The following is a 270,988-nucleotide window of genomic DNA, read 5'->3' on the forward strand; positions in this document are numbered from 1 at the left end:
GGCGCATTACCGCATGCATGCGCGCCTACCCACGTGCTGTTTGCTCCTGAGCAAGGGGGCAGTAGGCGTGCAGCTCTGCGTCGGCGCGACCCCCGTGCGTGGGTGTGGGTGTGTGTGCACGGCTGGCTGGGTGACTGAGTGGCTGTATGCATGCGCACGCTTTGCTTGTGTTCCTGCTCACTGGCCGGGTGCAGGGCGTTCCCTGGGGCCTGACGGCCAGCAGCGCATCCCTGCGTCCCCAGCTAGCCACCTGCGTCCCCAGGCGGCTGCGCGCCACCAGCCCTGTGGCTGAGCCTCGCTCCCGTGCTCGTTATGGGGAATGTAAAGCCCTGCACACTAGCCCATCAGCCTGCTGGAGCCATTCTGCCCCGTCCAGCCCCCGGGCTTCCACAGCCACCGCACGCCCCAGCACCCAGCTCAGCCCCCCCCCACCCTGGGGGCTGGCAGCCAACATAAGGAGGGGGAGGGCTCCGGGAAGCACACTGCATGCAGAGCACCAGGGAGGAGGGCGGCTCCTTCCACTGATGGATGTGCGCCCCTGCAGTGACCCCCCCCCGAATACACCCACTCTTGAGCCACCAACCCCCACCCCCGCAGCCACCAGCTTCTCAGCAGAAACTCATGGGGCACAGAAGGGCCTCGACCGTTCCCTGCCCCCGATCTCCTGGTGCTCACACCCGCCTGAGAAGTGCTCCTGGGACGGGCGCCGGCCCAGGCAGGGGTCCCTCGCCAGCCATGCGGTGACCATCCCACTCCACCTAGTCTTTGAAGAACTAATAAAATAAAGGAATTTGTACATTGCCCTGTGTCTGCTCCGAGTGCGCTGCGGCCCCAAGCTGGCACAGCTCCTCCCCCGCCCCGTGGGCCCAGCACGGCCGGGGGCACCGAGGGCTCCCAGCGTTCTCGCCCGGACCCGGCCGGGAGCTGCCTTGCCGAAGGGGCCACGAGGCTGGGCAAGGTAGGGCAGCAGGACAGGGAGCAAAGCAGAGCTGGGGGAGTCCAGCATGGGTGGGACTGGGGGTGGGGGACAAAGGGCCGATCACAGGGCTGAGGCAGGGAGTGGCTGAGGCCTGGCACTCTCATCACAGGGCTCCACCTAGGGAGGGCCCGGGACAGTGAGGCAGGGGCAGAGGGGCTGGCTGGGGAGAAAGGGCTGCTCTCTCCTGGCATAAGCTGACAGTCTGGGGAAGTGGCGGGGGCATTGGCACCGGGCTCTGGGACAGCTGCCCACCAGCCCTGCAGCGCCCATATGCTGACCAGCTGGTGGACATGCAGGCACGTCTCCTGTAAACTGCTGTGGATATAGCTGGGAGCTATTGGCCCGTGCACAGGGCAGGCAGCCATGGACTCCGGACCTCTGAAAACGCCTCTCCCGTGACCTTGAGCAAGTCACCTCTGGCCTCCCCGTCTCCGTCTGCAAAACAGAGGGACTCTGGCCTGGCGCATGAGGTGCAAAGCACCATTGCCAGGGCTGGAGCCTTGAAAAGCAGCCCCTGCAGTGACTGGCCCCAGCTAGGCACAAAGGACCAGATTGCTAAAGGTGTTTAGGTGCCTAGCGGTGCAGGGGGCCAGCTAACGCCCCGAGCTGGGTGTGTGAGGCCAGGTGAGGGGCCGTGAACCTGCCTGCACATGCAAATTGCCTTAAAGGTAGCAAAACATGCAGCCAGGGCTAGGCCCTTCTGAAAACTGTCACCAGCTGCCCAGGCACCCGACTCCCTGCGGGGGAAAGAGGGGGCAGGGGAGATCAGCTGGCAGGGGAGGGAGAGGAGAGGAGCTGGCAGGTTTTCCATTGGCAGTTCGGCACCCAGGCACTTCTGAAAATCCCACCAGCTGCATCTTTAGGCACCTAAATACGGTTACAGCCCTGCCCCGAGAACTCTGCACACATCCTCAGGTGCCTGGACGCTCAGGCTGGCCTCCCCTCTCGGATCATTACCCCTAACGCCCAGTGCAGGCAGCAGTGCTGCCAGCTACGCATGCAGAGTTTCACAGGCAACTCTGGGGGAGGCTTTTCTTTTCCAAAGCATTCGTGGCCCTGCCCTTTGGGCTGCCTCTGCTCCACGGGACCTGCCCGTCTCAGGGGGTCAGAGCCTGCCATAGCGGGACGCCTACACCGCAACAGAAGCCTCGGCCCGGCTGCGGCTGGCCCAGGTCAGCTGACTCAGGCTCCTGGGGCTAAAAAGTGCTGTGTGGCCATTTGGGCTGTGGCTGAAGCCCAGGCTCTGGTACCCACCCCCAGCGCAGAGGCCCAGAGCCGGGGCTCAGGCCCGAGCCGTGCCAGCTGCAGGTGTTTAACTGCAATGTAGCCAGAGCCTCTGAGGCCCTCCGGGGGATTCCCTCCTGCCCCCACCCCGCACCCATTCGCACTTGCTCTGAGCTACCAGGACCCGTGGCCAAGCAGCATGGTAGGGCTTGTAGCTCTGCGCAGGAGCTGACCCTCAGGCTCGTCAAGAGCAGACGGTTCCCAGCATCCTGGGCTGCTCGGCTCAGCGAACCTGGCCAAGTGGAGCACAACCTGCCAGCGCTCAGCCCCGGCCTGGCAACGTTGTGCCGACAGCTGTGCAGCAAGCTGCTCCTGGCACGCTCCATCCCTGCACAGGACGCTGTGTGGGAGCAGGACGTCGGGGTCCCCCGCTGCTGCCCTGCAGCCAAAGGCACCTGCTCCCAGGCAAGCAGCTCCCTTCAGCCTCCTTCGTTTTGCCAGCACCTCCCCCTGGGCGTCACAGCACCGACCTGCAGACTGACCCGCGGCGGTGGGCTCCCGTGAGCAGGTGCCACCTGCCAGCACTGTGCCCACTAACCCATTGCCCGGGACCTGCCCCCCGGAGGCTGGAGACGGCTGGGGCTGGCGTTCCCCCTTTCGCACAGTGGAGAGGTAAATAGCAGAGTCCGCCGAGGGGCTGTACTGGGACCGGGGCTGGTCAATGTATTCATAAATGAGCTGGGAAAAGGGGCAAACAGGGAGGTAGCAAAGTTTGCAGATGACACAAAATTACTCAAGGTAGTTCAGTCCCAGGCAGACTGCGAAGAGCTACACCAGGATCTCACAAAACTGGGTGAGTGGGCAATAAAATGGCAGATGAAATTCAGAGTTGATAAGTGCCAAGTAATGCACATTGGAAAACATCATCCCAACTAGACATGCAAAATGATGGGGTCTAAATTAGCTGTTACCACTCAAGAAAGAGACCTTGGCATCACTGTGGATGGGTCTCTGAAAACAGCCACTCAATGTGCAGCAGCAGTCAAAAAAGCAAACAGTGTTAGGAACCATTAGAAAAGGGATAGATAATAAGACAGAAAATATCATTCTGTCACAACGTGAATCCATAGTACGCCCACCCCTTGAATACTGCGTGCAGTTCTCATTGCCCCATCTAAAAAAAGATACATTAGAATTGGAAAAGCTGCTGAGAAGGGCAACAAAAATGATTAGGGGTATGGAACGACTTCCGCATGAGGAGAGATTAAAAAGACTGGGCCTGTTCAGCTTGGAAAAGAGACGACTAAGAGAGGATATGATAGAGGTCTATAAAATCGTGACTGGTGTGGAGAAAGTGACAAGGGACGTGTTATTTACTCCTTCTTGTAACATAAGAACCAGGGGTCACCCAATGAAATTACTAGGCAGCAGGTTTAAAGCAAACAAAAGGACGTATTTATTCGCATAACACACAGTCAACCTGTGGAACTCCTTGCCATAGGATGTTGTGAAGGCCAAGAGTATAACTGGGTTTAAAGAAGAATGAGGTAAATTCATGGAGGACAGGTCCACCAATGGCTGCTAGCCAGGATGGGCAGGGATGCAAGCCCACACTCCAGGTGTGCCTAAGCCTGTGAGGGCCAGCAGCCGGGGCTGGATGCCAGGGGACGGATCACTCGCACTCGCCCTGTTCTGGTCACTCCCTCTGGAGCACCTGGCACTGGCCGCTGTCAGCAGACAGGACTGGATGGGCCATCGGGACCCGGTGTGGCTGTTCTCATGTTCTTGCCGGAAGACCCCTGCCTGCAATGTCAGACTGGCCACGCAGCCCCAGCTGGGTTGTTTGCAGTGCAGAGCTTGGGGGAGAATGAACGGTGGGAGCCCCAGGTTTTCCTGGCAGCATCACAGCCCAGCCTGGCCAGACACTGAGAGACCTGGAGCCACCACAGGCATGAAGCACCCCCCAAGCCCCACTCAGGGCCAGGTTTGGAGCCAAGCGAGTGCTCCTCACACGGGTAGACCCCCGGCAGCCAGGCCCTTTGCTCCAGGGTCCGGAGGAGACATCTGAGACATGCTGCCTTGGCGCTTGGCTGTACATCCCTGGGCGCACCGGCACCAGCCGGAGACAACCGCTGCTGAGTGCTGAGAAGGTGAGCGAGCCCAAGGGGGCAGTTAGATGGGGCAGGGATAACAGTAGCTCTGCAGGCTGGAGGGCTTAGTCCTTCACCTAATGCAATTAACGTCACAGCCATAATCAGTAACGCTGCAGAGCTAGCCACAGCGCCCCCCAGCCTCGGCCCTTGGGTGCCTGGACCCCTCGCTTCAGCATGCCATTTCTGGGCTCCCTGCGGCCGCCGGGCCCCGGGGCGGGCACTGCTCTGTGTCTGCCCACCTGGGGCAGAGACCGCTGCTCAGGCAATTCTGGTCTCCCAACACCCCGCCCCCCTCGGCCCCCAGCTCCCTGGGCAGCGCCGGCTGCAGCGGTGGGGTGTGACAGAGCAGGCGCAGCTCCCAGAAGTGGCAGCATTTCAGTGGCGGGCGAAGGGCTCCCTACCCGGGGGATGGGCTGCCATGCAGCAGAGATGGGAGAGTCCGTTCTCTGGATCCCACTCTGGTTCAGCCCTTAACGTCGTGCCGAGCGGCCCCCTTCCAGCCCTGCAGGGCCCAGAGGGACACTCCTGCCCATTAGCATTAGCACCAGTTAGCATTAGCTCCGCTAGCACCAGTTAGCCAGCTCCTCGGGGCCCACTCCCGGAGCGGCCCATGGCGAAGGCGGGCGCTCATTTCCTGACAGTGGCTCTAATCTATGACTGCGAAGCACGTCACACGAGCGGGTCTGTGGCCCATCGTCAGGCTCAGAAGGATTCCGGTTTTGGTGGTAAATGTCGGTAAGCGGCAATTTCCCCACGTGCACACAAAGCAAGGAACAAATCTTCCCGTCGCTAACAGGGACCTGCACACGAGGCAGCGGGAGGCCGAGCCGGCGCTAAGGAGACGTACTGGGCACGTTTTGACACGTGATGGTGACGGTTTGTGTTCACCTTTGGAATCTCAACATCTATTGGTGTTTAATAATTATTGTCTGACCTCCCCCACCCTATAATCAGGGGTGACGGCTTCTTCCTAACAGTGTGTGGGGGGTCACGGGGCCCTGACCCCTCTGTGGCTCCACCCCCGCCCCTCCTCTGCCCCCAAGGCCCTGCCCCCTGGCCAAGCCAGAAGCCGGAGTCAGGCCGGGAGCTGTGGACCCTCCACCAGCCGGGATGGGGGGGTCAAGAGCAACCCCCGGCCTGTGTCCCCACCCCTTGGGCCCCTGTGCAGGGCAGGTGGAAGGTCCGTGGCTCCCCACAACGGCCTGCGTGGCTCTGCCCTGGCCAAGGAGCGAGGCCTCAGGGCAAGAGGAGGGGCAGGGGGCCGGGCCCCTGGAAAAAAGGGGCCAGGCTGGGCCCATCCACTTTCAAAAGAGGGGGGGCCATGCCCCCCCCAGCACCCCTGCCCAGGATTTCCCACAACTGTGAACATTTCAAACCGATACCGATTAAAACAAACCAAGTGATTTTGTCTGTCAAAACGATAAGAAAATAAAAATGGCCTGTTCCCAAATCCCCCCGCCGGGCGGGCGGGCGGGACGCAGAGACGCGCCCTGGGCCCCCGCCGGCTCCGCTGCCCCTTCCCCCGGATCCCTGCGTGGAGAAGGGAAAGGCCTGGGGGTCTCCTGGGGGGACACGACGCACTGGCTTTGGGGGTGTCCCGAGAGCGAGCGCAGCTAGTCGGCATTGTGACGAGCCCGGAGACGGGGCGGGGGGAGAGTCGGGCAGGCGCTCAGTGAGGAGGGGCTGGGGCCCAGCCCTGCCCCTTGGCTACAGACGGGAGGGGAGGGTGAGAAGTCGCACTGGTCAGGGTCTCTCTGGTGGGAGGGGAGATCACAGCAATGCAAAGAGGGGAGCCATGGGGCTGGGGCCAAGGAGCTGGGCAGAGACTCCAGGCAAGCCGCAGCGACCACCCCCCTTCCCTTGCTGTGCCCAGCCCCCGTGAGTTGGAGTCGGGCCGGGGAGGGTGTGACGGTGCGGTTCTGGCGGAACCCAAACTGAGAGTGCCAAATCAGGACCAATTGCTCAAACAGGGCAGTCACAGCCCTAGGCTGGGGTTTTTCCACCTCTAAGGCAAACCAAACCAGACAGACAAAGAGGACTTCGGTCTCACCCCACTGGCTAACCACAAGTCACACAAGCAATTCCCTTAGACACTCCAGTCTCCCAGCATCACCACCAGTGCACTCGTCCTGGGGATGAATGGTTATGAAAACCCACACCCCAATAAAAGAAAAAGGTTCTCTCGATCCCAAAGGACCAAGCCCCAGACCCAGGTCAATATACACATCAGATCTTACCCACAAATCACGCTGTTGCCAATCCTTTAGAATCTAAAATCTAAAGGTTTATTCGTAAAGGAAAAAAGGTAGAGATGAGAGGTAGAATTGGTTAAATGGAATCAATTACATACAGTGATGGCAAAGTTCTTAGTTCAGGCTTGCAGCAGTGATGGCATAAACTGCAGGTTCAAATCAAGTCTCTGGAACATCCCCCGCTGGGATGGGTCATTCAGTCCTTTGTGCAGAGCTTCAGGTTGTAGCAAAGTCCCTCCAGAGGTAAGAAGCAGGATTGAAGACCAGATGGAGATGATGCATCAGCCTTATATAGGCTTTTCCAGGTGTAAGAGCCTCTTTGTTCTTACTGTGGAAAATCACAGCAAAATGGAGTCTGGGGTCACATGGACAAGTCTCTGCCTACCTTGCTGAGTCACAAGGCGTATCTGCCTCCTCTCAATGGGTCAGTTGTGTAGCTGATGGTCCTTAATGGGCCATCAAACAGGCTAAGCAGATCTAACACCAGCTTGTCTGGGATATCACCAGTGATGAGCTGCCAACATTTTAACAACCGGTTCCCTATAAAAAGTTCTGATTTAAGGGGGGGGGAGCAGGGGAGGGGCCGGGGCAGGCGGAGACATACTTGTGGGGCCGGGGGCCCCTGCAGGGCCTGTGGCAAATTGCCCCACTTGCTCCCCCAGCAGCCCTAGAGCTTGAAGCCCCCCTCCCCCTTACCTTGCTGGCAGCTCAAAGCAACTCCGGAGCTCAGCTGAGCTGCCCAGCTGGTGCCGGCGGCTGGCCAGGCTGCAGCTGGGGGGAAGCGGGAGAAGGGCCGGGGGAGCCTCAGCCTCCCCAGCTGGGAATCCTGGGAGCAACAGGATGGTCCGGCCCATGGACCAGAGTTCTTTGCCCACCTCCTGGCCCTTTAACAACTGGTTCTCCACGGAGGTCTAATTTTAGCAACCGGTTCTTGGGAACCTGTGGGAACCTGCTCCAGCTCACTACTGGATATCACCCAGAAGCACATCACCAACTTGAAATACAGACAGTATAGAGCCAATATACATAACTTCAACTAAAAGTGATACATGCACACAGACAGCATAATCCTAACCAGCAACCCATAACCTGGTCTTAGACACCTTATACGACCCCCTTTACCTAAGATTTGGTGCCACTACAGGACCTTGGTTGCAACCCATGTTCTATATGGTCCCAATTTATATCAATAACGTCACAGAGGGCTAAGCACCCCGAGATCTGAGCTGTCTCCTGGGGAGCAGAGAGTCGGCCGAGCCCGCGTTGCACGGAGGAAGGCGAGAACAGAGGCCAGGTGGGACCATCCCGCCCTAGAGCGGCAGAGAAATGGGAGCTAGCCGTGACCTCTGCCCTGGGGCAGGATGGGCCTGGCCCCCAGTGCTTTGGCCTGGCCAGTCCCAAACGACCCCCGGGATGGGGCCTATCAGCTCACTCTCCCTCTATCCAGAGAGGCAGCCTCAGCTCAGCCCCCGGGTAGAGAGACGCCCGAGTCCAACCACGCAGAAAGAGCCTGCTGCCAAGTGCTCCTCTGGCTCCAGGAGGGCAGCGGGCGGCGTGGGGCTGTCTGGGGGTGAGGGTGAGACTTGGGACACTCCCAAACCTCCCCCTCCCACAAGCAGGCCCCCATCTCTGAGTGCAGGGAATTCAAGCCCCTGCCCCGATCCTGCAGGGAGCTGGAGGACAGGGGAGCCTGTTCCCCACGCCCAGAGCACTGCCAGCCTCTAATGGGCTTCTCAGCCCGTGAGCGGGTCTGAGACCTCCCATTGATCTGCCCTCCTTTCGCTGCAGCACTCGGCTTGACTGCCAGCCAAAATCCATGCGGTAATAGCAGAGCAATCACCCAGAAAAGCCATTTGTCGGAAGCAAATATCCAGCTGGGAATATGATAGAGATCCAGCCCGCGAGGTCTCCATCTAATGGCCAGGGATGTGCGCTCGCCTGGCCCCTCCCTGCGCCTGCACACACCCCGTGCAGAGGCTGCAGACAAGCAGGGAGCTGGCTCTGCACCTGCCATGCAGCCCCCGTGCCCTGGGGGGCCGTTCACTAGGGCTCACGTCTGTCTGCCAGCCTCTGGGCACAGCTCAGCTCAGGCCCTGCCTCGCCAGCCCCTTGGGGAGAAACTGCACCAAACCCCACCAGGGCACGGGGCCTGGCACAGGGGAACGCAGGGTGCAGCTCGGTGCTGGCACAAATTCTGGCCCTCGCCCTGTGGGGGCCTCTCTGGGAATTTCCCCACCACCTCCTCCCAGCCCCCACACAGCTGGCTTGTTGGCTGAGCCACCCTCGGTCACCCTCCAAGAGAGGCTGAGGCCCTCTGCAGAGGGGAGGCTGCGCCCAGCACCCTTGTCCTCAGCTGAGGGCTCTCAGTAAAGCCATGTGCAGCTGTGGCTCGAGTGCACATCTGGGGCAGCGTGCACAGGTGAGTGCCGGAGCCAGGCCACGGTGCGCCCGAGCGTCCCACGCCACGGGGGCCAGGCTTTGCAGCGCCAGAGCAATGGCCACGGTGCACCCGAGCATCCCACGCCACGGGGGCCAGGCTTTGCAGTGCTGGAGCAATGGCCACGGTGCACCCGAGCATCCCACGCCACGGGGGCCAGGCTTTGCAGCGCCGGGGCAATGGCCACGGTGCGCCCGAGCGTCCCACGCCACGGGGGCCAGGCTTTGCAGCGCCGGGGCAATGGCCACGGTGCGCCCGAGCGTCCCACGCCACGGGGGCCAGGCTTTGCAGCGCCGAGGCAATGGCCACGGTGCGCCCGAGTGTCCCACGCCACGGGGGCCAGGCTTTGCAGCGCCGGGGCAATGGCCACGGTGCGCCCGAGCGTCCCACGCCACAGGGGCCAGGCTTTGCAGCGCCAAGGGCCAGGCTTTGCAGCGCCAGAGCAATGGCCATGGTGCGTCCGAGCGTCCCATGCCACAGGGGCCAGGCTTTGCAGTGCCGGGGGCCAGGCTTTGCAGTGCTGGAGCAATGGCCACGGTGCGCCCGAGCGTCCCACGCCACGGGGGCCAGGCTTTGCAGCGCCGGGGCAATGGCCACGGTGCGCCCGAGCATCCCATGCCATGGGGGCCAGGCTTTGTAGTGTTCACTCCCGTCTCTGCAGGAGCCACAGCAGCATTCCCCCCCCCCCGTGACTCTCTATCTCCCTCACTTTGGGGAGATCGTCCCCTGCCCATTGGAGAGGCGGTGCAGCGACAGCCCCCCATGCATGGGAGAGGGAAGGAGCCTGAGTGGCTCTGAGTGTGCTTGGCAGCGCGGCTGATAGGCGCAATATGAAGCTATTTAGCGCATTAAATAGGCTGCTGTGACCTCGGGATCGGAGCTGTGATAAGGAGCCCAAGTAATTGCCTGCGCCTCTGCCAGTGAGGCTAACGTGCTGTCTGGATGCAGCTCCGCTGGCGGCTCTCACCCCACATGGCCGATTGCCGGGCAGGAGCCTTTACAGGTGCCCAGCGCTCCAGCCAGAACTTCCAGCCCAGGAGTGCCAGGGAATGTCTCCAGCGGAGCTCAGGATGCCCTCCCTGACCCCCCGGGAAAGTCCCCCTCCAGCCAGGCCCCGGAGCTGACTCCTGCCCCAGGCACAGGGTGGGCAGCACCCTGAGGGAATGGCCCCTGAACGCAGGCACACAGGACTGGGTCAGAGTCCAGAGCCTGCTGTCACGGCACCCCCGCCCCTTCAGAAACCCAGCAAGCTCCAGCTTAAAACCAGGCAGGTTTCTGGCCCCCGCTGCTCCTGTGGGGCGGCTGGTCCCGAGCCTCACCCCTCTGCTGGCTAGACCCCCGGCTCCTCATTTCCAGCCTAACCCCACTCCTGGCCACTTTCCACCCACTTGGCCTGGGGCCCGCACTGACCTCTGGTGCCAACAGCTGGTCGCCCTCCCAGTGCTCACCCCCCTCCAAGCGCTGACAAAACCCAGGGAAGGGAACGCAGCACCAATGTGGGGAAACACCGCAGCAACGGCTCAAGAGGAACCACCCAGCCCTCAGTATCCTGGGCAGGGTCCCCTGCCTCAGTTTCCCAGCTTGTGGTGTCCAACAGACAAATGTCCTTTTAACACCCCCCCTTTTCCTCCGTGGCCACCACTGCCCATGGTCAGCAAAGTCCCAGCGTCCTGGGAGATGGGGGGTGGGCCTCAGGGGTTATACTGCCAACAGCTCTGCCACTTCTGGTAGGGTGACCAGACAGCAAGTGTGAAAAATCGGGATGGGGGTGGAGGGCAATAGGAGCCTGTATAAGAAAAAGACCCCAAAATCGGGACTGTCCCTATAAAATCAGGACATCTGGTCACCCTAACTTCTGGCCACTGGTCAGTGCAATGGCCGCTCGTCCAGGCTCGTCCCCCGGCTGGAACTGAGCCAAAACCAGACATGGTTTTGTCCAGTCTCAGAGGGGGGGGCACTATTTTGAAAAGTGCAATGCTCCACCCTGCTGGCGTGACCTTGCACCATGCGTGGGCGGGGGGCAGGGCTGTACGGCATGACCTCGCACACAGCCACACCAGTGGGGCAGGGTCACGGCGGCGGGGGCAGGGTCATGGCGGTGCGGGCAGGGTGACACCAGTGGGGCAGGGTCACAGCGGAGGAGGCAGGGTCACGGCAGCGGGGGCAGGGTCACGGCAGCGGGGGCAGGGTCACGGCGTTCCTGGACATACCGGAATGTCTGGCATTTCGGGAACACGAGTCACCACCCCACGTGCCGCTGTCACCTCTGCAGCACGCTGGGCCGGGCACGCCCCCAGCACCACAAGCTCCTAGCTCCCCATGCTGCTTTCAGCCACAGGGCCGTGTTCAGAGGCTCCACTGCCTTGCCCAAATGGCCTATTGGGAGCACTGCGTGGGCTGGAGAGCAGCACACGATTCCCACGGGGGGGAACACGTACGCACCCCAAGGTGCTCCGGGCACGCACGGCCCTGCAGCAGGTGTGCCAGGTGCTTGCACACCATGGTCCGCTCATGGCCTCAAGGGCACAGGCAGGTGACATGCACACGCACACGCACTGTATGTCCCACACAGGGACACAGTGCCCAGGTGCAACACACTCAAATCCAACCCTGCCTGGCTTCTAAAGACAAGCCAGCTGGCACGCCGCTTGGCTAGCTGTTTCCAACTGCACTGTGCCCATCCCCACCCCTCCATCCCAGGCAGCCAAAGCACTGTACAAATCTTCAGTGGCCCCTCAATCCAATGGGCAGAGGGGAAACTGAGGCACGGAGCAGCAAAGCCACTCTCCTGAGGTCACAGAGCCAGGACCAGACCCCCAGTTTCCTGGTTTGCAGATCCCTCTCCTCTAACCTCTGGGCCTGCTCCCTTCATAGAATCATATTATATCGGGGTTGGAAGGGACCTCAGGTCATCTGGTCCATCCCCCTGCTCAAAGCAGGACCAAACCCAACTAAATCATCCCAGCCAGAGCTTTGTCAGTTTATTATTAACTGCATAGAGAGGTCCCCAGAGGGCTGCAAGCCCCTCACCTGCTCCCCTGGCCTTTAAACACGACCCAAATTGCACTCCCCTCCCGGGATCCATGCCCAGCAATCCTGCTCCCAGCATGCGGGCACAGCCCAGCCCAGGGCTGTTGGCTGTTCCCCAGGCCTGGGACAAAGCCTAGCGGATTCCAGCTGCTGGAGGCATGGCCGGGGGTGACTACAGACCTGCATCGTGGCCAGGCTGCGGCTAGATCAGGGGTCTCAAACTCAAATGACCCCGAGGGCCGCATGAGGACTAGTGCATTGGCCCGAGGGCCGCATCACTGACACGCCCCCTTGCTGCCCCTGGCCCCACCCCCAATCCACCCCTTCCATGAGGCCCCGCCCCTGCCCTGTCTCTTCTCCACCTCCTCCCCTAAGCGCGCGCAGTTTTAATAAATATATACACTCAGTAATGCACCTCACTCAAAGGACAAAACACGCACTTAGATTTACTGCCTAAGGCTCTGGGAGGGAGTTTGGGTGGGGGAGGGGGTCTGGATGCAGGCTCTGTGCTCGATGCAGGCTCCAGGCTGCGGCAGGGGGTGGGGGTGCAGGCTTTGGGACAGAGTTTGGGGATAGGAGGGAGTGCAGGGGTGAGGGCTGTGGGGCTGAGGGCGAGGGGTTCATGATGCGAGGGGGCTCAGGGCTAGGGAAGAGGGTTGGGCTGTGGGGTGAGGGCTGTGGATGAGGGGTTCATGATGCGAGGGGGCTCAGGGCTAGGGAAGAGGGTTGGGCTGTGGGGTGAGGGCTGTGGATGAGGGGTTCATGATGCGAGGGGGCTCAGGGCTAGGGAAGAGGTTTGGAGTGTGGGGTGAGGGCTGTGGATGAGGGGTTCATGATGTGGGGGCGCTCAGGGCTGGGGCAGAGGATTAGGGTGCGGGGGGATGAGGGGTTCATGATGTGGGGGCGCTCAGGGCTGGGGCAGAGGATTAGGGTGCGGGGGGATGAGGGCTCTGGCTGGGGCTGAGGATTAGGGTGCAGGGGGATGAGGGGTTCATGATGTGGGGGTGCTCAGGGCTGGGGCTGAGGATTAGGGTGCGGGGGGAATGAGGGCTCTGGCTGGGGCTGAGGGTTTGGGGTTGGAGAGGCTCAGGGTAAGGGAAGCCTGCCTTGCCAGTACTGGCGGAGGGCAGGCACTAGGACCCTGCACCCTAATCCTCTGCCCCAGCCAGAGCCCTCATCCCCCCACACCCTAATCCTCTGCCCCAGCCCTGAGCGCCCCCACATCATGAACCCCTCATCCCCCCGCACCCTAATCCTCTGCCCCAGCCCTGAGCGCTTCCCTTCCCCCCCCCAGCCCGGCCCCGGCGGGTCCCGCTTCCCTTCCCCCGGCCCGGGCCCGGCGGGTCCCGCTTCCCCCCCCCTTACCCGAGCGCGTCTCCGGCGGTCCCGCTCAGAGCCGCGTGGTGAGGGGGCGGGGCTGGGAGCTCCACGCCGAGCGCAGCGCTCAGCCCAGAGCTCCCAGCCCCGCCCCCTCCCCACGCGGCTCGGATCGGGGTGGGGCTCAGGCGCTCGGACGGAGACTCGGCGCTCTATGCGCCGAGGCTCCAGGAGAGGGGCGGAGGCGGGAGCCTCCGCTTTTCTCTTGGGGGCCCCTGCGGAGCTCCCCTGGGGAGCTCCGCGGGCCGCAGGGAAGAGCTCCGCGGGCCGCATGCGGCCCGCGGGCCGCATGTTTGAGACCCCTGGGCTAGATACAGAGCATCGCATGCCGGAAGCTGTGTTCTCCAGGCTTGTACTTACCCCGAGGGCAGTGGCAGACTGCACTGTGATGCTCCCGGCTGGCACCTTCCTTCTCAGAGCCAGGAGTTCCAGGCTGGCGTGGCCATGACTGCCGGGAGCGTGCTGCCCCCTGCACTTGCAAATCTTGTGAGCATGGGCCTGGGGAGCAGTGGGACCAAAACGGAGTGAGTGGTGCTGTGACCTGGTGCACAGGGACTGCGGCTCTGCCCAGGGAGGGGCTGCAGGGGCCAAACCCTGGGTAGGTAGTAGGGTGGCCAGCGCTGCTGCTCCTCGCTCCTACACGGAGGCTTCCCCCCGGGGGCCTCCCTGGCCTCACCCCACTCCCCGCAGCCCCTGGCAGGGCCAGGGAAAGACTGCGGCTGGGTGGGCCAGGCTGCAAGGCGGGGGCTGAGCGTGGCATGGACTCCGTGGGCCAGGCTTGGGGAAATGGCTGGGGGCACCCCTGGCCGGCGGAGACCGGTGGCAGAGGGCAAGCCCCTTTCTCAGCAACCGAGAGGCTCAGGATCATGCCTGGTTTGCCACGTGTACCCAACAGCTGGTTGGGAGGCACGAGGCTGGGCAGACGGCCCATCCACGCCCTGCACGCTAACGCTGATGTGCTGACCTGCTCTCAGACCAGCAGGGGATGGGGCCAGCTGGGCTCCACAGGAGCCCCTCCCAGCACCCAGCCTGGCTGTCAGGCTCCAGGGGCCATTCCCACTCCAGCGCACAGCAAGTGGGAGCTGTGCAAGGTTTTCCTCCTTCCCCGAGCTCTGCCGATGCCCCTCAGCCCCACCGACAGCCCTCCCCTTGCTAGCCCGGCCTGGCGTTCACACCCCCAGCTCTGCCGGGACCACAGCCAGTCACCCAAGGGGGAAGCTGGCACCTTTTATGATGTGCACAGGAGCCCAGCTCTCATGGGAACCACGCACTGCCCTGAGGAAAGCCCAGGGCTTTAACTCCGTACCCCCGCACCACCCCACAATACCTGCCTTGCTCCACTCTCTGCAGTTTAACTCCTGATGCGCCACTACCCCAAAGCACCCTATCACTGGCCTCCTGTCCCCACTCTGATCTCCACCTTCTTCCAGCACCCAACCCTGCAGACAGCCCGGCCGGTACACGGACAGGCAGCCTGAGGCCTGGGGCTCCCGCCGGGTTCTCATACTTGGCCCATTACCATGGTGTCTGAGCCCAGGAGTCCCCACGTGAAGTGGGGTAGAGATTGCAGGGCGGGGGCAGTCTGGGAGCCTGCATCTGTGGCTGGGATAGAGCAGAAAAAGGCTGAGTCCAACGTCTCCTTTGAACACGAGGAGACTGTCACCAGCTGTTTGTGGCCAGAAGAGCAAGGCTAGCGTCAGACACAACTTCTCCTATCAGGGGGTGCTGTGGTGAGCGGGGCAGGAGCCCTGGCTGGGTGGGGTGGGGGATGTGTCCCAGCCTCTCTGTCCCTGCACTGCAAGCGTTTGCTGCCCCAGGCACAAGCTCCTGCAGCCCCACTAGCTTCTGACTTTTCTTTGGGGCAGCTGCTGCAAACAGAGCCTGCAATGCCCTGGGGAGAAGGCCCCACCGGTGGTGGCTGCTGGACTCCGACCCACCCCAGCCACATTCTCCTCACAGGCAGAGGGCCAGAGACAAGCCACCTTCCTTGGGAACCATGACAACCAGGCAATGCTTGGTTCCAGGACGCAGGGTGGGGTAGGGACAACTGTGGGAACCGTGCTGCCACTCACTTGTTGCTGTTGGCAGCAGGTGCCCGCTGCTGCAGAGGGCAGCGTGGGTGGGTGGGCGGAGGGAGGCTGCTGGGTACGCGGGGCCATTAGCATTCAGAGAGGTGCAGCTGCTGTCACTCCCCGCTTGGGCTGCTGGAGCTGCCGTTCCACTCGCTAGGAGCAGCCTCAGCCCCACTCGGCTCTAATAATAGCTGAGGATCTGGAGCATTTAACCCCCCAAGGCCTAGAGGCAGAGCAGCAGCTCCCTGCTAGGGGGAAAGGCCCCGGGCATCCAGCAGGCTGCTGCGAGCTGGCAAGTGCCTGGGAGCTCCTGGCACTCCTGCACCTGGGCCTGCTTGCTCAAGTGACGGCAGCAGGGACGGGGGGCTGCAGCTGGCAAGTGCTCTGGAAGGGGTAGTGTGGAGCTAGGCTGGAAGAACAGAACACATCCCCCAGAGGTGCTGCTTGGCTGGCCCTTGGCCCAGCTCCTGCCCATCGGTAGCTTTTGGCACAGGGAGCCACAGAGGTGGGTGTCAGCACCACCCACCTAGGACAGAGCTCACCACTCGGCCAGCTGGGAGGGCAGGCTCCGGTGCTGGCCCCTGAGCAAGGGTGGCTGCACAGCTGGCTGCAGTAATGCCCCCGCCCCACTCCCTGCCCGGTTCCACGGGGGTCCCCTGGGCGCTCCAGTGATGAGCGCAGTACAGGAGGCAGCGGCTCCGAGTAGGGGCCTGACTGGAGCTTTGCTCTCAGATGCTGCAGGGGCCACGTCGTGCTATGCAGCTGGAAAGCACCTGCCTGGCCAGTGCCCCTGCTGTAGCACAGGGACAAGGCCCATGGCTCGTTAGCCTTCCAGTAGCACTGCCAGTAGCAGCTGTGTCTCCCCTCGCGCTCCCGGCCCTGGCACACGCTGCACACGCTCCTTAGGATCCAACAAGGCTGAGGAGCCGAGCCAGCCTGCACAGGGAGCCAGGCTGGGGGCACACTGCCCTCTGGTGGAAACACTGCGCCAGGACGGGCCTGCACAAGGCACCAGGAACCCGGGCAGCCTGGGGTTTGACCTTTGGGGGTGGGGGAAGAGGCTTTCCCCCAGGGGGGGGTTATTCCTGGGGGAAGAAAGGGGCCAAGTTTGCCTTGGCCCAACCCAGACTCGGGCAGCCAGCACTGGGCTCAGACTGAGCAGGCCAGGGGTACGGGGGAGTTAGAGATGGACCCATGAGCCAGCGCCCAGCCCCCGAAGGGGATAACGCTGACCTACCTCCCGGTGGGGAGGCAAGCGCCAGGGCCAGGTACTGAGCACGCCCCCGCCGGCCGGCTCAGCACCTCTGACCAGCAGGTCCTTGCTGTCCGCGAAGTGCTTTGAGATCCACTGGGAGGCCACTGAGCAGTTCGGCCCGTGGCTCATGCAGCACTTGCTGGGGGCCACGCAGGCAGCTGGGGCTGGCCCTCCCCCTCGTTTCCAGCTCCTCCACATCCATTCAGCACCGCCCGCACAGAACTGCCCACTGAAGTCACCGAGCCATCTGCCAAGGTGAGGAGGCGTGTCCAGGGCTGGGTGGAGGGCACGCTGCTCAGGAGTGGGACAGCCCCTCCCGTCGGAGCCTAGCAGGCACGGGCTAGAAAGGAGTGAGGCCTCTGCCAGCTCTAGGGGCCCGTCTGCACCCCCACCCCGGCACAGACACTCGCCCCTGCGGACAGCCGGCTGATGGTGCAGAGCAGTCAGCGTCTGCCTCCATGCACACCCGCTGCACACCATGCGCTGCAGAGACTCCTGACAACCAGGCCTTCCTTCCTTTACTGACAGACTTATCAAAATTACAAAAAGTCATACAAAGAGCCCCCCCAAGTCACCCCGCCCCCCAAGAAGGTGCCCCTCTGCCACTTGCACCCGCAGCAAAGGAACAAGGTGACAGCCTAACACAAAACCCTTTTCCAAAGGGGAGGGGAATTGGCCACACCATTGGGGGCGGGATAGGAAGGGGACAATCATGCAGCTTAGCAACAAACAGTTCTAGCAACAGGAGGCTCGGCAGCTGCCTCCGGCTGAGTCCTACCGGGATGGCCGCAGGGCAGGGCTCCTTCCCCCAGAGAGGCTGTCCTGAGCGGTCAGTTTCTGGTCCTCTCTGGGCACCAGACTTGTGAACAAGGCTCTCCACCTCCTTGCAGTGAGGGAGAGAGGCAGCCCTGAGATGGGTGGAGGGACTCCGGTGGCAGCCCCCGTGTTCTTGCCAGGCCAGTGGCTGCGGTGTACCAAGGGTCCAGAGGGCAGGGGCCGCCGGCAGCTGAGCTGAGGGCCACAGCCCTGCCAGGAGCGAGGAAGCCGAGCCCAGGGACTGGACGCCAGAGGACGAGGGAAGTGGTTTGGCAGTGCAGAACACGGCAGGGGAGGAGCCCCACCTCCCTGCCCCTTCCCAGGCCCTAGCCCAGGGCCCACTGGGCACCCGTTACGCGTCATTGGGGAGGCCGAAGAGCTTGACGGTGCCTGCCTCCCGGCTGCTGTCGTATTTGCCGTCTTTGTCATCACAGGCGAAGGCCAGCAAAGGCCTCTTTGGGTGCCAGGCCACCGTGAAGGTGGGGGACTCACACTGCACCTCCCACAGCTTCTCTCCTGCAGGAAAGAGCATCAGATGAGCCAGGCCCAGGAGCAGCTGCATGGGGGGAGACTGAGGGAATGCCCCCCTCCCTGCACTCTGTGGAGGAGGAGTGAGAACAACACCTTCCATGCTCCTTTCGTTCAGCGCTCCAAGACAAGGCGAGAGACGCCATACAGATTCCTAAAACAGACCGCAATCGCCAGAATCCTCTCCTGCGGCCCGCCCCTGCTGCTCCGGTCCTGAGCTCCCTCCCGCCCAGCTCACTACCCCTCCCTCCCAACCTACACCCCCCACAGCATATACACAGAGCCCTGCCGCTGCCCCTCCATCCAGACCCGCATTCCTCCCAGGGACACAGGCAGGAGCAGTTACCTGTCTCCACCTCGGCAATGTCGATGAAGTGATCCTCAGACGCAGACGCCAGCATCTTCCCATCATGGCTAAAGCTCAAGGTTCTCACGGGCCAGTCCAGCCTGCAGCACAGGGCGAGGTGACAGTGAGGGATTTCCCATCTCAGTGCCAGGGGTGGGAAATGCACACCGGGCAGGGTCACCTACCTGGAGAAGCACCTCACACACACCAGCTCATCCACATCCCAAAGGCTGACCAGAGCATCTGCGCTTCCCGTGGCAAAGTACTTCCCCATGGGGTCAAACTTGATGCAGATGCAGTTTGACGGGTGAGCATTGATAGACTGAATGGGCTTCAGCTCCGGGTAGCTGCAGACAGATGGGAGAGAGCAGAGAGAGGGTGAAAGGCCCAGTCACCAACACTGCAGGGTCCTAGTGCCCTCTATAGAGGGATGCTGTGTGCCCTGACCAACATATCAGCATGCAGCTGGGCTGCAGAGATCCAAGACGTCATGCACCGAGCGTCAGTCTAAATGGGCTACAGCAGCTGGATCGCTTCTGAGGGTGTCTGGCCCAGAAGAGTGCGGCAACATAAGAACGGCCAGACCGAGTCAGACCAGTGGTCCATCCAGCCCAGTATCCTGTCTTCCGACAGTGGCCAATGCCAGGTACCCCAGAGGGAATAAGCAGAGCAGAGCAATTATCAAGTGATCCATCCCGTTGTCCAGTCCCAGCTTCTGGCAGTCAGAGGTCAGGGACACTCAGAGCATGGGGTTGCATCCCGGACCATGTTGGCTAACAGCCATTGATGGACCTATCCTCCAGGACCTTATCTAATTCTTTAAACCCAATTATAGTTTTGGCCTGCACAACATCCCCTGGCAGTGAGTTCCACAGGTTGACTGTGCGATATGTGAAGTACTTCCTTATGTTTGTTTTAAACCTTCTGCTTATTCATTTCATTGGGTGACCCCTGATTCTTGTGTTATGGGAAGTGGTGAATAACACTTCCCTAGTGAGGTTTCAGAGTAGCAGCCGTGTTAGTCTGTATCAGCAAAAAGAACAGGAGTACTTAGAGACTAACACATTTATTTGAGCATAAGCTTCCGTGGGCTACCGCCACTCCCTAGTGACTTTCTCCACACCAGTCATGACTTAAAGACCTCTATCATCAGATCCCTTTAGTCATCTCTTTTAAAGACGAACAGTCCCAGCCTTTCTAGTCTCAGCTCATACAGATGTTCCATACCTCTAATCATGTTTGCTGCCCTTCTCTGTACCTTTACTTCTCTAAGTTATTTGTTTTTGAGATGGGGCAACCAGAACTACACCCAACACTCAAGATGTGGGCATACCATGGATTTATATAGTGGCATTTTGATCTATCCCATTCCTAATATTTGCTGAGCTTTCATTAGCTGTTTTGACTGCCCTGCACATTGAGTGATATTTTCAGAGAACTATCCCCAATGACTCCAAGATCTCTTTCCTGAGTTGCAACAGCTAATTCAGACCTCATCATTTTGTATGTATTGTTGGGATGCATTCCAAAGTGCATTTGTCAGCACTGAATTTCATCTGCCGTTTTGTAACCCAGTGACTCAGTTTTGTGAGATCCCTTTGTAACTCTTTGCAGTCTGCTTTGGACTTAACTATCTTGAGTAATTTTGTATCATCTGAAAACTTCACCAGCTCACTGTTCTCCCCGATCATTCATGAATCTGTTGAACAGCGCTGGTCCCAGTACAGATCCTTGGGGGACCCCACTATTTACCTCTCTCCTCTGTGAAAACTGACCATTTATTCCTACCGTTTCCTATCTTTTAACAAGTTACAGATCATGAGAGCACCTTCCCTCTTATCCCGAGACTGCTTACTTTGCTTAAGAGTCTTTGGTGAGGGACCTTGTCAAAGGCTTTCTGAAAGTCCAAGTATACTAGATCCACTGAATCCCCCGTCCATATGCTTGTTTACACATTGGCGAGGCCTGATTTCCCTTTACAAAAGCCGTGATCATTCTTTCACAACATACCACGTTCATCTCTGTGTCTGATAATTCTGTTCTTTACTATGGTTTACCTGGTACTGAAGTTATGCTTACTGGCCTAAAATTGCCATGCTCACATCTGGAGCCTTTTAAAAAAAAAATGGCATGACAAGAGCTAACCTCCAGCCACTGGGTACAGAGGCTGATTTAAGCCATAGGCTACATGCCACAGTTAGTAGTTCTGCAATTTCACATGGCTCAAGTGTAGGAATCTCTCTCACAACTTCTGCAGTGAAGACTGACGCAAAGAATTCATTTAGCTTCTCTGCAACGGCCTTGTCTTCTTTAGTGCTCCCTTAGCACCTCGATTGTCCAGTGGCCCCACTGACTGTTTTGCAGGTTTTCTGCTTCTGATCTACTTCAACTTTTTGCTATTAGTTTTTGTCTTTTGCTAGCTGCTCTTCAAATTCTTTTTTGGCCTGCCTAATTACACTTTGCTTCTGACCACCTCTTATACTCTGCTGTTTAGCCACAGTGGCAGCTTTTTTCTTCTATTTTTTTTATTTGGGGTATACATTTAGTTTGAGCCTCTGTTATGGTGTTTTTAAATAGCTTCCATATAGCTTGCAGGCATTTCACTCTTGTGTTTCTTTTAATTTCTGTTTAACTAGCCTCCTCATGTTTGTGTGGTTCCCCTTGGTGAAGTTAAATGCTACTGGGGTGGGTTTCTTTGGCATTTCCCCCCCCAGGATGTTAAATTGAATTACATTATGATTGCTGTTACCAAGGGTTTATGTTATATTCACCTCCACAGAGGACTAAATCAAGAATTGCCTCTCCCCTTGTGGGTTCCAAGACTAGCTGCTCCAAGAAGCAGTCACTAATGGTGTCTAGAAATGTTCTCCCTGCATCCCATCCTGAGGTGACGTGTGCGCAGTCAATACAGGGATAGTCGAAATCCCCCATTATTATTTTCTGTCTTTGTAGCCTCTCTACTCTCCCAGGGCATTTCACAGTCACCACCACCACCCTGGTCAGGTGGGCAGGAGTATATCCCTGCTGCGATACGCTTATTATTCAAGCACGGAATTTCTATCCCGAGAGATTCGATGGGACAGTTTGATTCATTGAAGATTTGTACTATATTTGACTCTACGCTTTCTTTCACATACAGTGTCACGTCCCCCACCAGTGCGATCTGCTCCGTCATCCCTATACAGTTCGTACCCTGCTGTCACCGTGCCCCATTGATCATCAACATTCCACCGAGTTTCTGTGATACCGACTACATCAATATCCTCATTTAATACCAAGCACTCGAGTTCCCCCATCTTCGTATTTACACTTCTAGCATTTCTATATTTGTCAATATGTAGCTGTCTGCCTTCATGTGAGGTAACTGCTGATACAGACTAACACGGCTACCGCTCTGAGAGCCTTCATTGGACTGTTTCTCCTCAGGTCCTACCTGCACTTTATCAGCTTCGATCCTCTCCCCTTTACTAGGATATAGAGAATCCCCGTTAAGAGATCCTCCCCCAAGGGATGTCTCTGTCCGAACCATGTGCTCTTCCGCACCTGTTGCCTTTTCCCCAGCCCTTCGTTTCAAAACTCCTCTACCACCCTTTAGCATTACACACCAGCAATTTGGTACCAGTTTGGTTTAGGTGGAGCCCAACCTTCCTATATAGGTTCCTCCTTTCCCAATAAACCTAAACCCCTTCTCCCGTCACCATCATCTCATCCACGCATTGAGACCCTGCAGTTCTGCCAGTCTCCCTGGCCCTGCGTGTGGAACTGGAAGCATGTCAGAGAAGAGCTGCCAGGGAGGTCCTGGACTTTAATCTCTTACCTAGCAGCCTAAATTTGGCCTCCAGGAGCTCTCTCCTACCCTTCCCTATGTCATTGGTACCTACCTGTCCCACGACCACCGGCTCCTCCCCAGCACTGCACATAAGTCTATCTAGATGTCTCAAGAGATCTGCAACCTTCGCACCTGGCAGGCAATTCACCCAGTGGTTTTCCTGGTCATCACAAACCCAACTACCTATATTTCTAATGATCAAATCCCCCATTACTGTTACCTGTCTCTTCCTGATAACTGGGGCCCTGGAGGAGCACCACGACATCATCTGCAGGGAGGGTCCCAACTATGGGAATGTTTCCCTCTGCTCAACCTAAATGTTCTTCTTCCACGAGACTCTCCTCCTCCTCCTCCTCAGCAGCTCAGAGGCGGTCAGACCGCTTCCCTGAAAGTCTCCTCTGTGTACCTCATTGTCTCTCTTAGCTCCTCCAGTTCAGCCACTCTGCTCAGAAGAGCCCGTACTTGGCCTCTGAGGGCCCTGAGTTGCTTGCACTCAGTGTACACACACCCCACCTGCCCATACCTGGTGCAGTCAGTGCAATAAACTGGACAGCCCCCACTCTACTGATGGACTTTGCCTGCATTATTTTTACTCTTGCAGGGTTTTCGGTTCAGAGTACTGTTAGGTATATCTGCCTCTCTAAACTCCCTCGCAAAACTCCCCTGTTCGCCAGCTCTTCTAGTCACTTCGGAGCTGGCTTTTAACTCGAGTAAGCCCCACCCCCTCCTCAAGAGACCCTAAAGGGGTTAGGGATCAAAGGATGGCAGAATCGAGCCTCATTAGGAAGCTCTCAGCCTCGCCTAGCAGGCAACCTGTCTCAGCACACAGCCCCAAAACAGACCACACTATAAACCTCGGCTACTGGCAAGGCTATCAGTCCGTCACAAGAGCCATGCGAAGGAAACACAACTGAATGCAGAGAGCTAGAGCAAGGGTGCAGGGCAGGAGACGCAAGAGGCAGCCAGCCTGCCTATCCCATCCCTGCCACTGGAGATCGTGCCGGGACATACCTGAGGATGTTGATGCAGCCATTGCCGTTGGTGAGGAAGAACATGTTGTTATCATTGTTCCAGGAAATCTCATTCACCTCAAATTTAAACTGCTCCTCGGCTTTGGAGCGATGTGTTTTGGCATCAATGAAGGTGACCACATCATCCTTATTCCCCACCGCAATGGTCTGGCCATCAGGACTCCAGCAGATATTAATGTTCTCGCCTGGAAGGGAAGAGAATGCATCAGGTCCTACCATCACTCAGCGCCATTAACGAGGCAAGAGAACCACTCATGTACCACAGATGGAATTTTGTATTTAACCCAAGCCCCAGGTCTGCTACCCTCTGTCTTAAGTGGCAAAGGGCAATGACATGACCACATTTAAATTTTAACAGCCTAGCTTTGCTTGACCAGCTGTGTCACACCTACGCAAGTTTTAAGGGAAATTAACTCTAACAGAACTGTGGCTTCAAAGCAAAGAATCACAATTACTCCTGTTGCACGTTTCTTCCCAGTCCAAATCTCTCTGCAAAGCCATTGCTCCATGCTAAATAAGTCATTCAACAAATCTTTACATAGTACTGATGCTGGGGTGCTGGAACAATTTGTGTGTGGAGGGGGTGGGAGGTGCTGAGAGCCATTGAACCAAACTGTAAACCCTGTATATGATAAAAACACTTCAAGCCAGTGGGTGCTAGCGCATCCCAGCACTCCTGGTTCCAGCACCTATGTACCGACAACTAAACTTGGGAAGAAAAGGTGTATCAAAATAGAAATGGGTGATGGAGACTCAACTTCTCTACCTAACCCTTCTCCCTACAGCCACACACGCTAGTGAGAGTTTCTGACAGTGCCAGTGCTAACATAGATGGGTTTGGGTGTATAACACTGTGTCACCTAACACTGCTCAGAGCTTGGCTAATGCTAGGAAAAGATACAAATTCTCACTGGAGTTAGTATCATGTATGGTTATAATTTGGTAGCAGAAGCCAGAAAGATGCAAGTGTCACAGAAACATCATGGAGAGCTCTCGGGGTTTCCTGAGTTTGCTTCCAGTCCATGTTGGGAGCAGGATGCGTTTGCAAAGGGAGCAGTGTTTATAGCTGTCCTGAGATGCACTGGTCCCTCTTATCTCCTCACATTAGCACCCACCTTTGGTGTTCACGGTAGCGATGCACTTAGTGGTGCGGACATCCCAAATACGGATGGTTTTGTCTCCAGATGCAGTAACAAAGAGGTCTGGGTTACTCGGGTGCCAGCACAGCTGATCCACGCTGTCCCCATGGCCACGGTAATTGTTCTCCTTCACCTAGAGGGAGGTGACCGCCCAAGCCATCAGACAACCATGCTGCCACACTCACTCCGGAAACGCCCCCAAATGTTTCTCCTCACAGGCCCCCCGGAGATAAGCGAATACCCTTGTCCCCATTTCACAGAGCGGGACCCGAGCCCCACCGAGCCTACGTGACTTGCCCAAGATCGCACAAAAGCCGCCTACGGGGGCACCAGGAAAGCGAGCCCACCTCTCTCGCTTCCCAGACTAGCGCTGCTTCGAGAGGGGCCCTCGCTGGGCCGCGGGCCCGGGCTGCTCTGGCACTCGGCAGCGCTTCCAAGCCTCTCCCAGGAGCCCGGAGGGGGCTGCCCCGCGCCGCGGCCCCGAGCTAGGGCGGAGCGCCGGGGGGAGGCGGGATTCCCCCGCGGCAGGAGCCCGCCCCGCTGCTGGCAGCCCCCTTCGCCTACCGCGCGGGACGGGACGGGCCAGAGGCGGGGCGGGGAGCGCGGCGCGGACGGGGATCCCCCAGCCCGCCCCTCCGCTCACCAGCCGGTCCTTCTCCAGCACGAAGACACTCGCCGTCTTGTCGAAGGAGCCCGAGGCGAGCCGGCGGCCGCAGCAGCTCCACGCCACCGAGTGCACCTTGGCCCCGTGCGCCGGGAACTCGCGGCTCCGCGTGTTGGCCCGGAACAGCTCCTGCATGGCGAGCACGTACGGGGAGAGCGCCATGGCAACGGGCGGCCGGGGCCCGGCAACCACTTCCGGGGCAGCGGCCGCGGGACAGCGACTCCGCTTCCGCTTCCGGGGCAAGGAGCGCCGCTGTAGCCGTGTACGTCCGGGGCGAGGGTCACGGGCTGGAAGGCGACGGCTGTGGGGTCCCGCCGCGCCCCGTGGATCCGGCAGCGCTGGCCCCGCCCATGTGGCGGGGGCACGTTCCGGGCGTGCGGGGCTCCCGGGGACGGCGGCAGCGGCTGAGTCACAGCGGGGGTTGGGCCCCAGACGTGACTGGCCAGCGCGCGGCTCGGACCTCCCGCCCCGGGAGCAGGCGGGGCTTGCCCGGAACCGCTCGTTTCCCTCCGCCGCCCCGGCGCCCAGGAGAGTCTGGGGGGGCGAGGAGGCAGCGGCGGGCTCGCCGGACGCCGGTAGCTGACGGCATCTGAGCAGCAGCAGCAGCAGCAGCAGAGCGCGACACGCACCCGCGCCGGCCGACAGCCTGGGGAGCGGGCGGAGAGGTGGGATGGTGCCGGCGTTCGGGCCGCGGCCTGGCACCTGTGCGCAGGTCAGAACCCCGGTTTGTTTTTACTAGGACTTGTCTGTGCCCAGCCAGAGGTGTCGTTCTTCCGCTCCGCTCCCATTAGGCCTCAGCCGGAGCGTTGTGTCCAGGTCTGGGTGCCGCATTTCAGGAAGGATGTGGACAAATTGGAGAGAGAGAGTCCAGAGAAGAGCAACAAAAATGATGAAAGGGCTAGAAAACGGCCTATGAGGGAAGATTAAAAAAAATTGGGTTTGTTTAGTCTGGAGAAGAGAAGACTGAGAGGGGACGTGATAGCAGTTTACAAATACATGAAAGGTTGTTACAAGGAGGAGGGAGAAAAATTGTTCTTTTTAACCTCTGAGGGCAGGACAAGCAATGGGCTTAAATTGCAGCAAGGATGGTTTAGGTTGGAGATTAGGAAAAACTTCCTAACTGTCAGGGTGGTTAAGCACTGGAATAAACTGCCTAGGGAGGTTGTGGAATCTCCTTCATTGGGGATTTTTAACAGCAGGTTGGACAAACACCTGTCAGGGATGGCCTAGATCAGTGGTCCCCAACCTTTTTGTGACCAGTAGCACATTCATGTTTTCAGAAGAGCGTGGCGGGTGCTAACAATTTTTCAAGGCTTATTTTATATTTGTACATTAAATAATACAAAAAACATATTTAAAATTACATAATATATGAATCCATAAAATAAAAAGGTAATTTTACATGTAAAAGTTATTAAATAAATTATTCGGCAATTACTCTTTCATCTTACCATGTGAATTTGCTCTTTATCTCCCTGTAAGAAAAATTAAGGAGTTTTTACAAAATAAATATCATAAACAGTTTTCATCGTATATATTTTAAAAAAGTAAAACATTGTTGAACTGCTGGTCCAAATATATTTATTATTCTTACTTTAACATAGCCAGTTATGGTTAATTAAAAATATTCTTTGTATTGTTACTTGTATCTGGATTTCAATAAAGAAACAAAAATATGAAAAATGTTAAACACAAGTTAATCATACATGCTCATCAGCACTTAATGGAAAATAGGTATCATTAATTCACGTGGTTTTTCTAATAAAGTCAGTGTGATTTTTGGCACTACATTTCTTCAGCCAATTTTTCATAGTTGGGAGAGTAGGATGATATTCCCATTCATAAGCAATCATCAGGATGGGCATCTGTAAGCTGAGATCTGTATTTTGATTTTTACGATGGTCATTGTTGAAAACAGAACTTCGCATAGATAAGCGGAACCAAAATAAGACTTTATTTTGTATGCTACATATTTTAAGGCAGGAAACTTTTTTCGGTCAACCAGATTCCAAAAGTTTTCATCTGTTGTGCAGGATTTTAGAACAATATCATTTTGAAGGTCCAAAATCTCCAGTTCCACGTCTTCTGTTATTACTTGAATGAGACTCGCAATTGATGTAGCCATTTCTATTACCTCTATTTGACAAGTAAAAGGATTCACAAGAAAGGCAACTATAGGCTCAATGATGCTGAACTGTTGAAATCTCTTTTCAAATTGTTCTAGAAATGTTTGAATGTGGATAACAAATGGTGATGGGTTAAAATCACTGTCGCATACCATTTCCTTCATACTTGGGAAATGTACGAGAGACTTCGTCTTCATATGTGACATCCACAAGATCAGTTTTGCTTGAATGATTTTACAGAACCTATCATTTGAGCCACATGTTTGTCTTTTCCCTGGAGCTCAAGATTTAAAATGTTCAATTTGTCAGTGATGTCGGCAAGAAAAGCAAAGTCCATGAACCAGCTGGAGTCTTCTAGTTGCTCAAAGTTCTGATTTGTGGACTTCAGAAATTCTTTGATCTCTTCAGTTAGGCTTAAAAAACGTGCAAGAACTTTACCTTTGCTCAGCCATCGTACTTCTGTGTGCAAGATAAGATCAGGTTGTTTATCATCATCTTCCAACAAGGCCTTAAAAAGTCGGTGTTGCAAAGGTTTCGCTCGAATAGAGTTAATTATTTTAATAACATTCATGACATGTTGAAAAGAAAGAACTTTGAAGCACAAAGTTTCTTGGTGGATAATGCAATGAAAAGACAAAGTTCAGAAAGGATTCATTCTTCTTACAGAGTGCAGTGAATCCACTGACGGTGCCTATCATTGCTGGTGCCCCATCAGTGGTGATCGCAGACAGCTTGTGTAGTGGCACACTAATTGATGTTGCGTGTGATTTGAATAAATTATTGATGTCCTTACCCTTTGTTCGCCGTCTCATAGGCAATACTTTTAGTAACTCTTCTTTTACGGTGAAGTCACTAAATACCATCCTCACCATAACTGCCAACTGAGCTGTATCCGATATGTCTGTTGACTCATCAAATTGCAGTGAAAACCAATCACATATTTCCAAGTCATCCTTTAGCTGAGTTTGCTTGTCACTTGAAATTGCATGTATTCTCCTCGTAACTGTTGTCTGATAACTGCAAGTCTTGTATTGCTGACAAAATTTCACCCTTGTTAGGAAATCCTTGAAACAGACAATCAGCATCAGTCAAAAATGCTTCCTTCAACAATTTTCCATCTTGAAAGGGTTTTTTCTTCTTTGCGAGCAGATGAGCAATTTTAAAGGAAGCAATAGTAGCACCTTTAGACTTTACCATGTGTTTAGTGAAAACAGATAGGCTTGATGTGAGTTGATTAATTTTATTCTTTCTCAACTCAGATTTAAGTGGATGGCTAATGTCAAAAGAGCTGTGATTAGTTTGGAAATGGCATTTGACATTGTTTATTCAGCACTGCAACAGCACCCCTGCATAATAAGCAGACACATTTCCCTTTATTTTCAATAAAACAATAGGATTCTTCCCACTCTGCATTGAAATAATACGTACATTGTCTTTTATTTGAACCATTCATTTTGGGGCAAAGTGTTAAAAAAATAATAAATTGCAAAGCACAAGAAAACAGCAGTATCAGTGCAGTGCAAGAATACCCAGCTCCAGGCACCAGTGGAGCAAGCACATGCCTGGGGCAGCACATGCTACAGGGTGGCATTCCGTCCGTTCTTTTTATTATTATTATTATTATTATTTTGGCGACAGTTCTGGGCAGCACAGAGGTGAAGCCGGAGAGAAGCCGTGATGACAGAGAACACCAGTGCCCACAGCCTGCAGCCCCGGATTTCTCTGTCCCTGATAGGCACGGGACCGTGGCTTCTCTCCAACTTAAGCCGCAGCCCTGCGCCTGCCTAGGACCAAGAACAGCGGCGCCCACAGCCTGCAGCCCCGGGGCCACAGCTTCTCTCCCCTGCTGAGCATTAGGCGGCCCCTGCACCTGCCGAGAACAGAGAACACCGCGCCCGCAGCCTGAGTTCTCTATTGCTGTTAGGCATGGGGTTGTGGCTTCTCTCCCCTACCGGGCACTAGACGGGAAGAACATAAATGCCCCGGTGGGCACCATGGCATTGGGGACCACTGGTCTAGATAGTCCTGCTATGAGTGCAGGGGACTGGACTAAATGACCTCTCGAGGTCCCTTTCAGTTCTATGATTCTATATAGGATGATCAGCTGGAAGGAGGGGGCTGCTGGACTGGGGAGGGCGAGCAGCCTAAGCCCCTGGGGATTGGGACAGAGCCAGATGGACTTGGGTGGAGACTTTCCAGGCTTGAGGGCCCTAAGGACTTCCTGTGCTGGGATCAGACATTCAATAAACCCTTCTGTTTTACACTGGCAGAGAGTCAGTGCAGGCTAGAGATTGGGGATGCATTGTTCCCTCTGGTTGTGGAGGTCTCATGGGTCCAGAGAGTGAGTGGACTCCCGAGGAGGCCCCTGGCGAGAGGCAGGCTCGCAGGTGCAATCCCAAGAGGCGGTGAGGCCAGAGGACCAAACCCCGGGGAGAGAGTGCAACCTTCACGGAAGGCTGTGATGCTCACGGGGGTTTCTCCCGGGGCCACATGACAAGGGGCTCAGGAGCAGCATTAGGAAACCAGCCCCCCAGATCTCACTGATGCGGATGTGGGTCTTTCAGGGCGGTGCCAGGGACTCGGTTGTCGTTGCTGGGCTGGCAGATGTCCTGCAACAGCCAGGGCTGTTCTAGCCCAGCCGGGGAGCCCAGGCGCTGGGGCGCTCAGCGGAGACGGGGCGGGAGAGGTCGTGCTGTCACGCCAGGGTGCCCCAGGCGCTGTGTGGTGAGCAGGGGCGGGGGGGCCCCTAAGGTGCCGCACTGCAAAGGGCCAAGCGTGGTGCCCCCCCCCCCGCAATCCCCTGGCAGGGCAGGCGCGCGCCCGAGAGGCCCAGCAGGCGGGGGCGCGCGCAGGCCCCGCCCATCGGCGCGGCGGGGGCGGAGCCCGAGGCCGGGCGGGGAGCGGGCTATGGCCGAGGCCGTTATCCTCCTCAGCGACTCGGGCTCGGAGGGCGGCCGCTCCCCGCCCCGCCCGAAGAGGCGGCGGCGGCTGCCCCGGCGGCGCGCGGTGAGTCACCGGGGCCCCGGCACCCGGCCACAGAGATGGCGGCGCTTCCGGCCGCGGGCGGGCCGGGGGGGGGTCCGGACCCCGCCCCCCCCCGGGAACCCCGGTCCAACCGCGGGGCAGGGCAGGAGCTGCTACCCAACGGGGGCCGGGCCGGGCCGGGCGCGGGGGCGCTTTGTGTTTTCTCCACTGAAACCAGCCGCGCAGCAACACCCATCGCCCCAAACCCGCGTTTGTCACCCCAAAAGCGTCAGTACAACCCCCCCCCCCACTCCGCCGCTCCCTGTGGGGCGCCGGCCCGTTCCTGCCCCTGCAGCCCGGCCCCAGGCCCACCTGCCAGCCGGTGCCGCAGCTCGCTAGAGTTGTCAACTTTCTACTTGCACAGAAACCAGCCCCTGCAGCCCGGGGCCTCAGGGCTGGCTCGGCAGGCGGAGCCCTGGCGGAGCTGTGTGGGGGGAGAGCTGGGGGCCCTGCTCCCCCGCGGCAGGAGCGGGCCCTGGCGCTGAGCTCCGCAGTGGCTGACAGCAGCAAAGAGCTGGCCCCCCGCTCGGGTTCGGGGCAGGGCCTGGTTCGCGGCTCGCACGCTGCCTGGCAGCCCCTTTGCCCGTCAGGGAGGGGCAGGGTTTGCCCCAGGAATTAGGGCAAGGAGGGCCCCCGCCAGGCTAGGCTTTTCCGAGCCCAATTCAGACGGTTGCTTTACGCTGCTGGAGGCCGGGCGGCAGGTTTGTAACCCAAGCAGGGGGTGGACATTGCTTGCCTTTGCCGCTGGCTTTCTGTGCACCATGCGTAAGTCCTGTCCCCATGCCTCGTGCGATCCCGTGGGGCTGATAGGGGTGCCCCACCTCCCCAAGGTCCCGCAGCCGGGGAAGGGGGGAGCCCAGCCCATGAACTCCTAGTGCCAGCAGCACTAACAGCTGTCTGTCTGTCTGTCTGTCTGTCCGTCCCCAGGAGGTCATTGATCTAACCGGGGAGGATGTGCCTTCGGAAGCAGCAGCGCAGGAGGACTTCATTGTGATCGACTTGACTGAAGTGGAGGAGGAGCGTCCAGCCGACTTCCCGCGGGGTGATGCTGGCGCTGCTGCCGGCATGGAGTGTGCGTCGCCTCCCAGCCTCCCCGCCCTCGTGGACATAAAGCGTGAAAGGAAAGAGGTGGCCGACCAAGGCCTTGGGGCCCCCTGGGACGGAGCCCACGAAGAGACAAAGGGCAGCCACTTGGCAGGCTGCTTCTCCCCCGTCTCTGTCTGCGACCCTGAGCTCAGCAGCAGCACCACCACTATTAACAGTGACCTGGGCTCCTTGGCCAGCCTCCTGCTGGACTCGGACGTGTTCTCCTGCTCTCCAGCTAGCAGCGACAGCAGCAGCAGCAGGAGGACATCCTGGGACTGCTCCGCCACAGAATCTCACAGTACCTGCCAGCAAAGGGAAGACCCGGAACACCTCCCCACCTCCCCTGCTCAGAGACGGTCCTCAGGTCTCTCCAGCTGCCCCCCAGCAAGCACCCCCAGGTCTCCAGAGCAGCCTTTGCTGGAGACAAGTAACTCAGTGCTGACTGCAGGGAAGCAGAAGCCCCCCGAGCCAGCCAAACTGCAGCCTGTCAATAAGGCCTGGCTGCATAAACTGCGGTACTTCAGGAGGACTCCGGTGCATCACCTTTTCCTCCAGGGAGTGGTGCAGGATGAGGAATCCCGCCAGGTAACCTACTGAGATCACCCCACATCCCTGCCCAGGGCCAGTCATGGGCTCAAGCACAGGGGTGCTGAGAAGGTGCCACCCCTTCTCAAAGCGGGGCCTCTCTCCTACATGGAGGGTGATGCCCTGTGCGCGCCCTCGGCATTTCCCTTCAGCCAGGCATACTGGGCTTGAGGAACACGGCTCAAAGGTCCCATCCAGCAGCAAGGCAGAACCCAGGGGATTGCAAGCATTCTGGGGGGGCTACTAATGACTCGAGGGTTTGGGTCCCCACCTCTGCAATGCAGCCTGGAGGGAGCTCTGCTCTGCTTCCTCTTCTGCCCTTGGTTTTTTCCTGTCCTTTCCTCTGGCTGCCTTCTTCCCTCTTGCCCCTCTCTGAATCCCCCCCACGTAGCTCTGCTCCATGCTCAGCCCTTGCTCTGGCTTTGTTCAGACAATGGTCTTGGTCCAGTGGGAGGGGCCAGCCTGCTGTCCTTGCTCCTGCATGCAGACGCAGGGACCTCTCAGCAGAGTGGTCGGTGGGCCAGGGCAGCCGTAGGGAGCGCTAATCCCATTGCTGTAGCACTGCAAATAACTTACGGCACCCAGGCCAAGCAGACAGGCCCCCGTCACCCCCTGCTGGACCAGCCTGTGAAATCCGCCTTCCTAATTGGGTTTCATTAGGTGAAAAAGCCCTTCAGGCCCAGTTAGGGAAGTGCCTGGCTAGCCAGGAACCGAGCAGCATGTTGCCACAGGCCAGCAAAAGCCTGTTAAGATGGCCCCTTGTGCCTGTGTGGCAGAGCAGCGCAGCTCCTGCAGGTTTGGAGGGGAGGGGGCTTATGCAGGCCAAGCCATTCCATGGTCCTCAGGGCCTGGCAGACCCAGAACCAGGAAGTGCCTGTGCTACCCAAGGGCCCGAGATGCATTTCTTTCAGCTCCCAGAAATGGATGTTCAGCGATTTCACTGCATGGAGATTGGGGGGTTGTGTGACTGTAACCCTGGCGACAGCCTGGCCATGTGAGCGTGCAGTGAAAGCACAGCTGTCTTTGGGTGACAGCGATCTCCCCAAGGCCCACTGCAGGGTGTGACAGGCCTTCAGCTGCACCCTTCATGAGTCTTGGTGCTGCTCCGACACATACTGAACAGAGAGTGCATAACACTGCTCCTTGGTCTGGGTAGTTGTCCAAAGCTAGCCCCACCTTGGTGACTGGCACAGCCCCCTGCTACGGATCCTTCCCTTTCTCATGCTGCCGAGAGCCACCATGGTTATGGAGATTTCCTGGCTAAGAGACCCCTGTAGCAGCAAAAGTTCTAGAGCGGCCCCCAGAGTCCTAAATCAATTGTAACTTTAGGGTAAGGCTACAACTGATCTAAGCCTAAGGCCTATTTTAGTGCTGGTGAACACCACCACCAGCTCTGCTTATCAGCACGGACCAAGCACAACAACAGTGCACCTGTTTGTAAATTTAAAGGCAATGCAAATTAGTCCCAGCCTTGACTCATGGCAAGCGGTGTATGGGGTTCCCAGTTTCACCAATGAGCTCTCCAGCTGGGGGTTCTTTGTCCCTTCACATACCTTGCAAACCTGGTTGTACTCTCTTATCGTCTTGACAGAACGCACACCTGAGGACACAGCCCATCTCCAGCAGAAAATTGAGCATGGTATCCACCACCATGGAGGAGAACTTCCCCAAGGGCACCCTGCAGTTCCTAATGGACTTCGTGTCCTGCCACCATTACCCTCCAAAGGAGATTGTGTCCCATGTGGTCAGGAATATCCTGCTGAGCTCAGAGACTGGGGAGATGCTGAAGGATGCCTACATGCTGCTGATGAAAATTCAAATGTATGTGTTGTATTTGCCTGGGTACCACCTGCCCTATGCTGCCTAGCTGGGGAGCATGCTTCCCCCTTATGGTGCTGGCCCACCTGGTCTCTATGGCAGGCAGAGGTCTCCTTTTCAGCACCATGGCTAAGATGTCCTGTTAGAGGCTAATGCCCCTGCACGGTGGCTGGTACACAGATAGCCCTGCTGCACGTGACCTTGGGGGATTGGAGGCTACTGGCTGGTTCTACATTCTAAATAGCCAGAAATATAGCTGTGGGGAGGGGACAGCGTGACCAGCAGGAGGTGCTAGGTAAAATGGGCTTTGGGAAAGTGGCTCTAATGCTGGCTTGTCTGACGCAGAGGTGAGGGGGTTACAACTCTTTGCTTCCAGGTGGAGATGACCAGGCCATGCACATCAGTGCAGTGAGTCCATATGGTAAGGTACCATCCCTGAACTCCAAGCTAGTCCATTGTTCTGGACGGGACACTGCAGGTTTCTCCACAACCAGAGTTGAAGTCCTTAGGGGTCCTAAACCTGTAGAATCTGTCGCCCAAGGATCAGTAGTGTCAATGACCTCCCGAGCATGCAAGCTGCTTGGCCAGGCTGTTCTACACAGCCACGGGCGCACAGGGAGAAAATCAGGGAAATCAGAGCTGGAGGACACCGCAGTACTAGGGTGACCAGCATGGTGTAAAAACCTGGGGCGACAGGGTTACAGCAAGTGACTTGGCAGCAGGGCGTCGCTTTGCCTTTCGCCCAGGCTCGTTGTCCCACTGAAGACAGGCAAGCAATTCAGTAACCTACTGTAAATACCTGTGTCATTTCAGCCTTCATCCGGCCACCACCACAATGGTGGGATGGGACTGGGAGCTGCTACGGTATGTCATGGAAGAACAGGTACAGTCACTGTGTCCCGTGTGGGCGCAGGGCAGGGGCAGTTGCCATGTATTTTTCTTGGACAGACGGTAGGGTCACACTGAATTTCACAAGCCCTCGCTGTGCAGCAAGGGGTACGTTGCTGGAGCACCCTGCCTCCTTGCAGCTGGCGAGGGCTATTTCAACCAGCAAAGAGCAGCCTTTGGCTCTCAGCATCTACAGCAAGGCCCTGTCAGAGAGACCCCTGCCTCCTCCAGCACCTGCAGGAAATCCAGTGAGCCCAGAGCAGGCTAGCCAGACGAGTCCTACCCCGCACCACATTGGCAACTTGCCCAGGGCCTCGGGCTTCCGCTAATTGACATTGAAAGCTCAGAGCGCAGCAATCCTTAGTTCCTTCATTGAGGTGCAGCCCACGCTGCGTGTGGGTCCTGGCAACACTTCGTCTTCCTCCTGCGTGCCTGCTGGCTCAGACAGCTGTGGAGCAATGCAGGGTGGGGACCGGGCAGCAGCGACCAGCAGCACAGAATGCTGCAGCCCACACTGACGCCCCAGGGACGGGCGGTTTGAGCAGGGCCTGAGTCCAGTCTCTGAGCTAGTCACAACTCTGCCAGTGACTCGCTGAGTGAGCTCAGGCCCGGCCCTGTGCTCTCTGGACCAGTCCCCAGCTGGTGAAGAGGGTAATGGGGCTACAGAGGTCCCAGGGGCTGTGTTTGGAGCTCCTCAGCGAGGTGATGGAACCTTCTCAGCTCAGCCACGTCCCCCTCGGGGCTGCTCCTTGGGCCAGCCAGGCAAGGCACATCCTACTTGAGGACTAACTACCTTGGCCTTCTTGCTTGAGCATATGTACTCGCCCCCCTCAGTCTCTTCCTGGCTTCTGCCCCCAACCTTTGAGGCACCTAGAGTTCCCCTCACCTGCTGAGCCCATCATATTGACAGGCTTGACATGCTCACGCCCAGGCGCCAGTTCTGACTCGCTCTGGGCCCGCAGGAGGAGATGCTCCCAGGGCGCTTTCTGTTCCTGCAGTATGTGGTGCAGACCCTGGAGGATGATTTCCAGCTGAACCTGAGGCTGCGCTTCCTGCAGAAATCCATTGCCAAGGAGGTGCTTTCCTGTGACCGGTGCTTCAGCAATGTCAAGTAAGGCACGCTCCCTGCGGCCCAGCTGTAAGGCAGGGGCACTAAGAAACCAGTTCTCCCAGGCCTCAGTGCTACGGTGTAAACACCTCCTTACTTCCCAGAGAGCTGGGGGGCCAGAGATCATGTACCTGGCCCAGGGGGGAGGTTCATGTCAACAGCTGCTGGGAGGTGACGGGAAATGCTGTGCACTCAGCCCGGCCTGCTTTTTCCCCCAAGGAACTGGGAAACAAACAGCCCTGAGAACAGGAGGAATTCGTGTTGCACTGCTGGTGCCACAGGATTTATAAATTGCTGTGTGGTTCCCACCCTCAGTGAGGATCTCAAATGTGTTTTTTAATTGGAGATATACCTATCTCCTAGAACTGGAAGGGACCTTGAAAGGTCATTGAGTCCAGCCCCCTGCCTTCACTAGCAGGATCAAGTACTGATTTTTGCCCCAGATCAAAGTGGCCCCCTCAAGGATTGAACTCACAACCCTGGGTTTAGCAGGCCAATGCTCAAACCACTGAGCTATCCCTCCCCCCCATGTCCCACACGTGGTCTGTCCTTCTGTTCCAAGTGGAGCAAGGGTTCTGAATGTGCGGCTGGAAAGCCAGGCCCTCGTCCTAACTAACATTCATGTTTCCATCCCAGGGAGGTGATCGAGTGGCTGGTTGCTGCTATTACTGGACTTGGATTTTCCCAGCCCCGAAAGCAGCAGCAGAAAGCACCATGTCCCTCATCAGGGGCTGACTGTAGCATCTCCTCCCCTGGGCCAGACTCAGCACAGAACGACAGTGAAACTGGGCAGGCAGAGGCTGTCCTACCGGCTTTCCTTTCCCAAAAGTAAGCCAAGGAGGCGTTGACGTTGTCACTAGAGGCAACAGAGCTGGGCTCCTCTCAAACTCAGAGAGACATAAGTTAGCAAATGGCTCTAGTAAAGAAAGCCCAGTGGTGCTTACAGCATGGGTGCCCTGCTTGCCAGCAGCTTAGGTTCAACCTGGCCACGTTTCCGCCCCACTGTACCAGATCCTAGCACCTGACTGGAGGGGAGTCACTTGTGCAGCAGGGAGTCTGCCCTGCCTCAGACTGGCCCCAGGAAACCATCTGACAATCATACGCTGGGGCAGGAAGCCCGTTGCTAGAGCAAACAGGATGGCAGGAGCAGCAGCAATGCAGGCTTCACCCTGCTGCCCTGCCAACGTGCCTCACGCCTGACCTGGAGGAACCTCAGCCCTTACCTCTGCGTCCGAGGACGCTAGACAAAGCAGTGCTTTGTGCAAGACACCCCATGTCAGCTAGAAACGGGGCTGAGCCCACCTACTCAATCCCCATAGGCCAGTGACAGTCCAGTGCTACCACGTTTACACGGTCTGCTGAAGCAGAGCTTGACTCTTATTCCCTAGATTCTCTGAGTGGGGAAGAGGCACATGCTGTTATCCTTCAGACACTGGCAGATGCATTGGGAAGAAGCCCTACCTGCTGCCTAACTCTTGTTCTCTGGCCTAGGGTGGTGCTGCTTCTCCAGAGGATGCTGTCCATAGCCGTAGAGGTGGACAGGTCTCCCAACTGTAGCAGCAATAAGATCGCCGATGTGATATTTCCGTACTTGGTGAACATTCCTCTCAGGAGCCAAAGGTGGGAGAACGACCCATATTGTTCCTTCTTGCTGGGGCTGGTTTGATTCCAGTGCTTACCCCCAAACCCAGCTGCAGCTCACAGCTTAGCTAATTGGAACACATGCCAATTTGCCACAGCCTCTGCCCTGCGGGGAGGGGCAGAATAGTGCCTCGCAGGTGAAGCAGTGGCCAGCCGGAGGGACTTAGAAAGACTGGGGTGGACAGAACACAGCTGATTTTGATAATCACACCCAGCATCTGATGGGGGGGAGGGGATACTCACCCTGACTTCACCAATAAGAGCAAGTGTCATGTATGGGGGCAGAGATCAGTGCAGCACCTAAAGCTGTAGGTCGACCCATTTCAATTTCCCTGTGTAAAAGAGGGGTAAAGCCTAGGCTCCACGGTCCTGTCTACACTATGGTTTCAGCCAGCCAATCAACTCCTACTTTCCTGACCCCCTATGGACACAGCTGAGTCTCCGAGAACCAGGCTAAGCAGACTCAGTGCCTTCCACAGACTAGAGCCCAGCTGTTCTCCAAGTAAGTGTTCTAGGAAACCCTGCCAAGGAACACTCTTGGCGCTACCACTGTTCCAGCTGTAGTGTAGGTAAGACTCTGGGTCTCCATCTACCTACCCCTGAAAGCATGTTAGGGACTCGCTCAGAGCACAGTCAAACCTCACTTCCAGCATGCAGGGTTGAGAGGACTTCAGCACGTTAACCCTGAACATCCGACCAACCCTCTCCCCCTTGTTCTCATGGGACCTTAAGGGTGCTGCCACCCCTCAGCAGCTCTTCCCCTCCTTTCAGTAATCAGTGATGAGGCAGCCTCCAGCTGGCTTTCCTGCGGGAGGAGTGTCTAGCCAGGAAAGACATTGGCACTTCCCTGTCAACTTTGCTGCTCCAGCACCAAGCAAAGTAACATGGGGGCCCTGGGAGAGTGCTCCATGCACTTAGTTCTGGCTAAAAGCCTCCCTTCTTCTGGTGCAAACCCCACAGTGAAGAAAAAAAAAGAAAAGAAAAGTAAGAACGCTTGGTTGTGGCATGAACTGCAGCGAGCACGAGCGGCAGGGCAGCCACAGCATGGTTCTGCAATCTTTCATTCTGCTGGGGGCGCCAGTGGTCCCAGCACTGCTCCGCTGGAGGTGAGCACAGTCCAGGGACAATGCTTACCGGCATTGCTGTGGGACTCGACCCTGCAGGACGTACTTGTGGCTTCAGGCTGGTACTTCACCCAGTCTCATGCTGCAGTCGGCAAGGGCAGACTCCTGCCCAGCCTGCTTTGCTGGCTGAAGGGAAGCGGAGAAGCTGGTTTCACAGGCTGTCCTGACCTTGAGTAAACATGGGCTGATCCTAATGAAGTGAACAGCGGGGGCAGGATGAGTGTCTTGGTAATTAGACTGGCTGCCATGCTTGCCCTGAAAATGGAGTTCCATTGCTGCAGCTGCCTTCCCTCTCATCTCCGTGCCAGTATCCCCTCCGCACGCTTAGCCTTGTGCTGGGCTAGGGGCTGCAAGAGCAGGGGCTCGTGGCTCAGAGGCTGCCTTCGCCTGTGCTTCCCTCTCCTTTCTTCCAGGGAGGCCTTTTTAAACAGCATGGAGAGCCAGCTGCTGCGCTGCAAAGTGCTGGAGCTCCTGTTCCACCACAGCTGTGACATGCCAGCCTCTCTGCCCTTGTCTCTGAGCAAGATCCTGTATTTCCTGGGCCGCCATTCTCTGCGGCTGCAGTATCAGGTATGTGCCCTGCTCTCCTCTCCAGGGCCACCCAGAGGATTCAGGGGGGCTGGGGCCGGCAGCAGGTCCCGGGGCAGAAGGACCCCCTGCCGCAGGTCTTCGGGGCACGTCGCCGGCGGGTCCCGGGGCGGAAGGACCCCCCGCCGCCGAATTGCCGCCGAAGACCCGGAGCGGAAGAAGCTCTGGGGGCCCGGGCCCCGTGAGGGTTTTCCGGGGCCCACAGAGCAAGTGAAGGATCCTGCTCCAGGGGCCCCGTAAAACTCTTGTGGGGGCCCCTGCGAGGCCTGGGGCAAATTGCCCCACTTGCCCCCCGGGCAGCCCTGCTGCTCTCTTAGAGACCCCTCCTGGTAATCAAATGTCTGCTCTTTGCACAGGACCACGAAGTAACATGGCAGAGATGGGATGAGATGCTTCAGCACTTGATTTTACTGTTAACAAGTTACCGCACTGTTGTGCTGGGTAAGCAGCCTCTGGCAATGGCCCGTTAGCCTGGCCCAGCCGTAGCGTATAATCTGGCCTACTGTGATTCTAGCTCCACTTGGTCAGACCACCCCTTGGCCCCCTCCACACCGAAGCAGCTGCAATCTCACTTTTCAGTTCCAGAAAGCTGCTGCATCTCAGACTGGGCTCTGGCTGTTGGGAGAGGCTGAGAGTACAGGAAAAACCACACCGGGCTCATCTCCAAGGGAGCAATCCACCCTATGCCACCAAAGTCAAGCTCCCAAGAATTAGCCTATCCCGAAGGGTTTGTGGCACAATGCGTTCCTAGTTATTCTGTAAAGGACTCAACCTGCAGTGCCCTCCCTGGGCAACCCTCTGGGCGGTGTGCAAGCCAGCTGTGCAGAAAGCCTGGGCTGCTGGGAGAAAGCTCACCAGCTCAGATGGGGAGACACTAGGTTAATCTGGAAACAATGGGGGCACCATCATGTGGCTTAGGATCTAAAATCTGATTTTTGGGAGCATTACAAAGGCCTCTTCCCTGCTAGGAAACTGCTTGACCATACTTCCCCTCCACACTGTCACCTCTGCATACACACCCACATGTGTAGTAACGATTCAACCTGACGCCACCTACACCCCCCCTCCCGCCCCCTTGGCCCTAGCCTCCCAGACCAGAGACTTTTCCAAGCAGGTTAGGCAGCTGGCAAGCAGGAGAGTCCTTTGAAAGTGAAAGAGGGGAGGTTTAAAGCCGCTGTGGTGTTGGAACTCTCCCCAGCTTTGCAGAAAACTAGGCTGCTCTGAGTTGGGGGATGGGACATTCCAACTGAAAATCAGCCTCCCATGGAGGCTCCTAGCATAACCCTGGGGTGCCTGCCACTCTTCCGACTGGTGCTGTGCAATCGCTCTTCACCAAGGGGCGTGTACTGACTTCACAGCTGTGGGGTCAGACACGGCCCAGTAGGCCCCTGGTGCTAACAAGCTGACTTACCAGCATTTCCTTCTGCAGAGCACTTAAGAAGTTCACTCATTGAGCGGATGGATTTAATTATTTCAAATGCCAAACCCCAGCTCCAGGATAACGACATCACCACCACTGTGGACATTGAGTTGCACGTCAAGGACTACAGCAGCCGGCTGCTGCAGATCCTGGGAAAGTCGCTTCCCCCACAGATCACGGACAAGGTGTGCGCGCTTGAAGCGCTGCTGCTCACCACCGCTACCACCTGACAGAAGGATGCTTCCAGAGGAGCTAGCTTTCAGTGCCAAGCAACAGCCTGGTCAAACATCAGTTGCCCCCTATTCAGTTCTGTTCATACAGTTGTTGTGTAGACCTAGGAGTCTCATTCCCTCCTCTGAAATCTGCTTCTCCTTGTACAACCTGTGTATAGATTTTTTTTAAATTAAATTAAATTTTCCTGGTTGATGAGGTTCTTTCCTCAAGCTACCAGTAACAATCTAGCCAGAGCTCAGCTTCTGAGCCCTGCAGCTGTACCCAGAAGATAGCACCACCTGAGAAAGTGCTGGTTGTCCTACTCTGAAGGGGGAGGTACTCGAAGAAGCTTGCATAGTTCAGCGTTAGCTGCTCTCCAAGTCAGGCAAGAGCTTGGGTGGGCAGGGTATGGAAATAGCACAAGAATGGGAGGTGCTGCAGCCTGAACGTCTTCCAGCAGCAGCTGTATTTTGGTTCCTGTCGTACACTTAGCACTGTGGTAGCTGACCATGAAAGCTCTAACAGAAGTGCTGTCACTCTTGCAGAGCCATTCCTTTAGCAGGCTGCTCCTATCCAGCTGGGTGATCACTGTGTCCTGGATCTTGCTGCTCCACTCTATAGACCCAAGGTGGCCAAACTTACTGACCCTCCAAGCCAGACTATAATCTTCAGAAGTTCGAGAGCCAGACGCACCTGCCAGGGCTCAGAGCTTCTCCCCTGTGGCAGCCCCAGCAGGCACATCCCATGGGGCTGTAACCCCTAGCCCCACCCCCTCCCTGCTGGACAGAAGCCCCTAGCTCCCCCCCCACCCGGTCTGATAGGTGGAGAATGGGGGGGGGAGGGGGCACTCCGCAAGTCACACTTTAAAAGAGCCACATGTGGCTGGAGAGCGGTGGTTTGGCCACCTCCACTAAAGACATTAGTAAAGTAGCATCTCACTGATTGGAAGCTTTTCCTATCAACCCTCTATCCCTACATAGTACAGCAGAGTTCTCAAAACAGGCCAGAGCAGTTTCCAATATGTCCTGCCCACTGGAGGAAGCCACACCTCCCTCAGGGTCACCTCTGCTTCAGAGAAGCTAGTTCTGGGCTGCAGTACTCAGCTAGCTAGCTGTCTTGTAGCCACAAGTCCTGCGCTGACAATAACGGCTGAGCATAGGATGCAAGTTTGTTAGGCAGCTGGGGTTTCGGACTAAAGCATCAGATAAAGCAAATTGGCGACAAACTAGTTACAATATACTTCCTCTAGAGAGGAGCTAACCTAGAAAGCAATACCGAGTGGGGAAAATTCTTCCTTCCCCCGCCCCCTTTCACAGTGGCTTTATCCCTTGCAGTCAAGGAGTCAGGCAGCACACCTTGCTCTGAAGTGGTGGAGGCAGACCCAGGAACTAGGGGGGGAGAGACTGGACAGTTTAGTGTTTCAGAACAATCTGTGTGCCTCCCTCACACTCCTATGGCCCCACTATCCTATCTGAACACCTCCCCCCCAAGGGATTTATCCTCATAACACCCTGTGATGCAGTGTGCAAATGCCACACTGGGACAGAAGGGGTTCAAGGACTATACTGGGCCCCTCCAGCCCTGCTGAGCATGCTCTAACTGGAGACAGCGTTGAAAAGGGGTCCACCTGCCCAGCACCCAGCTCAGAGGGGCAGGCCGGGGAGGAGTGCAGAGCTACCCTGCAGGCTCCTGCCAAAGGGGACAGATTGTGTGTTGAACCCAGCTTGGGCTGACTGGTTTGGGTCCTTTTTACTTATTGGGACCAGAAGCGCAGAGAGCGGCACTGGGAAGTGAGCCAGGAAGGGTAACACAGAAGGTCCATATCCCCCCCCATCAACACTGCTGACCCTCCTAGGCCATGGGGCAGAGTGGGCAGCCCCAGGCTCCCCTAGCACTGCCCCATCCCCCAGGTGAGTGACACTAACCACTGAACCACCCAGCCCACCAAGGACCCTACTACAACCCCTCTACAGCAGGGGACACTGGTGCCATTTTCTTTTTGCACGACAGCCCTGGTCAACATGCAGCCATACCAGTCACATTTCACCTTCCAGTTCTCACACACTAAAAGGACAGCAAGCAGCCGCCGCTGTGTTTTCTTACCTACCATGCAGTGACTGGGCTGTAGACACAGGTGCTCTCGCCCCTCAGAGGCGGGGCGCTAATAAGGGGGCTACGAGCCTGCCTTTTAGGGACCTGGGCTTGCCAGTTCTGAAGAGTAGGTTAAGGGCAGGAGTGGTACCTGAAGCCCTGTGAGGCTGTTCCAATAGAAATGTACGGGTTTTTACATTGGGCTGTGGTGAATGATCTGCAGAAATAAGCCCCTGCACCAGAGACAATGGATGTGTCAACAGTACTAGGAAATACATAGGGAGGAGGGGAAGAGTTCTGCTCTGCCAGGATAGCACACATTTTCTAACCAGTACATGGTTACTCTGGGGGGAGGCACATTTGTTTAAGAGCAACAGCAAGCACACGCATGCCCCTTCTCCAGAAACTGAAGCTGGTCCTTTCGGTGACATTTCCCAGCTTTGGTCTCTGCCTAGAGGTGATGAGCTGGCGGAAGCGAGCACAAACGGCTCAGCTATTTGAGTAGACGAAAACTGCAAAAAGAAACCACTTATTTTTTTGCTCCCTGCTTCCAGATTAATACCACCTTGGGAATCCAACAGCCACTACAGCAAAGCTGCTGGGAGTAGAGTTCACATCAACAGGGTGAAAGAGCTATAGCAAAGACCCTGCTGAAAAAAGGGTTTGATTTCATCAAGTTCTAACTGTTCAATTACACTTTGAAGAGGTATAATGAAGTTTATAATTGTACTATTCAGTTCAAAGTGCATTCCACTCAGGAATGTTGTATATACACACAGCTAACTGCATACTGAACAATGCAGGGAAGAGACACCCTTGTGTACCCTGTTAGCTGTGGAGGGCAAGGTACTGCAGTGGCATCAAGCCACATGCATCAGTGTTTCCTTTCCTTTTAAAGCTAAATAAAAAAAAAAATCAGTCAAAGCTAAATCAGAGAGGCAAGGTTAGATGTGTACTGCACTGCTGCCACACAAACTGTTTTGGAGCCTTAGATAACCATCTAGCAGGTTCCCCAGGAGGTCGGCTACACACTTACTGAACCTGCGAGGGCCATACTATTCCCCAGGCATGGGAAAAGCTGCCACTTACCAGCCTGGGAGCTGCAGCTTAAGAAAGTGAGGAAATCCCCCAACAATGACTTTCCATTGGCTCTAGTTTCATGAGCACTTCTATTTGTTAAGTTCTGTAATAATAGCATCCCCTCCCTTAGGGTCCAAACGAAGCATCACTATCTTCCTTTCAAGAAGGAATAGTACAAAGCAATGAACATTGTAATGCAAAAATTAATAAATGCTGCTGCTGCGACCAGACTTGTGCCTACATGTCACAGATTAGACAGAGAAGAGTTCACTAGTTACTTAGCAGGGAGCCCTGTGGAGATCAGATCAGGTTTGCTCCTCTTTCCTTCAGGCACTTCACCAGCTGTGCTGCTGCAAGAACCACCACAGATCTCCATTCACATGGGCTTTTATTCTCTTGTAACAGTTAGGCCCATTTAAAAAAAACAAAACAAAAAAGACATGAGCACAAACAGCACAAATAAATTAACGGAAGCCAAAGAAGTCTGATTACCACTGATCATACACACTTCCAATCCATAATGACAACTGATTACTAGGGCAGGAGTCCTTGGTGCTATCCGTGCAACACACACGTGACAGGTGTTGCCATTAGTGATGAAGTTTGAAATGAAGCTGTGCTACAAACGATGCTTCTTCAAAGCGGGGGGCCAGGAGCTAAGCCCTGCAGTGCAGTCAGGACATGGAGCTCCAAAGAGAGGCTAAGGAAAGACATTTCAGTATAAGATGCTTTTAACACAGGCTGCAACAAGATTGGGCCTTACATGCCACCTGACTGCTACAGGGACCACTACGGAAAGGGCAAAGTTCAGGCCAGTACCTGTCAAGGAATCTAAAAGAAATCTGGAGTGACTAGTTTGCCACAGGGCAGGTATGGAGATTTCACACTAACCCTCCATCCACTGCTTGGTGAATTAGAGGCTGCTTAGAAGTTTCTTCCCCACTTCTGTGGAGGAAGAGACGTGAAGGTGTATGTTGACTGTTTCCATGAATGTGTAGAAAACTAGGCTAAGAAAAATATTAAGTCTTACCAGAGCACAGGAGGAATGTTTAAGATTAAATTCTCCCTTAGTCCCCGTCAATGCCTGCAAGCATGAATCTGATGTTGAGAAATAAAGATCCTACATAAGAGGGACTGTCCATGTCCCTTTCTCTAACTGCTACATCCCCTCCACACACACCTCTTACAAGATACAACTAGAACTCCGAGACAAAGTGCCACATTAACTGTCGTTCCATTTGTGCTCCTCACTGAAAGCAGCAGAATGGTGTTACCATGCAAAGATCTGAGAAGAGAATGAAGGGTTTAGTTCAAGCCACACTAGCTCTGGTCATTTCCTCCTCTGGGCCCACTGGAAAATGAAACCCTTTGACAGCAGAAGTAAAGGTTCCCCCCCTTCCCCCCCCCGCCACCAAGCACCAGTACAGAACTGCACAGCAGAATTTAACACTAAGGGCTGATCTTTAGAATGGTCACTGTTCATGGACCAATTACCCTTTTAACAAAGAAACCTAAAAAGAAAAAACATTAGATGTGGAACTACTATGAACTGACATTGCAGAGCAGGGGAGCTACATGATTATGTACGGGAATCTTGATAGAGAACTTCAACAGGCTTGGCTGGAGGTTTTTGGTCTCTAGCACAAGGCCACCGGCTGCTGGTGTTGTCTATACCCTAGAGAGAAGCATGCTGTCCTCCTGGCAACTTGACCAGGGCCCTGAGCTGAGGAGAAGTAGAAGCCTAGAACATAGCTGGGCAGGACAGCCCACTCAGCACAGGAAGCAGCTCAGGAAGAGGTCTCCCAACAAGGTGTGGATTTTCAGGTTTTAGAGCAGCACACATCTCCCAGTGGAATCTTGCTGTACAGATAAATAGGACTGCAGCTGACACAGGACAGTTTATATGGACTTGGTGCTATTACAGAAACTTTCTAAAAAAAGCAGGAGATTCAGGCTGTGCTACAGAAGTAGTGACGGTTGTTTTCCAGATCTTGTTTCTGTCTCATCGGTGCTCTGACATGGAAAAAAGAAAGACTTCCCTAGGTAACTGTGCAGGAGAGTGGGATGGGGAAGCATACCCGAAACCATCTTTAATCCATTATGAAGACACCAAGAACATCCTTCCTTGGAGGCAATGATATTCCTAGAATCCTGTGGGAGTGAGCACATTCATATCCCGGGGTTTGAGGTTATGGGACCGTGCCGACTGTTTCTTCCCCTCCATAACAGGAATGTCCATCTTGGGTGGTTTGAAGGTAGCTGGGTCCTCTGCCATCCTGGTGGCCTGGGCACGGATCAGCTCCATTGGGGATGGCTTCTGGGCACCCTTATAGGACTGGATGGTAAAGGCCCCTGAGGGAAGAAGTTGTTACAGCAGATAAGAAACAGGGGGAAAAAAAAAGTCAAATATTGACCAGTTCACTCAGGTTTTACAGAACAGTCACATATCAAGGAAGCGGCTCTTAAAACTGAAGGTTAAGGTCTTGCCTTGATGTGTGCAAGGCGCACACAGAAGCACCATTTCACATTGGTTTCCCTCCCAGCTCCCCTGGAGCGTAGCTAGTGCCCTACAGTGCATGTTCCTCAAAGATCCATGCAGAAGTTTCCCAAAGCCCTGGGAGGGCAGCAGACAGTCACACCCACAGATAGCGCCGTCCTGGTATGGAAGAGGCAGAGATGATACAATTTCACAACTAGCTGCTGACAGGTGTGGTGCCGTATATTTGACGGTCTATCTTCGACGCAGCTCTGCAGCCCTTAAGCACATCCCCTGCCATCAGGGAGAGGCTGCAGAAGTGTCAATACTGTCACTAAAGAGACCAGTGGCCACTTGTCTGTCTCCACTGGCACATCCACAAGATGCTCTAGTTTTAGACACTGAGAAAAGGCCTGGGCAACACAAGATGCTGTTACATAACACAGCCGAGTTTGAATGGAAATCTGTTCATGGCCACTTTGTGCTAGTTTTCACTGACTAGTTAGAGTTTAGGGGTAGTGACAGCATCACTGGTGCACAGTTCATATGGATGACTTGTAACCACTCTCTGAATTAAGTGTTTGCACTATCATCTCCTGCTACTTATGGCAGCTTTTGAGAAGGGTTCTCCTCCTAGAGGGCACATACCTGGGTCATTAGTGGATTTCTGAACAGCTCTGGGTCCAAAAAGGCTCCATTTTTCAGAGGATATTCTGTCTCTGTCCCCGCCATCGGAATCCATGGAGACCAAGTCTGAGCCAGTGATAGAACTGGAGGGTCCCTGACTAAACCAACCCCTGGAGGAAAAGAATAATTTTGGCGTATAGTATCAGAGGGGTAGCCGTGTTAGTCTGGATCTGTAAAAAGCAACAGTCTCTCCTGTGGCACCTTAAAGACTAACAGATGTATTGGAGCATGAGCTTTTGAGGGTGAATACATGCATCTGATGAAGTGGGTATTCACCCACGAAAGCTCATGCTCCAATACATCTGTTAGTCTTTAAGGTGGCACAGGACTCTTTGCTGCATTTTGGAGTATGTAACAACTGGAAGGAGAAACATGAGTTTAGTCTTTGGCACCATGGGACCACCAGAAGCATCCATTCCCAAAGCAAGCATGAGTAGACCTTTTGCTTTAAAGCCATTTCCCTACATCCATGGACATGTATGTGTCTGCCCACCCCCAGTAGAAAGAATTGGCACCCACAAAGAGTTCTAGAAGCTCTCATACTAATCTCGTCCATCTGACCCTTCAGAACTGAATATTTCTACAGAGAATCCAGGGGAAGCTCTGAACTCCACCCCTTTAATAAGATATTTGAGTTCTCCAGTGCTGGGCAGGAAAATTATTTGTTGCAACTCTGACTAAGTGGCCTGAAGGAAACCAACTCCTGGGAGGCAAGGAACTGCCCTGTGTGGGATTGTACCTGTGTTTCTGTTTGGGAGAAGAGTGGGGGGTGCTGTTTGGAGTGGATTGAGTGGAAGATGTCTGTCTGTCTTCTTTGGTCATCTCTCCACTTTGCATCTTTAACTTCTGTTAGAAAAGGCAAGAGGAAAACAAAATCAATATAAACCTTTCAACAAGAGGGTTAGGAGTAAAGACTAGCCAGTTTTAGGATGAGCATACCACTTCCCCTTTAATTGATGGACTAGTATACCAGGAGTTACAGCTTAGTGTGTTACAAGATCTGCCTGTAAGTGTCTATTAAAGTGTATGCAACACAGTAAGAGCTCCCCATTTCAGACTGTCAGAGTTTAGCTACCAGAGCATTTCTGGAATAAGGTCTTGAGTTATCTACTCCAGCCTAAAGGCAGCCAGTGGTAACAGTTCAAAGTCATACATGCTTTAGAGTCACACTACCTCTGTCAGTGCATTGTTAGGATCTTGACTGGCATTTACAAGGAAGAGGTAGTCTGAATCTGCAGTGAAGCTAGTTTATCCAGAGAACTAACATCTGTATCCTTGCAATAATCACTAATAGCACTGTCATGGCTAGGTGCCAGAAGACCCACCAGCCTCACGCATTTAACTCATCTATCTAGTTACTACCTCTAAATGGGTTATCAGTGTTTAATATTTGTAAGCCATGTCAGCATTAGGGTTCTAAATGCTTTCCTGCCTATGCAAACAGGAGACATGTCAGTGACCCAGTGCACACCAACCAGATTATTTCAAGTTCTTCCAGACAGCACAAAGCGATCTTTAACGGCAGTCATGGTTTGAAGAGGGATTCAGGAATTTTCCCCTCATCGGATTCTATGATAGCTTGGATTTGTCGTAGCAGCAAACATATCTTTATTTGTAAGCTGAGCAGGTTTTATATGGAAGTGGAAAATGAGATCACAGGGCTGGTTTGTTTTTTTTTTGGTTTGTTTTTTTTGAAGAGTCACTTCTCAGAGAAAAGCTGCACTCACATCTATTGCATTCTTGACTTCTGGTGTAATGAAGTTTGATAGCTCAGTCTAACAGTCAAAGACACTGAAGCCAAGACTACAGGAGAGGAATAAATTCAGTGCTTTGTAAGAGAAGTAGAAATGCATTCAGACCAGAATGACTACACAGTTATGTAAGCTTCATCTGCCAAGCTCTGCATCACTGAAGCAGAGTGTGACATTCCAAATTAGTTCTCCTTCACAATTACTATCAATCACTACAGACATCTCTAATCCTACACTGGGGAGGGGAGTATTTTCTATTCTACTTGTCCATGATATCTGAAGAAAAATATTACAGGAGGAGTTCAAGATTACTAAAGTGAACTGCCGCAGGAAGGAGTTGAGTAGAAGTCTTAGAGTTCTGCAAATCATGCACTTCAGCTGATGAAACTGCTCATCTTTTGCACGTTTCAACATTAACAAGCATCTCAGTAATTTAATAAGCCAATAATCTGTTCCCTTACAAAGTAGAGACTGCCTAGGGGAATGGAGCCTGCTGGCTTCTTTTCTGGAGGGGACAGGGAAGCAAGTAATAAAGTAGTTAGAACAGCTATATGTTTGCAGAATGAGAGAGGCAGGTAGTGGAGCAGCCCTGAGTTACTGCTCCTTTAAGGGGAAGGGGAGCTGGAAGACAGCGGGTCTCTTACACGCCCTCAAGAGCAACAGAAATGGAGGAAGCAGAGGAGTCTGCACAAAGGCAGGAAGCAGAAAGGAGTTATTTGGGAAAGCAAGAATTGGCGATAGTTGAATAAAGCTTCAGGGTGTGAATACATGTATTTTAAGAAGTATTAACATCCTTTTGAACACATGCAGTGACAGAGAGGTCCAGCCACAGAGATTCACAATTTACAATTTTAAAGGGTAATTTATCTTCAGGGTGGATCCCCCCCCACTGAAAAGAATTCACAACTGATTGTGATTTGAGTGATACTGTAACAGACAGTCACATCTATTTACATGCTAAAGACTCATCTACTAGAATCAGAGTTAAATTTTGGGGAAGCCACAGATTGTCCATAGTCATTGCAAAGCTAGTGAATTGCATGACTATGAAACAAAGCCGAGATGGGCTATTTAAATAGATAAATCCAGCCACTGTTACCAAGACAGAGTTCTACTGACAGCTACGAACAGTGAGAGTAAGCCCCAAAACTGTTCCGTGAGCCCTTCCCGAACGCTACAGACTATTTGAGTCCCTCAGAGGAAGAGGTAAAGCAGCACACAAACCACAAGAAAGCCAAAGCAGAATACGAGACAAATGTCTTACATGGAGTGCCTCAGCCACACGGTGGTACTTTGTCTCCTCAGCAGTGAGGCCCTTGTGGGGAGTGTATCCAGCATCTCTCAGCCCTGCCTGCTGTTCAAAGCGCTGAATGCTCTCCTGAGTCTGCTCTAGAACAGAGAGACGAGACAGTCACACAAGCCAGAGGAAAACACCGCTGCCTGCATGCAGTTCTGGGAAACGCAAGGCAGCATGAGAAACTGGGTTTCCATTATCCAGAATTTAGCATTGCGATGAGTCAGCACAGAGATAGAATGTGACAAACAGATGAGAGTTACAATTTCTAATTCAACAGATCAGAAAGACAGGTTAGTCATTGGGGTTCTTAGTAAACAGAACAACAACTCGGAACTCTGCAATAAGACTGCTCCCAAATCACAGGGCTTGTCACAAGCGCATCTCAGCCAGACGGGTGAAAGCTAGTGTTGCTCCTGAACTAGAATATTTCTAAAACTCCAGGCAGTTAAGATAACCACTTAGAATAATCCTAGTGCATCCAAACTCCATATACACAAGTATTGCTGCCAGTTCTTTACTTCAGACTCAGGTGTTCTGAACAGCTAATGCAGCAGTCTTTCAGAAAAAATTGTCAAAAATGTTACTGGTTTTTGAAGGGTTTAATTCTTATTTATAAAACTACTGGTAAAGTCTTAAGTGATGGAAAAACTGTGTTTTGAGAACTTGATGGTTTCCTACAGAATGCTCGTCCATCATTAAAGCAGTACAGAAGCTGCACTTCACTGGAACTAGGTTCCTCACTGCTGACTTGCTTTTAGCAAGATGCTCAGGTCTGTCAGCTTTCTATAAAAGAGCTTCAAAGACAACTACCACATGCTCTTTGTGAACTTCCAGAACGCTCGCTCAGACAAACCCCACAGGGCTGGAAGTACTGCTTAAATATTAAAGTTTGAGCTTTAGATAGCCACGCAGCAATAAAGTAAGATCCAGTGACAAAGTTACATCCTAGTGGTTAGCATCTACCCATAAGGAGCAAGCAGATCTTGCTGCACTACAGATCCAATCTCATTCTAAAGCCTCACTGTTAACAGCACAAAGTTCTTTTTAATTTTCAGGACAGCTACACTGCTGACAATGAATACATGAAGCCAATGAGTTATACTTAAGTACTCTATTAGCTTGATGGGTCAATCCTCCCCTTCACTCTGGTCCCATTTAAAATCATGCTTATTGGTTAAACAGAATGAGCTAATAAGCAAACAAGTGACAGCTGGTAGCATCTGCTCTCATGAGCCTTGTAACAAAAATAAGACTATTTATAATACACTGCAGCAGACATAAATTGTAAAAACCAATTTCTCCACACCTCCATCACCAATCCAGTTCCAACATTAGAAAGTTTACAGAGTTTCAGATTTATTCATCCAGCACTTGATTTAGGGCAGTTTCCTGCATTTTTCCATTAGTGCACCTGCAAAGCTTGTGAGGCCCCCTAAAGTGCATGAAAATTGTTTTCTCCTACACAAATTCCATAGTTAGGTCTAATGGTTTTGAGGCTGGCTGAAGAATTAGGCCATGAAATCTGGTCACATGGACTGTAGCCTTGCACGTGATCTCAGCACATACCCCACTCCCATATCTATTAAGTAGCCTATTACAAATACATCAGAGTTCTTACTTGTAATGAGAGAATTCATGATGATATGAGTGGCCTTGGCCTTCACCACTGGGACCTTGTTCACACTTTCAGTGGAAGATGAGGGGGTTATGACAGGTGGATACATGCTAGTCTCCCCTTCCTCAACCTGTGCAGAGGAAGTGAGGTACAGTTTAAGACAAAGGGGAGAAAGTTTCCTCTTGAGCATTACACACCTTCTCTGAATTCTCATCACAACAGGGCTTTAACCAACACATAACCGGTTAAGCAAAAAAGTCAACTTCTGTTGCTTAAGAGTTGAGACTAATCATAACTGGCACTTCAATGTTCTTAAGGAAATGGACATTTTAGTGTCCTTCCATGACAGGACGATCCTGTTATCTATTGACAAACAGGCATTCATTCTTACATGGATTTGGAAAGCACTGGGCTCATAGCCAGAAGGTTGTTAGTCTGAATGGTAAAGGTCACTGGGGAGAAAACTAGAACCAACCACTTCTCTTTCCACTCAGGGCCCAATCTGACCAAACCATGTGGCAGGTCTTTCTCCATGAAAGGAGATTCTTTGATAGACAGCACTAAAGCTGCTAGCCAGCATCCTGGTTACAGAGATCAGGCCCGTATATAAGTCATGGAGCTCAAAGTTTAATGTTATTACCCTAGGCCCTACTCCAATACTTTATCCTGGTTTTAAGACATCTAAATTTAGTCAAGTAGCTTAAACCCAAAGTTTTGCCATTCTTAACTAGACTCTGGGGATTGTGTCTGCTGGATTCTAATTTGTTACTTTATAAAATGAGAGCACCTTTTCAACTGACAAACTACTTTTGCAGCTTGAACAGAGGGTAAAACTCTTCTCAGTGCTGGGCACTGGTTCTTTACACCATGCTCCAACCTAAGGGCTTGGCTACACTTGCAAGTTGCAGCGCTGGTAGAGGCTTTCCAGCGCTGCAATTAGTAACTGTCCACACCTGCAAGGCACATCCAGCGCTGCAACTCCCTGGCTGCAGCGCTGGCTGTACACCTGGCCAGGTTGGGGTGTAGCGATTGCAGCGCTGGTGATCCAGCGCTGCTCATCAAGTGTGGACACACACCAGCGCTTTTATTGGCCTCCAGGGAATAAGGAGATATCCCAGAATGCTTTAAACTAAATTACTCCCTTTGTTTTGTTATGCAGCCTCTCTTTGTTTTGTTGTGAACCTCCGGAGGAGCTCCGTTTCGCTCCGTTTCTACCGGAGCTGCTTATCAGCTCCTGTTTGCTGTGATCAATCTGTGAACAATCAAATGAGATCCTCCTCCCTGTTGTGAACGAGCTCTGTGGAGCTCCTCCGTTGCTGCTGCTATCTAAAAAACAAACACATCTCCTGTTTGCTGTGATCATCTGTACCTGGCTGTAAACAATCAAATGAGAGGCAGGCAGGGAAACAGCAGGGAGTCGTGTTGCCTACATGCTGTTTGCAATTAAGAGTTAAGACTAAGGGGTCGGAAAAATGTTCTGATTTTTCAAGTCAGGAAGCTAACACACAGTGTTGGCTCCAAAAATCCACTCTCTCTTTCCCCCCGCTCCCTGTCACACTAGACCCCACTCCACCCCCCTCTTTTGAAAAGCACGTTGCGGCCACTTGAATGCTGGGATAGCTGCCCATAATGCATCACTCCCAACAGCGCTGGAAATGCTGCAAATGTGGCCACACACCAGCGCTGGTAGCTGTGAGTGTGGCCACACACCAGCGCTGCTCCTACACAGCTGGATGACCAGCGCTGCAAACTACCAGCGCTGCAAACTGTAAGTGTAGCCAAGCCCTAAGACTTAGCCTCACAAGGAAGTTCCACTGGTAGAATAAAAACCAGTTTAAGCAGATACAGTTAAGTCTATTCTCAAGACTGCATGGACACATATTTCAGTATAAGTGTGACTTGCTTCAGTTTAATTAAACCTGATCCTTACAGAGCTAGCTAACCAAATAAGCTGCTCTTATCCCCAAAGAGCAGCCACATGCCTTTTGCACTGATTTAACTGTATCAGATTAAATTCACACCTTAACACCCACACAAGTTTCTCATTTAGAAAAGCTCTTGGAGAATATTCTTTCTATGGTCACCAGACACTATGCATTTGCTTAAGTGGACAGAATCACAGAGGAGACACTCATACTCTTCAGAGGTTGCCTTTAAAAAATGTAAGCAATTGGAGTTATGCCTTTGTTTCTTTCTGATGAAAGAATGCCTGAAAAGTTATTTCCCTACCAGCGCCCAAAGAAATGGAGGAGTATGGGGCAGGAATGTCAGCTCTGGCTTTGCTGGAGGTTTCAGAAGATATGTATTAAGTTTAAGGGGGAGGCTTGTTGAAGTTGACATTTTAGAGAAAGGAGGTCTGTGTTAGTCCTTAGCGTTATGTCAGTGTTGGCCAAGATTCTGCATAGCACTCTGACTAAAAGTCCCTCCTTCTCAATTGGTTAGCTTTCACTCTTGTGATATTTATCTACCCCTTCAGTCAGACTCACAAGCTGCACAAGAACTACATATCAATCAGGAAATTGTCCTTGATCAAAAAACACTCCCAGTTTTGATCCGCCTCTGAAGGTCACCTTAAAGTAGTAGTCTCTTGCTTAATCCAGAAGAGTTCCTAGTTTTCATCCAATTAGAATCCAGCAGATACTTCCCTGCCACCTCCTCACCCATTCTAGAGTGCCTACCTTTGAAAGCTCCTGGTACTTGCGCTCTGGGATGACTGGTTGTTTCCACAGGACATTGGAGCACATATCTGAAGGGGGAGGAGTCATCGGTGCTGTATCCTCCAGGGCATCATCATAACTGAATGCCCGACGATGCATTCCAATAGGCAGGGACATCTTTCCTAGAAGCCCTCCAGAGCCATGCTCAATAGCTAAGAACAAAGATGGCAGCTTTCACAGTGGGATGCATCTTGGACATATCAAACTGGATTATCTCTGTACTGGTTAAGAACACTGATTTTTTAAAATCCATTAAGTTTTCAGAGACACGGTACAGCTCACACCAGTAAAACCTACTCCTGAAATGAGATAGCACTTGCTTCCTTATGGAAGCAAGTATGTAGCTTGTCTTAAGCAGCTACCCAAAGGACCAGAAAATCTGTGGTCTAAGAGACTTTTAATGGATAGTTATCTTGGGGATATACTGATGTGGCTGCTAAAGAAGATCATCCTTAGTACAAGTTTCACTATTTTGGAAAACAGGTTTCTACATGGAAAAAAAATTATTCTTAGAACTTGCTGGAGAAGTGCCTGCGCTTGCAAAAACCAAGGAGACATAAGCTGCAATACCCCTTTGTAAGAAACACTAGTCAGAATTATGCAGCCTTTGCAAAATTCTCAGAGCTGTTTTGTTTTACTAGCCTCACTCCAACTATCAGCTTAGATGGAACACTTTAATCACAAAAGTAAGTTACCCATAACTACTGCTTCACATCTGTCAGTCACAGTTAACAGCAGTACTTCAAGCAACATCACTCTAAGTAGCAATCTGTTAAGGAGTTGCATATATTGTGGGCTAAACCACAAAGTTCACCAATGACTAAAGAAAATCTATGTGGTAAGACTGCCATTGAACAGGAGCACTGAGTCTGATTTGGGAGAAAAAGCAGCACAATTTTCTAAACAAGGCAGGAGTTGAGAGATTAAGACTGACAACTTTGTATATGGCTAAACCAGTAATAGTTCTAAAGTGGTCCTACAGTTAGGAGTTTATTTGTGCAATCCAACAGCACTGTTGGAAGTTCAGAATTTGAATTTATTTACATATTTTGGAAGGCTGTTCTACCAAAAAATAGTTTGCAAGTAGTATGCATTCTTACAATACCTATTTATGTGATCAGGTAAATTAGTGCCAAACAATCAAGCAGCTATTTTGAGAACCTCGGGTGAAGAGAAAACATGCAAAACTTTGTCAGGTCTCAACAAATCTACTCACAAGTTTTCCCTGATTAAACAGGGGGCGGGGGAGAAACATTAACATCAGTCTCTGGATGGCTTTAAGGGATAGGGCCCCTAGCAGGGTCTATGGAAAGCACTGAATACAAGTTCTAGCAGCTGTGGGGGGTGAGAAGGAGGCTGCACCAGACCTAGATACCTCAGCATGGACAGCACACAAGGCACATACTAGGGAGGGCATCTCTCCTGAACACCTCCCTACTCCATCTTTCATACCCTCTTCTGCATAGCAGGAGTACGACAAATTCTCTAGACTTTGCTAATTAACTGTCCGGTCATATTAACAGCAGCCAACTCTGACAAAAGCAGTCATGTGACTGTCTATCAGTAGTGTCATGGCTAAAGCAATTACTAACTAGACTAGTTTAAATCAGTGGTTCTCAACCCACAGCTGCGGCCCAAATGACATCCCCAGGGCCACACAGGTAGTATATACATTGTGTGGCTGCGGCCCACATAACACAGAGAGCTGCATATGGAGCACACAATGGTAAGCAGGTTGAGAACCACCGTTTTAGACCCCAAAGTCTTCAGGATACAGTCTTTCAGATGTGTTTGTGCAGCACCCTGAGGCACTGATACAATATAAATAATTCACTGGCAGGAGCACTGATACAGTGGCACTATTTAAAAGCTGACACACTAGCATCAAATAGGCACTAAATATCCTAACCAGGCTATACACCTGATCCAGACTAGAGGGCCTAAAAAAACCCATGTCTTCTCACAATTAACAATCACATAGGTGATTGGACTAAAATTTACTGGAAAGAATTAGTTTTACCAGGAATATCTGGTTGTCTTGAAGCCATGACTGTAATCCAGATGTTTCTCTATATGGAAATCCAGAACTGATTCCCGTTACCTGATAAAATAGAGAATGTTTTTATCTGCAAAAGGCACTAAGACTACAGTAAATGAGCCAAAATAAGCTTATGAAACGCTAACTCGAAATGCACGTCAACACTGTATTTGTAGACTACAGGATGACAAAGGATCTTGTCCAGAATATTCCAGTCAGGAAGCAACCATGAAGCGAGATGTGTGACCAGCACTGTGCTTACAGCCGTCTGTCCACGTGTGGAGCCAGGAGGCCTCGCACACGATGAGACGGAAGAGCCAGGGGAGCCACCTTCCCACAGCCCCTGCCAAGGGAAGCGACGCTGCACAGCGACGACAAAAGGCCCATACCCTGGCCGGGGCTGGAGCTAGCCAAGCGAAGCGTCCCGCAGACCGGAGCCTCGGCCGGCTACAGCCGGAGCAGCTCGCACCCCGCTCCCCTGCCCGCCGCGGGAGGAAGCGGCAGCAGCGCAGCCCGCAGCCCACGCGTGACAGGCCGCGGCCCCCGGGCCTGCGCGTGGCCCGGCCCGTCCTCGGGCACCTGGGAGCAGCAGGGTCCGCCCCGGGCGGCGCCTGCCCGGCCCGGAACCTCCTGCCCCCCCGGGCCTCTCCCGCCCCCAGGGCCCCCCCCGCTACCTGGTCTCCCTCGCCCGGCGCTAACAGGCCCGCCGGGGCCGCGGCCCGGACAGCAGCAGGAGGCGAAGGCCGCCCGCGGCGGGGCGCGGGGCAGGGCGGCTCGCGGGCTCCATGGCGCGGACCCGCCCGCGTCTCCCCCTCAGCCCCGCTTAGCGACAGCGATGGGGGGGGGGAGGGGCCGGGCGGAGTATATGTAGGGCTACGATCCCGCGATACTTCGGTGACGCACAGAGGAAGATGGAGGCCGCGGGCCGCCGTGAGGCAGGCTGGGAATTGTAGTTCCCTGGCCTGTGGGCCCCAAGCGCGCGGCCCGGAGGGCTCAGCAGGAGCAGACTCAGGTGGATCCCGGCTGCCTGAGCCCTCCCCTCGCTCTACTGCTCCGCAGTGCCCAGGCCAAGGGCCGCGGAACTAGCCCCGCAGCCCGTGAATGGTCACGGGGGGCTCTCGGGGCAGGGACCCTGGGGGTCTGCAGCCTGGCTACGCTTCCCGAAGGGCTCTGCGCCGCCCCGTGAATGTGTTCGGAGCTTTCGGGTCTTCCCCCGGCAGCCCACGCGTGACACGGCAGTTGCCGGACCTGGGCTCCGGCTCATCCACCAGCCTGGCTCGGAGAGCGGCCGGCAAGTGCTGCCGCAGCACCTGCAGGAAGCAGCGATGGTCCGGTCCCGGGTGGGACGTTCCTGCCCGAGCCGGTCCGCTCGGGGCTGGCTCGCGGGCGGTGCGAGGAGCGGAGCGAACGCGGCTGTCCGGGCTGCGGGGATCCCCGGGCTTCCCATTCGAAGTGCCGCCCTCCCCGCGGCGATGCTGGAGCGGGTGCTCCACGGTGCGAGGCAGGGGTGGGCCCCTACGTGGCACGAGCAGGGCAAAGTGCACCTAAGGGGGAGCCGAGAAACGCGGCCCGAGTAGTAGTGAACCGCCCACCGCCGCCGCCAACACGCGTGGGGGCGTTGGCGGGTTCTCGCCCATGCCCCGCTGAGTGCCAGGGGCACTTCTGAGTGTAGCTGTGACTAGCCGTGTTTGGCCCACACGGGCAGCCACGGCTCGTGGCCGCCCTGACCCTCCCTTTGTAGCCGCTGCACCTGAGAGCACAGCGAGCATCTCCCGCGTGGGCAAGCCGCGCGCGCTCACACCCACTCGCGGCCGGCGGCCCTGCCCACGTGAGCCATGTTAACGCAGCCACCCTGCCTGGACTCTGAACAGCAACAGGAAGAGGAACCACCTCGCTCGCTGCTGCCGCCGCCGCCGCCGCCCGCCTGCCTCCTCCCCACGGGCGACGGGAGCGGAGCGGCGCGGCCCCTTTAAGAGCCCAGCCACGTGCAGCGGGGAGCCGGGCGCCCCGGGCCGGCGGGGACCGAGCCCTGCGGGCCGGCGGCTGCGTTTGCCCGGGCTCCCATGGCTCCTCCCGGCGCCTTCGGACACCTGAGCCTGGCGCTGGGCGCCGCCGTGGCAGCCCTGGGATCGATCCTCCTCATCGCCTGGAGAACGTACTTCCCCGGCGGCGGCCGCTGGGGGGCGCGCTGGGAGCCGCCGCTGGCCGCGGGGCAGGTAAAGCCGGGGGTGGGGGGGCGCTGGGACCCGGGCCTGGGCCGTGCACGTGCCTGGAGGGAGACACCCCCCTCCCCCCGGGTTCCCTGCCAGAAGCAGCTGCAGGGCGCCAGCTCTCTGCCTCTCCCCGCGTTTCGTCCCCGGGGCAGGGGGGCGCTGGGCTCCCTGGCCGCGGGTTCAAAGCCGTGCGCCCTATTGCCAGGGCGGGGGGCCTCCCTTCTCCCCCAGCAGCTCTGGCTGGGGGACCGGTCAGTGGCTGCGCCCCCCAAACCTGGGTGAGGGGCCTCACTAGCCCCCGGCCCGGCCCCGTCTGCGCCCACACCAGCCGCTTTGGCGCTGGGGCAAGCAAGCATATTTGTGCCCCTGCCAGTTGTTTCCCTCCTTTTTCCGCCCAGAGATGACGGGGGGTCATGTGCCCCCCAGCTTTTTGTATTGCACCCCCCAGCCCGGACAGCTAAGGCGAGTCAGGGAGTGGATGTGGTGCCCCACCATGCCGGGCTTTACCCTTCACCTGTTTCCACCCGGTTTGCTTGCCCCGTCGGTGGCTTTGCACCCTGGGTGCCTGCCCTGCTCCCCCCCCCCACTGGCATTTTGGTCCTGGCATTGACAGGGTTAATTGCAGAGCAGCCTGGGATACCTGCTCAGCCGGCAAGCTGGGGCTGCTTCCTGGGTGTGGCAGCCAGATGTTTCTATGGCCTGGCATCAGCCCGCTCTGCCTGCCCCACTGCAGCAACTCCCCTGCTCCCGCCCCTCCAGTCATGCGCCCCCAGGTTGTGCCGGGTCAGGGCGAGCCCATGAGGCACATACTGAGGCAGGGAGGGGAGGGCACCTCAGCTGGACACTGCGGTTTGCAGTTGTGAGGTAAACCCCCTCGCTAGCCACCTCTTCAGGGAGGGGCCAGTGTCAGGAAGTCCTTTAAAAGCAGCAAAGAATCCTGTGGCACCTTATAGACTAACAGACGTTTTGCAGCATGAGCTTTCGTGGGTGAATACCCACTTCGTCGGATGCAAGTAGTGGAAATTTCCAGGGGCAGGTATATATATGCAAGCAAGAAGCAAGCTAGAGATAACGAGGTTAGTTCAATCAGGGAGGATGAAGCCCTGTTCTAGCAGTTGAGTGAAAACCAAGGGAGGAGAAACTGGTTCTGTAATTGGCAAGCCATTCACAGTCTTTGTTTAATCCTGAGCTGATGGTATCAAATTTGCAGATGAACTGGAGCTCAGCAGTTTCTCTTTGAAGTCTGGTTCTAAAGTTTTTTTGCTGTAGGATGGCCACCTTAAGATCTGCTATTGTGTGGCCAGAGAGGTTGAAGTGTTCTCCTACAGGTTTTGTTATATTGCCATTCCTAATGTCTGATTTGTGTCCATTTATCCTTTTCCTTAGAGACTGTCCAGTTTGGCCGATGTACATAGCAGAGGGGCATTGCTGGCATATGATGGCATATATTACATTGGTGGACGTGCAGGTGAATGAACTGGTGATGGTGTGGCTGATCTGGTTAGGTCCTGTGATGGTGTCGCTGGTATAGATACATGGGCAGAGTTGGCATAGAGGTTTGTTGCATGGATTGGTTCCTGAGCTAGAGTTACTATGGTGCGGTGTGCAGTTATTGGTGAGAATATGCTTCAGGTTGGCAGGTTGTCTGTGGGCGAGGACTGGCCTGCCACCCAAGGCCTGTGAAAGTGTGGGATCATTATCCAGGATGGGTTGTAGATCCCTGATGATGCGTTGGAGGGGTTTTAGCTGGGGACTGTATGTGATGGCCAGTGGAGTCCTGTTGGTTTCTTTCTTGGGTTTGTCTTGCAGTAGGAGGCTTCTGGGTACACGTCTGGCTCTACTGATCTGTTTCCTTATTTCCTCGTGTGGGTATTGTAGTCTTGAGAATGCTTGGTGGAGATTTTCTAGGTGTTGGTCTCTGTCTGCGGGGTTAGAGCAGATACGGTTGTACCTCAGTGCTTGGCTGTAGACAATGGATCTTGTGGTGTGCCCGGGATGGAAGCTGGAGGCATGAAGGTAGGCATAGCGGTCGGTAGGTTTTCGGTATAGGGTGGTGTTAATGGGACCATCACTTATTTGCACCGTGGTGTCTAGGAAGTGGACCTCCCGTGTAGATTGGTCCGGGCTGAGGTTGATGGAGGGGTGGAAGCTGTTGAAATTGTGGTGGAATTTTTCCAGAGTCTCCTTCCCATGGGTCCAGATGATGAAGATGTCATCAATGTAGCGTAGGTAGAGAAGGGGCATGAGTGGACGGGAGCTGAGGAAGCGTTGTTCCAGGTCGGCCATAAAAATATTGGCATATTGTGGGGCCATGCGGGTGCCCATAGCGGTGCCACTGATCTGGAGATATATATTGTCATTAAATTTGAAATAGTTGTGTGTGAGGATAAAGGCACAGAGCTCAGCAACCAGTTGTGCTGTGGCATCATCAGGGATACTGTTCCTGACAGCTTGTATTCCATCAGTGTGTGGGATGTTTGTGTAGAGAGCCTCTACATCCATGGTGGCCAGGATGGTGTTTTCTGGAAGGTCACCAATGCATTGTAGTTTCCTCAGGAAATCAGTGGTGTCACGGAGATAGCTGGGAGTGCTGGTAACATAGGGTCTGAGTAGAGAGTCTACATATCCAGACAGTCCTTCAGTGAGAGTTCCAATGCCCGAGATGATGGGGCGTCCAGGATTTCCGGGTTTGTGGATCTTGGGTAGTAGATAGAATAACCCTGGTCGGGGCTCTAAGGGTATGTTGATTTGTTCCGGTGTTAGTGTAGGGAGTGTCCTGAGTAGATGGTGCAGTTTCTTAGTGTATTCCTCAGTGGGATCTGAGGGAAGTAGCCTGTAAAATTTGGTATTGGAGAGTTGTCTGGCGGCCTCCTTTTGGTAGTCAGACCTGTTCATGAGACAACAGCACCTCCTTTATCAGCCTCTTTGATTATAATGTCAGGATGGTTTCTGAGGCTGTGGATGGCATTGCGTTCTGCACGACTTAGGTTGCGAGGCAAGCAATGTTGTTTTTCCATAATTTCTGCCTGTGCACGTCGGCGGAAGCATTCAGTGTATAGGTCCAGACTGTCATTTCGACCCTCAGGAGGAGTCCATGTGGAGTTCTTCTTGTGCTGTTGGTGGGAGGATAACTGTGTATCTGTGCGCTGTTCAGTGTTGTCCTGGAAGTATTCTTTGCTAGACCCCAGGCATAAGGCTGCTTGTCCTCCCCCAGGGGTTACAATGTGCAGGGCTCCAAGCTGCCAGTGGCTGGCACCCAGGGCCGGCTCCAGGCACCAGCCAAGCAAGCTTGTGCTTGGGGCAGCAGATTCCAAGGGGTGGCATTCCGGCCACCCTTTTAAAAAAAATTTCTTTTTGGTTTGCCGCTCTGGACGCCCTGTAGGGGGCGGCGGCATGGAGGAGGGGCTGCATGGCGAGCGTCCTGCTGAAGCCCTGGCCGCCCTCCTTCTCTCTCTCCCCCCACTCCCTCCCCCTCCCTGTCCCCCGGCTACCTCGGGCACGCACTCTGCTGCACGGCTGCAGCACAAGGAGTCCCCCTGCACCCTGGCTCCAGCTGCCCGGCAGGGCTTTTTTTCTTCCTGCTTTGCCACACCTCCCCCCCCCCCCTCGATTTATTTTTTATTTTTATTTTTATTTTTTTTGCTTGGGGCTGCAAAAAAGCCAGAGCCAGCCCTGGCGGCACCGGGCCCTGCGTGGGGGTGGGGGGGATGGTGTTGAATTGTGGTTCTTGCAGGGGACATGGGGCCACTTCCTTTGCTTGTGCTTGGCCCAGGCCTGGGCAGCAGCTCTTTCAGTTAGCTGGGAGAACGCCGCCCTTCCCCTTCCAGGGCCCTGCATCAGCCACTCTGCTGCTCTACTCATTCCAGTCCCTTGCTCTCCTGGCAGCTGGATTTCTCCATGCGGCAGGTCCTGGTGCTGGGCCTGGAGGGAGCTGGGAAGAGCAGCATTCTCCACTACATCTCCAGCGAGGCAGCCAAGGACCGCACAGCTCCCACCCAGGGCTTCAACTCCGTCCAAGTGTACGCAGACGGCTTCCAGATCGACCTGCTGGAACGTAAGTCTGGCCCTGGGCTCCTTTGGCGGGGTGGGGGTGGGGCTCACCTCTTGCCAGAGCAGGGAGCTTTGAAACTAGTCCGCAGGGCTGGCCCACCTGGAGGAGCCCAGCACTCAGAGCCAGCCTGCCCGGGAATTACCTTCAACTCTGTGCTTGTCTCAGTCACCAGCTGCTAGAGCACTTGCATGGGTAAGGGCCTCTCCGTTTGGCCAGAGATGCCCAGGCCCCTGGGCACTGCTGCTCCACCACTGCAGGAGGGAGTTTTGTCTCCTTCCTGATGCCACATTTAACAAAGCACACACACCCACACCTCGTTTCCCTTGTCTTCTCTCCCGTTTAAGCCTGGGGTGCAGGGCCCTGGAAATGCTCCCCTGGCCCCTCCACCCCCATTCCTGGGCTGGCTGCGTAGTTGACTTCTGGCTCTTTCTCTCAGTTGGCGGCAGCCAGAACCTGCGATTTTACTGGAACCAGTACCTGAGTCAGGCCCACGTGCTGGTGTTCGTAGTGGACTCTGCAGACAGGCCACACCTTCCCGCAGCTCGACAGGAGCTGCATTGGCTGCTGGCTGAGGATCCTCAGTTGCCCTTGGTCGTCCTGGCCAATAAACAGGTCAGAATCTCAGCATCTCATTCCTCTGGGAACTTGTGAGGCTCTGCCTTGTCCCTGGCCAGCCAGTTGTAGCAAAGGATTTTCAGACCCCTGAGGCAGGGCTGCTTGGGCCCAAAAAGGGGACATGTGAAGTCCAGGAACTAAGGCCCCTCACAAAGCTCCCCACCTCTGCTCAGACAGCGCTCCAGCACTGCGGTGATGAGTGGGGTATAAGAACCACCGTGCACTAGAAAGTGAAAGGCACCTCTCTTTGGCCTCGCCTTTGCCAACACAGATAGAAAATCCTCAAGAACCCCTTTTCCTACACACACTTCTGCCCCCAGGGAGAGGATGAGAGAAGCCCAGGACAGAGGAAATCCCGGTGCTCAGTGTGGCATAAGAACCTGTCTAGAACAGAACTCAGACCTCCAGCTTTCTAGCTGCCACCTCTGTTAAATTGTGGTTTCCAGGGGAAGAACAATGTGAATGACTTCAGTGCAAAAGGGGGCTGAGGCTCTCCTAAGCTGCAGTCCTCTGGCCCAAGCAGCACTTGGAGCGTCACGCTCAGGTTCCCCCTACACTGCAGGGATCCCTTCTAGTTCTTGGGTTCTGAAGCTATGCCCGAGGGCAGACCCATCACTTTCTGGGGCCACCTTTCCCACAACGAAGGGGAGTGAGCCCTGGCAGCTCCATCCATGCCCGGCCCCGCCCAAGCCAGGGTGCCCGCTGCGTAGCCCTGTCAGAAGGGGAGCTGCATGGGTTAAGGAGCTGGGTGCCACCATGCAAACCCAGCTGCTCCTGGTTTCTCCTAGGACAAGAGTGATGCCCTGAGCATGGCTGAACTGCACCGGGAGCTGGCCCTGCACACGCTGAACGGACAGAGGGAGTTCTTCCTGCTGCCCACGAGCGCCACCCACGCCGCGCTGGCCACTGCCACCAGCATCCAGCGCGTGAAGAGTCTGCTGGTGGAACTGCTCTCCCAGCTCTGATGTGCTCGTCACACCGTAAGGACGGGCAGGTTGGACTGACCCTGCGGTGCTGGACTGGAGACTGCTGGCTCTGCACTGACAGGCCAGAGCTGCTCTAAGCCCATGCTGCTATCCCCCATCGGGTTCTCTGTGCGCCCCCTTGGGGCCTATGCAAGCTGCCCTCAGCACGCAGCTGGCCGGCCCAATCATGGAGCTGTGGCGAGATGGGAGAACAGCCTTTGTCCCCACGCAGCCCAAGGGCAGAGTGACGTTTACACACAATATCCCCAACCTCCCGCAGCAGGGGGAATGGGCACCATTCAGCCTGGTGCACATGGCATGAAAGGAGCCATGCAGTTCCACAACTCAGACTTTAAGGTCTGACCTCCTGCACGATGCAGGCCACAGAATCTCACCCACCCAGGCCTGTAACAAACCCCTAACCTATGTCTGAGTTATTGAAGTTCTCAAATCATGGTTTAAAGACCTCAAGGTGCAGAGAATCCTCCAGCAAGTGACCCGTGCCCCATGCTGCAGAGGAAGGCGAAAAACCTCCAGGGCCTCTGCCAATCTGCCCTGGAGGAAAATTCCTTCCTGACCCCAAATATGGCGATCAGCTAAACCCTGAGCATGTGGGCAAGACTCACCAGCCAGCACCCAGGAAAGAATTCTCTGTAGTAACTCAGATCTCAACCCATCTAACATCCCATCACAGACCACTGGGCATATTTACCTGCTAATAATCAAAGATCAATTGCCAAAGTAAAGCCCCTGCTGTTTTGCAGCCCAGTTAGATGGTTGTGCCCCAGGTAAATGACACTTAAATTGACAAATCTAAATGAAGGCTGCGCAGGCAGGCCCAGTGAGTGCTTCCTGGCCCAGGGAGGGCAGGAGATGGGGCAGAGGAGGGGCCACAGGCGCTTCTGCAAGGAGGCTCTTCTCTGGCAGGCAGCAATTGTCTTTCCATGTTGTGAAGGGAGCAGAATCTCATCTGCGGCCAGGGCTCCTGCAATGGGGTAAACGGGGCTGCTGGTGCCACGCTGTCCCATGGCCAGTTACTGCCCTCTGCTAGGGAGGAGTCTCCCCTGGGCCCCGCTCCTGCCTGCTCACAGTTGCAAAGAGACAGCGGCCCTTTGCATGTGCTGCTGCTGGGACGGGCCAGTCTGGCCATGCAGGGGAGCCTACATTCTGGGGGTGAGACTGGCCCCTCTGCAGCCAGGACTGACAGGGGGAGGAGGTGGCATTTTTGTCTTGCTCTGCTCAGCTGGTTGGAGCTGGCTAGCCAGGGTAGCTTCTGCCCATGAGGGACAGTTGGGGGGCGGGGGGGGGGCTGGGGAGAGCCCAATTTGGGTCGCTTTTCTCCCCTGCTTCACAGGGACTCTTCCCTTCCTTTTAAAAAGCTTTGCAGGCAGGTGACTCCTGTGGCTGTGAGCCGGACGGGTACCGGGGACACCTGTACTGCTAACCCCCAGGAGTAACTCGCTGCCCAGGCCTGCAGGGGGTAGATGGGGTACGTGCCTGAGAGACTGAGGCGCTGGTGCCAGTCCAGGCAAAAGGCTGCAGTGACATCCCCTCCACTCACACACACACCCCCATGGTGAGGAAAGGCAGTTGCGGCTCCCACAGGCCTGTACTGGGCCCATACGCTGTGTCTGGAGCAAAGCTCCACTGGGAGAGTAAATCACCCCCAGCATCAGTGGCTGAAACGTTCTCGAGCAGCCCCAGGGAGCCCTGCCAGAGCACGGGCGCGGGGTCCTTGTGAAGCGAGTGGCAGCGAGAGGTGCCTTGCTGGGAGACAAGGGAGGGGCACGGCTGCCCAGTCCTGTCTCCAGCTGCCTAAGGGCCAGGTGTTTCCATGGCTGGTAATCACAGCCTGTGTGTGGAAGAGGCCACGGGTAGGTTGGTCGGCCTGCCCCACGCTCAGGAGGAGATGGGTGTAGAAGTGGGGAGAGGCGTTTTCTGGAGCTGGTTAGATGCTTCCCCAAGCTGAGCAGTTGCTCTGCTTCCTGCTACCCCCATTCCTTCCCTCTCCTTGTGCTAAGAGATGTGGCTCCTCTGCCCCTGCCCTGCCTCAGGGCCCCCCAGCACTTGTGCAGCGCTACTCTAATGCATTCAGGGCACTGGCTGCTGCCAGGCCCAGGGCTGGCATTGCAGAAGGGCACAGGCAGGGCACTCTTGGGCAGTGCTGAGTAAGCAGAGCCTTCAGGGGCTGCGAGCTGCTCTCGGTTACCAAGGGGATGATGCCCTCCTTGCTGTACCGCTGGAGAGCCCCTGGGAGCGGCAGGAGTTCTCGAGGGCCAGTGAGCGTCAGCCGGAGGCACAGGAGCCGCAAGGGGCTCTCTGCAGCACCTCATATTAAAACACTGTGATTTCATGATTAACCCATCAGGAAGCTTTTACTAGATTAACCAATTGCAGTTGATAAAATACTTGGTCAGTCATTTTGCTGTGAGAATAAGCTAGAAAAACGAAATATTTCCCTGTCACGCTGTTTACACGTGACTAGTACGACAGTAAATGGAACGATGAATTCACACGACTGTGGCTTTTGGGGCACCGCTGATCGCTAGTCTGGCTTCTGACCCACGGCGGCCTGAGTATCACTCTGGTAGAGCTAAGGGCAAGCGTGAGTCCCGGCAGGTGAACGTGTAGCGCTAGGGCAAGGCAGCACCCTGCCAGCCTCTCCTTCCACTCCCAGGGCTGCTGTTCCCAAGCAGCCAGCAGCAAAGCCCTGGGGCCTGTGAACAATCCAGCCCCATGGCTGCACTGGGCAGGGGGCTTGCACCGCCCGTGAAGAGCCAGAGCAGGCCTTAGAATGAAGACTTCCCTTGGGTCAGCACAGTGCAGGCAGGTGCGGAGCCCTTGAGCCAGCTGCACTCGGGTGTATTCAGGCTGGTTTGGAAGAGTCTGATTTATTGTAACTAGGAGCTGCAGGACACAAGAGACTGTCTCTTCCCTTCGCCCCCACTATGGTGAGGCAGCAGCTGTCTCCCCTGCAGCCACACGGAGGAGCCCATTCTAGCACACGCTCAGACCCACCTCCGACCCTGCCCACCAGAAGCTACATCTAGTTCAGCAAGCCCCAGCCTGCGAATGGTGAAATGGCACCAACAGGCAGAGTCACTCTTCCCTTGGTTGCCTGGGGAGGGGCAGCACGGGACCCGCAGCTGCGGGTGGGTCCCACAGGGCAGGGTGGGAGCAGTCACTGCTGGTCCATCTTGACCTGCTGCAGGGATGCAATGAAAGCCTGGAACTCCTCCGGGTAGAAGCGCTTATACACACTGATCTTCCTCTTGATCTGCTTGGGCGTGTCCTGGTAGTAGTTCTTCTCATCACGAGCCATGGCCTGGGCGTGGGGAGAGGGGACAGAGTCAGGGAAGCTGCCTCGCTGGGGGCTGGATGGAGCAGACATCCAGGAGACCCCCACAGCCCAAGAACAAGCACCTCTACGGCCAGCTGCACACAGCACAGGGTTGGCACCTCGAGCCGCCCACCCGACTCCACTCACAGGCAGGTGTGGTTAGAGGTTGGGTGAGGTTTCACGCAGCTCAAAGGAGACTCAGATGCAAACAGAAGATTCAAAGAGCCACTTCCCTGACAGAGCAGCCAGACTGGGATGCAGGCTCCAGGGCACGGAACACCTCTGGCTGCTTCTCGGCGCCCCCCAATGGCTAAGAAGTTGCCATGATGGGATTGCCCTGTCGCTCTCCCAGTGGCCACAAGCACTGAGGCAGAGGCTCCCAGACACCACCTCCAACCACCCCCCCGCAAAGGCAGGGACCACCCACCTTGTAGTTCTCGCCATGGTTCCGTACCATGTACTGCACATAGTCAATAAGGTCTCTGGACAGCGTCTCCGACTTCTTCTCCGGGAGGCTGGCCTCATACTCCAGCTCTAGGCACCGCAAGCAGAGACACAGTGAAGCACGCAGACAAGAGACAGAACCATGCAGTGTTTCTAAGGAGCCCTGACCTGGTATCTGTGGAAATGAGACTGAGCCATCATCACTGGCAGTGGCTGGTCTATCTCGGGGATACATCCCACATTAATGGCCACTTCCCATTCGTGGAGGTAGAGACACCAACACCTAGTAACCCGCAGCACTGCAGCTCAGTGGGTTAGAGCAGAGAACACGCGTTCGAAGTTCCCAGACTCAAGGCTGCCTACCACACGTGATGTGTGTCTGTCTCATCGTCTCAGTGGCCAGCTCCAGTGCTTAGATCTGAGAGCAGGCGGGAGGGTTGTCATGAAGAGACAGCATTCAAGATATGCCCTGGCTGGGGGATCAGAGATAGAGCGATTAAATCCCGAGCCTGGGACAGAAGCTGGCAGTGCAAACTAAGGACCTTTGATGGCTTCGGATGGTGACGTTCAGGGACTAAGGAATCCTAAACCCAGCTGGGCCAAGGTCCAGCTCACACATCAGTATGGGACATAGTCTCCCTAACAGCCTGTATTACACTAGGTGCAACTATCATCTCCCATCTCACAGCCACACTAGGACTCAGAGGGGAGGAGCTGCTGCTGCAGGAAGCTTTCCAGGATGCTCCTGGGGGCTTGCAGTCCTACTACAAAAACCAGCTTTCTGATATGACAACAAGCCAACAGGCTTTGCCTCTTCGTTTCCTTGTTGCAAAAAGCACCAGAGCTCAGTGGGTCTCTGAGAAGGATGAGAGGAGCAGAGCTCTCCCTGGGGAGAAGGAACCAAGGCAAGGCACAGAGGAGTGGGGCGGGGAAGTGGAAGCCATCAGACAGCTCCTCCCCTAGGGCACAGAGCAGAGAACAGGAACCAGTCGTAGGTCAGCTCTAGGCACAGGGGTTGTTGGCTACTTGAGCTGCCCCCACAAGAAGAGAGTTCTAAAGCCACTTCTCACTTCTGTGGCAAAGCAGCAGCTCCATAAGAATTAATGCCAGAGTCATGGCACCGTAGGGATCCGTGATCCTTGGCTGAAGGGCGCACACTGCAATAGCAAATACCCACGCTTTGCCCAATTGAGGGCAAGTTACCAACCCAGCCAGGAGCCGGAGAGCTGCACCTCGTTTGCATGACATGAGCACAGTGGGAACTGCAGTGCCCAGAGGCTGCACCAGCCAGCAAAGCGAGCACTCTTAGAACCAGGGGAGGGTGGTACCAACCGTCCAGGACATAAGGCTTCTTCACAACTCTCTTTCCTTTGTCTTGGCCATCAACCTCCATTTCCATCACCTGCATTGAATGGGAGATGAGACAGCTCAAGAAAACTCCATTCACCTGGGGCTCATGCATTCAGACAGGGCTTTGGAGGCTGTTCCCTCCCCACCACTGACTGGCTTAAACACATTGCCTGGTCCACGTAACTACGACCACCTCGGCATTTGAAAAGCCTCATTTACCGTTCACTTCTCATGCTGTTGGCTGGCCTAGAGTCACTGCCCAGGTGGAGAGAAATGCCTGTGTGAACATGGATGCGCCTTCAGGTTCTTGATCACAAGCCCACTGTGATAATATTTGCTAGGGCCAAGTTTGGCCTGACAGCATCTGCTTTAAGAAAGAGGGGGACTGATCACTTTCTGCCCCTCTGATCCAAGTGAAGTGTCTCCAGGCGAACCCCACTGCCCCTGGCTAATGAATCCCCAAGTAAAAGACTCAGCAGCTCCTTGCACATGCGTAAGCTCTCAATGCATTGCCACTCCCAGCCCTCCACACGCACACTCACTGCAGAGAGAATCGAGATGGCAGACCTCACTGAGTCCACACACCAGGGCACATTTTCTAGTACCTTGTCCACTCTAGTTAGGGGTCTCCTATTGTGACTGGGCATCCACCAGTGCCGTTGGAGAACGGTCACCCATCCAAGTTGGGGAGTGTTACCAGATAACCCAGCTGATGTTTTCCCTTATGTTCATTTCCACCCCTTGGGCCCCCTCTTGATCGGTGGGGTTTAGCCTCTTGGGAGAAGTGTGTTGCTCTTATGATGTACTTACCGGTAGCTGCCTTTTCCGGATGGGAATCGCCTTGTTGGGGTCTGCAGCCAGCCCCATTTCAGCCAGGTTCTGAGACACGGATTTCGTTCCGTCCCACGCATGTCTGATGTGGGAGCTGGCGAGAGACAAAAGAGGGAAGAAAGTCGCGATTTCACACCCATCACCACATCAGTCGATGGCCCATCCATGCAGCAAAAACCCTGTTCCCACTACCTGTGTCTGGCCAGAGGGAGCCTCAGGAAACCCCACACTTCCACCCCCTCTGGGGCAGGGCAGATACTCCCAGGAGCAGGGTCTTTAATTCTCCTGCAGTAGCGGTGACCCCTTTATGGGGTGGCTCGCACCCTGGGGGGGGGGCGCTGTCCTGAGGGGCACAGCCTCCCCCTGACCCCACTACACGGCCTAACCAGTGATGGAGCCCAGTATACTGCCCACTCTGCCCCACGGCAGGGACCCACCCTCTCCCCTCGGTCCAGATCCCTGCGCTCACCCCCAGTCCCTCCTCCTCTCCGGCCCTTCCCCCCCCCGCTCCACCCCGCCCAGCCCCTCCCCCCGGTCCAGATCCCCCGCTCACCCCCAGTCCCTCCTCCGCTCCGGCCCGCTCCCCCCAGCCCCACCTCTCCCCGGTTCGGCTCGGCTCGCTCCGCTCCCCCCCCCCGGTTCGGTTCGGCCCGCTCACCCCCAGTCCCTCCTCCTCTCCGGCCCACCCGCTCCACTCCCCCCCGCCCCTCTCCTCGGTCCAAATCCCTCCGCTCACCCCCAGTCCCTCCTCCGCTCCGGCCCGCTCCCCCCAGCTCCACCTCTCCCCGGTTCGGCCCGCTGCCCCCCCCCCCGGCGCGGCCCGGCCCGGCCCGGCCCGGCCCGGCTCGGCTCGGCGCGGCCCGCTCCCCCCCCCGGTTCGGTTCGGCTCGGCTCGGTTCGGTTCGGCCCGGCCCGGCCCGCTCACCATTCGATACGGGGCGCCGCCCGCTTGCGGCTCTGCCGGTTCAGCCGCTTGCGGTTGACGTTGTAGCCGAACTTTCGGCGCCGGTTTTTCCCTTTGGCTTTCGGCATCGCGGCGGCGGCTCCGAGCTCACGCGGCCGCAGTCAGAGACCCCAGGGCCGCCGGCCTGGGCGGGGCGCTGGGCGTGATGGGAAATATAGTTCTACTGTGAGGGCTTCGCTAGGGCCCCGTCTGGTGTGGACTACATATCCCAGAAGGCCTTGCGCTAACATGAACGGCTGCAACCGCAAGGTCTGCTGGGATATGTAGTCCCACGGCTGCAATTGACTTCCGTTCCCAGTACGGTGGCTGAGGAGGCTCCTTGGCAGTCACCTTCCTGTGCCGCTCGCGGGAGTGGTGACCATGGCTCAGAGCTCCCCGCCGCCCTTTGACCCCAGCAGCCCCCCCTTTATCGAGGGCTTCGTCCCCACCCCCCTGCACCGGGAGGGGTTCCGGGACAAGTTCCTGCGCAAGAGCCGCGAGAACCCGCTGGTGCCCATCGGTGAGTGGGGGCCGGGGGGAGGGGAATGGGTCTGGGGAGAGCGGGGACCCTGGGGGGGGGGTTGGGGGGCGAGGGGTCTGGGGGGGGTGGGGAGCTGAGGGAGTGGGAGCGGGGACCCTGGGGGGAGTGGGTTGGGGGGCGAGGGGTCTGGGGGGGTGGGGACCCTGGGGGGAGTGGGAGCGGGGAGCCTGAGGGGAGTGGGTTGGGAGGGGGGAGCGGGGACCCTGGGGGGAGTGGGTTGGGGGGCGGGAGCGAGGGGTCTGGGGGGGTGGGTTGGGGGCAACCGAGTGCGTTAGAGGTCGGGGGCAGGGTGTGGCATGGGGGGAGCTGGGGGCCTGGGGGGTGTGTGGGGACATATCTGAGGGGAGTGGGGCGCTAGGAGTTTGGGGCGATGGGCGACTTAAGGGCCGGGGGGGGGTCAAGAATCAGGGGCAGGGATGACGCGAGGACGAGTAGGAGGAAGCGGAGCTGGGTGAATACCCTTCCCCATCCCATCCCATCCCATCAATGAGGGGTTTGGGAATGCTCAGGAAATGGGACTTAACCCAGGGAGAGCCCTTGGGGTGGCCCCCTCCTGCCGGAGGGTGTTATCCAGTGCCTACTAACCCTGTGGGCAGGGAGCGGGCGGTGAAGCAGGGGAAATGGGGTGGGGAGGGAGGAGACATTGAGGTTTGGGGAAAGGGGTGGAGAGAGTGAGGGGTGACCCACTGGGGCCCTGAACCCTGCCCCGCAGGTCTCAGCCTACTGCCCCCCACTAACCTCCCAGTGTTGTCCCTCTCCGCAGGCTGCCTCTCCACTGCAGGGGCTCTGACCTATGGACTCATTTGCTTCCAGAAGGGCAATACCCGCCAGTCCCAGCTGATGATGCGGGCCCGTGTCCTGGCTCAGGGCTTCACCATTGCTGCCATCATGGTGGGGGTGGTGGCTACAGCGATGAAAGCTCAGAAGTGAGGTCAGGCTGGCCATGAGCCGCAGCCTCCAGGAGTGGACAGACAACCTGTGCGTCGTGTTGTAGAAATGGGCCCTTTGGCTGCTCTCATCTTGCTGGGGGACCAGCTCAATGGTGGTGGTGGAGCAATTATTAAAGATCCTAGTGGGTTCTAGAGTTTTGGAAATGCAGCAAATACACCTGAGTGAATCAACCTAAAACCTGACCTGTCAGATTTCTTGACTCCTTGGGCACTCATCCTTTCCTGGGGGACCCACAGGCAGCATCAGGATAAGGCCTCTGTCTCTAGCACCCAGCATTATTAATGGCCGTTGGACCCATTGCCTTGGTGACCCCCATGGGGAATGGGCTGTGCTGAGGCTTAGGCACAATCAAGTGATGCACCTTTCCAGGCAGGGAGTAGGAGAAAGAAAGCAGTCCCTCTTTCTGGGGCTGGATCCTGTCTAGAGAGATCACATCCCATGACCAGGAGAGAATGTGTGATCAGTTAGGTTACCAACCATAAGCCAACTGCACCCATGCTTCGTAAAGAGAAAATTGCAATGAGATTCTGATCAGGACATTGAATTCCAAAGCAGAGGGAAATTGTGAAGGGTTCTTGCGTACTATTGGGGGGCGGGGAACAGGTAGAGAACCGCTACCTTGCTGCTGTAGTGATGGAGATTAGGACACAGGAAATGTAGCTTCCTGTTAGAATGTGTGAAATTGGAGGGTTTCAAAGGTGGGGTCAGATCAGGTCTGTGGCTTTTTTAATATTATTTTGGTTGGAGTTTAACTGCTTTTAAACTAATCAACCTTTATCAAGAACTAGAATGTCCTGCGTTCCGAGTCTCTGATGCCCAACGGGAGCAGTATTTCCTCCTGTCTTAACAAACCTCCCAGCAGGAGACTCCAGCTGCAAGCTCTCCATACATTAATTGGAACGGGATTCATAGTGATGTTGAAAGATGGGGAAAACCCCAACTAAGGGCAAAAATCTCAATGAATAAGGATCCTCCTTTAGCAGCTATTGATATAGCTCCAAAGTACTATAAAGAATCTTTGGTCTTCCTAGGTCAGACATGCAGAGCTGAGGTGGGAGGATTTCATGAGAGGGAGGGAAATGGTCTGTTGAATCTAATCACTGTATCTGCTGGGTGTGGTTCTCCCATCCTTCCTTTTGGCAGCTGCATAGTGCAGGACTCTGATGGAGAAAGGCAGATGGTATTGACAGCACCAAACTGGTGGCTGGGGTCCTGCATTGAGCAGCTACACACAGCAGACGCAATGATCTAGGCAGAAGATTCGTGCCATGAGGGGGTCTCCAGGCCATGTGTCCAGGGAATCTTTGTGACTGGGGAGGTCCCAGCTTGCCTCTCAGATCCCGGGAGGTTTGCTGCCCTGTACTCGTACGCAGGGCCAAGTGGCCTAGAATCTTTGAGACCGTGAATGTGGAAGCCAATGAGGCTGAGTAGAATGAAGCTACTCGGAGGCAAGGCTGGACAGAAGGAAGTCAGAGAACAAAGACTTAGTAACATACCTCCTGCTGCCTCCCATCCCCCTTCCCCTGGCCATAGCCCAGTTGCTTGCATTGGCCATTTGGCTGGACAGGGTGTTTTGTTTCAGCCCAGAGTGCTGTGACTTTGGATCTTGGCACAGGAGGGACTGCGGGTTAGTCTGACGAGCGCCTGGTTCATTTGCAATCCGGCAGGGCTCAGAGCGGTGGGGTTGGCTCATCTCACCCAGCCAGGATCTGCTTCACAATCCAGGCTGTTTGGATTTAAGGTAATGGGAGTTTGACTATAGCTAACACCCTAGTGTCAGGCATGCTGAGGTCCTTGTCTCTGTTGGGACTAAAGACAGCCAGGTCCCGTGAACTTCCACTTTGGAAGTAGCCCGTAGACTCAGTTGAAGCTAGAAGAGCTGGTCCTGGGAGGTGGTCTGCAGGAGGCCGGTGCATTTGTATCTGATCATGTTGACAGGTGAAACTGTTTCTCTTCAGTTGGGTGGAGGCTGCTGTTTAATAAACCTTCCTGTGGCTGAAGAAACTCCATGTCTTGGCTCTATCACTCACGCTACCTACAAAGAGGACTCTGCATTGCACAACTGGAGCTGACTTGTTTCAGGCCGGGGGCAGCCGCTTGTACCATCCAATCCAGCAAGGCTCTGAGCACGCCTGCCCTGGAGCCTGTGGGCACATGCCCAGTTCCGGGAGAGGGTCTGCACAACAAAAGCTACCCCAGCTGCTGAAGTCTGAATGGAGCGAGACTGTCTGCTCAGGAGAACCCAGCTGTGTGGGGGAAGCCCAGCTCCAAACAAGATCATGATTAGCTCTCTGCTTCCTGGAGGCTCAGAATTCATCAGCCACCCTGAGCTGAGCCCCCAGCAATTGCTGGTAGTAAAGCTGCAGTGAACCCAGCCTTCCTGCGCGAACCCAGCTCGCTCCTGCTTTTCCTTTAGGTTGGCTCCCCTTCCTAAGGTCTCCTTTTAGCCCCGCCGCGAGCGAGGCCCCAGTCTGCGGAATACTTTGTGGGCTCAGCACAGCAGCTGTGGTGGATTCCCCTCCCACCCGCTCAGAGGGAAGCATCAGCCTAGAAAGAAAGAAAGCGAGTGGCTGCTCCTTGGGCTGGGTTGGAGTCATGTCAGTTTATTTGTATGAGGTCACATATACCAAAGCTGGGGGGACACAGAACAGCCAGAGCTGCCACCTGGGATGGAGGATCTGGGCCCTTGTCTGTAAAGCAGCAGTACCAGCTCTCACGCTGGGGTCCTGCTCCCTGCTAGAAATGAGTGCGGGACGCAGGCCATGCTTCCTGCCGGTAGGTGTACAAGGCAGGATAGGGGGACTCTCCCATGGGCTGCCTGGGCTACCACCCTCAGCTGCTGACTCACAGTAATTTACAGACCTGCCCAGCAAAGCCTGGGAGCAGCCAGCACAGCCTGTGAAAGGAGGCATCACTGTCACTGGCATGAAAAGTCAAACCCACCCTCCATTCGGGCAGGAGCTAGGCCCTTTCAGGCTGCTGCTATCAGGGTCCTGGAGCAGGGAATCCCGGCCTGGCATCTCGGAGCAGCCGCATCCTCCTGCCAAGAGCCGCAGCCCTAAACCTGGCCTAACCCACCTGAGCAGCAGGGCTTACGCCCATCAGGACTAAGCTGGGGCAGAGTCAGGCGGTGCCCCATGGCAGCCATGGGCAGGGCTGGGTCTGCAGGGGAGAGAGGTTCCCCTGTGCCTCACCCCATCGGCTGGAAGGGGCTCCTGGCTTTATGGACTTCACCGTGAGCTCCCTGCCAGCGTCTCCTCCCAGCCTGCTCTCCCCACCCAGCACACCAGGCCGCATGCCCAGCGTGAGGTCCCTGTGAGGCGTGCTGCGCTGCGCTACACCTGACCCAGTCCTTGCCCCAGGCGAATGCGGCCAGGACGGAGCCCCAGGGCGAAGTGGGTCTAGCGTGCCTGGCTGCTCCTGAGTGCAGATGGGCTCCGGGCTCCCTGGCCCCACCAAGCACCTATTGACAGAGCAGGCGAGAAGGTGCTGGGGGAGGAAGCTGAGCCCCCTCCTCCAAGGGCATCGCTCGGGGGAGGAGAGTGGAGTCCCTTTGGCTGGCAGGCCAGGGGTGGGACAGAAGAAACGATGTGCAGCCACAAGCCCCTAGGCCAGGCTGCCTCAGCCAGTACCTGTCCCCACCCCAGACCCTCCCCTTACTTTTCCGGGGCCCATCAGTTGCTCAGAGGCAGGGCAGAGTCCCCACACCAGAGCGAGAGGTTTTCCTCGGGGAGTATCAAGTCCATGCAGGGGGGGGCGGACAGGGGTTTTCTCTCCCTGGCCAAGCGCAAACGGGGCTCTCAGCCCGTGTCCCCTGCAGCAGGGCAGGGGCAGCTCTGCTGGAGCTCAGCACTCCCCTCCCAGCCACCTTCACTTAGGAGCGGAGGAAGTGCCGGAGCAGCTCAGCCAGGGGCCCATCTAGCCTGGTATCCCGTCTCCATGATAGGCCAATAGCAGGTGCTCCAGAGGGAGGAACAAGAAGTTCCCTTATGAGCAGTGGTGGAATAAGCTCCCTAGGGGAGATGTCTCCTGAGCCCTGACCTTGACTTGTCAAACCCATCGAGGTGTCCTTACCCTCTCCCCTTAGCCAGCCACATGCCCAGTCCTGTGAGCTCAGCCTCAGCACTGTCCTGCAGCAGAGAGTTCCCCAGGGCAGGGTTAGCCACTGCCATTGCCTCTCCGGTACTGCAATGCCAGAGACACACACTAACACTGGAGGAGGAGCTGGGGGTTGCTACCTCCCAGACCTAGATGCTCCTACATGCTCTCAGCTCTGCCCCCCGAGGAGTGCCCCTGACTGAGATTCTCCTTTTTCCCTGGCAGCCGCTGCCTCCAGCCAACGTCACACCTGTGCAGCCATGAACCGGCCCTGCCCCTCCCAGTGTCTCAGCCACCCCCTGCAGGCAGCGCAGCATCATCCCCCGTTACAGGCGGACACACGAGGAGTTGGGATTAGAACCCAGGAGTCCTGGCTCCCAGCCCCATGCTAGGATACTAGACAATGCTGCCTCTCATCCCACTCACCCAGTGCTGTGGCCAAGCATCTCAGGCAGGAGGCGGCAGGGTCTGCTCCCACCGGACTGGCTCAGCTCTCTGCCCCGGGGGGAGAAGCTGGATGGGTTTGAGGCAGAGATGGGAGAGTTGATTTGAGGGACGGCAAGGAGACCCCGGGATCTCTCGCAGTGTCAGAGGCCTGTGCCAGGCCTGTCAGCGTCGAGCTCCCCGCCCCGGAGGCAGCGGGGGAGGGAGCCCAGCCCTGCTGCCCAGGGAACCACCATGGCAATAAATAAGTGTAAAAAGAGACCAATGCACCCTTTAAGCAAAGGAAAATCGGGACGGTTACAACCAGCAACCCAGCCAAACCAGCCACGCACACCAGGGAGCGGGGGAGCGGAGGCAGGGGCAGCAGCGCCCCTTGCTGGCGTCCGACTGAACCTGCTGTGCTTGTCCAGCGAGCCCGCTGGCCTCCCCTGCCCCCCCGCTCTTTAGTCGTGCTGGGCGGGTGGCTAGCGGGACAGGGGCATCTGTTTGAGGGAGATGAGCACCGAGCGCATCCTCGACACGTCCTTCCATTGCTTGCTGCTTTTGGGGTTGAAGTCACACAGCTGGGCCACCTTCTCCCACTCCGTGCCGGGGTTTTCTTCCTTGGACTCCTTCAGGAAGGCTTCCTCCGAGGCCCTGGGGGAGAGGCGGGGGTCAGGCCCTGAGGGAGAAGGGCTGCTGGGTCTCCCCTCCTGAGACCAGGGTGGTTCCCGTTTCCCAGTGGGTAGGACCCAGGGGCTGCTAGGCACCACACCTGCCCTCCCACCCCATTCACCCCCATCTCCTCTCCCACGATCAGGCAACGCCCCCTCCTTCCAGGACAGAGTCTTGGCTGGGGCCATTCCAGAGCAGGCGCTTGGGGCTGCAGAACTAGGAGAGAGCACAGCTGCTCCCAGGAGAGACCAGCAGCCGCCCCTTTGCTCTGGGGATGTGGGGGATGTTGGTAGCCAAGTGTCACAAATGATAGCATCGGGAATAGCCTGGCCATTGCTATCCTACTGTCCTAGAGCCGCTGGGCTCAGCACAGCCAACCTACCTGCCCAGCCTGGGCCAGCCTCAACCACGCACACGCCCAGCCTGCAAACAATCCTCCCCAGCCAGCTGCTGGGCTCATGCTCCCAGATCTCCAGGCCCGAGGCAGCCGGCTCCTGTGCCCCGGCTCCCAGCAGTGAGCGAGGCTCTTACACACCCAGACAGAGCCGTCTGCCTCACGTGAAGGGTGCCCCAGGTGCTCAGACTCCTGGGGGCCTGCGCTCACCTGGGACATTACCAGCCAGCCCTGGGGAGGCAGGTGCAGCAATCTCCTCCCAGGGGCGTGAGCCAGGGGGTCTCTCCAGCATGGGGGGCAGACACCTCCCCCTTCTCTACCCGCCTCAAGAGGCATGATCCAAAGCCCCACTCATCTCTTGTGAATCTGCCAGTAGGACGTGCTCAGCTGGGTGCCCCCCCGCCTCCCTTGAGGCCAAGGACCCCTGGGAGCCCCTATCTGGGCAGTGAGTGTCTCTGAGGTTTGAAATCCCCAGGCCCGCCTGGCTCCCCCAGGGCCCTCTAGGGAAAGGACACAGAGACAGCAAGAGGCACATACACGTAGCCGATCACGTCGGCGTCTGGCTGCTGGTAAAATGCTTTGTCAGCAATCCTAGCACGTGAGCAGGAGACAGGGAGAGCAGAGGCAGAGCAGCCAGGCAGGCAAAGGGTTAGAGAGAGAGAGAGAGAGACGCGGTTAGTGTCCTTCCCCAGCACGACAGGGCAGGGAACCCGTTCCAATTCGCTAGTGACCCCAGAGCTGAGCAGACACCCCAGGCTCCCGGCAGCAGGTCAGGTACATAGAAACCCCCCAGTGCAAGGCAGGCAGTGAAATCGGACTGACTCAGTGCTTTGATGCCACAGCACCAGCACCACGGAAACCAGCACCTCGCAGCATCCGGACGGGATGAGACCTTCCGGAGCGAGGCATCTCCTCCGCAAGGCGTCGCACTCTCAGAGGAGTAGGGGTGTGATCCCATTTCCTGACAAAGATCCCCACCACCACTCTGCTGCTGGGCTCCAGCCCAGGGGTGGCTGCATTTCAAGGCACCAGGGGACTGTGCGCTATTATTGACAGTGACTATTGCTGGCTAAGGGCACTGTGGATCTGGCTTTAGGGAGACTCTGGGTGGACCAGCCCCCGGCAACTCCTCTGGCTGCACACAGCTCAGCTGAGCGACAGGCGCCCTGCATCCCCGGCTGGCCCCACCCCACCATACCTGTTGTTAACTCGGTTCTTCTCCATCTGCTCGCTCTGACGCACATTCCACTCCTCCAGGTCCTTCTTGGCCTTTTCACGCCATTCCTGCTCCATCACCTTCGAAGCAGCATCTAGAGCACAAGCAGGACAGATGGTCAGCAGGCTCTGGGTCATCCAGTCTGGGTCAGCTTGCTCCCTTGGTGCGAGGGCAGCAGACAGGGTTGTACAGGCAGCAGGGTCCTGCCAGAGACTCTTGTCCTGGGGGAATCCCCACGTCCCAATGTGGCAGACGCTCACGTCACCAGACCACCCTGCTGCTCCAGCACAAGGTGCCAGGAGCTTCCCATCCTCCCAGTGAACTGCATGCCTGAGGGACTCTGCAGGACGAGGGCCCTTCCAGCCATGGCCACCGACCTGGCTTTCAGCGCCTGCGTGTGGCCCACTCTCGCCATGCCCGCCGAGCAGCAGCACTCCCGCTGCGGAAGCCGGGTGGAGCACGCAAGGGGAGGCTTCGGTGAGAGAGGTGCTGCAGGCAGCGTAGGAGCTGGGGCACCCACCCACACTTCCTGCAGGCCCAGGGGAAGCCTGGGCCTGCAGGGAGCCTGGCTGTTGGGTTGGCGTCCCAGCCAGGGTCAGGGAACACGAGCCTGGGGCATTCGCTGGCGGGGAGGGCAGGGTGTCTCCCCGGGTGCCCTGGGAGTGGGGCAATGCAGTGGGTAGTCGAGGGCTGAACGTGCCTAGGAGCTCATGCTCTTCGCAGCTGCTAGGGACAGAGGCAGGCAGGGTCTCCACGCCCCGCCCACCCCACTCACCCAGCTCCTGCAACCGTTTCTTTTGCTCCTCCCGCCATTTGCGGATGCTCTCGGGCTCCTGGGTCAGCCTGTCAGCCCGGGCGATGGCTGCGTAACCGTCCGTGGGGCCGTTGGATTCCTGCGGGGGACAAGCACTTCCCCATGAAAAGCAGCCCTCCCCAGCACACCTGCCTGCCCCCCGTCCCTCCATAAGCATGGCACAGCGGGCACAGCAAGGGCACGTGCTTCAGAGGAGCCCCAGCGGGTGAAACCCCTGCAGAGGGGTGAAGTGTGATGCCCCCTCTGGATTGATAGTGACCAAACCCACTGAGGGGCCAAGGGAAAGAACTGGGGGGCTCAGTCTGTTTCCATGTCCATAGCGAGGAGCCCACCCCCATGGCTGACCCCAAGCACCCTCTCAGCACAGAGACAGGGGCCACCAAGGCCAGATGCCCTCCTCTCTGACAGGCCAGCTGGCAACTTCTGTGACGAAGTGGGACTGTTCTTAATGTTTCCTCTGAATACTGCGTGAGTGCCTCAGTTTCCCCTGTGCATTTCTTAACTCTCTAGTGTGCATAAATGGCCAACACTCTGTCTCCTGGCAACAAATGGCCGGGGCCTTTCCCCCCTGCAAGGGACTAGCTAAAGGTGAACAAAGAGATCAGGTGACCTCCTGACCCGGGAAAGAGACAAAGCCCAGAGGAGGAGGGGCTGGAGGGGGTTGCAGTTTGGGGCTGGCTGGGGACGAGGAGTGAAGGCAAACGGGGGTGTCTGGCTCGCTGGGCCCCAGAATGGACCCGGCTGAGGGGTCCCGTTTTCTGTACCTACAAGCTCTGTGTTAGACCCTGTTCCTGGCATCGAATAAACCTCTGTGTTACTGGCTGGCTGAGAGTCACGTCTGCCTGTGAAGTGGGGGGGCAGGACCCTGTGGCCCCCCCAGGACCCCGCCTGGGCGGACTCGCTGGGGGAAGCGCACGGAGGGGCAGAGGATGCTGAATGCTCCAAGGAGAGACCCAGGAGGTGAAGCTGTGGGAGCTTCTTGCCCTGCAGACAGGCTGCTCCGAGGGAGAGGAGGCTCCCCAGAGTCCTGCCTGGCTTTGTGGGGAGCAGTTTCAGAGCAGCGCCCGAGGACCCCATGACACCTTCTAACATTATCAAACCCGTCCCACTGCCCAGCTCCCCAGGGCCCAGCATCTCCCACCCGCCTCCTGCCGAGCAGCCACTCACCAGTGCAACCCGACAGAACTTGCCATTTGCTGCCAACACGACTGTCATGTCTGTCCCCCTCACGCCCCCATCAGCTGCTGCTGTTCTGGGGAGGGGCTACGGGCTGCACCTTTGTGACATCATCCTAACAACTGGCATCATGGGGCAGACGCAGCCACCTGGCTAATGCGCCTGTGATGTCACAGTCATTCTGAGGGGGCACTGTCCTGCTACCGATTCCTCCGCCCCCGCTGGTTGGAACCAGACGCCTCCCTTGTTCTGGGTCCTAGTGTCAGACTGTTGGAATCACCCCCTGCCTCTGTGGGGAGAATCCTGGTGTCCCGCCCGCACCGCCGGGTCCCCGGAAAGAGGGGTCGGGCACAGTCACCGATAACCAGGGTGTTATAGCTCAGCCCAGGGGCATGGGGAAGAGCTGGTGCCAAAGCCTCAGTCCCACAGGGCCTGCAAGGTGGTGCTGTTCTGCCCAAGCAAGCCCACTGGCTGACTGTCCCTAAGGGCAGGGCAGGGCAAAGGCTCTCACCTGAAAGACCTCACCGTTCACAGTGGCCCCCACGTCCTCAAAATCAGCTGCATAGGAGGCAAGAGAGAAACACGTTACCCAGCTGCTAGAGGCACACGAGGGACCCAAGATTGCTGTTTTCAGCTTGGCACCCAGAGCTGTGTGTGTTGGGGTGTGCAGAGCTCATGGCTGAAATAGCGGGGGACTGAGGGTCATGACTGAAAGGCACTGGGAGAACTGTGGGCAGGGGCGGGGATCCCAGGGCCGGGATAGCGGGGGGCGGTGGGTCGGAAGTGAAGGGCACTGGGAGAGCTGGGGGCGTGGGGCGCGCAGGGCCAGGATAGATGGGGGGTGGTGGGTCGGAAGTGAAGGGCACTAGGAGAGCTGGGGGCGTGGGGCGCGCAGGGCCGGGATAGACGGGGGGCGCTGGGTCGGAAGTGAAGGGCACTGGGGGAGCTGGGGGGGATCCCAGGGCCGGGATAGCGGGGGGCGGTGGGTCGGAAGTGAAGGGCACTGGGGGAGCTGGGGGGGGGGATCCCAGGGCCGGGATAGCTGGGGGCGCTGGGTCGGAAGTGAAGGGCACTGGGAGAGCTGAGGGGGGGGATCCCAGGGCCGGGATAGCTGGGGGCGCTGGGTCGGAAGTGAAGGGCACTGGGGGAGCTGGGGGGGGGGATCCCAGGGCCGGGATAGCTGGGGGCGCTGGGTCGGAAGTGAAGGGCACTGGGGGGGGGCGGGGGGGTGAGCCCAGGGCCGGGATAGCGGGGGGCGCTGGGTCGGAAGTGAAGGGCACTGGGAGAGCTGGGGGTGGGGTGAGCCCAGGGCAGGGATAGACGGGGGGTGCTGGGTCGGAAGTGAAGGGCACTGGGAGAGCTGGGGGGGGGAATCCCAGGGCTGGGATAGACGGGGGGCGCTGGGTGAGAGGTGTGAAAAGGGAAGCTTGTGCAGCACTATCTCCCTGGCTCTACTCAGTAAATCCCTCACGTTGCTGCCAGTAATTCCCCTGGCTTCACTTCAGCTCACGCACAAGGCAGCAGCCCCCAGCACTATGATCACATTCTGCCCACCCGCCCTGCATCCTCCCGGCTGCCTAGGGAAGGTGGAGGGATTCTAAGCTGTCACGTTGGGATTTAAAGCCCTTGTAGCCGAGGGACCCGGCTCCAGCAGAGACATCCCTGAACTTCCTGCTGGTGGGAATCTGGAATCTCCAACCCCCTCCTTTTGGGGGGCTCAGTGCTAGCCCCAGGGTGTGAAACTCCCTCTCTGAGGAGCATGTCCCTCCACCCAGCCGCATGTGTTAAGGGGATTCGGCCCCGGTGTATTTGTGTCTTTATGACACTTTTCCTGGTGCTTTATCTTATCCAGTGATCAGAGCAATTGCAGGGCCCTGCTCCCAGGCCGGGAGGCTGGCCAGGTTTAAGCCCCACAGATTGTTATTAGGACTATTGTTAGTAACAACAAATATGCCCCCATCTTTCAAACATTCCGACCAAAGGCCAGGTCCCTGAGCGGTGAGGTCACACCCGGGCACATGTGATTGGTCATTCAGAGGGGCAATCAGCTGAATCCCTCCAACCAGCTCCTGGGAATCCCAAACAGAGGCTGGATCATTTTGATTCCACTTTGCCTGGGCTGTGCCGGCCTCAGCTCAGAGCCTTTGGCGGGGCAGCCTGCAGATGGGCCGCAGAGCCAGCGGGGGCCCTGCTGTTGGGACCACAAGACCACCCGGGAGTCAGCTGCTGAGGCTCCCGATGCCACGCCTGGGGAAACGCTCCCGTGGGCCAGAAGGAATGAAGGAGGAAGGATGTCTGGTTCAAAGAGTAATTAATGAGGTAAGGGACAGTTTCTACACAGCTTGGTAGGGGAGACTGCAGATGGTTTCAAATAAGACAACAAGAATCTGTCTTAAAAGGAGCCAACATGGACTCTCTCACGCCACATACCTGTGCAATCTTAAAAGTAAAGGCTAGGTGAGCCCAGGTGCCATGAAAAAGCTGTTGGACAGCAGGTAGGAGGGGAAGAGATGAGGAGGAAAGACCTTGGTTGTAAATCCTCTCTGGATTGAAGTTGAAAATTAGGGTGAACTGTCTCAAAGTATTTGTTAGCTCACGTGGTAATAGGCTATGGCAGCATTGGTTTGTTGGGGGGTAGAAAAGAGTGATGCGTTTGAGGGTTCTTTGTCAGACCCTACCTCGTCATTCTGGAGCACGCCAGGATACGACTGTTTTCCCTAGGTCTGGCCCATCCATAAGCATAGTGATGACATGCTTCTGAATACATTGTGACTGTCTTGGGTGTAATGACTGCTTATTTTTAGGCAGTCAGGCATGTTTTGAGCAATTGTATCAAGTATCACTTGGCCTTTGGACTCAATAAAGGAATGTATAGTTAAATTAGTGTCTGGTAGTCTCCCATATTAATATTAATTATTTCTATTATTAATAATAATTCCAACTGAGGTGAAGGCTATTCGGGGCAAAGGGGAGCCAGACTCCAGCCCCTTTGATGGCCTTGGAGGAGTAGTGGAGCACCAAGAAGAGGCCCCTGCCTCCATCTAGAGTGGGATCTGGGTTCTCCCCAATGACATGCAGGCAGGCAGGGGCCTGCAGCTCAGTTGGACTCACACAGCCAATGCAGCCGGGCATGGGCCGGGCCAGACCAGTCAGGGGGCTCACAGCTTCTTCCTGGGAATCAGGCAACTTCACAGCTACAGCCCAGCTGAGCTAATGGCGGAAGGGGAGGCAGCATGACACAGGGGCATGAGGAAGCAGATTTCGACCTTCCACCCTGCCAGCTGCTCCAGCCACAGCAGGGCCTTAGATCCCTCGCTGTTGCTGCTTCCCATCCCTGCACAGCCACACCCTCCCTTCTCCTCCACCCCGTCACACTCCTGGGCACACACTCTAAGTAGGTGGCTACACCCAGTGCTGCGGCTTGCTGAATCTTGTCTGGCAGCATTTCCAGCTGCCCCTCCCAATGCCTCCCTGGGCCCCGAGTCTGGCTCTGCTGTGAACGCCACTGACCTGTCCCTATGCTGGGCTAGTGGAGAGCCAGGCCTCCTGCCTTCCAAGCCCTGATGTGCTCATGTCACTGAGACAAGCTGACCAGCCCCTTCATCCCCCACCCCCAGGCAACATGAGGGGCCCCTTATTGCCTGAATGAGCCACAGAGACTGAGCCGCCTCTCCATTGCAGCGGGATCATGGCAGGGCAGAGCTGGGGCAGCTCGCCTTCGCCCTGCTGCTGTCTGACATCAGCCCAGTCCTATGGGGCAGGAGCTCCAGGGGCACGGCACACTGGGAAGTGGTGGCTGTGTCCTGAGCTTTAGTAAGCAGCACTGGGAGAGCAGAGACCAAAGCCAGCAGCACCAGCCCTTTCCAGGAGCACAGCCAGGAGCACAGCCAGGAGCAGCCATGCTGTCCATTGAACTCCAGGGTAACAACATCTGTGCTCAGCCCACGCCAGAGCTCCACGACCCGTATAGACGGGACCTGGGAACCCTGAGGGCAGGCAGGTGAGCCCATTCCACCCCTGGCAGAGTGGGGAATGGAACCCAGGAGTCCTGATTTACGGTCCTTCCCCATGTACTTTAACCATGAGACCATGCTCCTGTGTCCAAAACCTCTCCTCTATTCCTGGGGCAAAGCAGTTACTGCCCAGCGCCATCCAGGCTGCTGGCTGTTACCAGCCTGACATCCTTCCTCCAGCCACAAGCGGGAAGAGGAGTTCTGGGACTCAGAACGAGCCAAATCCCTGCAGCCCCACCCCGGTGAAAGACATGGGGACATGCTCCTAAGAGGGGAGGGGGGCTGGGGGGGGCTGCTTGTCAAGCCAAAGGAGGCCACTCATCACAGCTGTAGCACCATGTACAGTCAGCACAGGCAGGGGCGGCTCTAGCTTTTTGGCCACCCCAAGCACTGCAGGCAGGCTGCCTTCAGCGGCGCGCCTGTGGGAGTTCCCCGGTCCCGCGAATTCGGCGGCAGCCTGCGGGAGGTCCCCGGTCCCGCAAATTCGGCGGCAGCCTGCGGGAGGTCCCCGGTCCCGCAAATTCGGCGTACCCACCGCCGAATTGCTGCCGAAACCACAGGGCCGGCAGACCTCCCGCAGGCAAGCCGCCTAAAGCTGCCTGACTACCGCCCTTGCAGGGACTGGCAGGGCACCCCCTGCGGCTTGCCGCCCCAGGTGCGGGCTTGGTGCGCTGGTGCCTGGAGCCACCACTGAGCATAAGGGACGCAACTGTGCCCCAGGGGCCCCACCCCCACTGGGGGCCACATGCCATGCCCAGCCCCAGGGGTCATGGCCTATCCCCAGCAGAAGCCCCAGGCTGGGCTCAGCCGGGGGGGATAATCCCCATCTCCCAGCCGGGGCCATTCCCCACCCCCACAGGGGGGGGGGCACATGCCATGCCCAGCCCCGGGGGGTCATGGCCCATCCCCAGCAGAAGCCCCAGGCTGGGCCCAGCCGGGGGGGATAATCCCCATCTCCCAGCCGGGGCCATTCCCCAGCCCCACGGGGGGCCCAGCCCCGGGGGGTCATGGCCCACCCCCAGCCGCGGCCCCAGGCCAGCAAGGGCCCTTCCCCAGCCCCAGCGGAGCCTGCCCCCCCGCCGCACTCACCCCCCACGTCCGGGGCCTGCCCCGGGCCCCCGTCGGCCGCCCCGAAGCCCTCGTCGTTCTCGATGCCGGCGATGTCGCTCTCCTGCTGCGCCAGGAAGGCGGCGGCGGGGTCCTCGTCCGGGGCGCCGCTCTCCGACGAGGAGAAGAAGCCGAAGTCGTCGGCCATGGTGGCCCGGGCGGACGAGCACGGGCGCTGCCTGGCCGCCGCGCAGCGCACGGAGCCGGGGGCGGGCGGGGCTGGCACTGCGGCGGGCGGAGCCGGGCCCGGCCTGCTCTGGGGCGGAGCAGCGCCCGCCGGGTGGGCCGGGCTCGTCCCCCTTCGCGTAGCAGGGCCGCGGCGGGGCGCCCCAGAGGGGACCTGCGGGCGGGCGCCGGGGGGGGGGAGCGCTACCTGGGGACCTGCCGCTGGGGCCCCAGCTCCCCGGAGCGAGCAGCCGCCCAGCCCCCGCCTGCTGCCCCCCGAACCCGCAGACACAGCAGGGGGGTAAGGCGGAGACCCCCCCTCACTTCGCAGCCGCCCGCGGGCCCCAGCGCTTTCCCCGAGCTTGTCCATTTGTAAGCTCCTGGGGGCAGGGCCCTCCTCTGCCAAGCCCTCAGCGCGAGGCGCTGTACAAATAAATAGACCTGTCTCCTAGAACTGGAAGGGACCCTGAAAGGTCATCAAGTCCAGCCCCTGCCTTCACTAGCAGGACCAAATACTGATTTTTTTTTGTCCCAGATCCTTAAGTGGCCCCCTCAAGGATTGACCTCACAACCCTGGGCTTAGCAGGCCCATGTGCAAACCACTGAGCTACCCCTCCCAGTTTTCTTGTAGGAAGCCTGGTGGCTGGGCACATCTGGAAATAGAACAGCAGCTCAGCAGAGCATGTGTCATAAGCAGCAGACCTGAGCTCACCTGCCCAGGGGTCAGTTTGTTCTCTGATTCTGAATTTGGCCCAGCACATTTTTTAATTTCTTGGGACAGTTTTTACCCATCTCACCTTGAGCCACAGCTGGTCAGTGCGGAGACAAGGGGCACCATGAGGCATTATAGTTACCAAACATGGAAACACCACCCTTCTCCCCCCCTGGGTACCGAGAGTGTGTGTGTGAAAGAGAGAGAGAGATACCTCCCGTCCATGTCAGCCCTGCCAGTCCAGAATGGCTCTGGAGTGTGCAGCCAGGGGTGTTCTTGGGAGTCTGCCCATAATCTGTTTCACCCAAGTCCTCTGCTTTGACAATTCCTCACATTCACTAACCCTGATGCTGCAAAGAATCCAGACGAGGACACCAGTTTGCAGATCTGTAAGGGAGTGTACTGGAGGGGGGCAATCACCCACCATCTGGTGCCATTTGTTACCAGTGTGAAGGGGGGGTGATGTGTGTATGTACGGGGACAGGGGTGTCTGTGCTACTAGGGGTGGCGGGAGATGCTGTGGGGATGTGAATTCAGCAGACGGCAAGAACGAAGTTACCTCAAATGATCAGGGACTGTAAAAACAAGACTATCCCTGGAGACAAGTTAATGCTCTTTAGCAAACATTGGTTCAGGAATGTTAAACCTCCTGTTTCATGATTAAACCAGTCACTATGTGAAACCAGGAGGAGACCTGGGCGGGAGATGGCAGGGACAGATTATCCCCATTTGGCCCCAGCAGGGTTCTGACATCTTCCTCTGCAGCACCTGGTGCTGAGCACAGTCTGAAACTGGGACCTGAGGCCTGACCTGTGTCTCAGGAGATAGGAGAAAGGTTGCCCAGGCGGCGGCCTAGGGGAAGGCAGGGAGCTGGCCCCATCCGTGGCCCGTGCAGCTGTGCCCGCATGGAGCTGAGGCTGCCGCCCCAGGAAGCCAGTCCCATGGAAGGGCCAGGGCCAGGCTGTGGCCGGAGGCCAGATTCGAACCAGGGAGTCTCCAAGTGACCGCGGCCTTCGGGCATCTCCGGACAGCTTCGTCCCACGTTCGGGAACCTCCACTGCTAGGTCACGTGGAACCTGTGCCAGGGTTCGGGTATTTCCGGACAATCCCGAGTGAGGTTCGGGCATCTCCGGATGGCGCTCGGCCGTTTCCGGATGGCCCTGAGTAGCGGCCGTTGGCAATGGGGCCGACTAGCCTCGGAGCAGCTGCCCCAGCGTCAGGGCGGAAGTGCGGCGGCGTGGTACGTCAGTTCCGGAGAGTGACGGAGCGGCGGGTCAGAGGCGGCAGCAAAATGGCGGCGCCTGAGGAACGGGAGCTGACGGCGGAGCAGACCGAGAGGCTGCTGCAGTTCCAGGTGCCGGCCTGGGGGGAGCTGGGCCCGGGGCCCCGCAGCAGCCCGAGGGCGGAGCGGTGTGAGGGGGCCGGGCCGCGCCAGCCGCGCCTTCCCCGGCGGGGCCTCGAGGGCCGCCGACCCCTCTCCCGCCAGGGGCCCCTTGCGCTCCCGGAGCGGCTCGCTGAGCTCCACCTGAGGCGGTGATCGGGCGCCGGTCACGCGGCTGGGCAGGGCCCTGGGCTAGGGGCCGGGGCCCGGGGGGGCGTTGCCAGGGGCTGCAGCTCGCGGACCGTACGAGCACGGGGCCCCGGAGCTGTGCAGCCCTCGGGACAGGGCCTTCCCCTGCCCCCCAGGGGCGGACATAGCGCCCGCGCGGAGCCCTGCAGGGAGCAGGTGCTTTGCTCTGCCCATCGCAGCCCCCAGGTGCCGGGCGCTTGTTCTGCGGAGTGCCGTGGACACGCCTGGTGGCTCAAACGTGCTGGGCGCTGATTATTATTTGTGAACACGGGAAGTGAGTTGTGAATGAGTCAGTGCACCTGCCTGCAGGACCGCCCCAGCCTCTTTAATTACATGGTCTCGGAAATTCCTTGCATACTTGTTAGTGCTGAGTGGGAAGCTTGTGGGGGGACTAAGCAGGCAGCTTCTCATTCACTTTGTCAAATGAGTTGCCAACCTCATCATTTTGAAGATCCATAGATTTTTAAAGCTAGAAGGGACCCTTGTGATAATGTAACCTGACCTGTATAACATAGGCCATAGAACTTCAGCCAGAAATCAGCCACAAATTTTGTTGGAGGATGTTGAGTACAATTATTTAGATATTAGCTGTGGTTTTTCATGTACATCATGAAATTTGCATGGCTAAAAAGCGTATATTGGAGATGTGACCCCATGAGTGCTTTGCAAAGCACACATGGCCCAGATGTAGGTGAACATGATGGAGGAAGTAGTGGTCAGGAAACCATGTTGGCAGACAGGAAAGAGACAGGTTTCAGAGTGGTAGCCATGTTAATCTGTATCAGCAAAAAGAATGAGTACTTGTGGTACCTTAGAGACTAACAAATTTATTTGAGCATATGCTTTCGTGGGCTAAAACCCACATCATCAGATACATGCAGTGGAAAATACAGTAGGAAGATATATATACACACACACACAGGACATGAAAAAATGAGTGTTGCCATACTAACTATAATAAGACTAATCAGTTAAGGTGGGATATTATCAGCAGGAGAAAAAAAACTTTTGTAGTGATAATCAGGATGGTCCATTTCCAACAGTTGACAAGAAGGTGAGAGTAACAGTAGAGGGGGGGGAAATAAATTAGTGTGGGGAAATAGGTTTTACTTTTTGTAATGACCCATTCATTCCCAGTCTTAATTCTAGCCTAATTTAATGGTGTCAAGTTTGCAAATTAATTCCAGTTCTGCAGTTTCTCATTGGAGTCTGTTTTTGAAGTTCTTTTGTTGGAGTATTGCGACTTTGAGGTCTGTAATTGAGTGGCTAGGGAGGTTGAAGTGTTCTCCGACTGGTTTTTGAATGTTATAATTCTTGATGTCTGATTTGTGTCCATTTATTCTTTTGCGTAGAGACTGTCCGGTTTGGCCAATGTACATGGCAGAGGGGCATTGCTGGCACATGATGGCATATATCACATTGGCAGATGTGCAGGTGAACGAGCCTCTGATAGTGCGGCTGATGTGATTAGGTCCTATGATCGTGTCCCCTGAATAGATATGTGGACAGAGTTGGAACGGGCTTTATTGCAAGGATAGGTTCCTTGGTTAGTGTTTTTGTTGTGTGGTGTGTGGTTGCTGGTGAGTATTTGCTTCAGGTTGAGGGGCTGTCTGTAAGCGAGGACTGGCCTGTCTCCCAAGATCTGTGAGAGTGATGGCTCGTCCGTCAGGATAGGTTGTAGATCCTTGATGATGCGCTGGAGAGATTTTAGTTGGGGGCTGAAGGTGACAGCTAGTGGTGTTCTGTTACTTTCTTTGTTGGGCCTGTCCTGTAGTAAGTGACATCTGGGTACTCTTTTGGCTCTGTCAGTCTGTTTCTTCACTTCAGCAGGTGGGTATTGTAGTTGTAAGAATGCTTGACAGAGATCCTGTAGGTGTTTGTCTCTGTCTGAGGGGTTGAAGCAAATGCAGTTGTATCTTAGAGCTTGGGTGTAGACAATGTATCATGTGGGGTGATCTGGATGAAAGCTGGAGGCATGTAGGCAAGTATAGCGGTCAATAGGTTTCCGGTATAGGGTGACGTTTATGTGACCATCGCTTATTAGCACTGTAGTGTCCAGGAAGTGGATCTCTTGTGTGGACTGGTCCAGGCTGAGGTTGATGGCGGGATGAAAATTGTTGAAATCATGGTGGAATTCCTCAAGTGCTTCTTTTCCATGGGTCCTGATGATGATATCATCAATGTAGCACAAGTAGAATAGAGGTGTTAGGGGACGAGAGGCGAAGAAGCGTTGTTCCAAGTCAGCCATAAAAATGTTGGCATACTGTGGGGCCATGCGGGTACTCATAGCAGTGCTGCAGAATTGAAGGGTGAGACAGTGACACAGTGGAGGCAGGAGGCTATCTTGGAAAGAATTGAGCCCATCCCTGTGTGGCTTGCAAGGTCCACGTAGACTTTTGTCATTGATCAGTTCTTAAATGTTTATAAAAACCTAAGGAAGTTCTTAATTTAAAAAAAAATTAACCTGGAGTTAAGGTTAAAAGGATTTATTATACATGGACTGTTTGTTACTTTAAAGAAGACTGCAGTCTGCAAACAGCTGTATAATTAAAAGGTAATTAAAGTCTTTAAGGTCAGTGATAAAATGAAACCAGGTGATGGAAGGATAATGTTTCTCAACTTTTGGTTGTTTACATGATTCCCTTATGAAAGGAGGGCAGAGCGAAGGTGGTTTGAGTTAACTGTGCATATGTGTACTTACAAGTATCTTGGATTTCTTTTTTAAATGGGGAACTTTAACTTGGAATTTCCAGGCTCATTAACATGTTTATTGAGAAAATTCATCGTTCTTTTCAAGGGTTTGTTTTTTTCAAGAAGTGATTCTTTCAACTTTAATTTTCAGTTTGTTATAGAAAAATAGCTTCTATTTTAAGTCAAACATAAATATGAAGTGCTTTTGTATCCTTGAATTATCCTGTCCAATACTGTGTGAGCAACAAAAGGTTCTTAATTTGGTTTTGGTCAAGAGCTGTCTTTTGGGACATCTGTAGAGTAGGTTTGGGCAATCCAGAGAGAGATGCACTTCTGTTTGTTAGAAGCTAGAACAAAGTGAGGCTGCTTTTGTAGGATTTAATTATTGATCCATGTTCATTATGGCATTTCTGGCCTGATTCTCAAACTTCTGACTGTGTTCTAATGTAATGATGGTTGAGCGTTGGCTTTCCTCTGCAGACACAGAATGGGATAGTTTCTGTTGTGATAAGAAATTTGCTTTCAAAACTGTAGTGTCATTCAAAAAAAAAAAAAAGACAGTGAACCTACTGTTAATCTAAATTAATTAAAAGTAAAAGTAAAATAGTGGCATGCAGCTGAAAGGAGCCAAACATCTGTTCAGTTTGAGAAGTGGAGAGATATGAAACTTGTGATGCCCAGAGTATCAGAGGCATTTTGCTAACAATACATATCAAAACCCTTGATAAACACACTTGAAAAAAATTCTCTTCTAAAAAAGATTTGGGAAAGGCTTTTGTGTTGCTAGACGTCAGATGCTCTTCGCCCTTGGAAACATAATTCTCTGGAATTTGGCAGTGGGTTGGGAATTAACAGTAGTGCCAGTTATGAGGGTGTGAGGACTTGCATCTTTTATGTGATGTTTCAACATATGAGTCTTCCAGAGAGAGAACAACTTCCTTAAAGTCTAATATACAAACCCCCACAATCTTATGCTTACTAGTACTGACCTCTTGAGCAAATATGCTACTAAAACATTGAATTCCACTTCTCACTGCTTTGATAAGAGGAGCTTTCAGGGATTTTAATCTGCATCTCAAAACTATAGGGAATGGACTGCCTCACAAAGCAGCTCCAACCTTTTTTCTTAGGGTTCTGTATCTTGTATGAGAAGTTGAGACAAATGTTGAACTTTCTAGATGCTTGTTTTTAATGGGGCTTTTGTGGTTCTTGATATTTTAGTTTTTGAAGGTTTCTATTATATAGTGTATTCAGTATTCATAGCCCCCATGTTAGGTTGCATTGTTCTGCTTGGGAGCCTGTTTGCGACTGCTGGTTTGGTGGGATTAGCTTTTTTGTTACCCCTTTATATTTGTCTAAAGGTGTAGTAAGAAGTAAAGTGCATTGAGTAAAAGGACAAGGCCTGTGAATTCAGAGAGAGATACAGTACATAGATACTCTGGTGATGGAAGGCTTCTGACACTCGGGGTGCCACGACTCTGGGCAGGGGCTCAGGTCTTCTGCCCCACAGAAGCACTGGGGTTCAAGGCTTTAGACCTGGGGGGAGCGCTGGGGCTCGAGCTACAGGGGGAGTGCTGGGGCTGAAACAGGCGCTCCCCTCATAGCTAAAGCCCCAGCGCCTCCTGCGGGGCTGAAGCCGAGAGCAGAGCTGTGGGGCTGAAGCCCTGAGCCCCAGCACCCCACATGAGGCTGAAACTGGGAGTGGAGCCACAGAGCTGAAGCCCTGAGCCCCCACCTGGAGCCCTGACCACCCCTCCACCTTGCGGCTGCAGTTCCAACCCCCTGTGGCTGAAGCCTTGAGGCAGTGCAGTATTTGCTTTTTGTTTGGGTTTTTTGTCTGCGCTGCTGCCTGATTGATTTACTTCCAGTTCCATAGGTTGTCCAGTTGACCAGTAAGACTGTAACTCTGATGTTCATATCTTTGAGGTTCTACTGTATAACAATAAAGAGGAAAATTATGGTTAAGTGGAATTATTTGAAAATGTCATTTAGGCACTTGAAATTAAAGACTAATAAAGTATGCTGCTTTTTCTTGCGGGAAAAGCTTTACATGATAAATATCTGACAAATTCACATAAGATACTGGAAATTAAAGCTGACTGATTGAAGTGTGGTATTTACTTCAGATTTCTAACATGGTCTTGCTGGCTGGTGCTTTAAAAAAGGGGGGGGTGTCTTGTTGTTAATACAAAGGTCACTAAAAGCTATAGGGAAACTACATTAATATTTTGCCAGCAAGAATGGTCTAAGCATGGTTCTTGACCATTTGAACTGTAGTCATACCAGGCATTAACATTTAGTGGAAAACTATTTTCAGCATCAATGAGATATTTTATAAACATCTCTGAACTATGTTGCCTCTACTCTGGAACATGGTAGTAAGAGTGCTGTTTAACAAACTGATGCCAGTACCTGAGGTTGCATCTACACAGGCAGTTTTGAAGGAAACCTCCCATCACTGCACCATCACCAGTACATCTCCACTGGTTGTAACAATGTAGGGAGTACTAATGCAAATTGTGGTAAAAATGTGGTAGGCTGGTCTACACTAATGCTCCCATTCGTGGGAGGTTTCCTGAAAATTGCCGTTATGGATAAGGCCTGGAATGTTACCAAGAACACAATTGCCATACCACAGTGATGGTCAGTGAATAGTGTTGTGAATTAGTACTCATCAAAACATACACATAGCTAACCAGCTCTGTAAGCACTCCTGCAAATGTTATAAAGATCAACACTCTTTAAAACAAATGGAACTTAGGTAACAAACTGTGATGTATATTTGCTTTTCATCCAAAAACTGCTACTGTATTTTGCATAACTTAAAAAGGAGAGAATGTTCTGTCAGGGCAGGCAGTCCTGTTAACAGCACCCAGCAGTAATCCTGATCTGTAGAAACAAAGGTGTGAACAAGTTTCTGAATCTTGTAAATATGCAATCGCTAGCAGCATTTCAGGGTTATTAAAAGAGGTGGTGATGAAGAGCTTTACAACACATGCTATTCAAAGGCTTAGATGCTCCATTGTAAAAACTCAAATGCCTGAACAAATAGCAGGCACAGGGATAAAGTATGTGCTTGTGTCCACTCAGGTCCAGTGCTTTGAAAAGGCATCCAGAATGTACATTCATTGAGGTCTAGGCTACACTACAAAGTTAGGTCAATGTAAGCTACCTTGTGACAACCTAGTTGTGCATGTGTCTACACTTAAATTTGTCTCCTACCTAGGTAAGCACGCTGTTACAGTAATGCAGTAACACCATCTCGCCAAGTGGCATTGGGTCATGGTCAGTGTACTGAGGTCAACGCAGTACAAGTGTAGATACCGCATTTCCTATGTTAACCCTAACAGACTTCCTGCAGCTGTCTCACAGTGCCTGAAACCAACCACTCTGGTCAAAATTGTGAATTCCACTGTCCAGGGTCAAAGAGACCACACACACACAGACACAGACACCCTGTTAAAGCACTGCAGATCTTTTTAAATGCATTTTCCGGATTGTCTAATTTGGCGAGCACACCTAGCAGCTCTCCAGTGTTGTGTGCAACTCTCCAGCTGACCATGCCAGCTACACGCTCCAAATGCATTCTGGCTTGGAATAAACCGAAGGTATTGGCTTTCCTGGGCCTGTGGGGAGAAGAGGACATCTACGAACAGATTGCATGGGGGATGCAGGAGAAGGGATATGAGAGCGAGCAGCAGCAATGCTATATGAAAGCAAAGGAACTGCAACAGGCATATCAGAAGGCCAGAGACGCCAACAGTTGGTCCAGCCTGAGCTGCAGACCTGCAGCTTTTACAAAATGCTGCATGCCTACTTGGCAGAGACCCCACCGCCACTCTGCAGACCACCATGGATACCTCCAAGAAGCCCAAGTCACAGGCCCCTAGTTTGAACAGCGAAGAGGAGGAGGAGGATGGGGGACATATGACTGATGGGTCCGGCTGCACTGCGAGCCAGGACCTGTTTGAGACTCCACTGCAATCCAGTCAGTCCTGGCAGTAGAGCATGGACAAGCCCAGTGCAGGGGGAAGGAACCTCAGGTAGGTGCGTAAATGTATTTCCCATTACAGTGATGTACTGATGGCATCCTCAACTTAACAGGACACAGCTATCGACTTGTCATTAACTTACTCATACTAGAAGTGGTAGCGGAACGACAAAGAGAGGCAGAGGTGTTTTCTGCTTTTCGTTCCCCTATACAGTTACGCAGGGGGGCATGCAGAGCAGTTGGATGTCACTTGAATCTTCCTGAGAGATCTCAGTGAAACTTTCGTGGAGGTACTCTGCAATCCTCTCCCAAAGGGTTCTGAGGGTGGCAGCCTTACTTCTTCCTTCCCAGTAGGACGCTTTCCCATGCCAGTTGTCAATAACTTCAGCAGGCACCACTGCAGTAAACAGGCTGGCAGCAGATGGGCCCAGGTGTTTTGGGACCAGCAGCAGCTGTACTCTCTGTGCCTGTCACCCTCAGGAGTGAGAACAGCTAAAATCACCACTGCATGTGGAAAATGGTTGCATTATTCAGTTCCATTCTTTATACTAATAGTTTAACATCAGAGGGGTAGCCATGTTAGTCTGTATCCACAAAAACAACGAGGAGTCCGGTGGCACCTTAAAGACTGACAGATTTATTCGGGCATAATCTTTCTTGGGTAAAAACCCACTTCTTCAGAGGCATGGATCAATAAATCTGTTAGTCTTTAAGGTGCCACCGGACTCCTCATTGTTTTTGTGATAGTTTAATGTAACTGAGCCATTCCCCCCACATTTTCCACCCAAGGCTAGCTCTGTGAGTGGTGCCATGCACAAGCACTCCAAAGCAGAAGTGTCAATAAGCATATCTTGTTTAAAACTTTTGGGGGGAGCAGGGAAGGGAGTTCTGAATCTTAACTTTTGCTTTCTGTTGTGACTGTACTGATAATGGTATGTTTGTGTTTTATCTGTAGCTGTTGCTGTTGTGGCTGTGAGAGATTGCTCTTCCACACCTGCCAAATGCTGAGCCAGATAAAGAGGAGAAAGAAGAGAACTCAGGCTGACATGTCCAGCAAGATCATGTAAGCCAGTGCTGCATCAGACCGAGATCAGAGGGCCTGGAGGGTGAATATTGCAGACTGTATGGAGAAGGACAGAGCAGACAGAAGAAAGGTGCAGAAAAAGGAGAGGAAAATGCACCAGGACAAAATGGAGCATCTCTGGCAGCACACACAGATTTTGCAGACCCTTGTGGACCTAAAGGTTCAACAGTCATGGGCTTGCTTCCCTTTGCAGTCCATGGAGAACTCCATTACAGCACTTCCCTACATCCCCTTCAACATTCCACATGGCATTAAGGGCCCATATCCCTACTCTGACCACTCCATGCCAGGGGACATTAAAAACAGCTACACTTCCACATGCACTGACCTGTGAAAGCCATGGTTGCTGTATGTGTAGCTAAAATGGATGTGATTGTTCCTTCCTTGTAAAGTTCTGTTCCATAAATTTATTCAGTTTTTAATGTTTTTGCTTTTAAATTGCACAGAGTTTTCTTTGCATTGGTTTTGTACTCAATAAAATTCTTTTGGGAAAATAATTACATATGCTGTGGAGTGGCTAGTGGTACTGAAAGCATCTGCTTACTTGTACAGTGTGACAACTCAGGATCAGTGACAAACACAGTGTAATAATCATAAATGCACAGCAAGTGCCATAAAATTAATAGTTACTTTGACAGTATTATATTCATAGATGTACACTAAGCACCACACAATTCCTAACAGGCTTTAAAACAGCATGCCCAGGTAAAGCCCAGTACACCACAACACATTACTGTGATTCACTGTTCAAGTGCTCTTCCAAAGCTTCCCTAAGCTCATCTGATAGCCCTTGTGTCTTGGTGTTCAGAGTCAGCAGACAGCCACTCTACCTCCACCCTGCTGGCAACTTTCCCCCTTCCCTTCACAGATATTATGAAGGACAAGCAGGCAGCTGTAATGGCTGGAATATTCTTTTCACTGAGATTCAATCTTGTGACCAAACAGTATCGGCGTCCCTTCAATCTACCAAAAGTGCATTCAGCTTTCATTCTGCACCTGCTGAGCTGATAGCTGTTGAGGTGACTGGTGTATGACTTCATGAGTTGGGAGTAGGCTGGGGCCCCCAGGATCACTATTGTAATTTCAACATTGCAAATGGTAATCTGCTGGTTGGGAAAGAGAGCACCTGGTTGTAGTTTTCTACAAAACTGTGTTCTTAAAGATGCAAGTGTCATGCACCTTCCCTGACCAGCCAACTTTGATGTTGATGACTCATCCCTGGTGATCCACCAAGGCTTGCATAAACATAGAAAAGTAGCCCTTTCTGATGACATACTCTGTGGCAAGGTGATCTGGTGCCAAAATAGGGATATATGTGTGCTGTCTCTTACTCCATTGCAGTTTGAGAACCCCATAGCTGCAAATCCATCCACTGTGTCCTGCACTTTGCCGAGAGTCAGTCCTGCATAGCCAGAGACAGTTAATGGCCCTGCACACTTGTAGGACAGTGGCTCCAACTGGATTTTTCCAGCTTTCAAATGACTTCCCACTGACTGGTAGCAATCCAGCATTGCAAATTACCACAATGCAATCACTACTCACGTCTTTGCTGTCAGTGCAGCTTTCATTCTGGTGTCCCTATGCTGGAGGCCTGGGGTAAGATCAGCACATGGATCTGGGAATGCGACCTTGTGCATCCAAAAGTTCTGCAGTCACTGCTCATCATCCTAAGCCTGCATTATGATGCAATACCACCAGTCAGTGCTCGTTTCTCAGGCCCAGAAGCGGCACTCCATCATTTGCAGCTGCTTCATGAATTCCACCAAGATCTTGAATTGGTTCTTGCTTGTCTCGCAGCAATCTGCCCTCCAGCAAATCATCCCGTTCCCTGCGGTTCTTCTTGCAGCTGTGCTAGTACTGGAAGATTGTGTGTCTTGTGCTTGCAACACTTATGACAGTAGTGCAGAGCTGTTCAGGCTCCATGATTGTGTCAGAGATGGTGAGCGAGGAGGGCTGCATTGGTTCACAGGATTTTTAAACAGGTGAAAATTGTGGGCTATAGATGACATGGAATGGAGACAGTTGTAAGCTTGTAAGTTGACCCCTTTCTCCCAGTCACCCCTGCATGACTAGTTTCTGCCTGACCATGCAGTGCCAAAACTCACCAAAAGACAGTGTGCTGGATGGTGGTGGGCTGCGCGCTGGAATACCTACCCAGGGTGTACCGTGCTGTGCATCAACACAGCCACTCCTGGTAAGTACGTACAGCACAGAACAGATGTACGGAGCCAAATATGAAGAGACTCAAGCAATATACTAACTGTGGTGGCTTAATGCCAACGTAACTTGTGGAGGCAAAAGTTCATATTGTAGACATGCCCTTAGGAATGTAGTTTGTTATCCATGTCTTGTTTCAGAAGGATACTTCATAATGGCAGACAATGAAGTGTGGCTGGAGTTAAAAGCATGGAATTTAGTTGAATGACAGCAAATTTTGTAAAAAATCCTTAAAGCTGAGGCTTAATAGCCATGAAACTTGCTGATAAGTAAGGATAAGATTGTCACAAGTCAGATTCAGTGACTTTCAGAGACCTCCATGACACTTTCCCTTCAGCCCTGGTGCAGCGGGGCTGGAGCTGTCAGCTGGTGAGGCAGCCCCAGATCTTCCAGATGCTGCGGGTGGCAGGGGGACCCCAAAGTCTCCAGCCACAGCGGGGCTCCGGGGCTCTTCCCCCCTATCATTTTTAGTACAAGTCACAGACAGGTCATGGCTTCTGTGACTTTTTGTTTATTCCCACAACTTGTCTGTGACTTTCACTAAAAAAATAACTGTGACAAAATCTTAAACTTACTGATAAGATATTTCAGCAACAAAAGCAGGTGTCATTGAATTGGAGATCTCAGATGAACAAGAATACCAGACTTGAAACACCTGATTTAAGTGACTGAGGGCTTGTCGACAGTTGAAACCCTACTGTGGTGCTGCTGCATTGCTGCAGCTATGCCATTGTAACACTTCAGTGTAGACACTACTATATCGACAGGAGAGTGTCTCCTGTCAGCATAGTTAATTCATCTCCCCAAAAGGCGGTAGCTAGGTCAATGGAATAATTCCTCTGACCTAGCACAGTCTATGCCGGGGGTTAGATCGGCTTAAATATGTTGCTCAGGTGTGTGACTTAGCCCTGGTCTACACTGGGGGGGATCGATCTAAGTTACGCATCTTCAGCTACGTGCACAACGTAGCTGAAGTCGACGTACTTAGATCGACTTACCGTGGTGTCTTCACTGTGGTGATTCGACTGCTGCTGCTCCCCCATAAACTCTACCTGGACCTCTCGTGGTGGTGGAGTACAGGAGTCGATGGGAGAGCACTCGGGGGTCGATTTATCTAGACTAGACGCGGTAAATCGATCTCCGCTGGATCGATCGCTGCCCGCCAATCCGGCGGCTTGTGTAGACATATCCTTAGCTGGGTCGACGTAACTTTGTATTTTTGTATGTACGCTGTCACTGAGTGGCGTCAGGCTAATGAGAAAAGGTCCAGTCTTGTAGCTGTGGCAAAGAGTAGATGGGCATAGTCAGAGTGCTCAGGAGCAACAGAATCCTGATTTAGTCCAAGTGCTAAATCTCAAGCACTGCTCTTGTTTACAAGGTGAATTAACAGTTGAGGGAGAATCCAAAATGTATGTGGGAAGAAAAATCTCAGGTTCCTAAAACAGATGAGCCATTCAGCTTCAGCATGGCAACTGAAGTCCCTTGATCCTCAAAACATTCTCACCTGGACAGCCAAATGTTTTCGAGAGGACCTGGCTATCTGTTCTAAAAGAGCCAAGTAACTTGGGGAGGTAGCAAGCAAAATTAAACAGGAGTGAAAGGTGCACAGATATAGAAAATGGATGGCTGTAACTGGAGACTGCCCAAAGGAATTTATATCAGATTTACCACTCCACCTTCACAGCCAGAGCATGCTGTGTTTTGCAGTAAAGCAAACCCATCTTGTGGGGCAGGTTGGATCTTGCCAAGTTTCTGTAAGGCTCAAAATTAAAATAGGAAACCGAATTTAACCCAAAATATTCTCAAATACTGAATGAGAACTGACTTAGTGAGAGCTTGTCTCGCTGTTTTACAGAACTGGGAGTCCAAGTGGTAGATATGATACTTGTTGCATTTAGCTAATTAACAGACCCTCCGTATCTCAGAAGGCTTCATCTATGATGAGTAATGTGCAGTTTAGGTATTAGGAGCTGTAGCACCAAGCAGCCATATCTTCTATGCTATAGGGCACCTTCAAATTTCAGACACCTGACAGCCCCTTATTAGATATCCCAGCACCCCCAGTACCTCAGCATCTTGGGGTAGGAATGAAGAGCCTGGGCTTTTCACCAGGGTGTTTTCCGTGGACCTCCCTGACAGTGTAGGCCTACCCTATTGATATATTTTGCTTTCCACAACCAACTCTGTACAATTTTTCATGAGTGATGTACCCGAGTATTCGGATTCTAATATCTAAACTATTGTTAAGTTTATTCACCTAAATTTGGGTTATTGCTGATTATGCACTGTATGTATCTCACGACTTTTAAAACAAACTTTGTATTTGTGGATAGTCTGAACACTATACCCAGATGTACAGACACTTTTTTCTTAACTTGTGTACTATATAATTTTGTAACATTAGCTTTAATAAAAAATTTTAATCTATCTCTGGCCATCGGGTTTAATCCCAAAGCTAGATGTCCACTAAATCTGTCAAGCCACTGTGATAGCAAAGAAACTGAAACAGTCTGTGCAGACAGTGAGTCAGTCCAGAACATGAGCTACTTAATCTTAATAAAGCTTGGCCTTACAAGAGATCTTGCTGAGGGAGTTGGTACAAGAAATGAGGCAGAACGGGAAACAATGGACTCTGGTTTAAAAGGGTCAATGCACATTGGAAGGCGCAACAACTAAAATGAATCGTGTCTTCCCTTGCCACTCACCTCCCTGTAAAATAATTACTACTACAAATATAAGCTCTCCCAGGGGCTTCCAGTTTACCAAATGGAACAGGATTTTCCTACTGGTTTGTTTTTTAATGGAGCGGAAGCCAATGGGGCTTTCATTTATTTACTTTTAGGATTGTGCGCTCACATCACTTAATGTCATCTCCCATAATACGCCTAACTTTCATGGACTGCTTCAAGCAGTTGCTTCTACAGGGCTAAAAGCAGCATGGTTTTCCATAAATCTGTATATGTGCTCAGATACCATGGTGATGGACACACACAAAATAAAACCCTACTATGTATTTTCGAGGAGTTTTTTAGTGGGTGGTGTGGGGAGAAATTTATTTCTCCAGCATGGTGACAGGAATGTTCACTCTAACCAAAGATTTTTGTCCTCATCCAAAAGTTATATTAGCTTGCTATTTTATAATACCAGATGCCCACGTCCATGTGACTTCTTGTGCAGAAGTTTTGATTAGCAAGGACTTAAATTGTGCTTACCTGCTGTTGAATGAGTACTGAGAACCCCAGTGGCTGTGAGGTCTGTAGGTGGTGGTTGGATGTTTTTGAGTTTCAGATCACATTGTAATATGTTCAGAGTGCTGTGTCTGTGTAAACTGGATGACACTGTACACTACAGCATATAGTGCAAAGCTGAACAATGCTACATCTTCAGTAATATCACTCATTTCACCTGAATCACTTTACAGTTGCAATGAACTGTGGCTGAAGTAACAGGCTGGAAGGCTTGCCAATGGCTTCCCTCACTCCCTGGGGGGGCAGGGGTGACCTTTGTGTGTATTGATTTTTAGGAGTAGCCTCTGTGACGAAGTGGGAATGTTCATAATGTTTTCTCTGAAGACTGTGTGGGTGCCTCGGTTTCCCCTATGCAGTTTTTAAGTATCTGGGTGGTGGGAGAAGGGGTGTGATTGTTGCGGAGCCCTAGAGGGCAGATGTGATGCTGTCTGGACAGAGAATGGCCGCCCGGTCTCCTGGCAACTGAGGGCCTGGGCCCCTCCTCTACAAAGGTGCCAGCTGAAGGTGTTGGAGAACAAAGAGATCAGGTGACCTCCTGGCCCAGGAAAGGGACAAAGTGGGAGGAGGGGCTGGAGAGTTTTAGTTTTGGGCTGGCTGGGGAATCTGGAGTGAACCCCAAGGCTGGGGTCTAAGATCCCCACCCCCCAAGAAGGACCTGACTGAGGGGTCCTGTTTTCTGTACCTACAAGCTCTGGTTTGGACTGTGTTCCTGTCGTCTAATAAACCTTCTGTTCTACTGCCTGGCTGAGAGTCACGGTGAATTGCAGGGAGCCGGGGGTGCAGGGCCGTGTGTCCCCAAACTCCGTGACAGCCTCCCATTCCTTCTGGAGTGGAGGGGAAGGCTCCCAAGCAGTACGGCTGATTGGGTTGCTCAGTCTGGCTAGAAGCTGGTAATGGGTGAGATACTTACCTAACTTGCAGAAGTGCTGGGGATTGCTTAGTATTGGGAGAATGTAAAGTCCTGTCTAAGAGCTCAGCATTTCACAGAAGAAATAAGAATACCTACAAAAGTTGCATGATTTTCATGCGCAACTGCCGGAAGCAATCAGTGCTGAATTGGGAGGGGAAGCTTTTTAAACCAAAGGGTCTGGCTATTACGTTTGTATTATGGTTACACGCCTCTGTTCAAATACAGCAATGAACTATAGAAATATTACACTTCCTTAGCACTCATCCTTTGGTTCCTTCCTTCACCAGGACTTGACTGGCATAGAGTCTATGGACCAGTGTCGCCATACCCTGGAGCAACACAACTGGAACATAGAGGTACCAGTTAGAATTATAGTTGGGGCACTTTCCTTTCCAGCAACTTAGATGAAGAGTCTAAATGACTGGGGGGGTCTCAAAGTAGAATTTCCGTTCTTAAAGGATCCTTGTAGTGCCATGAGTAATTATAATCAAGGTCGTATTATAAAAACATGATGCTTACACTTCAAAAGTAATCTCCAAGCTCCTAATCAGCACCCCCAGCAAGCTTTATTCCGTTGCTTATTGTTAAGAATCTTAGGTGGTCTCATGTAATTGTGGTTGTTCACAATTTCCATTCATATTGAGTTGCACATTGAACTGAGATTGTACTCTCCACTCTCTAAGCTGCAGTTCTTTATCTCATATTCCTTTTTTCTTGATCTCCAAGTGTAAATTGGACAACACATACCTAGTGGATGCATTCAGACCTCGCTAATGTTGGGAAACATGATGGAAGCTGTCACCGACCCCAGGGTCTGGTCTATGCCCCAGCCTGTACCCAGTCCCTTGGAAGTGACCACTTTAGTATGCCAGCCCCCAAGAACCCATGTGGTTCCACAGGGGCAGGCCCATGGACTCCAAAACTGGACCTTCAGGCATCAGCGATCTTTGTCTGTCTTCATGGCTCCCTGCAGCGAATCCAGCCCAGCCAGACTCCTGTGGGAGGCTTGTACTGTACCCCTTCAGGGTGCAATACTCTGTGATATTTGCAACTACCCTTTTCCACACAAAGTCACCTGGCATACAGAATCTGAAAGTCCTTGAGCTAAAGAGAGGGAGAGGTTAAGACAGAGTTCAACCTGGCCAGTGCCAGGCCAGGGCTCCCTTCAGCAATGCTGCTATCAAAGCTCTTTCTTCCTGTCTCTGTCCCTTTGTCCTTCGTCCCAGTCCCAGCCAGGTGAGCGTCACTCAAAGACCAGCTCTTAACCCAGCCCCATGACACCTTTCCCCTCTGTTCTCCACCTGGGGCCTTTGCTCTGCTCTTCTGCAGAGGGGTTGGGGGTCTCTTTCCTCCTGGCTGCTGGTTGCTAGGAGTGAACGTGCTGGTGATTGGGGTTTCCGTTGTCTTTCCACATGCTCTGTTGCTCTGGGTTGGTTTCAGCCAGTCCTTTAACACTCAGGCAGGTATGTGAGGCACTCACCTCATGTCCCCTGCTCTCCCCCAAGAGCTTTTTAACCCTTCATGCTCCTTGCATAGCAGCGCAAAGCACAGAGGGACACGGAGGCCCACAGTGGAATCAGAAAAATATTACCAAAATCCCCACTTCACAATAGCTATGAACTGAATTCAGCCCAATCACACTTGCTGTAAAGCTTATTATTATTGTAACCACTTCAATCTATTTAGAATGAAGCTGCCAAAATTGGGGTTTTTTGCCATATTGAACCTCTGTACTGACCTCTTCTGTGGCTCTGCTCCCATTTACCTCTACTCCTCTCGCACACTTTACATGCACCCCTCTAAACCACTCTAAGTCTTAGCGTCTTCAACCATGCAGTCCCCTACACCTCTACAAGCCTTCCAGTCAACATGCATGCAGTTCTGTCACACCTTTCAAAACATTCTTAACACCCGCTTAGATCATGACACACAAGAATAGCCACGCTTGGTCAGACCAATGGTCCATCTAGCCCAGTATCCTGTCTCTGACAGTGGCTGTTGCCAGATGCTTCAGAGGGGATGAACAGAACAGGGCAATTATCATGTGATTCACCCCTGTCATCCCGTCCCAGCTTCTGGCAGTCAGAGGCTTAGGGATTCCCAGAGCATGAGGTTGCATCCCTGATCATCTTTGATGGACGTGTCCTCCATGAACTTACCTAGTTCTTTTAGGAACCCAGTTATACTTCTGGCCTTCACAACATCTCCAGAAAACGAGGTCTGCAGGCTAAGTGTGCGTTGTGTAAAGACATACTTCCTTATTTTTGGTTTAAGCCGTCTGCCTGTTCATTTCTTTGGGTGACCCCTGGTTCTTGTGTTATGGGAAGAGGTAAATAACACTTCCCTAGTCACTTTCTCCACACCAGTCATGATTTTATAGACCTCTATCATATTCTCCTTTAGTCATCTCTTTTCTAAGATGAACAGGCCCAGTCTGTTTAATCTCTCCTCACATGGAATCTGTTCCATCCCCTTAATCGCTTTTGGTGCCCTTTTTCCAAATCCAGTGTGTCTTTTTTTAAGAAGGAATGACTAGAATTGCATTCAGTATTCAACTGCAGGTGTACCATGGATTTATATAATAGCATTATGATATTTTCTCTCAATCTATCCCTTTCCTAATGGCGCCTAACATTCCATTGATGACCTCCTGCTATGTGCCTGCATTTTTTCCTGTATTACCGCTTTGAGCCCCTAGACTGGGAGGCAGGACTAGGAACAGATGGATTGTTTGGCTCTGCTCTCCAGCTGTACAGCACCGTGTAAGCTCAGTGTTGTACAACTGTGAGACCCCTTGGAAACACCTAGTCTGGAAGCTGGCAGCAGTTACTTTATTTTGATGTGTTACGTTGCACATGTCCGGTGCTCTAGGCACTGGGACAACTAACACCTACCACAGACTTCAGAATTGAACCAGGGCATTTTCTCTAACCTGTCTGTATCCATTGCAACTTTTGATGGGCCCCTTTTGTTGCTCCTCCTATGACAGGCAGCTGTACAGGACCGGTTGAATGAGCAAGAGGGCGTCCCAAGTGTCTTCAATCCACCTCCATCCCGGCCGTTGCAGGTCAATACAGCCGACCACAGGATCTACAGCTATGTTGTTTCAAGGCCGCAACCAAGGGCAAGTTATTTACTAGTTTGGGTTTGTCTCGTTGTGTGGAATGGGTGATATCTCTGAAGAAGGAAAGAAATACATCAACAGGGAAAGGAACTCTGTTTCCTTAGCAGATCTGCTTTCTTGTTTCTAAATATTTTCTCCCGAAAGCTACAAACAGTGCAGCTCCCTGGGCAGAACTATTCTTACCCTCTCCATTACTACTTCGGATGTTTTCCTTTCTGGTATTTATCATAGTACACAGCAAACTCCTTCCTGCCCATACAGCTTGGAGTGAGGGCAGAGCAGAATTCCAACTCAGTTGTCCCAATTCAACTAGAATGAAAGTCTGTTCCTGCTGTCTTGCTGTAGGATGATCTATTTGTATGACAGCCTGCTGAACTGATGTGGTCTGCTTTGTGTGTGCTAGTATAAGATGTCAATTAACCTGACTGCAGATGGTTCATATGTAGCACTTGTATAACACTTCAGTCTTCACAGAACCTCTGTAAGATGAGTAAATGCTGTTATCCCTGTTTCACAGGTAGGGAAAGTGAGATGGAAGATTAAAGCCCAATTTTTGAAAGTGGTCACTGGCTTTGGGTGCCTAAAATGTCTCAGGTTGGTCTCTCAAAGTGAGGCACCTGTTGGTGACTACTCAGAAGATTTGGCTTGCCTGAGGTCATCCAGCAAGTCACTAGCTTACAGGCCTGAGATCAGAGCACTAGACCACACTGTCTGTTTCACATATATTGCAGCATGTTTGATGCTGGATAGAGGGTTAGCTGCACTACTGTGTCTCAAGGGGCAGGGATAAAAACCTAACAGTTTGTTTGTAATTTCAGGGCCTGTTGGGATGGGGTTACTACTTGATAATGCTTCCATTCCGATTTACCTATTACACGTTACTTGATATATTTAGGTAAGTACTTTTTTGTGCTGGTTTGTTTATTGATGGTAGCAAAGCAAAATCTAACTCCAAGTATGGCTGTGCTGCTTTTGGTGTTAAGTCTAATAAGACATCTGGGTTTGTATTAATCAGGTACTCACACATCAAAGTTCTCTGCAGCGTTGCCTGGTTTCTGTGTCTTGGAGACCTAGAACATAGAAGTTAGTAACAAATGAATGTTGTATAATAGAAAGTAGATTTCAGAGAAGTATTATCTCCAAGAACTCATGGGGATGGGTGAGGTCGCAGAGGACTAGAGAAGGGGAACAAAGAGGACCCAGGGGAATTATAGACCAGTCAGCCTAACTTCAGTACCTGGAAAGATACTGGAACAAATTCTGAAACAATCATTTTGCGAGCACCTAGAGGATAACAGGGTTATAAGGAATAGCCAGCATGCCAAACCAACCTGATTTCTTCCTTTGGCAAGGTTACTGGCTTAGTGGATGGGGTGGAAACATTAAAATCAAGATATCATATCTACTAAGGCTTTTGACACAGTCCCACGTGACATTCTCATAAGCAAACTTGGGAAGTGTCTCTAGATTAAATTAGTATAAGGTGGGTGCACAACTGGTTGAAAGACGGTACTCAGAGTAGTAAACAAGGGTTCACTATCAAACTAGGAGCAATTACCTAGTTGGATCCCACAGGGGTCAGTCCTGGATCCAATACTATTCAGGATTTTCATTAATGTCTTGGATAATGGAGTGAGAGAGTAGGCTTATCAAATGTGCAGATGACAATATGCTGGGAGGGGTTTCAAGCACTTAGGAGGACAGGATTAGAGTTGAAAATGACCTTGACAAATTGGAGAATTGGTCTGAATTCAGCTAGATGAAATTCAGGAAAGATAAGTGCAAAGTACTTTAAAATCGCATCAAATGCACAGCTACAAAATGAGGAATAATGCCTAGATGGTGGTGTTGCTGAAAAGAACCTGGGGTTATAGTGGATCACAAGTTGAATATGAGTCAACTGTGAAAAAAGTTGTTGTTCTGGGGTGTATTCACAGAAATGTCATATGGAAAACAAAGGAGATAACTGTCCTGCTCTACTCAGCACTGGTGAGGCCTCAGCTGAAGTGCTGTACCCAGTTCTGGGTGCCACACTTTAGGAGAAATGTGGACAAACTGGAACAAGTCTAGAGGAGAGCAACAGAAATGATAAAAGGTTTAGAAAACCTGACCTATGTGGAAAGGTTTAAAAAAATGGCCTGTTTAGACTTGAGAAAAGAAGACCAAATATGTGAAAGGCTGTTCTAAATAGGACAATGATCAGTTGCTCTCCATGTCCACTGAAGGTAGGACCACAAGTATTGGGCTTAATCTGCAGCAAGGAAGATTTAGGTTAGAAATTAGGAAAATCTTTTTAACTCTAAGGGTAGTTAAGCTTTGGAATAGGCGATGGAGATTTTAAGAACAGATTGAAAAAACTTTGTCAGGGATGGTCCAGACTTACTTGGTCCACCAGCCTGCTGTGCTGAGGCAGGACTTGATGACCTCTTGAGGTCGCTTCCAGCCCTGCGATTTTATTCTATTCCTAGCAGTGTCTTATGAATCTGTAAAGGAAACTGATGTATTTAATCTTAACTCAAAATCAGGCTGACACTTGCAGTTCCTAAATATTAAGCAATGGAGACCAAAGAGGGAATGGGCACACTTATATCTATTGACGCTCTGCCCAAAGGTTCCCCTTGGGAACAGGCATGTAGGGTGTAACAGTCCCAGCCTCAGAGCTTACAGTCTAAAGAGTCAAGACACAGACAACAGGCTGTAATTATTTGCTCCCTGGTGTAATCTCCTCTTCCAGCAGTTGCCTAAAATAAACAGTTATGCGTTAAACCCTCTGTGCAACAGAACTGCAGTTCTGGAAGAGACTTGTCCTGATCAACTTCCTATGAATTGCCAGCCAATATAAGACCAGTGAGCCTTTAAATCTGGTATCTTGTCTCTGGCTGTGGGTTTATGCCTGATGTTTCAGAGGACGTTGAACCTTCCCCACACACAATACACCTGGCCTTTATGCAGCGCTGTTCGTGGAGGGAGTGTAGGTGAGGAAATCCATCATAACCTCTGGCAATCAGCTGATGCCTTGGAGCACAGAACTTTACCTGGCTTAGGTTTTTCTGTAGGGTGTTCATATTGTGGTCTCAAGATGGAATAGTCAGTGTGTTAGCAGATAGCTGTAAATGTTGACCAGAAAAAGTTCTTCAGAAAGTCAGTAAGCTGAATTTCCAGTGTCCTTTGCTTTTCTTCTAGGTTTGCTGTGCGTTTTATACGCCCTGACCCTCGCAGTAGGGTCACGGATCCAGTGGGTGACATTGTTTCGTTTATTCATATGTTTGAGGAAAAATATGGGAGGATACACCCTGTCTTCTACCAGGGAACATACAGCCAGGTCAGTATGACATGTTGGTGCAAAGGTTCGTGGGACTATCTTGCTGGTATTGCCTGGCACACAGGCCCTAAAGAGGAATGACAAAAGCCATTCTGCATTTTAAAAGTCCAGTACTAATGTTCAGACTCAGTAACGAGGTAATGGAGATCGCGATTATGAGCGTATTAGGAACCTGAGTCCATCCCACTGTAGGCATTTGCCATGGTGGGGTCTCTGCCAGGCTCAGGGACGTGCCAGACAATTGAAACTGGGAAGGCAAAGCTGATCTGGCAGTTCCTCAGCTGTCTCTGTGGTTCAGAAGCCCACACCTCTTCTTTTGTTCTGCTAGTATTGGTTTTATAAGCTGACATAGTGGCCCAAAGTCTGTCCTGATGTACACCCTATTGGAAGTGACTGGGGCTGCACCAAGGTACTGGGCTAAATTCTGCTCAGACTAGCAACTTCAGAAACCTGGGGAAATGGCCCCTGTGAGTCCAGGAGGTAAAAGGAGAGAACAGATCCCTCTTTTGTTGGATTTGGATGATGATTCTTCCCAGAAGAAGAGGGGCTCCCTAACATGTCTGTCTCCTGCCCCCCCTGCCCCCCTTTCAGTCCCAGCCCCAATGCGCGCACACTCCTCTGTTGTGGAGTCCATCCCAGCAGGTAGCTGAGTGCCAGAGAGCACTGCTGAGCCTGTATCCCTGAGCACTACTCCAGGGCTGAGGTCATTCCCTCCAGCAGTCCCTGCCCCCAGGAACAAGGGGCCATACTTAGAACCCAGACCTAGCCCAACAGCCCCATGGCAATCAATCAGCAACTCAGTGCCAGTTCAGCAGAGTCCATCGAACACTTGCACTGCTGGGCTTGTGGAGTGAAGTGTTTCAGCTGAGAAGTGGGGGGTTACAGAGATCAGCTTAATAAAGTGTTTCAGTGGATGTGGTCGGAAGGTTGGATCCTACATCATCCACATTGGAAAATGGAGCCAAAAACTGCATGTGATTCTGGGCCATGAGAATCCTCCTGGAGGCTGAGCCAGAGAAATCCTCCTGGGTCACTAGGTGTGCAGTGCTTTGCTTGGCATTCTCCCAAGGCCCTGCCTGCCAAGGAACAGTGAGGAAAGCACAGTCAAGGGTTCCTTTCTCCTGCGTGCAGAGAATTCACTGGGCACATTGGTGTGGAGGGAGGTCTGGCATGTTCTTCAGTTAATACCACATTAGATTGAAAAACTGCTTCCTCGGGCCTATCCCACTCTAATACCAAAGGGGCAGCAGTCCCAGTGCTCCAGGCCCCTCCCACTCCAGCTTTTCTGTGCTCTCTCCCCAGGCGCTGAATGACGCTAAGCGGGAGCTGCGCTTCCTGTTGGTTTATCTTCACGGTGACGACCACCAAGATTCAGACGAATTCTGTCGGTAGGTTGGAGAGAGTTTTCTTACGTAACTGGCCATGTGTTTGGGACCCAGCTCTATGTCTGCCATCTCTTCTCTTCCTCCAGCAACACACTGTGCGCACCGGAGGTGATCACCCTCATCAACACTAGGATGCTTTTCTGGGCATGCTCCACAAACAAACCAGAGGGATATAGAGGTGAGCGTCTTCCCCTGCTGAACTCTTCCTGATTCTTGTTAAATCTGGAATCAATGGATTGCTATGGCAGATAATTTGTGTCTGTTCTGCATGCTTGATAATTTCCCTGTGCAGGTAAGTGATAGGGCCCAGAGACCAGCCTGTGATACCTTACTACACTGAGTGGAATGGGGCCACTCTATACCAGGTTCTGCATAACAGAGGACATACCATATCTGAGACTAATATTGCAGCCCAAGGAGCCCTCTGCTCTTAATACTGGCTCTTTCACAGTCATGTCTCACCAGAGCTAGCTGCTGTCCCTTTGCAGTCGGCATGCTGGCTTCCTGCAGTGGCCTTGTCATAGGGGCGTTAGGCTGAGTAGGGAAGCAGGTGTCTAATGACAGTGGTTTGTGTTGTGCCTGGGGACAAAATGGGCACAGGTGATTCCTTGGGTTTTTCCCGCCCCCTCAGATCTTAGGGGCCTTCTTAGGACTGGATGTGGGGCAAGAATATCCACCTACTAGTCCACACTAGGCTTTGCAGCATGCCACTAAATCCTTTGCGAACAAGTGAGTGCCTGGTGGGGGTTGTGCTGAACAATGCGTGTCGTCTTCACAAGACTGAAGGAGTGGTTTGTGTGGTAGTTTAGATCCTTCGTGGCCTACAGAGTAAGCAGCTGGGTCCAAGAATTGAACCCAGGACTGCCAGGCTCCTGAGCCCTTGAAGGCGTCACTGTCTCCGGACGAACACCCCTGACAGATGTCTTGGTTGTCTTAGCTTTGCTGATTCACAGGTCACTTCTAAAAAGTAAACGGACTAGTGGGTTGGCAGCCAGGGAGTCTGAAGCTGTGTCTCTATGCCCAGCAAAGAGACTGGCAGGACAGCAGGAGCTGCCCACCTCTAGAGGCCTGGGGAGGGGGGCAATTCTAGTCTTATGACCCCTTGGCCTCTCTGTTGGGACTGCCAGAGGTGACGGTGGTTTCTGTGCCCATCTCCCAGTGTCCCAGGCTCTGCGTGAGAACACATACCCATTCCTCGCCATGATTATGTTGAAAGATCGCAGAATGACGGTGGTGGGACGGCTAGAAGGCCTCATCCAGCCTGATGACCTCATTAACCAGCTGACATTCATCATGGATGCCAACCAGACGTACTTGGTGTCTGAGCGCCTGGAAAGGTACTAGGCTGGGAACTGGAAGCCCCAGTAATACTTACCTTGTGGAGTTGGGAATTCCCAGTGGAGTGGGTCAGATCTAATTCAGGGGGGCTCAGTGTGGGCTGCACTCGGTTCTGCAATGCATTCAGTGGCCAATGGAAGTGCTGGGGCATGCAGTGCACCGCCCTGATGTGTACATTCAGACTGCACTGCATGTATTCTGCACTGCACTGCATTCTGGGAATTGAGGTCTCCATGGGTAACATTCCTGCTCAAAGATGAGTAACCACAATCTGCTCCATTTTTCTGGACGTTTGGGGCAGCCTGGAGCTGCTGGCATCTTTCAGGCAAAGTCTGGATGTAGCTTGACTGTGGCTAAGAGCGTAACTGGGACCCAGGCATTTCAGCCAGAGTCATGCTGATATCTTCAGCCAGTCTTGTAGGGAGTTGCCCGCTTTGGAGCGCCAGCCCCCGGTGGCTGTGCTGCCTTTGTGATGTCCTGCTGCTGCCTCATTGACACATGCCCCCTCCAGGTGGTGATGTGGGCTCCGTTCAGACTAAGAGCCGATAGGCCCTTAATCCTTCCTCCTCCCCAGTCAGAGTGCGCCTTGCTGATGGTCAGACCTGTGGGTTTCTAAAGTGAGTCAGGAACGGGCTAAAGAAACAAGGGAGTCACTGTCTGCTGCAGAGCAGAGCTTTTGGGTGCCGTGTGCATGGCACCTGCCCACACTACAGCCCTTGTTTGTGCATTTATCCTGAGCCTGACATCGAGGCCATCTATGCCAGGGACTAGTCACCATAGAGAGCCCCGCCTTCTTCAGGAGTGGGAAACCTTCTGCATCATTTCAGAGTAGCAGCAGTGTTAGTCTGTATCTGCAAAAAGAACAGGAGTGCTTGTGGCACCTTAGAGACTAATGCTCAAATACATGTGTTAGTCTCTAAGGTGCCACAAGTACTCCTGTTCCTTCTGCATCCTTTGTGTGCGCCTCATTTGAGAAGGTGTTAGTGCTGTGAAGGCTATTGTCCTGCTCTGCCTGTTTCTAGATGTGTTGATATTAACCACCCCTCATTCCCTGATGTTTGCAGGGAGGAGAGAAACCAAACGCAGGTCCTGAGGCAGCAGCAGGATGAGGCGTACCTGGCTTCCCTGCGGGCGGATCAGGAAAAGGAACGCAAGAAAAAGGAGGAACGGGAGAGGAAGAGGAGAAGGGAAGAGGAGGTGCAGCAGCAGAAGCTAGCGGAGGAGAGACGGCGCCAGGTGAGACAGAAGTGTTCCTGGGAAGCACAGCAGCAACACTGGCTCCAAGCTCTCTTGCTGCTGCTTCCTGCCTTCCTGGTTGGCCTGCCCACTGGTTTCCAATCAGGCGCTGAATTCATATAATCCTGCATCTGCCTCGTATGTCCTTCTTTGGGGTTTCCTGGGGCGCGTTCTCTCCCGTGCAGGACACGCTATGCCTTGGCATTGAGGCCAGCTCCATGCCAGCCTGGTGCTCTGACCTTCTTCATTGCTTTTCAGACTCTGCAGGAGGAGAAGGTGCGCAAATCGGAATGCCTTCCACCGGAGCCACACCCTGATGACCCAGAGAGTGTGAAGATCATTTTCAAGCTGCCCAACGATTCCAGAGTGGAGAGGCGATTCCATTTCTCACAGTCATTAACGGTGAGGGGAGTCAGGAGTGGAAGGCGATGGATGTCTAGAGCAGCAGTAGAATCCCAAATTCTTAAGCTGGCTGGACAGGCTGGGGGTGGCCACGCTCAGTGCTGTCACGCTTGCTACAGCCTCAGTAGGCAGAGATGATGTGTTTGCATGAGGGGGAGCGTCACCACACTTGTCACTACTGGGCAGGGAAGCAAGAGAAGAGTGAAAGGCCAGATGTAAAGCTGAAATACCGCTTATCCCCTCCTAAACGTGGGCTTCCTGCTGCTTCTCGGTCCATGGGTCTGCGAGGGCCTGAGCCTGGGCTCTGGCCCCCCTAGAGACCAGCCTCTGGCATGCTTCAAGCAGGCTCTTGAGAAAACAGCTGTCCCTAGTGGGCAGTCTGGTTCTTTGTCCTCGTGCAGGGTTCAGGCTGTCTTTAGTGTTTGACAAACTGAACCCTCTGACTGCTGAGACTAGCGGCCTGGCTCCCACACCAGCTGGGCATTTCAGTGCCTCTGCCAGGGCTGCAGGAATTACTGCATGCTGCTTTTCCATTGGCAAATGCCTCTGCGCTTCCCTTCCAGGTGATCCATGACTTCCTGTTCTCCTTGAAAGAGAGCCCAGAGAAGTTCCAGATTGAGGCCAACTTCCCTCGCCGTGTCCTGCCCTGCCTCCCTACAGAGGAGCGGCCCAACCCCCCCACGCTGCAGGAGGCTGGACTCAGCCACACGGAAGTTCTCTTTGTTCAGGACCTCACGGACGATTGACACTTTTCCAAAACACGATGGAAGGAGAAATTCAGATGATTATAATACAATATTTTTTTTAAAGACTGCTGCGTACAAATGAGGGATCAGAGACCACGTCACCCACGCCAGCCATGCCGTGTGTCTGCGCTGGCGCGAGAAAGCTCACCTACTCCCACGCACAGTCATCCCCTTACACTTGAGGGCAGAGAGGGAGGGGGGCCACCATTGCCCTCCCCAGGGAAGGGCAGAAAAGGCAGCTCTTGGTCAATATTGCTTTTATGGAAAATACTAGACCCCCAAGGCCTGCCGTCGTGTGAAGATTTGATAACTTTGCTGCTCCTGGTGGCCAAAGGACATTGCACCTGTGCAGCGGGTTGGGGGCCTGCCTGTGCTGGGGAGGGGAGGGATGGACAGAATTTCTTCAGCTTCCCCCTGTGTATAAAAACCTTCCTTTTACTAGTTCTCTTGCTTTGTAATGACCAAAGGAGACTGGAGTTGACAATGGTATTAATTTTTTGATAAAGAGCTGGTTGAAGTTCTTAACGGATCTTGCCCAGGGTTCTTAGCCTGCGTAGTGTAATAAACTCTGCCTCTAGTGTGCCTGTGCTAATGCTTCGTGGTGTCAGTGCTTTCCTCTCCACACAGGCTGCTCCCATTCCAGCCGCAGAGGGTGGGGGGCATGGGGAGGGGGGGTTCTGAGCTGGTTCTAATGACCTACCTGCACACACCTGGAATGAATCTGGTTTTCGCTCTGTGTTGCAAGGTTAATCTGGCTCTGTACTTGTCTTCATTCAGCCTTCTTGGCTCCAGTCGCTGTGGAGCATCCGCTGCCTGTGTCATGTCCAGTAGAATTGCAGAACTCAGCAGCTACTAACGTATAAAAATTGGTAACGCTCTTAAGAGATGAGGCAATCTAGGAACTCCTTCTGAGTGGGGCCCTATGAAGTGCAAGTGCTCTCCCTCGGGGTGCAGGGGAAGGCAGGTTCCCTTCGCTGGCTGTCCAAAAATTCATAGGGTTTGCCTAGGGTGAGAGTCGGGACTGATCAACTGGGGCTGGCCAGGTGATATTTGTGGAGTTGTCCAGTGCAGAAAGACAACACTGCCAGCTGTCTGGGGGGGGCAGCTGTGGGGAGGCATCATCTTAGTCACTCTGCTAGTGCCTGCACTTGCCTGGTGCGGGGAATCCTTCCTCTATCATACCAGCCCTAGAGAAGTAGATCCATTCAAGCACCTTCCTCGTTCTGCAGCCTCCTTCCAGCTAGTACTGGTACTGGGCTGTACGGCTGGAAGCAAGTTGCACAAGGAAGAGGGTTGGTTTGTCACTGTTACTGAGGTCTCTGAGTCAGGATGCAGAATTCCCCCCTTCCTGTCATGCTGCCTTGTGTCTGCATGGGGGAGTTGTGGACTGAGGAAGGGAGGTGACCTTGAGGTCTCTGGCGTGATGAGAAACAGGCAGGAGAGTTTCTGTTACACTGGTGCTAACCAGAGTCATTACAACTGCAACTTACCTTCCTCATGTTGGCTGTTCCCCCTTTCCCAACGGCACTTTGAGTTCCACAGGTTAAGAGCAGAGCAAGGAGCGTTAATTAGTCCCTTTAAGGAAGCCTAACCCCTTTGTCCTGTTGATTGTAGGTATTGCTGGCTGAGTGCCCTCTCCCTTGACCAGCCCACTGCTGAGAGTGCTGCTTTCCCCAGGAAGGACCCAGGTACCGGGAACTATGTAAGTGAAGGCAGCCGACCTGCAAGGGAATTTATTGGTCCCCTTTCTTTGGCTGCGTCTCAGCCAGGCTGTCTGGAAATACTCTTGCATCTTAACTACTGGCCTTTTTGCTGACAGAGTGTGGGCACAGCTCTCTGGGTCATCTTAACATAAGAACTCTACTGAAGAACTGCTGTCCTGGGTCTTTGCAGCCCCAGGTACTATCGCTGGGGTATCAACCACAGATCCCACATACACACTGCTGCTTTGTCCTGCCTGACTCTCAACTCCCCTGCCAGAATGAGATTCCAGGCAGATCACCTCACACCCATCTTCATTGCCTTGTTACTCAAGTGAGCAGCAAGGATTAAAGGAAGAGCTACAGCCGCTCCTACACATAGCGCTGCCGAGAGCGGCTTCAGGCCCTGGTGAAAAACAGGGCCGACGCAGCTGGGCCTTGGGCCCCCTTCCAGACCGCTGGGCCCCGGTAATTTCTACCAGCTTCCCCCCCTCCTCGTCGGCCCTGCCTACACATGCCTGCGGGCCTGGGGCGCAAAGCTCAGGGACTCTGTAATTCCTGCAGAGAAAGCCCAGCTGCAGCCAGGCACTGGACCTGTGCTCAGTCACCTTAGGGAGCCCTCTTGTGGCCACTGGAGAGCCAACCTGGATGCTGCCATCTGGCAGGTGCAGTTCATAGCACCTGTGCATCTCCAGCAGCTGCTGGATCCCAGCTTGGCACAAGCTGCATTTCAAGGTGGGTGATGTTCCCTGTGTCGAATGGGTGGGCGTGAATGCTGTGACCAGCTGGTAACGGGGGCTATGCCCCTCCAGCCAGTCCCTTGGAGCTTTGGCTCAGCCTGGGGAGGACATCTTGTCAGACACCTAGAAGAACATAAATTGTTGGGCAAAAGTCAACATGGTTTCTGTAAAGGGAAATCGTGTCTTACTAATCTGTTAGAGTTCTTTGAAGGGGTCAACAAACTTGTGGACAAGGGGGATCCGGTGGACATAGTGTACTTACATTTCCAGAAAGCCTTAGACTGGGTCCCTCACCAAAGGCTCTTATGTAAATTAAGCTGTCATGGGATAAGAGGGAAGGTCCTTTCATGGATTGAGAACTGGTTAAAGGACAGGGAACAAAGGGTAGGAATTAATGGTAAATTCTCAGAATGGAGAGGGGTAACGAGCGGTGTTCCAAGGGTCAGTCCTAGGACCAACCCTGTTCAACTGATTCATAAATGATCTGGAGAAAGGGGCAAAGTTTGCAGATGATACTAAACTGCTCAAGGTAGTTAAGACCAAAGCGGACTGTGGAGAACTTCAAAAAGATCTCACAAAACTAAGTGATTTGGGCAACAAAATGGCAAATGAAATTTAATGTGGATAAATGTAAAGTAATGCACATTGGAAAAAATAACCCCAACTGTACATACAATAGGATGGGGGCTAATTTAGCTACAACGAATCAGGAAAGATCTTGGAGTCATCGTGGATAGTTCTCTGAAGATGTCCACGCAGTGTGCAGAGGCGGTCAAAAAAGCAAACAGGATGTTAGGAATCATTAAAAAGGGGATGGAGAATATATTATTGCCCTTATATAAATCCATGGTACGCCCACATCTTGAATACTGTGTACAGATGTGGTCTCGTCATCTCCAAAAAGCTATACTGGCACTAGAAAAGGTTCAGAGAAGGGCAACTAAAATGATTAGGGGTTTGGAATGGAGCCCATATGAGGAGAGATTAAAGAGGCTAGGACTTTTCAGCTTGGAAAAGAGGAGACTAAGGGGGGATATGATAGAGGTATATAAAATCATGAGTTATGTGGAGAAAGTAGATATGAAAAGTTATTTACTTATTCCCATAATACAAGAACTAGGGGTCACCAAATGAAATTAATAGGCAGCAGCTTTAAAACAAAATGAAGTTGTTCTTCACACAGTGCAGTCAACTTGTGGAACTCCTTGCCTGAGGAGGTTGTGAAGGCCAGGACTATAACAGCGTTTAAAAGAGAACTGGATAAATCCATGGAGGTTAAGTCCATTAATGGCTGTTAGCCAGGATGGGTAAGAATGGTGTCCCTAGCCTCTGTTCGTCAGAGGATGGAGATGGATGGCAGGAGAGAGATCACTTGACCATTGCCTGTTAGGTTCACTCCCTCTGGGGCACCTGGCATTGGCCACTGTCGGTAGACAGGATACTGGGCTGGATGGACCTTTGGTCTGACCCACTACAGCCGTTCTTATCTCACTGTTCTCAAACTGGACCCTGGGCTGGACTGATAGTGGAAGCTGCAGGTGGGGGTACGTTGGCTGGCCTCTCTGAAGGGGTAGCTGACTTCCTGTCTGGGAGCAGCCAGGGACGAAGTAGCTGGCAAGAAGTGCCAGCCCAGGGGAAGGAGTAATGGGAGGTGGCTAAGGAACTGGAGACTACACTGAGTCATACTGACAGGTGAACAGTCAGGCTGGAGGGAGGTGTCTTAGGGCCAATCTTCATTAACATTTTGATTAATGACCTTGGCACAAAGTGGGAGGGTGCTAATAAAATTTGCGGATAACACAGCTGGGAGCTAGTGCCAATCTGGAAGAGGACAGGACTATCAGACAAGATCTGGCTGCCCGGCATAATAAAACCAGGATAAATGTAATGGTGCACAGTGTAAGGTCATGCACTTAGACCAGCAACAAGAATTTTTGCTATAAGCTGGGGATGATACAGATGTGAAAAAAAGCTAACGCAGTCCTAGGATGCCTCAGGTGAGGTATTTCCAGTGGAGATAGGGACGTGTTAGTACCATTATACGAGGCATTGGTGAGACCTCTTCGGGAATAGTGTGTGTAGTTCTGGTCTCTCTTGTTAAGAAAGATGAATTCAGACTGGAACAGACCAGAGAAGGGCAACTAGGATGATCCAAGGCATGGAAAACCTCCTTTCTGAGAGGAGACTCGGAGAGCTTGGCCTAACTGAACAAAGGCTGAGGGGAGATCGTTGCTCTCTATAAATACAGCAGGGAGGGAGAGGAGTTATTGAAGCTAAGGGCCAATGCTGGCCCAAGAACAAATGGAGATCAACTGGCCATCAAGTTTAGACTTGAAACTAGACAAAGGAGTGAAGTTCTAGAACAGCCTCCCCAGGGAAGCATTGGAGGGGCAAAAACCTGAACAGGCTTCCACCCCTGTGGCCTGGCCCAGCCCAGGAAGAGTGAAACTGTCTCATCTGCAGTTCCTGAGCTGACCTGGTGCTCAGAGAACCCAGTAGCTTCGGTCCATTTCCACCCACAGGCTCCTAGTTCCTGCTGCAGCAGGAAGACAAAAGCCGCAGCAAGCTGCGGTGGAGGGGGACTGCAGGTCCGGTGCCCCGACAGCATCGAGCAGAGCCCAGGACACAGTTTCACCTGCTTGTGCAAACCTCATTTATCCCCGGACCTCAAGCAGTCAGGAGCCAGGAGGTTCTCCTGCCCAGGGCTTGCTCCCATCAGTCACAGGGATACAGCCCTGACTCTCGCTTGCAGGCCCCCTGGCCCCTCCCCTCTTCAGTGCCATAGGGAGGTGCAGTGCCTGGAAGCTGCAGGCCCAGCATGCAATGCGGAAGGGAAGCTTGACTCAAGCTAGAGCATTGCATGCTGGGACCTGTAGGCGCCAGGTCATGCTGCCTGGTGTGCTGGGTGTAGGCTCAGTGCAGGGCCCAGGCTGCTGGGAAGTGGATGATGTGATTGGCAGCTGGGGGAGCAGGTGCTGACCCCCATGATAAGAGGGTGAACAGCCAGGGTCCCAGGCTAGCGTAAGCACAGGCTGGGGCCAGCATTGGCCAGAGGCAGCGAGAAGAGGGAGGCAGGGTGCGGCGCGTTGGTATACATCATACATTTATTAGTGAATATCCCTCTCAAAATCAGCCACAACATTAAAAAAAATAATGATTGCACTACTTGATCAAGCCGAACTAGCAACTTTCATTTTAAAAAAAGTACAAATCTGTTAAAAATTTCAATCCGTATAATACACATATATATAATACAACAGACTAGGTATGTTAAATGCTACAAAACCAATATGAGTCCAATGGAATGGAAAAAACCAAACACTTTTAGAGCTTTAAGAACCTTTTTCTCTATATATTAGCCTTTTTTCAAATACATACATGGGAAAATGAGGTAACTGTAAAATGTGCAAGTAACAGAGCAAAAAAAATTATATATATATTTATATATATATATATAAAACTTTCTAACACAGACACACGTCCTAGCACCATCCAGGGAAGCCGCTGAGCTTTCCCTCTGGAGGGCCTGGGGACTGGAATAATAGAACAGTAAACAGTCCACTACCCCACCACAGGAACTCATTGGTAACAGTGGTATCTACAGCGCAATCAGCAATCACAAACATCCTAAATAATTGGGGGGCTGTTTTTAAATGAGACGTTAGCTGCTCATTGGAATAAATTCTGCAGCACACGAGCTGTGAGCTTTCGAGTCACCATCAAAAGAACCGTAAGGCTTTTCACCAGGCATCTTTAAAGGGGGGTTTAAAACAGGTGGGTGCCAACACTGCTCCGATTGGCTATACACAGAGAAACATCACCTGCGGCTATGTACATTGAGACCTTTGGTTAGTCGTGTCCATGAAATAAAAACGTTGAAAGCTGGGGGAGGAGGGGCTGGCCAGGGCGCCAGCGCTGCACGCTTGGGGCACCTGGTCCCATGGGGGCTGCTGGTGTCTGCGGTTTGCCTGAGCGCAGGAGGTGCCAGGGGAGCTGCTCACTGGTCCCAGAGCAAACGCCAGCCCGGTGCCTCAGCCAGCCGGAAGGGCAGCTCTCCCAGAACAGTGTAAAAGCTTCCGCGACAAACTGGATTGTCCATAATGGAGCAGCTGGGCCCCGGCTGGAGAATACCGTGACTATTAGCTGAGAGGGCAGGAAAGGCCTTCGCTTCTGCCAATCTGACGCTGCTGTTTGGCCACAGTCCGGCCTCCCCGTGCCCCAGGCACATGGTGCAGGAGGCTCCCAGCTCTGCCTTGGGCTAACCCGGGAGGGGGGACTGGGCCATCCCACCCACACCCTGCCAGCTGGATTCTGAGCACCAGCCCCCCAACACCAACCCCTGGTGGTCTGGCTTCCTGGATCCCCCACCCCCAGTCAGGAACTCCGGTGAGCGGCCCAAGCCCAAAGCGCATGGCTGCAGGGACCCGGCCCAGTCCCTGGCCTTTCCCCCTGCTCCAGGGCGCAGTATTGCTAAGCCAGTGCATGGCCCTGACCCACCCCCTTCCTACCATGGCCCAGCCCAGGGCTTCCCAGCAGCAGAGCAGTCCCTCCTCCCTGGGGGGGTGGTACAAAGCCCGTCTGCCCGTGGGAAGCTCAGGGCGCCAGGGCCATGCTCGTGGCCAACCCTCGCCCCAGGTACAAGTGAGCCGGGGGAGGGGTGGGGCACAAAATGAGAAGGGGGCACTCCTGTCTCTGACCCCCCCCCCCACTTCTCACCTCTGGCTGGTGGAGAGGGAACGTCCATGTGCGTTTGTTGGTTAAGCTGGCTCCTCCTCCCTCGGCACCTCCTGACTCAGTTTACCTTGGGGGGAGGGGGGAAATGTCCTGAAAATCTTACGGTCCTCCTGAGGCGCTGGCCACGTGCAGTCCGGTGCCTGGCAGTAACCAGCTGAGCACAGAGCCCCTCGCCCCCGCTGGCCAGCGAGTCAATACCACGTTCCAAGCTGCTCAGACACGCATGCATATTGTGAACATCTACACGGGGCTGGCGTCCGTCTCCCCTGCACCCGGAGCACACCCCGGGAAGAGGCTTCTTCTCGTTACATCATGCAACACAACTTCCACGACAAACATTTCGGGCACCGGGTTGGCCGCTCCCTTGCTTTGATTGGGCAGCATCTGGGCAGCACCGTGTGTGCACCCACAGGACCAGACCCAGGGCACAAGCAACACATCATGCAGAGGCATTACCAGGGCACGTTCTCCCGGGGCTGGGATGGAGGCAGAGGAAGGGAGGGGCAGCACCCGCTCAGCTTTTCCATGATACAAGCTGGGGGAAGGGAAGATACCTAAATCAATACCCACCTCCTGCCCCCACATCCACCGGCCAGCGCAGAGCCCTGCTGGGATCCTCGCGGAAGGCTCAGCACAGAGCAGCCGAGTGGGGCTGGGAGTATGGGGGGCTCCTGCGTCACCCTCTCACCACGAGAATATCGAAAAATGAGGCAGGAGCCTGCTCCGGGGCCACCTGCCCTGCAAACTGGGACAGCCCACCGGGGGCTCGACGCACCTCATTTGCCTTCTAGAAAGCCAGGTGCCCCTGTGGCATGCAGGGTCCTGCCTCGGGGCTGGGCTCTCCACCGGGCACACTGGCAGGGACCGGGAGGTTTTGCCCACCACCTGTCAGCGATGGCACCGGAGGAGTATTGCTGGAGCTCAGCCTGGGGAGAGCAGCCGGCCAGCCGGCATGGGGAGGCCAATACAGACAGTGGGGAGCCTCCTGTCCGGGCTCCAGCAGGACAGTGCCAGGCCCGGCCCGACCCGCTCTCCATGGGAGGCTGGACTGGCCTGGCCCCTGGTAATGCCTTGAGTTGCTGTGCCCGGTGCCCCACTGACCATTTCCTCCTGCTGCCCGCCAGGGCCCAGTCCGTCCCGGGCAGCTCGCCTGGCCCTCCTGCTTCGCGCTGCTGGTGCGATCAAACCTGCCAGGCTCGCTCCGGCGCTGGGTCATGGAGCCACAAACCAAAACTCAACAGAAAACCCAAACCCAACAGATACAAAGAGCTGGAAGTGATGGCGCAAGGCCGGCGTCTCTGGGGTGCGCGGAGCACAGGGAGGCACTGCCGCCCACACCCCCAGCGCCATTCTGGGGCCAGCCCCGGCGCCACGGGGAGCGCCCCGGGCCCTGGCCGTGCCGCGCAGGCAGGGGAGGAGGTGGGGTGTCCGGGATCCTAGATTCCTTCTATTCTCACCACAGCCGAGGAGAGCCTTGGGGCTAAGCACACGGCCGGGCCCCTCGCCCAAGGTCCTCTTCCTCTAGCGAATTGTGCGGCAGAGTGTCTGTGAGCTTCACTCGGCCTCCCGGTGCACCTCGGACGCGTCCGCCCGGCAGATCGGGCACGTGCGGTTCGCCTGTGGGGGGGAGGAGAGGCGAGTGAGACAGCGGCTCTCCCCAGCCCAGCGCCCCCTGCAGAAGCAGCACATCTCCAGGGTGTCCCAGCCAAGAGACAGCCGCATTCGGCACCAGAGAACGGGGCTGGGTCTTCCGGTGCTGCAGCAGCCAGGAGCCCACGACACCGGGGGGCGTTTAGAGAGCCGGGGCCGCGTACGTAGACGCTACACCCCCATGCCAGCCAGCCGCCATCCTGCCCAGCTCCCAGCCCGTGCAGCCGAGGGCTCTGAAAGCAGGCTGGGGGCAGGTGGGAGGGTGAGGAAACGTACGTGCCAGGGTGGCTCCCTGTCCTCCCGGGGCGTGGGAGCGTCAGGCACACAGGGCTGGCAGCACTGTGCTCCCAAGCCTGGCACCTGCCCCAGCTGTGAAGGGCAGATTACCCCTGGGCAGCCTCCCCGATCTCAGAGGCCTCTGGAGCAGGTGGTCGGACACTTCCTGTGCCCTGGTGGAGTGTGGCTTGACTGTCACGGACGGGCCGGCAGCCTTCTCCACCGCTTTGCCCAGGATGTCCAAGGGAGCTCCCACCCCTTCCCCACACGTCTGCCCCACCCGGCCACAGCCCCTGCTGGCAACGAGATCCTCCAGCAGGGAGCTACGGTGCTGGCGTTGCTCTGCCCCGGACCTTGGCTTTCTGGCATCGATCTTTCCACTGGAGGGGCAGATCTCGTCCCTCCCCCAATGGTGGGCCCCAATCCCAACAGGGCCATGGCTCCGTGTCGCAGGAGTATCACTGACTCACGGGCAGGCTGGGCTGGGCTGTGCAGGGGCAGCACAGACGTGTCAGGGGCCCTGTGCTGGAGGCCGTACGGGTGTCTTGAGCTGATGGCGGGCCAGGCCCGCAGGCTGCTCCTCCCCAGCCCGGGATTGCAGGGCCTGGCGGCCTCCTCTCAGGGGACTTTGCAGCGTCTCACTGCGGGAGTGCCCAGCTCCCCTGCCAGGCACCCTGTTCTCCATGCCAGCCTGCTGGACCGGCTGCTCAGGAGGCAGTTTGCCCCGGGGGCTGTCGCAGGGGAGGGGCACACGGCGTGCGGCGCGTGTGATCCCCAGCGGCCAGCGGGGAGTGGCAGGTTATGGGGCTGTCTGACCAGCCAAGTTTGGCCCAGGCTGAAGGCTCTGGCAGGGTTTGAAGACGTTTGGCCCGAGCTAAGAACTAGCGGGTCGCACGCGCGCCCGGACCCGGCTCACTGGCATGGGCAGCAGCAGGGGCTGGGCGTAGCGCCCGCCCTGCCCCCCCCTTCGTGCCCTCACATGGGAGCATGCACGGCCCTGACGGACAGGGCTGTTTCAACACGCCACTGGCACACTCCAAGAACATCGGGTTTACCCAGAGCAATCGGGGGCAGCAGCGCACCCCAGACCAGTGATCCACCCCACCACTCTGCTGCCACAGGGGCAGCCACCCACCACCAGAGGGAGCTGCTGAAACCCGCTCCGGGCTCACCCCCCGACCCCCCGGGCTGGACGCCCAGCCCCAGCTGCTGCGTGTTTGCAGGCCCCCAGCCTTGGCAGGTACCTTTAACCATTTGTCGACACACTTGGCATGGAACTCGTGGTTGCAGGGCAGGACCCGGAGCAGCTGCCTGGCTTCGAAGTCACTGAAGCAGACGACGCACCTGGGGAGAAGGGAACCGTCACCAGGCACCGGCTCCAGCCAGCAGCCCCCCGGCGCCTGCGCTTGGCAGCGCCACAGGGGACACGCTGGGGCAGTGCAATGTGCCGAGCCCAGCCCCCGCCCCCGCCCCCGCCCCACGGGAGCCCAGGTACACCCCACGCCCGTCCCCCTCCCCCCCAGGAGCTCAGGTACACCCCCCCATACCCCGAGCCCGGCCCCCCGGGAGCTCAGATACACCCCCCACTCCCCAAACCCGGCCCCCCGGGAGCTCAGTACAGCCCGGCGTCACTCACAGACTCTGCTCCGACTGGTGGCTCTCGGGGTTGAAGCGGTACGATGGGAGGTGCTCGATGTCGGCTTTGGTGAGGCCCCGTGGCTTGGCCTCGCCCAGCCGCTCAGCCAGGTTCAGTAACGCCTGGGGGCGGAACGGGGACCCAGAGCTCAGCTCCCTCTTTAGACCCCACCCACAGGTCCCCGAGCCAGCAGCCCCTTCCCCAGCCCCCACCTGAAGGGTCCCAGCCGAGCTCCTACCCCTTCCTGCCCCACACTCCCTCCGCAAGCGAGCGGCTGAAATTCCAGCCCCCTCCTCCGGGAGCGCCCCAGCTGCAGCCCCAGCCGCCTCCCCGCCCAGAGGAGACCTGGCGCAGTCTCCTTGTTCCCGCACCCGGAGCGCGGGCCTGTGGGGCTCCCTGCCGCTGGAATCCGCCCCCCCCCCCCCCGATCCCAGCACACCTCGTAATTCTCCATCTCCACATCGTCCACATCCAGATCGAGGCTGAGCGTGGGCCCCACGGCCGTCGGCGACACGGGGAGCATCGAGCTGGGGAGAGAGGGGGCGGGGCAGTTACCCACGAGCAGCGTGTCACGTTGGGGGGAGTGTTCAAGGAACCACAACCCAACCCCCCACCCCCACAGCCCAGCAGGCGCCCCCCGGTGGGGCAGAGGCCCGAGGGGTGGCGGGGACCCAGCCCCACAGAAGCCCCCCGTGGGTACTCACAGGAAGTACGGCAGGAAGCTCGGGTAGTAGGGGGGGGGCGGCGGGGGCGGGGGCGGCAGTGGCTGCTGCAGTCGGTATCGCTGGGTATTCAGTCGCCGTGGCATCATGGGCGGGTATGGCTGCAGGGAGAGAGCACAGGGCCAGGTGAGCAGCCCCAGGGGGCACCCGGCCTGTGCCCCACCACGCAGCCCGGGCGGAGGGGGAGCAGCTGCCAGGCAGCCAGCACAGGGGATCCAGGGCCCCAACTCCAGCGAGGAGGACAAGCCTGCTTCCCACCAGCACGGCCCTGTCCCAGCTCCTCTCTCGGGGGGGTGGCCGCGGTCCCCGAGCACAGAGCCAGGAGGGGCCCCCGGCCCAGCCACCCCACTCCCCACGTGGGGACTTACCACGCCAAATGGCAGCTCCTGGTGCAGCGGGTCGTGGGGGAGGTAATGCAGCGGGACAGAGGGGGACAGCGCTGGGGCGTGGGGAGAGGGCGGGTACGCAAAGCCCCCAATGGGATGCTGCTCCCCTCGCAACTCCACTTCATTGTCTATCCTCTGCAGAGGCTGGGCGGTGGGGGAGGGAGAGAAGAGAGAGAAAGAGCGAGAGCTCGGTTACCGGGGCCCCTGCTGTGCCCCCGGGGAGCCCGGTTACCGGGGCCCCTGCTGTGCCCCCGGGGAGCCCGGTTACCGGGGCCCCTGCTGTGCCCCCGGGGCCGGGGGAGCTCGGTTACCGGGGGCCCTGCTGTGCCCATGGGGCCGGGGGAGCTCGGTTACCGGGGCCCCTGCTGTGCCCCCGGGGAGCTCGGTTACCGGGGACCCTGCTGTGCCCCCGGGGAGCCCGGTTACCGGGGCCCCTGCTGTGCCCCCGGGGAGCCCGGTTACCGGGGCCCCTGCTGTGCCCCCGGGGAGCCCGGTTACCGGGGCCCCTGCTGTGCCCATGGGGCCGGGGGGGGGGGGGGGAGAAGCTCGGTTACTGGAGTCCCTGCTGTGCCCACGGGGCTGCAGGAAGCTCGGTTACCGCTGTGCCCACGGGGCCAGGGGAGCTCGGTTACCAGGGTCCCTGCTGTGCCCACGGGGAGCTCGGTTACCGGGACCCCTGCTGTGCCCACGGGGCCGGGGAGGGGGGGGAGCTCGGTTACCGGGGCCCCTGCTGTGCCCACGGGGAGCTCGGTTACCGGGGTCCCTGCTGTGCCCACGGGGCTGCAGGAAGCTGGGTTACCGCTGTGCCCACGGGGCCAGGGGAGCTCGGTTACTGGGGTCCCTACTGTGCCCACGGGGCTGGGTGGGGGAGCTCGGTCCCTGCTGTGCCCACGGGGCCGGGGGAAGGGGGGAGCTCGGTTACCGGGGTCTCTGCTGCGCCCACAGGACTGGGGGCCGCTCTGCTCTGCCAGTGAACCCCCCATGGGGATCAGCAGCTCACACAGACGCCGCCCTGCAGGAATCCTCGCCTTCCCGGGGCTGGCCCTCCCTCCCACCTGCTCCGGACGGCACGAGTCCATCCCAGGAGCAGGGCTGCAGCGCTGTGGCCTGGGCATTGGGCCTGGCAACGTGAGCCCAGCCCCAGAGGTCACCCAGCCTTGCAGAGCTTGCTAGGGGCAGCTGGAGCTGGAAGTGCCCTGCCCAGCGAGGCACCCGGCCGCCTCGGTGACCAAGTGGGGGGGTTTCTGGGGTTTCTGTGTTTTCCAGGGGGTTGCATGCAGAGGGGGTGGGACTCAGTGTCCCCGGGTGTTACTGGTTTAACGAGGGGAGGGGAGAGGGAGTTTGTCGGGACACAGGACCGGAGAGGGACCCAGGACCCCGGCCGATGGCCCTGAGGATGGAGACCCCAGCGACTGGTGACCTGACGACCCAGAGACCCAGCCCAGGAGTCACAGCCGGTTCTGGCCAGTGGGAGGACAATGGGCTGCGGGGAGAGGACCCCGGTGACCTGACCAGCCGGTTCCAGCCAGAGGGGCCAGAAGGGGGCTGAGAGGAGAGGAGACCCAGGCGACCCTGTTTATCAGGAGAGAAGACAATGGACAGAGGGGGCCTGGGGCCGGGGATATCGGAGGCCCAGCTGGGAAGCAGGAGGGCTCTGGGCTGGAGAGGGGGAGCAGGCAGAGCCCCCCTGGCTGCAGGGGGACTGGGATGTGCTGGGCTGAGGGAGGCCAGGCCTGAGGCCCTGAGAGTTTCCTGTGCTGGGTTCAACTCTCAATAAACCTCCTGTGTTACGCTGGCTGAGAGTCGCTCCGGGCTAGAGAGCAGGGGGCATCAACCCCTTTGGGGGTGAGGAGGCCCGGGGGGTCCAGAGCGAGGGGACTCCCTGAGGGGCCCATGGCACAGACAGACACGCTGAGGCTCAGAGAGGTGCGGCTCCAGGAGGTGGAGGGGCCTGACCCCAAGAGAGAGTGGCCCCCCGAGAAGGGCTGTCGCACTGAAAGGGGCACCCCCCCCATGGACCGCACGGGGCCACGAGTGGGCACGATCTGTGAGTCCGTGACAGTCTCACCCCAGCCCGTCCCATAGCCACAGGCCGCGCTGGAGAGCTCTGCTCCCTGACCAGGAGCCAGCCCATCCCCTGGCAGACCCCGCCCAGCCCGCCCCGTCCCCACACTCACCATGCGCGGGTGCTGGGCCTGCAGCGGCAGGAACTGGCCGAGGGGGGCCATGTGTGGGGGCTGGTGCGGCGGAACTGGTGGGGGCGGGTGCAGGATGTAATGGTCGCTGGAGAGGATGGGCGGGAACGTCTGGTAGGAGACGGGCAGCTGCTGCATGGCACATGCCTGGATGAGCTGGGAGGGAAGGGAGAGCGTGGGGGGCGGGTGGGGTCAGTCGCCCAGCACCGCACACTCAGGAATGGGGGCCCACAGAGCCCCAGGGGTGCCCCATCCCCCAATCACCCAGCTGGGGAGGGGACGGGGGCCAAGAGCCACAGGGTTTCGTGGCTGACAAAGGTGTCACGGGCCCAAGCAGGCAGTATCCCGCTCCAGGCCACTAGCCGTCCGGAGCTCCCCCGTGCCAGTCCCCGGCCCCGCTCCCTCTCCCCTGGCACGTCCTGGTGCGGCATGCCCAGAGCCCCTGCGATGGGCCCCCCATGCCAGCTCCCCACGACCCCCAGCAGGCAGCGGCGGGCACCCGGACTCACAGGGGGCGGGAGGCAGCAGAGTGGGTAGTGCTGCCCGCTGAACATCACGGAGCATGCTGGGAGCTGCTGGGCGCTGCACCCGGGGATGTGCTGGCCCGCGTGGATAGGAAAGCCCTGCGTCGTTACCGTGGTCACCGTGTAGGAGAGGGGGACGGGGCCCTGGTGCACCTGCAAATGGGAGACACACGAAGCACCGTCAGATGGCTCCTCGCGCCAGCCTGCCCCAGCCACGGCCGAGCCCACGGCCCCATGGGGCCATCGCACGAGGCCGTGTGCTCACAGGCTGGCCAAGCTGCAGCCAGCCACCTGAAAGCAGCCCCCCCAGCTCAATCCCAGCTCCTCCTCCCCGGCCCACGGCTCTGCAGCCCAGCCCAGGTGGCAGTGCCACCCCCTGCTCTGCTTCACGAGGCCGGAGCCGAGTCCTGCAGCTCCCAGCACCTTGCCAACGCAGCCCTGGCTGGGCAGAGACCGGGCATGGCCCCTGGCAGGAGCAGCTCGAGGTGGGGCGAGGGGCTCTCCACAGAGACAGCCTCTCTGGAGCACCCAACCCTTTGGCACTGGGCATCTGCGTGAGCAGAGGGGGACGCGCCGCAGGGCATCAGGGGACATCGCCCCCTGGGTCATTCACCCAACAGCCCCTGGGGGTTACCCTCCCCAGGAACCTTCCGGCAGGGGGAGGCAGGCTGCCGAGCCGGCTCTGGGCGAGCCAGGCAGGCCCGGGCTCTCCAGGCCTGTGCACATGCAGCAGGGCCAGGCACATCTGGGGAGGCCCCACTGCCACGGCACCCGGCTGCTCTGGACACAGATGGTCGCAGGAATTCAGAGTCTGGCCGCGTTTAGCTCCTGCTGAACAGCAGCTGGGGCGTGGCAAAGGCCCCTAATCTGGCCCCCACGGCCACGCACAATCTCCGGGGAGGAGAAACACCCACCGCCGGCCAGGGCAGGGGGCGCTCGGTGCCCCTTGAAGAAGGGGTGTCAGTCACACCGGATCGGCGCACTGGGACGCCTACACTTACCAGGACCCAGGACTCAACTCCCCTCGGGCCTCCACTCCAGCAGGCAAGTCAAAGGCTCTCAGCCTCTGCCCATTCGGGTCCTTGGTACCCGGCAGGCACCCCAGGAACCTGCGCAGGGCTGGCCAAAGCTGCCACAGCAGCACATCAGAACTCGTCTGGTATCCACTGGCTCCAGCCCCAGGGACCTGCATTGGCACCTGGGCGATAACGGCTGAGCTCTGGGCCATGGGCCTGTGGGGAGGGGCTTTGCAGGGACGTCACCCTGGCCTCCTCCCTGCTGGAGAGTGCCAAACCCCTGCCCCCCCCGGGGACAGCACAGTCCCCATCCCTGCCCTACCTGCTCGTGGAGATCCACCATGAATGGGCTCTGGTGGGGCGGGTGGGCGGCTGGGTGAAGCATTCGTGGTGGCGTGCTGGCGAGAGCGTACGCTCGGGGCTCATCTACAGGGAGGTGCTGCTGCTGCTGCGGGGGGAAGGCAGGGTGCAGGTAGGTCTCATCCTGGGCCAGCAGGGTTTGCAGAGGTCGGTCGCGTCGTCCCCACAGACGCCTGGAAGGGGGGCTGGGGGCCGCCATGGGGAAGGAACAGACCAGGAGTAACCTCAGGGCCATGCAGCTGGCACAGACAGGGCAGTGCCTGGGCCAGCCCCACACAGGGACGGCAGAGGCCAGGGCTGGCAGGACTCAGGCCACAGCAGCACTGCATGGGATACGTGGAGTCGGAGCAGTCCCAGCTAGGAGAGCACCCCTGGGTGTGCAGAGACCTGGGATAGGAGGTCCCCCTCAGCACCCTCCCAGGCAGGGCTCCTGAGGGGCGCGGGGCTGAGCTGTGAGTCTGCCCGTGAGTGCCAAGGTCTAACCAACACGCCTCTATCCCACCCCGACCCCAGGCAGGGGGAGCCTTGCCTGCCTGGCTGGAGTCAGAGACACTGGGTCGGGGGCACCCAGCTGTGCCTGGCTTTACCCCAGCAGGTAAGCTCAGCTGGGCCCCCGAGCTCCGATGTGGTGCAGTCGGTCCCGCCAGGCTCCTCAGGCGTGGGCCGGCAGCGTTTCAGGGGTGTCGCCGGGGCACCAACGCTCAGTGGCTGTGCTGTTCACACAGCCAGAGGCCAGGGGGGTGCCCGGTACGTTACGAATCACTCCCTGACCTGCCCACTAAGACCCCAAAAAGCTGCTGGCTGGGCAGGGGAGATCCCCTTCCTCCCACTGCAACGGCCCCAGAGCTCTCCTGGCAAGCCTGCGGCTGCCCCCGCCCATGGAGGAAGCTGAAGGAAAGGCCCTTCTTTGGCAATAGCGAGCAGGTGGAGGCAGGGGCAGGCAAACCACCCCGGCCCGAGGAGCTGAGACTGCCGACAGCCGCAGCGCAGCCTGGCCTGCCCGGAGCTTTTTAAATATGAAGTTGTTGCCCCTTGACACTACAGATCCCAGCATGCAATGCTCCGCCTGACCCTGAGCAGCTGTGCCACACTGCATGCTGGGAGCTGTGGTCTCTGCAGTCTGCACCCACGTATGGGGGGTGGGGGTCAATGCCCGGCTCCACCCCCGGGTGAGGGAGGGGCTGTACCTTCGCCTGAGGTGCTCAGGGCTGCTGCAGGGTCCCTCCGAGAAACGCCGCGGGTTGAAGGGGGCAGAGGGAGGCCGCCTATTGACTGCCAGTTCCCATGGTCGCATTGGTGACGTCGGGGAGGCAGAAGGGCGCGCTGGGCCTCAGGCTCCGAGCGGGACGGGACACCAGCACCTCACAGCCTGCCGAGAACGAGAAGGCAGTGAACCCCCAGCCCTGCAGACCCCACGGCGCGCACTGCCCAGGGCTCTCCCACCCACAGGCAACAGCCCCAGGGGCCTCTGCCCCGGTGGGACCCGCTACTTCCCGCCCCCAGACCGTCTGATCCCCGAGTCCCTGCCCAGCGATCCCCAGCAGCTCCGCTCCGCTTCACCTGCCCCCCCGGCCCGCCAAGAAACCGACACGGGGGGTGGGGAGTGCAGGGCAGGGGCCATGCACACGCAGGGGCACCCCCGCAGGAGCCCCCACCCCCAGCCAGTGGGAGGACAGGCAGAGTTACACGTGCACTGACCGGCCCCCACTGCCTGCAACGGGGGAGCTCGGCCAGAAGGGAGGGGCGGACGAGGGAGAAACAGGAGGAGAGGTGGCCATGAAAGCAGCAGGGCTGCTGGCAGTGCCAAGGAGAACTCGGGGGGAAGGGGGCTGACCCCCAGGCACTTCCCACACCCCTGCTCCAGGCCAACAGGCTGCTCAGAAGCAGAAGGGCCTGGACAGATTCTATTCGATGTGGTACTGATGCAGTTAACAGCTGGCCCCGCAGCACAGGTGCCCCCAGCTGTGACCCCGTCTGCCTCCTGCGAGGGGCTGGGCAGATCTCAATCCATGCCAGCGTCTAAGCCCCTGGGATTAACATTTTTGTAATGCCTTCCCACAATGCCCAGGGCCTGGCGAGGCCGGGCACCCGCGGTACCAGGTTCCCATAGTGTCTGCACTGCTGCTAGTGCCAAGACCTTTCGGGCCCTGCTGCCTACGGCACGCTAGGACCTGCGGAGGCTTGCAGGTCTCTGCAGCAGGGTGTCGGCACCCGGGGCAGCTACAGGCCTCGTGCTGTGGGGCCTGGCCAGTGCATTCCCAATGGGGGAGCTGCCATGGGACAAGCCCATTCCTTGGGGCACCCTGCCGAGGGGAAATGGCCGGCCCTGCAGGCTGCTTGGGTCCTCAGGGGCCTGTCCCCCTCCCCTGGGGCCCAGTCTCACTCCAGCAGGCCTCGGGAGAGGCAGGAGACAGAAGCGATCGTCTCGTGGCCAAGGGGGGGAAGACAGCAAGCTCTCAGCTGGAAAGGAGATGGTGGAGGGAAACGGGTAGGAGCAGGGAGCCCCCCCTTGCAGCTAAGCATGCACCCCCCGTGACGGGCAGCCAGGAGAGCGCCGGGCCTCCACAGGGGACCCTGCTGAGCGGCCCCCTGCCCGCGGGCTCCTGCTGGCTCACCGGCATGCCAGCCTGCTCGGAGCCAAGGGCACAGCAAAGCTGACCTCTCTCCCCAGCACTTCTCCCGCAGCTTTATCCCTGGGGGAAGTGCCCTGGCCACGGTCGCAGCAGAGCAGCCGCAGAGCTGAGAACAGAACCCAGATCTCCTGAGTCCCAGCTCGGTGCCTTATCAACAGACACCGCTTGGTCTGCAGTGGCACAGCTTTGGAGCGACCCCAGCACGTCACCTGCAGGCCTGGGGAGGAGGGCGGAGACACGGGGCCAGGGCGTTCTCCCCCCACCCTAGCTGCAGGAAATGCCAGACGGACAGTAAGCGATGCACCGAAAGGGTCCCTGCTCTCCGGCGCAGAGCGAAGGCCTGGACAGGGCAGGCGCTGCTTTCTGGGCCAGGCTGGGCTCAGCTGCCCGCGGAGGCAGAGCAGGAAGAGACTACGCTGAGCTCGCTGCCCTGGGAGCCTTGACTCTGGGCCAGTGGGACCAGGCCCAGGGGGACCCCAGGAAGCTGGGTTCGCTGGCCCGGCTCACACAGCTGCTGGCGCACTGGGCACACACCTGCTGGGCAGGCCGGTCTCACGGGGCCAAGCCCAAGGCAGGGGGAGAAGTGAGATCATCCAACCGCAGCCTCAGCCTTCACGGCCCTGCAAGCTCCCGCGGCTGCACCAGCCTGCGTCCCAGGAGCAACATCTCGGGCCCGTCGCTATGCCAGGCCAGCTCCCCGCCAAGGGCCCCCTAGGCAGGCTGCTGCCACTCAGGTCAGCCAGCTCCTCGGGGACACAGGCATTGTCAGCGGCCCTCCCAGGGCACCAGAAGAGCAGCGCCCGCGGGGTGCCGTGGGACTGTCACACCGGGGCGAGGTACTGGCGCGGATGCTCCTCCCGGAGAGCCCATTGCGAGAGGGCAGGGACCACACACTCCACAGGGGTCTGGAGAACAGGCCGGGCCAGGGACCTTCTGTGGAAGCGCTGACGCCCCCAGGGTGCCACTTTCCCCTTTTGTTCCTATCCAGGAGCTTCATTCGTTCCCTAGCCGGCCAGGGAGCAGCTCTCTCTGCTCTGGCTCTGCACAGCACCAAGCAGCCGCACAGCGCTACACACAACAAACGCCAGGGAGAAACAGCACCCCAGGCGCTCAGCCCATCAGCCACGGGAACCAAGGACGAGGCGCTCCACAGCGGCCTATCAACAGGGAAGTGGGATTACTGAAAACCCACCCTGCTCCCCCAGACATCGCAGGCAGCTGGAATCACACAGGCCCTGTCACTGCTGCCCAAGCCAGCGGGGTCCGAAGCCTGCTGACCCCCCACCGCCAGCTCACACCCTTGCAACCAGGACTGCCTTGGGCTGCACTAGTGCTCAGGATCGGGTTAGCACGTGCACTTCCCAACCCCTTCCCAGGGCAGGAAAAGCCCCTAAGAACTTTGACTGAAACCCACCCTCTGGGCAAGGCTCTGCCAGGGCAGCCTTCAAGGCAGTGGCTCAGCCACCCGCCCTCATTGGCAGGCACGGACCCCGACCCAGGCCAACCTCTGAAACGTCCCACAGAGACTGGCCAGGCCCCATGGGGGCAGCACCCCTGCACCTCCACGGGGAATCCAGCTCCTGCTCCAGATTCTTAGCTTTCATTTGACATTAGCCCTTCTGGGTGCAAAGATAACCTTCACACTGTGACTCAGGCGTCAGGAGTGATGTCTGGCAGAGTCTGCAGACAGCCTGAAGCAAGAGCTCTGGAACACGAGCTGCTCATTCACCTCAACCGTTAACTCTGGAGCCTAATAATGGTGATTTACGTGTCAGTCTCAACTATTTCACGGCTGATCAAAGCACACTGGAAAGGAGAGGGAGGCACCCAGCTGCCTAAATAAAGCACCAATCCAGCAGCCCCGCTGCCACTCACGCTCTGGAGAGGAATCTCATTTTGCCATCACTTTTCCTACCCACCCTCGATCACAGAGCGCTTTCGAGCCCTGCTTAGAAACACCAAGTTCCCTGCACTGCCGGGGCATCCTGAGAAACACATTATACACCAGTGAGAGACGAGATGCAGACACGCCACTGTCTGAAAGGAACTATAAAGCTTTGTCGCTTCAGCAGCACTGGGCTGCCCAGAACGCCCCATCCTGGCCACCGAGATTCGAGAACAAAAGGCAGCACTTCCAAAGAGGGGGCGTAATGTGCACACACACCCCGCCCTGGGGACAGTGCTCGGCTAATAACTTCTGCTCCCCCATTGGCTCTCTGCATGCCCCAGAGTCATGGTGGCCAAGTGTCAGCAATGCAGAGGCAGGCCCAGCGGATAGGGCACTAGGACCCAGGAGACCCGGGTTCAGGTCCCTGCTCCACCAAAGACTTCCAGTCACACAGCTTAAGGCCAGACGGGCCCCCATGATCCAGCCCGACCCCCTGTACATCCCAGGCCACCCCCACACCGTGCCCAGCCACCGGGAGACTGCACTGCTGGCTGCATGCCCCGGGCCGGGAACGGGCGTGCTGAGATGCACCAATGCCTGAGGCTCCTGCAAAGGGTAGGGAAGTGACTTGGTGGGAGATCCCCAGACGATCCCAGCAAGCGACCCGAGGGGGACAAAACCCCCCAAGGTCCCTGCCAGTCTGAGCTGGGGCAAAACCCCTTCCTGACCCCACACATGGCGATCAGTCAGACCCTGAGCATGTGAGCAGGAACCAGCCAGCCAGACAGCAGAGAGAGAAACTCAGAGCCCCCGATGTCCCCTTACCACGGAGGGCTCCCTGGGGCTTCAGAGAAAGGAGATAAATCCCAACCCAGAATACACCCAGCGGGGAGGGGAGGGGGCTTCCTTCCTGCTCCCTGACCTGCTAGAAAGAGAAGACTCAGACTGGCCCCCAGGCTGCTGAGCCCTGCCCCCCGCCACACAATCCCACTCATAAATCTGTACGACTCGCCCCCCGCGGCTCGTGTGGGGCGGCTGGTCCAGAGCCTCACCCCTCTGCTGGTTAGACCCCGTCTCATTTCCAGCCTGACCCCATTCCTGGCCACTCAGCCTGGGGCCGGCACTGACCTCTAGCTCCAACAGCTCTTCGCCCTCCCATCGTTCACGCCCCCCGCCGCCTCTCTGGACAGCAATCAGATCCCTGCTCAGCCCCCGCTTTGCGAGTGCTTTTCGCCTGTCTCGGAGGACCGGCCCTCCACACCCCGATCACCACTGCAGCCCTTCTCTGCACCAGTTCCTGTCTGGAGTCATCTTTCCTGGACGCCGGTGACAAGAACAGTGCACAGTGCTCCAGACGAGGTCTCACCAGGGCCTTGTGCAACGGCGTTAACACTCCTCTCTCTACTGGAAACACGTCGCCTGACCCAGCCTCGGTTAACACAGAGCTTTGTCACAGCCCCATCCCACCGGCCACTCACGGTCACCCTGTGATCGGCCTACACACCCAGGTCCTTCTCCTCCTCCGTCACTTCCAACTGAGGAGCCCTGAGCTCAGAGGACAAATTCTTGTTACTAGTCCCCACGAGCATGACCTTGCCCTTGGGGCTATTAAACGTGACCCCTTCTCTATTGCTCCAGTCCTCAAAGTCGTCCCATTCTGCCTGAGAATATTCCGATCCTCCTCTGCACTGACGATCCCTCCCACCTTTCTGCCATTCCCCTCACTTGGGCTGTCCCTGCACCAGTCCCCCATCTGTGAAATGGGGATCGTACCGTTACCCTGCCTCAGATCCCACATGAATGAAGGCCCTGTAAGTCCCATACACCAATAGAAAACAGCACCCTACGTAGATGATATCTTAGCTGAATATTTCAGGGGGTTCTGAGCCCACAGCTGATCAGCCAGGAATTTCTCCCCAGACCATTCAGAGTTGAAGGTCGACAGCCATTAACTCAAAGATGCACCAACCACCTGCATGGTGGCAGAGGCCAGAAGCCCCAGGTAATCTCTGCTAGAAGCTGCCAATTTGTCAGACTAATATTTATATTTGCCAACCTCCATCTTCCTTTTCGATCAGACCATGGGCCTCGCCACAGCAGCAAGGCGTGCAATCGGAGAGAAAAAATCAAACAACTCTCACAGCTCAGCAAGAGGGGCTGCCTCGGCTCTGCACAAAACGAGGCCAAACCTCGGCCCGGCTCATGTGTCCCATACAAGGGCTCACGGAGGCAATGCTGGGAGTGACTCTCAGGAGACCCGCAAAGAGAACTGGCAGCACTGATCAGCCACCCAGCAGAGAGGCAAGGGCTAGCCAGAGGCCACCCCCACCGGAGCGGCAGCCTCAAGAAGAGGCTGAAAGGAGGGGAGAGATGCTCGGACAACAGGTGGGGACTGCGCGACGGACAGCACCAAAGCAAATGTCAGTATCAGCTGGGGGGGACAGGGCTCCCCCAAATCTCCCAGAGGGCCTCACACTGGCCACAGCATCCGAGGAGCAGAGCTAGGAGGAAGATCTGGCCAGGTCTAATTTTAGCTTCCCCGCTGTTTGCAGCCTCTCAGGAGCTGGGAACAGTGCCCCCACCCCCACCCTTTCCAGCAGCAGCTTGCTCCTCCTGCCTTTGGGAAAACCCCATGAAGTTGAACCCCTGATGTCAGCCCACCTGTGGGGGGCCAGGTCTGCGAGGTGACTGTGCTGCAAGAGTTCATCATGTCCCCAGGCTCCACACCTACGATTCTTCCCCCCTCTGTAGCAATAACGGCTTGTTGCTGAAGGGATATGGTGTGAGGAGCTTTGTAAGCTAGCCCTTAAGTTTTTTTCAACGCTGGGTTGCAATTTGCTGCAATTCTTTTTAACATAGGTCCTACATAAACAATGAGCAACCCATGGTTGTATTCACAGCAGCAGCCTGAGAGTTACAAGCGTGGGAGCTGGCGAGCATTTGCCAGCAGGTTGCAACAGACTTGCACTACACACCGCTTTGGGGAATCCGGACTTGCGACTTGCAGGGGGCCCCTTCCGAAAGAGATGCCGGGAGCCGTGCACATCCTTAGGGACAGCACAGCCACACACCCCAGAGCGGGCACACAGGAGACCCCACTCCTGAGGGTGGGTCATAGGAAAGAAAGCAGCTTCGGTTCACAGGAAGGCCCAACAGAAGGCACTGGCATTCCAGGGCCCTTGACAGCTTCCAGCAGCCCCCAGCGGGGATCTCTATGTCCCTGATGAAGGCTGTCCCCTTCCTTCCTCCCTCTTAATGCTGCAGGCCACTCCACCCCACAGCTCCCCTCCCAGCAGAGAGGGCAGTGGGGAGAGCTCCAGGACCACTCCCTACCTGGGGGCTCATGCTCAGCCCTCAGCCCGTCGCCCTTCCAGTCCCGTTACTGCTGCTCTTTGCCTTCGCTAACGTGTTTATACAACATTCAGCTGCCCGCACCCCTGCATCTTCCTGGTGCAGCTGTGCCGGAGAGCGGGGGCAGGGGCTTACCACCCTGTCACTTAACCTGCAGGATGGGAAAAGCGTCTGTCTACACTACAGCGAGAACCACGGGCCTGTATTCCATTCTTAACGGCCCCTCCCTCTTTGCCTTGACCACGCCCCCTCCTCCTCCTGCCGCGCCACAGAACTGTACTGTACCGTGCTGGGAAACGCCTGCCAAGAACAGCCAGACAAGAGCATTCACACCCCCCAGCTGGGAGCACAGACCAGCCCTCCAAACCTCCCTCCTCCAGCACGTGCCCTTTGGACCAGCCCCCTAATATCCATCATCACCCCAAATTCTCCTCCCCCCCTTGCATTCCAGAGCCTGCCCACCCCCAGGCTGCTGAAATCCTCACCCCCATCTCCACAGGCCTCAGGCCCTGCAACTCCCTTCTCGACAGCCTCCCCAAATCCCAGCCCCCCAGGGCTGCCACCTTCTCCCATCACTCTATCAGCCCTCTTCCCAGACACCCCCTCCGCCTCGCGCTGGGCTCCTCCATTCTTTCACACCGTCTCAAGGTTGTTGTTCCAAGGACCTTCTCCTCCGCCACTCCCACCATCTGTAGTAACCTCCCCTGTTTATTTACTCTGCTCCATCTGTTTGCAAGTGCCAGCTGTAACCTCTTGGCTCCTGGGTAATTCCCCTCCTGCCTTTCGCTCTGCCCCACCGCCACCGGCTCACAGACACTGGGGGACGCTGTTTGCAGGAGCGGTGCTACACAAAGGGGCCAGACTGTCCCTTTCACTGCTCAGGGAGGAGACTAGAAAAAAAACAGGAACTCTCTGGGCTGGTGCTCGGCAGTCCCTGCACAGGGCGGCTGCACACACCTCCCCCCAGCCCCTTGCACCCACCTGGGCCAAGGAGCCCAGAGCTGCACAAGTGCCAAATAGCCAAGGAAACACTCCGGGGGCGGGGGGGGGGGGTCCTGCCGCCTGACACACGGAGCCAGAAACTCCCTGGGCTGCGCACAGCTCACCCCGGGGATGCCCAGGAAAGGCGCCACCGCGCGGGGCGGGCAGCGGGACTAGACAGTCAAACTAAGTTTGGAGGTCGGCGGACGCTGTTCTTGGCCGCCCCCCCTCGGCGCCCCCGGACCGGGGCTCTCCCGGCGCCCCCCAAATCCCTGCCCCTGCCCGGCAGCCCGGGGTCCGCCCCCCGACAGCTCAGCCCGGCCCGGCGGCGGCCGCGCTCACTTCCGAACACGGGGCGGGGGGGGTCACCCCGCGCTGGGTTTTCGGGCCCCCCCCGCCCCGCGTGTGGCCGGGCCGGGCCGGGCCTTTAAGCGCCGCCCGAGCCCGGGCCATGTGCTCGGTGCCAAACAAAAGCAACAACAAAGGGAGCGCCCGGCGCGCGCCGCCCGCGGGACCGGGGCCGAGGCCGAGCCCCGCGCACACAAAGGCGCCCGCGGGCCCGGCTCCGCCGCCCCGGGGCCAGCAGCGCGGGCCGCCCCCTCCCCCCGCCGCCGGTGCAACGACCCCGGGAGGGGAGGGGCCCGGCCCGGGCCGCCCCGCCCGGCCCTACCTGCGCCTGCTTGTCCGGCGGCGGCTCCGCTCGCGCCGCCCCGCCCCGGCCTCTGGCCCTTTAAGACCCGACGGGGAGCGGCGGCCGGGGCGTTTGATTCACAACATTCGGGGGCCAGGGCCGCGCGCGCGCGCGCGCTCCCGGGGCGGGGCACGTGACCGGGCGCGTCACACTCCACCGCCATCTTGCACGGGGGGGGGCGAACCCCTCCCCCCCCTCACGCGGGGCACCCGGGTACGGCGTAACCAGGGGCAGCGGGTATCCTAGCAACTGTCACCGCGCAGCGCGGGATGGGGCCTAGCAACCAGGCTGGGCCGGCCGGAGCCCGCGGGAGGCTGCATCGGCCAGGCCCGGCCCCGATCCTGAGCCCCCAGCCTGGGCCCGAGCCAGCTTCTCCCCGGGGCTCTGTCCCCGCAGTGCTGGGCCGCGCCCCATGGCCAGTGCCCCGTGGAGGGGCACCCCCAGGGCGGCGGTTACTGAACGCGAGGCAGCTGCCAGGAGGACGAGCACTGTCCTTGGGCACGGGACTATTAGCGTGTCCCAGCGTGACCCCAGCAGCACGCGGCCAGGCCTCCCTCCTCCCCGCTCTGCACGGCCTGGGCTTGCACGGCGACACGCTGCCCTGGCGGGACGGAGCCGCACGCTTTCTAGGCACCGAGATGGAGGGAGGTCCGTTTATGGGCTAAATTTGACATCATCTAATCATGTGTTTTCCTCAGAGATGAATCCCAAATAAATACTAGGCATTTTACAGTCCTTCCTGCCGAAAGCCAGAGGCTGCATCCATGCTCCAACTCCTGCTTAAATTCAAGAATCTCCCCATCTCACACCGGCACAAGCAACCAAGAGCAAGAGGGAAAAATGCCAAGACCCTGGCTAGGGCTAACACGGCCCTTTTCTTGCGCTGCACTAGTATTTAGACCCCTCACGGAGTGAGCCAGTGATGGAGCTTCAGCTTTCCCTGACGTTTTAGGGATGGCTTTAGTCAGAATATTAGACTTTTTTTTGTTTAATGTATATGTTCATTGTTTCTGCATCAGGCTTTTCAGTCAAAGCCAGCGAGTTTTCATTTTAACCGGTCTGTCAGCTTCTTAGAATAGAGTCATTTTAAAAATGAGTTCAGAGTACCTTGAGAACATACACATGTCCCTATGTCCCCCTGCCAATATGTAGTTTCACAACCATCTTTTCCTTTTTAGTTGTGTGAAAAAGCCACACAAGGGGGCCTGAGTGCATTGAAACTCATTATGCACCAAGTGCTGTTAAACACAGAGTAAACAAACTGTAAAAAAATAAAATAAATCCCCCCTCTACTCTCTGGTGTCACTCGACACAATAGTTACAGATGCAGACAGAAGTGTTTGAACTGATGGTACCACTAACACTGACCGTTTACATTTTTTGGCAACAGAAAAGCCCAATTGTCATTTGGAAAGGCTTGTGGCTTTATATGGGAACAATGAGGGAGCACAGAACCCTACAAATGTACAGGTGCAGCAGAAGCAAACTGAGGAAGCCCTGCGGTTTGTGCCTAGAGCCCAGCGGAGCACGCCAAGAGGTTATGCTACTGACTGTCCACTGATCCTCTGGAAACTCACTTAGCTGCGAGAGTCACACCAGGTAAATAGTTAAGTACCAAATGCTGTGTCCAAACTAAACCTCCCTACTAATATAGAGGCATTTAATGGACACACAGAAAGTCCCAGTGAAGAAAGAGAGCCAGCTCACAGCTGTGATGCAATGGGAGGACTCGTCTACAGTCACGAAAGCATCCCTGTAAAGTAGAACAAGGCAAAGGGTTTGTGGAGCTAGTGAATGGGTAGTGCCATCGCTCTAAAAGAAACACTCCAATGGTTACAACATTTTAACCAGTCAGGAATGCAGCAAGCAAATCAACATAGGCGGCCAGGTCACTCCTGACATCACAATCCCATCAACACCGCACAGTCCAGAGTTCACTCGAGACGAGCTAGGTTTCAAAACCAGCCAAAATATCTGAGTGGTTCCAATTCCGGATCAAGACAAACTTACGAAAACATGATGGAGACCACGTACCTGAGCCACCCCTGGGCTCTCTGTCACCGGGCCCTGTCCGAGCCCCCTACGGCACGTAGCGTCATTGCTCAGTATCCCCACCATCTCCATGCGTCGTTCACACCAACTGAACCCCAGCGAACAGCATTCACGATAGACACACAGCTGGGAAGGGTCAGGGGACAGTTCAAGTACCATTACTCTTGGGTCAGGCACCCCAAGAATCATACAGAACGTTGCCCCTGCCAGCCATGCTACCTTCCAATCAGCAGTTTCGGTCTAAACTGGGTACTTACTTGCGGAGCCAGAGAACACATGTTCCCACCCCTCCCAGGGGAGCTTCATTACTGAAGTGAATTTAGTGCTGATGGAAGGTACCCGAGTGGCAGCCGTAGCGAGCAAAGGCCTCTAGCTGATCTCCAGGGCGGGTGCGAGCAGCAGGCATGCAAGCTTTGCACGTATTCACCAACATACTGCACCCTGCCCTGGAGGTCAAGGGAGCTCAGCCTCTGTGCTCCCATTCTCTCCCTGGCCTCTGTGCCAAGGCTGCCACTTTGCAACGTGGAGATCTGCTCAGCAGGTAGTGGGGTCCTCAGCCTATTTCACCTCTGCCCAAGCAGATGATCAGAAGGCAGTAGATGTCCTGATTTTATAGAGACAGTCCCGATATTTGGGGCTTTTTCCTAAATAGGCTCCTATTACCCCCACCCCCGTCCCGATTTTTCACACTTGCTATCTGGTCACCCTAGAAGGCAGCAACTTTTGGTCAGCACTGAGCTGCGCTAGGAGAAATTCCAACACCAGTCACAAGGGCCCCCAGTCTCCTTCCCCATCCTTCTTTATTTAATCTGACCCACACCCTGCTTGTAAGTCGGCGACTTGCCTCAAGACCCAGCATTCCCACAGGCTGTGCTCACGAAAGCACACCGAGCCTTTGGGAGCTCACTGTGCCATTCCTACCATGCTGCAGCCGTGCATACCGACGCTTCCTCCAAGGAGACGTCACAGGCACTCATTGGCTGCTTTGCAGCATGAGTAAATACACAGCCCATCCTCTCCCTGGTCGCCGAAATCCAAACCTCCCTGAGTCCAACCTCTTTAAGACACCATCTGCTGCTGCAGACATGTGCCGCTTCCCATGACCCAGATATAGGTCAGGTCTGTAGTAGGATTAGATTGGGTGGGTTCAAGTGGCTCAGTGCATCTCCCTTAAGAATTCTTGTCCCTGAGCCTCCCCCAAACCTCCTAGTTGCTAACAATTTTTGTTCAGGCTCATTTTGGTTTCTTCTCCAGGAGCCAGGGGGACCCTCAGCAGCCCACAGCCAGGCTCGGAAACTGCCCGTCCAGAAAGCAAAGCAATCGGCTACCCAAGCCCATAAATCCTTCCAGGTATGTTTACACTGCACTTAACTACCCATGGCTGGCCCGTGTCACCTCCCTCGGGATTGTGGGGCTTGGGTTAAGGGGTTGCTTAACTGTGGTGTAAACGTTCAAGCTGTCGGACCCTCCCGGGGTCCCTGAGCCCAAATGTCTACACTGCAGTTGAACAGCCCCAAGCCCTATGAGCCCAAGTCAGCTGACAAGGGCCAGCCACGAGTTCTTACCTGCAGTGTAGACGTACTCCTAGAGCGCACGGGACAGAGATGTTCTTTCTATCCCAAGCTCCAGGGGCTGCAGTAATGCAGCCATGCTTAGCTGCCCCAGGATAAGCCACTTCCCCCCAGGTGCTCCCTCTCCACTCAGCTTGGTGCAGTGAACTTCCCTGACAGTACAGGCAGGACGCCTCGGCTTTGACTGCCCACCTCCCACTCACCCCCAAACTGACAGCTGCAGCAGGACTCACAGGATAGACATTAATATGAAGGAAAAAACCCACAAGCTCCCCACACACACAAACACACATTCTCTTTCTTCACTTGCCCCAAGGTCACCATATCCCTCTGGCCTGGGACTTCGTGTCCCCAGCAAGTCAGACACTGCAGCAACCAGCTCTGACCTGGGTACTCGCACAGCAAGGGGAACCCCTCGTTCTCCAAATCCCCCCCAGCCATATTTCAGGAGGGTCCATGCATGCAGGGCCACAGAGCCATTCTGCTTCTGCCGATAGATTTTGTATTTGATTTGAACATACCATGGACTATGCTGCCCCGAGGTCGCTCCGGCAAACAACTCCCCTTCCCAGTGTCTGCGAAGGGCTGGGAGAAGTCTCCTCCCCCCTTGCCATGACAGGGCTTCACATCACAGCAACCCTCTTCCTAGGGAATTCCCTACACCGTGCAGCCCCGGAGGCTGTTCTCATTTACACCAGGGGCCAACACCAGCTTCTGAAACAGCCCAGCACCTCACAAGGTGGCAAAACACCTCCCCTGCCAAGGAGGCACAGCACAGAATCGGGCCCCACTGCCATGTTCTAGAGCAGTGGTTTTCAAACGGCGGGTCGGGACCCAATACTGGGTCGCGGAATGTCAGGCGCTGGGTCAGTACTGCTGACCGGGCCGTTAAAAGCCCCGTCGGCGGCGTTACCCGCAGGCTAGTGCCCAGGGCTGGCTCCAGGCACCAGCGCAGCAAGCAGGTGCTTGAGGCGGCCTGTCCGGCTCTTGGCAGCAATTCGACGGCGGGTCCCTCGGTCCCTCTCGGCTGCCGAAGAAGAAAGCGGCACAGTGGAGCTGCCGCCAAAGTGCCGCCGATTGCAGCTTCTCTCCCCGCCCCCGCCACTTGGGGCAGCAAAAGCCCTGGAGCCGGCCCTGCTAGTGCCTATCTGTTCTGAAACCACGCTGCGCCCCGGAAGCAGCCAGCAGCAGGTCCGGCTCCTAGGCGGGGAGACCACGGGGCTCCGCATGCTGCCCCTGCTCTGAGCACCGGCTCTGCACTCCCATTGGCCTGCAGGCGAGAGCTGTGTGGAGCCACTTGCGCACCTCCGCCTGGGAGCCAGACCTGCTGCTGGGCACTTCTGGGGCGCAGCGTGGTCCACGGTGCCAGGACAGGCAGGAAGCCCGCCTCTGCATCCCGGCTGCACCGCTGACCAGGAGCCGCCTGAGGTAAGCCCGTGCCCCAATCCCCTGCCCCAGCCCTGGGCCCCCTCAAACCCAGAGCCCCTTCCTGCACCCCAAGCCCCTCATCCCCAGCCCAACCCCAGCCCCAGAGCCCTGACCCCCTCCCACACCACAACTCCCTGACCCAGACCAGAGCTCCCTCCCACACCCTGAACCCCTCATTCCCAGCTCCACCCCACAGCCCTCACCCCCGTACCACAACCCTCTGCCCCAACCCTGAGCCCCTCCCACACCCGAACCCCTCATCCCCAGCTCCACTGGGTCACGGGCATCAACAATTTTCTTCAACTGGGTCCCAGGAAAAAGTATGAAACCCCCTGCTCTGCAGTTGTGTGTGTCCACGTACCCTCCCTTTGACTCCAGCCTGGACATTAACCCCCAGGCATCAGCAGGGACAAATGCTTTTCCCCATCGCCCCCTCCGAGGCGCTTCAGAGTGAGCGGCTTCGGGGCACCGAGCTGGATCTCAGACCCCGCTCACAACAGAGTCCCCAAGACAGTTTCACTGGCTGGGCTGGGCTGGACGCATCCCTCTGGCTCTCAGGGCGTTTGCAAGGCAGCCGTGGGCTGGTGCCTAGGAAGTAAAGTGAGGCTCAGGAGTCGAGTCTCACTGCACAAGCAGAGAAACGCCCAAGAGGGAGAACTGCATCAGTGGTGAAAAGTAATTTTGTTACAAGTGGAAACACTATGTAGCCACCTAGTGCGCTAGAAACAAAGTGAGGAAGTTGGTTTGGGGTTTTTTTAAGCATGGAGCCTTTCCTTTGACTCTGTCCCTTTAAAGGGACACGGACAACTGGAACTCTAATCATTTCCAAAAACAAGCTGACAGTACTTCCACTGGAGACACCTGCCTGACAGGGTCTGGGATTTTCAGAGACTTCTTCTCCTTCTGCCCCAAATTTTCATTTGCACTTTGCTGAGAGCGCTGCACACGAACAGCCGGCTCTAAGGGACACGTGATAACACGAGGCACAAAGTGCTGTCACGCACCCAGGAACCTCCCAGACACAGCAGAGAAGTAGGGTTGTTCCTGTGCTCGGTTACAGCCCCCTCAGGTATCGCCTGCACCAGTAACAGGGCACGGGTGAGAGCTAACAGCACCCCTTTCGCAAGCGCTACTGCACAGCTGGCAACAGATACACTCAGGGCACCGGAGCCGTCCAGCCCTAGTTACAGCTCCTGCCAAAGGACCTCAATTGTTAGCCACGTTCCCCGCAGCGCTGCCAGCAAGAGCAAAGCACTTCAGACGCTCCGAGCCAAAAGCAAACATGGCCAGACACCCAGATCCAGGATAGCAGGGAAAATGTATGTGCTGGAGGCAGGGGGCAGAGATGGGCTGGCACAGAGGTCCTGGCTGCAATGCTAAGTGGGGATCAGGGTTTGGTTCCTCATTTCCCTCAGCTGGTTGGTCTCTTTGTCTCATCCAGGTCACCACGATGCAGGGCTTCAAGCAGTGCTCCCTGCAGATTGGGCCCACCCCCCAGGATACACACGGATCCGAGTCAAAAGTTCACACAGCGTTTTACTGCTGTGAGCCCTGCATCGCTCAGAGATTCTGTCCCTCCTTGCTGGTCACTGAGCTCCAGGAAATGGCACCTGTAAACCCACCGAGGGCCCCAGGTGCGAGAGGGAGGCAGGGCTTGGACTACAGATGCTTTACTCATCGGGACAGCGCACACGGTGGAAAGAGTCCGGACCGAGTTTGCAAAATTTGCCCTGGTGAACTGAGCACATTTGCTTTAGAAATCATTAGCACCCAACCATGGAAGCCCGCTCCCGTCCTCCCTCCAGCCGAGACAGGCTTTGCAGAGCAGGACCATGCTGTGAGGAGAGCCCTGCGGAGTCTGAGCTGCCATGGCTGAGCCACTGCTGTAGAACAGAGTCTGTGAGTGGCAGACGTCACTGCGGGTCTGCGCGGGGCAAATATCCTGCGCATTGAGAGCGCTACGCGGATGTGGGCGTTTTCTTTAGGAAAAACTGGAAATTCCAGATTAGAGCAACACCTAACCCCTCCCCTGGCCCCCCCAAAACCCACCACACCCACTTTTCAAAGCACAGAAATGCCAAGGCAGGGTGCCTTGGGTGACCCCCTAACTTCCTGGCATGAGCCAGCAACTCACAACCAGCCTCATTCCCCAAACACAAGCCAGCTGCGGATTCCCACTGCCGCAGCATGACTCTGGCCCATGAGGCCCTAGAGACCCAGGCCTTTGCAAGCTCCAGAACCACCTCTCCTCAAAGAAATAACGCGCGCCAACTGGCACCCAGCTAGCGGGTCTCTGGGCAAGGCGGGGGTCCCGTGATCGTGACTGGTCACAGACAGACATCTCTAAATGCTCCCACGTGCGAGACTCCACCCAAACAGCACAGGAACACGGGCTTCTCCACATTGCAGGGCACCCTGAGGCCAGGTCAGCAGCAGAGATCAGGCATTTGAGTCCAGCCAGCCAAGGGGCAAAACCGCAGTTTTAGGAAACTCCTTAATTGGAAAAGTCAGAACCCCACTTTTCTAGAGCCCAGCTAGCTCAGCTGCACTGGGCTGCTTTTCCTTCCCACCCTAGCCAGCCCCGGTGGGCCAGTCACATCCTAGCTGAATTAGGGGCACGCCCCATATTGGCTTTTTAACAACAGGTGATTCCGCCTTAATCACAGCGCCGCTCCCACAGCTGCCAAGCGCTGCCCAGAGCAGCCCACCAGCGCCATGCACCTGCAGGAAGAGCCCTCACCCTGCCTGACCATCATTGCTGCATTCCTGCACCAGGGGTCATTCGATTCCCCTAAACTCTCTTCCATTTCAAACAAAACTCCTTCGCCCCCATTGCATTAGCTGGCTCTGGGCTTCCAGCCCAATCAGTTCCCCAGCACAGAGCCCATGGCCCACCCGGGCAAAGCCACACCCCTCCCCCTCACAGAAGTAGCAACATCCACTGCACAAATCAATGGGGATTTTAAAAGTCTCTTTCCCCTTTTTTTGTTCCATGTGCTCCATGAATGGGAGCCATAAACCAGGGCAGTCAGAGGCAGCAGGTTTTACTGCTCCAGGGATCAGCGCTGCTTTGCAAGTCAGATGTAGTGGCTGCCATGAGCAGAGGACACACCGTTTATGCTCCAACGCAGGGAGCACCAGCACACACACCACCCAGCGCCCGCATGGGGCCCTGGAGTGCTGAAGGGCCCTGCTGGGGAATGACTCTGGCTGGCTCAACCAGAGGCTGCTGCTAAAGCCCACCGCAAACACCAGGTGGGGAATCTAGGTATCAGCCCAATGCTGCACTGGGTAGGAAAGGCACCCGCCTGCCTCAGCTGGATGCTGCTCTAACCTCATTGTGCAAGGAACGGAAGGGACTCAGCTTGCAAACCTAAGAGCACAGCTGCACCATTTCCTGCTGTTCCCCAGAGCTCTGCGTCGGCCCGGCCGTGTGAGGCCTCTCCCTGTGTGAGCACGCCGCTCAGCGCCGGAACCGCACTCACCGCTCCCTGGCAAGCTCGCCTTCATCACAGCCGGGGAGTTCCTGGCTCCCGCCAGCAGGTGGAGGGAGCCTGTGGAGCAGAGCCCCGTGTGGAGAGAGCCCCATGTAAAGGCTTCAGCTCTGGCGCTCTCAATGGTGGAGAGCAGCTCAGAGCTCCTAACGGCTTCACACTGTCCACGGGCCTTAGTGACTGTAGGCTCCGGGCACGTCTGGGGGATGGGCACTGGCCCAGTCACCTGCCCCAGCAGTAGCCACCTCCTCTGGGACCTCAGGACAGCTGCAGAGGCCTTTTCCCTCACAATCCCAAAGCCACCATGACTGCCGAGATAGCCCAAAGGAAACCATGCCACCGCTCACTTCCCACCCAGCCCCAGCACTCAGAGCAGCGCCAGCATCCAGAGCGGCAGCTTCCACTCAGCCCACAAACCCACACGCCTTTGTTTTTTCCACTCCCTTGGCTCCCGACTGACGCCGCTTCCCCCAGCCCAGCAGCCCTTTCATTAAGTCAGTTCCAACAGGAGACCTTTGTGGTTTTGCTCAGCCATGCTGAGCACTAGCTCCGAGTTCTCCGTGTGGCTGTACTGATACCAGCCCCAGCCACCGCACTGCACCACCTCCAAGATCAGGGCACATGCTCCTGGGGAAGCAGAAGTGCCTCCCCAATATTCAGAGGCTGCCCATGTGTAGGGTTGTCCTGGAGTCTCCTGGAATTAAAGATTAATCTTTAATGAAGGATTATATCATGTAACGAAACCTCCAGGAATACATCCAAGCAAAACTGACAACCCTCCCCACGTGCTTTGGGGCAGTAACAAAATAAGAGACTCAGGGGTTTCTGCCTTGGGGTCGGCCCAGCCCTGCAGTTTCTAGCTCCATGCCCTGGTGCTTTGCTCTGACCGGATGCAGAACATCCAAACAAGGGAATCGGGTGGGGCCAGGCACCCTTAAGCCAGACAACAGCTGCCAGCCACCTAAGCCCCAAAGAGCTCACTGGCCAGGGTCACCTTCGCGCTCCATTCAAACGGCAGAGATCGCCAGAGGGCCAGTCCTGGCAGTGCTCTGTGCCAGGTGGGCACCCGCCACTCGGATCCTACTCATTTCACATAGGTCCCCGAGCAGGTGGGGATCACCTCTGGTCACTGCTGCTCTGGGCTGGGTTCGGGGAGAAAGTCACCAGTGCCCCCAGCAGGGGAACAAGTCGCTCACAAGAACCCCCCGCCCTCACCGCGCCCTCCTGGACTCACCCCAGGAGAGACTCCTGCACCGATCTCACCAGAAGCACCACCCGAGGGCCTGCACTCCCCCGTGGAAAAAGGATTCGAAGCGGGGCCAGAATTCATCTAAAAGCCCAAATCCCACTCCAAGAGACTCGGCTGCACAGAGGGCAGCTTCCCACGGCGAGGCTGGCTGCAAAGCAAACACCCAAAGGTGACAAACAAAGGCACCTCAACCAGCTCGCTGCATTAGGCATATTTTTAGACACCGCTATGAAGCCAGTCTTATTATTTTCATTGCAATGTGCATAATTACCCACAAAGCACTGCAGTGGCATAAGAAACCAGCTCGCTCTCCCTCTGACAAGAGCTAGTAAAGGGCAGGCCTGCATCAATTCTGTGCTCCTAGTATCCCGGCAAGGAGGGGCTGGGGAAACAGAGGGGTGCAGAGTGTGAATCACAGGGACCACAAGTTGCTCCTCTCGAGCTCATCCTCATCCAGGGAGCCTGGGCGGGCTGGTGTCCTGGTGTCCAGGCTGCATTCCTCCCCGGGATGAGGTGCCACCGTTCAGCCTGAGAGACGACTCAGAGGACAGGGGTAGTTTGACCTGCTCCTCTTCTCTTGGGTCAGTGCTCGTGGGCCGCCCAGGAGGAGTCAGTCTGTAGGGTGGGCTGGGAGGGGCAGCAGGCACAGAGAGGTGTGAGGCGGGCGCGTCAGGCAGCGAGGTTGGCATTGTTACCACAGCAACTTGGGATACCACCAGAGACAGGACCGAGGAGGTGGCCATGGAGATGTGGCTGTCGCATTAGCAGCTCTGGCTTTGGGCAGACTGCAGGGAGAGCCAGGCGGCCTGAGATCCCCGCAGCGGGTCCCAACCAGCATTTCAGCTGCCAGAGTGGAGAGGAAGAGTCGGGTTATCAGGATGTGGTGTAGGAAGGAGCCGGGGGAGCGTGACGATTCCTTCGGCCTGGGGAGGGCAGTGCTGCCCACAATGGAGGGGACAGGGCAGAGCCGGCTGGCAAGAACAACGCAGCACTTCTGCTCTGGCACCGTTTCGCTCATGCTGGTGACCAAGTTTAGCCAGTGGAATTTCCATTTCTAGAAAAAAACAGCCAGAAGGATTTACTCTGGGCCAGGGTTGCTGGAATCCATTGCTCACTGACCAGGCCTTTAAACATGCCGTTAGCCTGGTATTTAATAAGCTAATGACCTACAGAGACCCCTCGCCCCCCATGAGTCCCTAGGTGCGAACAGGGCTTTTCAGAAACCCCAGGACACCGCATACAAGTAATCCGAGAATTAGGGCTGGGTGCTGGCTGCTGGCTGCGAAGTGGGTTATATACCCTGGCAGGCTAGAGAACAATTGCCAGGCAGTTTTTCTATTGCTTTCCATGTATTTCTTTGCAAGCTTCACTGCTAGGGGCAACGCTTGCCAGGCGCTTAGAACCAAGATCTCCCCCGCTCCCCCTCCATCACGTCTGCTCCTTCTCCATTTTCCTGGGGTTTGAGTGGAGCTGAAAATTAGTAACTTCAGTAGAGAGAGCAAGTCCCCCCAGCTCTGGGATAAGAGCTCTTAGCTGACTGCTCCTGTTGAACCAGAGGAGGGAGCTCTGTGTTTTAGTAGGTCCTGTACAAAGTGTCCTTTCAATTCCTCAGGGACAGAATAGCCGGGTTCGGAGACCCTTCCATCAGCTGAGAACCAGTTTTAAAAGGGAAAGGCCAGGCTGCCTCGAGCCTACAGATGGGGGAGTACGACAGGTGGGCAGTCCTGTCGCCTAGCAGGGTAACCAGGCGAATAAGCGAACACGGCCGAGCACAGCCTGGCTCAGCAGCGTGACGGAGGCTAGCTAAGACCAGATCTGTAACTGGAAACGCAGCCCCTCTCGCACAGAACCTTTCAAGTACAACAAGTCTGGAGCGTGCATCCTATTCAACTCTGCTACCAGCGCTGCAGCATCCCCCCACCCAGGGTCCATCAGACAGCCCCCACCCCCGCAGGGAGGCTTCCCAGTCACACGGGTGGACCCCGCCTTGGGAGAAACGTCATCTCAGGTGCAGGGTTTACAACAGCCTGCAGTCGGCAGTTCACCGTCCCCTGTCCTAGCACAGGCTTTGTCAGGAGCTGTACGGAACACTGCAGCTACTTCTCCCAGGAGCCTGGCTTAAGAGATGACGTCATACGGGAATGAATAAAAAGTCCAATTTAGGTCTACAATGCAGAGCTGCCGCCTGATGAGACTAAATCCCTACATGCAACGTGCCTACGGAGATGCAGGCCAGCCCTCTCGGAGCAAGGTTTTGCGCTCTGGTCCTAAGCCCTGCACATTACAGCAGAAGACGGCTATGACCGAGCACCATGCAAGCTGCCAACACCGCCCGCCCCTGGCTGGGCAGAGTTTGGGTCCCCTGTGCAGTATTCAAGGCCCTCCCAAAATGACCCCCACAGAGCCTCCTGTACGCAGGGCAGCAGAGAGAGCCAAAGATGCCTTGAAGTCCACTAGGGACCTTGTGATGCCAGGCTGGTAACGGGGAAGGTGCTCCGATACCATGGTGATGGTGCCAGGACAAAACCTGAAGTCAGAACCTTCCCCTGCAGCACTCAGAATCCCCAACCTGCGGCCCCACAGGCCCGAGAACTCGTGAGCAAGACCGACTGGCCCCAATGTCTAAGCGGAGCGAAAGGCGAGGACCGAACAGGGAGCCGAGCAGGGCAGCCCCTCCCGAGGGGAGAGCGACACAAGAGGAAATGTGTTTAAAGAGGCAAACCAGGGCTGTGCTGGCGCACGGTGCCAGGCCAGCAATCCAGGGCAAGGGCCATGTGTCACTAGACGCTTGTGCAGCACCAGTGCACTGGGGCTGCGATCTGGGTCGGGCTCTTTGGGGCTGCTGCCGTACCAACACCTGATGATAATTCCACCTCCTTTGACCCCAACACTCCAGCGCTAGCTGCCAGCCCCAGAATCACCAGCAGGCCACAGCGGCCCGGGTCAGAATCCCTGCCCCAGGAGCCAGCGGCTAGCAGCCCTGTTCTGACAGCCTGCAGCAGGGGCATGCAGCAGGACTCAGCAGATGCTCCCACATACTGTAGCTCAGCCTGGACTAAGAGCACTTGGGCTAGCTCAGCCTGCCATGGGGCTAGTTACCACCTCCCATCCGCCAGCCAGAGGCTTCTTCTCCTTTACAGGGGGCCCAGGTAACCAGCCTCCACAGAGAGACAGAGCAACCTCAATGCCTCCCCAGCCCCAGGCACTGCCTCCCCCTGCAGCCCCTCTGCACTATACCCTGATCTGAACAAAGCCACCCCCAGGGACCCTGCCCCAGCTTCACTCAACCCTGCACAGCAGGGACCTTCCCTGCAACGCCAGCCCTGCGGGGGCTGAACCAGCCTGCCTGGGGCACCTTTCCCCACATCCCAGACAGCAGAAAAGAGATAAACCCATTGATCCACTTTAACCCCAACTCCCACTCCCCCAACAACATCCCCTTCCTGTCCTCCACACCCACCACCACGGGCTCTGCCTGTCTGCCAGAAGCTGGGACTGGACAACGGGGTGGATCACTCGATAATCGCCCTGTTCTGTTCATTCCTGCTGGGGCCCCTGGCATTGGCCACTGCCAGAGACAGGACACTGGGGTAGATGGACCTTTGGTCTGACCCAGTATGGCCGTTCTTCTGGTCTGACTCCCCCGGGCCCACACCCCCTGCACCAGGCTGTGTGTACACCTACCCCCCCACCCCCCAAACCCCCTGCACCGGGCTGAGTGTACACCCACCCCCCCAGCCCCCCAAACCCACACCCCCTGCACCAGGCTGTGTGTACACCTACCCCCCCACCCCCCAAACCCCCTGCACCGGGCTGAGTGTACACCCACCCCCCCAGCCCCCCAAACCCACACCCCCTGCACCAGGCTGTGTGTACACCCACCCCCCAACACCCACACCCCCTGCACCGGGCTGAGTGTACACCTACCCCCACCCCCCCACACCCACACCCCCTGCACCAGGCTGAGTGTACACTCACCCCCCACCCCCCCTGCACCGGGTTGTGTGTACACCTACCCCCCCACCCCCCCAAACCCACACCCCCTGCACCAGGCTGTGTGTGCACCTCCCCCTCCGGCCCACACCCGTGTGTGCACCTACCCGCCCCCCCAATCCACACCCCCTGCACCGGGCTGTGTGTGCACCTCCCCCTCCGGCCCACACCCCCTGCACCGGGCTGTGTGTGCACCTCCCGTCCTCCCCCCCCGGCCCAAACCGGGCTGTGTGTGCACACATCATCCGCCGGCCCACACCCCCTGCACCGGGCTGCGTGTGCACCTCCCCGGGCTCCCCCCTCTAGAGCCCCCAGGCCCCTGTCCAAGCCGCCCCATGCGGGCCAGGGGGCGAGGCCGCCGCCCGGGGTCCCTACCTGCCGCCGGCCGGCCGGGCTCAGCCCGCTCGCATGGCCCGGCCGCTGGAGCCCGCGGGCGCGGTGCAGCTGCCTGGCGCTGGCTCCTCGGGCCCTGTGCTCAGCCCCGCCCCATGGTGTCGCGCCCCCCCCGGGCCGCCGCCCGATGGAACCGGCCGCGCCGCACGCAGGAGCAGCCTCCCCCGCGGCACGAATGGACCAATCCACAGCCCGCTCCACCAGCGCGGGCAGAGGGGGCAGCTCGGGGCAAGCCAGGGCGGGGCCGTAGCGCGCCTAAAGGCTGCGCCTCAGAACCGACTGGGACCGCTGCCGTAACGTGCCTAAACGCTGCGCCCCCATAAATCCTGGTCGGTGGAGCCCTGGGCTGGGGCGGGAGGAGGGGTAGGCTCCTTTCAGCATCCCGCGGGGCAAGCGGCGGGCAACCAGAGCAGGGATGGGCTCTGTCCCAGGTCTCACAATGAGCTCATGGTGGAGGCCTGATTTCCAGCCACATTGTACTACATTGTACTCCCCGCCCAGAACTGGACCTCGAACCCAGGTGTCCGGATGCCCGGTGCTAATGTAACAAATGCTTTTTAGACTTAAATATGTAGCAAGAGCAGCAGGGATTTTGCAGAGTGGGAGCCCCTCACGCAGCTCAGCCCTGCGACCAGCCTCCCTGGTCAGCCTGGAGCACCCCCAGGCAGGCCGAGGCGCCAGGCACAGGGAATGAAGGGGCTCACTGGAGGTCACTCTCAGGTGCACCTAGCAGAGAGGAGCAGCCCTGCTTTGATCCCCACAGATTCCCAGGCCAGGTGGGATCAATGGGATCATGTAGTTTGACCCCCTGTTTAGTGCAGGCCAGGGAACTGCCCCACAATAACTCCTTTCCTTGCCCCCAGTGGGCTCCCCCGGCTCCCAAGCTAGGCTCCGAAAGGGACCCAGATTCTCAGCTCTCTGCTGCCTGGAAACAACAGCTTTCCCCAGTGCCCCGGCGTGTGGCCCAGGGAGCAGCCCCTGGTGTGAACGTTCCCTGCGTTTCACAGCAGGCTGGGACAGAGGGAATGCCAGAGTATCCCCAACAGGGGCACTGCCAGGATCTGGGGGTCCCAGGGAGCACTTCCTAGCCACCTGCCATTGTTTCCACAGCTGCATGTTCGCCCGGTGCCTACCCTCCCTGAGGACCTGCACAGCCCCCTGCAGTGCCTGCTCCCCCCACCTGGGAACCCCCTCGGCACCCGACTACCCAGCTCCTTCCGCCAGGGGTGCTGTCCCTGCCTCAGACAGAGCAGAGCTGTAACTGGAGTCAGGGCAAGACTCCTGCCCACGGCCCAGCCCTCTATGCCAGGGGTGAGTAAGAGCCCAGCCCAGCACCTGGGCATGAGCCCCCCGTAAAGGTGTGTGAGGCTCCAGGCAGGTGAGAGATCCACAGCACCCTGCAGGGTGGCACTACAGCCACCCAAAGCCTCCAGCGCACCGGGCCAGGCAATGCCGGCCTGACGCCCAGCGTGGCAGCAGGCGCTGGGAGAGTCCTGTCCCAGGAGGGGGGAGTCGGGACAGTGCGGGACATTTGTTAGTAACTAGCTGTGGCTGCCTGCCAGCCCCCAGTGCACTGCTGGAGCACAGGACAACCAGGTGCTGCTGGGTCCCTGGGGACAGTCTTGCCCTGGGCACAACTGCAAGGTGACGGGCTGGAGCACCGGGCAGGCTGTCGGCATGTGCTCCTCGCCCAAGCCCTGCCCTTGCTGCATCTCCCCGTCAGGGTGGGGCTGCTCACTCTGAGTCCCATGGGCAAACCTCACAGAGCAACCAGCCAAGCTGTCCGACTGGCGCGGCCCCACAGGCTGCTGGCACCGGGTGCCAGGGGGATGCATGGCAGATGTGCCTTTCAGCAGCATGCTGGGCAGCACCTGGGGCCAGGGAATGGCTTTTCGTGGCACCCACAGCCCTCGAATGCGGTGGCCGCTTCCCACGTTACAGACTGCGGATCCCCAAGGAGCGTGGCCTGGCCTGGCCCGGCCCAGGGCTCCCCAGGACCCTGCGGCAAGTCAGAGGGGGCTCTTGATGCTGACAGTCAGACAGAGGCTCTGGGCCACAGCCTCTGGCGGCCACCCTGCCCCTCCTGGGGCAGCCTATTGCCCAGGGTGGGGATTCCTTCCGCATCCCCGTGCCCTTTGGACGCCCCGACGTCTCCGCTCTCCCGTTTACTGATTGGCTGGTTGTTTGGTTTCCAAGCTATGGTGATAACATCGGAAAACAACCCGGGATGGTGCAGGGCGGGCCGGCTCCAACGGGGCAGAGTGCACCCCCCGCCCCAGGAGCAGAGCCCAGGGAGGACGCCAGGTGGGGCCATGCCAGGTGTGGTGCTCTCAGGCGCATCCATCAATGTCACAGCAGAGCCGGGCACTCGGGGAAATCTTGCTCGTAATGTGGTGCCCAAATGAGAGCGGAGGCCTTCTGGCCCCATATGCCCATTGGGCCGTGAGCGCTATGCCCCCAGGGCGCCAGACACCCACTGCCCGTGCCTCTGGAGCTGAGCGGGGGCTGGAAGAGCCCCTGCCAGGCCGCCCAGAGACGGGGGGAAGGGGGGAGTCAGGCCAGCACCTGGCAATGACAGTCATTCCCAGAGGCGGGATCGGGGGCAGGTGAGAGTGACTGAGGAGCCCCGAGAGCTCGGCTGCAGAGCCTGCCCAGAGGAGTCCCTAGCACGGCTCTGGAGGGCGCTGCCTGCTCCCGGCTTCCTGGCCTGTTGTCAGGGGCGGGGGGAGCCTGGGGGGGCTGGTACCCGGCTTCAGCTGAAGGGACAGGGGTGCTGGAGGCTCCCTGGGGATGCGGTTTCGGGGCTGTCACAGGGAGGCAAGTGAGCAGGGCCGCGGTGACTGGGGGGGCAGAGAGGGCTGTGGATTTCCTGGAGCAGCGTTGTACACAGGCTGCTGGGGGCTGAGGGGTCCCCACCTAGGGGCACCAGGCGCCATTCCAGATCCCCAGCCCCACAGTCCCCCACTCCCCGGGGGTTATCACCAAGGCCCCATGGACGCTGCGGCCGGGTGGCTGGTATGGGGCACGGTCAGCCCTTGGGGGTGGTATCGCTCACCCCAAACCTGCAGCATCCCCGGGGTCACCAACCCTCCAGGCTTCACCTGGCTCTTGCACTGCTGGTGCCCTGCACAGGGTTGTCTTGAACCCCCCAGCGGGGCCTTTGAAGCTGTCAGGGCGCTGGTGGCTCCGGCACTGGGAAGGGGGCTGTCAGGGACGTGGGGCTGGGGCTGGGGCTGGCGGGCAGGCAACCCGCTGGGGTGCAATAGGTAACCACTGCCATGTTGGTGCTGAGTGAGTCCCACTGAGGTAAAGGGGGCAGCTCCCTCCTCTCACAGCCTTGGCCCCAGGCTAGGGGTTGGCTCCCCCCTCCCGAGGGCTAGCACTGAGCTCTCAGCCCTGACCGGAGCTACCTAGCCCAGAAACAGAGGTGCTGCCGAGCCGGCGAACCTGGCTGCCAGGCACTGCCACCCTCCAGCATGTCTGGAGGGGCCCTGTCGATCCGGGGGGCTCTGAAGTTCCTGCTCCTGGCCTCTCCCATTCCCAGCCGTCAGGGTGCCCCATGCCGGCCAGGCTGGGTGGCAGCACAGGGCTCTCTGCGCTCGCTGCCCACCCCCAACAACACTGCACCCGACAGGTGGCTGGCCCCGTCTCCAGGCGTCCCGGGGTCCCTCGCTCCCTGGGCCTTTACTCCAACCCATCTTCCGCTTGAGAGGAGCCGCACAATCCCCCCTTGTCCCTGAGACCTGGAAGTAGGTCACATGAATCCCCCGGGCGGCTCAGTGCTGCGATGCGGGGTGAGCTCTGGGGCCCTGCAGCGCCAGGGGAGGGGCTCCTTAGCCCCTGCCAAAGGGCAGAGCCCCGAGCTCTGCAGGGCTCCCAGAGAGCAGGATGTGAGTGTGGACGGGCCACGATCCTGGGGTAAGACATGAAACTGCCTCTCACTCCACCCCTGCCCGTCGCCAGCCTCCTTCCACCCCCTTCGGGGAGACCGGCGTCTCTCCACGGGCTCCGTGCCTGGAAGGGCTGCAGTGGGCACCCGAGAACCTGTGCCTGGCGGACAGGGCAGGATCAGACGAGGACTGAGGGTCAGGGACTCACCCAAGGCCGTGCAGCCAGTCAGAGCTGGGAAGAGGACCCAGGCGTCCTGGCGCCCAGACCCAGGCTGATTCCTAGAGCTCAAGGCCAGAGGGGAGCATGAGATCAGGTCATCGGAGCTCCTGTCACTCATCCCGTTTCACTCAGGCTCCCTCCCAACCCAGCTGGTCGGACTCCTGGGTCCTGGGCCCTCCGGTGCGATGCTGCCCCGGCCCAGCAGCTCCTTGTGATTGCAGGGTCACCCCCATCCACTCACGGGCAGGGCCCGAATGTGGCTGTAGTGCCAATCTGCCCATCCCCCGGCAATCCTGGCCCTGCCTGCCACCCAGCCCTGCTCAGGGGTCCCTGGGAGTCAAAGCTGGATGGCAGGGCAGTGGGGGCAGCTGCTGAGCACCCGGCAGGCTGGGAGGAGCTGGGCCCAGCAGGACAGAGCTGTGGGGTGGATCCCCCCAAGCCCAACGGGGGGAGTCGAGCTGGCAGCTGGAGGTATTCTGCCTAGGGCTCCCCCCAGCTCCCAGCAGAGCCCACGGGCCTGCTACTGGCATCCTGCCCCAGGGCAGTGGGGAGGAGGGGCTCAAGGAAGCAGGAAGGGGAGAGATGGTTTGTCACCCACTAATTGCAGTTAATGATTGATCAGCCCAATTATAGCAGGAGCCAAAGGTCTGTTGTGGTCTCAGAGCCGCTGGAGCCAGCAGGGAGCAGGGCAGCATCCCCCAGCGAGCCCCACGGTGCAGGTAGGGGGCATGGGGCAGGGCCACTCGCCACTCATGGCCTGACCACGCTTGAGGTCCTGCCCGCAGCAGGGTCGTGCGCTGGGATGGGGGAGCCGCCTGGGGACGCCACATCCCAGAGCAGCCCCCCGGGAAGCAGGAGTGCAGGGGTCCGTGGGGCCCGGGACAGGATTCTGCAGGGACCCGTCTAGGCCCGAGCGGGCCGCCCACCCTTCCCAGGGGACACCTGGCAGGCCCCGCACAGAGCGTCTGGATCTTCAGTGGGATTCTCCCCGCTGTCGTCCCCCACCCCCACAGCCAGGCCCCTGGGAGCCCCTCCTAAGCCCCCCACAGACAGAGCTCTCCGGGGTGGCTGGGTGTTTCCTCCCTGTCGTATGCGCCCGCCCTGCGCGAGCAGCTGGACCCGGAGCCCATCGCCCTGCGGGAACCTCTGGGCGTGGTGGGGCCAGTGCTTGAACTGACCGAGTGGATCTGGGGGATCTCCTCTCACCCGCCTCCTCCACAGGTTCACACGTCCCAGCCTGGGAGTGAGGGCAGGATCGGGCCCCTGCCTGCTGGCTCTGGGGGCTGGGCTCGCTCGCCCCAGCACCGTGACAGCCGCCTGGGGTCCCGGAGGCGCAGGGCGTGCTGGGCATTGGAGACTCAGCTGCCTGGGATCCCCCCTGCACTGCCTTGCCCCCTCCAGGTGCCCATCCCCTGGCCACTCTCTGCCCCTGCTAGCGGCACCACCCAGGGGCTCTGCCCGGGGGGTCTGGCGGAGCGGGGTGGGGGTCATGTCCCCGGAGCTCCAGTTCAGCCCTTGCGGCCAGGTGAGGCTGTTCCGGAGGGGGGGGGGAGAGACGCGCAGCGGGAGGGTGTGAAGCGCAGGGAGCTCTCGCTGAAGCTCTGCCCCCCCCCCCCCGATGTGCCAGCAGGTCCCCTTGGCAGGATGGCCTGGCACCCGCTGCTGCTGCTCCCCTTGCTCTTGGTGGCGGGTAAGGATTTCACTCCCTGGCTGGCGGGAGGGGGGCAGGGCACGCCTGGGGGGCGAGGACGGAGTGGGGTGGGGCAGGGGGCTGTCATTCCCCTGGGGCTGGGCACTGAGGGTCGGGTTCCCCAGGGCAAGTGCCTGCTCCCACGGCAGGCGACCTCGGCGACCCGGAGCAGCTGCCAGCAGTGGGGACTGAGTGCCCTCTGGTGGGCAGGGGCCAAGCAGTAACCCCCGAGGACCCAGCCTGCCCACTCCAGAGGTCCCTGGAGTCTGGGTACTGCCTGGCGTCCCAGCGGCATGGGGAGCGGCTCAGAGCCAGCTGCTCAGGCAGTGCCACGCCAGGGGCTGGGCTGGCACCCCCTGGGGCGGGCAGTGCCCGGCAGCAGGGCGAGGGGGGCTCTGAACAGCTCAGCACAGGGGCTAACGCAGGGCAAACGTCTCCCTTGCAGTTTCGGGGAATACGGCCCCAAGGTTCAACATCACCATCGCCTATGTGTCCGAGAACCTGCCTGTGGGTGAGTGCAGTGCGGAGGCGGCGGGGCCAGGCCGGGGTGCTGCAGAGAACCAGGCACGGGGGTCAGGGCAGACAGCACCGTCGCTGCCTCGGCTGAGTTCCTGACAGCCCAGGCCACCAGCGCCACCCCGCTCCCTGCGGTGCCCAGTCTCCTGCTTGGCTCCCGGCTGTGCAGCTGGCAGACGGAGAACCCACCTCTGCCCACCCTGGGGAGAGCTGCCTTACGTCTCATTGGAACACGTCAGGGCTGCGCAGGCTGGGTGCTACGCCCCAGCTTTGGAACAGCCTCTGGAGGACCCCTCCAGTGGGCCAGACCCCCGAGGGGGCCCTGCAGCCTCACCGCCTCCTGGGACTGACCCTCTGGGCTCCAGCCCCCCGTCCCCCCGTGAGCTCTGCCAGCGAGTCCAGCTGAGCCAGACGCCGCGGTGCCCCCTCCGCAGGGGGCAATGCCCCTCGCCCAGCGTTCGCAGCAACACTCCCCCCGCGCTGGGGCTGGCCAGGCAGCGGGCACAGCACAGGGAGTCCTTAGAGGAGCCCAGAGAGAGGCAGCCCAGCCCCCAGGGAACCCCAGTGTCAGGGGCTGTGTCTCCCCATGAGAGCCCCGGCTCCTCCCAGCAGCCAGCTCTTATCCCCCTGCCCCGGCCTTTGTTCCCCAGCTGGGGTCTGTGCCCAGCTTCCCTGCTGGGGGGGGCCACCTCCCTCTGGGCCGCGGGGCGCGGGGGCTCAGTGTCCTGGCGATTGGAGCTGCCGTTGTCCTTAGATTCTCCGCTGAGATGGAGTCAGACTCAGCCAGGTTTTTTTCAGTGCCCCACCCTGGCTCAGACAGCGGGCGACATGTCCGCCGGTGTCTCTTAGCCTCCCTGAGAGCAAACTGTCCTTCCCCCCAGCCCCGGAGCCATGCACAATACAGGGGAAACTGAGGCACACACAGGACTCATAAAACATTACAGAAAATTCCCACTTCAGCTGGCTTCAGCTTCCTGCCGCTGGATCTTGCCTGGCCTTTCTCCACTCAGTCCAAGAGCCCTTTGGGACCTGGGATTTTCTCCCTGGGAAGGGCCTTACACCCTGCACTGATCTCTCCATCTCTGCTGATGTGCTGCCCAGGCTGCTGGGTGGGAGGCTGTCATGGAGTTTGGGGACACACGGCCCTGCACCCCCGGCTCCCTGCGATTCACCGTGACTCTCAGCCAGGCAGTAGAACAGAAGGTTTATTAGACGACAGGAACACAGTCCAAACCAGAGCTTGTAGGTACAGAAAACAGGACCCCTCAGCCAGGTCCTTCTTGGGGGGTGGGGATCTTAGACCCCAGCCTTGGGGTTCCCTCCAATTCCCCAGCCAGCCCAAAACTGAAACTCTCCAGCCCCTCCTCCCCCTTTGTCTCTGGCCCGGGCCAGGAGGTCACCTGATCTCTTTGTTCTCCAACACCTTCAGCTGGCACCTTTGCAGAGGAGCGGCCCAGGCCCTCAGTTGCCAGGAGACCGGGCGTCGGCCATTCTCTGTCCAGACACCATCACATCTGCCCTCTAGGGCTCCGCAACAATCCCACCCCTTCTCCCACCACCTAGATAAGAAAGGCACAGGGGAAACTGAGGCACCCGCACAGTATTCAGAGAAAACATTAAGAACAGTCCCACTTCCTCACAGGGAGCAGCTGGCTGCCTCCTCCAGGGCCCTTGCTGCAGCAGGTGGTCCTTGTGACGTCTCCCCCTCCCCCCTGCAGGAGCCTGGGCCTTCCAGCTGACGGCTGTGGATGCCGATCGTGACCCGTTATTCTATGGCATGAGCGGGCAGGACGCCTACTATTTCTCCGTCAACGCCACGACGGGCGATGTGCTGCTGGCGGCCTCTCTGGACCGTGAGGTGAGAGGGGGTGGCCGGGGCTGCTGGGCACGGAGACGATAGAGACCAGAGCCAGGGCAGCGGGGGGTGCTCAGCGGCCGTCACAGCTACTCTGCCCTTGTGCAGCCCAGATGGCACCAGGCCTGCTCCCTGCAGCCCCTCTCCCGGGCAGTGCCAGGCAGCAGTCGTAGGACTCCCACCACCGCAGGGCCTGGCACTCTCGGATCCCACGGGGGAGAAGCCCTTGGCAGAGGCACCAGGAGCCTCCCTGGGGAGGGGCAGCTCCCTGGTGGAGCCCCAGGACACTCCCCAGCCTCTGCCCTCTGAGCGGGGTGCTGGAGGGAGCCCCAGAGCAGCTCCCCTGGGGAGCACTGGCACGGGGGCAGGGGCTGGCAGGGTTTGGGGAGCTGATGCTGCAGCCCCTCCACAGTAAAGGGAGCAGACGTGAAAGGAGTCCCAGGCAGGGGTCGCTGGGGGCTGCGGGTTGGGAGTGAGGGGCACTGCGTTCCCTTGTCCCCTCCAGAAATGCTTCCCCCCACACCTGCGGGGAGGGGCCTCTGGGGAGCGCAGCTCGCTTTGGTCCCAAGGAGCTGCCTTGTGAGGCTTCGACGTGCAATATGGGGCAAGTCAGTGGGAACGGGGAAGGGGGCGGGAGGGGGCTGGGGCATCCCTTGAGCAAAGTCCCCCTCTCTTGTGTTTCCTTCCAGGCGAAAGCCAAACTCAGCGTCACCATCACAGTGACAGACAAGATCAACACTGAGGTGAGGGAGTGGACAGGGCGGGGGCCGTGCCTGGGGGACTGGGGCAGGGTGGGGGCTGGCGGGGGCCGTGCCTGGGGGAGTGGAGCAGGGTGGGGGCTGGCGGGGGCTGTGCCTGGGGGAGTGGTGCAGGGTGGGGTCTGGCGGGGGCCGTGCCTGGGGGAGTGGAGCAGGGAGGGGGCTGGCGGGGGCTGTGCCTGGGGGACTGGGGCAGGGTGGGGGCTGGCGGGGGCCGTGCCTGGGGGAGTGGGGCAGGGAGGGGGAATGGCAGGTCCCTGCCTGGGGGAGCGGGGCAGGGTGGGGGCTGGCAGGGGCTGTGCCTGGGGGAGTGGGGCAGAGCGGGGGGCTGGCAGGTCCATGCCTGGGGCAGTGGAGCAGGGTGGGGGCTGGCGGGGGCTGTGCCTGGGGGAGCGGGGCAGGGCGGGGGCTGGCAGGGGCTGTGCCTGGGGGAGCGGGGCAGGGTGGGGGCTGGCGGGGGCCGTGCCTGGGGGAGTGGGGCAGGGTGGGGGCTGCCGGGGGCTGTGCCTGGGGGAGCGGGGCAGGGCGGGGGCTGGCAGGGGCTGTGCCTGGGGGAGCGGGGCAGGGCGGGGGGCTGCAGGGGGCCGTGCCTAGGGCAGCGGGGCAGGGTGGGGGCTGGCGGGGGCCGTGTCTGGGGCAGTGGAGCAGGGCGGGGGGCTGGCAGGTCCATGCCTGGGGCAGCGGGGCAGGGCCTGGGGCTGGCAGGTCCATGCCTGGGGGAGCAGGGCAGGATGGGGGCTGACAGGTCCATGCCTGGGGTGGGACGGGGCAGCAGGTCTGCATGTGGGCGCATGGGGAGCGGGCAGGTTATGCACCCATGGGCCGGTGCATTGTGCTGGCAGCTCTTCGGGGACAGAAGTGGCAGCAGCTGGTGTGGCCGGGTCTAATCCAGCCCTGGCATAAGGTGGTGACTCCTGGTGTTTGCGGGGGCTGACTGGATCCGTGCGGTGTCTGGAGCCTGAGACGCTGCGCCCTGGTGTGCCCGGAGCAGTGCCCGTCGCGGCTGGACCGGGGCCAAGCCCCTGTCCCTGAGCCGGCGCCTCTGCCCCTGCAGGTCTCCAGGAAGCTGACCATCATTGTGCAGGACTGGAACGACAACCCCCCCATCTTCCAGAACCAGCCCTACATCACCGACCTCCCGGAGGTACCGAGCCCAGCCAGGCCTTCCCTGACCCTCGCGGTGACCCCGCAGCCTCCCCACGCGGCCCGGGGCCCACGCCTTGGCACCGCTCCTCCGCTGGCCGGGGCAGCCTCCCGTGGGGCAGCGCAGCAGAGCCTGGCCCGTCTTTTCCTCAGCCACCCGGCCTCCCCTGGGAGGGAGCCTCGGCTCTCTGATCCAGCCCCCCCACCCCCCGCGGAGCCAGACCCCCCGAGGAGCAGGCCCCCCTGGAGAAGCCAGCCCCCCACAAGGAGCCGGCCCCCCCCCGAGGAGCAGGCCCCACTGGAGAAGCCAGCCCCCCCCGAGGAGCCGTTCCCTCCCCGCGGAGCCGGCCCCCCCCTGAGGAGCAGGCCCCCCTGGAGAAGCCAGGCCCCCACAAGGAGCCGCCCCCCCCCCCGAGGAGCCGGCCCCCCCTGACGAGCAGGCCCCCCTGGAGAAGCCAGGCCCCCACAAGGAGCCGGTCCCCCCCGAGGAGCAGGCCCCCCCGAGGAGCCAACACATCTGGCACTGGCTGCCCCATGCTGGGCCAGACAGGACGGGCAGCCGCTCTCCTCTGCAGGGCGCTGGGCGGGTCCCAGCAGGCGGCCTGGCATGGGCTCTGGCATGGCGACGGAGCAGCGCATGCTGGCAGGGACCTGCGGGCTCGCTGGGCTGGCGACCTCGGGTCGAAGTGAGCGCAGAGGGGCCCTCAGTGCGTTGGCATCAGGCCAGACAGCTTGGCTGCGCCGGGGCTGACCCGGAGCCGGCAGGGCTGCCAGCGCGCTCCAAGTGGGGGGCTGTCTCAGACCTGCCTCCCCGGGTCAGGCGCAGCGGGGGGCACGCAGCACACGCTGATTGGCAGGGGCATTCGCCAGCCCCAGGCAGCCCCTCAGGGCTGTGGCACGTGAGGCGACAGGTCCCCAGCGTCTCGGGTTCCCCCAGACGTGGCAGCTCCGGGCACAATACCCTGATCCCCTGGGGGGGGGGCGGCATCCCGCCCCGTGAGAGGCCCCCAGAGCTGCTGCTGCGAGTGACCCAGCTCTGTCCCCTGGGGGTGCCCAGGGCTGTGCGCCAACTTCCTGGCTGCCAGGTGCTGCCCCAGACCTACAGGCACCTCCCAGCCAGCCCCACCTGTCCCCTGTGTTTCAGACCCGGGCGATAGGCAGCACCGTCAAGCAAGTGCTGGCCACGGACGCCGACTCGGGCAATGCCGGCAGAGTGCAGTATGAGATCGTGTCGGTGAGTCTGGGCCTGTCTCTGCGGGGCCGGCGCGGGGTCAGGGAGATGGTTGGGCTGGGCCCGGCGCGGGGCCGGGGAGGTGGTTGGGCTGGGCCCGGCGCGGGGTCAGGGAGATGGTTGGGCTGGGCCCGGCGCGGGGCTGGGGCCGGGGAGATGGTTGGGCTGGGCCCGGCGCGGGGCCGGGGAGATGGTTGGGCTGGGCCCGGCGCGGGGCCGGGGCGGGGGAGGTGGTTGGGCTGGGCCCGGCGTGGGGCCGGGGCAGGGGAGGTGGTTGGGCTGGGCCCGGCGTGGGGCCGGGGCAGGGGAGGTGGTTGGGCTGGGCCCGGCGTGGGGCCGGGGCAGGGGAGATGGTTGGGCTGGGCCCGGCGCGGGGCCGGGGAGGTGGTTGGGCTGGGCCCGGCGCGGGGCCGGGGACGGGGAGCTGGTTGGGCTGGGCCCGGCGCGGGGCCGGGGACGGGGAGAAGGTGGGGCTGGGCCCGGCGCGGGGCCGGGGCCGGGGAGATGGTTGGGCTGGGCCCGGCGCGGGGCCGGGGCAGGGGAGATGGTTGGGCTGGGCCCGGCGCGGGGCCGGGGCCGGGGAGATGGTTGGGCTGGGCCCGGCGCGGGGCCGGGGCCGGGGAGATGGTTGGGCTGGGCCCGGCGCGGGGCCGGGGCCGGGGAGATGGTTGGGCTGGGCCCGGCGCGGGGCCGGGGCCGGGGAGATGGTTGGGCTGGGCCCGGCGCGGGGCCGGGGCCGGGGAGATGGTTGGGCTGGGCCTGGCGCGGGGCCGGGGAGAAGGTGGGGCTGGGCCCGGCGCGGGGCCGGGGCCGGGGAGGGGGGGGGGCGGGGCCTGGCGAGGGGCCGGGGCCGGGCAGGTGGTTGGGCTGGGCCCGGCGCGGGGCCGGGGAGATGGTTGGGCTGGGCCCGGCGTGGGGCTGGGCCCGGCGCAGGGACGGGGAGAAGGTGGGGCTGGGCCCGGCGCGGGGCTGGGGCCGGGGAGAAGGTGGGGCTGGGCCCGGCGCGGGGCCGGGGCCGGGGAGAAGGTGGGGCTGGGCCCGGCGCGGGGCCGGGGAGGGGGAGATGGGTGGGCTGGGCCCGGCGCGGGGCCGGGGAGGGGGAGATGGTTGGGCCGGGCCCGGCGCGGGGCCGGGGAGGGGGAGATGGTTGGGCCGGGCCCGGCGCGGGGCCGGGGAGGGGGAGATGGTTGGGCCGGGCCCGGCGCGGGGCCGGGGACGGGGAGAAGGTTGGGCTGGGCCCGGCGCGGGGACGGGGACGGGGAGATGGTTGGGCCGGGCCCGGCGCGGGGCCGGGGACGGGGAGAAGGTTGGGCTGGGCCCGGCGCGGGGACGGGGACGGGGAGATGGTTGGGCCGGGCCCGGCGCGGGGCCGGGGACGGGGAGAAGGTGGGGCTGGGCCCGGCGCGGGGCCGGGGACGGGGAGAAGGTGGGGCTGGGCCCGGCGCGGGGCCGGGGAGGAGGAGAAGGTTGGGCTGGGCCCGGCGCGGGGCCGGGGACGGGGAGATGGTTGGGCCGGGCCCGGCGCAGGGCCGGGGCAGGGGAGAAGGTGGGGCTGGGCCCGGCGTGGGGCCGGGGACGGGGAGGTGGTTGGGCTGGGCCCGGCGCGGGGCCGGGGCCGGGGAGGTGGTTGGGCTGGGCCCCGCGCGGGGCCGGGGAGAAGGTGGGGCTGGGCCCGGCGCCGGGACGGGGAGAAGGTGGGGCTGGGCCCGGCGCGGGGCTGGGGACGGGGAGAAGGTGGGGCTGGGCCCGGCGCGGGGCTGGGGACGGGGAGAAGGTTGGGCTGGGCCCGGCGCGGGGCCGGGGCCGGGGAGGTGGTTGGGCTGGGCCCGGCGTGGGGCCGGGGAGGGGGAGAAGGTGGGGCCGGGCCCGGCGCGGGGCCGGGGAGGGGGAGAAGGTTGGGCTGGGCCCGGCGCGGGGCCAGGGACGGGGAGATGGTTGGGCCGGGCCCGGCGCAGGGCCGGGGCTGGGGAGAAGGTGGGGCTGGGCCCGGCGTGGGGCCGGGGACGGGGAGGTGGTTGGGCTGGGCCCGGCGTGGGGCCGGGGACGGGGAGAAGGTGGGGCTGGGCCCGGCGCGGGGCGGGGGAGAAGGTGGGGCTGGGCCCGGCGCAGGGACGGGGAGAAGGTGGGGCTGGGCCCGGCGCAGGGACGGGGAGAAGGTGGGGCTGGGCCCCCGGCGCGGGGCTGGGGACGGGGAGACGGTGGGGCTGGGCCCGGCGCGGGGCTGGGGACGGGGAGAAGGTTGGGCTGGGCCCGGCGCGGGGCCGGGGCCGGGGAGGTGGTTGGGCTGGGCCCGGCGTGGGGCCGGGGAGGGGGAGAAGGTGGGGCGGGGCTGGGCCCGGCGCGGGGCCGGGGCAGGGGAGATGGTGGGGCTGGGCCCGGCGTGGGGCCGGGGAGTATGATGAATATTATATTACACTCATAACGTCACAGGGGGTCCCTCTGCGAGCTGGAACGTGCCCCCCCAATAGAGGGCAGTGGCGGCTCCCCACTCCTCCGGCCCCAGGCACTTCAGCTGGGCGAGAGGGGGCAGGGACAGGACCCTGCTTGGGGTGCCCAGCGTGGGGTGGGTCTCGGGGAGCCTGGCAGTGGCAGGAACAAGGGTCTGGCCCGAGACCTCCCCCCAGGGAGATGCTGCCCAGCGAATGTGACAACCAGCTTCGCTCTCACCACCCGGCTCACCCCGTCCTCGGGCAGCCCCTAGCGCGGGCGTCTGCCCCGGTCCCGCCAGCCCCCAGGCCAGGTCCAGGCAACCCAGACCAGTGAGACTCCCCAGCCGAGCGCTGCCAACTCCGCTGGCAGCCGCTAGAGAGCAGCATTGGGCCATGCTGTCCACAAGCCGCATGCTGGGGGGCAGCTCTGAGATGGGGTGGTGGAGGGGCAGGTGGCCCGTGGGGGGCCGAGAGATGAGGCATGCGGAGGGCAGGGGATGGGGGGGCAGCGGGCTGGGGGGGAGACTCGGGGGCGTGAAGGTTCTTGGCGCTGTGCTGTAGCAGGCACTGCGGGCAGGGCTGCGGGGGGCCTGTGGCTGGAGAGGATGGGGGGCTGTGGCTGGAAGGGGTTCGGGGGGCTGTGGCTGGAGAGGATGCGGGGGGGCTGTGGCTGGAGGGAACATGGGGGGCTGTGGCTGGAGGGAGTGTGGGGGGGCTGTGGCTGGAGGGGATGAGGGGCTGTGCCTGGAGAGGATGAGGGGGCTGTGGCTGGAGGGAGTGTGGGGGGGGCTGTGGCTGCAGGGGGGTGGGGGGGGCTGTGGCTGGAGAGGATGGGGGGCTGTGGCTGGAAGGGGTTCGGGGGGCTGTGGCTGGAGAGGATGCGGGGGGGCTGTGGCTGGAGGGGGCATGGGGGGCTGTGGCTGGAGGGGATGTGGGGGGCCTGTGGCTGGAGGGCAGGTCTGGGGCTGTGGCTGGAGGGGATGTGGGGGGCCTGTGGCTGGAGGGGATGTGGGGGGCCTGTGGCTGGAGGGGATGTCGGGGGCTGTGGCTGGAGGGGGCATGGGGGGCTGTGGCTGGAGGGGATGCAGGGGGCTGTGGCTGGAGAGGATGAGGGGGCTGTGGCTGGAAGGTGTGCCGGGGGCTGTGGCTGGAGGGGATGTGGGGGGCCTGTGGCTGGAGGGGATGCATGGGGCTGTGGCTGGAGAGGATGCGGGGGGCTGTGGCTGGAGAGGATGAGGGGGGCTGTGGCTGGAGAGGATGAGGGGGGCTGTGGCTGCAGGGGGGTGGGGGGGCTGTGGCTGGAGGGGATGCGGGGGGCTGTGGCTGGAGGGGGTGCAGGGCAGGACTCCCACGGAGGAGCTGTGCAGAGCCCTGGAAAGCCCAGGAGTCTGGGGGACACGTGGCTTGGCTGTGCCCGGCCCGCCTTGGCCAGGGGCAGGCAGCTGGCACCCACTGCCTGGCAGGGGCTGTTGGCAGAGCTTGGGGGGCAGCCCAGGGAGCCGCTGGAAACGGCACGGGGTGCAGGGGGCTCCGGCTGGCTGCGGCAGGGCGAGGGGCTCTGTGGATAGGGAGTGACTCCCCTCTTTTCGAGGGTCTCCCGTCTCCATCCCTCCCTCGACGAGTCCCACGGAGCTCTGCGGGGGGATGGATGGGTCTGTGTCCCCGGCTCAGACCCAGCCACCCTCCTGCTCCCCATCCCCAGGTGACCCCCGACAACGCCAAGAATCACCAGCTGTTCTACGTGCTGCAGAACGGGACGGTCAGGCTGAACGGCTCCCTGAGCTACAACAACCAGAGCACCTACTACCAGCTCCAGATCAAGGCCACGGTGGGTCAGCCGCGGCGGGGCTGCGGGCGCTGGGATCTCACGGGGTCTCTGCTCCCCAGGAGGGCGGGCAGCCCATGGGGGGGCTGGAGGGAATAGGGGTGGAGGTGCGGGGGGCTGCCAGCACTGTGATCTCACGGGGTCTCTGCTCCCCAGGACGGCGGGCAGCCCGTGGGGGGGCTGGAGGGAATAGGGGTGGGGTGCAGGGGAGCCTGCAGGCGCTGGGATCTCACGGGGTCTCTGCTCCCCAGGACGGCGGGCAGCCTGTGGGGGAATAGGGGTGAGGTGCAGGGGGGCTGCCAGCACTGGGATCTCACGGGGTCTCTGCTCCCCAGGACGGTGGGGCAGCCAGTGGAGGGGCTGGAGGGAATAGGGGTGAGGTGCAGGGGGGCTGCCAGCACTGGGATCTCACGGGGTGTCTGCTCCCCAGGACGACGTGGGCTGCCTGAAGGACTGCGTCTACCTGAGCTCCATCGCCTACCTGTCTGTGAACGTGGTGGACGAGCCTGACCTGGCCCCGCAGTTCCTGAACGAGCCCTACGTGGGGTCGGTGCCCGAGAACTGCCCCCTGGTAAGGGGTGCCTGCCGCCTGCTCCGCCCCAGTGCCCTCCCCCCCTGGCCAGAGCCTGGGTGCTCATGACATCACCGCCTGTTGCCATGGAGCACAGTGATGTCGGGGGTCCCCCTTGGCGCTGCCCTTGATTGGCAGGTGTCAGCGGCTCTTGTCTGCCCTAGGCAGGTGGGGCCCATGGGCCCGAGGATGCTGTGGGGAGCCGGGGTGTCTGCGATAGTCCTGCAGCCAGGGGGTCGCGGGGGCCGGGGGGGGGGCTGGGGTCTCCCGCTGGCGGGTCCTGTGCTGAGCGGGGACACCCTGAAACCCCCATTCGACTCCCTGGGGCCCAGGGAAGGAGAGGCTGCGACCCCCTCCGCCGAGCACAGCCCTGGCTGTGGGGAGGGGGTGAGCCGGCATGGGGTGTACAGCGAGCCCCACCCTCACCAGGCTCCTCGTTCCAGGGGACCTCGGTGCTGACCGTGTCGGCCATCGACAGAGACAAGGGCGTGAACTACGCCCTCAACTACACCCTCCAAAGTGAGTGATGCTGGGGGGCAGGGAGGGGGCAGGCCAGGGGCTCCCTTCAGCTCCCTCTCTGGGGGCGCTCATGCCAACACATCTGGGAATTTGGGGTGCATGGGGGGAGTTGGGGCACTGGGGCAGTCACCCTGAGAGGCTGAGTTGGGGGGCAGGCTGGAGGGCTGGGGCAGTCACTCCAAGGGGCTGAGTTGGGAGGCAGGTTGGGGGGCTGGGGCAGTGACTCCGAGGGGCTGAGTTGGAGGGCAGGCTGGGGGGCTGGGGCAGTGACTCCGAGAGGCTGAGTTGGGGGACAGGTTGGGGGGCTGGGGCAGTGACTCCGAGGGGCTGAGTTGTGGGGCAGGATGGGGGGCTGGGGCAGTGACTCCGAGGGGCTGAGTTGGGGGGCAGGCTGCGGGGCTGGGGCAGTCACTCCGAGGGGCTGAGTTGGGGGGCAGGGTGGGGGGCTGGGGCAGTGACTCCAAGGGGCTGAGTTGGGGGGCAGGTGGGGGGGCTGGGGCAGTGACTCCGAGGGGCTGAGTTGGGGGACAGGCTGGGGGGCTGGGGCAGTGACTCCGAGGGGCTGAGTTGTGGGGCAGGTTGGGGGGCTGGGGCAGTGACTCCGAGGGGCTGAGTTGGGGGGCAGGCTGAGGGGCTGGGGCAGTCACTCCGAGGGGCTGAGTTGGGGGGCAGGTTGGGGGCATGGGCATGCACACCGAGGGGCAGAGTAGGGGGGCAGGCAGGGGGCTGGGGCAGTGACTACGAGGGGCTGAGTTGGGGGGCAGGCTGGGGGCTGGGGCAGTGACTCCGAGGGGCTGAGTTGGGGAGCAGGCTGGGGGGCTGGGGCAGTGACTCCGAGGGGCTGAGTTGGGGGGCAGGCTGGGGGGCTGGGGCAGTGACTCTGAGGGGCTGAGTTGGGGGGCAGGTTGGGGGGCTGGGGCAGTGACTCCGAGAGGCTGAGTTGGGGGACAGGTTGGGGGGCTGGGGCAGACACTCCGAGGGGCTGAGTTGGGGGGCAGGCTGGGGGCTGGGGCAGTGACTACGAGGGGCTGAGTTGGGGGGCAGGCTGGGGGCTGGGGCAGTGACTCCGAGGGGCTGAGGTGGGGAGCAGGCTGGGGGGCTGGGGCAGTGACTCCGAGGGGCTGAGTTGGGGGGCAGGCTGGGGGGATGGGGCATTGACTCGGAGGGGCTGAGTTGTGGGCAGGTTGGGGGGCTGGGGCAGTGACTCCGAGAGGCTGAGTTGGGGGACAGGTTGGGGGGCTGGGGCAGTGACTCCGAGGGGCTGAGTTGTGGGGCAGGTTGGGGGGCTGGGGCAGTGAATCCGAGAGGCTGAGTTGGGGGACAGGTTGGGGGGCTGGGGCAGACACTCCGAGGGGCTGAGTTGGGGGGCAGGCTGGGGGCTGGGGCAGTGACTACGAGGGGCTGAGTTGGGGGGCAGGCTGGGGGCTGGGGCAGTGACTCCGAGGGGCTGAGTTGGGGAGCAGGCTGGGGGGCTGGGGCAGTGACTCCGAGGGGCTGAGTTGGGGGGCAGGCTGGGGGGCTGGGGCAGTGACTCCGAGGGGCTGAGTTGGGGGGCAGGTTGGGGGGCTGGGGCAGTGACTCCGAGAGGCTGAGTTGGGGGACAGGTTGGGGGGCTGGGGCAGTGACTCCGAGGGGCTGAGTTGTGGGGCAGGTTGGGGGGCTGGGGCAGTGACTCCGAGGGGCTGAGTTGGGGGGCAGGCTGAGGGGCTGGGGCAGTCACTCCGAGGGGCTGAGTTGGGGGGCAGGTTGGGGGGCTGGGGCAGTGACTCCAAGGGGCTGAGTTGGGGGGCAGGCTGGGGGGCTGGGGCAGTGACTCCGAGGGGCTGAGTTGGGGGACAGGCTGGGGGGCTGGGGCAGTGACTCCGAGGGGCTGAGTTGTGGGGCAGGTTGGGGGGCTGGGGCAGTGACTCCGAGGGGCTGAGTTGGGGGGCAGGCTGAGGGGCTGGGGCAGTCACTCCGAGGGGCTGAGTTGGGGGGCAGGTTGGGGGCTGGGGCAGACACTCCGAGGGGCTGAGTTGGGGGCAGGCTGGGGGCTGGGGCAGTGACTACGAGGGGCTGAGTTGGGGGGCAGGCTGGGGGCTGGGGCAGTGACTCCGAGGGGCTGAGTTGGGGAGCAGGCTGGGGGGCTGGGGCAGTGACTCCGAGGGGCTGAGTTGGGGGGCAGGCTGGGGGGCTGGGGCAGTGACTCTGAGGGGCTGAGTTGTGGGGCAGGTTGGGGGGCTGGGGCAGTGACTCCGAGGGGCTGAGTTGGGGGGCAGGCTGGGGGGCTGGGGCAGTGACTCCGTGGGGCTGAGTTGGGGGGCAGGCTGGGGGCTGGGGCAGTCACTCCAAGAGGCTGAGTTGGGGGGCAGGCTGGGGGCTGGGGCAGTGACTCCGAGGGGCTGAGTTGGGGGGCAGGCTGGGGGGCTGGGGCAGTGACTCCGAGGGGCTGAGTTGGAGGGCAGGCTGGGGGCTGGGGCAGTCGCTCCGAGGGGCTGAGTTGGGGGGCAGGCTGGGGGCTGGGGCAGTGACTCCGAGGGGCTGAGTTGGGGGGCAGGCTGGGGGGCTGGGGCAGTGACTCTGAGGGGCTGAGTTGGAGGGCAGGCTGGGGGCTGGGGCAGTCACTCCGAGGGGCTGAGTTGGGGGGCAGGCTGGGGGCTGGGGCAGTCACTCCGAGGGGCTGAGTTGGGGGGCAGGCTGGGGGCTGGGGCAGTGACTCTGAGGGGCTGAGTTGGGGGGCAGGCTGGGGGCTGGGGCAGTCACTCCGAGGGGCTGAGTTGGGGGTGAGGGCAGGATGGCCGTTGGGGCATTAGCAGAGGCTCAGCCGTGTGCAGCAGTGAGGGGCCACGTCCCCTCTCTCTGTGCCGGGGCTGGTGGCTCCTGAGCGGTGCGCGAGCCGCTGGGCCCCATTGGCCTGCGGGCCTAGCTCAGCTAATCACAGACCCCAGGGTGCTGAGCCAGGCCAGGCTCCCGGGCTGGTGCGAGGGGAGGCCCAGCGAACCCGCCCTGCAGCGTCTCCTGCCCCCGGGGCTGGGCCCGGCTTCCCGCCCTGGGTGTCGTGCCCTGGCCCACGGGTACCAGCATCCCGCCCTCCGTCACGGCAGGGGCAGCTGCGCCAAACGCCAGCAGCGCTGGGACCCACACGCCTGGAGCAGGGAGCCGCCTGGGCGGGGGGGCCTTGTTCCCCAGCCCCCTGCCCAGCTCAGGGCTGTGGGGCCGGGGCGGAAGGTGCTGGGGCCCCATGGACTCAGCGGGTGCCATCCCCCCGGGGAAGGTCCCTGAGTGCTGGGGCCATGTCTGGCAAGTGGCTCTGGCCAGGCCCGGCTGGCGACGCCCCCCCAGTGCCCCATTTCCCAGCCCGCGTGGCCAGCGGGCACCCAGCCCTCAGCTCTCCTCCCCCCTGCCCAGCTACCGGCGTGCCGTTTGCTATCGACCTCGCCACGGGCACCGTCACGGTGCACAGCGCCCTGGACAGAGAGCAGCTGCCCAGCGAGGAGGTGCTGCTGGAGGTGCTGGTGAGTAGGAGGCAGCCCTGAGAGCCCTGCCCCCCCCCTCTCCTCCCCCAGTGTCCCTGGCCCCCCACCTGACCCATCCCCCCACCCCCACGTCCCTGGCCCCCCACCTGACCCATCCCCCCCACCCCCACGTCCCTGGCCCCCCACCTGACCCATCCCCCACCCCCACGTCCATGGCCCCCCACCTGACCCATCCCCCCCACCCCCCGTGCCCCTGGCCCCCAGCCTGACCCGTCCCCACTCAGTGCCCCTGGCCCCCCACCTGACCCATCTCCCTCCGGTGTCCCTGGCCTCCCATCTGACCCATCCCCCCCACCCCCCATGCCCCTGGCCCCCAGCCTGACCCGTCCCCCGCAGTGCCGCTGGCCCCACAGCTGCCAGTGCCAGTGCCCCAGCCCCTGTCTGACCCATCCCATCCTCCCTTCCCCTGACCCCTCACCCCCCTGCTGCCCCTGCCTGACCTGGCCCATCCTCTCTGCCCCCAGGCGCAGGAGGAGAAGCTGGACATCTACGGGCAGGTGGCTCAGGCCAGCACCACGGTGACCATCCAGGTGACCGATGTCAACGACAACACGCCCCAGTTCTACGACTGCGAGCTCCCCGCCTGCGACTTTGCTGCCAGCCCCCAGAGCAGCTTCGAGGGCTCCCTCGAGGAGCATTCCTCTGCCAGGGTGCCCGTGGGCGGCCTCCGCATTGTGGCCCACGACCCTGACAAGGTGGGCGCTGCTGGGCTGCCCCCTGCCCTTGGGCATCCACCACCCTGTGGGGTGGGATCGAGGGGCATCGGCCGGACTGGGAGAGCGGGGGCTGGGGATCAGGACCAGGGCCACCGGCAGGGCTGGGGCCCAGGATTGGGGGTATCGGCAGGGCTAGGATATTGGGGGCTGGGGCCCAGGATTGGGGGGATCGGCTGGGCTGGGAGAGCGGGGGCTGGGGATCAGGATTAGGGTCATCAGCAGGGCTGAGGGTCAGGATCGGAGGGATCAGCAGGGCTGGGGTAGCGGGGGCTGGGGGTCAGGATCAGGGGGATTGGCAGGGCTGGGGGTCAGGATCGGGGGGATCGGCAGGGCTGGAGTAGCGGGGGCTGGGGGTCAGGATCGGGGGGATCGGCAGGGCTGGGGTAGCGGGGGCTGGGGGTCAGGATCGGGGGGATCGGCAGGGCTGGGGTAGCGGGGGCTGGGGGTCAGGATCGGGGGGATCGGCAGGGCTGGGGTAGCGGGGGCTGGGGGGTCAGGATCGGGGGGATCGGCAGGGCTGGGGTAGCGGGGGCTGGGGGTCAGGATCGGGGGATCGGCAGGGCTGGGGTAGCGGGGGCTGGGGGCCAGGATCGGGGGGATCGGCAGGGCTGGGGTAGCGGGGGCTGGGGGTCAGGATCGGGGGCATCGGCAGGGCTGGGGTAGCGGGGGCTGGGGGTCAGGATCGGGGGGATCGGCAGGGCTGGGGTAGCGGGGGCTGGGGGTCAGGATCGGGGGGATCGCAGGGCTGGGGTAGCGGGGGCTGGGGGTCAGGATCGGGGGGATCGGCAGGGCTGGGGTAGCGGGGGCTGGGGGTCAGGATCGGGGGGATCGGCAGGGCTGGGGTCAGGATCGGGGGGATCGGCAGGGCTGGGGTAGCGGGGGCTGGGGGTCAGGATCGGGGGGATCGGCAGGGCTGGGGGTCAGGATCGGGGGGATCGGCAGGGCTGGGGTAGCGGGGGCTGGGGGTCAGGATCGGGGGGATCGGCAGGGCTGGGGTAGCGGGGGCTGGGGGTCAGGATCGGGACCTGTGCCTGACCCAGTTGCTCCCCTGTGGGTCTGGCCGGTGTGGAGCAGGCCCCCAGCTGCTGGGTTTCTCGCCCTCCTCTCTCCCGGGCAGGGCTCCAATGGTGCCTTTGAGCTGCGGCTGCAGGGCCCAGACGCCGCCTCCTTCTCCATCTCGCCCACGAGGATCACGGGCACGGGGGCGGTGCAGGTCCTGGTGCAGGACCCCAGCACCGTGGATTACGAGCGGGTTCATGTGATGACAGTAGAGGTGAGAGCCCCGGAGGGTGCAGGGGGCCAGGCCCCGGAGCCGGGCTGGGGGAGCGTTGGGCCCAGCCAGCTGCCGTCTCCAGCGTGCCTACGCTGAGCGCTGCAGGGGGGCTGTGTCCCGTTGGGCTGGGCAGGGGGGGAGGTGCCGCCTCACCCCCTCGGGGCTGCCCGGCCATCCTCCTTTGTGCCTGGCAACATTGGGCCGAGCTGCCGAGCCCAGAGCCCCAGGGCGCCGGGACCTGCGTCGCTGCAGTGGGGGAGCCGTCCCTGCTCTGTGGGTCGGGCGGGCCCCCAGCGTGGGCAGGGCAGCTCCAGCCTCATTCCCCTGAGCTCAGCGACGGGCAGCCCCAAAGATGGCTTGTGGGGTCAGCAGGGGGATGGGGGGGACGGGGCAGACACGGTCCCTTCCACGGTCCTTTCCCAGGTTTTAGGGAGACGGCCGCCCTCAGCCCTGCCTCGCCCCACCCCGACTCCACCCCTGCCCCAAAATCCCTCCCCCAACTCCGCCCCCCCTGCCCCCTTGGACCCCTCCCCAAATCCCCGCCCGGCCCCGCCTCCTCCCCCAAGCGCGCCGCGTTCCCTCTCCTCCCCCCCAGGGGCGCAAGCGCTGAGAGGGAAGCGGGAGAAGCAGGACCCGGCGTCGCGCTCGGGGGAGGAGGCGGAGGCAGAGCAGAGGCGGAGGTGGGTTGAGGCGGGGGGGTAGGGAGCTGCCAGTGGGTGCAGGGCCCCGGAGCACCCATGAAGTTGGCACCTGTGACGTGGGCTTGGGGGTGACGTGGTCCCTTCCCCATGCTGCAGATCGTTGCCAACGACACCGGGAACCCCGGCAACTGCTGCTCCATTGCCACAGTGACCATCCAGCTGTTTGACATCAACGACCACAGCCCCGAGTTCGGGCAGAACATGTACCGGCTGCAGGTGCCAGAGAACAGCCCAGCGGGCACCGTCATCTCCATCATCACGGTGAGGGAGCCCGGGGGGCAGTGGCACTGTGGGGCACCTGCAGGGGGTGGGGTTGTGGCAGGCACTGGGGGCCCTGGCTGGGGCCCAGGCCCCCCTGACGGCCCCCCAGGGGCTGGGCCCTGCTGCTGCTGTGACCAACGGGCCCTTCTGGCTTTTGCAGGCCACTGACCCGGACAGCGCCAGCTATGGCAGGATCACCTACAGGCTGCTGCCCGAGAGCATGTACGTACCCTGCCGCGCCCCTCACTGCCGCGGGCAGGTCCTGGCCAGGCTCCGGAGGGGCTGGTGGGACTGTGCCCGGCGGGGCCCAGGGACCCCACCTGCCTCCAGCCCGGCGTGCCGGGAACAGACGGGTCCAGAGGTGCCAACTTTCTCGGGGCCGGTGGGAGCCCATGCCCCCCCGCCCCTGGCCCCGCCCCCATTCCAACCCCATCCCCACAGTCCCTACCCTAACTCCGCCCCCTCCCTGCTCCTATTGGATCCCTTCCCCAAATCCCTGCCCCGGCCCCGCCTCTTCCCCCAGCGCACCGCGTCCCCCCTCCCTCCCTGCCCCGCCCATCAGCTCTGTTGCGGCGCAAGCGCTGGGAGGGAGGGGGAGAAGCCGGACGCGGCGGCGCGCTCGCGGAGGAGGCGGAGGTGAGCTGGAGCAGGGAGGCGGAGTCGGCGCCTATGGACAGGTCTGTCTGTCGGTCCATCCCACTAGGGTTGCCAACTTTCTAATCGCACAAAACCAAACACCCTAGCCCCGCCCCTTCCCCGAGGCCCCGCCCCCATTCACTACATTCTCCCTCCCCCACTTTCACGGGGCTGGGGCAGGGGATCGAGGTGTGGGAGGGGGTGAGGGCTCCAGCTGGGGATGCAGGCTCTGGGGTGGGGCCTGGAATGAGGGGCACAGGCTTACCTCTGGTGGCTCCCGGTCAGTGGTGCAGCGGGGTAAGGCAGGCTGCCTGCCTGTCCTGGCACCACACTGCACCCCAGAAGGTCTGGCTCCTAGGCGGAGTCGCGGCAGGCGGCTCTGCACACTGCTCTCTCCCGCAGACACCGCCCCTGCAGCTCCCATTGGCTGCGGAGCTGGTGCTCGGGGCGGGGGCAGCGTGCAGAGCCCTGTGGCCCCCCCCGCCTAGGAGCCGGACTTGCTGGCCACTTCCGGGGCGCATCGCAGAGCCAGGACACGTAGGGACTAGCCTGCCTTAGCCCCGCAGCGCCGCTGACCGGACTTTTAACGGCTCAGACAGTGGTGCTGACCGGAGCCGCCAGGGTCCCTGTTCTGGTTGAAAACCGGACACCTGGTCACTCTATGTCCCACAGCCTGGACATCTTTGCGGTGAACGCCAGCAGCGGGGAGGTGCTGGTGCGGAACGGCAGCTTGCTGGACCGCGAGACCCGCTCGGTCTATTACGTCACCCTGCAGGCCGTGGACGGGGGGAACATGACCGGCTCCACCTACCTCGAGATCACCCTGCAGGACGTCAACGACAACGCCCCAGTCGTCAGCGGTTCCTACAACATCTTCGTCAACGAGGAACAGGAGAACATCAGCGTCCAGATCCAGGTGGGGCTGAGCCCTGGGGGCCGATGCCCTTGCCCCATTTCTCCAGGGGACTAGCCGGCCCTTGGCACCTTCCAGCCAGCCCCTTCAGCTGCACCCTGGGGCCGTCTAATGAGGCTCCTTTAATGGGGGGTGCTGGGGCTTTCCCGGGGCTGTGGGGAGCCCCCTGGCCCCTCACGCCCGCTGGAGGCCAAGGGTGGCTGGGCGGGATGGTGACAGGTTCCCAGGCATGAGGCACCGTGAGCTGCTGGGCTTGTGGGGTGGGCGGGGGGAGCTCTGTGGGGAGTCCCTGAGTCCGACCCTGATCCCTCTGGCGGCCTCGTTTCCAGGCCTTTGACAACGACGAGCCCGGCACCAACAACAGCCGCCTGCGCTTCCAGCTGGAGCCCGGGACCTTCAGCGCCAACTTCACCATCGACCCCGCCACGGGGGTGCTGCGCAGCCGGGGGGCGCTGGACCGCGAGGCCATGGAGCAGGCGCTGCAGGGGAAGGTGGTGCTGACCGTGCGGGTGCACGACCTGGGCATGCCACAGCTCAGCTCCCTCGTCAACGTCACCATCATCGTGGAGGTAGCCGGGCTCCCGGCCGGGCTGGGGGGGCAGCAGGCTGGGGGGGGCTCCCGGCCGGGCTGGGGGGGCAGCAGGCTGGGGGGGGGCTCCCGGCTGGGCTGGGGGGGCAGCAGGCTGGGGGGGGCTCCCAGCCGGGCTGGGGGGGCAGCAGGCTCGGGGGGGGGCTCCCAGCCGGGCTGGGGGGGCAGCAGGCTGGGGGGGGGCTCCCGGCCGCGCGGGTGGGCAGCAGGCACGGGGGGGCACCCGGCCGGGCGGGGGGGCGGCCGGCTGGGGGGGGGCACCCGGCCAGGCTGGGGGGCAGCAGGCTGGGGGGGGGGATCCTGGCCGTGCGGGGGGGCAGCAGGCTCGGGGGGGGCTCCCGGCCGGGGTGGGGGGGCAGCAGGCTCGGGGGGGCGCCCGGCCCGGCGGGGGGGGCAGCAGGCTCGGGGGGGCTCCCGGCCGGGCTGGGGCGGCAGCAGGCTCGGGGGGGCTCCCGGCCGGGCTGGGGGGGCAGCAGGCTGGGGGGGCAGCAGGCTCGGGGGGGGCTCCCGGCCGGGCTGGGGGGGCAGCAGGCTGGGGGGGGAGAGCAGGCTCGGGGGGGGCTCCCGGCCAGGCTGGGGGGGCAGCAGGCTGGGGGGGCTCCCAGCCGGGCTGGGGGGGCAGCAGGCTCGGGGGGGGCTCCCGGCCGGGCTGGGGGGGCAGCAGGCTGGGGGGGGGCTCCCGGCCGGGCTGGGGGGCAGCAGGCTCGGGGGGGGCTCCCGGCTGGGCTCGGGGGGCAGCAGGCTTGGGGGGGGGCTCCCGGCCGGGCTGGGGGGCAGCAGGCTCGGGGAGGGGCTCCCGGCCGGGCTGGGGGGGCCGCAGGCTGGGGGGGCAGCAGGCTTGGGGGGGCTCCCGGCCGGGCTGGGGGGCAGCGGGCTCTGGGGGGGGCTCCCGGCCGGGCTGGGGGGCAGCAGGCTCGTGGGGGGCTCCCGGCTGGGCTGGGGGGGCAGCAGGCTCGGGGGGGCTCCCGGCCGGGCTGGGGGGCAGCAGGCTCGGGGGGGCTCCCGGCCGGGCTGGGGGGGCAGCAGGCTCGGGGGGGGCTCCCGGCCAGGCTGGGGGGGGCAGCAGGCTCAGGGGGGCTCCCGGCCGGGCTGGGGGGGCAGCAGGCTCGGGGAGGGCTCCCGGCCGGGCTGGGGGGGCAGCAGGCTCGGGGGGGCTCCCGGCCGGGCTGGGGGGGCAGCAGGCTCGGGGGGGCTCCCGGCCGGGCTGGGGCGGGGTGCGGAGGGCTCCTGTCCCGAATCTTTCTCCTGGGGAAGGGGAGCTGTGAGAATATTTCCGGGGCCCGCGCTGGGCTGGAAGCTGCTCCCCCTTCCCAGCCCCAGGGCTGAGTACGGGCACACGTCTGCCCCTCGCCCAGCTGGGCACCGTGCTGGGCCCAGACTAGTGGCCTGGGTTTCTCTCCGCAGGACGTGAACGACAACGCGCCCGTGTTCCTCCACGAGCCCTACACCTTCTCTGTGCGGGAGGGCCTGGCAGGTAGGGGGCCGCCTGCGGCTGAGCACTTGTGGGGCGCATTGAATCCCAGCAACCGGCCAAGGGGGTCTGGGCAGGGCTGACTGAGTGGGGAGGCAGGGGGCACTGTCAGTCCAGCGGTGGGGCGGGGAGAGGTGGGGGGCGGGCAGGGGGCAGTGCGGAACGTGGGCAGGACAGCGGCAGGACAGGGGTGGGCAGGGGGCACCAGGGGGCGCGGTCAGTTCCACGGCAGGGCAGGGGGCACCGGGGGGCGCGGTCAGACCCTCGGCAGGGCAGGGGTGGGCAGGGGGTACCGGGGGGCACGGTCAGTTCCACGGCAGGGCAGGGGGCACCAGGGGGCGCGGTCAGTCCAGCGGCAGCGCAGGGGTGGGCAGGGGGCACCGGGGGGGGCGGTCAGTTCCACGGCAGGGCAGAGGGCACCGGGGGGCGCGGTCAGTCCCACGGCAGGGCAGGGGGCACCGGGGGGCGCGGTCAGTCCCACGGCAGAGCAGGGGTGGGCAGGGGCACCTGGGGGCGCGGTCAGTCCCACGGCAGAGCAGGGGTGGGCAGGGGGCACCGGGGGGCGCGGTCAGTCCCACGGCAGAGCAGGGGTGGGCAGGGGGCACCGGGGGGCGCGGTCAGTCCCACGGCAGAGCAGGGGTGGTCAGGGGTCACCGGGGGGCGCGGTCAGTCCCACGGCAGAGCAGGGGTGGGCAGGGGCACCGGGGGGCACGGTCAGTCCCACGGCAGAGCAGGGGTGGGCAGGGGCACCGGGGGGCGCGGTCAGTCCAGCGGCAGGGCAGGGGTGGGCAGGGGCACCTGGGGGCGCGGTCAGTCCAGCGGCAGGGCAGGGCGCCACTCACTGGTTTCCTGTCTCCAGGCGCCTTCGTGGGCAGCGTGGAGGCAGAGGACGCGGACCAGACCGAGGTCCATCACCGAATCTCCTTCCAGTTGGTCAGCGGCAGCGGGTCCAGCAGCTTCCTGCTGCGCTCCATCCGCCTGGGCCCGGGGCAGTACCAGGGCAACCTGTCCCTGGACCCCGACGTGGCGCTGGACTACGACCGGCTCAGTCCGGCGCACTTCAACCTGACGGTGCAGGCGGAGAACACGGGCACCGGCGATGCCCTCAATGTGGTGCCCACCACGGTGCAGGTGCTGGTGCTGGACGTGAACGACGAGCCACCCACCCTGGTGCCGGCCTCGCTGCAGGACGTGAGCGTGGCCGAGGACGCCCAGCCAGGGCTGCTCACCACCCTGCAGGCCTCCGACCTGGACACCAACCACTCGCTGCACTTCCAGGAGCTGGGCCTGGCCTGTTACAAGGGCGCGGGGGCTGCGGGCCGCGTGTGCCAGGACTGGTTCTACCTGGAGCCCAACGGCTCCGTCTTCCTCAACAGCTCACAGATCGACTACGAGGTGTGCGACCTGGCAACCATCACCCTGCGCGTGGAGGACACACGCACCGAGGAGGGCAACCGCTACAGCAACAACGGTGGGGCTGGCCTCACGACCTCGCCTCCCGCTGCCCCCCGCGTGACGCTGGCTGTCCCAGCCTCGCCCAGCAGGGGGCGCTCTGGGGAGTGCGGTGCTGGCTGAGGGGGTGATCCCGGGTACCCTGGCCCTGGCCTCGCCCAGCAGGGGGCGCTCTGGGGGGTGGGGTGCTGGCTGAGGGGGTGATCCCGGGTACCCTGGCCCTGGCCCCACCCAGCAGGGGGCGCTCTGGAGGGTGGGGTGCAGGGGGCGCTCTGGGGGGTGGGGTGCTGGCTGAGGGGGTGATCCCGGGTACTCCGGCCCTGGCCCCACCCAGCAGGGGGCGCTCTGGAGGGTGGGGTGCAGGGGGCGCTCTGGGGGGTGGGGTGCTGGCTGAGGGGGGTGATCCAGGCTGCCCTGGCTGCAGCAGCAGCGATCGGTGCACGTGGATGGAGGAAGGTTTTGAAGGTCCTGTGGGGCGGGGCTGGGAGACGCGCCTGGTGCCTGGGGGCGCTGCAGAGACCCCTGATCTGTGACGAGGGCTCTCGCTTCCGTGTCCTTCGCAGCAACACTGAGGATCCTGATCAGTGACGTGAACGACAACAGCCCGGAGTTCCTGCGCATCAACAACACCTTTGGTGAGAGTGCAGGCTCGGGCGGCCCTGCGTGGGTGTCAGCCGAGTCCCTGCGCCCAGCCAGCGAGGCCTCCTGAGCGCTGGCAGGGCCGAGCTTTGGGAGCAGGGTGGGGCGCCCACCGTGCAGCAGTGGGTGCCCGTCACTTACAGCCCCTGCATGCGAGTGGTGGCACGGGAGCTGTGAGCTTGGCAGGTGCCCGGTTTTGCCCAGCTCAGGGCTGCCCAGCGGGCTCCAGCAGAGGGTGGCTGCAGCTGCCAGCTGCCGTGTGCCGTTGTGAGCCGAGCCGAGCGCTGGCCGCCACTGAGCCGTCTTCCTGTCTCCTTCGCAGTTGTGGTCCCTGAGGTCTCCCCCGTGGATCTGCCGGTGGCTGTGGTCAAGGTGAGGAGGCTGTGAGTCTGGGGCAGCGGCCCTTGGGGGCTTGCGGGGTGCAGCCCCGAGCAGGGGGCTGTGCCGGTGGGGCCATGACATGCCCGGTCTCCTGTCGCAGGCCACAGACGCCGACTCGGGGCCACGCGGAGCCATCACCTTCAGCATCTCCAAAGTCCTGTTCCTCCAGGACAACGGGCCCTCCCACACCCTCACCAGTGTCTTCAAGGTGGCGACGACGGCTGAGGGGGACCTCTACGTTGGCAGCATCCAGTAATGCCAGGGCAGGGAGAGAGCTGGGCCTGGGGGGCAGCGGGGCAGGGAGAGAGCTGGGCCTGGGGGGCAGCGGGGCAGGGAGAGAGCTGGGCCTGGGGGGCAGTGGGGCAGGCGTAGCTGGGCCTGGGGGGCAGCGGGGCAGGCGTAGCTGGCGCTGGGAGGCAGCGGGGCAGGGGTAGCTGGGCCTGGGGGGCAGTGGGGCAGGCGTAGCTGGTGCTGGGGGGCAGCGGGGCAGGGGTAGCTGGGTTTGGGGGGCAGCGGGGCAGGCGTAGCTGGGTTTGGGGGCAGTGGGGCAGGCATAGCTGGGCCTGGGGGGCAGCGGGGCAGGGGTAGCTGGGCCTGGGGGGCAGCGGGGCAGGCGTAGCTGGCGCTGGGGGGCAGCGGGGCAGGCGTAGCTGGGCCTGGGGGGCAGCGGGGCAGGCGTAGCTGGCGCTGGGGGGCAGCGGGGCAGGGGTAGCTGGGCCTGGGGGGCAGTGGAGCAGGCGTAGCTGGCGCTGGGGGGCAGCGGGGCAGGGGTAGCTGGGCCTGGGGGGCAGCGGGGCAGGGGTAGCTGGGTTTGGGGGGCAGCGGGGCAGGCGTAGCTGGGTTTGGGGGGCAGCGGGGCAGGGGTAGCTGGGTTTGGGGGGCAGCGGGGCAGGGGTAGCTGGCGCTGGGGGGCAGCGGGGCAGGCGTAGCTGGGTTTGGGGGGCAGCGGGGCAGGCGTAGCTGGGCCTGGGGGGCAGCGGGGCAGGGGTAGCTGGGCCTGGGGGGCAGCGGGGCAGGCGTAGCTGGGCCTGGGGGGCAGCGGGGCAGGGGTAGCTGGGTTTGGGGGGCAGCGGGGCAGGGGTAGCTGGGTTTGGGGGGCAGCGGGGCAGGGGTAGCTGGGTTGGGTGGGGAGCGTCTGAACGCCCTGCTGTCCTGACAGAGTTGCAAGCAACCTGGATGGGTCGTTAAAGGGCCGGTACCAGGTGACGGTGGAGGCCAAGGACAGCGGGACACAGTCGCTCAACTCCTCGGCTGTGCTGGACGTGAGTACACTCCCGGCCCCCTCTGCGGCCAGCGCTGGTGTTGTACAGACAAAACTACACAGGATCTTTTCAGGGGGCAAGACAAAGATTCCACATTTATTATGATGACAATTTGATTTATGACCAATAACTAATATCTTAATTCTTATACACACACATTATATCTGATACCTACCCACACCCACACCCACACCCACACCCACACACACCATCAGATGTTCTGCAGCTGCTGCATAGTTACCAGTCCTGGACATAGCTTGAGTTTGCAGCTTGAGTTGGTAGCTTGTGGCGGTAACTGGCCAGGAAAGCCGGGCACAAGGACGAGCTGGGTCACTGTTGGGCAGGCACCGATGCCCTTCCATGTCGGCAGCAGAATGTTACCCTCCAAAGTCTCCCATCTCTCCCGTCCTTTTTGTAGGCTTTAGTTTGAATCCAGAGTCTATAGGTCTCTGTGTCACGCTGCCTCTGGGTTTGGTGACTGATCACCCGTCAATTGCAGGCGTGACTTTCCGCCTCGGACCTGGCTTTGATCTTCCTTCTATTGCACCTTTTCTTTTTAGGGTGGACTCTGCTTACTTTGTTAGGGCTCTTGTCTGCATCTTCACTGGTGGGGTTTGAACTCTGTTTCATCAGGACAGGCTGGGGCTGGAGGTTGATTCCATCATCCATCCATACCTCAGTCACACGTCTAAACTAAACTAATAAGAGTACCGCAGGGTTTGCAAAACTGAAGGTTGGAAGAAGCTTTTACAAAATGGAGTGAGCGTTTTAAAATGGAGTTTGAATTACAATATGGCAAACAGTGAACAGAAGTTACAATGTAGGCAAGTGTAGTGAATGGTGAACAGAAGTTACATTAATAAAGTGAACAATTAAAAACAATTTCATTTATCAGTTCTACACTGGGCACGGCACCGTGCCCACACCCGGCCTGGCTCACCCCCGGCTCTCCCTCCCCCCACTGCAGATCTTCACCGTGGACCAGAGCTACCGGGTCCGGCTGGTCTTCTCGACCTCCGTGAATGAAGTGCAGGAGAACTCGGACAAGATCAAAGCGTGAGGGGGTCCCTGGGCACAGACGGGGCGGGGCAGCCTGCAGGGCTGACATGTCCTGCCCTACGTCTGCAGAGTCACCTGGCGGCCATTTGCCCCCGCGCGTGTGCAGACGGCACGGTGCTGTGCACCCCAAAGGGGACCACTGGTGCCCAGGACCCTGTGGCAGGCTCAGTGCCCACCTCTCCCCACTATTCCAGTCCCACCTTCCCATCAGCCCTGCAGCTCCCCGCCCCCTTGCTGCGTGGGCCACGGGCCGCACCGGCGGGGCCCTGAATGCCCAAGCCGCCTGGTGCTGCTGGCCAGTGGGGAAGGCCCCTGGGGCACCATGTGCCCAGGTGTGCTCCTGCTCGGGACCAGCTTTGACCCGTGACGTTGGAGGGGAGAACCAGATGCCCCCACCTGGCTCTGGCAAGTGGCACGTGTCTACCCACCCCTGGGCCTGCAAGTGGAGGGCTGAGACAGCTAGACTGGGGCTGCGGGCGTGGGGCACAGCCCATGTACCAGGCTCCCCCCTGCTCGCTCCAGGGCTCTGACGGTGGCAACCAGGACAACGGTCTACGTGGCAGTGATCCAGTCCGCAGCAGATGCGTCGCAGTCCAGATCGTCCAGGTACCCGAGGCGTGGGAAGGGGGCAGAGCACAGGCTGGGTGGGGGGTGGCCAAGGCCGTGGGACTGGGGCAGGATCCTGGGGGAGGGGTGGCGCAGGCTGAGGGGGAGGTTGGTGGGGGGTAGCTCTGGCAGTGGATGACGACAAGGCAGGCGAAGGCCGGGTGCTTGGCGACTGCTGGGCCTGGGCCCTGTGTCTGCAGTTGGGACGTGCGGGGAGCCGGGTTGGGGGCTACGGGTGTGGGATGGCACCGCTGGGCTGTGGCAGGGCCAGGCTCTGGGGGTGGCATTGACGTGTTCCCGGCTCACGTCCTGCAGGGCCCAGGAGAAGTCCGTGATGGAGGCGTACTTCGTGTTCAGCAACGGGACGGCCCTGGGGGTGAACGAACTCAGCATGTGAGTGGGGTTAGCTGGCGGGGGGGCGGACAGAGGGCTGTCTGTGGGGGTGGGGTGCTGTGAGCAGCGGGTGTGTGCAGAGGGCTGTCTGGGGGGGGCGTGGGCAGCGGTCGGGGGGGCGCTATGGGCGGAGGGCTGGGGGGCACCGTGGGTGAGATGCCCAAGCAAGGGCCGTCTGGGGCAGCATGAGTGGGGTTCACATCTGGGTTGTGTCCTCAACAGACTGGTCCAGAGCAACCCGCAGGCGCTGAGCGAGCTGATCCAGCTGGGACTGACCATTATCGTGAGTGCGACGGAGCTGGGGCAGCTGGGCTGGGACGTGCTGTCTCCTCCTGGAGGAAGGGCAGGGCGTGGGGAACCTGCCCCCTTAGGGCCATGGCTGAAAGCAGCACGTCGTGTCAGCCGCCTCCTCCCGGGGTTTGGAGGGGGCATCGGGGCCGGGTACCTAGGGGAGCCAGGTGACAGCCGGGGTCAGCTGGAGCTACCAGGGCCTGGGGCACTGCCGGGGAGGGGGGTGTCCCAGGGGAAGGCTGAGGGCAGGGGAGCAGCGAGAGGTTTGCTGGCTGCCCCCCCGCCCCCCAGAGAGCCGGAGCAGACGGCCCGAGGGGGCTGATGGCAGGGGAGGCTGCGTGTTGGACGGGACCGGGGACCGGGGACGAGGGATGCTCCCCTGGGGAGGACGAGCTCCCAGCAGAGAGATGGGGGTCCAGCCAGGAGGAGTCGGGGTGCACTGTGCCGGGAGGGCTGGGATGGCTGACCTGGCAGTGGCATAGGACAGGGCTGGGTGGGTGGAGGATGCTGGCGCGTGGTGCACGCCATGTCGATGGGGTAAGGGCAGTGCCCTGGGGTGAGGAAGGGGCTGGGATGGGCTATTTGCACTGGGGGTGGCTATTAGCTGGCCCCAGGGAGGGTATCGCAGAGGCTGTGCAGCTGCCATGGATTCCTGGGGAGCTGAAGGAGGCGGGTGGAGGTGGGCGCGCTGCAGGCAGCACTGGGTCCCTCTAACACTGCGACCACCTCAGCAGTGACCAGGCTGCTGGCTGGATGGGGGGTGGCACAGCCTATGCAGCGGTGGGGTCCTGGTGCAGGGGGTGACGTGTCTCTATACCCAGGGCCCCGGGACAGTGGTGGAGCCCAGTAAGGAGAACGAGCTGGTTGGCATCATCGCGGGGCTGGCTGGGGGTCTGGTGCTGCTGCTCCTCGTTATGACGCTGGCCTTGCTGGCCACCAGCCGGAGGTATGAGAGCCCCCCCACCCCCCGCTCGGCCCCCGGCCCTGCCGACACCTGCCTGTCCCGCCCCATAGCTCCTGCTGTGCTCCTGCCCGTGCTGTCCTGTACCACTGCCGTGCCACCCCGTGCCAGGTGCCAGCCTGGCCCCGGGTCCTGCCCCAGCCAGCACTGCCCTCGGCGCCATGCCCGTCGCTCACCCCGCCCACTCTTTGCTTTTGCAGCTACAGGAGGAAGCTGAAGGCCATGAAAGCGCTGAAGGTGGCGTCCACACTGACAGCCAGCGTGGCCCAGCAGGGGCCGGCCATCCCCGGGACAAACAAATACAACGCTGAGGGGTGAGCCTGGCCGGCAGGAGGGGGGACCTGCCTGGGCCCCCATCCCTGGGAGCTGGGGCTGCAGCCTGGCCAGGGGAGTTGCAGGGGGGTGGAGGCAGGGATGTGACATGCCCCAGCACTGGTCGCTGGGAAGCAGAGAGGGGGTGGCAGTGCCATGGGGTATGTTTCTGGTGGACGTTCCTGGGCCCAGAGCTGCTTCCACCCCACGTGCTGCACCCGACTGGGCACCAAGGCCCCCTGGGTGGCCCAACAGCATGTGACTGGCCTCCGGCCGTGTGTGCCCCACCAGTATCCCGGCTGCCCACGGCTCCACCTCGCTGTGTGCGGCGTCTGCCTCGGGGTGCGTCAGGCGGGGGGCTGGGCTGCTGCACGCTTGTTGTGGTGTGGCTGGGCATGGACGTTTCTGTGTTGTGCTGGCTGTGGTTGTGTCCTGGTTGTGGAGAGTGTGGCCCTGCTGTTGTGTTGTGCTGGCTGTGGTTGTGTCCTGGTTGTGGTGACTGTGGCTGTGCTGTTGTGTTGTGCTGGCTGTGGTTGTGTTGTGGTTGTGGTGAGTGTGGCTGTGCTGTTGTGTTGTGCTGGCTGTGGTTGTGTTGTGGTTGTGGTGAGTGTGGCTGTGCTGTTGTGTTGTGCTGGCTGTGGTTGTGTTGTGGTTGTGGTGAGTGTGGCCGTGCTGTTGTGTTGTGCTGGCTGTGATTGTGTTGTGGTTGTGGTGAGTGTGGCCGTGCTGTTGTGTTGTGCTGGCTGTGGTTGTGTTGTGGTTGTGATGAGTGTGGCCCTGCTGTTGTGTTGTGCTGGCTGTGGTTGTGTTGTGGTTGTGGTGACTGTGGCTGTGCTGTTGTGTTGTGCTGGCTGTGGTTGTGTTGTGGTTGTGGTGAGTGTGGCCGTGCTGTTGTGTTGTGCTGGCTGTGGTTGTGTCCTGGCTGTGGTGAGTGTGACCGTGCTGTTGTGTTGTGCTGGCTGTGGTTGTGTTGTGGTTTTGGTGAGTGTGGCCATGCTGTTGTGTTGTGCTGGCTGTGGTTGTGTCGTGGTTGTGGTGAGTGTGGCCGTGCTGTTGTTGTGTTGCTCACCCCTGGTTGTTCTCTCCCCAGGGCTAACCCCGTGCTCAATCTCATGCTGGACGCCCCTTCGGACCTGGGCTTTGACGAGGACTCCAACGCCGACGCCGACAGGTGGGCCGGGAACGTGTCCTTAGGGGGCTGGGTTGTGGTGCCCCAGCCCTCATGGGGCCCAGCCTGGGGGCCCGAACTGTGCCCTCAGTGTCCCCTCAGCCCCGCGGGCGGGCGCTCTGACCGGACAGGCACTGCCCAGCCCAGCGGCACCCTGGCTAATCTGTGCTGCTCCCTCCCCCGTAGCCTGAACTCGCTGGACGAAAACATCGTGGAGAACCCGGCGGAGGGCAGCCCTGGTCCCCCAGTGCTGCAGGTGAGTGAGCGGCCCCCGCGCCCACATCTCCCGTGGCGGGCATGGCCTGCGTGGCAGCGCGCTCTGCCCCGCTCTGGCCATGCATTAGCTCTGCCTCCACCACACGCCACGCCAGCCCTGGGCAATGGCCATGGCAGCTCCCTGGCTTTGGCGCCCACGTTGTGGCCTGGCCTGGTGGCGCCGTCGCTCTGGCACATCTGGGGTGGAGGCTGAGGGGGACGTGGGGATGGGAGCCCAGGACTGGGGGGCAGCCGGCACCATGTGGGGGTAATTGACGGTCGCAGCAGCTGTCAGCCACCGGCCTGCTCGGTGGAGCCAGGACCCCAGCTGACTAGGGAGGGGCGGGGCGGGGCACCCCTGGGGCTGGCACTTCCGTTCGCTCACAGCCTGGCTCCCCACGGTGCAGCCGCTGAGGATGCCGTAGCCGTGGCTCCAGCTCACAGCTGGCACGGGGCAGTTCTGCTGGGTGCACTGTGGCCGTACGACCCCCTGTCGCTCTCCTTCCCCAGCTGGGTCGGGCGGGGGCTCCGGCGCAGCTGGGCGGCTGTGAGGAGCCCCTGACGGCCGCCCTGCAGGCCCACCACACGACTCCGGCTAGCGAGCCAGCTCGGCGACCGGGAGACCCCACCAGGGCAACCTTCACCTTCAGCAACCCCTGCCTGGACACCACGGACCTGTGAGAGCCCCCGGCTGGTGCTGGGGAGGAGCGGCCACAGCGCAGCGGGACTCGTGTGGCAGATCCCCGCGGAGAGCTGGAGCGACCTGCTGGCTCTGTAATGGCCCGTCCCTGCCAATAAAGCTGCCCAGCCTGGGGCTGGCAGTCCCCTTCCCATGTGGGGGGGCCTCGCACAGCCCCATGACTGTCGGAATCCCCTCAGCCTGGCTCAGAGGTGTCTGGGCCCCTTGCTCGCCTGGCTGGCGACTCTTAGCAGGGGACTTTGGGAAGCAGGGCAGGGCTGTGGGGAGCGGGGTGGTCCAGCATGGGCAGTGGTGGCATTGGGGGGGGTGTCGCTGCCTCTCCCTGCTAGAGACAGGATGACACGCTGGGGGTCAGCGTGGGGCAATGGAGGACAAGGCACAGGCCAGGCCCTGGCTTGGAGCAGCCTCCTGGGCTGTGGTACAGCCTGGAGTGACTGGGGTGGGGAGGGGGAAACCCTGGCACATGCTGGGCTGGCTCTTCCCTCTGCACTTGGCGCAGCCTGATTCTTGGCCCAGGCCTGTGTGGCCTGCTGTGGCGCTCAGCCGCTGCAGCCCATGCCCCTGCCATGCCCCTGCCAGGACCCGCCCTGACTGCCGGGCTCCCTGGTGCCACTTCCGCACAGAGGCCTGGCCCAAGTGCAACGCGCGGGCTTGCTGCCCTAAGCCCCCCACACACGGGGGCTGGGCAAGGCAGGGCTCACAGGGGTGTGCAGTGGGGTGAGGGCACACACTGGGGCTGGGCATTTGCAAAGCCGGCTCAGAGACTTTCCAGTGTCCAAAGGCGCCCGAGCAGCGTCAGCCGAACAGGCCGTGCCCCAGGGAGGCAGGCAGCGTTTCTCCCAGGGGGGCCGCTGGGGATGAAACAACCCCAAGCCAATCGCCGCTGCGGCGTGCTGGCCCCCTGGAGCAGTGCCCGACGCCCCCCGGGCACAGGAAAGACGGTGCCCCCCCACCCCTGGGGGAAGGAAGGCCTCCAGAGCAGGTTTTCCAGGTTTTATTACCCAACATCCAAGTTCACAAGTTTTACCCAAAAAGCCAAGGAAAAAGAAGAAGTAAATGGCGAAGTCCCGGCAGCCGCCTGGCCTGGCTCAGTCCTTGTGATCGCTGCAGCACACCAACGCTGTCCAGAGACTAGCACGCCAGGCGGGCAGGCCAGCTGTGCCACGTCTCCAGCCAACGCCGCTGGATCTGCAGGCAGATTGTGGGGACCCTCCCCTGCTGGAAACGCACATGCCCCCCCCCCCAGCCCTGTCTGGGAGCTGTTATGCCAGGGGCACGTCGCAGACCTGCCCACGCGGGTGCCTGGCACTCGGATGAGCGGGTGGCGTTCTGCTGTGGGGGGCACAAGTTGGGCATGGGACTGGGTGCCATGGCCCAGTGCCCCTGTGCTGTTGGCTGAGGCATCACAGAGCAGGTGCCACTGTGTGCCAGCCCCCTTGGCTTGCTGCTTTGCAAGCCCCCTGTGCCAGGTGCGGCCCGTGGGGCTGCCACTGAACGCCCCTGCCTGTAGCGTGATGAGCAGTGCCAGGCCATGGCATAGGCTGCAGGCAGTGGGACAGCAAGGGCGGAGGGGGGGTGCTTGACCAGCAAGGGGCTCCAGTGGCTTGGGCCAGCTCTGTGCCATGCTCCACACACACCTGACCCACTGCCATCACCTATCCCACCCTGTGCCTACCCCCCAGCAGGGCCACCAGGCACCTGTGCTCTGGCCAGGCTAGGGGCAGGGAAGCAATGTCTGCCTCCCACCCCCTTTGCACTTGGGGTTTGTTAATGTGCTTGTAACGGGGTGAACTCGCCCCTCAGCCACATGGCTCTGGGAACGCTGCCCTGAGCGGCTGGGCCCTGGCAGGCTCTGCCTGGCAGCATGGGCACAAGTCTGGATCACTAAGCACTGAAGCCAGCACACGTGGCTGGCACCATGGGGTGCACCAGGGTCCAGGGGGGTCATCTCCCCCTTGCCCCCCAGCTACTTGGGCCAATGCTGCAGTCAGTGGGAGCTACAATCGGCCTCTCCCCAGCCAATCGGGACTGTTCTGTGGGGATCAAGTGCTCCCTCACTGGCCAATCATCTGCCTGGGAATCCTGTACACTGATTGGCTGAAAAGGTGTACTTCAGCCCAGTGAGTGATCCCCATGTGCTGATTGGCTGGAGAGGCAGGAACGTGATGGGCTCCTCCCCCCACCCCCCGCGCAGAGCTGGTGCCCAAGGGCCCAGGTGGGTCCTCATGGTAGGGGCAGGCCAGGGTATCCTGCAGGCTGATTGGCTGGGAAAGTCACATGACTGACAGCTACTTCAATTGCTACCATCTGGCTTCGCGGCATGGCCTGGCAGAGCAGGTGGCACCTTGGGCACCAGGGCCTCCGCGCTGGGCTATGGCCTGGCCAGGTGCCCCTGGGTGAGAGAGACACAGCAGGCACCTGCCTCCAAGTGACCCTGCAGCTGCACCCGTGCCCAGGAGCCTCCTGCAGGGCAAAGCAGTGCCCTCTCCCCCCTGCCCAGGCAGCGCCTGCTGGGACACCCTGGCGCGTGGCACTGAAACTGGGCACCAAACACCCACTGCCCTCTGGGCCCCAGGGCACCCCCAGCAGGCCCCTCACCCTCAGGGCACTAGGGAGAAGCAGCGGCAGGACTCTCGGAACAAGCAGGGGGACGCCTGCTCCAGGGCTGGGCAGTCCAGGGGGAAGACACTCCTGCCATGCCCACCTGCACCAGGCCAGCTGCCCTGAGTGGCTGGGGCCTGCCCCACGCTGGGCCTGAGCCCTGCTCACTCCCCCCCCGGGCAGAGCCCGCTGGCTCAGTGGGGTGCGTCCTGAGGGGCACCCAGCCCAGAGAGAAGCAGCCGGGTCCTTCTCACCACACGCCGCCTCTGCGTCTTCCTCTGGGCCAGTCCCCAGCCGTTCCTGCATCAGGTTCAGGGCACTGATCACCACCACCCACAGGATCAGCTCCCTGGCACAGCCTCTGCCCCGCGTCCACCCGCGCCCCCACTCTGCAGCTCTGGCTCAGGTCGCTTTACGAGCTGCACCAGGGCAGGAGGCCCAAGCACCCTGTGCTGGGGGCTCGCTCTGCCGGGAGGACGGGGGGCGAGGGCTGGACACCGGAACCACCAGCAGGCTCTGTCCCCGGCCCCACTGCAGCGTGGGCTTCGCCAGGGTGAATGTCGGAGCAGCGGGGGGTGGTGCTGCCCCCAGCTCCGGCCGGGGTGCGTCCTAGCAGCTGTGACTCCCCCCCCACACACACACACACACACAAGCACTCGGCTGGGCTCAGCCTGCCTGCTTTGTTTCCAGAGACAAACCACGAAATCCCACCACGAAGGAAGTTTGTAGAAGAGGGAAGAAAAGGAAACGGCTCCTCACGCCACCGGAGTGAGCGGCTCTGGGGGGGAAATGCCACCACATGAGTCCTTTAAAAAGCCTGAAAATTCAAACACGGTTCAATAAAATCTCCCCTGAAAAACCCAAACGTGAAAAGTGCCAACAAACCCCTTTGTGGTCTGAAAACCACGTGGACTTCAGGGGCGCATGGCCGTGTCCCCCCCCCTTGCAGGGACACGCACAGCCACGCCCCCACGCACACACAGTGACATGCACACACAGACACGCAGGGACACACACGCAGGGACACCCAGACACAGACACGCAGGGACACCCAGACACATGCACACGCAGAGACACAGACACGCAGGGACACACAGACACAGACACGCAGGGACCCTCATATGCCCACACAGGGACCGGCACACGCAGGGACCCACAGCCACACGCACCCACAGGGATTCCCAGACAGGACATGAACGTTGCCCAGTGGTCTGGGTTTCTCAGGCAATTGGCTTGGTTTGTGGCCTTGGCACCTGGGCCTGGACCCCAAGACGCACCCCCCGCTCTGTGGAGCCCACTGGGGCACCTGGCTGCTGGTGGCGGGAGCGTGATGAGCTGGGATCCCACCGAGAACGGAGCACGTGAGCCTGAGCTGCCGGGTCAGAACCAGCTCAGATTCCAGGGCCCGTCTGCCAGGTCACTGCTGAGCCAGGGGGAGCGGGAGGGACCTGCCTTGACTGACTGACAACGTGAGAACAAAGGCAGCCGGCTGGGCCCCTGCCCCCACCCAGCTGGGCCGCCACTCGCAGCTCTGGGCCCAGGCATCTGTTACTGGGTCCAGCAGCACTAGCCCCTCTGGCCCGGCCCAGCCCCACTGGCCCCTCCAGCTGTAGGCTGTAAGCCACGAGTTCAGGTTCGTTTTGGGCTGGACTCCCAGGGGCCTCCTGAAACTCCCCCCTGGAAACCCAGTTGCTGGGAGCCTGCCCCTCCTGGTGTGGGGGTGGCAGACGCCGCTCCGTGTGCTGGGCAGGTGCCATTCCCCTGGCACGAGGGCTAAGGCCTGCCACCCAGCTGTTCTCTCCGAGGCTCTCGCTGGGGGCCCAGGGCTCGGCGCTTCTCCACTCACAACCCTTTGGTAGGAGACAATTGGGCGGCCTGAGCTCTGCCGCCGGGGCCTGTGCCATCTGCGGGGGCAGCTACGCCTCCCCGCCCTGGCACGCCCACTGAGCACCTGTGCAGCGGGCGGGAGCGGCCAGTGGGCTGGGGAGAGCTGGGGAGGTTCCAGGAGCTGTTAAACCTGCAGCAGGGATGCACCACGCAGCGGCGCCGGCCCCCGGGTGCTCCGGTGTGGGGAGGGTGGGGCTGAGCTGGGGCAGAGGGCTACAGGCTGCCTCCCCGTGCCAGTGTGGGGAGGACACCCGTCTGCAAAGCTCTGAGCTCAGTCAAGGGTGGGAGTCGGTGACAGCAGCTGGGCTGCGCTGCAGAGCCGGGGGCCTCTCAGGAACCGGAGCGAGGCTGGAGTTTGTCTCTCCAAACCACAGGCCGATACACGGCACCGGCAAAGCCAGCCCAGGCCAGCCCGGCTAGCAGGGCACAGCCTGACTGCAAAGCTTGCACCACCTCCCCAGGGAGCCTGGCTCGGGCGGGAGCAGGACTGAAGCTTTGCAGGGTGGCAGAGCGCGGCTGGTTCCAGCTGCCCAGGCTGACGGGAAGCTGGAGTCTCCCCAGAACGCACAAGGGGCAGCAGGACTCTCCGGCTCGGCCAGGGCTCAGCCCCGGGCACTGGGCGCTATCCGGGGAGCCAGACCTTAGCACCTGGGCCGTGCTGTTTTGTGCTTTGGGAAACTCAGCTTGTGACCGGGGGAAAGGCGAGGAGCCGGCCCCCTGCCAGACACGCTCCCGAGGGCTGGCCCGCAACCACCCCCACCCCTTCCGCTTTTCTTCTGGCCTTCCCATCACGAGCTTCGCTGCACAAACCCCAGCCCCCACCCAGGGGTGCCCAGATGTTGCCCAGCAGAGGGACGGCTGCGTCAGCTGCAGCCTGACCCCAGATCGCAGCCAATCCCTCCTGCAGACCAAGGTGCAGTGTGTGGGGACTACGTGTCCCAGCATGCAGTGCTCCATCTCAATGAAAGCAGACATAGCTGGGGTGAGCACTGCATGCTGGGGCCTGAAGTCTCTGCAGGCCGCACCCTGCCCAGGCGTGCAGCTCGGGGAGGGGCAGTCTGGCCAGTGTCTGGGCTGGATGAGCAGGAGACCATGGGGTCCAAGTGCCTGGAGCTGCTGAGGCTGGGGCCAGAGGGGCAAGACCCCAGCCCCCAGGATTGCCTGAGAAACCCCACGACCTGGGCTGGGCTGCCGTTCCCAGCTCGCCAGGGCGCGAGCAGCTGCTTCACTCCACGGCGGGGCCGGCCCGGGAGCAGCAGCGGGGCCGGCGCACGCTCTGCAGAAGTGCCCGGAACATGCTGGGCGGCCGCTTGACTTCCCCCTTCTGCGGCGCCCCCTTGATGGAGCTGGCCCGGGTGCTCTGCGGCGTCATCACCACCTGCCGGCCGTGCTCCTCGATCTGCTTCTCCAGGTGCTTCTGGATGGCCATGCCCAGCACCTCCACCTCCATGGCGGCGCCGTACACCTCCCACGTCATCCCCTTCTCGTCCCAGCTGACTTCCCGGATGGGCTCGGGCGGCTCTTCCGGCGCCCCTTTCACGTGCACCTCGGGGTAGGATGCCTGGGGAGACTTGGCCACCGGCGTCATGGGCCCCGTGGCCACAGACCTGGTCTCCACTGGGATGGAGACCTGCATCTCCGCGTCCTTCTTGGAGGGCTTCAGCTCCGGGCCCGGGCTCTTCAGGCCCGAAGGGCCTTGGCCCCGGCTGTGGAAGGTGAAGGCCGAGGACCCGTCTGGGGGGTTTATGGGGCTGATGGCCACAGACACCAGCGACACTCGGCTGCCGACCTGTGTCCCGGTGTCCTGAGTCCCAGAGTCCTGTGGGGGAGGAGTGACCTCAAACGAGTAGGTCTTGGAGAGCAGCTCCACAGTCCGGGGCTCCCGAGCGGCCTCCTCCCCAGGCCCCACCTCCGTCCCCGTTGCTCGTCGCAGCTCCTGAGCTGGGCTTCCCTCCGCAGTGCTCTGGGGCGGGGCGGGTCCCCCTTCGGCCTCAGCTGGAGCTGCCCGGCTCTCCCCTGACTTGCTGGGAGCAGCAGCAGAGGGGGCCTCTGGCTCGGTTTTCTGGATGGAGAGAGGGGCAGGGGGACTGGTCTCCTTGGCTCGGGCTGACGGGGTCGAGCCTGCATCCAGCCTTGTTCCCGGGCCTGACGCTGCTTCCGTTCCCGGGGTGGACTCCTTGGTCGCTTCCGGAGGAGAAGGAAGCGCCATGTCCCCATTGCCCCCTGGCCGTGGGGCAGCCGGGGGTCCCAGCTGGGCCTTGGCCTCTGCCAGAGACGCAGGTGCTTTCCCACCAGCGTCTCCACAGGGTGTGCCCACGCCGTCATCGGACAACAGCGCTGCGCCGGGGGCTCCCACGCTCCAACGGGACACGGCTCCCTTGCAGGCCCCAGGCTGCTCTTGGCTTCGGTCCTGCGGGCACGTGCGAGGCACCGGACCCAGCTCCGGACTGACCGCGGCGGCTCCGGCACCGTCTGGCTCAGGGTCTGTGTTGGCTGGTTCAAGAAACGCAACGTGTTTCAGAGCGGCCGGGGCGCTCGGCGGGTCCTTGCTGTGCCCCTTGAGGCACGGCCCCGGGCTGGCCACGGCAGCGCCCACCCCCGCTGGAGGGCCCTGGGGGATGATGGAGCCGTCGGGCCACGCTAAGGGGCCCGAGCTCCGCTCGCCATTCTGTCCCAAGCAGCTCACAGCCAGAGGTGTTCGCTCGGCCCCCTTTTCCAGCGGCCCTGCTCCCGCTCCGGGGCCCTTGAGAGCCGAGACCCGGCCGCCAGCCGCAGGCTCCGGCGAGGAGGGCTGGGCCATGGCGGGGGCCTGGGCTCGTCTCTCTGTGCTGCCTTGGCTGCCGGGCTCGGTGCCGCTGGCCTCGGTGCCGCAGCAGTTCCTCATGGCCAGCGTGCCGGCCCCACAGCGGGAGGGATGGAGGGAGCCGCTCGTCGCGTCCTCGGCAGCCCCCTCCTGTGTGAGCAGCTGCAGGCTCTCCGGCTCCTCAGCGCTGCCCATGCCTCGGCCAGGGCTCTCCCATGCTACTCCACCGCCTGGCGCGCGGCTCTGAAACAGAGACAACAGCCGGTTACGCTGCAGCCCTGGGCAGTGCTCCGTTCTGCACCACCTCCTCCGGCAGCACGGCCCAGACCCACGGGCCTCCCACTGCCCCGGGTGCAGCCCCTTCGCTGCTAAGGAAATCGGCCCCACAGGGGCCGGACTCTGCCCCTAGCACCAGAGAGGCAGGAGCCGCCCGTGCCCAGCAGGAGAATGGGGGGGGCACACTGGAAAGACGGATTAGGGTGATGGGGAGCAGGACACCCCAGCCACAGGCTGTGCCCACTGCCCACAAGGAGCAGCTGGAGCTGCGTCTGCCTCTGGCCGAACTGTCGCAGTCCGGCCTTGTGCCGTGTAGGGGGCGAGAGCCGGGGTCTGTGCATGGGCATTCCCCTGCCCCCGCTCCAGGCTCCCCCTGCCACCCACTCCAAGCTCCCCCTATACACTGCAGGTCCCCTGCCCCCGCTCCAGGCTCCCCGTGCCCCCACTCCAAGCTCCACCCACATACACTCCAGGTCCCCCCGCCAGGCTTCCCCCGAGGGCAGAGCTTCAGCCTTGATGGGACCCAAGACCAACCCAGCAGGACCCTAATCTCCAAGCAGAGCCCGAGGTACCCAGCACCTGCGGGGTGAGGCCCTCGGCTGCTCCCTATGCTTCCAGCTCATCTGTCCCGGTACAGACAGTGCCTCGGTGGCAGAGCTGACATGTGCTCGCATGCACTAAACGCCTGACCAGCTCCAGGCCTGCACCAGTGCCAGCCCCAGTGCGCGTGTGTCACGGAGTGCGGGGGAGACCAGGCCCTGCACCCCCGGCTCCCTGCGATTCACCAGGGCTCTCAGCCAGCCAGTAACACAGGAGGTTTATTTAGACGACAGGAACACAGTCCAAGACAGGCCTTGCCGGTACAGACAACAGGACCCCTCAGTTAGGTCCATCTGGGGCCCCAGAGAGGCCACAGCCCCGTTGGGAAACCCAAGCCCGTCAGGGCGCCTCTCTCCATTTCCCAGCCAGCTCCAAACTGAAACCCCCTCCAGCCTCTCACTCAGCTTCCCCCCGGCTCCTCCCCCAGCCTTTGTCCAGAGTCCCGGGCAGAGGTGTCACCTGGACCCCAACCCCGCTCCTGGGTTCTCATGTTACATGCTCAGGTCTCCTCCCTCAAGGCCAGTCTCCCATCCCCCAATGCCGAAACTCCCCTGCCACCTTCCCAGGCCAACACTCCCTACCCACTATTCCAAGAGCACCTTAAGAACAGACCCAGTTCGTCACATCTCTCCCCCCCTCGAGACCAAACTGAGCGGGGTCACTTCGGCCAGTGACCTGGGGAAGTTCGAACCTACCTACATTCCCATGGATGCCCCAGCATCCCCCCACTTCCTGGGGGAGAATTACACCAGGCCCTTCCAGCTTCACGCCCCCTTTAGGTCAGGGGTGCTCCATGACACTCGTAGTTTGCATGGGGGAAGGTTTATGCGGCCCATGCCCTTTTCCCACCCCAATACCCCTGAGGCTCAAGCTGGGCTGGGGTCTTCCCCCCGCGTTCCAGTCTGGAGGGCTGTGATTCGGGCTTTCTTGGTTCAGAGCCCCCCCTTTTTACCTTGGCCACCTCTGGAAAGGCTCCTCTGTGCTGGGCAAGGGTCCTACAGCCATTTTCCCCTTGTCCCGGGCCTTCCTCACCCTCTGGCAGGGGTCACAGGAACGGCAGTACTGCCAGACATTAGTAAAGACCCCAGGCCAGTAAAAGTTCAATAGCAGCCTCTGCTGGGTACACCAGGTTCCCTGGTGCCCTGAAAGGGGGATGTCATGGGCCCAACGCAGCAGCTGGCGGCGATACTTCCGGGGTACCACCAGCTCCCTCCTGATCCCCCCGACTTCATTTCCCCTGGGGGAGCCCATTCTCGGTACAGGAACCCCTTCTCCCACAGGAACCTTTTCCGGGAACCTCCCCCCATGGTCGGTACCACTGAGGTCGGCCAGGTCCCTTCTCTTCCGCAAGGAGGGGTCTTTCTGCAGCCCAGCCTGGAACTCAGCAGCTGGGACAGGGATGGAGACCTGCTCTCTCTCACCGGCTGGGTCTGAGGCCGCAGCCTCCCTGAGACGTGTCCCTGGGCGTTCCCTCCCCACCGGGTTAGGGTCCTGCATGTTGGGAAAGGTACCCTCCCCGAGGTCAGGGCGCAGTGTCCCTTGCCGGCTCGGGCTACGGGTCACGACCAGGGCACCCTGGGGGTTGCTTGGCCAGTTCTCCATGTCCCCCCCCCATTAACACCTCAGTGGGTAAATGGGGGTGCACCCCCACTTCCTTGGGGCCCTCCTTGTCCCCCCATTTCAAGTGTACTCTTGCCACGGGCACCTTGAATGGGGTTTCACCCACCCCCATCAGGGTCAGATAGGTGTTGGGCATCACCTGATCTGGAGCTACCACCTCGGGCCGGGCCAGCGTTACCTCAGCGTCCATGTCCCAGTATCCATAGACTTTCCTCCCATCCACCTCCAGAGGAACAAGGCACTTGCTCCACAGGGACAGCCCTGCGCCCACCCTGTAAACAGAAAACCTGATGTCCGGAGCATCCAGCTCTGTGGAGGAGTTGGCCTGAGACCCTCCTCCCTCCTGAACAGTTGATAAGCTGTCAGCCCCCCTTGCTTGGGGCGCTGGGTTCGAATGTGGCCTCTTTGGCCACAGTGATAGCAGCCCATGTCCCGTTGGTCCCCTCGAGCCGGTCGGTTGGTCCTGATGCCGGATGTTCCCCTTGGGAGGGGGTCCTCCATGTTTCCCCTATGGGAGGTCCCAGGGTGACTCTCTCTCTGCATTGTGGCGGACCTGTTCCTTTGAGACTCCTCCCTGCCACCCTGACCGGCTCTTCACAAAGTCATCAGCCAGCCGCCCTGCCTGTCGCGGGTTCTCCGGCTTTCTGTCCACCAACCACAGCCTCAGGTCGGATGGGCACCGCTCATACAGCTGCTCCAGTACCAGCAGTTTAACCAGGTCCCCCTTCGTCTGGGCCCCATCTGCCCACTTGCTGGCGTACCCCTCCATGCGGACGGCTAGTTGCAGATAGGAGACCTCAGGGGTTTTATCCTGACTCCGGAACCTCTCCCGGTACATCTCAGGGGTCAGCCCAAACTCGTGCAGCGGGGCCTGCTTGAATAGTTCGTAGTTCCCTTTCTCTGCCTCTCCCAGCTGGCGGTACAAGGCCACGGCTTTGGGGTCCAGTAAGGGGGTGAGAACCCGGAGCCTGTCCGCAGAATCTACCTGGTGCAGCTCACAGGCCGTCTCAAAGGCATCCAGGAAGTCATCCATGTCCTCCCACTCCTTACGCTGGGCCAGGATGCACTTATCAAAGCTCCGCGCAGTCCTGGCCCCCCCTCACTCACCGCAGCCCGGGGCCCGCTGCCCCCCAGCCTCGCCAGGTCCAGTTCATGCTGCCTCTATTTCTCTTTTTCCTCCAGTTCATGCTGCCTCTGTCTCTCTTCATGCTGCCTCTGTCTCTCTTTTTCCTCCAGTTCATGCTCTCTCTGTTTTTCCTGTTCTGCTAGTTCTGCTCACTCCTCCATCAGTTCCTGCTGCCTCAACCCTAGCTCTTTCAGCCTTATTTCCTTCTCCAGTCCCAGCTGCTTCAACTCCAGCGATGGGGAGCTTTGCCGGGAGGATCCCCTGCTGGCCAGGGGTGTCACGGTGCCCTCAGTATTCGCTGGGCTCCTCCCCGCCCTTCCCCTAGGCATAGGAAGGAGGGTTCTTGGGAAGCCCTCAGCCGCTGGCTGACCACTCCCAGCTGGGACAGACACTGGTGCCTGCACTGCATCTGCCAGGCTGCTTCCCGCAGAGACAGGGATCAGTTCAGTCGAGCGATCTCCCTCCTCCAGCTGGGCAATCAGCAGGTCTTTGGTGAGCCTCCCACTGCGGGGGGCTCTGCTGACCGCGAAGGGAGAGGATGTGAGGACGTCACAGCCCTGATTCTAGCTTCTCTCGACGTGGTCAGGCAGAGTTGAGGCCTGAGCAATTGGGGCTGGGCAAGGCTTGTGGTGCCCGCGGCACGTCCAGCAGCAGAGCAGGGAATGCTGGCCAGGCCTCCCGGACTGAGCAGCGCGGCCAGCGCCTCGGCCCAGCGGGTTTGCGGGGAAGGAAGGAAAAGGAATTTCTGGCAGGCTGACGGAGGAGTGAAAGCGGGTTAATTGGAGCTGCTCTGAGGGCTGGGGCATGAGACAGCCCCGTCCTCCCCGAGAGCCCAGGCCAACGTGGCTGCAGAACGGACACCAGGGCAAACTGGTCCTGCAGCCAGACCCAGAGCCCTGTGTCCTCCCCGCCCCCGGCACAGACCTCCAGGTCTCTCCTGCAGCTCCTGTCCCCTCCCATGCGTCCCTGATTTCTGCCTGATCCCAGCTAACCTCCATTGCTGAGGCCAAGGCACCCGCAGGGGCCCAGCTCCAGCCACCCCCGGCCTCTCCGGGCAGCTGAGGCTATTCAGCGCCAGCACCACCCTGCTTCTTGCCAGCTCGCTAGATCCATGGGCCAGGCCCATGCCTGGTGTAACCCTGGAAGCCAACAGATTTACACCAGATATTGACGTGGCCCCACACACCCCAAATCTCCTAACGAGCAGGCAGGTCTCGAGGCGGAAATCCTGTGACTTTCAGCAACTTCTGCTGGGCCAGGCTAGGGGAGCAGGCCCTGCCCCGGCCCAGATGCAGCCGCACCGTGCAATGGGGCTCCCAGGGGCGCCTTGTGGACACCAACTAGTGGGGGCAGAGCTGCCCTAAGCAGCCTCCCCGGTGATCAGCCCAGCCCAGCCGTCGCAGGGGCCCAGGCCCCTGCCAGCACAGGGAATGGGGCGGGGCCGCACGGCCTGATCTGCTCCACAGTGAAATGCAATAGGGGGCTTGCCCCAAACGTTCCCCCCCCAGGAAGGAGGGGTACCACCCCCAGCTCGCAGACTGGGCACTGAGATACCCAGAGCTGGGGCCACCCCTGGGAGGCCAGTGCCCACCCTGGTGCCCAGGAGCTGCACAGGGGCAGGCACTGGCTTGCTGCCCTTCCCAGGAGTTGTGCCAGAACGTGTGTGGGGCCCAGCTTGGGCTGCCTGGGAGATCTGCTGGGTCAGCGTTGGTCCTGGGTCCCCTCCCCCCGCACAGCAGCGCAGGAGGTGGGGGGGACCAGGGAGGTTGGGGCAGAGCCCACCCAGGCAGCTTCGGGGTGCACAGGCCTTTGGGGGGATGTTGCACGGGGGAGATCACCCCCACAGAGCGGCACCAGCTGTGCCAGCATTCAGAATCCTGGCTCCCAGCCCTGTGCCTGTTCCACTAGCCCACGTCGTCTCTCCAGGCCCAGGGTCCCACGGCCCCGACTCGCCAGCTTCCGCCCGGCCTGCACTAGAGACGCGCTCGAGCCCCCGGCCCAGCGGGTGAGTGGCTGTCGCCCTCTCTGGGGCCATTGGTGTGGTACCCAGCTATGGGCAGGTGAGGCTCTGAGGGGCCAGGCAGCTGAGAGCCCCTGCAGGGCACGGCCCTGTGCAGGTATCGAGGGGGCTGGTTGCATGCACTGCACTGTGCGTGCGCGAATGGGGGTGACACCACAGTGCGGTTAGGGGGATGGTGCATGGCTGGTGCAGGGGACGCAAGCAGCTGGGGCATGGGCAGGCGGCAGGTACAGGGCTCTGTGTTGGGTAACGTGGGGGTGGGGGGCAGGTACGGGGGTCTGCACTGAGGGCGGCAGTGGGGCTGGGTCAGGGGAGGCAGCGGGTCACGGGCAGGTGTAGGCAGGGCCGCCCAGGGGGGGGGCAAAGGGGGCAATTTGCCCCGGGCCCCGGGCTCCGCAGGGGCCCCCAAGAGAAGAGCGGAGGCTCCCGCCTCCGCCCCTCTCCTGGAGCCTCAGCGTCTCCGGCGGGGCCCCTGAGCCCCGCCCCGCTCAGAGACGGTCCCGCCCCAGCCCCGGCCCCAGCCCCAGCCCCAGCCCCAGCCTCTTACCGAGCACGTCTCTGGCGGGGCCTGAGCTCCGTCCCGCTCAGAGCCGCGTGGTGAGCGGGGCGGGGCTGGGAGCTCCAACGGGGCCTGAGCCCCGCCCCGCTCAGAGCGGCGTGGGGAGGGGGCGGGGCAGCTGCCTCCGCTCGGCGTGGAGCTCACAGCCCCGCCCCCTCACCACGCGGCTCTGAGCGGGACGGAGCTCAGGCCCCGCCGGAGACGCGCTCGGTAAGAGGCTGGGGCCGGGGCCGGGGCCGGGACCGGGGCGGGGGGGAGGAGCGGGACCGCCGGGGGCGGGACCGGGACCCGCCGCCGCCGAAGCGCAGCCCGGTCTTCGGCGGCGGGGGGCCCCTTCTGTTCCGGGACCCGCCGCCTAAGTGCCCGGAAGGCCCGCGGCGGGGACCCCCCCCCGCCACCGAATTACCGCCGAAGACCGGGCTGCGCTTCGGCGGCGGTCCCGCTTCGGCAGTAATTCGGCGGCGGGGGGCTCCCGCCGCGGGTCTTCGGGGCACTTTGGCGGCGGGTCCCGGAACGGAAGGGCCCCCCGCCCCCGAAGACCCCGGGCCCCCGGAATCCTCTGGGCGGCCCTGGGTGTAGGGATCTAGGCAGGGAGCACAGGGGTCAGGCTGTCGGAGCAGGTACAGGGAGATATGGGAGTTGGGCTGGTAGGACAGGTACGGGGGGCTGAGTTGGGGGCAGATATGGGGGGTCTGGATTGGGGGGCTGGGTTGGGGGGCAGGTACGGGGGGCTGGGTTGGGGGGCTGGGTTGGGGGGCAGGTACGTTGGGTCTGGATTGGGGGCAGGTACGGGGGGCTGAGTTGGGGGCAGATACGGGGGTCTGGGTTGGGGGCAGGTACGTTGGGTCTGGATTGGGGGCAGGTACGGGGGGCTGGGTTGGGGGCAGGTACGTTGGGTCTGGATTGGGGGCAGGTACGGGGGGCTGGGTTGGGGGCAGGTACGTTGGGTCTGGATTGGGGGCAGGTACGGGGGGCTGGGTTGGGGGCAGGTACGTTGGGTCTGGATTGGGGGCAGGTACGGGGGGCTGTGTTGGGGGCAGATACGGGGGTCAGGATTGGGGGTCTGGGTTGGGGGGCAGGTACGGGGGGCTGGGTTGGGGGCAGAGACGGCTGTCTGGGTTTGGGGCAGGTACGTTGGGTCTGGATTGGGGGCAGGTACTGGGGGCTGGATTGGGGGGCAGGGTTTGGGTGCCGGTACGTTTGGTCTGGATTGGGGGCAGGTACGGGGGGCTGGGTTGGGGGGCAGGTACGTTGGGTCTGGATGGGGGGCAGGTACGGGGGGCTGGGTTGGGGGGCTGGGTTGGGGGGCAGGTACGGGGGTCTGGATTGGGGGGCAGGTACGGGGGGCTGGGTTGGGGGGCTGGGTTGGGGGGCAGGTATGGGGGGCAGGTACGGGGGGCAGGTACGTTGGGTCTGGATGGGGGGCTGGGTTGGGGGGCTGGGTTGGGGGGCACGATATTTTACAGAGATCAGTTCACAGCTGCTGCTGGCGCCTGCTCGCAGAGGTTCCTGGGCCCAGCCCAGCCCTGCCCGTCGGCCAGTGCCTGGCTCTGATGTTACTGACACAGCCCAGGACCGGATTGATCATTGGTGCAACCACAGTCCTGTAGTGGCACCAAATCTTGTATAAAGGGGGGCTAAGACGAGGTTCTGGTTTGCTGGTTATGATTATGCTGTCTGTGAGCATGGATCATGTTTGTATTTAAAGTTATAAGTATTGGCTCTAGACTGTCTGTATTTCAAACTTGTGCTGTGCTTCTGGGTGACACCCCAGACAATGTGGCGTCACCACTGCCTAGCCTGCTTGATGGCCATTAAGGACCATCAGCTACACAACTGACCCATTGAGAGAAGGCAGATCCACCTTGTGACTCAGCAAGGCAGGGACAGGCCTATGGACCCAACTCTGAGGTTCTCCCAGGCCATGTGCTGGGCAGCATGTGTTTGGAACAAAGGAAGCACAAGCTGCATGGCAAGAGACTATAAAAGGCTGCAGCTTCTCCACCTTGTCTTCACTCCTGCTTCTTAGCTCTGGAGGGACTTTGCTACAGACTGAAGCTCTGCACAAAGGACTGACTGACCCATCCCAGCGGGGGATGCACTCCAGAGACTTGATTTGAACCTGCAGTCTATTCCATCACTGCTACAAGCCTGAACCAAGAACTGTATAGAATTGATTCTATTTAACCAGTTCTAACTCTCATCTATATTTCTCTTTCTTTCTTTCTTTCTATGAATAAACCTTTAGATTCTAAAGGATTGGCAACAGTGTGATTTGTGGGTAAGATCTGATCTGTATATTGACCTGAGTCTGGGGCTTGGTTCTTTGGGATTGAGAGAACCTTTTTTCTTTTATTGGGGTGTTGGTTTTCATAACCATTCATCCCCAGGACGAGCGCACTGGTGGGGATACTGGGAGACTGGAGTGTCTAAGGGAATTGCTTGTGTGACTTGTGGTTGGCCAGTGGGGTGAGACCGAAGTCCTCTTTGTCTGACTGGTTTGGTGCCTTAATAGTAAAGGAACCCAGCCTTGGGCTGTGACTGCCCTGCTCTGAGCAATTTGTCCTGAACTGATAATCTGAGTGGTGTCCTGCCGGAGGCCGCATCGTTACACTGGCACAGAGGGGGGATGCCTGGCATGCACCCCTGGGACTCAGCTGGTTGCATCACAGGGTCCTGTAGGCCAGCGTGACCTGGGCCACACACCCTGGCCCCATGTCACCCACCAGCAGCCCCGCGGTGGGAGGAGCGCAGGGTTTGCCAGTGGGCACAGAGGATGATGCCAGACCCTCTGGGGCTAGTGCCAGCACAGGGAGGGACACAGGGCTGCCCATGACAGAATCCCCCCCTCCTGCCAAGGAACTCTGGGGCATGAGTCGGCGTCTGCCCAGCCAGCTGGGAAGCCCAAGAGAAGCTGGACGGGGAAGCCAGGCTCCCTGGGCCCTCGTGGGGTGCTCTGCAGCCAGTGCTGGCCCGAGCCCTAGAGAGCTGCCTGGGCTCAGCGCCAGGGAGGGCGCGACACAGCGGATCCCTGGGATGGTGGCTGAGCTGAGGCCGGCTGTGCAGCACGGTGCCCATCAATGTCCAGCTGTGTCTTCATCACGCCCTCTGCCGTGCCGCTGCCCGTCTGACTCGCTGTCTCTGTCCTGAGGGCTGTAACCAACCCCTGCCTCTGCTCGTCGCTACACCAAGCCCAGGGCCGCGTGGCACCGATCCCCAGGCGACTAGATCCACCAGAGCTGGGTCCTGCCCTCTCACCCCGCTGCAATCCACTGACATCCCTCAGGCAGGCCCGTGTGCTGAGGATCCGCTGCTCCCCCCAGTGCCCCAGCCAGACTCTTACTGGTACTGTTGGGACACGTTCTCCAAAAGCCTCTGAACCTGCCCCTACAAAAGCAGAGGCCGATCCGTGCACGCACCAAGCCCCTGCCTTTGCACTCTAAGCTGGGCATTGTGCTCACAACCAAGATATTCCTGCATGTGCACGAGGGCGTTTCCACGCGGAGGGGGTGCAAATGCGGCCCGTTCTGACAGCAGCTGCGGCTCCCGAGCCCATGAGGATCCAATGCCCCAGGGCCAAGCAAGGGGGCACTGTGCTGACTTTGAGCAGGTAGCTACCACCACGCTCCTGGGTACCTGTGATCACCCAGCGCCCCTTGCAAGGGTAGGATCCTCAGCCCCGCAGTCCTGGCCAAATTCCTACTGGAGGCAGGCATTTCTCTGCCACACACTGGGTACAGGATTCCTCCCCCACTCCTGGCCCTTGCTGCTCTGTGCTGTCAGACAGCTGCAGGCTTCACCCCAGAGGTGACCGCAGTGGCAGCCGTGTCGAGTACGGCTGGAATCCTGCAGGCTCCGCGGATCTCAGAGCAGAGTCTGCTGAGCACTGGCTGCTTCTCCCCGTCTCCAGCTGCTCCACAGCATTGAAAGAAGCTAAAAATACATCGCTTTCCTACCGCTGCTTCTGGCGATGACACATGGGAGGAGAAAGGGGAGTGATGGGAGAACACGGAGGGGTGGGGGCTGGTGACAGAGGGGGAGGTGGGGAGCTGGGCGAGGGAGAACGGGGAGAGGGCAATGCAAAGGGGAGGTGGGGGTTGTGGGTGAGCTGGACAGGGGCAGGCCAGGTGAGGAGATATCCACCCTATGACAAAGTGCCCGGCCCAGTGAGCGAGGGTGATCCCTGCTCCCCGTGCCACCCTGCCAGCCCCTCCTCTGGGCAGTGCCCAGCCACACCGCACATGGGGAGCGATGGCCACACCTGTTTGTGGTGCTTGGGGTCAGTTTTCAGCTCTGAACCTGGCACCTGCCACCTGCACCCCAAAGCTGTGCAAAGCCGGTGCCTGCTCCGATGGATGCCCAGGGGCTCAGCCAGGCCTCGGAGCCAGGCCTCGGAGCCAGCCTTCCTGCTCAACGCAAGGAGCAGAGAAAGGGCAGGACAGGGCAGGGGACGGGGGGTGCTGATGGCACATGCAATGGGGCCATGTTCATCCCGGCTGCGCTGGTGTTGCATGGCTCTGAGCGAGTGATACTGGCCAATGCTAGCGCAGCGCCAGGCAGAACCTGCTCCCTGTGCGAGCAGGAATCCAGCCCTTCCGCCCGGGCCCAGAGCGGCCTGTCCTGCCTGGGGGCGGGGGGGATGTGACATGTTGCCAGAGCGGAGCAGCTCACCCCGCTGCGTTGGGGGCACAGGGAATCCAGCTGCCAGCAGGTATGGGGGGTCGGCGTATGTGGTGACGGAGCATAGCATGGAAAACCGCTCCCAGAGGGGTACGATCTGGATGTGAGACAGCAGGGCCCTGCTGTGCGTCACGCTCGCCTGCTACTCTCCTTCGGCGTCTGGGCAAATCCAGCATCATCCACGCGCCGAACGAACAGCGGCTCGCTGGGAACTACAAACGCGGCTCACGCCCCGGCCCCACCATTCGGACTCTGATCTCCCCGGGGAAGTCAGAGCCACCGGCAGAGCACTGCATTCTGCTGAGCCAGGGAGCGACTGGACTGGAGGGACGCGGCAGCGAGCGGGGCACAGAGCCGTCCCCCAGCTCGGCGCTCGCCTGGCTCCTAGTTACCATCCCTGCAGGAACGGCGGGAGCAGCCAGGCGGTAACAGCGAGTTTGCTATGGGACAAACGCCCTGGGCGTAGACTATCTCCCAGCCTGCCCACTGTGCTCCCCACGGCTCGCTCTCCAGGCCTGTCCCGCCAAAGGGGGCCGCGTATGCGCTGCTCTGTGGTGTGTTTAAAGCCAGCTCCGTTTGCGGCAGGGTGGCGGCAGCAGAGTAGGAAAAGCAGCATCTCACATCCACACCCGGTGTGAAGTGCTTTCCAGCATGTTCAGGGGTTAGTTTGGTTCAATGGCTCCCAGCACCCCCCCTCTAAAACCGTTCTGGCGCCCCTGCTGTAACCCCATTCGCCACACCCCACCGCCGGGGCCCTCCCCTCGGGTACCCTGGGCAAGGGGCCTGCAAAAGCCACAGCCCAGCGCTGAGCAACTCCCTGGGGCACTCGGTCCCACCTAACCCAGCTGCCCAGGCTGCTGCTGGCAGGCTCTGGGAACCAGACTGACCCAAGAGTCTCTCTGGTCTGAGCCTGTCTCTGGGAGCTGTTTGCTGGGCCTGGCATTGCCAAGCATGGACCAGAGGAGCAATTGCCTTAAATATTCGCCAGGTACAAAATTCCAGTTGCACTGGAGGCTTTTCCCCAGGGCTGATCCGTTCCTCTCTCGCCTTCCCAGGTGCAGGAATCTGCGTTCAGCGAGGGTCCCCCTCCACCCGCACACACGTGTGCACGCGCACACTGAGCAAATCCTCCTCCAAGACCCCCGCCCTCAGCCACTGCCACCAGCCAGGCCAAGAGAGCGGGCGGGGGCCAGGCCCTGTCCCGGGGGGGCAGGTGCCAATGGGCGGGAGGGGAGAGCCTGCTCGGGGGGCGGGGGGGGCACATCTGCAGGATGGAATATTGCACCGAGCGCTTGTGCTGCGTGAAAGGAAGCCCGAGGGGGGGGGCGGGGTCCGGTCTCCTCGGAAACCGACATCGCCCGGTGCCCCGGGCCGGATCCCCGAAAACCCGGAGCACGCGGCCAGGACACACACCCAGCCCCGTGTAGACACGGCACCGCCAGCGCCAGCGCGAGCACACCTCCCCCCCCCCCCGCCGGGCACGTGGGCCCCCCCGGCCCCCCGGGATCCCGCACCCAGGCGGGGGGGCCCTGCCCCGGAGCCCCCCCGCGGCTCTGTCCCGGCCCCGGGCGGGCTCCCCGCTGCCGCCGGGCCGGGGGCGCACCAGGTCCCCCTCGCTCGGCTCCCCGCGCCCCGCCCGCGTGCACTGACCTGCGGGACCCCGGGGAGCCCCGGCCCCGCGTCCGGCTCGGCGAGACGCGCCGCCCCGCACCGCTGTTCAGGCGCTGCCGGCGAGTGCAGCTGGGAGCATGCGTGGGGGAGGCGGCGGATTTCGGGGCGAGGAGGCGGGCGAAGCCGCGAGCCGAGCCGAGCCGAGCCGCGCCGCGCCGCTCCGAGGGGAGGCGGGCCCGGCTCCGCGGGGCTGGAGCTGCGCCATGGGGCGGACGGGGGGCAGCACCCTGGGCACGGGCAGGGCACCGAGCCCGTTCCTGGGGGCTGCCCCTGCAGGGCGGCAGGGTGCCACTGGGCAGCGCCATGGGGCGGACGGGGGGCAGCACCCTGGGCACGGGCAGGGCACCGAGCCCGTTCCTGGGGGCTGCCCCTGCAGGGCGGCAGGGTGCCACTGGGCAGCGCCATGCCAGGTTTCCTTGGAAGATCCCGAGCCCCTGCCACAGGCCGGCGGGGATGTGCCCGGGGACTCGGCGGGCAGGGCTGCCCCCGGCCCCCTGGGAGTCCAGGCCTAGGCACTCGCTGGGCTCCAGCAGCCGGTCCCCACCCCGCAGATCCCCAGGCGCCGCTGGACGCCCAGAGCTTCGGTGCTGGTGACCAGTGGGAGCTGGGGATCCCAGGCTCTCTGCCCTGGCACTGGGGAGGCCCGGTCAGCCTGGCACAAAGACTCCGACGCTCCCCCTCCGCAGGGCACGGCTGGCTACTCGCTGCCCTGGGCAGAAATGCTGCGTGGTGCCAGGGAGAAGTGCCCGCTGACAGCTCTGGAGATCAGAGGCCTCCACCCAAGCAGGGCCAGCGGGCAGAATGCCCCACCTCGTCCTGCCAGGGCCCCTCCAGCCCTGGAGACAAAGGGGAGCTCGGCCGCTCTCGCCCATGCAGCTCCAGGGGGTCGTGACTGAGGCTTTGGGACTCGCCACTGCCCCGAGACCCCTGGCTTCTTTCCCCCAGGCCACCAGCAGCTGTCGGGGGAAGACTTGATCAGATTGGGTCCAGTGCTGGGTAACAGCTGCATTCGGGTCCCCGCTCCCCGGAGCTAGCCATCCATCCATCCCTGGGCACGGGCACTGGGCGTCTCTGGCCACTCGCACAGGCTGGGGCTGAGTTGGCCAGTGGATTCTGCCCATCCAGCCCCCTCCCACCCCGACCCAACCCCAGCCCCGTTCTCTTGGCTGCTGGGAGCTGGGCCCTGCAGACAGTGACACCACGTTACTCAACCTGGTAATTTTCCAGTTTGTGGGGGGAAGATCAGCCTTTCCCATCCTCCCCTCTCAGCAGCAGTCGGCTCGGTCCCCTCCCCGGGGCTCTGCGGCTGAGCGGGCACCCTCTGCCCTGCCTGGATCAGCAACATCGGGGTGGGGGGAGCAGTGTGCAAATGCACCCACAGCCTGAACCTACAACCCCCGACCCCTGGCCAACTCCCTCCTGACCCCCACGCTGGAGCAGCCTGGATCCTGGCGGGTGGGGAAGGGCAGGCTTCCAGCAGGTGCCTCTCCACCCCACGGCCCTGGGTGCCGCCAGGGAAGACCTTGTCCATCCAGGAAGGGAGCGGCTGAGTGACCAGGGGAGGGGAGGACATGCTCCCCAGGTGGTGCTGGAAGGGAAGGCAGTGGCTCCACACAGAGGGTCAGTGCGTCCCTCCAGCCTCTGCCTGGCCCGCTACGCGCACAGGCTCAGCCCTGATTGGGGGTGAGGAAACCTCTTCTCTTCAGGCCGCAGCCTCTTGCCCCGGTCTCCCCCGCCTGCACCCATTGCTTAGGGGGATCCCCCCTCCTCTCCCCGCTGCGCTGCCGTCTCAGCTCTGCCTGCTTCTATCTCCCTTTCCCCAGAGTCGCTCCAACGGGCCAGCCGCCATGCCTGACTCCACTGGAGCTGGTGCATTAGCAGAGCCAGGCTGAGGCCTGCAAATGCTGCTGGCGGTGGGCTGGGCTGGGCTGGGCTGGGCTGGGGGGGGTGATGTCTTTCTCATGCCCCCTGGCACTGGCAGTCCGGTGACGTCGCAGGTGGGAGCTCTGGCTTCCCTGTCACTGCCTGGCCGGCAGCAGGGTTTGCCCCCTGGGAAGGAACCTAAAGCTCCTGGTGCCAGTGAGCTCCATGGCTGTGATCTCTGCCAGGACCTGGACCCTGGCAGGGGCCACTGGCAGCTTCTGGAACACAAATACTAAACCCATTGGGAAGGAGCAAGCGGCCATGGCTCATCCATTGGCCCCCCCAGCCACCCAGAGAACCCAGCCCCTTGCTGGGGACCGCAGCGCCGCCAGCAGGCTCAGGAACACTCCCTGGCTGTGAGCTGCCTGGGGGGCACCCCCTCCCTCTGCACATCAGAGAAAGCTGCAGTGGAGCCGGCATGGGGGGAGGGTGGCGCTGGGTTGGGTGCCCTGTAATTTCCTTGTTGCCACCTCTGCTCTGTGGCTGTGACTCATGCATGAATCACCCTCCAGTTGCTAATTTGCACCATCTTTTATTCCTCAAAACAAGGAGCTGTAACTAGTGCTGCTTTCTGCTGCGGGGGGAGGAGAGGGGGCCGGGCGGGGGGTGAGCAGGATGCCAGTTCCCCAGAGGGATGGCAGCTGCAGGAGCACGTCACAGTGACCCTGCCATGACTCTGTCCCGGAGACGGCATAGCCAGAGTATCCAATGCCTTGTGCCTCTGCGTCAGCCTCCTGCGTCTCGCCCCACATCCCAGCGGGGGCCTGGCCGTGGCACGGGGACGCGCTGTGACCCTGCACCATTGACGTGAACCCCAGCACTCAGCCGAGTTTGGAGCTGTCACCACTAGAGCCCAGGCCCTACCCAGGCGGGGGTGGGTCTCAGATCCCCGCACACCTGGGCACGCCGGGGAGTTAATTATGGGAAGGTTTGTTGGCCGGTCCAGGCAGAACGTCTGGCTGGCAGCTCCCCTGAGCCAGGGGAGTGATTCACAGCGGTTCTGCTGGGGAAAGCGCAGCTGGTCAGAGATGCAGGGCTCTCACACCGGGCCTGTGCCGCAGCCGAGCTGGGCTGGTGGTAGCCTGGAGGCTGGTGCAGTGGCTGTCACTGGGTGGGTTGTGCTGTCGTTCCTAATGCAGGGCAGGCTGGGTCTTCCTGCCCTCACTCACGCACACTCTGCAGCTCCAACCTGTCAATCTCCCCACACCCAGGCACAGCTCAGGGCTTGCTCCTCGCCAAAGAAGGGCTGGGTCCACGGTGCTTTGGGGTGAAGGTCCAACCCTGATACGGTTCTGGGGGTCTCCCTCTGCCCTGCCCCCTTTTCAGTCCCCAAACCAGCTGGGGAGTTTAGCTTTCAGTAAAGTCCTGTAAAGGTCGAAAGCAGCGAAGATCAGAGCTGACTAGATTCACGCTCCCCACAGCTGATCTGGACCGGAGAGCACCCATCTGCCCCACCCCTGCCCCCACACTGCAGGTGGCCGGAGTGCCCACAGCTCGGTGGTGCTCCAAGGGCATGCAAGGAGGGGGCTCAGGAGGTGTGACCGGTTTGGGCAGCTAGGGCCGCTGGCTTGCAGCATCTCACGGCGCAAGGAAGGGCTCAGACAAGGGGGTTGCTCCAGGGGAGCCTGTCCTAGACTCCCAGAGCTAGAAACAGCGACAAGACTCTACGCAGACCCAGCTAGAGGCATGTGGGACCCAGTGACTGGGTCTGCAAACGACGGAGCGGTGAGCTCAGGACTCCAGTTGTGACCCGTTGGCCAAGTTGCAGCCAGGCGTCTACCAACCCGAATGCCTCCAGCACACAGATGGAAACGAACCCTTTGTGCTTCTGTGACTGGCTCCTAACGGGCAGGCCAGGGTTTATGCGTGTGCAGCACCCGCTCCTGGTGGGGGCTAATGGAAGTGACCCCTTCCAAAGAGCAGCTCAGATCCCCAGCACGGCCTGGGAGTGGGAACTCCAACGACTGACTCTTCTCTTAGTAACTTCAGCAAATTCAGGACAGCCGGAGGGCTCCTGGGGCCGGGAGCTCAGCCACCTCGCTGGGAGGGGTGGAGCAGCTCCTGCTATCTAGTTATTTGTATAGCCCAGGTGGAGCAGGGGTTACGTGGACATGGGGATCGCGTTGTGCACCAAGGAGCAGCTGAAGAGGTGTTCTCACCTACAGCCCCTGGCACAGGGCGAGCTGAGCGGGAATATCACAGAGAGCTGGGGCTGGCGAGATAGAAAGGGGAGGCACCCGGCATGCGCACGATGGGAGGGATTGGAAATCACGGAACATGGGGCCACTGGTGGTAGAATCGCAGGAAAGCCAGGGCCACACAGCTAACATTTGGGAAAAGATCGGCCTGTGCTGACCCCGCCCCCCGTAACGCGTCCACTGCTGACCTCCCCATAACCCACCCTCTGCTGATCCCCCCCCGCCCCATGTGTGACGTTATTGATATAATCTGGGACCATATAGAACATGGTTGCAACCAAGGTCCTGTAGTGGCACCAAATCTTATGTAAAGGGGGTCGTATAAGGTGTCTAAGACCAGGTTCTGGGTTGCTGGTTAGGATTATGCTGTCTGGGTGCATGTGTCATTTTGTAGTTGAAGTTATGAATATTGGCTCTATCCTGTCTGTACTTCAAACTTGTGCTGTGCTTCTGGGAGACATCCCAGACAAGCTGGTGTTAGCTCTGCCTAGCCTGCTTGATGGCCCATTAAGGACCATCAGCTACACAACTGACCCATGGAGAGAAGGCAGATACGCCTTGTAACTCAGCAGGGTGTGCAGGGACTTGCCCATCTGATCCCAGACTCCATTTTGCTGTAGTTTTCCACAGTAAGAACAGAGAGGTTCTTACACCTGGAAAAGCCTATAAAAGGCTGATGCCTCATCTCTATCTGGTCTTCAGTCCTGCTTCTTACCTCTGGAGGGACTTTGCTACAAACTGAAGCTCTGAACAAAGGACTGACTGACCCATCCCAGCGGGGGATGTTCTCCAGAGACTTGATTTGAACCTGCAGTTTACTCCATCACTGCTACAAGCCTGAACTAAGAACTTTGCCATCACTGTATGTAATTGATTCCATTTAACCAATTCTAGCTCTCATCTCTATCTTTTTCCTTTTATGAATAAACCTTTAGATTTTAGATTCTAAAGGATTGGCAACAGCGTGATTTGTGGGTAAGATCTGATTTGTATATTGACCTGGGTCTGGGTCTTGATCCTTTGAGATCGAGAGAATCTTTTTCTTTTATTGGGGTGTTGGTTTTCATAACCATTCATCCCCAGGACGAGTGGCACTGGTGGTGATACTGGGAGACTGGAGTGTCTAAGGGAATTGCTTGTGTAACTTGGGGTTAGCCAGTGGGGTGAGACCAAAGTCCTCTGTGTCTGGCTGGTTTGGTTTAGAGATGGAAAAACCCCAGCCTAGGGCTGTGACTGCCCTGTTTTAAGCGATTTGTCCTGAATTGGCACTCTCAGTTGGGTCCCGCCAGAACCGCATCGTCACACCATGTCATACCCCATGTGCTGGTGGCCCCGCCCCACTCCCGCATGCTGATTCCCTCACACAGAGGACAAGGGGCAGGACTCCTGGGTTCTGTTCCCATCCCCCTCACTTGCTGTGTGATTTAGGCAAGTCCCTTCCCTTGTGAGTGCTGGTTTCCCCATCTCCTAATTACATCCCAGTGCAGCCCAGAGCCCCCCAGGGGCTCACCCCCTCCTGAATCTAGCTCCTGGCCCCTTTGTCGGGCTGGGCCTCAGTGGGCGGAGTTCGGGGGGGGAGGGAGCGGACCGCTTGGGGAGAGGCTGGGCCGGAGCATGGGTTACCTGGGCTGCACTCGGCAGAGTGAGACCCACCCTGCACTGGGGGGCGTCTGGTGCAGCACGGTCCCCTTGCACGGGCATGTGCCCGGCCCTGCTCACTTTGTTTCACCCTTTCCTGCCTCCTGCCCACCCCTCCCAGCCCGTCTCTCCAGCCCATACAGCTCTATAGGGACTGGGTGCGTGGGGGGGGCACCATATTTCCAGGGTTCACTCCAGCTGCTGGAGCCAATCAGCATGAGCCGTGCACCTGGTTGCCTGGCAACGTGGGCACGTAGGCAGCGAGAACGGTAAACAGCAAGGTTGGAACAAAACCCCCAATGCTAAAAATAGGGAGGAAGGAAATAAAAATAAATGGAATAATAACAGCGCCCCCTTAGGGCAGGGCAGGTCCCTGCGCAGCTGCACGCTCGACCCAGGCCAGTGCCCCCGCGGGCAGGAACCTGCAGCCCGAGAGCCCCATGCATCCGGTGTCCATTGCTTCCTGTGGGACTAGCGCCTCCATTGCCTTTTGGGGGCAGGACGCCAGGCCCGTGTAGCGTGTGCACGCATGCCACTCGTGTGTGTGTGTGTGTGAGAGAGAGGTGTGCACACCTCGGGGGCCGTTCCGGCATGGGTGTATGCATGCATGTGTGGATATGTGCGTATGGGGAGGTGGCTGAGTGTGCACGTCTGTGCGTGTGGCTGGGCACGTGAGGGTGTGCACACGTCCATGGGCATGCTGGCACGTTAGTGTGGCTGGGTCCCTGCATCCAGGCCCCGGGGTGCATAGACAGTCCTGGGAGCCACTAGCCTCGCACGGGTTTGCAGTGGCCCCACCCGAGCCCGGGGGCAGAGCGCCAGGCGGAGCAGTGGCTGCCCCGTGCCTGGCTCCAGGCTGGCCACTGCCGTGCAGGTTTGAGATGAGGACGAGGGGGTCCCTGTGCCAGGCGCTGGGCCCGGTGTGTCACACGGCACCTAGAACCCTGGGCCCGATGCCCACCCCGCTGAGCGCCTCCCAGTGCCGCTGCCGCCACTGTCTGCGCCCAGCAGGCTCTGCCGGCGCGCCTGCCTCCGTCTGGGCGTGTCCCCCTCCCGGGCCTGCTCCGCACCTCGGTGGTGTCGCCACAGCCCCTGGCTGCCCTAACGCCCCCCACTGCCCACGGCCAGCCAGCCTGCCCCACACCTGGGGGCGCCTCCCCCCCCGTGGGAACTGGCCCTGGCTTCCAAACCGCCAATCAGAACGCAAGATATGAACCCAGCCCAGGTGTGCCCTGGCTTGCCCCCCCTCACCCTCCTCCCCCGCCCCCCCAGCCACACATTCACCCTGCTCCACCCCCTGCAGCAGAGATCCCAGAACAACCCCCACTGTTATCCCGCAGTTGCCATGGCAACAGCTTGTTACCCAAGATGCAAACCCACCAGACTCACAAGCTGCCAATGGCTCGGGCCCGGATCCGGCCATGGCCCAGCAACCCCCCCGCCTTGGAAAGAGCCGAGCCCACCCCACCCACGCAGTCACCAGGGGCTGTCATCGGCAGGCGTCCTGCAGTGCTGCTGGGGGGAGGGACGTGGCCCCAATCGCAACCCCCCGCAGCCTGGCCCAGCCCCCCCAGCCCCCATCCGGCCCTGGATGCACTGCAGCGGGCCCCACACTTCCATGCTGGAGAAGACATGGTCATGGGGCCATGGTCTGGCTGTGCCTGGAGCAGCCACGGAGCCAGGCTGAGCTGTGCCAATGGGGCTGGACAGGGGAGTCGGCTGGTGCTGTCTTGGCCGCTCCTGGCTGGGGTCTTTGGGCTGGTCGTCCTGCAGAGCCCCGGGGACGCAGGGGTCGTGCCGGGCGAAGGGCCCGGCAGCCGAGATCCCCAAGGGCCTCGGAGGAACAGAGAGAAGATGAAATGGAATCCAAGCGAAAGGGACCGAAGTCCTGCCTTGCCCCCAGCCTCGCCTTGGCAGGCCCTGGAGGGTACCGGTGAGACGCCGCGTCCCTCCTGAGATTGGCCCTTTCTCTCGCCCCCTCACCTCTCCCCAGCCCCAGAGACATCCAGTGCCCTGCCGGTGATCTTCACACGCCCTGTGCTCTCTGCCTCTCCCCAACCCCTGCCGTGCCCAGGACCCCATCACTGGGTCAGGTCTCTCCACCAGCCCCCAGCCATGCTATGCTCCTGGGCCAACACCCGTCCCAGCCTGTCTCCCCCTCCCCAGCCAGGGCCCCAGGATTCGCTCTGATGAAGCAGGTCCCTTTGAACTGGGCACAGCCAGGCGTCCTCAGGGGCTGGCCCCACGGCTCACGGGGGCGTGAGTTAGGGGAGGCTCAGATGCAGCTTTCTCCTCGGAGGATGAATGCCTCCTCCTCTCCCAGCGCAAGGCCTGCGACTGGCAGGCTAACAATAGGAGAGAGGCTGAGCAAGATGTTCCCTATCACCTTGGAAACGCGCTCCGTGCTCTCGACGCCTGAAATACGCCTTCACCCCAGCAGAGGCTGGCACAGTCGCAGCCCCTCCTCCACGGTCTGCCTTCCCCTCTGTGCATGCACCGTCGGGAGAGTGACACTGCTCGCACAAGCACGGGACGAGGCATATGAACACACGGCCCACGCACAAGGCCATGTACGCACCGGCCTGCTCCCAGCATGGCTCCACGTGGACCAGAACACGCACTGCTATGAGTACGCACACACACACAGAGTTACACCGCCTCGCCATCTCCTCTGGCAATTTGAAATCGAGTTGGATTCTTTAGCTAGCTCTAGTGCGAACAGGTGTTAATGCAGGCGGTTCTCTGGCCTGGGCTATGCAGGGACTCAGCCTAGTGGCCCTGTGCCTGGTAAGTCGTGTTGGCAATGCCTGGCAAACGACACGCACGGCCACGCAAAGGCAGCCCGGCTCCCTCCAGCACAGCGCTCTGCCGCCATGCGTGGGAAAGCAGGCAGATTCCCCTCTGCTCATCTCACAGGGCCAGCCAGCGCTCTCCACATCACCAGGGCAGGGCCTGAGCCACCCCACCCACGTGCCCCAGGCCACGCCCACACAACCCCAAGGCACTGAGCATGGTTCACACGCTGGGATCCAGTTGGTCTCTCAGAGCCACGGGCTGTCACCTGCACGCACGCACCTGCTCCCGCATCTGTGCCACATGTGCAAACCGCCTCTGGGCTCAGTTCCGACACGTGGGTGCCAGACCAGGACATGCCAATGCCACATGGGGGGCACTCAGCATGGGCCCCACAGGTCTGCCATGCCCCAAATGCTGATCTGAGCAGCTCAGTTAGGATGCAAGTGGATACGCCCTGGTGGGACGCACCTTTGCCCCAAGGCTTGTATGGGGCACACGTTCCCCTGGCTCCCCCAGCACATCCCTGTAGCAGAAGCCAGAAGGAAATGGATGTTTTATCTCACATCAAAGCCACAATCGAAGGGTGAGAGGTCAGTTGGCTCTTGGCACAGACACGGGGGAGAGACAGAACTGAAAGACCCAACAAAGGTCATCGGAACCCGTTGGCCAGCGTGGGCCTGTCTCCGGCTGGGCGTGCAGGGAGGGGCTGGGAAAGGAGGATGCTCTCGTGCAGAAAGGCAATGCATTTCCCCAGGCTGCATGCACTCCGCCCATCCCCCTGCTTTCACACATGGCTGCGTGCTTTATCTGCAAGAGTGCTCTGCCAGTTTTCTGCAGGCAGCCACGCAGAAAGGCCAGGCTCTGGAGCAGATGTGGGTCCGGCAGATGGAAAGCAAAATCTTCATCTGTATAAATCTGGCTCACACCTCCACCCCCACCCCCAAGCCAGACACACTGAGTGCCTCTCTACACCCTGTCACGGACTCACAGATCGTGCCCAATCGTGGCCCCGTGCGGTCCATGGGGGGGTGCCCCTTTCAGTGTGACAGCCCTTCTTGGGGGGCCACTCTCTCTCGGGGTCAGGCCCCTCCACCTCCTGGAGCCGCACCTCTCTGAGCCTCAGCACGTCTGTCTGTGCCATGGGCCCCTCAGGGAGTCCACGCGCTCTGGACCCCCCGGGCCTCCTCACCCCCAAAGGGGTTGATGCCCCCTGTTCTCTAGCCCGGAGCGACTCTCAGCCAGCATAAAACAGGAGGTTTATTGAGAGTTGAACCCAGCACAGGAAACTCTCAGGGCCTCAGGCCTGGCCTCCCTCAGCCCAGCACATCCCAGTCCCCCTGCAGCCAGGGGGGCATCTGATACCCCCTGCCCCAAGCCCCGCCTCTGTCCATTGTCTTCTCTCCAGGTAAATAGGGTCGTAAACAGGAAGGCCTGGGTCTCCTCTCCTCTCAGCCCCCCTCTGGCTGGAACCGGCTGGTCAGGTCACCGGGGTCCTCTCCCCACAGCCCATTGTCCTCCCACTGGCCAGAACCGGCTGTGACTCCTGGGCTGGGTCTCTGGGTCATCAGGTCACCAGTCGCTGGGGTCTCCATCCTCAGGGCCATCGGCCGGGGTCCCGGGGCCATCGGCCGGGGTCCCGGGTCCCTCTCCAGTCCTGTGTCCCAACAAACTCCCTCTCCCCTCCCCTCGTTAAACCAGTAACACCCAGGGACACTGAGTCCCACCCCCTCTGCATGCAACCCCCTGGAAAACACAGAAAACCCCAAGAAACCCCCCCACTTCGTCACACGCCCCCACACTGTACACAGGCAGTCCTGCAATCCACCCTACCCACGCACCCCTGCCACGTGCCAGACACCCACCCACAAGGAGCCTCCTCAGAGAATAAACCATCCTTTGCCCTTCAGCATCTGAGGAGCTCGGTGCACCTGCAGGCCAGGTCAGGCTTAACCCCCATTTCCAAGTGGGGAACAGGCTCAGAGGAGGCGGGGTCAGAGCCAGGAGAAGAGCCCAGGTATCCTGACCCCCACCCCCTGCACTGAGCTCAGCAATGTGCTCCCCCAGAGCTGGGGCCAGGAGCCTGTAGGGCTCCCAGTGGGGACCCAAGAACACGAGTTCCAGCCTCAGGGCGACAGTTACAAACCAGGGCACAAACCCCGTGTGGCCTGTGAGCTCTGAACTTAAATGTCACCAGCCAATTGCACCCAGTGCAAACTCCTCAGGCGCTAGATCAGCCTTAAGCCAGAGTCCCAGACAGTCCCCTGGGGTGCGCCCCTGGCCCGGGGGAGTGACAGACGTGACACCAAGAATCGCAGCAATATTCGGGTTCTGCCCAGTCCCCGAGTACCAGTCACTGACCCCAGCTCAATTGCGCTTTAGGTCCCACACCAAAGACAAGGCTTGTAGTCAATCCTATAGTAACTGCATGAAGCTTTAGTACACAGGAGAAGGAATGTAGAGAGAGATTTACAGGGTTAAAGCAGGGAAACCGAGACACGCGAGTGAGTTAGACGTAGGTTTCTAGAGGTAATAGGGGCTCACATCAGCAAGCTCGATTTGACCTATACGGCTTAGCCAGGCTGAGCAGCTGGGGTCTCTTGCGTATGCCTAGAAACCCCCTGCCCCCAAGAGCCCAAGCAGCACAGAGAGACCCGTTCCCCCTCCTTAGCGGTTTTATTCTCTCCTTCCCACCTGCTTTCGAGGGCACAGCTCGGCTGGTGGGAGGAGGCCCCTGCCCTACGGGGGGAGGCAGAGTGACAACAAAACCCGTTTGTCCTCTTGGCGAGGGAATGTAGGGAACTTCCCACTGCAAAGTCCCAGGATGGGCCGCCTGGTGTCGAGGGCCGGACGTGACCCCTTCTGCTGGAGACCAGCCCATCACACTAGCTAATGTCTCTCTCCTGGCTGGCGATTTACACAGTCACAGAGGCTGACAACACAACAGCGCAAATGATACAATATGGACACAGCTGAGCTGTTATACGGGAGATTAATGGCGGCAGCAACTCACAAGCAACCAATAAAGTCTAAAGGCAACACATTCTTCCCTTTCAAATACCTGTTTTGGCAGCACTAGCACATGGGTGAGCCAGCCAGACTGATTCCAGCTGGGTATTTGTCAGCGTTCAGTTGAGACCTGGGGACCTTGGTCTGCCAGCATCCCAGAGCCTCTTTGCCCTGCAGTGACCCTGGAGACAGGGCCGGCTCCAGCTTTTCTGCTGCTCCAAGAGGCAAAAAGAAAAGCAGCCGATCGGCGGCACTTCGGCGGCAGCTCAGTTGCGCTGCTCCACTCTTCGGCGGCAATTCAGCGGCGGGTCCTTCACTCCCTCTCCTCCTCCTCTTCGGTGGCACTTCGGCGGCAGCTCAGAGAGGGACTAAGGGACCCGCCGCCGAATTCCCGCCAAAGACCCGGAGGTGCCGCCCCGATACCGGACGTGCCGCCCCTTTGTATTGGCCGCCCCAAGCACCTGCTTCCTTCGCTGGTGCCTGGAGCCGGCCCTGCCTGCGGATGCCATTCCAAGTCTGCACTCTGCTTCACTAGTGAGGTCAGGAGCGTGTCCTCCTGCATTCGCAGGGGCTGGTACCTCTGCACGAGGCATCAAGCCGCAGATCCCACCGGGTAAGGGCCAAGGCGGAGAGAAGAGAGAGGAAATGCTCCAAGGACGGAGGTGCGGGTACGTTTCAGCCCCGCCCTCCCCAGTGCTTCACACTTCGCATCCTGCCAGCCCCTAGCACTGCCGCCCTCTGCTCTGTCCAGCCAGGAATTCCCCTTCTGAGCAGCAACTCGCCAAGAACGTTTCCCCCACACTGCTTTGAATGGCAGGAGTCTGCCATGGTGCTGTTCTTCCTGCGCCCTCACGGCACAGAGTGAGGGCAGTCCCCAGATCTCCCCCCACATCTATCCACCGGGACAGATGACATCCAGGCAGCCCCAGAGCCCAGCTGGGGTCCTCAGGCCCCTGAGATGCAGATCTCCCTGCATTTTCGTGGCGAGGGGGGGTCTCGCTCCCTGTTCCCAGGCATGGGGGAACCACACAGAAAGGCTGAGGGGGACCAGGCCGTGTCATGCCTGAGTGGGGGGGCAGTGAAAACACGAGGGGACAGCTCCCCGCCAGTCCCTGGGGTTGCACCCAAGCCCCTGGGGGTGAGTGATGGGGCCACTCTGGGTTCAGACACTCCTTTTGCCTCACCTTGTGCGTAAGAAAGGCCTGACAGAGCCAGGACGCACTCAGGTCCTGTCCCTTCCCCGCGCAGGCTCTCGGGGAACAAGATGACACCGGTGGTTTGCCCTTTCCTGTGGCAGAGCCAGCCCTGCCAGCCACACAGCCACAGGGCAGCTGGAGGACAGGAGAACCCTGAGGCCTGTCACGCTGTCTGGAGGGGCTCACAACCGAGAGCGGCTACCTCAGGGCAGGCCCCCAAGCTGGCGGTGTGACCAAGCCAGTAATAAATGTAACAGTCGCCCCATGGAGTCCCAGACAGCCCCCTTGAGCAGCCCACTCTGTCTTGCCACCCAGGCAAAGCAGCCTTTGTGATCACTCACTCCAGAAATCACACCGCATTCAGGTTGCTTCCAGTCCCAGGAGACCAGTCGTGACAGACGCTGTGTGTTCCCAGAGCACTAACGGTGCTTGTCGAACTGGCGTTTATCGTACCCGGCCTGCGTTGTGCTGGCAGCCTTGGCCCTCTCACCGCCAGCAGTGCCCGCAGCCCAGGAAAATAAGGCGTCAAAGGGTGAAAGCTCAAAAGGTATTTCCAGATTGCTCCGTGGTGGGCCTGGCTGCACCACAGCTAAGAACAATAATCCCCAGGAGACACTCATTGTCCAAGGTCATGCAGCTCAGCTCTTTTCCTGGCACTATGACTGACGATTGGCTCCAGCGAGCGAGAGGTTTGGTTGGGAACAGACAGTCAGATTCTGCACTGGCCACGGGATTTGGCAGCAGGGCCAAAGTCACTCACGGTGTAACTCTGTAGAAATCACCATTTACACCGGGGATGGAGTTGGCCCAATGCGACCCCTACCTGCTGAGAGTGGGCGGGGTCAAACCGCAACAGCCGCAGTCCATGGGCTGCAAGAAGGGAAGTTCTCTGCCTGATTTGGCAGGAGGGCTGTGAAACACTTCGGTTTCCAAGGGGAGAGCTGAAAACCCCAAATGCCCTACAAATCGCTCCTCCCTGCCTCGCTGCTTGGATCCATTTCCTCAGAATTCCCCAGTGCAGAGTGTGGAATAACCTGAGACCCTTTGCAAGCATTGCCGGACTCAACTGCAAGGGGGGCCAGCTGCCCTAGAGCATGGACGATGGAAGCCTTGTTAGAAGGAGAGCGGCTCGCAGCACGGCTGTCGGGCACTGCATTGTCTGAGTGACAAAGCCTGTGTACTGCTGCGGCTACAGGCCGTCCGTCAGGCAGGCAGCAGACACCGTCTCACTCCAGAAGGACTGTAGTCTCAGCTGAGAACAGAGTGCTCTTGTGAGTCCATTCAGAGACACTCCGAGCGCAGGGCGTAGCTGGCTGTGTGGCCTGCGCAGCATGCACTGAAGATAGTGGAAGGAAATTGGTTAAGCTGCTGCTTGTTTTCTTTCTCCACTGTGAAATCAGCACAGGAGCTCCTCTGACCACACACCAATCACCTGTGCCTGTGCCTGAGAAACCAAGACACTTTGTGGGGTTATCCGGGATGTCTGGGGAGAATCACTCTCAGCTGCTCACAACGGAAGAGCCTGGTCTGTTGTACGCACCTGGGGAAACACTCCCAGCCACCGTCTGCTGCCAATACGCTCTGGGCTCTGGGAGCCCCACTGTTTCCTCTTGCAGGCTGGCAATTTACACAGCCCACTCTGTTACTCTTGAGTGCCCGGCCGTTCTCTTCTGGACACCTGCAGTGCACACTGCTCTGCGGCCACTGGGAAAGCAGTGCTCCCCACTTCACTGGGTCCACCTCAGTTCAATACCCTGCTTAGCACAAGGCCCTGGGACAGGCCCTCAGGCAAGCCAGATTGAAGTTTCTTTAGCAGAGCCCCTGGTAGAGATTCAAATGACAGCAAGTCGAAGGTTTGGAAACAGGAGGTTACAGTTAAAAGAGGAACAAACCCAAGCCTAGAGCCCAAGCGTGACGATACGTGACGTTCCTGTCCAACCCGGTAGTGCCCACCCTGTGGTCAGGCCTCGCGGCACTTGTCCGGTTCACACTGTGACGTCACTCCACACGGTTTCTCCAGGAGACTGTAGGGCATAGCCTGTTCATTGGTGTAGATGGAATGAATAGGCTAAATGAACACAAGTCCTAGCTATCACAGGTGCCATTGTAACCTTTGGGTGGGCTAGAGTTCACCTTGTTGCCCTTCTCCGGTGCCTACAAATAACCCCCCAACTCTCTGGAGTTAGGCACAGGGGTGACCCCATCCCCTGGTTCTTTCTGGGGGGTTGAACCAGGGGCTCCATGTCCCCCATTTCCCTCTTCCAGTTTGCCAGTTGTCACCAAACACAGAAGGGTTCTAGAAGATTCCCTGCAGTGCCGGAATTCCTGCGGCGTTCACATGATGGACAGACAGAGAAATGCTCTCGAGTTGACAACCACACTCTGCTCTGCCAACAAGCAAGTCTTAAGTATACAAGAAACCTGGAAGAGAATCGTGAGCTCCCTCCCTGGCCTGCAAGGGAATAAACACACTGGAACTGGGTGATAAAGTAACACTGGCTGGAGCAGTTCTGAGGAACTTAAGTGTGAAGTGGCTGAAGTGCTAATTAAAACCTCTCATTAGAATCTGCTCCTGTGCTGAAGGACTGGAAGGGTAGCAGATGTTGTACCCACCCTTGAAAATGTGGCAGGGCTGATTTGCTGAAGGACAGTCCAGCGAGCCTTACTTCAGTCCCGGCGAGACGAGGTGAAGCTGTCGTTTTACACACAGGATAAGGTCTAACAAACACAGCTTCGGAGTGGAAATTTGGGGCTAACTCTGCTAGAGATATTTGAACATGTCACCAAAACAGTGGACAAAGGAGAAGAACCGGATGACATCATTTGTTAGGACTCCTAACAAGCTTTGACATTACTCACAAGAGGCTATTGAGGAATCTCTGTAGTAAGAGGAGAGAGGTAAAGTTCTGTCATGGACAGGGGCGGCTCTAGGATTTGCGCCGCCCCAAGCAGGGCGGCACACCGTGGGGGGCGCTCTGGCGGTCGTCGGTCCCGTGGCTCCGGTGGACCTCCCGCAGACGTGCCTGCGGATGCTCCACCGAAGCCACGGGACCAGCGGACCCTCCGCAGGGACGTCTGTGGGAGGTCCACCGGAGCCGCGGGATCAGCGGACCTTCCGCAGGCATGCCTTCGGGAGGTCCACCGCAGCCGCCTGCCGCCCTCCCGCGGGACGCCGCCCCAAGCGCGCGCTTGGCGCGCTGGGGTCTGGAGCCGGCCCTGGTCATGGATGAGAAACTGGGTAAGGGAAAGAATGCAAAAAACAGGAATAAATGGTCAACTTTTAAGATGGCAAATGTTAACTGTGGGGTGGCCTGGATTCAGAATGAACTGTAAGCACACAGGGAAAAACTCTGGGTGCCAGAGGGAGACCGAACACCCGGTAAAAAAGGGACCCTGGTGGCTCCGGTCAGCACTGCTGACCGGGCTGTTAAAAGTTCGGTCGGTGGCACTGGGGGGCTAAGACAGACTAGTCCCTGCCTGTCCTGGGGCATCGTGCTGTGCCCCGGAAGCGGCCAGCAGGTCTGGCTCCTAGGCTCCACGTGCTGCCCCCGCCCTGAGCACCGGCTCTGCACTCTCGTTGGCTGGGAATCACGGCCAATGGGAGGTGGGGGGGCAGTGCCTGCATGCGAGAACCAAGTGGCGCGTGGAGCCTCCTGGCCCCCCAGCCTAGGACCTGGACCTGTTGGCTGTTTCTGGCAGCCTACCTTAGCCCCCCGCTGCGCCGCTGACCGGGAGCCACCCAAGGTAAGCCCATGCCCCAACCCCCCCCATGAGCCCCCCGCAACCTGGAGCCCCCTCCTGCACCCCAAGCCCCTCATCCCCAGCCCAGAGCCCCCTCCCACACCCTGAACCCCTCATCCCCAGCCCCACCCTGGAGCCCGCACCCCCAGTTGGAGCCCTCACCCCCTCCCACCCCAACCCCCTGCCCCAGCCCGTGAAAGTGAGTGAGGGTTGGGGAGAGCAAGCCACCAAGGGAGGGGGAAATGTAGTGAGCGGAGGGCGGGGCCTTGGGGGGAAGGGGCGGGGCTAGGGTGTTCGGTTTTGTGCAACTAGAAAGTTGGCAACCCTAGGGTGCCACAGGGGACAGTACAATGACACCTCTGCTCAAAGCACAGCAGGAGTAACACAAATCACACAAGATGCTAGAACGCCTAAGGAAGCGGAGGGAAAATAATACTGACAATTACTATGGACGCACCATCACAGTTCCAAAGTTAAGCTTGTGATGAGTTTTACGCTTACAGCAGAGATCCAATCACTTCACTATACACAAGGAATACAGGGTGACTCTCCAGAAATACAGCATTTACTTCTTCAGTATGGAACATGAAATCGAGAGAGCACCATGAGCTAAGCGTGGAAAGAGCTTGTGTTACAAACCTAACCAGATTTAAATACAGATTTGTATTATATAAGGGGCACCCTGGAGTTTTTTGTTCTTATATTTGTTTACAAGATACATGAAATTCTCCTCAAACCAATGTTTTCTAAAAAGCAACTAGAGCAGCTCCATGCTTATCATGAAGAATGCTACAAAAACAAATGAGTCTGCACGTGACGGAGAAAAGCCAAGTTAGCGTAAGGAAGTATTTATTTTTCAGTCTTCGAAGAGTCTGAAGGTAAGAAATGAATATTTAAACATTATTTAAAAACAACTTGATTATGTCCTTTTAATGACTTTGGTATTTAAGAATAAAAATTCCAACATGTCTTGTTGCTCTATGTTATAAATATGCATTCTTTACCTTAGGGGGGTTGAGATCTATCAGGTAAATGCCTCATTACGTTTGTTTTGTAAAACGTATTATTTACTTAAGAGCTAATTCCCAGAGGCAAATATTAAATATAAAATGAGGCAATTCTAGTGAATTAAAAATGTTTTTAAATTAACTTAGTTGGTGCCCGTGATCTCAGAGAACGGTGCTTGGGTGACCACTCTGGAGACTACCATGATTGTTTCTCCGTGTGCACACGATCTGGCATCCCCCCGCCCAGGTTCCCTGGCACTGTGAAACAGCTGACTTTGGGAAGCCCAGTCCCTGTGACCTACCACCAGGTTGAGGTGAGTTCAGTCCCCACAGGCCAGCAGAGGTCAGACTGGGAAAACAAGGGATGGTCAAACTCCTCCCCGATCCCAAGTCCTAACCCCAGCTCCAAGGCAGCTGGAGCATTCTGCCAGGGGTGAACCAGCCAACGGCTTTCACCTCCCAGCCATGGGCGTTGGGCTCCCGAGCGAGCAGGGTGCAGCTCAGCACGTCACAGCCGCACGCTCCCCTGGTGCGGGAGCCCAGACTGGGCGGGAGAGGTGCCGACGGTGCATCCCGGGCAGCAAACTGCGGGGCCGCTTTGGAGCTCGTCCTAGGAACTGCCCCAGTGGGCAGAACCCATGCGCCTCGCAGGGGCCCCGGCCGCCCTACTTCCTAGGGGGGGTCCCCCCCGTGCAGAGCCCCGCGGGGCGGGGGGCCGGCAGAGCCCACCCTGCTGGCATGGCCTGGCTGGGCCTTGGGCACCCGCCCCGCAGCCCTTCCCTGCTGGGAGCAACAGCCCCCTGGCCCCGCCCCCAGGCCTCGCCCCTCCCCTCCCCTCTCCTCTGGCCCACGGGCGCAACGTGCTGGGGTCACAGCTGCACTTCCCGCCTTGTCACCCATTGGCCGGACTCTTAGCCAATCAGAAGAGTGGGATGACACCCCGCCCACTTCCTTCTCAGCCAATCTGGGTGTCCGCGCCTCGCCCGCCCGCGTCCGTGTCCGGAGCAGGCTCCCCGGCCAGCCCGAGCCGCGGCCATGCAGAGGGTGCTGGGGGCCGGGCCGCGGCGCTGGGAGGCGGCGGTGGCGGCGCCTCGGCGACGCGGGCGGGCCGGGCTCAGGCTCCTAGCGGAGGCGGGCCGGCGTAAGGCCGCGTTACTATGGCAGCCAGTGAGAGGTGGCGGGGCTCCGCCAACCGGAAGTGACGCGCCGGAAGGCGGAAGTGGCGGGAAAGTCGGGTGCGCTCTCGGCTGGCGCAGGGGGAAGCACGTGGCGGCCGCGGCCGAGGCCGGACTCGACGCGCCCGGCCTCCTGCCCATGGTGGAGACGTTCTGCGCGCGGGCGATGCGCGTGGCCGAGGCTGACCTGGTGCAGCAGCTCCGCAGCGTGCGGCCCGCGAAGGAGAAGCGGCAGTGGGTGCACGGCATCCTGGAAACCATCCAGCGCTGCAGCCACGTCCTGGAGGTGTCCATCCCCGTAAAGCGGGACAGCGGCCACTGGGAGGTGATCGAGGGCTGGCGGGCCCAGCACAGCCAGCACCTCCTGCCCTGCAAAGGGGGTAAGGGGGGCAGGACAGAGCCCAGCACAGCCAGCACCTCCTGCCCTGCAAAGGGGGTAAGGGGGGCAGGCCTGAGCCCAGCACAGCCAGCACCTCCTGCCCTGCAAAGGGGGTAAGGGGGGCAGGCCTGAGCCCAGCACAGCCGGCACCTCCTGCCCTGCAAAGGGGGTAAGGGGGGCAGGCCTGAGCCCAGCACAGCCGGCACCTCCTGCCCTGCAAAGGGGGTAAGGGGGGCAGGCCTGAGCCCAGCACAGCCAGCACCTCCTGCCCTGCAAAGGGGGTAAGGGGGGCAGGCCTGAGCCCAGCACAGCCGGCACCTCCTGCCCTGCAAAGGGGGTAAGGGGGGCAGGACAGAGCCCAGCACAGGCAGCACCTCCTGCCCTGCAAAGGGGGTAAGGGGGGCAGGCCTGAGCCCAGGACAGCCAGCACCTCCTGCCCTGCAAAGGGGGTAAGGGGGGCAGGACGGAGCCCAGCACAGCCGGCACCTCCTGCCCTGCAAAGGGGGTAAGGGGGGCAGGACAGAGCCCAGCACCTCCTGCCCTGCAAAGGGGGTAAGGGGGGCAGGACTGAGCCCAGCACCTCCTGCCCTGCAAAGGGGGTAAGGGGGGCAGGACTGAGCCCAGCACCTCCTGCCCTGCAAAGGGGGTAAGGGGGGCAGGACAGAGCCCAGCACAGCCAGCACCTCCTGCCCTACAAAGGGGGTAAGGGGGGCAGGCCTGAGCCCAGCACAGGCAGCACCTCCTGCCCTGCAAAGGGGGTAAGGGGGGCAGGACGGAGCCCAGCACAGCCAGCACCTCCTGCCCTGCAAAGGGGGTAAGGGGGGCAGGCCTGAGTCCAGCACAGCCAGCACCTCCTGCCCTGCAAAGGGGGTAAGGGGGGCAGGCCTGAGCCCAGCACAGCCAGCACCTCCTGCCCTGCAAAGGGGGTAAGGGGGGCAGGCCTGAGCCCAGCACAGCCGGCACCTCCTGCCCTGCAAAGGGGGTAAGGGGGGCAGGCCTGAGCCCAGCACAGCCGGCACCTCCTGCCCTGCAAAGGGGGTAAGGGGGGCAGGCCTGAGCCCAGCACAGCCAGCACCTCCTGCCCTGCAAAGGGGGTAAGGGGGGCAGGCCTGAGCCCAGCACAGCCGGCACCTCCTGCCCTGCAAAGGGGGTAAGGGGGGCAGGACAGAGCCCAGCACAGGCAGCACCTCCTGCCCTGCAAAGGGGGTAAGGGGGGCAGGCCTGAGCCCAGGACAGCCAGCACCTCCTGCCCTGCAAAGGGGGTAAGGGGGGCAGGACGGAGCCCAGCACAGCCGGCACCTCCTGCCCTGCAAAGGGGGTAAGGGGGGCAGGACAGAGCCCAGCACCTCCTGCCCTGCAAAGGGGGTAAGGGGGGCAGGACTGAGCCCAGCACCTCCTGCCCTGCAAAGGGGGTAAGGGGGGCAGGACTGAGCCCAGCACCTCCTGCCCTGCAAAGGGGGTAAGGGGGGCAGGACAGAGCCCAGCACAGCCAGCACCTCCTGCCCTACAAAGGGGGTAAGGGGGGCAGGCCTGAGCCCAGCACAGGCAGCACCTCCTGCCCTGCAAAGGGGGTAAGGGGGGCAGGACGGAGCCCAGCACAGCCAGCACCTCCTGCCCTGCAAAGGGGGTAAGGGGGGCAGGCCTGAGTCCAGCACAGCCAGCACCTCCTGCCCTGCAAAGGGGGTAAGGGGGGCAGGCCTGAGCCCAGCACAGCCAGCACCTCCTGCCCTGCAAAGGGGGTAAGGGGGACAGGCCTGAGCCCAGCACAGCCAGCACCTCCTGCCCTGCAAAGGGGGTCAGGGGGGCAGGCCTGAGCCCAGCACAGCCAGCACCTCCTACCCTGCAAAGGGGGTAAGGGGGGCAGGCCTGAGCCCAGCACAGCCAGCACCTCCTGCCCTGCAAAGGGGGTCAGGGGGGCAGGCCTGAGCCCAGCACAGCCAGCACCTCCTGCCCTGCAAAGGGGGTAAGGGGGGCAGGCCTGAGCCCAGCACAGCCAGCACCTCCTGCCCTGCAAAGGGGGTAAGGGGGGCAGGCCTGAGCCCGGCACAGCCGGCACCTCCTGCCCTGCAAAGGGGGTAAGGGGGGCAGGCCTGAGCCCAGCACAGCCAGCACCTCCTGCCCTGCAAAGGGGGTAAGGGGGGCAGGCCTGAGCCTAGCACAGCCAGCACCTCCTGCCCTGCAAAGGGGGTAAGGGGGGCAGGACTGAGCCCAGCACAGCCAGCAGCACCTCCTGCCCTGCAAAGGGGGGCAGGATGGAGCCCAGCGCAGCCAGCATCTCCTGCCCTGCAAAGGGGGTAAGGGGGGCAGGCCTGAGCCCAGCACAGCCAGCACCTCCTGCCCTGCAAAGGGGGTAAGGGGGGCAGGCCTGAGCCCAGCACAGCCGGCACCTCCTGCCCTGCAAAGGGGGGCAGGATGGAGCCCAGCGCAGCCTCGCCTGCCCAGCCTCTCCCTCCATCAACACTCCCGCTGGGTTGATGCTAACGGCGCTGCAACACCCCCTGATGGTTAACACTGCCAGGGCAGGGTGCCGGTTACCCACCTGACGTCTCCATGAACCATTCAGATGAGAGGAGTGTTGGCGGGGAAACGCTCCGCCACCTCCAGGTTACTAAATGAAACCTGAGCAGCTGTATCTGGATGGTGTCTGGTGCCCGTGAAATAACCTTCCTGTCTCAGAGCACCTGAGAGGAACAAGTGGAGCTGAGCGATGGCCGATCTGAGCTTGTGACTAGGTGCTGCCATTGCAGAGAGGCTGGCCAGAGCGTTGGGCCCTTTTTGACTCTCCTCTGTGCCACTGTCTTGCTGGATATGCAGGTCTCCTTCATTTGTTGTCTCTCCGCTTTTCCCCAGGGGTTCGGTTTTGTGAGTCACTTGGCATTGATGACGTAAAAGCCCTGGCAGCCTTAATGACATACAAATGTGCGGTGGTGGGTAAGTCAGTGAGAGCTGGGCTCAGTCAGTTGGGCGGTGGTGCTCGTGGAATGCCACACTTCCGTCACCTAGGAGAGCTCATGCTGTGCTCTGATAATCAGCCCTGCTCTCAAAGTGCTGCGTGTAACCATGATCGGTGGGTGTTAGCCAAGATGTATTGTGCTCCGTAAAGTGTGTGATGATGAGGGCTCTGACTTTGGGATGTCCCCAATCCTCGAGTGGTGGGATCAAGGAGTTCTGTTCTATCTTGAAAAACTGAAAAAACGTGAGTGCTGGAGCGGGGGCTGTGACGCTCCGGAGGTTAACAAGAGCTGGTGCATGTCCACTACCCTTGGTTGGAGTGACAAACTAATGAATGAGCTTGTACTGTCCAAGGGAGTCTTGAGCAGCGTGAGCAGCAAAGAATCCTGTGGCACCTTATAGACTAACAGATGTTTTTGCAGCATGAGCTTTCGTGGGTGAATACCCACTTCTTCGGATGCAAGTAGTCAGAGATGGTATATTTCTGGGGTGCAAGGTTGGGGGAGGGCTGATTTGCTGATGCTTCCTTCTGCATAATTCATGAGTGGCTTAAGGGAGCCTTCATGCAATTTACCGGGGTGGGGGGCTTCACATGCTGCTGGCTGAGTGATACCAGTGCCTGGAGGGGTTGGCTGCTTGCCACTGGCATAGCGTTGTGTGAGACAGCCCAGGCTGGAGAGTTAAGGGGGCACAGCAGTCCCACAGTGCCAGGTTGTACCCAGGAGGTCCTGTCCCAGGGGTTTCACTCATGAAATACATCTTGTGTCTCCTGCTTGTCACGGATTCAGTCCTTGTTTAGGACCTGGGCCTTACGGAGGTAGGTATGGAGGCAGTGACAGGTTAGTGTAGCCTGGGGGGCTGGCCCTGTACTCCAGTTACCAACCGTATTCCCTGTGTGTTGTGTTAGCTCCCCTTCTGGATCGATGCCCCAGCAGACTCTAAGAATTGGTGCAGTCACTCACACAGAACAGAAGGGTGAGTTAGGGCAGGACGTCTGGGTGCCTGTCACTGACCTGGCTGCCTGATGAATTTCAGATGTTCCCTTTGGTGGTGCCATGGCTGGCGTGAAGATTGATCCAAAGAAGTATTCAGTAAGTTGGCATTGTTTCCTTTTTATTGTTCATGCTCCATTTGCACAGGATTCCTGCAGCCGTTCCTAGTGATGCACTCTGACAAGCAAGGAAGAGGCATTGGTGGTGAGCAGCTCTCTCCAGTGGCTGTGAAAAGCAGCTCTGGGGGAGAAAGGGCTGGTGAGCTTTGATTTATGATTCAGTATATTCAGCCCGGCGGGTGACAAAAGACACGCTTGCGGAGCTGGGGCTGGAGCTGTACCAGCAGGTGTGTCAGGCAAGTTGTGAGTTAGAGTTGGGCTGGAGGGCTGGGCATTCCTTGAGCTGTGAGCAGAGGGGACCAGCATGGATTTGTTGCCCACTTCAGTCTAACAGGGCGCCCCGGTTCTGTACAGCACCAGTTGCATTAACTCCGGCAGCGCCTCAGCCACGTTTGAAGCTTTGTGGACATCAGAACACGCTGCCCCTGTAAAGGCATCTGGCCCCTGCTGGCTGCCACACCTCAGGTGTTTGCTTTTCTTTCGGGGCCCCAGTAATGGCTGAATTTTGATGTTCTTGCACAGGAAGGTGAGCTGGAGAAAATAACACGGCAGTTTACGGTTGAAATGGCGAAGAAGGGATTTATAGGTGAGGCTGGCTCTTTCCCACATTTTCCTCCAGGGCTGTCTGAAAAATGACTGCTTTGCAGGTAGGCAAAGGAGCCGGCAGAGACCCTAGTGGCTAGTCAGCAAGTGTGCTGGGGCCACTGCTTGTCACATTGAGATATTGCCTTGTTTTCACCTGGCATACACTTAGACTGCAAAGCGTCCGGGAGAAGGCCCGTCTTTTTGTTCTGTGTTCGTACAGCACCTACCGCGGGGGGTCCTGGTCCCTGGCTGGGCTCCTGGGCGCTCTGGTCATACAATACCAGACCACTGATTTGTGACCTTTGCATTCCATCGAGATTCCCCCCGGCCTGGACAGCCAGGGGTGTGTGTGTGTGTGATCTGAAGCTTCGTAGTTCCTTCTCCCTCAGCGTGTGACACGGATCAAGGGAGAGTCGTCACCCAGCAGAGACTCTCAGCGTCACCATGGGTGTGTGAGGGTTGGGAAGAGTCATAGCAAAGCCCAGGGGCAGCGAAGCTGTGTGAGGCTGTGACCGGAGTGGATCGGAAATGCCATGTTGCAGACAGAAGATCGTTAGCTGCATCTAAAGGCAACAGTGGGTTGGGTTCAGCTGGCCTTGTAACCCCCGGGCCCTTCCGAAGGGCAGGCGCTGTGACTCCTTTGAACAAAGAGACCGAATTGAGAAGGAACCAGAATTGACAGCTCTGTTCTCCCTGGCAGGGCCTGGAACGGACGTTGCTGCTCCTGACATAAACACAGGGGAAAGGGAGATGTCCTGGATTGCTGATACCTACTCCCGCACTCTCGGCTACAAGGTAACGTTGGCTTGTTCTACAGCACGCTGAGCTGCTGCTGCTTCCAGTAGGGAGGTGGTACCTTCCCGTGGCTTGTCGGGTGGCCCCCACTGAGGTTGGGCTCGGTGTGTTGGGATGGGGCAGACTAGCTGGGTCTAGTGCTAAAATGGGGTTGACAGTAAAGTTGCTTTATCTTTGGGCTGGGCACATTTGAGTCAAGGAAAGTCTGAACTCTAATGGACCTTGTTTTCGCTGGACCAGTCGAGCGAGACACGGGTTTGACCTTTGCTCTTCTGTTTGGAATTGTAGGATATCAATGCCCATGCCTGTGTGACGGGGAAGCCGATTAGTCAGGGAGGAATCCATGGGCGAGTCCCTGCCACAGGCCGTGGTCTGTTGCATGGGATTGAGAACTACATCAACAACACCCTCTATATGAACCTCATTGGCCTGAGCCCTGGTTTCCCTGGCAAGACCTTTGTGTTGCAGGTAAGCACTGGGCAGAGCCATAACATTGTAAACTAGGCTTGTTTTCTTGTGGTCTTCACTGTCACCATCGCTCTGTTCCCAGAAGAATTCAGCGGCTTCGCATCCTCCTTCCATGTCGACAAATGAGCCTTTGTCTTTCAGGCTCAGCTACAACAATGCTGCCTAAAGTTTATCTCTCAACCTCCCGTCCGCCGTTGAGAACACAGCCCGTCTCCAGATGGCAAGACAGTTGGCCTCAACAGCTGACACCCTGCGGCTCTGTGAATTGTGCTGTGGGTTGGTGCAGCGTCCTGTGTTAGCCGTGGAACATCCCAGTGCAGCTTGCTATGCATTTAATACCTTGGGAACAAAATATGTCGCGGTAGCTGGTTGCATGTTGGTTACACACTAAGGCCAGATGCTCAGAGTTGGGTGCCTGCAGCTATGCCCCGCCCAGGTTCACGTGTCAGGTACCTGCAGAAATAAGCAAGACCCCGTGGGCAGGACCAGAGTCTGCTGCAGGAACCCCTACGTTTTGTGATAACTTAACACTGGTGTATTGGTTAATAGTAATAACTAATCCCTAGCTTTTATGTAACGCTCCTCAGTAAATCTCAGGGCTTTCTGTTTTATTTTCATATGTTTCGCCAGGCACCTCTCGTTCCCACTGCCCTCTTAAACATGCAGCGATGGCTCGTGGATGTAAAATTCAGCAGAGAATCTCCTTCTCTCCGTATGAACCAGGGAAGCAGTGAGGCTTGTAGCTAGCTTCAGCAGGTCAGCTCCCTGGCAGCTCTAGCATCCTGACCCCTGCGCTTGCATTTGTGGAATAGTGCAGAGAGCACGTGCTGTAATCCTGCTTCCCCTTTTGAGGAAATCTGCAGTGAACGATACAGCTACAGCAGGTCCCAGCGGGGCAGGGAGATGGTGACCAAAATACCCGGTGCCCAGCCACAGCAAAATGGTGAATGCCAGAGCAAAAATGGTGAATTTTGCTTCTTGGAAATCTGTCATATTATGGAACTATGGAGTCCACAGGTCCCAGTTTCAAATGAATCGGGTGGTTAGCACTTCTTAGAGCTATTGTTTCAGGCTCTCTGCAGACTCAGGCAGGCAGCGGTTGCAGACTGTAGGTACTCGGACTGCATCGGTTACACTCCGCTCATGTTTTCAAGGATATGTCTGCAACCATAAGGGCTGGAAACATCTTTTAAAAAAACAAACAAAAAAGCTGAGATTCAGGAGCATGATTCTGTGGCACGGGGAGAATTCCATGGAATGCAGGAGTTCACAGGGCTTTGCATGTAAGCCAGGGTCCGATTCTCAGAGGGGAAAGTACCCACAGGTGAAGTTGAAGTCAGTGGGAGCTTTGGGTGCTAAGCACCTTGGAAAATCAAAGGTGTTCTGCACAAACATGTTCTGTAACTCTGTGCCTCCACCCTGGTGGGTCTGTCTCCAAATCCCCACTGTCTAACATGGGCCGCTGGAGGACTGGTGTCCGTGGGTCTCTTTGTGCTGGGTGAGAGGCGAGGGAAGCCGTGTATGCGTGCGTGCAGTCAACCTGGAAGCTCACCTTCTCTGGCTGCTCTGCATCTCTCTCCACCTTCCCTCCTGTCTCTGCCCCGCATCGCAGTTCAGGACTTGCCTTGTAACCACGGTGAAATGCTTCCCTCTTGTGTGTCTCCGATAGCTCTGCCCTCTTCTCATGGTGCTGCCGACTCACTGTTTGCCAAATGCCGCTATGCTCCGACTCTGCTGATCCAGCTCGTTTATTTTTTCCAAGCATTGCCTGCATCAGCCCAGCTTTCTGCCCTGCTGGATGTCATAGCATTTATCCTGCCAGATGGCACTTACAGCTCCTGAGCTTTGGGTTCATCGCAGTGGCCTGGAGAGTCTGGTGCTAATGTGCCGACTGCCTCTGGCAGCACATTACTCATGCTCCCAGCCCCTCCTCACCCAGTCCTCTGACAAAAAGCTTTCCAGGATGCTGAAGAAGCCTGTGGCCTGGGAGCTGAGTCTCCTTAGTCAAAGCTCAGGAAAATAGCATCTCTGGACTCTGCTGTAGGAAGTTCACTCTGGTGCTGTGATTTCTGTGTCCCATGGTTGTGTGTTCCTTCTAGGGTGACCAGATAGCAAGGGTGAAAAATCGGGACGGGGGTGGGGGGTAATAGGCACCTATTTAAGAAAAAGCCCCAAATATCAGGACTGTCCCTATAAAATCGGGACATCTGGTCACCCTAGTTCCTTCTGAACCTATTTACAGAGGCATCAGGTTGGGAAAGGCTCTCCTTGTGCCCGACCATATGCAGGTATAAGAGACAAGGTGGGGAAGGTGATGTCTTTTATTGGACCAAGTTCTGCTGGGGAAAGAGACGAGCTTTTGAGCTTCGCAGAGCCTGGGAAAGGTGCTCCGCGCGTCACAGCTAAAGACGAGGTGGAACAAATTTGCTTTGCATAAGTAGCTAACACACATTTCAAGGGACCGTTTAAGGTTAACGTCTCTCCGGTCATAGGGGAGAAAGGAGGGGTGGCGGGGTTGAGTGGGTCACAGATTGTTGTAATAAGCCATAAATCCAGTGTCTATTCGGTCCATGAGTTTTAGTGTCTAGCAGGGTTATGAACTGAAGTTCCCAGGCTTGTCTTTTGGAAGTGTTGTGCAGGTTTCCTTTGAGGATGAGGGTGCAGCTGTGCCACTGTATGTTTCTAGCGTGAACATAGTCTGCATGTCTTTCAGAGCCTGCTGTGCCCTTCTGACGAAGTGGGAATGTTCTTAGATGTGTTATTTGAATGCTGCCTGGGGAGTATTGACCTGGGAAGGTTACAGGGGAGTTTGGCTGGGACTGTCTGCCTTGGGGAAGGGAGCATCCCTGAGCATGTAACATGAGAACCCAGGAGCGGGGTTGGAGGCCAGGTAACACCTCTGCCTGGGAAACTGGACACAAGGGCTGGGGGAGGAGCCGGGGGGAGGCTGAGTGAGAGGCTGGAGGGGGTTTCAGTTTGGAGCTGGCTGGGAAATGGAGAGGTGCCCTGACAGGGTTTGGGCTTCCCAACGGGGCTGTGGCCTCCCTGGGGGCCCCAGATGGACCTAACTAAAGGGGTTCCTGTTGTCTGTACCGGCAAGGCCTGTTTTGGACTGTGTTCCTGTCGTCTAAATAAACCTGCTGTGTTACTGGCTGGCTGAGAGCCCTGGTGAATCGCAGGGAGCCGGGGGTGCAGGGCCGTGTCTCCCCCACACTCCGTGACAGCCCTGTACACCCAAATGTATGGACGACGTTATCAGACTTCCAGGCCTTTCTCTATTCACCATGTTGTGGTGCCCAGGAGAGCCTGTCAGCATGATCGCACAGTAGCTGCGTCGCGACTCTGAGGATTGACCCTCCAGTCCGTGATGCCCATCGCTCTCAGACTGCAGGAAGACTGGGGTCCTGAAAACATAACATGCTAAAACTCATGTTCCCAGACTCCGTGTTGAATGGGGGAGGTCCCTTCACTTAGCGGTGCTCCCCCTGCTTTACATGGTCCATTGTAGGCAAGGTACTAGGGTATTCTACTAATCCCACAAGTGCAAACGCGCTGCAGCCTGTGTGCAGGAGCGAAACTGGCGTGGTATGTCCTGTCAGATCTAGCATCTGTGCTGCCGAGCAGGGATGGGGATGTTCCGGAGGAGCTGCTGGATTCTGGCTGGACTAGATTTGTCATGTTTTAATCAGCAGTTGAGGAAGGTGTGGCTCACCTGTGTTGCATTTAGCACCCTGCCGTTTCTGGGCTGGAATCTGGTGGGTGAGGACTCTGAAAAGACAGGGTTGGTCATCAGGCTGGTCGGCCTGTTGTTCCTCAGGCCTTCTAAGCCTGGTCTCTTTCACATTCAGCTGACAGTGTCCATCTGCGTTCAGGGCATGGGTGTGCCTAGCTGTGTGGCAAGCACACACCCGTTTCGTTTGTTCCGCATCTGAAATGAAGGGCTTTGTGCAGGGTGACTGCCTGTGTGGGAGTGCTGCTGGGCTGGGAAAGGGCTGCTGCCGGGCATTGGTTTTTCTTCCCTAATTACCCATTACTAATGGAGCTCCCTTTCCGTGGGACTTGAAGCTGGCTGCCTCCCAGCTGCTGCTTCAGTCCCAGAGAAATATGCTGTGACCTCGGGCCACAGGACTCCGCCAGCCGAGCTGAGATTGTACAAGGAAGTGATGGCTCCAGGAGTCACCTATTGAATTAGCTATTCTGAGCAATCTCCAAAGGGATTGTGAACACTTTCTAATTAACTTACTGGGCTAATGAAGCAGAGGAGAGGAGAGGCCCTTGGCTGCTTCATCTTTATAGTTTTTCTGTGGAAGTTGTTTTTGCTAAATAAGAAATTGGTTTTCAGCTTCGCTTTAAGAACCTGATCCTGGCCAGCAGCTGAGCTAGGATCCAAGGGGGAAAGACACCTGCCTTAAGAGGAAGAACATAAGAACGGCCACACTGGGTCAGACCAAAGGTCCATCCAGCCCAGTATTCTGTCTGCCAACAGTGGCCAATGCCAGGTGCCCCAGAGGGAATGAACAGAACAGGGAATCACCGAGTGATCCATCCCCTGCTGCCCATTCCCAGCTCCTGGCAAACAGGGGCTGGAGACAGCATCCCAGTGCATCCTTGCTAATAGCCAAGAACCTCACCATTATGAGGTCTCCCTTACCTGCAATAATTCTTCCTCCCTCTGGATTCTTGGAAGTTCATTGAACCAGCATAGGAGGAGAAAAGGTCTGACTAACATTCAGCTAACGTCTAGCCTGCCTCGACCATCCGGGGGAAAGCCCATTGCAGGAGCTGGGCTTGGGTCCGTTTTCTCATACAATAGAACACTCTAGCTTCCTGCTCAGGAGCAGTTAACCTGTGATGGCTGCAAATCGTGGAAGTGATTGTAAACACCTAGGCTGCTGCGTGACTGGTCCCTGTCACCCATAATGGGCCACTTACAGTGCCAGAACTTGCTGAGTAGCCATCAGCCCTCCAAAGACTGAATCTTGTTAATGGCCATTAGCCCACACGTCCCGGAGTGCCCTTGCCACTGGCTACCATGAGATGGCTGCTAGGCATTTCCAAAGCGAGTAGTGCCCAGCTCTAAGCACCTTAAAGGGCCCCAGTGTGGAAATCCTGGTTTGTTTTTGCGTGTGTGGTTGGATTCCCCCACTTAGCGGCTCTCTGATCTCTTTTCTTGTAGGGCTTCGGCAACACGGGCCTGCACACCATGAGGTACCTGCACCGCTACGGAGCATGCTGTGTGTGTGTTGGGGAGGTGGATGGTGCTATTTACAATTCCAGTGGGATCCATCCCAAGGAACTACAAGATTATAAGATGGTAGGTTCAATCCAGACCCACAAAAATGTGGTCTTAATGGGAGTGTGTGTGTGTCCAGCCCAGTTCGAGATGCAGAAGAAATGTGGGGAGTGGGCTGCTCCTCTCCTCTCCTGTCCTCTAGATTATGGCTCAGGCATCTACAAAGGCCGGCGCAAGCCAGCCATGGCAGGATGCTGTGGTGCAGCTGTGCGCCACTTGTAGAAGAGGTGTGCAAAGCAGCTGGCTTTGCAGGCCTGGCTGGGCACTGCTGAATTGTCCCCGTCGTTCCAGGAACACGGCACCATTGTTGGCTTTCCAAAAGCAGAGCCTTACGAAGGCAGCGTCCTTGAAGTACCTTGTGACATCCTCATCCCAGCTGCTATCGAGAAGCAGCTGACGAAGGAGAACGCGCATCGGGTCCAAGCCAAGGTACACAGTGCAAAGAATGCTCCCCTTTCCCATGCAAGAGAGCCCGAAGCAATGGGAGCTGCCCCAGGTACCGGGGAGCAGAATTTGGCCCTCCGTATATAAATGACCCACTTTAGACTCACTGTCAACATGCAGCATGCAGCACCTTGCACTCTGAGCCAGCCCTTCCTCACAATTGTGCAGAGGGAATACGGGCAGACGGGTTCATTTGAATACAGATGAGCATTCCCATGGTGCTGGAGCATGAGGCAGGGGGGATGAGTCGCTGTTACGGCGTCCAGGCACCGGTTGCCACGGTCAAAGTTCCTTATGGAAACCTGAGTGGAATCAAGCATGTGCAGTGAGTCAACACCTCACGTCGCACTGTGCTGGGAGCGAGCAGGGAATTGCTAGAGCAGCCTCTTGTGTGCCTCTCCGCAAACTAACCCTCAGCCCCAGTTCAGACATTGGGGCCCTGCCAGAGGGCGAGAAGGGGGTCAGGAAACCACAGGTGGGGAGAGAAATGTCAGAGGGGGAGGGAGATCCGTATCCCCTGCACATGGAGGTTTGTCACTCTCCACTAGGCAACAAAACAAGTGCAGCCAAAGGGGGGCCTGCCGGACAGGTGCAGCCCATGGAGACGCCAGGTCCCAGCAGGCGCGGTCTCCATGTGCCGCTCGGTGGAGCAGGTCGCTCTAGGCCCTGGCTCTGCCGTCGTCTTTACTTGACACAAACTGTGGGCAGCCCTCAGGTTCTGGTCTTCAGGTGGCGCAGCCTGAGCAGCCCCCGTAGGAGCTGCCTGCTGGTGCTCAGCGCCCTTGGGAAGGGCTGCTAGAAATAACCTTTGTTGGGAGGTGGGAACAAGGTTATTCCTCTGGGATCCATCGCGACTCCTCTGGGCTTTGGCTGCCTTGTGCCTCCATTTGTGCTTCACAGATTATCGCCGAAGCAGCCAACGGCCCCACAACACCAGCGGCCCATGAGATCTTCCTGCAGAGAAATATCCTCGTCATCCCGGTACGGCCGGCACCTCTTCGCCCCGCCCCCGGGAACGGTGGTCCTGCGAGTCGGCCCAGGGTGCGGTGTAGACAGGCGGGAGAGCTTTCCCCTGCTCTCCTTGGGCCCACGGTGGTTCCCGCTCAGCCCTGATGCTCTAGCAAGGCAGGGTTGAGCAGACTTCCCCTCCCTTTGCCAGAGCCGGGGCAGCGGCTGAGAGCTGTCAGACGGACACGATGCTGTCGGGCTAAATCCAGCCGTGGCGCACAGGCAGGGCTCGGTGGGAGGGTGGGCAGCGTATGCCGATTGGGCGGCTGCTGCGCATGCAGAAGCGTGGCCCGCGCCGTGACACCGTGTCTGGATTCTGTGGGGCTCGCTCTGGCGGGTCTGTACCATCGCGGCCGCTCCCCTTGCAGGACCTGTATGTGAATGCGGGCGGCGTGACCGTTTCCTTCTTCGAGTGGCTGAAGAACCTGAACCACGTGAGCTACGGCCGCCTGACCTTCAAGTACGAGCGTGACTCCAACTACCACCTGCTGATGTCTGTCCAGCAGAGCCTGGAGCGGACCCTTGGGAAGGGCAGCGGGGAGATCCCCATCATCCCCTCCCCGGAGTTCCAGGCCAGGGTGGCAGTAAGTCCAGGCTTGTCCTGGGGGGCGGGGACTGCCTGCTCGGCTTCCTTTCCCCTGGGGGGCGGGGGCGCTGTGGCACTGGGGAAAGGGCAGCCTCCCTCCGGAGCTGTGGGCCAGATCCAGGCCAGTGACGGTGCAGGGACAGAGACCTCCCTTATTTGAGTGCAGTGGGTGCTGACGTGGTAAAGGCCAGGACAGCTCTGAGGGCTGCCCAAGCTGTGCTCCTGCTGCAGGGGGCCCAGGGGTCTTTGCCAGGGTGCAGAATTACCTGGCTGCAGCCCAGACCCCCAACTCCCCAGAGAACACGGCTGCGCCCGGGGCTGCTGTGTGGGATGCACAGAGCTGGCGTAGGCCCCCCATGTGCTCGGGGTTCCTGGGAGGACCGTACACCAGTGCTGCAGCCCCTTTGCCCCAGTGTCACTGCTGTGGAAGGGCCCTGGGACTAGCCTGTCCTGACTCACTGAAGACAAATGGCCGGAAGGGTGAGGGGTAAAGGCAGAGCCCCCGCAGGCTGAGCTCCATGGCACGCCGGCCCCTTGGCTGCAGGCAGCCCGCGCCTTGGCTACCTGGAGCTCAGCCAGCAGTTGGGATCCCAGGTTCCTGTAGCCAGGGGTGTCGGAAACCCAGTGGTGCGGGCTTGGAGCTGGGCTGAGAAGCCAAGGCCGGAGGGACCCGCCCTGGGAAAGGAGGGCCAGCTCGAGGAGAGCCCTGCGGAACTCCCAGCGTCAGGATCGGGCTGGGCGTAGCGTGGGACGGAGCACACGTTACCGTGATCGGAGACCTGGGCTGACCAGGTTCATGCCGGTGTAAATCGGGGCAGCCCACTGAGCCGGGGAGTATCCCCGGAGAAGCAGCAGGAGTACCCGGCCCGCAGGGTCAGCCCTGGCCACCCAGCCTGCTGGTAGCCCCTCGGCAGAGCATGCTGCCTCGCCCTGCGGAGGAGCGCTGAGACGGCTCAGTCTGGCTGTGCAAGGCGGGGGATGCTAAATGGGGGGAGATGCTCACCTCGTCCCTGGCAAGGGGTTGACTTGGTTTCCCCTTGCAGGGGGCCTCAGAGAAGGATATCGTGCACTCGGGGCTGGCGTACACCATGGACCGCTCGGCCCAGGTATGTGCCTCTGTCCCCCAGGTGTCCCTGCAGCTTGTGCTAACGGGTCCCTCTCCCTGACTGCCCCGGGGTCGGGGTCCCAGCTCTCGCCCTGTCTGGGTATTCACACGTGCTGGGGAGCGGCTCCGAGCCGGGGCCCTGGGGCTCAGTCCCAGGCCTGCGGTTTGTTCCGTTCCCTTCGGTGTGGGCGCCCCGGGTTGTAGCCGAGTTCGCAGCTTTCCCATGTGTAACGTCCCTTGGCCGTGCCGCTGTGCCGTTATCGGCGTGCAGGGCGAGGCCGGGGAGCTCCAGCACGGTGCCGCGTGGGGGGCTGTGGGTCCCAGTTACCAGGTGCCTTAGCAGCGCTAGGATCGTTCCGTCAGAACTGCTGAGTGCAGGCTGCTCCTGCGACTGGAAGAGCCCCGCTAGTCCAGCCCCGAGCCTGCCCGGAACAAGCCCGTTTTCCCAGCACGGCCTCTCCGCTGCCACTGAAACCCTGGGTCTGACCGGCCCCTCCAGGCCTCCTCCCAGGAGGGCGCTGCTGGAGCTGCAGAAGGGAGGGTTATGGGCCCAGGCTTGCTGGCAGCTGCTGGATTTCACACTGCCGCCCGGTGCCCGGCTCAGCCCTTGTGCCTCTGCGCCTTGTTTGTTTCCTAGCAAATTATGAACATCGCCACGAGGTACAACCTGGGCTTGGACCAGAGAACCGCTGCCTACCTGTGCGCCATCGAGAAGGTGTTCAGGGTGTACAATGAAGCTGGGTTCGCATACTGACGTGAGCTGTCCCCTGGCCTCGGCCCTGCCTCTCTCCCTCCCTCCCCAGGCTAAGGGCACAGCCGCCTGCCCACGCCTGAAACGCTCCCGCAAAGAGACTCTCCGGGGAGAAGGAGAAGTGCCCCCCCCCCGGCTCCGCCTGCTGGAGAGTGGTGTGGGCACATGAGCAGCACGCTCCAGCTTGTGCAGCCTCGCGTGACCGGGCCTCTGCCTCTACGGCAGAAGGGTAGATCGAGGCTGCCCCACGGCACTGACAGCAGCGTGTTTTCAGCTGGGCCTCTGGCATCTCCCCGCTGGCGGGTGTCCTAGCGATGTGACGTCTCCAGGAACGGTGAAGGGATGGAGAAAACAGGTTGAGGGGTTTGGGTGTGTGGGGTTTTTTTATGGAAATTTGGGGAAAAATTGAAGTATCTGCCATAGTTACTTGTTTGTCAAAACTAAACTTTGTTTGCTCTTTAAGAACGAGTAATGTGTGGTGTAGAATGGAGGTGGCCCACAGCGTTGCTTGGTAGATTTAGGAAATACGTATAAATTCTTTGGGTTTGATGGAGTAATGATGTCACGTACGGCTTGTGTTCGGGAGGGAGCTGCAGCTGCACACTTGAGCGGATTTGTTTTTGCCCAGTGGCAAATGGGAAAAAAATTGGAGATGTTGAAAATAGAAAACCTCACTATTGGTGTCAACAACGGGGAAGGTTACAGCCTGTGGGCTAAACACTGGTATGGAAATAGACCCGACCTGCCGTCATCCTGCAGCCTCAGAAGAAAGTTGTGGTTCTGGAGAAGGAACATCCCCATAACCCAGCTACCAGCGCACAGGAGTAAGGAGCAGCAGGCACTTGGAGGACAGCGGCACACCAGCCTCTTTAACAGTGCATGGTCCGCCCTGCGTGCCCTGGTTCTAGGCAGACCTCGCCACCGTACAGACCAGTATAACTTTGCCGTTACTAAAGTGCTCTTGGAAGTGCTGGCGTAGCTCAGGTTTCGCCGTCTTTCCTCCCTCTTTCATGGCTCCTCTGGAGAGAACAAGTTTCTTTTCACTTTTCCCCCAAATTTCCAGTGTTTCCACGCTCAGCCTTAGAAGAAATGGAAACCCCCTGGTTTTTTTCTGGGCCGCCCTCTCTAGACCTGTCCCCCTGCCACCGGAGAGCAGGGTGCCCCTGGGGTGGGGAAAGGGTAAATTGCCCCCTTGGGCTCCCCCGGGTGGCCCTGCCCTCGGGCTGGCTGGCGTTTGCCGAGTCAGGGATGAGGAGGTCCCAGAGCAGAGGCAGGAGCTCTGAGCTGTGCAAGGGGCTGCTGGCCGGAGCGGAGAGGGCCAGGGGCTCAGACCGTGGGGGTGCGAGAACCGTCCTGTTCCCAGGTGGGGGACCTTAAAGGCAGACCAGGCGTGAGAGAAGGGACCCGCCTCTGCTCCTTGTGCAGGGGGTGTTACAGAGAGTTCCGTGGGGCCCAGACCACGAAGGGTTAGGGAGGATTTTTCTGGAGGCCCCCCCCCCTCACATGCAGCTCTCGGGATCTGGCCCCCTTGTGTGGGAGCCTGCCCAGGTGGCAGCGGGGGGCTGAGCGCTGCAGCCAGCGCGGGAGGGGAGCAGTTGTAGAGCCAGGAACGATCTCTGTAAAGTCACTGACCTGCATCGGCCTGTCTCTCCCCCCCCCCCCCCACCAGCACCTGCCTCCCGGCCTGGCTGGCGGGTTCCTGGGCAGCCTGGCAGCAGCCATGAAAACCCCCTGACTTCCTCTGGCCAGAGCCTCTCCCTGAGCCCTTCACGGGAGCGTGTAACTCCAGCCACGGGGCAGAGGCAGGGCCTCGGGGCTCCAGGACTCCTGGATTCTGGGCCTGGATCACTGCGTGATGCGCAGCGTGTCACTGCATAGCCTCATGCCTGCTGCTCCCCCTCCCTTTCGCAGACGGGTACGGCCACCTGCTTCCTAGGGGCCATGCACTCCCTGCACTTACAGCCCTTGGGGGGGGGGGGTCCCAGACAGCCTGGCCCCTGCCCTGTGGGAGCTGGGACCTATGGGGAGGGGGGCAGGGGGCAGAGCCAGCCCCCCAGCGTGCACCTGGCCAGCCCTTCCCCCTAGAGCAGCTGCCCATGGGGCCTCGTGTTGAGCCAGCCCCAGCCCCTGTCCCCATGCACTAGCCGTGGGCTCTGCCCAGTGCTGGAGCAAGGTGCCACCAGGGGGCGCTCAGGGGCTGCAGTGCACCTGGGGCTGCCAGCACGAGGTGGGGGCTGATCCCCAGGCCTGCAATGCCAGGAGGGGGGCGGGGCTGCAGCTGGTGGGATTTTCTCCCCCCGGGGGGTTGCTGAGTGTGTGCACTGAGCTGGGGACGGGTGCCTGGGGGGAGTGCTGTGCCCACTCCAGCTGTGGGGCTGTCCCTGGCTCCAGAGTCTGGGGGTCTCCCCCCTGCCCCCTAGGGAAGAGGCCTGGGGTGGGCCCAAACACCCCTGGCTGGAGGCAAGTGGCAGCCCCCCCTCCCGGGTGTGACCCCATGCCCAGCCCTGTGGGTTACACGCTGCAGAGTGGCTGTGCCACCCCCCGCAGCCCGGGAACCAGAGACCCGCACCGGCGGTGACAGACAAGAGTTGGCTTTATTCACCAGCGGGGCGGCTGTGTCACTGGCAGCTGCCCCGCATCGACACGCAGGACGGGGGGGGGGGGGGTTTCCATGCCACGTCACAACACAGCATCGGGGGGGGGAGTTCTTATTGGGGTGTTTGGAGAGCACAGACACGACAGTCGCACCGGGGGGCGGGGAATCACAAGGGCATAAACGATCCATCAGAATATCAAAAACAGTTCCACGAGGACGGGCGCGAATCACCGGGAGGCGCGTGCAAGCGAATGTACAGCAGCCCTGGGGGCGCGTGCCACACCAGGGCTCCCGCCGGCCGGGCCGCTTGGCTCAGCTCAACATGCTGCGGCCGGACACGGGGCCAGCCGGGCTTATGGCGCTGGGAGGGACGCAGGGCGATAAGCCGGGCCTGGGACACCGCTCCGGGCGGCTGCAGGACGACGAGTTTCTCTTAACACTACAGGACACGACACAGCAACGCAGCCTCCGGCGAGGCCCCTGGGAGCGGGGCTGCAGGAAGAACTTGTGACTTAATGGGGCGGAGGGTCCTCGCCATCGCCCCCTGCGCTGGCACCTGCCAGGGGAGAGGCCGGGGAGGGGCATGAGGGGGCATTGTCATTATTGTGCTGCTGGTGGAGGTGGCGAGGTGGGCGCGGCCATTACGCCTCCGGCTCGTACTCCTGATAGTCCTGCGGGGAAGAGAGACCACGGCTGGCGTGAGCCGGTGATGGTGCAGTGCCAGGGCAAGTGGCACGGCCTCCACGCGAGGGAGCGGCCTGGGCAGCAGCTCCACAAGCTTTGGTGCTCGGGCCTGGCATGGGGCTGCCCCAGGGCCCTTGCCCCCAGCATGTGCTGGGGACCAGCTGCCCTGGCACCTCAGCAGCCACTGCTGAGCTGCAGCCCAGCCGGGCGCCTCAGGCCAGGCAGTGACGTGGGTCCAGCAACAGAGCCCTTGGGCTGGGACGCGGCCTCGCTCCATGTGGGGCTGTGGCCCTGGCTGCATTCCCAGAAGCCTTTGCGCCAGGCTGCACACCCCCTCGCCCCCCCCCGGTCTGCATCAAGGCTGTGGACCCGGCTGCCCCAGTCCCAGGGCAGGGGAGAGCAGCCTCAGGGCTGCCCCAACTGGTGCCTGGGCTGCCCATGGAGCCGAGACCCGCCGGGCACAGAATGCTCTGACCATGCCGGGGGCTGCTTTGGGGCCACCCTCGGGGCATTTCCTCAGCCTGGCAGGGTGAGGGACTGAGCCTGCCCCAGCCAGTGGCCTGTAGGCACATGGGTGACAACTGCCCCGACCTGGGGCCGTGACCAGGCCTGGCGCTTCCCCCTCCAACAGGGCAGGCTGTGGTGTGAGCTGGGGTGCGTGGGGGGCCCCACTAGGCTCAGCCTGACATCACCTCCCAGCCGACCAGGTGTTACCCAGCGCATCGGGTGGGACAATCCCACAGTGCAGAGGGGCCGGGGAACAGCCACAGAGAACCGCAGCCCCCCTGGGCCCTGCCCAGAACTCCCGACTCTGCGAGGGGCATGGGGTGGGCTCCCGTCCCCGCTCCCATGGGCCACGTGGGAGTGAGCTCAGGGCAGGCCATGGGGCTGCTCCCAGTGCCTCAGGGGTCTGACCCCCCGGCCTGGCCCCCGACCTGAGCGTGTCTGGGGAGGGGTTTCCACCCTGGGCGCCAGGGACACCCCGGGTGCCAGGGAGGTGGGCACCAGCGTGGCTGGGAGAGTCAGCTCTTTGTGGCTGGTGCCATGGGCCAGGTCAGCCCATCCCCCGGGCATCCGGGCTCCTGCTCTGCAGAATCGTACCTGGGGCGGCTCCTCGTAGTTCTCACCCTCTGGCTCTAGCAGAGGCTCGATCAGCGGCTCCTCCACGGCCTCCTGCCCGACCTCCTCGGGCTGCAGGGGAGAGGGGGGCATCAGGGGCAGGCCAGGCTCACTGGCTCGTGCAGGAGACAGAGCCAGCTCCCTGAGGGACCCCACTGCCCCCCGCAAGGAACCCATGGACTGGCCCTGCCCGTCCCCTTCCCCCATGCCCATCAGCCCGGCCCCACCTGCCTCCAGGTCCCTGCAGCCCTGAGCTCGGCTGGCTGAGGGGGCGGCTGGGGCCTGCCCGTGCTGCTGCAAGGAGTGGGGAGCAGGGGGGCTGGGTCATGGGGGGGAGCCAGGCTGCCCCACACTGGCCTGTGTGACGGGTTTGGGCTCCTCAGCCTGGGGGCCTGGGGGCAGTGCCCCTCACAGCCGGGGGGGGGGGGCAGCTCCACCTGGCTGCTGGGCCTGTGCAGAGCCCCCTGCCTGCCCCCTCAGGCTCCCAGGCCCTGCCCCGACGTCTGGGCTCAGCTCGGCCCCAGCGATTGGCCTGGCGCAGCCACGTCCTCCCCTCGGAGCTGCCCGCTGCCGTGGCCTCATTGTTTCAGCTGTTCTATTTTCGGATAAGCTGGAAGCAAACGGCTCATTGTGGCAACTCGGCTTGCGGAGGCTGCAGCTGTCGGGCACCTCACGGCTCGCACGGCTCCACTGAGAGCAGCCACGGCAGTGCACATCCCCACACGTGCACCCCCCCCGCACGCACGGCCTTGTACACGCACGCCCATGTCCCCTGCATGTACACACACCCACCCACGCACGGCCTCATAGTCGCACGCACACGTCCCTACACATCCCGTGTACACACCCTTCCACACACACACGTCCATGTACATACGTCCCTGCATGCACCCCCCATCTCCACCCGCCTGTGTGCGGATCCCAGCACACCCCTTAGGTACCCACTGTGCACACCACGTGCCCCCTCAGCAATCCCCTTCCAGCCAGCGGCGCTGCCGTCCTGGCCTTGACGGGGGAGTCGCCCCACAGAGCGAAGAGCCACCAGCTCCTCCTGCTGCTCCCCAGCCGGCCAGGCCTCGCTCCGCTGGCTGCACTGAGGGGCTCGGTGTCCGCGGGCGGCTGGGCGGCCTGGCCGGGGCTCAACCCTCGCCCTGCTGTGCCTGGCTGGGCTCCAGAGAGGGCACCTGGGCCTAGCAGGAGGCAGCAGTGAGGGGTCCGAGCCTGAGCCAGGAACGAGCGGACACTGCAGCACCCGGAGCTGCACGAGGAGCCTAGGGGAAGCTGGTGAGAACTGGCCAGAGCTGGGAGCCCGAGAAGTGGGGGGCTGGAGCGGGAGGGTGGATCCCCTGAGCAGGGGCGGGGAGGCAGAGGGGGGTGGGAAACCGGCTTTCAGGGTATCACTGCCGCTGTGCCCAGGGTGGGGGAGTATCAGACCCTGAGCTGATGTTCCTTTCATGGGCAGAAGACAGGGGAAACTGAGGCAGGCGCACCGGGCAGGGCCTGAGAGCCACCCTGTGGACGTGGGTGCGGGACGCCCCTTGTCCCCCTGGAGAGGCTGCCCCCCCCCCCCCGGCTCGCTGTAGGGACACTCACCTTCAGGTCAGTGGGGAACTCCTCCTTCTTGACCAGGCCCGTGGCGGCCGCGATGTTCCCGGCCCCTGAGATGACGGCCCCCCCCAGCTGGGACGCCTGCTCCTTGGTCTTCTCAGCCACTGAAAGAGGCAGGCGGAGCCGCGTTACAGCACCCAGCTGGGGGGCCCCTCGGCTGCCAGGCAGGGCCTGGCTGGGGCTAGCGCTGGGGGGGCCTGGCTCCTGGGCCTGTGCTCACACTACTAGCCCCCGCAAGGCACCTCCCCTCCAGCCCCGCATGTGCCCTGTGGGGCAGACTCAGCCCTCCCCCTGGCCGGCCAGGCTCACCCCGGTGTGGGGCCATGGGCGGCAGCTCCGAAGCCCGTGTTCTGGCCCCCGTTACATAACGGGCTTTAGGCTGGTGACATCGCAGCCCCCGATTAGCCTGAGCTCGTTAGTGCAGCCACCCACGCGTGGCGCTGGGCCGGGGGATAGAGCAGCTGGTACCTGAGGTGACGCCTTGCACCACGCCTTGGGTTTTGCTTCCTAGAGAGAGCGAGAGAGAGGGGGGTTAGAGGGGCTGGTGCCCGGCGGGGCCAGCGGGGGCTGCCCGCAGAGGGACTGTGGTGTCCGGACAGGCGTGTGGGGCCAAGCCATGGCCGCAGCTGCACAGCACGGGGCTCCACCGCACGGCTCTGCTGATGCCCTGTGACCCGAGCCCGCACCCAGGACGCGCCAGGCCGGCTCCCGTCAGCACCTCCTCGTACTGCCCCCGACACATGCACCCCCCTCACCCCAGGTCTCTCCACTGAGAGGCTGGTGTCTCCCTGGCGATACCCAATGGGGAGGTGGTGGGGGCAGGTTGGGGGGTTCCTGGCTGTCCCAGGAGTGCCCTGCACACGTGGTCTCTACACGCAGCAGTGGGGGGCAGGGGGGGAGCATGCTGCAGAGAATAAAGCAGCCTCAGAGCTGACATTGCCAGGGAGGCAGCTGGGGTCTGCCCAGGACTCGCCACCCTTTGCTCTGGGGTGGAGGCTGCTGCAAGGAGGAACTGTTGGGGTGCTGTGGGGAAGGGGGTTCCATGGGGGGGCGCCGTGGGGAGGGTGGCGCCGTGGGTCTGCTCTGGGCTGGGGGCAGGCAGGCATGTTGCAAAGCCAGCGCTGGTGGAGCCCAAGGCAGCACCGCAGGACAGTGGCCCCTGGGCTGGGCAGGGCTGGGGGCAGTTCTGGAGCAGAGAGCAGCCAGAGCACAGAGACCAGGCTGTGATGCTCAGCCGGGGCTCCAGCGAGCGTCCAGCCACGGCGTGAGACAGGCCCCGTATGGAGCAGCTCGGAGCAGACGGGCACCCTGGGCACCCGCTGCGGTGAAGCTGGAGCTGCAGGCAGGGCCGGCTTTAAGCCAATTCCCCCGATTCCCCGGAATCAGGACCCATGTCCAAGAGGGCCCCGCACCTTAGGAGTCTTTTTAATATATATATTTTTTACTCACCCGGCGGCGGGGGGGGGGGGGGTCTGCTCCGGGGCTTTGGCGGCATTTCGGTGGCGGGGGGTGTCGGCTCCGGGGCTTCGGCAGCATTTCAGCGGCGGGGGGTCCTTCGGTGCCACAGAAGCCCCGGAGAAGACCCACTGCCGCCAAAGTGCCACCAAAGCCCCGGATCTCCGCCGGGTATTCAAATCAGGCCCCGCCCTTCATAAAGCCGCCCTGGCTGCAGGGGCAGGTTTGCCATGAAACTGATTCAGAGCCTGGGTGAAGGGGAGAAGCTTGACCAAGACCCACAGGGAGCGCCGCCCTCCCGAGGCTGAGGAGCCCAGACTCCGCCCAGCACGGATGCTTCAGGGATGCCAGCTGGTGGGTGCGGTGGGATTCTGCTCGCGCCCAGCACGAGGACAGCCCCTGCGGCACATGGAGGGGCCAGGGCAGTGCCCAGGAGGTGCTGTGCTGGCCTGGCAGAGGCTGCCCTCCAACAGGAGGCAGCCAAACGTGGCATCTGCGGGAAGAGGACGTGAGGGAACGCAGGGTCCCCACTGCCCTGGGTCCGAGGCTGGGCGGGAGCAGGTCTAGCGCAGCGGAGAGTCACTTACAACGTCTGACATCCGCACGCGGACTCAGGCTGCCCTGACACTTGACTGAACTGGGAGCAATCCCGTGGGCATCGAGGGGCACCGTCCTCGCCCGCTGGGAATCCCAGCTCGCCTGCCAGGAGTTAGTAACGGATTCACAGGGCAGGTTGTGATAGATCGGGGCAACCCCTGGCTTTGCCAGGTCACACGGGGTAGCAGAAACGTCAGGGTGACGAGCAAAGCGCTAGCACACCCAGGACTCGTTAGCATCCCCCAACGGCCAGCAGGATCCTCGAGCCAGAGACAACAAACGCCGGGGTAAGAGACACAACAGCTGAATGCCTGAGTTTGCCAAGAGCCTGAGACCACAGCTGTGAAAGGGGAACTGCCTGGGGCAGCGCAATTCCAAGGCCAATGGCTCTGGGGGACCCTGCCAACCCTGCCCCACTCCTCAGCGGCTGGGGTGCCCCAGATGGACCCCTGCAGTTCCCAAGGGGGGTGGCCTGGGGCCCTGGTGCAGGGATGGAGGTTCTGCACTGACCGGGCGCGTGGCCTGGCATTGCACTGGGGACGGCAGGTCCATGGGCCCCCTTGGAGGTGAGGGCAGCTGTGGGTCACGTTCCAGGGCCTGGGACCCCCTGGCTCTGGCGTCCTGCCCTTCGCCCGGGGCTGAACCTCCCCCCGCCCCCCCCGCTCCAGCGCCTGGGCTCAGCCTGGCCTGCTGCTCCCAGCTGATGGCAGGGCGGGGAGCCCCCGGGCCCCCCAGGGCTGGATGCAGGCACCGCGGCCGGGGCGTGGGCAGAGCCTCCCGCACCTGCCCGTCTATCGCCCCCCAGCCCCCGCAGCCTTACCCACGTAGAGCACCCCCTCCTTGGTCTTCTCCGCAGCCTCCGCCACCCCCTGCTTGGTCTTCTCCGCCGCAGCGACCACCCCCTCCTTGGCCTTGGACAAGCCCTTCATGAACGCGTCCATGGCGGCGGCTCTGCATGGAGACAGACCCGCAAGATGGCTCCGGGAGCCCCCCCGTGCCAGGGCAGCCCGGGCACAGCTGCACCCCCCGGCGCAGGGAGCGGCTCCTCCCGGGCGCACCCCCGCCTAGTGCTTCCCCGGCGGGGGGGCACGGACCGACCCCCCCCGGCTCGGTTCCGAGCCCAGCGCCCCAGATCTCGGCCCCCCCCCCGCCGGCTGCCCTTGAAACGCAGGAGGGATGCAAAGAACCGGGCGGGGGGGGGGCACAAGCCGGGCAGCTCCTGGGGGGCGGGGGGGTCCCTGCTGCGGTCCGTGCCCCCCCCCCCGGGCCGCCTCTCACCTGCAATCGGCGATGGCGCTGGGCGCTCAGCGCGGCTCTGCCATGGAGCGCTTCGCCCTGCTGAATATTGCGCTGCGCCGGCCGCCCTACAGCCGCGGGCGAGGGGATTTCATCAGCAGCGCGCAGGCTGCACTGCGCCGCCCCTCCTCGCTGCCCGGATGAACGGGGACCCCTGGGCCGGTCCCCTGCCTGGCTCCTGCGGGGGCGGGGGGATAGGGACTCTAGCGGCAGCTCGGGAGGGAGGGGGGCTCCCCACTCCACACACCATGTGGCTGGGGGAGGTGGGATGGCTGCGCTCCGGGGATGCAGGGAGCGCAGTGGGGCAGGGCTAGGGCAGGGAGCGCAGTGGGACAGGGTTGGGGGGATGCAGGGAGCGCAGTGGGGCAGGGCTGAGGCAGGGAGAGCCATGGGACAGGGTGGGAGGAATGCAGGGAGTGCAGTGGGGCAGGACGGGATGGGGCAGGGAGCGCAGTGGGGCAGGATGGGATGGGGCAGGGAGTGCAGTGGGGCAGGGCTGGGGGAATGCAGGGAGTGCAGTGGGGCAGGGCTGGGGGAATGCGGGGAGCGCAGTGGGGCAGGACGGGATGGGGCAGGGAGCGCAGTGGGGCAGGATGGGATGGGGCAGGGAGTGCAGTGGGGCAGGGCTGGGGGAATGCGGGGAGCGCAGTGGGGCAGGGCTGGGGGAATGCAGGGAGCGCAGTGGGGCAGGATGGGATGGGGCAGGGAGTGCAGTGGGGCAGGGCTGGGGGAATGCAGGGAGCGCAGTGGGGCAGGATGGGATGGGGCAGGGAGTGCAGTGGGGCAGGGCTGGGGGAATGCGGGGAGCGCAGTGGGGCAGGGCTGGGGGAATGCGGGGAGCGCAGTGGGGCAGGGAGCGCAGTGGGGCAGGGCTGGGGAATGCAGGGAGCGCAGTGGGGCAGGATGGGATGGGGCAGGGAGCGCAGTGGGGCAGGGCTGGGGGAATGCAGGGAGCGCAGTGGGGCAGGATGGGATGGGGCAGGGAGTGCAGTGGGGCAGGGCTGGGGGAATGCAGGGAGCGCAGTGGGGCAGGATGGGATGGGGCAGGGAGCGCAGTGGGGCAGGGCTGGGGGAATGCAGGGAGCGCAGTGGGGCAGGGATAACCCACAGGCTTGGCCCTTGTGCAGCCACCCACGGCCCCAGGGTGTGACTCAGATGGGGAGCCAGGGGCCCCTGGTGCCCGCAGCCCCAGATGGAGGCAGGGCCCGGGCCCGGGCCCGGGCAGCATGTCCCTCTGCCCCCCACGTCCATTCTGCCTGGGGCTGTGGGGGCTGCTCGGGAAATCAGAGCCAGGGCCCCACAATGCACAGCCCTGGGGCAGGAGAGACCCACCGCCCCCTCGTGGGTGCCCATGAACTGCGGCCTGGGACCTCCAGCGGCTGGGGTCAGAGGTCAGCGTCGCAAGGTGATTACAGCTGGGCCTTTAAGAGTCTGGGTTCCAGATAAAAGGAGCTCTGCAGGGGGTGGGCCCTACTCAGGGAAGATGGCTGCAGCTGAGATGGTGAGTTGCACCATGGGTGCCTGGCTGCTCTGAGCCCCGCCGGGAGCTCCCCCTCCAGCCTGAGGTGCCAGCCCCTGGGCACGTGTGTGGAGCCAGGGCCTGGCTCTGCGGTGTTCATGGGAGACCCCCAGCAGCCAGTTTAAAGTGCCCTGCTGGGGGGGTGGCAGGGAGGGGGCAGGATCTGGGGTGGGCTGGTGTTCCCCTGCCACTAACCCACACGTTCCTGCCCTGTGCTGGGAGGGTCCCAGCTGCTGCAGTGGCTCCTGGGGCCTGGGCAGGATGCTCCCTGCCGTGTGCTCTGCCCAGGGCTGTGCCAGCCCCTGGGTTAAATGGGCTCAGGTGGCTGCAGGCAGGGCCATGGCACCAGTGTGGCGGGGCAGGCTCGGCCCTACATGGCTTGACTCAGCGGCCCTGGGGCAGGCTCTGCCTGGGGGCACGTCCCAGCCCTGCAGCGGCAGCAGAGGGAGGTGGGGGGCTGAGGGTGTGGAGGAGACAGCAAGCAGCAACCTCGGCAGCACTGCCAAAGTGACAGTCCCTGTGCCCCCCTGGCACTGCCGGTGCGTGGGGCAGGCTGGGTCCCGGGGAGGCTGCTGAACCGCTCTGGAGCCTGGTTCCTGCCCTGGGGCCTCTGTGGGCAGGTCCTGAGCCAGGGAGTCCCTGTCTCTCTCGGGGCACGTGGGGCTCCGGCAGCCATGTTGTTAGTCTCTGGCCATGGGGCTGGAGCGCTCTGCACCCAGTGCTTGTGGGGCTGGAGCTGGGGTGAGGCTGGCTTGGTTACTCACGGGGCTCTGCTCGCCCACCCTCTGGGGTCCCCTCGAAGCCCTGCAGAGTCTGCAGGGCCGTGGGTCCCGCCCCGCGCCTTATGCTGGTGTGTGGCAGGGGGGCGCTCTGCACAGGCGAGAGGAGCAGAGGCGGCGAAAGGCACGAAGGGAGGCACTCGCTGCCGAGATCTTGGACAAGCATCCCCTGCAGAACAGGTACCGTCTGGGCTGGGGGGGGGGGGGGCTGCAGCTTGTGCCGGGGGAGGGCCTCTGGCACCCCCCGTTTATTCCTGCCTGTCGCTCCCCACCCCGCGTGGGTCCCTCCTCCAGTGCTCTGTGCTGCTCGCCCGGGTGCTGCCGTGAAACACCCACCCTGGGGCTAGGCTGGTGAGGTGCCCTGGGGGTACCCTGCCCCCCAGAGGTGCTGTGGGCCTGTGGTGCTTGGCCGTAGCCACAGGGCAGAGCAGGAGGTAGAGGTGGCTCTGACTGCCAGATGGGAGCCCCCCTTGGAGCCCCCCAGCTTTGGGGAAAGGCCACGTGGGGTCCTGGACTTCAGAGGGGTCACGGAGTCTGATCATCCAGTCTGACCCCATGTGTCACCAGCCCCCAGTGTCTTCCCCCCCCCCCCCCGCCCTCAACAATTGACAGGAGACCAGAATCTCCCAGCCCACAGCAGGCTGGACAGGGACAGATGGGGGGGCACTGGGGGTGGGGGGCATGGATGGACAAGGGGCACCGGGGGCGGGGGGGCGTGGCTGGATGAGGGGCACGGCTGGATGAGGGGCACCGGGGGCTGAGCCTTGCAGTGGCAGGGAGAGGGTTAAGTGAAACACCCCCAGATAATCCTGGTGAGTGACCCGCACCCCGTGCTGCAGAGGGAGGTGACCCCCCCCCCCAAGGTCACTGCCAGTCTGATCTGGGGAAATTCCTTCCTAACCCCACCCCTAGTGACCAGTCAGAGCCTGGGCGTGTCAGTGCAGCCAGCCAAGCAGAGCCCTTGTGATGGGGCGGGGGGGGGGGGAGACACACAGACCTGTCAGTGAAGGGGGTGATTTGGGTTTGGTTATATTGGCTAGGGGAGCTGGTAGAGGGTGGAGGGTGGCCAGAGATGGTGTGTGGCAGGGGGCTGGCTGGGGGTGTGGCAGGGCTGGGTGGGCACAGGGTGTGTGGGGTGAGGGGGTGGCAGCTGGCTGGCTGCATGGGAGCTGGATGGCCAGAGGGGGGTGTTGTGGCTGTGTGGGCACAAGGGCATGTGGTGTGGGGGGGGTGTTTGGTCACCCAGCCCCTATTGGCCCACGCAGCTGAGAGGGTGCGTGGCAGGGGCTGTGTGGGCCCGGAGGGGCTGGGTGAGCGTGGCCGGGGCTGGGTGGCCGGCGGGGGGAGGGGTGATGTCTGCTCTCACTGTGTGGGGCTGGGTGAGTGTGGCAGGGGCTGGGTGGCTGGCGGGGGGGGGTGACGTCTGCTCTCGCTGTGTGGGGCTGGGTGAGCGTGGCAGGGGCTGGGTTGCCGGTGGGGGGGGGTTATGTCTGCTCTCGGCTGTGTGGGGCTGGGTGAGCGTGGCCGGGGCACGCGGGCCGGCGGGGGGGGCTGATGTCTGCTCTCGGCTGTGTGGGGCTGGGTGAGCGTGGCCGGGGCTGGGTGGCCAGCGGGGGGGGGGGTGACGTCTGCTCTCGCTGTGTGGGGCTGGGTGAGCGTGGCAGGGGCTGGGTGGCCGGCCGGTGGGGGGGGGTGACGTCTGCTCTCGCTGTGTGGGGCGGGGTGAGCGTGGCAGGGGCTGGGTGGCCGGCGGGGGGGGTGTGTGATGTCTGCTCTCGCTGTGTGGGGCTGGGTGAGCGTGGCCGGGGCTGGGTGGCCGGCGGGGGGGGGGTGATGTCTGCTCTCGGCTGTGTGGGGCTGGGTGAGCGTGGCCGGGGCTGGGTGGCCGGCGGGGGGGGTGTGGGAGTTCTGCTCTCGGCTGTGTGGGGCTGGGTGAGCGTGGCAGGGGCTGGGTGGCCGGCGGGGGGGGGGGTGATGTCTGCTCTCGGCTGTGTGGGGCTGGGTGAGCGTGGCAGGGGCTGGGTGGCCGGCCGGGGGGAGGGGGTGACGTCTGCTCTCGCTGTGTGGGGCTGGGTGAGCGTGGCCGGGGCTGGGTGGCCGGCGGGGGGGGGGGTGGTGATGTCTGCTCTCGGCTGTGTGGGGCTGGGTGAGCGTGGCCGGGGCTGGGTGGCCGGCGGGGGGGGGGGGTGACGTCTGCTCTCGGCTGTGTGGGGCTGGGTGAGCGTGGCCGGGGCTGGGTGGCCGGCGGGGGGGGGGTGATGTCTGCTCTCGGCTGTGTGGGGCTGGGTGAGCGTGGCAGGGGCTGGGTGGCCGGCGGGGGGGGGGGGTGGTGTCTGCTCTCGGCTGTGTGGGGCTGGGTGAGCGTGGCAGGGGCTGGGTGGCCGGCCGGGGGGAGGGGGTGACGTCTGCTCTCGCTGTGTGGGGCTGGGTGAGCGTGGCCGGGGCTGGGTGGCCGGGGGGGGGGGGGTGATGTCTGCTCTCGGCTGTGTGGGGCTGGGTGAGTGTGGCCGGGGCTGGGTGGCCGGCGGGGGGGGGGGGGGTGACGTCTGCTCTCGCTGTGTGGGGCTGGGTGAGCGTGGCCGGGGCTGGGTGGCCGGCGGGGGGGGGGGGGGGGGGTCACGTCTGCACACGCTGTGTGGGGCTGGGTGAGCGTGGCCGGGGCTGGGTGGCCGGCGGGGGGGGGGGGGGTGTGTGACGTCTGCTCTCGCTGTGTGGGGCTGGGTGAGTGTGGCCGGGGCTGGGTGGCCGGCGGGGGGGGGGGGGTGACGTCTGCTCTCGCTGTGTGGGGCTGGGTGAGCGTGGCCGGGGCTGGGTGGCCGGCGGGGGGGGGAGGGGGTGACGTCTGCTCTCGCTGTGTGGGGCTGGGTGAGTGTGGCCAGGGCTGGGTGGCCGGTGGGGGGGGTGGGTGATGTCTGCTCTCGCTGTGTGGGGCTGGGTGAGCGTGGCAGGGGCTGGGTGGCCGGCGGGGGGGGGGTGTGTGACGTCTGCTCTCGCTGTGTGGCTCTAACCTGCCCTGTCCCTCCCTCCAGGTGGGCTCTTTGGTTCTTCAAAAATGACAAGAGCAAGACGTGGCAGGCGAACCTGCGCCTGGTGACCAAGTTCAGCACCGCGGAGGATTTCTGGGCGTGAGTTCCCCTCGGGTCCCTGCTGCCGGGGGCAGGGTCACTTCAACTTGTGCAGAGGGATCTTGGGGGCTCCCCTGTCTGAGGGGGGCGACGGCCCTCGTAGGCAGGAGGGCCTGGCTGCAGGCCCGGGAGTCAGGGCTGGCCTCTCCCCTGGTGTCTGCATGGGGACTGTGCCCAGGCCCCGGGGCTTGGCAGAGGGGAGTTGGGGTTCAGTGTCTCTGACCCACAGGGGAGGGTGTTCACCCTGCTGGGCCCCAGGTGGTGTTGGGGGGGGCAGGGGCTTTGGGGGGCTGCTGCTCCAGATTCTTCTGTCGGCCACTAACCCGCTCTCTCCGTGCTGGCGCCGGGCAGGCTGTACAGCCACATCCAGCTGGCCAGCAAGCTGACGTCGGGCTGCGACTACTCCCTCTTCAAGGTAGGGTCCCCGCACCCCCCGGCAGTGCCAGTCCTCGGGGGCACCCAGGGGGCACCCAGGGGTGCTGAGGAGCTTGCTGGCCCCAGGGGGTGGGAGCTCGCTGGGTCCGTCTGTGTGCCAGGGCCTGGTCTGAGGGATCCCGCCCGCGGGGTGTGAGACAAGCCGAGGGGCAGCGCGACGCTGGGGGAAGGAGAGGCTGCAGGAGAGGCTGGGGGTGACTTTGGGGGAGGCTGGCTGCTGCCTGCGCCCCTTGACTCGCCACCTCCCTGGCCCAGGACGGGATCGAGCCCATGTGGGAAGACAACCGGAACAAGCGGGGCGGGCGCTGGCTCATCACACTGGCCAAGCAGCAGAGGCACACGGAGCTGGACCGCTTCTGGCTGGAGACAGTGAGTGAGAGTCGCACCCCTGCGCCCCGAGCTCCCCTTGTGCCCCGTCCCACAGCCGGGCTGGGCGGGTTCTACGCCCCCAGGCTCTGTCATGCCCCCGGCCCCGCTGCCCCTCTGCGCAAGGCGGGCTGGATACCGGACACAGCTCCCCTGGTGGGGCAGGAATCCTCGGCAGCTCCTCATGGTCAACCCTTCAGGGCCTCTCGGGTCTGGCGCGCCCGGCTTCTCCCAGGGGGCTGCCGGGTTGAGCCAGCAGCACCCTCCTTGCCGTGGGGCAGAGTAGCGGTTCCTCAAGGGCACCGCGCTGCCTCCCTGGGGGATGGGTGCTGGCCTGGCCGCCTGGGTGACCCAGGGACCTTTACCCTCCCCCCCCATGCAGCTGCTGTGTCTGATTGGCGAGACGTTCGGCCCATACAGCGAGGACGTCTGCGGGGCCGTCATCAACATCCGGGCCAAGGGAGACAAGATCGCCGTCTGGACCCGAGAGGCGGAGAACCGGGACGGGGTCACCCACATTGGGTAACGTGGCTCTGCCTGGGGGGCGGGGGGGGGGCGGGTCTGGGCCGGGCTGGGCTCAGGCCCTGTTGCAGTGACTGCCGGGAGCTCCCCACTGGCGCTGGGCAGGTGCTGTTCTGCATCGGTGCCTCTGGCTCCCCGCAGCAGGGCACATGGCTGGTAGGTCTCCCGAGGCTGAGGGGGGCCCTGAGCCGGGAGTCCCGGGGGCTGTGGGGCTGTGGGAGGGCAGAACCCAAGAGCGCTCCCTCTCTCTCTCTCTCTCTCCCCCCAGGCGGGTGTATAAGGAGCGCCTGGGGCTGTCCCACAAGGTGGTGATCGGGTACCAGGCCCACGCGGACACGGCCACCAAGAGCGGCTCCCTCACCAAGAACAAGTTTGTGGTGTGAGCGCCGGGCTGGGCTCCTGGGCCTGACGGCAGCGCCCTGCCGGGCTGTGGGGGAGCGGGGTGTTGAGGCTGGGGCCTTCCCCTGACGGGCTGGGCTGGGCTGGGCTGGGGCAGGACTCTGCCTGCTGTGGCAAGCAAGATGTAAATTCCCACAATGCAAGTGCTGCATCCAAACGCCGACTCTGTGTCTGCCTGCAGGGGGAGGGGGCTGGGCCTCGCGCCCCCGCCTGCCAGCTCCAGCAGAGGAGGCTCTGGGAGCGTGGCGGGGAGGGTGCATGGGGGCTCCAGCACTGAAGATGCCTGGGCAGATGCCCGCTGGTGCAGGTGCACAGAGGGGAGGCTGGGCCCACCTGACATGGAGAGTGATGTGCCCCCCAGCTCTGTCTGTGGGACTGCGGTCCAGCCCCCCTGCTGCTACCAGCTAGGTACCCCTTGCTGCAGCCCTGCCCTGGGGACCGCAGTGCCCACCCCCTGCTCCTGAGCCGCCTGGCGCAGGGGGAGCTGCCCCATAGGGCTCCCCTCTCTCTCGGCTTCCCCTGCAGCAGGAGCATGTGTGGGGTAGGGGGCCCTACTCTGCATGGCCGGGACTGGAATCACGCCAGGCTCCTGCTCCTTCAGGCCGCGGGAGGGGACAGAGCGACAGGGCCACGCTCCCCGTGCCTGGCCCCGGCCTAGCCTGCTGGTTCCTGTGGGGTGCCTGCTGCTGGGCTGCCCTGGGTGGGACAGGGGGGTTCGCAGAGCACCCAGCTCCACTCACGCTCTGCTACGGGGGCACCTTGCTTGGCTCTGGACGGGCCCAGCCCGGCAGCCTGTCCCATGCCGCCTCTGGGCAGTGCTGACCCAGCAGCAGAGTGGGCTGCCAGGGGGGAGCACGTGACACAGAGCTGCTGCCCTGCCCATTCCCCAGAACGAGGCCTTGATGCCTGGCAGGGGTCGAGTGGGCACAGGCATTCTGGGGCAGGCTCGGGGGGGGCAGCATGGGGGGGAATCCCTCCGGGCCCCTGGCCCTGCCCTCCTGGCTGAGGGGAAAGCAGAGTCCAGCTGGGCTCCCTGCGGGTGGAGTTGGGGGGCTGCCTGTGGGGGAGGAGGGTAGCAGTGACTCAAGGAGCCCAGCAGGCAAGGGAGTGAGCCCCCCCGCTGGACCCCTGCCCCAGGCTCTGGAGCCCTGGCTGCCTGGTGCAGCCCCTCGGCATGGGCCGTGGGGAGCAGTGTCAGGAGCTCCCCTGCCCCAGGGGCCGCTGTGGGGCCCAACCAGGGCGTGGCCCCATGGAGGAGGTGAGATGCTGCTCCCGGTTCTTGTGATCAGGGAGCTGGCCGGGCTCTGGCTCCCTGTGCCGGGCTCTGGGTGCTGATGGGCCAGTGCACGGGGGGGGGGGGGGGTTGTTCCCCGGGCAGGGCTGAGCCGTCCAGTCAGCGCTTTCCCTGGGTGGGGGGTCCGAGAGGCCTGCCCCCAGCTGCCCTTCGGGCCAGGCCAGGCTCAGCAGCCTGGAGCCAGCCCGCAGCAGGGGCAGCGCTGACCTGCCTTGTGGCTTCTGGCTTCATTAAAAACGTCCGTGAAGGGGACGTCCCAGCCTAAGGCCTGCTCGGGTCTTTGCTCCTGGCCCTGCTGCAGCTCGTTGGCTGGTGCCACTGGGCCTAGGCGCCTCCGGCAGCAGGCCACGGTGCAGCGCTGTTTAAGGACCTTTCCCGAGGGCTTTTCACAGCCCGTGCAGGGAGGGACGGATCCATACGGAGCCCGTATCTACTGGGCAGCAGGGCCAGAGTCCCTGCACCGCTCAGCTGCCAGAGCGGCCTCCGGCAAAGGCAGCCGAGGGGTTGTGGGTGAGGAGCAGCAGCAAAGGTGGGGGAAGCTTAGGCTGGGCTAAAAGGGGCTGTGGGTCAGGATGGGGGAGGAGAAAAGCAGCCGAGGCTGGTCTAGAAAGGGAGGCTGGGGGATGGGAGACCTCCGGGGGGGGCAGATTATCCCCCTCTGCCCCTCGCAGGGTTCACACATCTTCCTCTGCAGCGTCCGCTTCACCGGGAGATGGGACTAGCTGTGCCTTGGCTCTAAACCCAGCTGGCAATGCCTCCGTCCCTTCCTGTCCACCTCAAACCCTCCCAAGCCCCTGTCCCTGAGAGGATGGGGAAACTGAGGCCCTGAGCAGGTAACCTCGCCCGGCAGTGGGGCTGACTGGCCTCTCGTGCACTAATGAAAGTGAGATTGTTAGAGTTGTCACGGATCCCAGGAGCGGTGCTATGCCCCAGCGTGTGAACATACTCCTGGCCGAGCCCCTGCAGTGAGCCAACCGCCGGGGGTCCCACTCCTGCCTTGGGGTCCCCATGGCCTCACTGCCTCCTGCCAGCCCTCCTGCTTCCCCCCGGCAGCTCTGCTCAGTGCGTCTAGCTGAGACAGATCCTGGGACAGCCGTGTCCCCTCCACAGGGGCTAGTGTCCCTGGCCCCCTCCAGCGCTGGCACAGAACAGGGTTTAGCAGCCAGCTGGCTGCAGCACCAGCTCTCATGTTAGCCCAGAGCCATGACCCAGCTGGTCAAGCTGCAATTCACCAGCCCACCTCGAGCAGGCCAGTTATGGGCTCTTGCTTCTTCCAGAGCCTCCCCCTTCTCCTCCCAGCCCCGGCCTTTGTTCTGGAGCTGGGGTCTCCACTCAGCAGCTGCAGTTGTCTCTCCAGGTGACTTGTTGACCTGGGTCAGTTGCAGCCAGTTCTTTAATGACTCTATTCATTCCACCCAGCCGAGGGGGTGACACACACACACCGTGTCTCTCAGGCTGCCCTGACAGCAGCCTTAATCCTCCTGCCCCCCAGCCATGCACAGTAGTGGGGAAACTGAGGCACGTGCCAGATTCATAAACATATTACAAAAAATTCCTGCTTTGTCACCCCAGGTAACCTGTAGACGTAACCGCTGTCTGACTTAGCTGCCTGTGTAGCAGAGCACTGGCCTGTGGCCTGGGACGCACTCCCAGGGGGAGGCTGGGTGAGCCTTGGATGAGTAACGGGTGCAGGGTCAGGAAGCCTTTTTCCCCTCTGTACGTGGCCTGGCTGAGAGCGATGCTGGACGCTGCGTCCAGCTCTGGTGGCCACGATCTCAAAAGGCTGTTGAAAGATTGGAGAGGGAGCAGAGAAGAGCCACAAAAATTGTTAGGGCTGGAAACTGCCTGGGGAGTGAGTTACAGAGCGTGGGCTGGCAGGGACCAGCGCAGGGAGAAATGGCCGGGTGCTAAAGGGCTCTGACCCAGCGGAGGACGGCAGAACAGGCCCCAGGGGCTGGAAGAAGCAGCCAGCCAAATTCCAATGACCAAGTTTTTCACATGTGGGTGATCAACCATTGGGACAAAGTCCCCGGGAAGTGTGTGTGTGTGTGGGGGGGAGGTGTCTCCATCTCGCTGGCTCCGGGTCCAGACTGGCTGCCCTGCTGGAGTGGGCACCTCAGCCGAAGCACGAGGGACGGGGTCATAGCTGGGGAGCCTGGGCTACGCCGTGCAGACCACAGCCAGGAGTTCCCTCTGGTCCCAAATCCATAAAGCTACGAAAAACCCCAACCCCCCTTCTGCTCTGCCCGCGGCAGAGTTCCCAGGGCTTTGCAAGCAGGGGTTAAGCTCTGTCATTGGCTTCCCTCCCCTCCTGAGGGGCAGGGGGCTGGGCTCTCCTGGGCCGGTCTCTGCACCGACCTGGGTCATGTAACCCCTCAGGCTGGGTGTTGGGCAGGCCCTGGCGAGTGGAGTCAGGCCACATGCTGCTTGGAAGGGAATTGCCTCTGGCTTGTGGGCAGGTTTAAGATTGACCCTCTGGTGATCAGCCCAGGAAATGCACCCGCCTGGCAGCACTTTGCTGGGCTTTGGGACCTGGAGGGCCCCGCTCACTCTGTATTGTCCCTGAGCCGCGTGCCCTGCCCTGGGGAGCTTGCAGGGGGACACCTGGCCAGCCGCAGACAGCAAACGTCTCTGGGCAGGGGGCTGGAAAGGGCCTGGCCTGAAATCCCCTCTCCGGGCTGAAGGGAGGGCTGGGGCAGCCTGGACCTGGGGCTTGAAGGGCAAAAGCGCAGCCTCGGCGGGACAGCGCGGGTCGGGCGTTTCAGTAACTTCCCCTCGGCCCAGCCACGGGTGCACTGCCCGCCGGGGGCAGGCTGGCATACAGGGCGGCTCTGCCAGGCACTGCCCAGGAAATCGAGATGCTGCTGACGGGCTCGTGCAATGTCCAAACATGAGCATGCAGCTCCCTAGGCTGCTGTCCTGGGGCCCGTCTGGGCTCCGGGAGCTGCACAGCCCCCCCGTGAGACTCGTATTCTTCCTGCTGGGCTCCTGGGCCTCAGATCCTTTCTTACACCCTGGGATGAGCGGGGAAGAGCCGATACTTTCCAGCTCAGCCTCGTTCTCACAGGGATCAGTGTAGGGGGAGTGGTAGATACGCTGGAGGGTAGGGACAGGGTCCAGAGGGACCTAGACAAATTAGAGGATTGGGCCAAAAGAAATCTGATGAGGTTCAACAAGGACAAGTGCAGAGTCCTGAACTTAGGAGGGAAGAATCCCATGCACTGCTACAGACTAGGGACCAAATGGCTGGGCAGCAGTTCTGCAGAAAAGGACCTGGGGATTAGAGTGGAGGAGAAGCTGGATATGAGTCGGCAGTGTCCCCTTGTTGCCAAGAAGGCCAATGGCATATTGGGCTGTATAAGTAGGGACATTGCCAGCAGATCGAGGGATGTGATCATTCCCCTCTATTCGGCATTGGTGAGGCTTCATCTGGAGTATTACGTTCAGTTTTGGCCCCACACTACAAGAAGGATGTGGACAAATTGGAAAGAATCCAGCGGAGGGCAATGAAAATGCTTAGGGGGCTGGAGCACATGACCTACGAGGAGAGGCTGAGGGAACTGGGATTGTTTAGTCTGCAGAAGAGAAGAATGAGGGGGGATTTGATAGCTGCTTTCAACTACCTGAAAGGGGGTTCCAAAGAGGATGGAGCTCGGCTGTTCTCAGTGGTACCAGATGACAGAACAAGGAGTAATGGTCTCAAGTTGCAGTGGGGGAGGTCTAGGTTGGATATTAGGAAAAACTTTTTCACTAGGAGGGTGGTGAAGCACTGGAATGGGTTACCTAGGGAGGTGGTGGAATCTCCTTCCTTAGAGGTTTTTAAGGCCCGGCCTGACAAAGCCCCGGCTGGGATGATTTAGTTGGGAATTGGTCTTGCTTTGAGCAGGGGGTGGGACTAGAACCTCCTGAGGTCCCTTCCAGCCTTGAGATTTGATGATTCTCTGACCTCAGCTGGGAGCTGTGTCCTGGTGCGTCAGACACAGACCTCGCTGCACTGGTTCCCTGCAGCTCCTGTTTCCCTGCTAGAGCCTGGCTCCTTTTCATGCAGGGCTGGGGCTCTGGCACGCATGAAGGGGGGCTGGGGCAGGGAACTGCCACGTACCTGCCGAGCGGGGGCCTACTGCCCACACACGATGTGCTGAGCCCTGCTCTGGCCTGCGAAGCACAATGGTTGTGCTCTGCCCGGCAGCGCTTGTGTCTCGGTGTCCAGGATGGGGCGCAGCCGGGTGCCTGAGGCCTGCTCTGCGTGTGGGTGGGAGGGGACCCAGTGACTGGCTCTAGCAATGGTCTCTCCAGGGAGCTGGCCCAGGTGGCAGTGCCCAGGGGAGTGGAGGGGGCCAGTGGGCACAGAACTTCGGGCACCCTGCAGTGCAGCCTGCGCCCTCTCCCCGGGCCTGGCTCGCTCTGGGAAGGAGCCGGGGAGAACTAGGAGGGTCCGATCCTGCCGGGCGCGCAGGGCTGAGCATGGGGTGGCTCCCGCCAGGGAGGGGGGTGCAAAGCGCTGCCCTGAGCCAGTGGAGGGAGGTGGGCAGCAGTGGCCAGGCCCCGCCATGCCTGGCCAGGAGCTGCCCTTGCCAGGGCCCTGGGTCAGCTGCTGTGCCAGGTACCTGCTCTTCGGCGCCAACGTCCTCTGCTGGGTTGTCATGGAGTGTGGGGGTGTCAGGGCCCTGCACCCCCTTCCTGCGAGTCACCGGGACTCTCAGCCAGCCAGTGACACAGGAGGTTTATTAGCTGACAGGACACAGTCCCAAGCAGGGCTTGTAGGTACAACCAGGACCCCTCAGTCGGGTCCCTCTGGGGGGCAGGGAGCTTAGACCCCAGACTTGGGGTTCCTGCCTCTTCCCAGCCAGCCCAGAACTGAAACCAAAACTCTCCAGCCGGCTCTGCCCCCTCCTTCTCGCCCCCTCTCCCTTTGTCCAGCTTCCCGGCCCCCCACCCCCCTCCTGGCTCAGGTTACAGGCTCAGGTCCTGTCCCTCCCCTAAAGTCACCCCCTGCTCTCCCCTCCCCCATGCAGACAGCCCCAGTAAAACTGAACGACGTTCCCAGGTCAATCCACCCCGCTCCCTCCTGCGTCACAGGGCTGGCCTGGCTGTGCTCCGGGCCGGGGGCAGCCGCTGGCACCACGCTGGGCTGGGGGGGGGGTGGAACCCTGGCACTGGGCTGGGCTTGGGGGGGTCAAACCCTGGCACAGGGGTGGGGTGGGGTGGGGCAGGCCGGACCCTGGCACCGGGCTGGGCTGGGCTGGGGCAGGCCGGACCCTGGCGCCGGGCTGGGCTGGGGCAGGCCGGACCCTGGCACCGGGCTGGGCTGGGGCAGGCCGGACCCTGGCACCGGGCTGGGCTGGGCTGGGGCAGGCCAGACCCTGGCACCGGGCTGGGCTGGGCTGGGGCAGGCCAGACCCTGGCACCGGGCTGGGCTGGGCTGGGGCAGGCCGGACCCTGGCACCGGGCTGGGCTGGGCTGGGGCAGGCCGGACCCTGGCGCCGGGCTGGGCTGGGCTGGGGGGGTCGAACCCTGGCGCCGGGCTGGGCTGGGGCAGGCCGGACCCTGGCACCGGGCTGGGCTGGGCTGGGGCAGGCCGGACCCTGGCACCGGGCTGGGCTGGGCTGGGGCAGGCCGGACCCTGGCGCCGGGCTGGGCTGGGCTGGGGGGGGTCGAACCCTGGCACCGGGCTGGGCTGGGCTGGGGCAGGCCGGACCCTGGCACCGGGCTGGGCTGGGGCAGGCCGGACCCTGGCACCGGGCTGGGCTGGGCTGGGGGGGTCGAACCCTGGCACCGGGCTGGGCTGGCCTGGGGGGGTCGGACCCTGGCACCGGGCTGGGCTGGGGCAGGCCGGACCCTGGCGCCGGGCTGGGCTGGGCTGGGGGGGTCGGACCCTGGCGCCGGGCTGGGCTGGGCTGGGCTGGGGGGGTCGAACCCTGGCGCCGGGCTGGGCTGGGCTGGGGGGGTCGGACCCTGGCGCCGGGCTGGGCTGGGCTGGGGCAGGCCGGACCCTGGCACCGGGCTGGGCTGGGCTGGGGGGGTCGAACCCTGGCACCGGGCTGGGCTGGGGCAGGCCGGACCCTGGCGCCGGGCTGGACCTGGGAGGGGGGTCGCTCTGAGTGGGGCTTAGGAGGGAGCTGTCCTGTGGGCGGAGGCGGGATACCGGGCTAGATGGGCCCTGGGCTGAGCTGCTCGGGCCGGTCTCAGAGCTTGCTCTGTGCTGCAGCCTTGTCAGGGAGCTGCTGGCGCCTGGGAGCAAGTCCCTCAGATCCATTGCTGCCCCCCACTCCTCCAGTGGGGCCCCTCTCCCCTCGGAGCTGGGGGCTGCTGCCGCCTGCTCTCAGCCCTGCACCACCTGGCACTGGGGCGCTCGTACCAAGTGGGTTTTGCTGCTGCTTCCTGGGATCCTTCTGTCCCAATTGCTGGGCCAGGGGGCACCAAGGGGGATGAGTGGGGTATCTGCCCCCTTTGGCAAGGGAGCCTAGACCTGTTCTCCGGGCCCTGATCCCAGATCTCAGTGCCGAGAAGGTGAGGGCAGCTGCTGGGGTGGGCAGGGAGGTCTGGACCTGGCTCCTGGGGGGAGGGGACGGGACGTCCAGCCGGAGCTGGCGATCCTGGGTCAGGCCTCAGCTCCGAGCCCGGGCCCCAGTGAGACACTGCCTGGCTCTGACGGGCGGGGAGCTGCCGTTGCCCCCTCCCCAGGTCTGTCTGGAGTGCAGGGCAGGGGGACCCTGGCCCTCATGGGGCTGGCTGGGGTCTGAGCTGTGGGGGCCTGGGCCCCCTGGCCCCCTAGTTCTGTGTCCCTCACTAAGCTGGATTCCCACCCCACCCCCTGCCCAGCACAGCAGGACCCACCCCCCCAGCATGTCCTGGCCAGCGGGGGCTGTGCCCAGGGCTAGGGCGATGCTGGGGAAAGGGCCCGCGAGCCTTGCTGGGGCGTAGGAGCCGGGTGGTGCCGTTATCTCCCTGCTGAGAGCGCGGCAGGATCGCTGCGCCCAGCTCTGGGGCCGCACTTCAGGGAGGAGGTGAAGGCCTGGAGAGCCAGACGGGACTGGAGGTGGAGACAGGCTGCCAGCGAAGGGCCCGAGCGGGTTAGCTAGCCCAGGAGAGGGCTCTGCAGCCCTGTGGGCAGCTGCTCCTGCCTCCGTGCTCACGTCCCCCCACCGCCACCCCGGCAGTTCTCGGTGTCCCTGGGGCTCATCTTCTCCCCGGAGCTGGCGGCTGGGTCCTGGCCTTCGTCTTCAAGGACTGGCTCCAGCTCTTCAGCCGCAGCAGCACTGGGCAGGCCTGCGGGGACCACATCGACCTGCAGAGCCTCATTGACTTCGCTCAGGAATACGTGAGTCAGGGGGGCCGGCCCGCTGCTCCCCCACCCGGCAGCCAGGACTCGGGGGGGGGGGGCACTGTCCTGCGCCGAGCTCTGAATGAGTCTGGGGGCATCTGGCTTCCCCTCTTGTGGGCCCTGGTGGGTGGCCCCAGCTTGATGGGCAGCAGCACCCCTCGCTGCCCCCGTCTATCACAGCCCTGGCACCTGGCTCCAGCTGCTGCCTGCAGGGGGCGCCCCGGAGCCTCCTGAGCCCTGCGACTGGCCTGGGATCACACGGGCCGTCACCCGTTTCTCCCCCCCCGCTTCCCTGACCCAGTCCTGGCCTCAGCCCCCTGGGGTCCTGCCTGCCCAGTGTGAGCAATGGAGCAATTCCCAGTCCTCAGCCTGCCAGGCTCTGCCCTCTGCACCCTGCCCAGTGTGAGCAATGGAGCAATTCCCAGTCCTCAGCTTGCCAGGCTCTGCCCTCTGCACCCTGCCCAGTGTGAGCAATGGAGCAATTCCCAGTCCTCGGCCTGCCAGGCTCTGCCCTCTGCACCCTGATCAGTGTGAGCAATGGAGCAATTCCCAGTCCTCTGCACCCCTCCCCGGTGCTGGCAGCCGGCTGCAATTCCCTGGGCTGGGGGCCGTGTCCAGAGGAGGGGAGGGCAACCGTGCTGGGGGGGAAGCCGGGGAATTACAGACCCGTCAGCTTCCCCTCGGTACCGGGAAAGACCATGGAGCAAATAGTGAAGCAATGACACCTGGGCAGAACCTGGTGAGCGAGGTCAGGCCGTGAAGGCGAATTGGTGACGCTGGCGCTGAGGAGCAGTCGGGGCCGTGATGCCGCCTGTGCCATCCCCACCCCGGTGCCCCTCGCAGGGCTGTGACTGCCTGGCCTCGAGGGCGTGATTCCAGCCACGGCCACCAGGTGTCCCTGTGGGCCCACGGCAGGCCCCAAGCCCTGCGGCCAGCTCCCTAGGGTGCTACCCAGGCTGGGTCTGGGGGTCCCAGGCACGGGGCAGGAGAAGCTGGCCGCACCATGCCGCGTGAGAGGAGTGCATGGGGCTGGTTCGGGGCCTCGTGGGCTCAGCACGGTTGGGGGGCGAGGGCACATGCTTTGGGGCCAGCTCACGGACGCAGAGCGGGTGCCCCCCGCTCCCCCACAGCTTGGCTGCAGCGACGGAGCCCAGCCAGGCCTGCATGGGGCCACTCCTCTGGCTGGAGATACAGGCCCAG

The 270,988-nt window shown here is 60.0% G+C and overlaps 14 protein-coding genes and 2 long non-coding RNA genes across 28 annotated transcripts; 9 read left to right on the plus strand and 7 right to left on the minus strand.

Annotated features, from left to right (window-relative positions):
* Positions 1-17,271: 17,271 nt before the first annotated feature.
* THOC3 (THO complex 3) lies at positions 17,272-25,356 on the minus strand. Its single transcript, XM_045028565.1, has 6 exons — positions 25,112-25,356; positions 24,445-24,601; positions 23,310-23,514; positions 18,655-18,816; positions 18,470-18,570; positions 17,272-18,111 (listed from the first exon to the last, which is right to left on the minus strand). The coding sequence occupies exons 1-6, from the start codon at positions 25,292-25,294 to the stop codon at positions 17,948-17,950; spliced, it is 972 nt and encodes a 323-aa protein (XP_044884500.1). The 5' UTR covers positions 25,295-25,356; the 3' UTR covers positions 17,272-17,947.
* Positions 25,357-25,391: 35 nt separating this feature from the next.
* Positions 25,392-40,985, plus strand: SIMC1 (SUMO interacting motifs containing 1). Of its 7 annotated transcripts, none has more exons than XM_045028560.1 (10): positions 25,392-25,844; positions 31,210-31,953; positions 33,545-33,774; positions 34,585-34,654; positions 35,622-35,770; positions 36,404-36,595; positions 37,259-37,387; positions 38,946-39,102; positions 39,477-39,561; positions 40,550-40,983. In XM_045028560.1, exons 1-10 carry the CDS (start codon positions 25,803-25,805, stop codon positions 40,768-40,770), a joined length of 2,019 nt encoding a protein of 672 aa, XP_044884495.1. In that variant the 5' UTR covers positions 25,392-25,802; the 3' UTR covers positions 40,771-40,983. The 7 variants fall into 7 exon arrangements, with proteins under 7 accessions (XP_044884495.1, XP_044884492.1, XP_044884494.1 ...); XM_045028557.1 differs by lacking the exon at positions 25,392-25,844 and adding an exon at positions 29,848-29,982 and having other exon boundaries at positions 40,550-40,984; XM_045028559.1 differs by lacking the exon at positions 25,392-25,844 and adding an exon at positions 29,848-29,982 and having other exon boundaries at positions 35,658-35,770; positions 40,550-40,984.
* A 3,310-nt stretch (positions 40,986-44,295) lies between these two features.
* Positions 44,296-57,326, minus strand: KIAA1191 (KIAA1191 ortholog). Its single transcript, XM_045028566.1, has 8 exons — positions 57,180-57,326; positions 56,488-56,568; positions 54,429-54,619; positions 51,754-51,880; positions 50,103-50,227; positions 47,827-47,933; positions 47,049-47,197; positions 44,296-46,276 (listed from the first exon to the last, which is right to left on the minus strand). Exons 2-8 carry the CDS (start codon positions 56,513-56,515, stop codon positions 46,068-46,070), a joined length of 936 nt encoding a protein of 311 aa, XP_044884501.1. The 5' UTR covers positions 56,516-56,568; positions 57,180-57,326; the 3' UTR covers positions 44,296-46,067.
* A 154-nt stretch (positions 57,327-57,480) lies between these two features.
* ARL10 (ADP ribosylation factor like GTPase 10) lies at positions 57,481-64,706 on the plus strand. Its single transcript, XM_045028196.1, has 4 exons — positions 57,481-58,721; positions 62,604-62,772; positions 63,206-63,381; positions 64,173-64,706. The coding sequence occupies exons 1-4, from the start codon at positions 58,569-58,571 to the stop codon at positions 64,347-64,349; spliced, it is 675 nt and encodes a 224-aa protein (XP_044884131.1). The 5' UTR covers positions 57,481-58,568; the 3' UTR covers positions 64,350-64,706.
* Positions 64,707-66,697: 1,991 nt separating this feature from the next.
* NOP16 (NOP16 nucleolar protein) lies at positions 66,698-71,429 on the minus strand. Its single transcript, XM_045028503.1, has 5 exons — positions 71,240-71,429; positions 70,294-70,408; positions 69,466-69,535; positions 68,117-68,223; positions 66,698-67,674 (listed from the first exon to the last, which is right to left on the minus strand). The coding sequence occupies exons 1-5, from the start codon at positions 71,344-71,346 to the stop codon at positions 67,531-67,533; spliced, it is 543 nt and encodes a 180-aa protein (XP_044884438.1). The 5' UTR covers positions 71,347-71,429; the 3' UTR covers positions 66,698-67,530.
* A 135-nt stretch (positions 71,430-71,564) lies between these two features.
* HIGD2A (HIG1 hypoxia inducible domain family member 2A) lies at positions 71,565-72,882 on the plus strand. The gene is made up of 2 exons (XM_045028504.1): positions 71,565-71,777; positions 72,562-72,882. The coding sequence occupies exons 1-2, from the start codon at positions 71,639-71,641 to the stop codon at positions 72,726-72,728; spliced, it is 306 nt and encodes a 101-aa protein (XP_044884439.1). The 5' UTR covers positions 71,565-71,638; the 3' UTR covers positions 72,729-72,882.
* Positions 72,883-77,540: 4,658 nt separating this feature from the next.
* Positions 77,541-86,891, minus strand: CLTB (clathrin light chain B). Of its 2 annotated transcripts, XM_045028501.1 has the most exons (6): positions 86,648-86,891; positions 82,057-82,103; positions 80,331-80,448; positions 79,538-79,649; positions 78,877-78,930; positions 77,541-77,927 (listed from the first exon to the last, which is right to left on the minus strand). In XM_045028501.1, the coding sequence occupies exons 1-6, from the start codon at positions 86,811-86,813 to the stop codon at positions 77,756-77,758; spliced, it is 669 nt and encodes a 222-aa protein (XP_044884436.1). In that variant the 5' UTR covers positions 86,814-86,891; the 3' UTR covers positions 77,541-77,755. The 2 variants fall into 2 exon arrangements, with proteins under 2 accessions (XP_044884436.1, XP_044884437.1); XM_045028502.1 differs by lacking the exon at positions 78,877-78,930 and having other exon boundaries at positions 86,648-86,884.
* Positions 86,892-88,707: 1,816 nt separating this feature from the next.
* On the plus strand, positions 88,708-115,398 carry FAF2 (Fas associated factor family member 2). Its single transcript, XM_045028500.1, has 11 exons — positions 88,708-88,896; positions 103,541-103,609; positions 106,243-106,377; positions 107,196-107,272; positions 109,561-109,699; positions 111,002-111,087; positions 111,171-111,262; positions 112,244-112,421; positions 113,487-113,658; positions 113,917-114,060; positions 114,624-115,398. The coding sequence occupies exons 1-11, from the start codon at positions 88,723-88,725 to the stop codon at positions 114,804-114,806; spliced, it is 1,449 nt and encodes a 482-aa protein (XP_044884435.1). The 5' UTR covers positions 88,708-88,722; the 3' UTR covers positions 114,807-115,398.
* Positions 94,988-97,375, plus strand: LOC123376491. Of its 2 annotated transcripts, none has more exons than XR_006581809.1 (2): positions 94,988-95,850; positions 96,750-97,375. It is a non-coding gene; the product is annotated as an uncharacterized LOC123376491 (long non-coding RNA). The 2 variants fall into 2 exon arrangements; XR_006581810.1 differs by having other exon boundaries at positions 94,988-95,846.
* Positions 115,399-120,332: 4,934 nt separating the features above from the next.
* On the minus strand, positions 120,333-154,582 carry RNF44 (ring finger protein 44). Of its 5 annotated transcripts, none has more exons than XM_045026799.1 (11): positions 154,452-154,582; positions 131,933-132,114; positions 130,708-130,930; positions 129,355-129,522; positions 128,828-129,001; positions 126,633-126,794; positions 126,247-126,365; positions 125,982-126,069; positions 125,543-125,664; positions 125,151-125,250; positions 120,333-123,597 (listed from the first exon to the last, which is right to left on the minus strand). In XM_045026799.1, exons 2-11 carry the CDS (start codon positions 132,037-132,039, stop codon positions 123,535-123,537), a joined length of 1,326 nt encoding a protein of 441 aa, XP_044882734.1. In that variant the 5' UTR covers positions 132,040-132,114; positions 154,452-154,582; the 3' UTR covers positions 120,333-123,534. The 5 variants fall into 5 exon arrangements, with proteins under 5 accessions (XP_044882734.1, XP_044882733.1, XP_044882735.1 ...); XM_045026798.1 differs by lacking the exon at positions 154,452-154,582 and adding an exon at positions 140,269-140,376; XM_045026800.1 differs by lacking the exon at positions 154,452-154,582 and adding an exon at positions 138,600-138,936.
* Positions 140,655-150,495, plus strand: LOC123375679. Its single transcript, XR_006581556.1, has 3 exons — positions 140,655-140,937; positions 141,680-141,888; positions 146,782-150,495. It is a non-coding gene; the product is annotated as an uncharacterized LOC123375679 (long non-coding RNA).
* A 7,648-nt stretch (positions 154,583-162,230) lies between the features above and the next one.
* On the plus strand, positions 162,231-190,840 carry CDHR2 (cadherin related family member 2). The gene is made up of 29 exons (XM_045026797.1): positions 162,231-162,643; positions 163,330-163,383; positions 164,453-164,542; positions 165,686-165,775; positions 169,904-170,029; positions 170,457-170,597; positions 171,041-171,116; positions 174,504-174,610; positions 175,096-175,326; positions 176,465-176,620; positions 177,418-177,582; positions 177,743-177,804; positions 178,891-179,134; positions 179,461-179,700; positions 181,125-181,194; positions 182,051-182,662; positions 183,207-183,278; positions 183,605-183,654; positions 183,764-183,915; positions 184,823-184,925; positions 185,893-185,981; positions 186,507-186,590; positions 186,906-186,983; positions 187,206-187,266; positions 188,096-188,220; positions 188,436-188,549; positions 189,638-189,718; positions 189,902-189,971; positions 190,481-190,840. Exons 1-29 carry the CDS (start codon positions 162,563-162,565, stop codon positions 190,649-190,651), a joined length of 3,795 nt encoding a protein of 1,264 aa, XP_044882732.1. The 5' UTR covers positions 162,231-162,562; the 3' UTR covers positions 190,652-190,840.
* Positions 190,841-193,877: 3,037 nt separating this feature from the next.
* Positions 193,878-200,893, minus strand: GPRIN1 (G protein regulated inducer of neurite outgrowth 1). The gene is made up of 2 exons (XM_045026339.1): positions 200,636-200,893; positions 193,878-198,204 (listed from the first exon to the last, which is right to left on the minus strand). The coding sequence occupies exons 1-2, from the start codon at positions 200,645-200,647 to the stop codon at positions 196,384-196,386; spliced, it is 1,833 nt and encodes a 610-aa protein (XP_044882274.1). The 5' UTR covers positions 200,648-200,893; the 3' UTR covers positions 193,878-196,383.
* Positions 200,894-228,985: 28,092 nt separating this feature from the next.
* On the plus strand, positions 228,986-245,737 carry LOC123376298 (glutamate dehydrogenase, mitochondrial-like). Its single transcript, XM_045028219.1, has 12 exons — positions 228,986-229,573; positions 232,423-232,503; positions 233,560-233,615; positions 234,158-234,221; positions 234,921-235,015; positions 235,304-235,483; positions 240,660-240,797; positions 241,068-241,205; positions 242,121-242,201; positions 242,597-242,812; positions 243,858-243,920; positions 244,557-245,737. Exons 1-12 carry the CDS (start codon positions 229,054-229,056, stop codon positions 244,671-244,673), a joined length of 1,749 nt encoding a protein of 582 aa, XP_044884154.1. The 5' UTR covers positions 228,986-229,053; the 3' UTR covers positions 244,674-245,737.
* Positions 245,738-247,119: 1,382 nt separating this feature from the next.
* Positions 247,120-254,181, minus strand: SNCB (synuclein beta). Its single transcript, XM_045028220.1, has 6 exons — positions 254,008-254,181; positions 253,550-253,680; positions 251,146-251,184; positions 250,663-250,781; positions 249,052-249,141; positions 247,120-247,937 (listed from the first exon to the last, which is right to left on the minus strand). The coding sequence occupies exons 2-6, from the start codon at positions 253,668-253,670 to the stop codon at positions 247,908-247,910; spliced, it is 399 nt and encodes a 132-aa protein (XP_044884155.1). The 5' UTR covers positions 253,671-253,680; positions 254,008-254,181; the 3' UTR covers positions 247,120-247,907.
* Positions 254,182-255,435: 1,254 nt separating this feature from the next.
* Positions 255,436-261,538, plus strand: EIF4E1B (eukaryotic translation initiation factor 4E family member 1B). The gene is made up of 7 exons (XM_045028137.1): positions 255,436-255,526; positions 256,406-256,503; positions 259,353-259,448; positions 259,800-259,863; positions 260,139-260,252; positions 260,632-260,771; positions 261,040-261,538. The coding sequence occupies exons 1-7, from the start codon at positions 255,509-255,511 to the stop codon at positions 261,152-261,154; spliced, it is 645 nt and encodes a 214-aa protein (XP_044884072.1). The 5' UTR covers positions 255,436-255,508; the 3' UTR covers positions 261,155-261,538.
* Positions 261,539-270,988: the final 9,450 nt, after the last annotated feature.

This window comes from Mauremys mutica, chromosome 8, assembly GCF_020497125.1.
Source record: "Mauremys mutica isolate MM-2020 ecotype Southern chromosome 8, ASM2049712v1, whole genome shotgun sequence".
In the NCBI taxonomy this organism is placed as follows: Eukaryota; Metazoa; Chordata; order Testudines; family Geoemydidae; genus Mauremys; species Mauremys mutica.

Excerpts from the sequence above, each read along its gene's own strand:
- THOC3 (XM_045028565.1), bottom strand. The coding sequence starts at position 25,294 with ATGGCGCTCTCCCCGTACGTGCTCGCCATGCAGGAGCTGTTCCGGGCC. Across the intron at positions 24,602-25,111 it reads TGCTGGAGAAGGACCGGCTG|GTGAAGGAGAACAATTACCG; the intron begins GTGAGCGGAGGG and ends ACCTCCCTCTAG. Across the intron at positions 18,571-18,654 it reads TGTGTGAGGTGCTTCTCCAG|GCTGGACTGGCCCGTGAGAA; the intron begins GTAGGTGACCCT and ends CCTGTGCTGCAG.
- SIMC1 (XM_045028557.1), top strand. The coding sequence starts at position 29,863 with ATGTCCTGCAACAGCCAGGGCTGTTCTAGCCCAGCCGGGGAGCCCAGG. Across the intron at positions 31,954-33,544 it reads AGGATGAGGAATCCCGCCAG|AACGCACACCTGAGGACACA; the intron begins GTAACCTACTGA and ends TCGTCTTGACAG. Across the intron at positions 33,775-34,584 it reads CTGCTGATGAAAATTCAAAT|CCTTCATCCGGCCACCACCA; the intron begins GTATGTGTTGTA and ends GTGTCATTTCAG.
- KIAA1191 (XM_045028566.1), bottom strand. The coding sequence starts at position 56,515 with ATGGCTTCAAGACAACCAGATATTCCTG. Across the intron at positions 54,620-56,487 it reads AAGACAACCAGATATTCCTG|CTATTGAGCATGGCTCTGGA; the intron begins GTAAAACTAATT and ends CTTTGTTCTTAG. Across the intron at positions 50,228-51,753 it reads CATGAATTCTCTCATTACAA|AGCAGACTCAGGAGAGCATT; the intron begins GTAAGAACTCTG and ends TCTCTGTTCTAG.
- ARL10 (XM_045028196.1), top strand. The coding sequence starts at position 58,569 with ATGGCTCCTCCCGGCGCCTTCGGACACCTGAGCCTGGCGCTGGGCGCC. Across the intron at positions 58,722-62,603 it reads CGCCGCTGGCCGCGGGGCAG|CTGGATTTCTCCATGCGGCA; the intron begins GTAAAGCCGGGG and ends CTCTCCTGGCAG. Across the intron at positions 62,773-63,205 it reads CCAGATCGACCTGCTGGAAC|TTGGCGGCAGCCAGAACCTG; the intron begins GTAAGTCTGGCC and ends TCTTTCTCTCAG.
- NOP16 (XM_045028503.1), bottom strand. The coding sequence starts at position 71,346 with ATGCCGAAAGCCAAAGGGAAAAACCGGCGCCGAAAGTTCGGCTACAAC. Across the intron at positions 69,536-70,293 it reads TCCGGAAAAGGCAGCTACCG|GTGATGGAAATGGAGGTTGA; the intron begins GTAAGTACATCA and ends CATTCAATGCAG. Across the intron at positions 67,675-68,116 it reads ACCATGGCGAGAACTACAAG|GCCATGGCTCGTGATGAGAA; the intron begins GTGGGTGGTCCC and ends CCCCACGCCCAG.
- HIGD2A (XM_045028504.1), top strand. The coding sequence starts at position 71,639 with ATGGCTCAGAGCTCCCCGCCGCCCTTTGACCCCAGCAGCCCCCCCTTT. Across the intron at positions 71,778-72,561 it reads GAACCCGCTGGTGCCCATCG|GCTGCCTCTCCACTGCAGGG; the intron begins GTGAGTGGGGGC and ends CCCTCTCCGCAG.
- CLTB (XM_045028501.1), bottom strand. The coding sequence starts at position 86,813 with ATGGCCGACGACTTCGGCTTCTTCTCCTCGTCGGAGAGCGGCGCCCCG. Across the intron at positions 82,104-86,647 it reads GCAGGCCCCGGACGTGGGGG|CTGATTTTGAGGACGTGGGG; the intron begins GTGAGTGCGGCG and ends CCTCCTATGCAG. Across the intron at positions 79,650-80,330 it reads GAAACGGTTGCAGGAGCTGG|ATGCTGCTTCGAAGGTGATG; the intron begins GTGAGTGGGGTG and ends CTTGTGCTCTAG.
- FAF2 (XM_045028500.1), top strand. The coding sequence starts at position 88,723 with ATGGGGCCGACTAGCCTCGGAGCAGCTGCCCCAGCGTCAGGGCGGAAG. Across the intron at positions 111,088-111,170 it reads GATTCAGACGAATTCTGTCG|CAACACACTGTGCGCACCGG; the intron begins GTAGGTTGGAGA and ends CTCTTCCTCCAG. Across the intron at positions 112,422-113,486 it reads GTGTCTGAGCGCCTGGAAAG|GGAGGAGAGAAACCAAACGC; the intron begins GTACTAGGCTGG and ends TGATGTTTGCAG.
- RNF44 (XM_045026799.1), bottom strand. The coding sequence starts at position 132,039 with ATGCGACCATGGGAACTGGCAGTCAATAGGCGGCCTCCCTCTGCCCCC. Across the intron at positions 126,795-128,827 it reads AGGCCCAGCACCCGCGCATG|CCTCTGCAGAGGATAGACAA; the intron begins GTGAGTGTGGGG and ends CCCACCGCCCAG. Across the intron at positions 126,070-126,246 it reads AGCTTCCTGCCGTACTTCCT|CTCGATGCTCCCCGTGTCGC; the intron begins GTGAGTACCCAC and ends CTCTCTCCCCAG.
- CDHR2 (XM_045026797.1), top strand. The coding sequence starts at position 162,563 with ATGAGCGGGCAGGACGCCTACTATTTCTCCGTCAACGCCACGACGGGC. Across the intron at positions 183,655-183,763 it reads TGCCGGTGGCTGTGGTCAAG|GCCACAGACGCCGACTCGGG; the intron begins GTGAGGAGGCTG and ends CTCCTGTCGCAG. Across the intron at positions 185,982-186,506 it reads AACTCGGACAAGATCAAAGC|GGCTCTGACGGTGGCAACCA; the intron begins GTGAGGGGGTCC and ends TGCTCGCTCCAG.
- LOC123376298 (XM_045028219.1), top strand. The coding sequence starts at position 229,054 with ATGCAGAGGGTGCTGGGGGCCGGGCCGCGGCGCTGGGAGGCGGCGGTG. Across the intron at positions 232,504-233,559 it reads ATACAAATGTGCGGTGGTGG|ATGTTCCCTTTGGTGGTGCC; the intron begins GTAAGTCAGTGA and ends GATGAATTTCAG. Across the intron at positions 233,616-234,157 it reads TTGATCCAAAGAAGTATTCA|GAAGGTGAGCTGGAGAAAAT; the intron begins GTAAGTTGGCAT and ends GTTCTTGCACAG.
- SNCB (XM_045028220.1), bottom strand. The coding sequence starts at position 253,670 with ATGGACGCGTTCATGAAGGGCTTGTCCAAGGCCAAGGAGGGGGTGGTC. Across the intron at positions 251,185-253,549 it reads GGAGGGGGTGCTCTACGTGG|GAAGCAAAACCCAAGGCGTG; the intron begins GTAAGGCTGCGG and ends CGCTCTCTCTAG. Across the intron at positions 249,142-250,662 it reads AGTTCCCCACTGACCTGAAG|CCCGAGGAGGTCGGGCAGGA; the intron begins GTGAGTGTCCCT and ends TCTCCCCTGCAG.
- EIF4E1B (XM_045028137.1), top strand. Across the intron at positions 259,864-260,138 it reads GCGACTACTCCCTCTTCAAG|GACGGGATCGAGCCCATGTG; the intron begins GTAGGGTCCCCG and ends TCCCTGGCCCAG. Across the intron at positions 260,772-261,039 it reads GACGGGGTCACCCACATTGG|GCGGGTGTATAAGGAGCGCC; the intron begins GTAACGTGGCTC and ends CTCTCCCCCCAG.